Source organism: Marmota flaviventris, chromosome 5 (genome assembly GCF_047511675.1).
Source record: "Marmota flaviventris isolate mMarFla1 chromosome 5, mMarFla1.hap1, whole genome shotgun sequence".
In the NCBI taxonomy this organism is placed as follows: domain Eukaryota; kingdom Metazoa; phylum Chordata; class Mammalia; order Rodentia; family Sciuridae; genus Marmota; species Marmota flaviventris.
Genome location: NC_092502.1, coordinates 10,195,067 through 10,400,706, shown reverse-complemented (window position 1 = coordinate 10,400,706; position 205,640 = coordinate 10,195,067). Strand labels below are relative to the sequence as shown.

Here is a 205,640-nt window from a genome sequence, read left to right as displayed (position 1 = left end):
CCCAACCTTCCTTGTTCACCACAAGCTTTGAAGGGTAGCTCAAGCCTGAACTTCTTGAGAAAAAGTCTTAAATCAAATGAGAAAGTAAAACTTAGTAACTAGATTTGACCAAATAATTTTGGAAAGGCTATGAGACTGTGTTTATCAGCAAGGCAGGTGGAAAATATTTTACCTGGCACAGCACATAGGTAGTTATGTGAAAGAATAAGTTTTCTGACCAAAAAAAAACCAAAAAACTGAAAATAGCCAAAATACCTAACTGTGTAGTACTGGCTAAGTAGATCATATATTCATAGATTGGTAGGTCATTAAGCCATGCTTCCTGGCATAGTCAAATGTTCATAACATAACATAGGGCTGGGGCGTGGCCCAGGATGCCTAGCATGTACAAGGTCCTGGGTTCCATGTCTAGCACTGAAAAATTTTAAAAACCATAATATAATGTAAGTGGCAAAGTCAAGAACTGAGAGCCATAGCCGAGTCGGAATGACCCATGGCATTTTTGCCAGAACAGAGTGGTTGAGAGGTGATGCCAGCAAGCCATTGAGATGATGATGGTTATGTTAAGCTGTGTATTCAATTGTATATTAGACCCCTGCTGTCCACCTTGGCCTGCTACTTTGGAGTTCTCACAGGGTTTCCCGGAGAGTTCCCATTGGTTGGGGAAGTGCCGGAGGAGGGATTTCAGGTTGGTGTGTGGTGTGTCCTGGGAGAACGCCGCGTGCATGGCGTTCACGGGAGTGCAGAGAATAGAGGAGTTCCTGTTTTGAACCTACAAGGCTATGTGGCAGCTGGGTTATTTTGTGCCCAGCCAGACTGCGGCATGTGTGAGAATCTGCCATCTCCTCCCTGGATCACTGTCAAGACCCTGGTAATCATCCTCCATCCCGTCTGCCCCTCCAACACACTCTTTTAAAAGGCAGCTAGACACTGTCTACAATTGAAAGCTGCTGTCCCACCCTGGTCCCCAGGGTCAAATCTTGATGATTTACCTGTCTCTTTTTCTGGTCAAGCCTCTTTCTCCAGCTTGATTTTCCTCAATTACCCACCATTGGAGCCCAAACAGTTCCTCTGAGCTCCAGATGTGTATAGACCACTGACATCCTCCCGGTGTCTTACGAGGGTTGTCTTAGAGTATCGCCAACTTGACATGAAAACTAGAATTTTCTTTTTTAAGTTCTCACTTAAAATTGAACCTCCAATTCCCTCCAAGTTTTGTCCTTTGCCATTTTTTTTTTCTAACTCAGCAAATGAAACCGCTACCCACCTGGCCAGCAAAGCCAGAAGTTCCAGAATCATTCTTTTGAGTTTCAGCTCCTTCCTGATTTCAGCCTGCAGTTGGCTCTTCCTGGTCTCCCCAGTTCCTCACTACATCACTGTATGCCAGTCCCTCGAGTCCCATCTCTCTACAGTGACCTTACCCCGCTGACTTTCCTGACAGAAATTCAGATCCAATCTCTATGTTCCCATGTCCTGACAGCAAGAAAAATTGCTGCTCTGCTGTGTCAGCAGTCTCCCGGCCTGTCCTCTCTCCTCCTGGGATTGGTAAAGTGCTCAGCAAAGTTTCTCAAACCTCATCAACCCCGTCAGTTGAACCCACTCCAGTTCATTTCTAGTCATCAATTTCTAATTGTCGTCAGTGTCAGGACGGATCTCCTATCAGCAGACAAACTCGCTCATCAGACCTAGCAAACACCTCTGGTGCCAGAGCCAAGACGGGTGCCTCTGGCATTGCAACCTGCTGGTCTTGGGCACTTCAGGCTCAGCTAAAGTCTCGTTCCCTATCCTTACGAAATCGCAAACCTCTGTGGACCACATACTCATTCACCGGGATCACAGTCCTTCTCAGCCAATCCTTTGAATTGCTAAGATCATGATGTCAACTGTCCTTTCCCAGAAATTCTGCCCTGTTCTCCTCACTGCCCTTGGGGTAAAGGTGTCCCCACCCGGCATGCTATTGGGCATGCTCATCATTCCTGATCATCTCCAGTCTCAAGATGTTTCAACCATTTACCCTAAACTATGTCCCAATCTATGAATACGTGTCACTGGGCACATCCTAGTTTGCCTGCCAAGTCTCAGTGCTACCTCCTTCAGGAAGTCCTCCCTGGTTCTCCCAAGCAACACCAGCCTACACAGACACTCAGCGTTTCCAGATCTGTTTCTTCACTGGGCAAACTTGCTGGAGATGGTCAATGTCTTATTCATTTCAGCATCTCCAGGACTTGGTGGAACCCTCTTCAGAGGGCTGGTTAATACGTGTGATGACTCATTTCCCAGGTTCCACCCATTCCCTCATGCATTGTTCTCCTGCCAGTCTCATGAATTCTTGGAACCTGGGTCACCTTTCCTGCCCTTCCTGGTGGGTATGCCGGTCCCCCTTCCCCAGTAATCAATGCTATGTCCATTGCGATGGCAGGAGTTCACAGGCCACATGACACCTTGACTGGCTTGTCTCTGCTGGTCAGAAGCTTTCCAGGAGAGAGAAAGCTCAGGGTTGGAGGTAGCAGGGTTCTTAACTGTTTTATGTACCATGAATTCCTCTGGCGTTTCATGAAGAACGTGAACTCCTCCTCAGAATGATATTTTCAAATGCATAGTAAAGGGCACACTGATCACAAACCCAATCAAGATAAAAAAGTGCTTATTAAAATATTGGAAAATGCACACATACATCTGCACTGTTTATATAGATGACGTGTTATGTGATATAGGTATACATATCAATATCAAGATCTAATGATGTAGGTCTAATAACTACCATAATTTAAAAGTGATGCCCAGAAATGATCATTTGAGATGTCTGTCGCCACCGTAATGTGGTAGGAAATACCTGTGACTTCTGTTGGTGACACAGTTGCAGGGACTCCCCATACCACTGGGGTTTGTGGCTCACATCCACAGTGAGAGGGGTGCTCGTTCCCAGTTTGAGATCAGGAAAACTAAAGAACACGTCTTTTGCTATCCAACTCTAAGGACACCCTAAATTCAGCCATGGAACCCAGGTTAAGAACCCCTGAGTGGTGGTTGAGAGGCATGGCAGACAAATCCTTTAGTGATGACAGTGATGGCAAGTGGTCAGCTTCTGTGTGACCGTTGATTGGTTTACAGGCAGCTGGGTGATGGGGGGCAGTGGACACAGCACTGTAGAAGGTCTAAGTTGGAACTCCTCAGGTATCACTGATGTTGAGATTTGACCTGACCCTTCCCAGGCCCAGGGGCGGTTTCCTCATCTGTAGGGTGGGAAAGGTGATTTTTGCTCACAGGTCGCTGGGACCACTCAATCTGCTAATACGGAGGTTCATGAATGCTTGTGGTTAGAAGACAGTGGTATTGGATGTCTACAGAGAACATGCCACACACAGTCATTCTGTCTCTCTCTCTCTGCCATGCATAAACCCCAAAGTCTGATCTGCTGTCTGACCTTGGGCAGCACCCTGTGCTTGGAGGGGAAACCCTTTCTTGCTGAGTCAAGGTGAGTAAGCACGCCCTGCTTCCCCTGCAGTTCAAAAGAACAATGTCAAACACAAATGTCCTTGTTATTTTATTAGAAGCATATTTACATTCCCAGAGTTACCTTTGCAGAGAACATTTTACAAAAGTTTTATATAAACTTTGGAAACTACATAAAAAATAACTTCTGTCCTTCATAAAGAGAAAATATAAGTTAGTTATATTTACTCTGCTAAAAATAGAGATACATTTCCGTCTGTCCGTTGCACAGAAAAAGTTAGCATAGGGCATGAGGAATACTGCGTGGCCTTCTCAGCCATGGCTTTGCACATGGGCCCGTCTATGAGGCTGGGAGGCCAGGCCAGCCGTCATTCAAAAAGGCACAGGAGCGCTCTCAGCCACCTCCTGAAGGACAGGGTCGAATGAATGAGAAGGGAACAGGGGTGCGCACAGGGAGGGGCACTCGAGATGGCCGGAAAGGCCTGAGACCAGCAGAAACTGGCGTTTCTCCCAATCCTCATTCTCTAGTCAGAGGAAATACTGTCAACTGTGCACCAAACACCCCTGCCTGACCGTGTCTGCCGGCCTCTCCTGGGGACCTGTCTCTCTCTGCGGTCACACTGTCGCCAGTTCGCCTTTCCCAGCCCCTGACACCCAAGAGAACAGAAAGAGACGACTGATTCCCTTGTCCCACTGTGAGAACTGAAAGGCCACCCTCCGGGTCAGATACGGAAGCAGCTGGACGCTCACTGACCAGAGAACCACTGCCTTCCCGGCCTCCTGCGCTTGCTGATGGCATAGTGAGGATGTGGGAACCCTGGTCCTTTGTCCTGTTCAATGGCTGCCCCTTCCTTCCCAAGCATGCGGTTATCATCAGTGCTCAGAAAACATCAGGGACTGCTTCAGAGGAACCACGTATCGAACCCCAGCCCAAGAGGTGACAGAGAAGAAAGTCCTTTTGGGTTGTCTCAGCCATCTGTCACCAGCAAGACAGCACCCCGACTGCACATGCCCATCCGGGTCCTGGACATGAACCCTGCCCAGATGTGGTTCAGAGCCGGTGTCTTCCTGAAGAAGCCGCACGTGGCGTATACAGTTGGGCGCAGCAGTTAGAGATCGAGGTGTAGGGAGTCTGCACGCTGGTGGCAGCTGGTGGGCAGCATCTGGAGAGGCCAGCCCAGGACTGGGGGGCCACACCCTTTGTTTGTCTGTGTTCCTGGGGGGGCAGGCATCCCATCCCCCACCACACCCCACGCCTTTTCTCCTAGAGAGAAGTCCAGCGACTGCCAGGCCTGTTTGAAATGTAGGCTGGGACTCCTGGACATGGACCCCGGGCAGAGAAAAAGGCCCCTCCAGGGCACCTGCAGATGGGGGCAGGGGTGGGGAATGGAGGAGGGAGAGGTTCTGCAGGGAAAGCCTGTGTGGGGCCCCGCGAGGGGCACACTGGCAGCACAGCCTGTGCCTTCTGTGGTCCTCTGGTGCCAGCACGTTCCCTATCAACTGTTCCACTGGACACTTCCGGTGACATGGCCCAGGCAGCAGGCCCACTCCACCCACCTGGCACAAAAGGCCAGGGGCCAGCCTGCGGGGGCGCACAGGAAGGGGCACTGGAGATGACCGGAAAGGCCTGAGACCAGCAGGAGGGACATCTCAGGACTCCCCATTCCCCACCCCTGCCCCCATGTGCACAGGGTCCGGGGAGGCAGGGAGTAGGGACACCCGGCCCAGCTGGCCCTGTCCTGGCCCTGCTGGGAGTGGAGAGAGGTGTCAGGGTTCCTGTCTGACATGGCAAGGAATCACTGAAAACCACCAGGTGTGACGAGGGGGATGAGCCATGGTGGCCTCACAGGCAAAGCTTTGTCCCTGCAGAAAACACAACTGTGTTTTGGCAAACAGGAGGGACCTCAAGGCCACAGCATACCCACTGCTCAGGGACCTGACACCACCACAACCCAAACCACTTACAGCCTGATGGAACCGGGGTCTCAAGAGGACACACATGAGGGTCAGGTGACACACAACTCCCTGCCCTCCAGGGACAGGTGGGAGGCCAGGACACGGGGCAGGTCAGACAGGCACGGGGCGGGGGTGGGGGCAAGAGCAGAGGCTGGGGTGGCGCTGGCACAGGAGCAGGAGGGAGGGGTCCTGAGTTATGTGTTCACAGAGGGTGGGACCCCGCAGGCCCCGCAGCCCCGGCCCGGGTTGTTAGGACGCATCTGAAGCACCGTAGGGGAGGAACTTGGAGGTCTTGCTCGGGGTGGTGGGGCTCGGGCACCCGGCCTCCTCGCCCAGCTTGAAGAACATCTCCTGCTCCCGCTTCTTCTGGTTCAAATCCTCTTCCAGAGCCTGGGGGACAGAGGGAGGTGGCGGTCAGTGGCCCCTGCTGGCATGGCTTTCTCTGAAAGCCCCTCCCAGACCCCAGTGCCCGTATTAAGGTCCTGCCCTGTCCCCTGCCAGAGGCTCCTGCCTCCTCCTGCCACTTCTCCCTCTCGGGAGCTTCTCACGGGCTGAGGGACACAGTTTGGGGAAATGCCATTCTAGAAGAGACAGGGCCAGCAGATGCAAACCTCCGGCCGGAAAACAGTCAGATCCATCTAGAAAAACTCAAGTTATTAAGACGGAGAGTTCAACAGCAAGGTGGGCAGAGATGTCGTGTCAGGGTGACAGTGTCGGAACCAGGGCCTGGAGCCACAGAAATCACACAGGGAGCTTTGTCACAGGACTGTGCCTTTCAGGGCCCGAGTCTAAAGGTATGTTAGGAGCAGAGTCTCTGTGGTGCAAGAACCCCAGCCCTTTTTCTATTTTATTTAGAGAGAGATCTCACTGAGTTGCTTAGGGCCTCCCTAAGTTGCTGAGGCTGGCTTTGAACTCCCGATCCTCCTGCCTCAGCCTCCTGAGCTGCTGGGATGACAGGCTCCCAGGCGTCTCCCAGGAAGACTTCTTAAGGGCTTTCTAGTCATGTGCATTCAAGTCAGACAGGAAGCAAAGTAGAGTGGAAGGAGCGCAGGCTGGCTATTCAGACCGCCTGACAGACCTCCCAGTTTTTCAGAGGAAACCAGAAGTCCAGATTTTTTTTTTTTAATGTAAAATCTCCACAGAGGTTGAGAACCTCCAAATAATTCTGTAAGTCACTGTTGGCCAAACATCATGTGTCCGTCAACTATCCCAGCCCACAGGCCCTCAGCTCATGACCTCTGCTCTAGGAATACTCAGTTAACAGTAACAGGTGATACTTTGTGAGCACAGAGTGGTTTAGCAAGTTACCTGAGATCTAACAGTTAGGACAGGTCAACCATCCCTTCTCCAAAAATCCCAAATCCAAAGTCACTCGAAAATCCGTGACTCTGAGGCAAAAGTTTGTCTTGCTCTGAACACTTTCAAGTGCCGGACGTGATGCCACAGACGGGAAATTCCATACCTGACCTCACAGGACAGGTGGCTCACAGTCAAAAGACAGGTGCGCTGGAAGTCTCATATAAAATTACCCTCGGGGAATGTGGCGGAGCGCTTGCCTAGCCTGTGTGAGGTCCTGGGTTTCATTCCCAGCACTACAAAAAACAAAAACTAAAACACCACAACACAAAACCAAAAATACTCCAAAATTACTTCTGGGCTCTGTGTATAAGATAAACATCAAACATAAATGGATTTTGTGTATTTTGTGTTTAGTCTCTCATCCTGTCCCCAGTATATCTCATTATACATATGCAAATATTCCCAAATCAGAAAGTCTAAAACACCACACTCTGGTCCCAAACATTTCAGATACAGGACATGCAACATGTGGTGGTGAAGCCGGGACCCCATCCACACCTGTCTGGCTGCAACACCATGGCTCATAGGCACTGCTCTGTTCCACCTCCTCTGTGCCAGCTCCTAAGGCCACGTCAGCAATCCCCTCCCTGCGGTGAGTCACGTGGCAAAGGCAGTGGGCTTCACAGGCCACACAGTTTCTATTCCAACTGCTCAGCTGCCACCGTGGTGCCAAGTCAGGTACAGACAAGGCATAAGTGACCAAGTACAGCTGTGCTCCAGATGTGGCCCTCAGGCAGCAGTGTGTGAGCACCTGCTTCAGGGAAGCAGTATTATGTACATTTTACAATTGAAAAGGCAAGGCCAGGCGTGGTGGCACATGCCTGTAGTCCCAGCAGCTTGGGAGGCTAAGGCAGGAGGACTTCAAGTTGGAGGCCAGCCTCAGCAACTTAGTGAGGCCCTCAGCAACTCAGTGAGACTCTGTCCAGTGGGGATGTGGCTCAGTGGTTAAGTGCCCTGGGTTCAATCCCTGGTATGAAAGAAAAGGCAAAGTTCAGGGGTTGGGGGAGGGGGCTTGACTTGTCCCAAGGCCTCATTATGAGTTAACAATGATCTAAGCAATGTGTATTTACCCTACCAGGTGTTCTGTGCTTACTTGAAAGAAACCTGAATTTTTCTTTGTTTTTGGTACTAGGATTGAATTCAAGGGCATTCGACCACTGAGTCACATCCTCAGCCCTATTTTGTATTTTATTTAGAGACAGGGTCTCACTGAGTTGCTTAGTGCCAAGCCATTGCTGAGGCTGGCTTTGAACTTGCGATCCTCTTGCCTCAGCCTCCTAAGCCCCTGGGATTCCAGGTGTGCACCACCACGCCTGGCTGGAATCTGAATTTTTTTAAAAAAAGTACTGCACAGTATACAATCATTTTCTCAAGGGAGGGGGATCAAGGCTGCTTGCTGGAACACAAGAGCATACAAGACCACGTATTCCAGAATGTACACCGTCGCCCCCTGGTCATTCCAGCAGCAGTCCAGGGAGCTATTCACAGAAGAATTCTACAAAGCATTCTGCAGAGGCAGCCTCCCCAGGCAAAAGCCAGTGCTAGCACCCCAGCCACACACTGGTGCCTCCCTAGAGCCCAGGCCCCCCACAAGGCATCCAGGTCCAAGAAAGCTGCCAGAGGTCAAGAGATGGTCATTTTCACTCTCAGGGTACCCATGCCCAGGTAGGAGCACAGGTGAGAGCTTACTGCCTGAGGCCAGGGTCCACTCTTAGTAGCAGGAACATTATTTAAATGTCAAGTCCCAGGCAGCTATGGCTACAGAAACCCAGGAGCCTGGCCCGCCAACAGGAAGGTCTGGCCTGGCCAACTTCCAGCCAGAAAGCTCCCATAGCAGGAAGGGAAGCCTTGATTCAAGGACCTGCCAGGCTACCGTGTGGCAGAGGTGGACAGCTGTCCCCTGTCCAGACCACAGGCCCAGCAAGCAGAATGGATGCCTGATGCCTGAGCAAACCAGGACACATGGGGACGAGATCAAGCGCAGTCAGGGCAGCTCCTCTGAGTTTAGGAAGAGGCGTGTCCTCTGCCGTGGGCTGGTGGTTTTCTTTGTGTTAAGATCGTATGAAACTGACCTCTCCACTTAGAAAAGACCCTACTGAGGCCCCGTGGTGGCTCGTCTTACGTGACAACTTGGCGAGGTCATGGCACTCGCTGGCTTGGCCAAACACCAGCCCAGATGTCACTGGGAAGGTGTTTCAGGTGTGACTGACGTTTGAATCATGAACCTTTCAGGAAAGGCAGATATCTCCGTAATGTGGGAAGGCGCATTCGGTTAGTGGGGCCTTCAGAGAACGGAAGAGGGAGCTTCGCCTCCAGACTCCTGGGCCTCAGGACTGCACCTGCCACTCTTCCCAGGGCCTCCAGCCGGGGCCCGCCCTGCAGACACCATGGTCACCAGACCCACAGTCCTGTGAGCCATTGCTTTCCTTCCCTTTCTTTCTTCTTCCGGCTGTAGAATGACACAGTACTTTTATTCATTTATTTTTATGTGGTGCTGAGGGTCGAACCCAGGGCCTCACACGTGCCAGGCAAGCGCTCTGCCACTGAGCCCCAGCCCAGCCCACGTGAGCCATTAAACAAACCAACGTGGCTGGCCACAGGTCCTGACGTCGCTGGCCATCAGGAACTTCTAGAAAGCAGCACTTAGAGAGGAAAAGTGGGAAACCCCCGCCTCCCTGATCCCATTCTGGTGTAAGCCACCATCATTTCTGGTGCAGGTCACCACAGCAGTCTCTGCCCGGGCCTCTCCCTCCACCTGGGTCCCTACAGCAGCAGAGCCTGCCCGCCCAGTCCTCCCCCCAGGACCCTCGGGAGCATCCTGTCACACAGAATGAAAGCCAAGCCCTGCCCAGGCCCCACCCCTCTGGCCCCAGCTCCTGTGGCCTGGCTCCACCACTGACACTCGGCTGGGCCTCCAGCCTCCTCGTGGCCCCTCAACCACGGCAGGGCCTCGCCTCAGGGCCGTTGCTCTTTCTGCTTCCAGGGCTCGGAGTGCTCCCCCCCCCAGGTGGGGAGCCCCTTCCCTCTGACCCTCCCTCAGGCCTGTCAGTCACCATGCCCTCCGGAGGCTTCCTGCCCACCATCTGAGCCCCCACCCTCCCTGGTTCCCCTCCCTGCTCCTTGCCCTCTGCAGGGTCAGCTCCCTGAGGGCCGGACCTGTTTGTTCCCTGTGGGATCCTCAGTGTGAAAACCCTGCGGGGCACTTAGCTCATGCCCAGGAAGAATTTGTTGCATGGAAACAAGCAGCGAATGAATGACCAAGCTAACGATGGCAGACCTCGGTGACCTCATGACAGGGGCAGGGGTCCTCAGAGCCCAGGATGGTCACCTGCACAGTCTAAGCCAGGGTGGCCAGCAAAGGCCTGTGGGTACTGAATTCCTGGCAAAGCAAAAGGAACGGTTTGGGCAAAAGCCCAGCAGAGAAGGAGGGCAGCATCCATGCTACTGGGAGCTATTTAGGTTCTGAAGTCACTCAGAGCCAGGGTGAGACTCACAGGTGGTGAGGCAAGAGCAGTGGTTCTCAAAGTGTGGTCCACGGACCCCCTGGGGAACCCTTTGGTTGTGGGGACCGTTACTGAAGCCAGAAAGCTTTTCTGACACATAATGTACCCTTTTCACTGTTTTCACATTTGTTCAAACAGTGCAAAAGCAACAAAGGGTAAAACTTCTGGAGCCTGAGGAGAAGGTAACACATCAGCACCTCATCACCATGTACACAGAGCTAAAAAAAATAAAATGAAATAAAGTGTTTTCAATTTAAAAAATAAAGCTGGGCTGGGATGTAGCCCAGTGATAGAGCACCAGCTAGCATGAGCAAGGCCCAGGGCTCCATCCCCAACACGGAGGGGAAGAAAAAGCCAATATCCTGGAAACTGTGCCGAGCACCAACAGGAAAGCCTACCTTCAAGTTCGTGTTCTTTAGGGACATGGTGCAGCGCGTGGGCTGTGAGCCGAACCGTCTGCTCTGTCGTGGAACATCATCTTTATTTTTAAAAATGACTAACTGTGGATGTTTAGCACACACTTCCTTGAAAAGGAATAATCAATTCAAGGAAAGGAACTAATAGTGTGCACAGGATCTGAGCACTCCAGCAAAATCTAGAACTTTGGAAAACCGGCATCCACCAGCCTGAATTTGATATTGTCTCAGCACTTAAAGATCATTCCAATGAGGTCAGCAGTGATATCAATGGACATGACTTTTTTTTTTTTTTTGGTACTGAGGATTGAACTATGTTGGTGGCCATGCAACCAGGGCTGAGGCTGGGGCTCAGCAGTAGAGCATGCACGGGGCACTGGGTTCCATCCTCACCAACACATAAAAATATTGTGTCCACCTAAACTAAAAAATAAAACTAAAAAAAAAAAAAAGAAGAAAAAGAGGGGGCGAGGAGGAGAAAGGAAGGGAGAAAAGAAAAAAGCGTTGTCGCATTCTGGTGTTTTATCAAAGAATATATATAATTATCTGAAAGGCTATTGAAACACCCTCCCTTTCCAAACACATATCGTGTGAAACCAGATTTTCTTCATAAACATTAACCACGATAATGTATCTCAACATGCCGCTGCCAAGAAGAGCCCAGCCATCTGCTTCCAACTGGATAGCAAATAGACTTGCTGAATGTACAACAAGGCCAATCTTCTCTCCAATCTAGTTTGGAAAATGTGATCATTTTCACCAATATGTTTTATTTATGTAAACATGTAGTATTTATTATTTGTGAGTAATAAATATACTTTTTAAATTCTCAGCTAAAATGCTAAATATCCATAAAGATAAGCCCAAAGCTTTTGGGGGTTCTGAAATACTATTTATTTTTTATTTTTGGTACTGGTGATTGGTACTCAGTACTCAACCTCTGAGCTACATCCCCAGTCCTTATTTATTTATTGGTATTTATTTATTGGTATCTGGGATTGAACCCAGGAGTGCTTAAACCACTGAGCCACATCCCAGCCCCTCCCTCCCTCCCTTCCTTCCTTCCTTTCTGTATCGGTTATTGAACTCAGGGGCACTCAACCACTGAGCCACCTCCCCAGCCTTATTTTGTATTTATTTAGAGACAGGGTCTCACTGAGTTGCTTAGCGCCTCGCTAAATTTTTGAGCTCAGCCTCCTGAGCTGCTGGGATTACAGGCATGTGCCACTGTGCCTGGTCCCCTCTTTATTTTTTGAGACAAGGTCTTGCTAAGATGCTTGAAGTCTCCTAAGTTGCTGAGGCTCGCCTTGAACTTCTGACCTTCCTGCCTCAGCCTCCCAAGAAGCTGGGATCCCAGGCAAGCACCACTGTGCCTGGATCTGACTGACTTTTAAAGTGTCTACAGGTACTAGAACCAAAAGACTTGAGAATCACTGGGCAGGTGTTCACATAGTTGGGTGCCAGAGGGTCACAGGGGCAGGAGGGTGATGGGGGTGGGCGGCAGGAGCTAGCGTGAGTTAGAGGGCAGTTTGAAGAGATTGGGGTGGGGAGTGCAGCTGCTCAGGACGGCAGCAACAAGGGACGGAGACAGGGCCTGCTGAGCTGCTGAGGCTGGCCTTGAATGAAGGAGGATGCAGTGCCTGCCCAGCACACTGGGGCCCTGGATTCCATGCCCAGCACCGAAAAACATAAATAAATAAATGAATGAATAAATAAACAAACAAATAAATAAATAAATAGAAATACAAGACCAAAGGAGGCCAGGTGATCTGGATGCAGAGGAGCAGGAAGCAGGATTCCCTGGGTGACTCCTAGGATTCCCTGTCCTCCTCCCCCTCCATGAGGGTGGGGATCTACAAAGACCATCCCACTCCTTACAAGGACAGAGACCACTGGGGAGCCTAATCCCATCACATGGTCCTATTTTGTTGTTGTTGTTGTTTTGTTTTTGTGGCACTGAGAACACCCAGGGCGGGGCAGGTGCTAGGTCAGTGGTTGGTCACTGAGCCACATCCCTAGCCCACATGGGCCTTCTAAAAGAGTTTTCTCCAGCTGGTGGCAGAAAGGGTGACAGACTTGAAGCAAGAGGAGGCCTTGCCCTCTGGCAATGGAGGGCCCAGGTGGAGGAATGCAGGCGGCCTGGAGAGCAGAGAGCAGGCCCAGGCTGCGTCTTGCAAGCAAAGGGGACCTCAGACCTGGAGCCTCAGTAACTGGAGTCTGTCAAAACCTGAATGAGCTCACAAAGTGATTCCTCCCCAGAGCCACCAGAGGACAGCCCTGCCCAGCGGAGCCCTTGGCTACAGCCCTGGGAGACCCTGAACAGATCACCATGGGGCAGTAAGCGCTGTTGGCCACATGGCCAAGTGGGTGGCCTTTTGGGTTTGGTGGTGTTGGGGACTGAATGCTGAGGTCACAAGGCCAGGCAGGAGCTCTACCCTGAGCTCCCCCCGCCCCTCCCCTTCCAGGCCGTGGCCACCTGTTACACACACTAGAGAACTAACTCAGAAAGTGACCCAGCCGGGCAGATTCCGACCTGGTGACGCCTACAGGCTGGGCTCTGCGACACGGGGGTCCTCCAGCCTGTGAGACAGAGCTCAGCAGAGGCTCTGGACCTGTGTGGCAAGGAGGCTGCCGCTCAGGGGGGGAGCCTGCGTGGTCGGCCACCACAGCTTGGAGAGGTCCCTCTCAGACTGCAGACCCGCTTTAGGGACGCCACAAAGCAAGACTCCACCAAGGGACGGAGACCTCTGCTGCCCCTGTGGCCGCCCCACCTGTACCTTTTTGCGCGGCCGCAGCTTGTCCCGCCACTCCTTTAAGTGCTGGTTGTGGCTCTCGTCCAGGGCCTTCAGCTTCTGGGCTTCATGCTCCACCAAGAGGTGACATTTTTCATTCTGAAACAAACCCCAGGCAGAACAGGTGTGGCCATCAGAAGGTAGGGCATGGGGCGCGGAGGCCGCGGTGAGCGGCTGGTGGGCGCCACCTCACTGGCTGTCACTTCTTCCCTGGTTTTGAGGCAGGTCTTGCCGGGGTGCCCAGCTGGCCTCCAATCTGCACTTCTCCTGCCTCAACATCCTGGGTTGAGCCTGGCCTGATCCAGGGTTCTAAGGTGTCTGCCCGAAGCCCCACTGTGCCCCACTGACCTCCAGTCCTTAATCATAAGCCTCATTTATATATAACTGTATACACGGAAACGCATGCGCACCAGAGGCGCCCGGGAACCTTACGCGTTAACAGTATCTGCTCCTCTCGCTGCCGGTGGGATGTGCAGCGAGGCTGGTGCTTTGTTCATTGTCTGAATTTTAAAAAGTGAACATATGGTTTAATAAACCAACAAAACTCTTAGCCCTACACATGGCATTCGCCCTGATCCCACCACACGGAGGCCCACTTTTAGATAGACCTGCTGCCCGGCTCTGCCCGCTGTGGCTCACCCGAGGTGCGATTCCAAAACCCCGCCCCCTCCAGGCTCGACACTATGAGATAAGCCTCTTTGCAAAGAAGAGTATTATGCATAACATTTTTTTACCTTAAATCGGTCATCTTATTTTTTAAAAAATGTTTGTAGTTGTAGATGGACAGCATGCCTTTTTTTTTATTTGTTCATTTTTTTTTGTAGTGCTAGGATAGAACACATGCGAGGCAAGCGCTCTGCCACTTAGCTACAGCCCAGCCCTATGCATATTTTTTTAATACTTTTTTAACTGTAGATGGACAAAATACCTTTATTTTATTTATTTATTTTTTGTGTTGCTGAGGATTGAACCCAGTGCCTCACACATGTCAGATAAGGGCACTACCACTGAGCCACAACCCCAGCCCCTGCACATAATATTTTTAATACCTAGAATATCTCACAATATGTATTCATCAAGTTTACTTAAACATTCCCTTATTTTTAGCCACTTGGGTGGCTTCTGATTTTCACTGTTATAAATGACACCATATCGCCAGGCATGGTGGTGTACATCTCTAATCCTAGGAGCTTGGGAGGCTGAGTCAGGAGGATCATGAGTTCAAAGCCAGCCTCAGCAACTTAGCTAGGCATTAAGCAACTCAGTGAGACCCTGTCTCTAAATAAAATACAAAATAGGGCTGGGGATGTGGCTCAGGGGTTGAGTGCTCCTGAGTTCAATCCCTGCTATCCCCAATAAATCAATAAATAAATATGGGCTGGGGTCGTTTGAGTCTCAGCACCACATTAAAATAAATAAAATAAAGATATTGTGTCCAACTACGTACGACTAAAAAAATCTAATAAATAAATAAACAAATAGATAACGCCATGTAGAACGTGCGCTACAGGCTGAGCTGTGTTCCCCCAAATTCATGTTGAACCCTAGCTCTTGAGGTGGTAGGATCTAGAAAGGAGGCCTTTGAGAGGAGGGTGAGAGCGGTCAGGAGGGTGGCCCCGGTGACGGCATAGGAAGGGAGGCCGGAGAGCTTGCCAGCGGGGGTGCGCATGCTCCCCCCATCCTCTTCTTTCCCCTCTCTCTCTAGCACTTGAGGTCACAGAAGAAGGTCCCCTATAGGCCAAGAAGAGGACCCTCACCAGCACCTCTCCATAGGTGCCCTGAGCTTAGACTTCCAGTCTCCAGACCTGCGAGAAATGCTCCTTCCTTCCTTCCTCCTTCCTTCTCTCCCTCTCTCTCTCTCCAGCCCCAATTCCCAAGCTTTAAACCACAGAGTCTGCGGTGTTTATTTTTTCTTAGGAGCTGGTGTCTCGCTTCGTTGCGAGCCGGTTGCCAGCGCAGTGGCTGTCACAGGCCACTAAGTGTCACCACCACTAAGTGCAGACGCCTGGCTGGCTGGCCCAATAGCCCCCAGCGCCCAGGTCCAGCCCCTCCTGCCCAGCCTCCTGAGAGCTGGGAGTGCAGGTGCCTGCCACCAAGCCTGGCAACAGCGTGCTGGGCAAGCGCTCTGCCACGGAGCCCAGCCCCAGCCCCAGCCCCAGCTAGGGTGTTCCCTCAGGGCAGTCCAGGGAGACTACAACAACCTGTGTCATGTATGACTAAAAAGAATCGATTTTTAAAAAGAAAAAAAAAATCTGTGTGTATAAATATATGCTTACGGAAATTATATAATCATTTTAATGATATCACATATTAGGAAGTACATATAATTTATGGATAATTCTTACATCACGTATCATTTCCTCAGGAGAGAGTTCTGGCAAAGGATAAGGGCCACGGACCTGGCTGACTCTTCCAAACCCACCTACACTCTATTTTTATTTATTTTTTTTCCTGTTTTTTATTTTTATACTGGGGACTGAACCCCAGAAGATCCTTAACACTGAGCCCATTTTATATTTCATTTGGAGACAGGGTCTCACTAAGTGGCTCAGGCCTTGCTCCATTGGCGCGGCTGGCCCGGGGCTTGGCTGTGCCTGAGCAGGCACGCACTCCTCGTCTGGGGGTTCCCACACTCTTTCTGAGCTGAGTGATCTGCTTTTCAGCTCTTCCCAGGAATCCCTGGTTGGCAGAAGCAGAAAGTTCCCCTTCATTCTCTGCAGAATCTGTCTTGCTCCAAGGTGCTTCTCAAGCAGAGAAAAGTACCTTTATGCAGATACCGCAGTTCCACTGGGTGCGGAAGCAGAACCCTTAGGGTTCTTATTTTGGGTTTCAGGCTAATGGTTTGTGGGAGTTTAGGAACCAGCTAGTTAGAAATAATCCTCCTAGCAGCCTGGTGACCCCCACTGCTCAGCCTTCACAGGGGTTCTCAGCTCTCGGTGCACCCCATGAGGCAGGGATGGGAAACGGGGTGCGGGAATGCGAGTAGCTTCACTAAGCCTCACAGACGGCTGTAGCAGAGCCCCTGCCTGGCAGGCTCCAGTGATGTGATGCTCCTCCCTGCCTCTCCAGAAGCTGCCAGAAGGGTCCAATAGCCTGAGACATTTTTCTGAAGCCCAGGGCTCTCTCAGTGTGGCAATGCCTCACTGCACCACAAGGGGGCTCCAAGTACCAGCCCATGGCACTGGGAGCCTCCCGCAGGGAACCTCTTCCTGGCTTGCAAATGACCCTGAGCCCCGGGGCAAACCCAGGGGCCAGGAAACCTGAGGAGGCCAGGGGTTTCCACAGGAAAAGAAGTCAGCGGAAGTGTCTTTCCCAAACACAGTTATGACTGAGAAACCTGCACATGCCCCCTGCCAGACCCTGGGCAAGGCACCGTCCACTCCACCATCTCCTTCGCAAGTCCACACCCAGTCCTGCAGGAGAGGCACTGTCACCCGCCCCATGGCCACCTTTGGGATGTGAAACGCAGGGCCTAAGGGGGTGACTGCACGGCAGGCTGGGTCAGCCCGCCTGGCTCGGAGACAGGCATGGGGGGGGGGGGAGGCGGCACCTGCAGCTGCTGCAGCTCACTCATGTTGCTCTCGCACTGCGCCATCATGTCCCGCATCTGGTTCTCGTGCTTGTGTTGCTGCTGCAGCCTCTCAGACTTCTGCCTCTTCTCCTCCTGCTGGGAGAACTGCAGGAGAGGGTGGAGTCTCAGGGCCAGCCTGGGGGACTGCCTGCACAGCCCTGCCCAGCAGCACCCACTGCTCAAAGTCCTCTGCCTGGGTGGGGACCCGGCCCCTGCCCTTAAGGAGCCCCCAGCCTCCTGGTAGGGACCTGACAGGGCAATGTGACCAGTGCCAGGGCAGGTGTGCAGGCCCACGCCCAGGGCTCCTGCTGGAGGAGAGCAGAAGCTGGAGGCAGGGTGGTGACAGCCTGCAGCTCGCACCACGCTGCCTCTGTCCAGCGGGCTGATTGACCAGGGGGCTAAGGAAGCTTCCGGGCCATGGCTTGGTCTTGCGTGCCCTCCCAAGAGCTGTGCACATTTTATACCATCCCCCGATCCACAGAGGCACCAGGCCCTACCACGCTGGGCCGGTCCCAGCCCCACCTGCTTGATCTTGTCGCGCTGCTCAGCGGCGCTGCCCCCGCCGTTGATGTGCAGGCTCTTCTTGTACATGGCCATGCGCGTCTTGCCCTCGCTCCTCTGGATCTTGGGCAGCCGCGCCTTCTCCTGCTGCTGCCGCACCTTCAGCTGCTCCAGCATGCGCTGGTTGTAGCGCTGCATCTGCTCCCGCTCCTGAGGGGGGACACAGGGACGAGCAGTTGAGGTCAGCTGAGCTCCCGACATGGTCAGAGGCCACCAGGCTCACCTGGGAATCCCAGGACCATGTGGCCAGGATGCTCAGCACAGCAGGGCTGGTGCTGGTTCACTCCTAATAGAGGGCATCTCCTGCACAGGCCCTGGCTTAGGTGGGCTGGACTTTACAAAACAGGCAATAACCTGCACTCAGCAGAAACCACAGTTTGCAACATGAACTTCTCTGGACTAGTGATATGCTGTCTGTCACACTCAGGATGCTGTCAAAGGCGCCGATCCATAGCTCCCCAGCAGCCACGTGATCTCCAGGGGCAGTGACCCTACCGCACACTACTGCAGGGCAGCGCCCCTGTGCTGGGACGTCGAGGTCAAGTGTAGGGGGTGCACTTCCAACCTCCGGTGCTCTAACTTGTGGTGATGGACTCACAGGGTAAGGGAGGAGCATCGGCAGTGCTAAGAGTGCTGGATTCTCACCAGCTAATGGACGATGGTGCGCCAGCATCGCCTAATGTCTCAAAGCATGGCACACACTAGAGGGGACAGGTCACCATGATGTCACATATAAACTTACATGCACTCATCCGTTCATTGAGCAGTGCTGGGGATCGAGCCCAGGGGTGCTCTACTACTGAGCCACATCCCCAGCCCTTTTCATTTCCTACTTCAAGGCAGGGTCTTGCTCAGTTGTTGAGGCTGGCCTTGAACTTCTGATCCTCCTGCCTCAGCCTCTGGAGCCGCTGGGATTATAAGCATGTGCCACCACACGACTAAATTTATATTTTCAAGAGCCTTAACAATTTTGAATTTCCCCCTTCCCCTGATACCCACTTGCATTTCAGCAGTGCCCGGGTACCGGCTGCTCAGGAAGCCTCCTGACAGCATGCCGGCTCCATCTGTGCCCGAGATAGGGAATGGGAATCAACTTCAATGGCTGTGCATCCAGACCTTGGTTTATCTGACACTGTCCCTACTAAGGGGACTGAACCAAGACAACAGCACAGATGCAGAAGGCTCTCTGGTCACAGATCAGGGGCCCTTGCCAGGGCTGGGGGCTCTTCCCAGCAGAGGTGGCTTTAAGGGGAGCCCTGAAAGTCTTCTGAGAAAATGCACGGGAGAGAGGAATAGAGAAAATGGAGAGAGGGAGAGAGGACAGAGAGGAAAGAGGGAAAAGAGAAGGAAGTGTGAGAGAGGACAGGCACCATAGGGGCGACGGTTAGCGAGGGAGCTGCGGGGGCCATCTGCATCCCTGCGTGGTTTCCCGATCCCCAAGCCAGCACCCAACGGCCCTGGAGAACCTCCTGCAGCCTCACCACAGCCACACGGCTCCCCTGAGGGCACAGGAGGCGGCCACGCAGCCCAGCCTCACAGCCCCCAGACCTGCACAGGAAGCGGCCACGCAGTCCCCCTGCAGCCTGGCCTCGCAGCCCGCGACCTCCAGCCCCCTGAGCCTCACCTTCTCGTGCTTGCGCAGCAGCTGGTGCCGCTGGAGGAAGTACTGATCTTTGAGCTGCTGCTTCACCAGCTGGTGCTTCTCCTGCAGCTGGTGCTCCTCCATCTCCCACAGGGCTGCCTCCCGGTCTGCAGGGACACGCCACCCACCTCATGAGGTGCCAGAGGCCACACGCATCTTCCCCTCCTGCCCCCGTCAGGCCTTCTCCAGCTGATAGCCGGCCTGCTGAGGTGACGTGCCACCTCAGCAGACCATGGTGAGTCCTGGAAGCTTCCTAAGGGAGGACAGCCTAAGGGAGGACAGCTCCCAGCAGCCCAGCGCAGCAGGAAGGCCACAGCCAGGGTGCCCATGGGCGCGTATCTGGAGGGCTGCACCTAGTCAACGGTGCGTTGCTCATGCCGTGTCTCCATGCATCTCCCACAGAGGCCCTCCCATCTGCCCGTGACAGAAGCAGGGTACAGCACAGATGCCACATCCGCAAGGACACTTCCTCCCCCACATACAGTGGTGCCCTCTGGCAGAGCTGAGAACTGGGGCCTTGAGAGGCGCGTTGTTCTGAGTCAGAAACAGGAGAGCGGCCTGGCACCCCGCTGGGCTGGGATTTGGGGCGGAGAGAGAAGCTCTCTAGCCTCAGTTTCCACCTCTGCCAAACTGCTCAACTCTACACAGGGGAGGAAACAGCCGCGGAGGATTTTTTGGTGGTGGTGGGGGGGTACCAGGGATTGAATTCAGGGGCACTCGACTACGGAGACACATCCCCAGCCCTATTTTGTATTTTATTTAGAGACAGAGTCTCACTGAGTTGCTTAGCACCTCGCTAAGTTGCTGAGGCTGGCTTTGAACTCATGATCCTCTTGCCTTAGCCTCCCGAGCTGCTGGGATTACAGGCGAGCGCCACCACGCCCGGCATGGAGGATTTTTTAAGTACAACCTGACTGCATCTCTGCTCCAGCAACGGGCTCAGAGGGAGACGCTGTGAAGGCAGCACAGGGCGAGAAGCGCACTGTCTTGAGGAAGGGGCCCTCCAGACCAGAGTCTGCTCGTGCCTTGGCCTGGGGCTTCCTGGCCTCGAGAACTATGAAAGATTAATTTCTGCTGTTTGTCAGCCACTGATCCCTGGTATTTTGTTAGTGCTGCCCCAGAAGAGGAGGCCACTCAACCCAAAACAAGTAACTGCGACATTTAGTTTCCTCGTCTATAAAAACTGGGATCACCGCAGGGCCTGGCTCCCAGGGGTAAGCTGAGGGTCCCCCGAGATCAGGTATGAAGGGGGACTAGCAATGGCCTGGCAGAGCGTCACTCAACACGCGAGGAGGAGAGGGGGCTCAGTACTGTCTCTGCCACCCCCTTAATGCAGCTCACTAGCGTACAGTGGCCTTGGCGCTGCGTCTGTGTCCTCCTCTTCCCTCTGCCCCTGACTTCTGGAACAGTGTCAAGTGGTGTGAGCAGGAACTGGCCCCTGGCCTTGTTCCCGATTTCAGTGGGGGCTCCTGACCTCACTGTGAAGGAAACCTCTGGCTTTTCTTGCCCAGGGCTGGGATGTCCAGCCACAGTAGCTCTGCCCAGAGGGCGCCGTCCCCGCCCACCTCGAAGGAGCTCCTGCTTCCTGTTGAGACACTCGCGCTCCCGGTCACAGATCTCCCGCCGGTTCTCCGCAGTGAGCCTCTTCATGGCCAGCTCCAGGTCTTCCTTCTGCTTGGCCAGGAAGTCCCGGTCCTGTGGGGAGGCGGGAGTGGACCTTTACCTGCCTCGGGCCTCTCACAGCTCATTCTGGTTCAGGAGGGACATCAGCAGGACCCGAGAAGCGCGTTTAAAAAACACGAGAGGGGGAAGTCGAGGAGACCCAGAGACACAGCAACCACCAAGATGTGGGCTTTCTTTTGGATCTTGGAGCAAACAAATTGTTCACAAAAAGAAATGGTTTTCATGAAGCTACTGGTAAGGCAGATGCTGAGTGGATTGGAAAGAGATGTTGTTAGAAATCAGGGCTAATTTTTGTTTGTTTTTGGTCCCATGCACTCTACCACTGGGCTGTATCCCCAGAAGGTAGGAACTTGCGTCGGTGGCTATTTTTGTGATGTCTGAGATGTCTACAGGTATGATGTGATACGACATCTTAGATTTGAGTCAAAATGACACGGTAGGGTCAAGGAGTGAACGAGTGGACGATTATTTAGATTGAGTGGCAGGTATGTGGGGACTCACTACACCATTATAACCATGCTTGTCTACTTTCTTAACTACTGTTTCTAATTAACACGATAACTGTACACATTCAGGGGCACAGTGTGGTAATCAAGTTCATGTATTCGGTGCACAATCATCAGCTCAGGGTAGTTAGCATTTCCCTCTCCTTAAACACATATCACTTCTTTGTATTGGTATCCTGCCAAAATAACAAGTAAGAAAATAAAATTTATGTTTGAAAATTTTAGCCCAGGAGGGTGAGGCAGGAGGATGGCAAGTTCAAAGCCAGCCTGGGCAACACAGAGAGACCCCGACACAGAAAGACCCTGTCTTAAAATAAAAATAGCCAGGGCTGGGGAGGTGGCTTGGTGTCAGACTGTGTGCCTTGCATGCACAAGGCCCTGGGTTCCATCCAGTACTGGGAAAAAATTACTGGAACCCCATAAAAAGGAACTAAAAACCCCGACTACTCTTATCATCAGGCTAGCAACTGTCCAGGATGTATCAGTTCAAATGCATCCACAGCAACTGTGTGATTGTTCTACAGAAGTCATTAAGGAACTGAAGAGGTGCCTGCAACCCCGCTCACAGTGGCACAACCCATGAGAACCAAGTATTCACTGCAGAACAACGAACAAGCAGAGCGCGGTATCAGTTCACCACGAAATATCAGTCAGCCATAAAAAGAAAGGCTGTCACACGCAAGAGCCTCGTGGACCCCGAGTCCACTACAGACAGAGTCACAGAGACGGGGCTGGGGTGCAGCTCAGTGGGGCAGTGTGTGCTGAGCAGGCACGAGTCCCGGCGTCCACCCCAGCACCATGCTGACAGACCAGCACGGGGAAGGAAAGGAGAGGGGGTTCCAGGCAGGGGGCGGGGACAATGGAGAGCTACTGTTTACTGGACAGGCTTTCAATTCCACACTTAATGCCACTGGGCACTTCCTAATAGCAAAGAGGGCAAATTGTGCTATATGGATTTTACCAAATTTCAAAAATGACTAAAAAGGCCTCTCCTTGTCACAATGTGTTTTAATGACTGAAAATATTTCATGGTATGGATATACCTTAACTTATTTCCCTAATAAGCAACAGGTTATTCCCAGGTTTTCTCTAGTGAAATGGTACAGCTCTTCACTCTCTGGAATCCCAATGTTTCTGAACCTGTGTGCTGACTTCCTCAGAAGCTCCAGGAGCAGAAAAGCCAAACTACAAGTTGTGCGAATCTTTGAGGATTTTATATATGTGTGTGTGTGTGTGTGTGTATGTATTTAGTTATAGATGGACACAATACCTTTATTTTTTTATATTTTTTGGTTGTAGTTGACACAATACCTTCATTTTATTATTTATTTATATATGGTGCTGAGGATGGGATTCAGTGCCTCCCGAGTGCTAGTTTCTCTCTCTCTCTCTCTCTCTCTCCAAGAGCCTGTTGGCTTCACCCTCACCAGCCCTGTGTTTTAAAAAGTTAGTTTTAAAAAACTGACACATACTAACTGTACAAAGTTCAGGGGTGTAATGTGAAATTTCCATACATGTATGTTTTATGCAGTGATCAGGTCGGAATAATCATCTCCATCACCTCAACTATTTCTCTTTAGGGTGAAACATTGAAAATCCTCTTTTCCAGCTATGTTGAAATGAACAGCACATGGGTACTGGCTACAGTCCCCCTGTGGGGCAAAAGAACTCTCGATGTGCTCCTCTTACCTGATGGCTGACCAACGTCCCCCCTACTCTGCCTCTCTCCTGCGCGCTTCTCTGATCTTAGAGCCTAGGGAGGGTTCCAGGGTGTCCCAGAGAGAACATGGAGTCTGAGTCAGACAGTTGAGGCCTTGCCTGCCCACTGTCACCTCTGCAATGTCACCTCTATGAGGCCAAGTGGGAAAACGAAGAGCCCTGGCCCCACGTAAGCCACAGACTCTGACCTGGTCATATGCAGAGCCTGTGTCAGGAGCAGAATGTGCTGAGACCCCAGCTGGCAGGGAACCGGGGCACTGGAGCAGGGGACGAGGGCAGACTGCCAGGCTGGGGAGGGGCAAAGTGGAGCTGGAGGGGGAGGGAGTCTCATGGGCAAAGGGAACCACAGAAGATCTGACAACCTGGGAATTCCTGTGCTCACACGGCTGGGGTGAGAAGGAGCTACAGGGGAGCCACAGGAGGCGTGTGTGTGTGTGTGTGTGTGTGTGTGTGTGTGTGTGTGTGTGTGTCCTGCTCAGGAGGCTTGGAAGGACCAGGGAAAGGAGGCTCAGGTGCGAGGCACAGGCTTCCGCCTGCCGGCAGCGGGGAGAGGCGCCCTCAGGATGGTAGGGCCAGGTCTGGGAGACAAGGGTCTAGACTCCCACGGCCCTCAGCAGGCAGAGGGGCTTGGGTTGGGGTGTCTGGGGGGTGGGAGCTCCCTCCCAGCAGGAGGGTGGCAGTCAGGGAGGGCGGCATGGGGAAGGGGTCAGCTGGGGGGACGGGCTGGCTAGCATTCAGAACAAGAGGCGGCCCCGAGGGACGGGCCTGGACAGGGAGGGCGGCCACCGTTCGGGCTCACTCACGAGAAGCTGCTTCTTCTGCGTGTGCTCCTCCATCTTCTGCTTCAAGCTCTCCTTCCGCTGCTGTCGGGGGAGCTTCTCCACCTCGCTCTTGGCCTGCAGACGGAGCGGCCGGTCAGAGCACTCCTGGTGTGGCTACAGGGCCAGCAGGCTACCGGCCAGGTGGCTCTGCGGGCCCAGCCCCCACCCACTCCAGCCACTCCTGGCCCTCAGGTGGCACCGCTGGCCTGGCCTGGCTGCAGCTGGCCCTGGCCCCGGGGCTCCTGGGCTCCCGGACAGGACAGCTGCCGTCTCTGGCTGCCTGGTTTCCATTCCCCTTCTTCTGGTGACGCACCTCATTTCCTTCAGGGAAGTTTTTCTCACACTGTCCCCTCTGAAGCCTTTTATTTTTTTTTTTTAAATATATTTTTATTAATTATTGATGGACCTTTATTTATTTATATGTGGTGCTGAGAATCGAACCCAGTGCCTCTCACATGCTAGGCAAGCGCTCTGCCACTGAGCCACAACCCCAGCCCCCTCTGAAGCCTTTTATATATTTTTTCCTAATTGCTCTCAACATGTGAAATAATAATGTCAACAGAGACGCCGTCGATACCTGAGATGCCAATATCAACATCTGTATCAAAACGCCTAGCAAGCGCCTGCTCCCGGGGCTCCGGTTCCCTCCCCGAGCCTGAAGGCTTGCACCGTGGGCCGCACACAGGGCCCCGCTGGTGGAGCTGCATGTCTGTGCCCCTGGCCTCAGGACTGACTCTGGGTCAGCACAGGGCCCTGCAGGGCCAGGACATTCCAGGATGTTTGCTGGGACAACTGGGGAGGAGCTGCCTCCTCTGTGGGGTGCTAAGTCGTGGGCAGGTGGGTCACCTGTGGTGCCCTGGAGGTCCCAGGGGACAAAGGCAGTGCAGGGAGGCAAGGCCTTTTCCTCCTCTCGGTCCCTGACCTGCCTGGTGACCTAATAGAGGAGGTGGCTAAATGTCCATAAGAAACCACATGCTTCCAGCCCCAGAACGAGGCACCAGGGCCTAAGCACACTGGAGAAGTGGGCTGAATCCCAAAGAGAAGAAGGCAGGACCGGGAATCCTTACGGCTGTGTGTGGACGCACACAAGTCTCAGCCCTGAGCTGGGCACCAGTGAGAGACAAGCAGAGCAGGAGAGCAAAGGCTTTGGAAAACTAAAGCAAGATGGAGACTCCACCCACAGCAGGGAAGTCCTGAGCTGCTGCTAAAAAGAGAGAGAAGAAAAGAAATTCATATGGTTGTGAGATGTCTGCAATGTAACTGAAGCATTGTAATATAAACACTAAATAGGTGCTCAAAGAGTTAAAGGAGTATATTAAAACACCCTAGAACAACCACTAAACATACACAGATGTATCCTTTAACCAAATAATGAATTAAAATAAGATATTAAAATACACCTGTAATCCCAGCAACTCAGGAGGCTGAGGCAGGAGGATCACAAGTTCAAAGCCAGCCTCAGCAATTTAGCAAGGACTTAAGCAACTTCGTGAGACCCTGTCTCAAAATTTAAAAAAGGGTTGGAGATGTGGCTCAGTGGGTAAGTGCCCCAGAGTTCAATCCCTGGTTTAAAACAAAACAAAACAAAAAAAAAACCAACTTTCCAAAAAGTTAACAAATCAAATCTAATAATATATATATATAAAAAAGGAAAATAACATAACAGGCTTATCCCAAGAATGCAAAAATAGTTCAACATTTGAAAATCAAACAATTCAATTTATAATACCAACAAACCAAAGAAGAAAAATCAATCATGTCAGCTGACATATGAAGCTATTCAACCAAAGACAGCATCCCTTCATGAAAAAACCCATTAGTCAAGTAGGAACTTCCTTAACCTGTCACAGAACTTCCACAGAAAACTGCCAGTAGCCTTGACCCTATGATGAAATACTAAAGCCTTTCCCTTAGGACTGCCTGGACAAGGCCAGGGTGTCTACTGACCTCTCTATTCAACACCCTACTGCAAGTCCAGGCCCGCCCAGAAAGCATCAGAAAGCACATAAATTTAAAAGGAAGAAATAAGACAGTTTCTGTTTACAGACTCTCTATATGAAAAAATCCCTAGGAATCCGGGAAAGTTTTTTTAAACAGATACTAGAATAAGTGAGTTTAGCCAGGTTGCTATTTACATAGCATTTACGTTGTACGGGGTATTACGAATACTCTGGAGATGATTTACAGTATATGTGGGGATGTCTGTAGGTTCTAGGCAAATATGTCCTCTTACATGAAGGACTTGAGCATCCTTGAACTCTGGCACCCCAGGGGGTCCCAGCGGCAGTCCCCCAGGACAATGAGCAATGCCTGCATATTTAATGAATGACGTGGTGAAGCCCTGTGCCCAGCCCACCTGGAATTACAGAGGCAGCTCCACCAAACAAGAGAACCACAGAATCCAAGCAGGCAGGCTGGCCATGGGAGGGACAGAACAGGGGTCTTACTAAATGGCCATGTCCTCCCTCCTTGAAAAGCCACCAAAGCAAAGCCAGGCCTTATCTTTCCATGAAAATTTTTAGAAGAAAACCCCTGCCCCCCCCCCAAAAAAAAAAAAAACATTTAAAAACCCACGCACGTCTGGGGCTAGGGATGCAGCTCACCCGGCATGCCCAACGTGGCAAAGCTAAAGGAACCCTGCGGCTGAGCGGAACCCCAAGGATCAGACGCCACCTGGCCTGAGTTCCATGATAGACTTAAGTCCCTGGCTGGATCCTGCCCAGGGGAAACTCCACCACCGTGGGGCTCGTGCACAGATGCTGGGGCCTGCAGCCAAGAGGGGCAGCTTCTCTCCTCCCCCACAGCCCTGAGCACTGCTGCCCACCTCCACAGGGGGCCTCAGGCACAACATGGATAAGCACCACTAAAACAAATCAATATTCATGCAAAAAATCATGAATAAAATCCCAACATTTTAAATAGAGACAGGACCCAGCTCTGTGGGGGGGCCCAGTCCCACGGCCCCCTCACCAACACCAGCCTCGTCAAACACGGCCTGTGTTGTAACAGCCAATACTCTGTGTTCATGAATGTTTTGCATTCATTTTTACTTTAAAATACAGCATTAGAGCCTTTTTTAATCTTGATTGCTGAGGTTTTTGAGGGGTGTGGGCTGCTGGGACTGAACCCCGGGCCTCAGTGTGCTAGGTCAATGCCAACACTGTGCTGAACCCCCATTCCAATTATGAGTGTTTTGAGGCCCCTGATGTCCAGCCAGACCCTTGCTCGTCTTAGCCAGCCCTTTCCTGCTCTGTGTGGCCTTGGCTCCTGCAGCCAGTGGCCTGGGGCCCTGGGAGGCACCACCTGCAGCTCCCCCAGTGCAGTCTGAGACCACGGTGAGCTCTGGGAGGCTGCTTGTCCCCTGCTCTCTGCTGAGATTGGGACTGGTGTTCCTGTGTGTGTGTGTGTGGGGGGGCTGTCTTCCTCCTTCCTTCGAGTCTCCTGGGGCCCAGATGCGCTCCTGCAGGGCAGGCTGGGAGAGGGGCTCCCTGCCACCTCCCCCTCCCCTTCCGACTGGAATAGAAAGAGGCGGAAGGGAGGAGGGCGGCGGGTGGAGGACCCCTGTCGGCCGCCCTCACCTATTCCAGGAACAGAGCTCCCTCCTGGGCCACCACCTCTTCTTCCCTGCTCTCCCTCAGCCACGGCTGACCTGGGAGGACACAGAAGGAGCTGCCCAGGCCACACGGCAAGGGCCTGGCTGCGAGTGAAGCCAACAGGGAGGAACGCAGAGCCCAGAAAAGATGTGGCTCCTGAGGGCGCAGCTGGAGCACGGACTTGGACACGCCTGGCACATGGGCTTCCCAGGCAGGCAAGCTCCCCGCAGCCCCGTTGAGAGGTGAGGCTGAGATGGGGTTTCCCATTTCTCAGTCACTCGCAACAGAGGGGGTGGTCCTGACGCTCCCAAACGGCCTAACCCATCAGCAGCAGCGTCACCTCTCTCTTCATCAGTCTGAGCTGCTCTTGGAACCTGGCGTAGTCCCGTTCCTGCTCCAGGCGGATCCGCTTGGCCTCCTCCCGGCGGCGCACGGCATGGTCTTGCTCCATCTTCTCTACCTGCTGCTTTTGCTGACGCTCCAGGTTCTCCAGTTCTGTGTCAAAGAACTTCTTCTTGGCCTGGAAAGAGCAAAAATTTAGAGAAACTCAACAAAGCCACTTTATACCTAGGAGGAAGACCGAGGGAGTTGGGCTCAGGCCCAGGTTTGCATTCTAGCTCTATCACCTCTTTTCTGTGTGACCTAGAGCAAGTTGCTCAACCTCTCTGAGTCCCCATTTCCTCATCTCCAAAAGGGAGACCAGACCACTGACTTTGCAGCCTTACGGCCTGATGAGATCGGGAAGGCCTCGAGAACCAGGCAATGGTGGTGAGCTGCTCCCCACTGCCTTAACTGTCCCCCCTGCAACCTCCGCCTGAAGGAAACAGGGAGGCGAGCCGCACCCAGGGCCCGCTCTGCCCGCGCTCACGTGGCTCTCCTGCTCAAAGCGCCTGTGCAGCTGCTCCAGCTGCAGCTCGTGCTTGCTGCTGAGCTGGCTCTGGTTGCGATGCTCCTCCTTCTGCAGCAGCCGCAGCTCACGGAGTTCCTGGCGCCTGGGGGAGTGAAGCGGGCACAGATTTGCCAAGAGAAAGTGGCCTCAGATGACAACGCTCACAGCTTGGGACGGGAGGGCTGGATCATGGTGCAGAGTCACATGTCCGAGGCACAAGGGGGACTCAGGTTCCATCTGTCACCTCTGGTGGACCAGGCAGGAGTGACCTCAATACACACAGAGGGCTCGGGGACCGAAGGGAGGGTGCAAGACCCAAGCTCACAAGGGCGACACGGGGCACGGGGCAGGGCACCTGGGCGGGCAGGGAAGGAAATGCAGGAGAAACTGGAAAATCACCATGTGGACAGGCAACCTAAAGGAAACAGCAGCCACATGAACGAGACGACCCTCCACATGCAGCTGGTGCTCTGGAGGCAGGCTGGCAAACGCACCCATGCCTCTGATGTGGCAGCTCCATTTCCAGATGGAATAAGGGTGCTGCACTCCCTCGGTATCCACAGGTGTGGCCCCAGGACTCTGCACCTTGCTCAGACTCTGCACGATGCCCAGGTCTCCCGTGTGAGCCGGTGCCGTGTCCCCTATTACCTGCGTGTGTGGTCTCGCCCACCTTCACCATCCCTAATCTGACTCCTGAGACCACGTGCATGCCATAGAGAGCTGGTATACAGAGTCGTCTGGGGGATGGTGACAAGAAAAAATAAGCCCGTGTGTGTTCAGGGCAGATGCAATTTCCCCCCAACTATTTTCAATCGGCTGCTGGTTGAATCCGCAGAGAGGAGCTGTGGACACGGAGAGCCGGCTGTTTGCTAAGTTAGGAACGAAGTCCTCCAGCATGGGTCTGAGTGAGAAAGCTAAAGCATGTCACATGATGGAGTCCCAAACAAGCATGGAACATCAGATTTTAGAAATATTTCACTAGGGGCTGGGGATGTAGCTCAAGCGGTAGCGCGCTCGCCTGGCATGCGTGCGGCCCGGGTTCGATCCTCAGCACCACATACAAACAAAGATGTTGTGTCCCCCGAAAGCTAAAAAAAATAAATATTAAAATTCTCTCTCTCTCTCTCTCTCTCTCAAAAAAAAAAAAATTAAAAAAAAAAAAGAAATATTTCACTAGGTGGGAAAATGTCCAGGAAAATAATAAACCCTCTGCCCAGACCAGGGGTGACCTCTGGGAGCAAGAGTGCGTGCTGCCGAGGGGACCGAAGTGCACTCCTGTCCTCGGAGTGGCAGAGACACAGGCTCTGTGCCTGGTGGGTGGGCCCTGGAAGGGTTACACCACAAACACTAGCAGGGGCTGGGCGGGACGCCTGGTGGGAAAGGGTAGGACGTTTTTCAGTCTTTTTTTTCTTTTGAACCATCACAATGTATGACCTATTACAATAAACATGTGACCTAAACCACACAGTCTGCCTTAATTTTGTAACATATATCCCTGGTGCTGGATGAGTCTACACGCGGAGAAAAAAACGGGTGGATGGCCCCGTGTGAGCCCCGCCTCTTTCTGAGCAGCCATCACAACATTGCCATGTAGGGTTTATGTCATCAGAAGAGAAAAATCTTGGGCCTCCTGACTGTGACTCGTGGGTTCCCTGGTGGCCCCTTGGGAGCGGGGTCCAGTAGGCCTATGTCCTATCATAGTGGCATCTACAGTGTGCACCACAGTGGGTCCATTGTGCGGCCACGCTGGCCCCGGCAGGCCTTATGCAGGGTGCTGCGGGCTGCCAGCGCTCACTGTCTGTGCCAGCGACACACAGTAGGGCAGCACGGCCGAGCACAGGCTCTGGGTGGGGGCCTCCTGGGCAGTCACAGTCCTTGCAAGCCTCAGCAGCCGAGCCTGTGAAACAAGGTTGGTGACCCTCGCTGGCAGGTTCTTTGAGGGCTAAGTGCAGTGATGCCCATTGCGTGCCCGCCTGGCCCATGGCGAATGCCCTGTACGTGGCCACTGCCTCAGGGAAGATGAGGGGGTGAAGAACAGCCCCCAGGTTCCGGGCAAAGCGAGACCCTGCCCTCGGCCACGGAAGGGCTTCTGTCTGAGCACGTGCTTTTCTGGAAACAGAAAAGGTGGGAGGTGACCCTCCAGAGTGTCAAAGAAATGGAAGTCCCGTCTCAAGAGAAGGGGAGTTCCAAATACAGGAGCAAGAGAGGTGGGCAGCTGGTCCCCCGACACCTCCCAGGCCCTCACGTTCTCATGGGGCGTGGCCAGGCAGCAGGGCCCTGGACGGAAGGGACCAGCACAGGAGGCTTCAGGGAGGCAGGGAGGGAACTCCACAGAAGGCTCAGCCCAGAGGGGCAACAGACACTGGGCTGCCTGGTTCACAATCCTCTGAGGGCCCCATCTTTCCTGGAGGCTGAGGTCCAGGTGCGCAGAGGTGGGGCCACACCAGCAGAGGGCGGTGGGAGCCTCCCACACTCCAGGGCCTGGCCTGGGCCACAGGCCACAAAAGGCCAACGAGAAAAGCCTGGTTCTGCATGAGCTAAGCGCCTCAGTCTCTCCTTCCCTGAGGGGCACGCAGCAGCTCTGCCTGGGGACAGGCCGGTGCCAGGTGGAGGGCAAGGCTTCCCCATGGGGCGAGCCAGGCGGGAACCTCAAGCCAGGAACCTAAGCTGCCCAGTGGGGCAGTGATGGAAACCCAGCTCTGAGAGTGTGGGGTGTTATCTACCAAGAGCCCCCAGATGCCCCAACCCGCAGAGACAAGGACACCTGTGCGTGTGCGCCCACCAATGCCACAGTAAAAAGTATCCTCCCTCTGGCTCAAGATGGGAGGATACCCCCAGATCATCCCAAACTGCTTCTGTTTCTCAGGAACGTCTGCGGCCTGTAAAACATGTGAGTGCATCTGGTGCACTAGAGAATTTCTCCAAACCAACAGTGACCTTACCCAATAGAAGCCTGGCCTCAAGAGAGCTCTGCGCTCTCCACCTGCTGACCCCACCCCCAACTTCACCAGCGGCTCTGGGAAGCCACAGGGCCCAGGGGATCCCTGCAGGAATTCTCAGACAGACAGAGCTAGAAGGAATCTCAGCCCAGCCTTCCCAGCTGGGATCCCCAGGGCACGTAACAGACCTGCCCAGAAACAGCTTCTCCCTTAGAGAACGTGGGACTAGGTCTCCCTGAGGTGGCGGTTGGGGCGGAGCAACTGAGAAGTGCAAAGATGGTTTCTTTGCAAAAATAGCCTCACAACCTCCTCAGTCCAACCTCTCTCTAGCTCTGTCCCAATGCCTCCAAAATGCCACCACCCAGCCTGAGCCCAGAGCCTGCGGGTCCTGCAGGGTCTCCTGGTCCCTGGAAGTCTTCCCCCCCTACAGCCTACATGTGAACAGCTGCCACGGCAACCTTCCAAAAGGGCTGTAAGAGCTGGCCACTGCCCGGTCATGTCCATCCCGCTGTACCCAGGGTAAAGGCTCCTGCTGCCCCAACTCACAGGCCCATGACCTGGGTCCTGCCAACCCTCAGACACAGCCCTCCAACCCCACGGTCCACATTCCAGCCCTGTCCTCCCAGATCCTAAGACAAACTGAGTGGCTACCCCTTGGGACTTCTGCAGTTGGAACTATAGCCCCCTGTGCTCCCAGCACCCTACCCCCTGGCTCAGCACATGGCTGGCTCCTCCCACCCTTTGGGATTGGCTCTGGGGGTTTCCCTAGGAGCAGGTGCTCACTACCGTATCACCCATTTCTTCCTTCTCAGTGTGAACCACAACCAAGAATTATTGCGTGTAGACCCACGAAGTGTGAGTCCTATCAGGGCAATGGCCTCACTTACCCTGTCTCCATCTGGCGGGTGGGTGGATGGATGGACAGGTAGGTCAGTGGAGAGATAAGTGGGCAGACAGATGGTTGGATTGGTGGGAAGATGGATAGTTAGGTGGATGAATGGATGAATGATAGATAAATGGGTGATTAAATGGATAGATAGATGATGCATGGTGAATGGAAGGATGGATGATAGATGGGTGGGTGGGTGGCTGGCTGGATGTTTGGATAGGTGGATAGAGGCAGGGGTGGGTAGGTGGGTGGATGGTTGGATGGAATGGATATTGATGGAATGGATGGATAAATGAATGAATGGATAGATCAGTAGACAGATGGGTAAAAGGATGGATAGATGGATATAACAAGTAGATGGATGATGGATGTTGGGTTAAAAATGGATGGAAGGTAAATGGGTAAATGGATGGATGGGTGGGCAGGTGGGTGAGTGGATGGATAGATCGATGGATGGACAGATGGATGGATGGATGGATGGGTGGGTGGATGGTTGGGTGGATGGATGAGTATATGGATGTTTGGGTAGGTGGATAGATAGATAATGGGTGGATGGAGGAGTGGAGAGATGGTTGGGTGGGTGGATGGATGGGTGGATGGTGGATGGATGGATGGATTGATGGGCAGATGGATGGGTGGGTGGGTAGTTATGCATGGATGAGTGAATAGATGATGGAATGCATGAATGAGTATATGGAAGGATGGGTGAATGGATGGCTAAATGGGCAGATGAATGGATGGACAGGTGGATGGGTTGGTGGATGGGTAGATGGTAGACGGGTCAATGGATAGGGAAGCACAGGATCTCAAGCAAAATCAGTTTCCTTTCGTTCCTTTGTTTCCTCCATTCCATACCATAGACAGACAGCCCTCTCACCCAAGGACCAGTGCCCCCCCCCACTGTAATGGCTGGGTAGATGGGCGGGTGGATGAGTGGGAGTGTGAGTTGGTGGGTAAATGGGTGGATGGGTGGATGGATGGATCCTGACCCTGTTCCCACTGACAGTGGCCCTGCCCGGCTTGCCTGAGGAATCTCATCTCCTCGTCCTTCTTTTCGTCATCGCTGATGATCTTGGAGGTGGTGATGCTCACCTCGACGCCATCCACCACAAATTTGCGTGTCCGCTTCAGGGTTTTGTTGTGCAGCCTTGAGTCCTGGTCGGGAGGAACAAGGTGATGCTGTTTCAGTGAAGGGTCCATGGCTCATGGGGTGAGGCCGCAGCCCTCCTGCCCCCAGCCTCTACCCCAGGAGGACGCGGCTGCCTGCTGTCCCCTGGGCCCTGTGCTTCTGAATCTCATTCCTTGCCTGTCCAATCTCAGCCTGCAGAGCCCCAGGGCCCTTCACCTCATGCTAGCATGCACAAAACGCAGGACACGAGATCAGAGAGAGTTGTCCTCTGTGACCTGTGACAGTCCCTTGTCTTGGTTAGCTTCCTCCACCATCCAAGGAGGAGGAAGACACTACTTGCATTCCAGGGTGCTTACAAAGATTTGATGAGACCAGGCAGGGGCACGGGGCAGTGCCTGCTCATGGCAACCATTCAGTATATTATGGTCACAGGCCATATCCCTGTCCACAATGCCAGAATCCAAAGGAGCCCAGAGATCCAAAGGTGGTTTTCCTAATGGATCTGGCAGTGAAACCTCACCTGGCCAGAACCCCACTGGCTGCCCTGCTTGTCAGAAGCTGCCGTGAGATTATTCCTGACCTGTGTCTATGGCTGTGAATGACTGCATTTCACCATGACTGCCGACGGCGCTGCCCGGAGGTGTCAAGTGGTATAACAAACGGCATCCTTGGGAGTGCTCAGTTCTGACTCAGAGCAAGGCGTGGGGTTTGTGCCGGCCTCCTCCTGGCCTCTCCTGCCTCCTGCCTTTTGGCTGGCTTCCCTTCCTGGCATAGCCTCACCCAGCCTTTGCAACACAGCCGGGGGCCTTCCAGCCCAGGGGGGCCGTGCGAGCCAGGTGGTCTAAGTGTGAGCTGGGCCCTTCGTTTCTGAGCTGAGTTTTCTGCTCACTGGGTGGAGAGTGACAGGACCGGGCTCCTCTCTCCTGCGTGCTGCCACCCAGTATCCTCACCCAGGGGACCTGGACGGCCTGCCTAGAACCATAGCACCCGACTTTCATCTCTCAACAGTGTTCAAGCCCCCAAGTTGCAGGACTCCATCCAAGATGGCTCAGAGTAGCCGGGGACAATAAAGGAGCAGGAGGGAGAGTGGAGGGAGGAAGAAGCCAGCCATAGCTTCACATGACACTGCTTCTGCCCCTGGGGCCCCCATCCCTGCAGTAACAGGCTCCTGGCCACACCAAGGGGCAGCCAGTGGACTCTTCTCAGCTCCCTGACTCACTGTGGCCAACTGAGAATGTTCTCAACAACCTGGAGAAGAGGCGGGAGACCCTGCTCTAGCTGCGTCAGTTAATTAAATGAAACCTTAACACTTCCAGGAAGGGACAGGAAGATGACGCTTCTAGATAAAAGCTGCTGTCCATACTTGGGTGGTGACAGTTTATAACAGCCTGCTGTATACTCTGTGAGGGACCAGAAGGGACGAGCTCAAAGGCCCCAAACACGAAGAAACCACAAGGAGCTACTGACTTGGTTCGTGCACGCGGATCGCACACACTGTCACCTGTAGCCGCGAGGGTGCACAGTCACATGTCAATGAAGAGAGGCAAAGGCCACTCTCCGCTCGTCTCCTGCTGGAACTGCAATTTCTTTCTGTTTCTGGCCCCACCTCCAGACAGGCCCCGGAGCCCAGGAAGACAGCCCTGAGCCCCTTCCCTTTCACAGACTCTCCCCCAATCCGCTGGATGACCCAGGCGACCCCCAAGCAAGACAACTTCCACTTCTGGAACTCTCATTCCCTACCGTTACCAGGGCCTTTAACCAAACTTTAAAATTTGAACCCAAACCAACTGCTTAACATGACCATGTCCCACACTGAACCCAGAAATTGGGGGACTTAACTATGAAGGGAACTAAGATCTTAAAGAACGATCCTCGCCAACCATTTCAGAGGGAAGGTGCAAGGCTGTGGGGGCACCAGGCCCTGGGCTGCACCCTTAGCACCCAAATAAATAAAGTAAAAAACCCAAAGTGGAGGCGGCCACCAAATGCCTTGGCACGTCCCTCCTGCTCCAAGCCCACCATGTGACTGACAGGGCATTACCTTAAGGGACAGCGAGCCCGTCTCTCTGTTCAGGGAGAGGTCGGTGGACAGGGAGGTGCTGTAGTCCATGCTCTCAGAGGTGGACAGGCTGCTGCTGTCCGAGGCCCTGTTGGCGGGGCCCGGCGCGGCCTGGGCAGGGAGCTCTAGACTGCCGTTGACCAGCTTCTCCCCGCCCAGCGTCTCCAGGGCGCTGCTGTTGGGCCGGCTCTGGCTGGCCTTTTGAGATCTGCTGGCTGCAGGACTGAGGTCCCCAGCCTGGTCCTTGGCTTGCTTCTCCTCGGCTACCTGGATTCTGGCATCCATTGACACTGGCCGGGACTTTCGGAGGGGAACAGACATCGCGAGGCCATTCTCATTTGCAGGGCCCCCGCCTGGAGGGCTGAGGGTTTGGAGGGATCCGTCTGCAGAGGGCTGGCTGCAGGGCCCATTCCCACTGTCCTGAGGCTGGCTGGTTGGCAGTGGGGCCGAGGATGGTTCCTGGGGGGACTTGTCGGCCCCCAGGCTCAGCTGACTCGCCTCAGAAGACTCCTGCGTGTGGTTCCCCAGGGCCTGGAAGAAAAGAGTCAAGACCTTGCTGCCAGATGATGCAGGAGTCAGGGATACAGCGGGGCAGGAAGGCCAGGTGTCCGCAGGGGGAGAGGCCGGGCCAGGAGAGCGGGCAGGGAGCCTTCTAAGCTGGTCCCCCATTCCCTGGTAATAAAAGAGTCCTGCGGTCAGGAGACTCCTGTCCCTCAGCTTAGCTTGATTTACTAGCTGCTCTTCCTCCAGGAGGAGAGGCTGCTGTGGGCAGCTGCAGCGAGGGCCCAGCAGCTACTCTGCTCTGGTCAGCTGTGACACCGAGGACACGCACACACACCCCCGCTCGTGGCCAGACCTTGCGACTTCTCAAGAGGCCTTGGAAATCTAGACTTTTACATGACATCTCTCCATGTCCAGATGGCAACTAATTCAGATTTTTTTTTTTTTAATGACATTTAGTCCAAGTCTATCCAGGGGATGGGTCCAGCCTTCTAGTCACTTATATTTCAGCCTTTTTGTGGGTTGGAAAGTACTGGAAATGTTGCTAGAGTGAAGTAGAACATTCAAATTTGTGAATAAAAAATAAATGCCCAATTTGGGTGTGGCAGCACATGCCTGTTATCTCAGCAACTCTGGAGGCTGAGGCAGGAGGATCCCAAGTTCAAGACCAACCTCAGCAAGTCCATGAGGCCCTAAGCAACTTTGTAAGACCCTGTATGTGGCTCAGTGGTTAAGTGTCCCTGTGTTCAATCCCTAGTACCAAAAATAAATACCCAAGGGGCTAGACGGAGGGTCCTAGGGGTAGGGTGCCAGCCCATCACGGGCAAGACCCAGGGTTCAATCCCCAGCAGGCAGGCATGAATGAACAAACAATAAAATGTCCAGCTGGGTGAACAGTGAGCACCCGCACAGCCACTCTCCAGGTTAGGAGGGGACCTACCATGTCCCCCTTCCTGCTCTTCCCGGTGACAATCCCCTCCCTCATCTTGACACAGTCACCATCCTGAGTATGACTGCCAAGTGCTACAGGTGACCCCTGCATCTCTCTGACCTGGGCACTCTTGGTCCTGTGGCCTCTGGTTTTTGACCCTGTACAGGCAGCTAGTGGAAGCAACTCCAGTCCACTTCCTACTCAGTGCCCAGCACAGAGGTCCAAAAATTCAGATGGTCACCCTAACACCACGGCCCAGCCCTGCCTGAAGCCACCCATGGCTCCTGCTGTCCTCAGGATGAAGCTCAGCCTTCAGTCTTGGGAGAACGAGGCCAGGTGTGACCACCTTCTGCCCGCCCCACGCCTCGCTGACCAGGCGTCCTCCTGGAGCCTGGCCACTGGGCTTCTGCTCCCTGTTGACACCCAGCCTCACCCTATCAGCTCAGCCAGAATCCTCCAGCCCACACCTCGGTCTTCCACCTGTAAGATGGGTCACACTTGGTTCTCTCTGTCAATCAGGGGCGCTGTGACTGTGGTCACCAGGTTGATTCCACTTACTGTCCCTACATAAGGCTTCTCTTCTAGTGAGGGTTCCCACCAGCCTCAGGCTCCCTCCTGGGACTTGAGAAAGTCACCTCATCTTTCCTAGCACAAGGTGGTGGCCGGCTCTGTCTGCCAACAGGCAAGTCCAGCTCCTGTCTCCCTAGGCACGTAGGACAACCTGGACGGCCAGTGCCCCCTGGAAAGTGTCTCCCCATGAGCCCCACGTGGGATCTCAGAGCTGCAGCGCAGGACAGGACAGGATTCGGCCTGCAGATGCATCAGGCTGGCTCAAGGGGTGTTTTTTGCTTTTTTTTTTTTTTTTTAATCAATTTAAATCTGCTTTAATTTCTATTTAAATTCAGCAAGTGCCAAAGCTACAAATGGCTTACAAATGTGCCAGAACACTGGTCCCCTTGACACTCAGGACAGCCATGCGGGGTCCAGGATGGCCACAGCCCCTTTATCCCATGCGCCGTCTCCTCCACCCAAAGTGTGTGGAAAAGCCCGGAAGCAATGACCCACTGCCAGCTTCTCACTTCATGTGAGAACCCAGCCTCCTGGCCTCTCCGGAGGGCCTTCGGGAGGCCTGTGCCCTGCTGCCTCCCCCGCCCAGCGTCTGGCATACCTGGCCAGGGGTCTGCGGGCCATGGAGAAGCAGGACGGGATGTCCAGCCTGCCTCCCGCGGGAGTCTTCTGCTGAGACCCAGTCCCTCCAGTCCCTCCCGTCCCTCCCCGGCCCTGGGTTCTGGACTCACGGGGGCAGAGTCCACGACATCCTCCTCTTCTCCCTCGTCCCTGCCATCTTCGATCTCCTCCATCACCTCGGCCTTGGCCTCGGCCACCAGCTCCCGCAGGGCCTTGTTACTGGTGACGTTACTGACGAAGGGATGCTGGGGACAAGAGGCACTGGATTAGATCCACCTGGCGCTGGGCGGGGAGCGGGCAGCTGGGAAGGGAACCCCGGGCATCTCCAGGCCCTGCACAGGGGTGGGGGGCAAACCCCAGCTATGGCACCCCAGCTGCGTGGCCCTGAGCAAGGAACCTCATCTCTGAGGTGGGGACAATGATGCCGAAGTCACAGGGAGGACACGAGGATGAAATGACAGGACGCATGTCAAAAGGCCCAGGCCAAAGCAGGAGCTCAACCATTGTGGTGGTGGTGGGGGGTTAATGGGGGGTTAATTTTGAGACAGGGCCTCTCTAAGTTGCCCAGGCTGGCCTCAAGCTTGCAATCCTCCTGCCGCAGCCTCCTGACATGCCGGGATGACAGGTGAGCACCACCGCACCAGGCCTGAGAGGTGTTAATACACAGCTGCACAAATACCCCACACGCGTATTTTACCAAGGTATAACTTACACACAGGAACGCTCACAGACTGCCAAGCGCCATGACTTTTCACATGTGTGGAACCACCCCCAGGTAGAGATGTTGAACATTTCCATCATTCTGGAAAATTCCCTGGCCTGTTCAACAGGTGGGCTGGTTTCCCTCACCTATTGTCCAGCCTGAGAGACTCTCACATGCTGTCACCTGTTTCTGTCATTGTTCCTTTTGCTGTTTGTTTTTTAGTGAGTGTGTGCGTGTGTGCGCCTGTCTTGTTGTGCCGGGTTGTTTCCCATTTGGGGCAACTCAGAGCTGAGCTGCTATGGACAGTCCTGCAAGTGCCACCCTCAGGGGGATATGTGCTTGGTTTTAGATAAGGAACACAAACGCTCAAGGTAGAGGGCAGTGAGTCCCCTCCTGGGCTTCCCCTCCACGCATCTTTAAAAGTTGAGTGCTCTTCCTCGGACCTTGTGGAACACCAGGACGAGTGGTCTGGGACATTAAGCCTGCAGGTCTCCTGGGGAGAAGCCCACCTCAGGTCCCACCCTGTGCCCAGGTGCAGCAGGCTGGGGGTCCTCCCGCTTCACACTCCCCAGGGTGGCTGGGAAGCCGAGGGTGAGGCGGGTGCATCCTTAAGTTGGAAGCTGCTTTTGGAACTTACGGGAAGGCTCTGGAGAAACTCTCCCTTCTGACCATCAGCAGTGTTCGGAGTGGAGGGGACGGGTCAGCAGGATGCTGGGAAATAGTTAAGTGACTGGAGAATAAATTTCTCACACCTTAAAAACACACTCGGGACCACAAATCACTCTTATCTGTTTGCTCTTTGAAGCAGACCATTCGGGCTGGGCTCTCGCCTAGCGGGTGCCAGGCCCCAGGTTCCGTCCCAGGTACTGCAAAAATGACTAACTAAATACATAATAAAAGGGATCATTGGGGGACGGCCACGAGGCAACACCCCATTCAACCTGTTCTCTGAAAGCCCTGTCACTTCTTTTAAAGAGCCATCGCTCACATTTTCCTCATCCAGTCTGACTGCTGCATCCACATTAGCGCGGCTTCAAGAGTGGCCTATTCCTGGCCCTCTCCCCTGCCCATTCGCTCACTGACTCGTCCATGGCCCACAGTGTGGCCATATGCCAAGCACTGACACAGGCTGCAGTCCTGCCCAGGGGAGACAGAGGCAGGTAACCGATGACAAGCAGCACCAGGTGTGAAGTCTTGGGGGCCCTGGAGGGCGGGGGGTGGGCCAGGGAAGGGCCCCAGGAATTCCAGGCAGAGGGAGCGGCAGGTCCACAACCCTGCAACAGGGCTGGGCCTGGGCTCCGGAGGAAAGGCCAGAAGGCCGGGTGGAGGGAGTGTGGGAACAGGAGGGCAGAGCTGAGGCAGGACAGGTGGTACCTGCCGCACGCGCCAAGGCAGCCACTGGGATTTCACTTTCAGAAGCCACTGTCACCCACTAAAGATGTCACTCTGGCCACTCTGAGGCCTGTGACCACAAAGGCCTGGAGCAGGGTGTTAACAAGGGTTTACTGATCATGGGTGGCGGGGCAGTTATGGGTGTGGCCACAGACCCCAGAGCCCAGGCCCCGGGACAAACCCAGCTTCCACCATCATCATGGGCAAGCCACTGAGCCTCCCCCAGCCACATGGCCATACAGGAAGGTGGCATTATAATAAGTCCTGAAATACGGCAGCTGTCATTATTATCACCATCACCACCATGGTCACCATCACCACAATGGTCACCTTATGGTCACCACCACCATTATCACCTCACCATAACCACCACCATCACCATGGTCACCACCACCATGGTCACCATCACCATGGTCACCATCACCATGGTCACCACCACCCTGGTCACCATCACCACCAGCAGTGCCATCTGCAGAAGCACCGTCCCCAGCCACCCTGGAATAGCCTTTTGGGAGTGAGGGTGGAATGAGGGTCCCCCAGGTCCCTCAGCCCCATGCCGCATGACCTCCTAGTGTGACTCTGAGCAGGACACCAAGGGCCACTTCACCGTGGCAACAGAGGCAGTGTGGCAGGAGTCAGGGCAGATGCAGGCCTCTGGAGAGGCCAGCTCTCCTGGAATGACCCTACACCGACCAAGGCAGGAGCCTCGCTCTCTCGAGGTGGAACCATCCGCCTTGCGCAGCCCAGGGTTCTCAGGAGGGGAAGTAGAGGAAGCAGCCCTGGGTGGAGAGGCGGGTGGGCAGTGTAGCTCCCTGGACACCAGCACCCTGGACACCCATCCCGTGGCTGACCAGGCCTGCACAGGCTTCCCAAAGGGCTCACAGACAACCTGGCCCCACACGGCCTCAGCTCCACTGCCTTCTAGAGCGCGCTGAGGAGACTCCTCCACCTCTGAAAGGCCATGGCCACCACAGAGACAGACCCTGGCCATGCTGCAAGGGAGGGCAGGGAACATTCCCAGTGGCCGAATGCTGGTCCATGCAGGCCAGTCCCCACACAGGTCCCAGCTGAGGCTAGAGCAGAGGGTCACCTGTACACCCCTGAGGAGGAGGAATGGCTGTTCCTTGTCACCTCCATGGGATCCCTGAGATGCCCAGACGGGGGTGGACCACACACACACGGCCCACCTGCTGGAACCTGCCCTCTGGCCAGAAGCTCTCCTGCCCTCAAACAGATGTGCTTCCCAAGAACTGAGCCTGTTTCCCCCCTGTGTGCTTAGAAACACCAGCCGGGGTCTCGCTGGCCTTAGAACACGCCTAGGAGCGCGCCCAGGTACTCAGGCCACAGCCTGTGCCCACCACCCTCCCTCCCTCTCTCCCAGCCTGCTTCTCTCTCTTCCTCTCCCATCCCTCTCCCTCTCCTTCATTCATGTGGAAAGGCAGCTTCTCAAAGTAGTCAAGAGCACAGACTGGAACCAAACCACCAGGGTCAGAATCCTAGCTCTGGCTGGGTGCGGAGGCACATGCCCATTATCCCAGCAGCTCTGGAGGCTGGGCTGGAGGATCACAAGTTCAAAGCCAGCCCCAGCAACTTAACAAGGCCCCAAGAAACTCAGCAAGACCTTGTCTCCAAATAAAATGTCAAAAAAGATTGGATATGGCTCAGTGGTTAAGCACCCCTGGGTTCAATTCCCTCGTACTAAAAAAAAAAAAAAAAAAAAAAAAAATCCCAGCCAGGCACAGTGGCACACGCCTGTAATCCCAGCAGTTCGGGAGTCTGAGGCAGGAGGATCCTGAGCTCAAAGCCAGCCTCAGCAATGGCAAGGTGCTAAGCAACTCAGTGAGATCCTGTCTCTAAATAAAATACAAAACAGGACTGGGGACATGGCTCAGTGGTTGAGTGACCCTGAGTTCAATCCCTGGTAACCCCCACCCCCCAAAAGAACCCTAGCTCTGTCACTTACAAACTGTGTGATCTTGCTTAACCTCTCTGTGCCTCAGTTTCATCATCTGGTTGATGGAGAGCTGAATAGTACGTACTTCATAGGGCAATTACCAGCATTACGTTGGTTAACATCTGCTAAACATTTAGAACAGCACCTTTTATAGATAAAGGGTTCTAGAAGAGCTTGCTAAGCAAACGTGATCATATTTATTTAGCAAATACTTGTTGAGGGCTCTCCACATGCCAGGCACTGTTCTTGGGACACGTCAGCAAACCAAACAAAGACTGCTTCCCTCAGGGAACTGACCCAGCTAGTCAGGAAACACAGCAAATAACACAGTAAATAAGAAAGTTATATACTATGACTGTTGTGTGCCAGAGGAGAAAAAGAAGCAGGGCAGAGAGGGGAACTAGGGATGGGGTGTGGCAGGTTTGCATTTAGGGAGGATTCACCTAAAAGCGGACATTGGAGCAATGACTTGACAAACAGGGAGGGTCAGTCACAGGTCTCTGGGGGAGAGCATTCCCAAGGGGACACACAGCCAGTGCAAAGGCCCTGGGACAGGAGGGTGCCTGGTGTGTGTGAAGAACAGGAAGATGTCCAAGATGGGTGGAGCAGAGTGAGGGGACGAGACCGGGACAGGAGGGCAGGGGGTGACCAAGATCACAGAGACTCTGTACTGTTCCAAGTGAGATGAGACCCGTCAGAGAGCTCTGTGCAGGAGGAGGGTGTGAGCATTTCTGGCTGTCAGGCAAGACTGAGCTGCAGGGGGGTGGAGCCATCCCGGCAGATCCAAGTGCTCAGGGGGACACGCAGTTCGATGCTCATGAACAGGGAAGTTCGATGGGAACAAACGGCTGGACACAGAGTCTAGGGAGGCAGAGTGGTCTGGACGCCTGCAGAGCTGGGTGGGATTGTCAGTGGGGTTGCAGGTAGAGGAAGGACCCTGGAGTGAGTCCACCTTCCTCAGCGGGGGCCAGCAGGGCCCGCGGAGGGGATGAGGAGGGCGAGCTGGACACCAAGAGCAGGGATGGGGATGGGTGGGGATGGGACGGCTGATGACCCAGACCAAAGCAGCTGCCAGAGTAGGGAGGCTTAGGAACACACAGCAGGCATCCACTGGGAGTCTGCCATGTGACAGCCAGGACGCTAAAAATACGAAGCCTCACTGCTCTCCCGTGTGGTGAAGCAAGCGCCATCCTCGTCTCAGACGAGGAAGCAGCCCAGGTTCCGGGCAGGCAGGCCTGAGGCAGAGCCCAGCCACTGGCACTATGGAGACTGGCCAGACAACAGCTGTGCACCCTTGCCATCCCAGCACCCAGCAGGCTGCGGCAGGGGGATCCGAGTTCAAGGCCAGCCTGGGCAACTGAGCAAGACCCTGTCTCTAAATAGAAAATAAAAGGGGGCTGGGGAGGTGGCTCAGGGGTAGAGCACTTGCTTGGCATGTGCAAGGCCCTGGGTTTTATACCCAGCATGGAAGGAAGGCAGGACAGAAGGAAGGACAGACAGAAGGAAATCTGTGGACATAAATGAATCACCAATGCCTGGGCATGGGCCACTGGAGCACTGTGGGACTTGGGAAGGCACCCACGGAGGGTGCTGGAAGCCAGGACCCACCCTGGCATGCACAGCCAGGTGCCACAGCGGGGTACCTCCCTGCTGTAAGCTTGGGGGTTCCCATCTTTTGGGGTACAAATGCTCCTACTCTCTAACCTGAAAACATGAAGGCGCAGAGGAGGAGCCGGGGTGGCATGGGTGTGAGGTGCATCTTGGGGCTCCCCTCCCGCCTGCAGCCCCTCTGCTAACCTAAAGATCCACTGACAGGACATTTTTTTCCAACTACCGAATGGAAATTCCTGGCGCAGGCTGAGGCTCTGGGCTGCTCTGTGGGATGAGGACAGCTGGTCTCTTCCCTGTGGAATGTCCCAGAGGCCGGATGCCGTGGGGCAGGAGGCTCCAGCTTGCAGGAAGCAATCGGCCCTCAGTGACTTGGGGATTTTGCATCTGACGGTTACAGCGGTGGCCCTGTACCACCCCCCGGCAAACAACGCCGTACCCAAAACAGCAGGCCTCTGGAATGGCGAGTGTCTGCTTTTAAGTAAATTATAGAAATTCTAAAGGAAAGTTCATGACCTCCTAGTGGATAGACCACACTCCACATCCTGGTTCCTTTCCCTATTTTAGCAGGAAGTCCAACATGTCAAGTGTTCCTGAACACAGTGTAGCCAAGCACCTCTCATTTCATCCTTTGGCACCCTCCCTGGAAAGGAGGTGGTCTACTAATCTCCACTTCATAGCAGGAACCAAGGCACAGAGAGGTTAAGCCACTTGCCCAGGGTTCCACAGCCAGTAAATGGTGGAGTGGGGATCTGAACCTAGGACTTTCCAATCCCAGTTCATAATCACTACACAGCACAGCCCAGAGGGATCAGTGTAGACTTCAGTGTCAGCCCCAGAGCCTGGCACCCAGTGGCACTCAGGAAAGTTGGGGGGATTTATAGAAGGACTTCAGAGCTTGGTGGGATGTCCTCCCTCTTTCCCCAAGAAGACAGCAGAGGCTGTCACACAGTGGAAGGGCCAGAATGACAGGAGAGTGGAGGGGCAGCCCCTCTGGATCCTGCAGGCCCATGTCCTCTCTTCCATCATCGGTGGTGGCATGGAGACTGTGATGGGCAGATCCCCAGCAGATCAGGGTGGACTTTGAGAACTCTGCTGAGCTAGGGCAGCTCATAGCTGATTTCAAAAAGGTCAGGAGGCCGGTCCACTCCCCCACCCTCCTCGCAGGCACCCTCCTTGATTCTTGCTGAGCCCATGGTCCTCCAGCCTGGCTGCCCAGTTCTGCACACAGGCCCCAGAAAGTCCCTTAGGGTCAGCTGCTGCCCCACAACTGCACACAGGTAAAGCGCAAGTCCAGGCTCCTGCCTGCAATGCCTGGCCTGACGGGTGAGACCCTGTGCGCAGGCCCCACTCCGCCCTTCAGCAGCCCCGCCCACAAGGCTGAGGCTCCACAGCAGGTCTGGGTGGCGTCTGTGGGCTGGGGAGCCAGCATGCAAGTCACGGGTGAGTCTATGCCTCTACCCTTCAGGGTCCTTCCAAAGGACCAGCAGGGGAGGGGAGCAGGCCCCAGCGAGGGGTGGGGGGTGTGCTCACCTCCAGCAGCTGCGCGGCGCTGGGTCGGGTCTCGGGATTCTTATCCAGAGCAGTCTTCAGGAAGTCTCGGAACTCCACAGACCTGCGAGGGCAGTGGTCAGCGTGAGCCTAAGTCCCTGGTCACGACTCCATCCTCCCAGGGAGCCATGTGCTTCCCAAACATGTCCCTCCAAGGACAGAGGGCCCTTGATGAGCTGTAACACTGGAGGTGACAGCATACGTGACACTTATCAGGGCATCTGGGAACCCAGCCATGCTGGAACTCAACCAGCCCTGAGCTGTGCCTCGTGGCCACCGGGTCTTCCCCCAGACCCTGAAGGGACGGGCACACTGGGTCACCAGGTGTGCCTCATGGTTTGCATCCAGAGCGGAGGGAAAGGCAGGGAGCTAGACCTCTCCCCGGCCTTGGGGCCTGGCAGGGCCAGCAGAGCCTCCAGGTCGCACGTCCCTGCAGCCTGCCCCTGCGCGCCCCGCAGGTCCCTGCGCCTTACCACTTAGAGGGGGTGAGCAGCGTCGGGGGGTCGGACTTGGCGATCTTGAGCAGGACGCGCATGGGGTTGAGCTCGTGGTGAGGGGGCTCGATCTGCGCCATCTCGATCAGGGTGATGCCCAGGGACCAGATGTCGGCCTTGTAGTCATACGGGGTGTCCTTCATGGTCTCGCAGAGCACCACCTCGGGGGCCATCCTGAACCAACCAAGGGACAACAGAGGGCTGAGAACCCGCCTCCGCAGGCGCTCCTGGCAGTCGCAGGGTCAAGGACCACCACCAGCCAGGTCAGGGTTGGCAGCGCGCCTGAGCCACGGCTGGCGTTACTTGACGTCCCTCTGTCCTCCTGAGCATGCTCTTCGCCTCCACAGGGGCCCCGCCACGGCCTGCTGCAGTTCCCAGGGCCCACCGCAGAGTGGCAGCAGCGATCCAGAGCAGAGGCCTGGGGAGGGGCGGACGGGAGGGCGGAGCCGGCAGCGCCGCAGGGGAATGGAGAGGGGGGGAGCCCAGGGAGGAAGGAGAGAGAAAGAAAGGGTTAAGAGCAAGTGAAAAAGCCAGCAAGAGCGAGCCCACAGGGCAAGTCTTAGGTGTGAAGCTGAGCGAGAGAGTTTTGCTCTGTTATTTAGAGTGACGGCTTTGGAAAGGAAGGAAACAGAACAGATTGGGGGAGCCCAGGGCCTGCAGGTAAGGGCAGGAGCTGAACCCTTCCTCCTTCTAGCGGTTCAGCTTATTGAGGGGCGCTGTCAGCATGCATCCCTGTATTATTCCTAGCTTACAGACCAGGAAACTGGGACACAGGGAAGCTAAGCCACTAGTCCAGGGCGCACAGAGCACTAGTAAGTGGAGCCTGGGCTCACGCCCCTCCTGCTGACCTGACCCGTGTGCTCAGTTTTTGGCCTCTGTCCCCCAAACCACCCAGAGTTCCCTTTGCAGGCTAAGCACGCATCCTTGCTGACTTTCAGGGGCTGCACGACTCACCAGTAGGGTGTTCCTATGAAGGAATCTCTCTTCTGCAGGGTTTTCAGATTCTTGGCAGACACACCAAAGTCAGCTGCAAGATGAAAATCTCAGATAAAGTATTTGAGGGACATTCCTCCACCCTGGCCCTGGGGTAGTAAAAGTCTGCCATGAGGACTTAGGGTTATGCATCTCAGATTGGCTAACAATGATCTTTTTTTTTTAATCTAGCAAATTAGAGATCATTAAAAATATAATAAATAATACATGCTGCTGTAAAAATATACTGAGATGGGACCTTTCAACTGGCCAATAAGAGTGTAGACTGGAAAAGACCCGTAGGAAAGCAACTCAATAAATAACAAGAGTCTTTAAAACACCCATATTTTTTTGAAACAGTAATTCCAAATGAAGTCATCTACTCTAAGGAAATAATCCCAGTGCAAAAAAAATTGCAATGTACATCAACAAAAACTAAAATAAACAGAATCGTTTAACAGTGTGTGTGTGTGTGTTGGGGGGTGTGGTGTGATGCTGGGCCTCCTGCATATGACACAATCACCACCTCTGAGCCACATCCCTACCCACGGTGATAATTTGAAAAGCTTTCGAGAAGCCCCACATGGTGGAGTGCACCTGTGGTCCCAGCTTCTTGGGAGGCTGAGGCAGGAGTTCCAGGCCAGCCTGAGGAACACAGCGAAAACCCATCACAAACGAATAAGAAACCACATCATTTATGTATATATAATATATCCTGATTTTTCCAAAAGGCAAATAAACCTCCCCAAAGTCACATGTCTATCACACAAAGACACATAGAGCAAAACAGAGTGGGAAATTAGGAGACGTGAGAAAGACAATGGATAAACAAATAAGAAAAGCACTGCAACCCCATATGTAGGAATTGTCTGTAGTCACTAAAGTTAGTTTTCAAGTGTTTTTAACGTAATTTTTTTTTTTTGGTACTGGGGATTGAACCCAGGGCACTTCACCACTGAGCCACATCCCCAGCCCAGCCCATTTTTTAATTTTGAGACAGGGTCTTGCTAAGTTGCTGAGGGCCTCGATAAATTGCTGAAGCTGGCCCCAAACTTGCAATCCTCCTGTGTCAGCCTCCCAAGTCACTGGGATAACAGGCGTGCACCACCACGCTTGGCTAATAGAAAATATTTTTGAGATATTTACCGATTTATATTTATATTAAAAGGTTAAGTTAGGAAAAGAGAAATGCCAACGTATGGTCGGAACTGTGCCTCAGAAAAAGGGCAGAAATACACATTGAATCGACTTGGAGGAAATGCACCAGACTGTTTAATCAGTGGAGTGTCGGTGGTGAGACTAAGCGAGGCTCCTTCCACGCTCTGAATTCCATAACTCTGCATGACGAACAGTCTGAATCTCAGGATTAACAGGAAATAAACCGACAGCACGGGGCCCTGGTGCACACCTGTGGACCTGGCTCTCAGAGGATAGAGACGTCTGGGCCCATCCAGGGCAGCTCCCAGAGGCCCTGGCTCAAAACCAAGTACATAAAAAAATTTTAAACACACTTAAGCTTCCTTCACATGCTCACTGTGAAGAGAAGAATCCAGAGAGAAAAATATCCCCCAGCTCCTGCCTTGGGGGCAGAGTTCCATCTTGACGGACAGCAGGTTCAGGAGCAATCGCGCTGAGAACAGATGCTGCAGGTGCCCCGTGCCTGGTGCCCTGTGCCCGGAAACGCGCTGGGAGCCTGGGCCTTGCCCTGGAGTTGAGCAGCCTCCCTGTGCAGCCATCAGTTGCTGTGTCCAGAGCTTCCATGGGGGCAGAGCCGGAGAAGGCAGGTGCCCCCAGCCCTGGCCTGAACATGAGGGAACTGGGTGTGGCCTTGCTGTCCCTTCCCTGGGTCCACTTGGGCACTCGCCAAACACCCCCCACCCCATGCCAGACACAGGCGAGGTGCAGAGGATGCAGCGAGGACCCCAGGCAAGCCATGCCCTTGGCTCTGGGTGCTCAGGGTTTAAAGAAGAGAGCAGAGAAGCAACCAGTCACACACAGACGTGTAAGGTGATAGAAGGATGGGCAGGCGGACCTAGAGGGGTGACCTCAGAACGCAGTCAGGGAGGGAGGAGGGCCCGGAGGAAGCACAGCCCAGCTCCTCCGACAAATTCATTCATTCAGCAGCGATGAGCTCAACCCTGTCCTGTGCCAGGCCCTGTTCTGGTGCAGAGCTGACCTTGAGGAAGGTCTCCCTCTCCTGGAGTAAAAACAAGCCCTTGACCTTCAGGGTGGACTCCTGGGGGTGGGGCGGAGGCTGCTGTGTCATGGAGGCTGGTCTAGAGAGGACAGCAAGATGGGGAGACACTCTGGGCAGAGGAACTGGGGCTTAGTGTGGCCACAAGTTGGCTGGAGGGCCCAGAAGGTGAAGGCCAGGACTCCAGGTGAGAACCAGCTGGGCTGCTGGCCCACAGGAGCCCTCTAGGCCCCCTGGGTAAGAATGGGGGCCAGCTCTTCCCTCCTGCTGGCCAGCCCCGCCTGTGGGAACCCAGCTCCCCGGCAAAGGCAACATGGCTGGCACCTCATCCCAGTCCAGGAAACCCCTTATCACTGACTGCCTCTCAGGCCCAGGTGAAGCCCCAGAAGCTGCCACCCTCCCTAAGGGCCCTGCCAACCCCCTCCCAAGGAGGGAGAGGAAAACCAGAAACTGCAGACTTTCACAGTGACAGCTGCTCCCCTGGGCCTCCCTGACACAGCTGGCCAGCTTTCTGGGTGACTGCCACTTCCCCTTCTGCCCGGGAAGGAGGGTGGGGCGGCCCAGTCCTGAGTCCCCAGGAGCTCAGCAGTGCTGTTCCCAGAGGCGGTGCTGCCCTGGGCCTTGCAGAAGGCATTTTAACCCTCTCTCTCCGCCTCCTGTTTGAAAACAAATCAGGGAAAGGCAGCGGACCAGGGGCTGCCCGTGGAGCCTTGGTCCTGCGCTTCTCACAGCTGCGCGGGGCCACACATCTGGAGCTGAGGTGCCTGCGGGCTTTGCCTGGTCACCTTGGCTCACAGGGGCCCCATTCACATTTCCATTACCTGCCAACAGCCACAGTCTGAAGATACTACATGGAAAATTCTAGGAATGAGCAAATCAAAAGTTTTAAATAAGTTTCATTACAGCATAGTGTTGTAATTGCTCTATTTCATTATTATGGTTGCTAATCTCTTACTGAATCTAATTTATAAATTAAACTTTACATAAATATGTATGTACAAGTTGGTATTATCTGCAGTTTCACACATCCCCTGGGGATCCTGGACCATATTCCCCATGGATAAGGAGGAAGCACTGTATGTTAAAAAAAACAAAAACAAACGAAAAAAAAAAACTTGGATTTTAAAAAATGTTTGAGATGGTCATGGTGGCTCATGCCTGTGATCCCCACTACCCAGGAGGCTGAGGCAGGAGGATCATAAGTTTGACCAGCCTCAGTAACTTAGACCCTGTCTTGAAATAAATAAAAAGAACGGGGGATGTAAGTCAGTGGTAGGGCACCCCTGGGTTCAATCCCCAGTACCCCAAATACATAAACAGCCATGTACACATATTCATATACATACATAGAGAGATATATGTGCACATGTGTATCTATGTTGGATAGAAATTCTATTTCTGGAAACAAATCTCCAAGAAATTTATAACACAGATGGTGCTTATAAAGCATTATCTGGAGGAACAACAAATTGGAAACAACTGCAACTGTCGCGGGGTTGCCAGCAAGCGCTGAGATCAGTGGTGTTGCCCCAGCCATGAAATAACACACAGCCCAGGAAAGGAGGGGCTGCATGTGGAACGCCAATGTGGAAGTCCATCTGCAACACGCTGTCTCAAACATGCTGTATCATGTCACAGAGGATAGACTGTGATGCAGATCGTGGAACCCATGGCATGAGGTTCCAGAAGTATGTGACAGAAAGATCCATGCATCTTGCGTGTGCACACCACGCACACACTCCCTAAAGGGTCTGGAGCCTCACGTCAGACTCCAGGAGGCTGCCTCTGCGGGAGTGGGGTTTTGGTGGGGGCAGTGCAAGGGGGCAAAGGGATTACATTTTTCACTTTATGCATTTTTATTCTTGAATTGGTTTTGATGAAGTAGGTTGCTTTTATGATTGAAAAAACAGAAATGCATTTGGTAACTTGTTTGGGGTTTTGTGGGTTTTTGTTTTTTCTCTTAAGTAAAACTCAGGAAGTGGTGAAAGAGCTTGGTGCTCCTCTTGGGGAGTGAGAGCGGTGTGACTATGGGGAAGGCCACAGATGTTGGCCACTGCAGGTCCCCAGCAAGCCCTCCTCTGAGGGGTGAGTATGGAGAGAGGCCAAGAGCCAGCCTGGCCCCTCGGCGTCACCCATGAGAGAATGACGGGAGCCTAGACACCCAGTGTGAGGCTCTTGCAGGTGGAGCCTGTTCTGTGCACGTGACAGAACGCAGAAGAACATGAGATAGCCATGTTTATGAGGTACAGTGAGCCATACGCGGGAACATGCTGACCCTGTCCAGCTTTAAAAAGCAGACTAGAACATTACGCTAAGTGAATAAGCCAGGCGCGGGAAGACGGAGGCTGCGTGACTTCTCCCATAAGTGTGGAAATAAAATGTCGGTCTGTGAAAGCAGAGAGTGGAATCACGGAGACCAGGGGCTGAGAAGGTGGGGAGGGACGCTGGATGGAGGATGGCCACTGCCCTCCAGCACAGCAGAGAGACTATGGTGACAGTGATTGACTGTATTTTAAAAATAGCTAGTAGAGGGGATTCTGAAGGTTCCTCATGAACTAGTCAATAGGCAGGCCAGTTACCCCGGTGCGATCATTATATGCTGCAGACACGTGGAAATGCCACCAGGTACCCATGAATATGTGCCCTGACCATGCATCGATTAAAAATAAAAAATGAATAAAAAAAAAAAAAGGAAGGGCTGTGTAGCTCAGGGGACCAACGCTCAGCAGGCAGGGAGGGCAACCCCAGCACACAGAAATATAAAAATGAAGAAAAACTGTAAAGACTAGAAAACCGACTACATGCTATGACCCCATCATGTTAAAAAGTGCACATCGATCTTACAGAAACCAGTGTGTACTGCAAGTTCACGGGCAGCACTGCGCAGACCCTCAGGCTCACCACCCGCACCCCAATTAGCATGTCCTCTGCTCCTCTGTCTCTTGGCAGATCACTTCTATGTGTGACCCTTCAGGGCAGGGAGAATCACTGTCCCCATGTGACAGATGGGGAAGCCCCAGTTCTGCAAGGTCAAGGAACTTGCAGGTCACCTGCTGGCTCTTCCGCCTCCCGGGTCCCACCTTTCTGTGCACCAAGGAGACTCAGGCACCTGATTAGGAGCGACCTCAAGGGTCCTCCTTGTGGGTCTTATTATTCCAAACTGTCTACTGGCCATCAGCCCATCCACTCATGCCTGTGTGCGTGTGAGAGTTTTTTTTTTCTGATTATCAAAACAATCTTGCTTACTAAAAAATCAAACATTTATAGGTTTAGAAAATCTCAATCATCGACAGAGAGAAAGCACCTACAGGTTTGCCATATATAGCTCCGCATTATTTACTGGTTTTAGGACTACGTCCTCCCACCAAAATCTGAGGATGCTTAAGTCCTTTATATAAAATAGTTCATCATTTATACACAATCCACAGTCAGCCCATATTCTTCAAATCCTATCCAGGTTTACTTACAGCTCTGATACAATGTATATGCTATACAAACAGTTATGCCAAACCCTTTAAGGAATAATTATTACAAAGAAGTCTATATATGTTCAGTATACTTGTAATTAAAAAATATATGTACACATGTATATTTTTCAGTATACATATATAATATAAATAATTTTTATAAAAAATTATAAATATGTATAATTTTTTCAGTACGGGGGGCTTGAACCCAGGGCCCTCACATGTCAGGCAAATGCTCTACCACTGAGTCCCACCCTCAGCTCACAGATGAGGGCTTTTTGGTGTCGGGGGTCAAACCCAAGGTCTCAAGCGTGTCAGGCACACACCCCACCACAGAGCTACACGCCCAGCCCTCAGGTAGTTTTGGCTCAGGATGGGCAGCAGGAGAAGGTAGAGCAGTGGAAACAGTGTAACTCTATCTGCTACTTCAAGAAAATACAATCAATGTGAAACCCAGATCTCTCCAGCGGTCTTTTCCCTTCACAGCCGGCCTCCACCTTTGCTCTTTGGGAGGGGGTCTTGCTACACCACCCAGCGGATTCCAATACTCTCCCATCTGGGTCCCCGCGGCTGCACTGCCAGTGCCCAACACCACGCCTGGCTCCGCATCACATCTTTCCAGGAAACGACCCATTTTCTGTAACTCAATTTTCAGGAGCCAAAAGACTCAACTGAAAGACAACAGCAGGGCTGTTTAAATTGAGCCTCTACTGCGCGCACACACCCATAGTCTCTGACTTATGGCTATCACAAATACTGTTGTGATGAACACCTTTGTGCATATCTTTATAAACGTATAACTATCACATTACCATGAGAATAAAAAATTACATATCCAATGTAAAATGCATTGCCTAATACACACCCACCCACCCACCCACACCCGCTAAAGCAGTGAAGTTAGATGTATGACAATATGTAACATAATCCCTCCTCTGTCCCCAGAACACAGGCGGTCAAAAGAGTCCAAGGAATCAGGAACATCCCCAATATCAGGCAATTAAAGCTGAACCCCTAGGGCTGGGGATGGGACCCTCTGGACTAGTGCTTACCTAGCATGCTCAAGGCCCTGGGTTTGAGCCCCAGCAACACCAAACAAATAAAGTAAAAAGCAGAACCGCGCCCGTCAGCAGTCCTGCACCCCCTCCTCTCCTAGTCTTCCCCACGGGGCTAACCCACAGCCCAGTCTGGGCAGGGCTCACCTTCAGGTCTGAGAGACTTTCCAGGTGGTTCTCAACAGGAGGGTGCCATGCACCCCCAGGGAGTGGGATGCTACACCTGGGTTTGCTGATAACTGGGTGGTTGGTGTAAATGTGGGCAGTCATAATCTACACTGTCACAGTGAACCAGAGTGCCCCTGCCACCTCATGAGTGGCAGCCAGGGAAGCTGTACCTGCATGGTGAGAACTGTCCCATCCAGAGGCCAACAGCACCCTGCGGTCAGAGACCAGCCCGGCCCCCCATGGTACAGGCCAGCAAGCAAGCCTAGGAGGGCTGGGACCTGCTGATCCTGGACAGGGGTCAGGAGGGAGGGAGGGCTCCCTGCCCTGGCCCTGGGATCCTCCTTCCTCCAGATCACAGCAGCCCCCATGCTCCCAAGCTCATTAGGAGAGAGGTTTCTGCTAATTACAGAGGGTCTGCCCTCCGGGGTGGCATGGCAACAGGAGCCGGAGGGGAAGTGAAGAGGGCCTAGAGAGACGGCAGACACATTGCTTCGTCTCTCCGAGCCTCAGTTTCCCTATCTATAACACGGGGATCCCACCAGTCAGCTGTGAGATGGGATACTATCTCCCAGATGCTCTAACTAGGTAATGTGTCTATTCTTATTTCCTTTGGCTTTTTAGGCCCCTAAACACCTGTGGGCACTTAACACAGGTCTTCCTGTTGCTCCCCGTATCTTCAGTTTCCAACCCCACTGCCTCCTTTGACCCTCTTCTCCCGGGTCACCACGCCCTTTCTAACGCACTCATTCCCCGTCTTTGGGGCCTATGTGATTCCCACAGCTGTGCCAGTCTTTGGGGACAATGATTTCTTTCTCTGGCCAGTCTAAATCCTCTCTTCCTCTGAAAAACCATCTTCCCCACCCCACACTGATCCGCGGGGTGCAGGGTGGGGCACTTCCAGGTGTTCCCTGTGCCACTCTGCAGGCCAGAGCAACCGGGGGACAAGCTGGGCCAGTCAGAGGACGCCTCTTTCCTGGGCCTCACTGATTGGTCCCGGGATCACCACCTTAGCCAAGCTGGCCCAATCACAACAGCCCTCCTCACTGGACCTCAATGACCGACTGGTCCAGGGACCAATCAGCTGAGCCAAGGTGAAGGAATCCGAGCCTTCCCCGGGATCACTCCACCCAGACCTCCAATGGGGAGTTTCCAGTTCCTCCTTCCGGTGAGGATGCTGGGAAATATAAAGCTAGGTCTTGCCAGAAGCTTCCAGGAGATCAGGGTTGAGGGGGTTTCAAGATGGTGGAATAGAGGAGGTCGCTTTGCTGGCTGCTCTGTGGTGTGAAACCAGGAGAGCAGGCGGGCAGCTTCTCAGTAAGATGCGAGAGAGAAAAAAAGGCGGGGGGCAGTCTTTACTGGAATTTAATACTGGACTCTCAAGCAGATCAGGGACTCAGGAGGTTCACCTTTTAAAATAAGGAAGAAATCCCCAGCAGCACAGCTGCCCCGGCCAGAGCCACCAGCCAGAGTGGTCCCTCCACGGGGACAGGGAGGGAAGGATAGGAGAATTAAAGAAACCCGCGTTTTTTGGAGGCCTGAGGCATGTCTGGGTAGGGGAGTTCACAGATCACAGGCACTGCCGGACTAAACTGAAAGGTGCACCGCACAATCACCTTGTGCAAAAGAAGCCGCATCTCTCCCAGGGCTGCGCAGAGGACAGAGGAAGGAACCGTTTTGCCCGCAGTGCAGGGGCTGGCAGCTGAGAGAGCCCAGTCCTGGCAAACCTGAGTCTGGCCCGAAATACAGGCCTGGCAAACCCACGCTGCATGATATGGAGTGTACCTAAGTGACCAGGAGAAAATCAAACGTGGAGAGGGGTTTACAAGGGGGATAACTGGTCCCAGAAACCCACCAGACTCTACCCATCCACCCCCAATCTGACTGCTTGCAGGACCTGCTGGGAGAGATACGCCTGGCCAGGATTCAAAAGGGCAGGTTGGGAGAGACAAAGTTTGGAGACTGAACCCAAGAGGAGGTCCTCAGGTGACCTAGTGGACTAATTGGTTCCTCCACCTCATGGGGGGAACCCATGAGAGATCCTAAGGTGCAGTCTTCCAACATGGATGGGCAATTTCTGGGTCCTGGAGGTGTCTGATTTGAAATCTCCAGACCAATTTGCATTCAGGGAAGAGCCTGGAGCCTGCCTAGGCCTAAGCCCCGCTTCCAGGAGTTCTACCTATGGGATTTCCTCTGTCACTCCAGCAACCCCGCCCTGAGGGAGGGGCAAGCCTCACACTCCAGAGGACCCCCACTTACCACTGGCGAGAAAGGAGACTGGGAATCTTGAACCCCAAAGGAAACAATTCTTCAACTTTTCATCAAGATCTTTTTCCCCCCTTTTTTTCTTTTCTCTGTTTAATTGTGACCTTAATGGTTCATGGAAATTTATACATATTCACATTTTTTTCTCATTTCGAAGCATTTTTGAAACCAGTTATTTTTCATGGATCAAGTTTTGAGGGAGTAGGATGTTTGATTAGTATATTTCAGTTTTGCTTTGTATTAATTTATTTTTGATTTTTAAAAGTTTTACTTTATATATATTTTTTCCTCTCACTTATCTGTTTCCCTTGATTCTCTCTCTTTTTTTCTGCTAACAATCTTTACTGTTCTTTCACTCCTCCTTTAATGTTTTTACTCCTATCTTCTCCCCTCCTCCCTCATAACCATCACATCTTGCATCACCTCTGCTCTCTCCTTGTCTACCATTCACTTGCAAACTTACTGTTTTTATTGTGGGCAATAACTGATTACATCATTTCTGTTTGTTTACAGTGACAATTAACATTGTCGACATCATAGTAGGAACTATCTGGTTTAATGCTGTATATTGTTTGCATGGTGGTTATTATTATTTGTCTCCCCCTAAACAGTGAGGTACCAGAAATCTTCAGGGACACTGTAAGTCCACAGAGTAGAAACTCTACTGCTTCAGATCCATACTGTTAGGTGGACAGACACACAAACAACATGAAAAAGCAAAGGAACGGGCTGGGCATGTGGCTCAAGCGGTAGCGCGCTCGCCTGGCGTGCTTGCGGCCCGGGTTCGATCCTCAGCACCACATACAAACAAAGATGTTGTGTCCACCAAAAACTAAAAAAAAATAAATAAATATTAAAAAAAAAAAAAAAAGCAAAGGAACATATCACCCCCAAACAAATCAAGATACTTCAATAACAGAATCCATCAACACCACAGAGGAAAAAATGTCAGAAAAGGAGCTTAGAATGTACATAATTAAACTGAACTACAAAGTAAAGGATGATGTAAGGAGTGACATCAGAGAGAAATCACAGGAAGAGAAATAACACTTCAATAAAGAAATAGCACTTCAATAAAGAGAGACTCGCAGAAATCCTTGAAATGAAGGATTTAATGAACCAAATTAAAAATTCAGTGGAAAGGATCGCCAACAGACTAGACCACTTGGAATCCAGAGTTTCAGGCAATGAAGAATGTTGACCATGGAGAAAAGACATTAAAAGACCATGAACAGAACTTCCAAGAAATATGGGGTTACCTGAAAAGACCAAATTTAAGATTTATTTGGATAGATGAAGGCTTGGAGATACAAACCAAAGGAATGTACAATCTTTTCAGTGAAACAAGAACAGAAAATTTCCCAAACCTAAAGAACAAAATGGAAAATCAAATATAGGAGGCTTACAGGACCCCAAATATCCAAAATTACAACTGATTCACACCAAGGCACATTATTATGAAATTGCCTAACGTACAGAATAAGGTTAGAATTTCAAGGGCTTCCAGAGAAAAATGACAAGTCACATTTAGAGGGAAACCAATCCGGATCTCAGCTGATTTCTCAACCTAGACTCTCAAAGTTAGGAGGTCTTGGAATAATATATACCAAGCCCTGAACAAAAATGGATGCCAGGCAATGCTAGTAAACCCAGCAAAATTAAGCTTCAGATGATCTTGAAATAAAAACCTTCCATGATAAACAAAAGTTGAAAGAATTCACAACTAGAAAGCCTGAACTACAGAACATGCTCAATAAGGTATTTCATGAAGAAGAAATTAAAAATAAAAGTGAAAACTAGCAAAGGAAGGAACTACAGTAGGAGAATAGTCAATCAAAGGAAAAACTAATTCAAATTAAAAGCCAGAAATAAATTGAAATGACAGGGAATAAAAATCATTTCTCAATAATAATATTGAATGTAAATGGCCTAAATTCATCAAACAAAAGATATAGACTTTCTGATTGGATTAAAAAATAAGACCCAACAATATGCTATCTCCAAGAGATTCACCTCATAGGCAAAGACTTAAACAGACTGAAGATAAAAAGATGGGGGAAAGTTTATCATTCACATGGATCTTGTAAACAAGCAGGGCTTTCTACCTCATATCAGATAAAGCTGACTTCAAGCCAAAGTTAATCACAAGGGACAAAGAAGGACATTTCATACTAAAGGAATCACACATCAACAAGACCTAACAATTGTAAATATTTATGACCCAAACAATGGAGCATCTAAGTACATCAAACAAACCATTCTCAATTTCAAGAATCAAACAGACTACAACACAATACTGGGTAACTTTAACACACCTCTCTCACTATTAGATAGATCCTGCAAACAAAAACTAAATAAAAAAGCTATAGAACTAAAAAATACAATTAATATTTTAGACTTGATAGATAAATATAGAATATTTCATCCATCCATGACTGAATACACTTTCTTCTCAGCAGCACACAGATCCTTCTCTAAAATAGACCATATCTTAGGCCACAAAGCAACTTAGAAAATACAAAAAAAGTAGAGATAATACCTTGCAATCTATCAGATCATAATGGAATAAAATTAGAAATCAATGATAAAATAAAAAATAGAAGCTACTCTAACACCTGGAGACTAAATAGTATGCTACTGAATGACTAATGGATAGCAGAAGAAATCCGAGATGAAATTAAAAAATACTTAGAGGTAAATGAGAACACCAATAAAACACAGAAAACTCCAAGACCGTATGAAGGCAGTGCTAAGAGGAAAGTTGATTGAATTGAGCTCATTCATTAAAAAGATAGAAAGTCACCCAAAAAATAACCTAACATTACATCTTAAAGCCCTAGAAAAAGAAGAACAAACCAACATCAAAAGCATAAAAGACAGGAAATAATCAAAATCAGAGCTGAAATCAATGAAATTGAAACAAAAACAATCGAAATACCTTTTCCTTTTATCTTTCAATTCTTGAAAAAGACCATGTTCAAAAGTGTTCAATCAATTTGTACATATTTATGGATTTTTGAACTTCCCTTCCACTTTTGGTTTCTAATTAGATTCTATGATGTTTACAAAATAACTTTAATATTTTCATATCTAGTAACCTTTGTTTCATTCCCTACAAGTTGGTCTATCCAGTATAATATTCCCTTTGCTATTCAGAGCTTGAGTGTATAAGTCTAATTGGTTTAAAATGTTTTTCAAAGTCATCTGTTTGGAGATTGCCATTTTGTTATGACTTTACTTTTCTTTACAGTAAGTGGGGATTGCTGTCCCAGTATTAAAGTGTTGTTTTTTATTTCTTTATTGAATTCTCACCATCTTATCTTTTTATATTTTGGAAGTATGGTATGAGTTTCAAGTGAATCTCCTCTGGTTGCAGTGTCCTAGGGAAAGCTCCCTTTTATCTTTATGTATTATTATCCTTTTCCTCTTTTCAAAGTTTTGTTAACATAAAATATATTTTATCTCATATACCTTTTTGCTTTAAAATGAGACACGGTCTCTAAATTTAAAAATACCTGGAACCTGATTTGCATACCATGATTTGCCACCCCAGCTTTGTGTATGTGAGTGTGTGTGAATGAGTGTGTGTGGTGCTGGGGATTGAACCCAGGGCCTTGTGCATGCGAGGTAAGAACTCTACCAACTAAGCTGTATTCCCCAGCCCCCCAGCTTTCTTTTGCTGATATGTTTATTTTTATTATATATATATACATATACATATATAATTGTAGGTGGACACAACACCTTTATTTATTTATTTATCTTTATGTGGTGCTGAGTATCAAACCCAGGGCCTCACACGTGGAGGTGAGCGCTCTACCGCTGAGCCACAACTCCAACCCCTTTATGTAGCAATCATACAGCCTTTTGTTCTCAGTCCACCTGTGTCTTTAGAGTCACCTGTAGATTACATACAGGTGTATTTTTTTTGTTTTAATTGGTATTTTGTAATAATTCATTTATAATCCAATAGATTTCTAAAAGTAATAAAATAACATTGAGAAAGAAAAAAAAAAAAAAAAGACCCAGTTTCCAGGAGAGGAGTTGGTCTGAGAGCCCAAAGATGTGCACGGAAAGGCAACCCGAGGAGCCTTGATGGAGACTGTCCCAGGAAGGTGGGGAGAGGCCAGCAGAGGACATCCAGTCTCCCAGGCTGCCCCCACTGCCACCGCAGGCTGTGCGGGGAGGATGTCCCAGGCCTCAGCAAGCGTCCCCACCACGCCCAGGGCCCAGCACTCACTGTGATACACACTGGACTCTCCCTGGACTGTCCTTCCCCCTCACTGGCTTCCTGGCTGTCCCAGCTGTCATGCCAGGTGGCTGAGACCCACCAAGATGCCTCGGCCCAGCTCCCCTGGTTGCAGTGGGATCCTGGAGCCTGCTCAGGTACCAGCGCCATCCAGGTTCAGGGTGTCCAGGGTGGGGATGGGGCAGGACACAGTGGGCAGCGGCACAGCTTCCTGGGCCCCTGCATCCCCTCCTTGGGCTCCCTGCTCCAGCCAGCCCCTGCACCTGGCTGAACCTGGGTCTTCCCTGTTCTGCCTCCTCCTCTGGATATGCTCTGGAAGGCCGGGCTAACTGCCTCTTGAATTTGCCAGGATACCTGAATCTGTCCACCCCACCGTCCTCAGTCCAGCCCCTCCCTGGCCACGCCCCATCAACCCTGGCATGAGGGGGTCCTCTGGCAGCTTGCAGTGCCCAAGCCCACACCCTGCTCCACTTCTCCCTCGTGGGAGAATCCAGGGCACCTGTTTTCACTGGGCCTCAGTGTCCTCACTGCTGATTAAATGAGATGATACACAGACAGCCTGGTCGGTCCCGACACCCAGCACGGGCTCTGTGTGGAGTTGTGTTTGTGTTACTCTCCCGCAACCCCCTCCTTCCCCTCTCCACCCCTCTGCCCACAGGGCCACCAGCTCCTTCTTGTCGACCTGCCAAACCCCCTCCCCCAACACAGCCTCTCTGAGCCCCCAACCCCAGCCAGGCGGGGTCCGACCTCCTCCCCCGGCACTCCCTGCCCCGGCACCTGCCCCTCGCCAGCAACCCTGGCCAGCCCTGGCTCTGTCCCTGCCAGCTCTGCCACCAGGGCCAGGTCCCTGCCCTCTCTGAACCCTCACAGCCAGCACACAGGGGATGGCTGGTGTGCCCACCCCATTACTGCCCCTGTGGCTCTCGTCCTGGGGGCTCCGTGGTAGCGCAGTTCCTTATGGACAGAGTTAAAGTGTCCTTAAAGACCCCGTGTAACCTCTCGGGGAAGGGCAGTGTTGGTCTGTGCTGGAGCATGAGGTTGAGCGGGCGGAGGCGCGGGGACCTGCTTACCTCAGAAACACCGTGAAACGTGGCGCTGGCTGAAGTCCAGCGCACAAGGAAGGAAGGACCAGCTCCCTCCAATGCCCACCCCACACCCTTCCACCCCCTGGACATGCACAGGCGTCTGGGATGATGACTGGGGCCAACAAGAATTCAGTGGACATTCCTAGCACTTTCTTTTAGACCCTCACGTACTATGTGGACTTTGTATGATAAGCAAATGTCTTTCATCAAATGATAAAATTTGTGACTTTTTCCACCTTAAGTAGCATTTCAGACGCAATGCAAAAGGAAAGGGCAGAAGAGTTCGAAGTCCACTTCTCCAGGAGGAGGGCGGCGGGGGCAGTCATGGGGACAACCAAGAAGGCCAAGAATTCTCTGGAAAAAAGTCGTACCTGTGCTGATCTTTTGTCCTGGCTCTCTGAGCCACATGACCAGGTGGCCTTTGCATTATAGGGGGAGCTACGGGCCATCTAGAGACCCGAGGGGCAGAGAGTGTAGCCCAGAGTGTGTCACCTTGGCATTGCGGGCACAGGTGGGACCCGTCTCCACTTGGCACTGCGGGCACAGGCTTGTCCTGTGCTCCAGCGGCTGTCCAGCAGCACCCCTGGCCTCTGCCCACTGGATGCAAGCAGCACCCCCAAGTTACCTCCAGACACTGCCCAGCGTCCCCAGGGGCAAGATCACCTCAGCAGCTGAGAACCACTGGGTTAGAATGAGCAGTCGGGGACAGTACGCAACCTATGGTCCAGGGCTGGGCGGGGACAGCCAGTCCGGATCACAGAGGCCATGAGGACCCCAAGCCCAAGCTTCCTCCCATGGCAAAGGCCTGACCAGGCAGGCAGCTGCAGCCAGGATGCCCCAGGTAGGCACGGCCACTCGGCCTCTCCCGCCCTGGGCACCCCAACCCTCACCCAGCCGCCCTTACCCAGCCGGATGTCCCCCTCGAGGGTCATCAGGACGTTGCCCGCCTTCAGGTCGCGGTGGATGATCCTCTTGCTGTGCAGGAAGCTGAGGGCCTCCAGCATCTGGCGGCAGACCACCTGGATCTGGGGCTCTGTGAGGCCACGCTCCAGCTCTGGGGACAGAGGAGACGGTCGGTCAACTCCGCGAGCCTTGCCACACACCAGGCACCAGAACCAGCAGGGCCACCCACACCACGGTGCCCTCGCTGAGGACCGGCTCCCCCTGGCACCGACCCGTCGACCATCCTGTGCTCAACGACCAGCCCACGGGCAGCACGATCATCGTGCCCATGTACAGGGGAGGCGAGCAAGGCTCAGAGGGCCACTTGCTCGAGGCCACACAGGTGGGCAGACACAGATCCGAGGACCAAGCAGAGTTGAGGTGCCTCGTGCAACCAGCCTGGGCCGGAAGACACGGCCACCTAGGCCCCTTCTGTTTACGACAGGCACCAGGACCAGGTGGCTGATGGACAACAGACGTCTGTCTGTCTGGGGTCAAGGTTCAGGAGGCCGAGAAGTGGGGGGGGGGGGCAGGGTGGTGGCATCTGGTGGGGCTCCTGCTGCTTCACTACATGGGGGCGCCAGGTGGCAAGAGGGCAAGGGTGCTTGCACCAGGTCTCCTCCTCCTCCTCTTCCAGAGCCACTCTGCGTCCTTGTCACCTTCCCAGGGCCCCAGCTCCAGTGCCATCAACGCTGTCTGGGGACTGGGTTTCCACCCATGGACTCTTGGGGACATACTCACATGCACTCTGTCGCTTTATGGGGGTGCACAGCTCTGTGAGTCTGACACACTGTGTATCACAAACCCCATCACAATCTGCCTGTGGATGACTTCCTGCCCCCCAGCCTCCCCGCCTCCTCTGAACCAACCTTTCCTCCACTCCCAGGCCCTAAGTGGCCCCTGCCTTGTCCCTCTCATTGTGCCTTGGTCTACAGCCTCTTAAACTGGACTCCTACCATATAAGGACGTTTTCTAGAACCTCATAAAACTGGACTCAAACACGACATGGACTTTTGAGTCCAATAAATCTCAAGAAGAGCCCTGATTACACAGCAGTACGTGACTGCCTTCCGCTCATTAAAACCACGAGACTGCAGCCCTGCAGAGGGGCCTGGGCCTCCGACCCCAGCCTCCCCTGAGCAGGGTTCCCAACCCACATTTCAGGGCTGGCAAGGTGTGTCAGCCACAGGGGGACCGGCCACCTGAGCATTCTCCACATCCCACAGAAGGCCACTCCCGTGCCCTCGGCTAGGAGAACGGGAGCCTGAGTGGACCTCTGCCAGCCCCAAGCCCAGAGGGCCTGGGTGGAGTGGGGGGACCAAGGGCAGGAAACGCCCAGTGGGGGGCAGCTCACAGCTAGGCCCGGACATGGGCGGTCTCTGCTCCCACCGTTATCTGCAGGAGGTCGGGGCCATCTTCCTCCAGCTGCTGCCACCGACAAGGGCCACCCTGGCCGAGGCGGGGCGCAGCCTGCCCGTGGCCCCTGCTAGCCTCCATGCCTCTACCATCACCAGCCTCACACAGACTTCACCAGGGGACGGCCGAGAGTGCTTCCCCTCCCTTCTGTCTTGGTAGCAGAACATTCAGCATCTGCTTCAAACCCACCTCCCCAGCCTCCCTCCAGCTCTGCGTCACTGTCACATTAATGAGTTGCCATTGGAGTGTGACATGGGGCCTCCAGAAGGTCTCTCTCAAGAAAGTCAGGGCACAGGTGGGCGGGGGAGACTGTCCTACCCTCTCTTCTCCATCCTGTGGCTTAGAATTCAGATATGATGACTGAGCTCCCGTGACCACCTCGTCACCAAGAACGAAACCGGCATGAGAATGGGGCGGAGGGTTGGAGAAGGAGGCCAAGTCCCCTGTCAACCTTTAAAAACTCCTAGAGCAAGCTGTGCCTGAAGCTGGCCTCTTCGAACTTTCCAGTTATTTGTTCAAATAAACTCCTCCCAAACCCCCACCCTTTCCCCCTCTAAACCAGTTTGGATAATTTTGATTCCTTATTACCCAGCAAGTCTCACTCACATAAACTATCGCTTTATTCTGTTGGATTCCACCCCTGAACCCAGTGACCCTGAGTGGGGCACACCCGGTGGCCACGTAACACTGCCCTGTGTCCTCTTCCCTCTGATGTCTGCCGCCCAGGAGCTCCTGGACAGGTGGGAGGCTGGGTGCTACTGCGAGGTGGGGAACCTCAAGAGGCAGGGCCCGTGGGAGGTTCCAGATCCTTGGGGTGTCCTCGGAAGGACCTGGGGTCTCTGGAGGACCCTGGTCTCTCTCAGCGAGGGCTTCTCTTCCTGAGTCATTCCAGAACCCTGCCACTCTCCCTCCTGGGGACCAACCCTGGCCACTGCTGGCTCCCTGCCCTGGAGGTGGGGAGAGCAGCGGTCGGGGGTGAGGGTCTCTCAGACCCGGGTCACATCTCAGTTCTGCTGTGTGACGAGGACGAGCTCCTCAACGTCTCGGTGCCAAACCAGAGATGCTCTCTCCGATCTCCCACGGGGACTAAAGGAGGACAACCCCCGTGAAGCAGCTGCACAGCATGGCATGCAGTGACCACTCCCAGCACCGTGTCCCCCAGGGTGTCCTCCTAGGTCCACGCGCTGCAGGCCTGGTCCCTGTGGGTCACGTTGAGGGGATGGAACCCGAAGGTGGGGCCTCGTGTGGGCGACCAGGAAGTGGGGCTCCACCCTCAGAAGGAGTGAACCTGGTCTCAAAGGGTGAGTTCTTGCAAGAGCAAATTGTCATGAAAAGAGTAAGGCTGTCCCCTGACCTCTGTGGCTTCCTGAGTCACCACCTGGTGTCTTCCACACCTGCTCCCTGCACTGTGACACCATCCACCAGAGGTTCCTCACCAGAGGCCAAAACTGTGAGATTCAGAAACCTCTTTTCTTTATAAAGTACCAGCCTTGTGTATTTTTGTTATGGATTGGACACAGAGTAATGGTGATGACCAATTTGCTCAAGCTGGCCCAGGGCCTCGAGACCCGATAAGCATTTACAAATGGGTGGACACTATGGATTGAGAGTGTCCTCCAAAGTCTGTGCACTGGAAATGGGGTCCCCAGGGCAGCAGTGTGGGGAGATGGGCTCTGGACGGTGCTGCTCTCATGCGGACTAATGGCACTGTCATGGGGTGGCATGGTCATCACAGAAGGGGATTCCTGATAAGGGCTCAGCATGGCTCCTCTCTTGCTCTCTCTCTCACACAGGCCTTCTTGCCCTCCACCTTCCACCATGATGACACACAAAACGGCCCTTGCCAGATGTTGTGCCAAGCTCTTGGACTTCCAGCCTCTAGAACCCTGGGTCACATAAACCTCTGTTTTGATAAATTATCCCGTCTCAGGCATTCTGTTATAGCAGCAGAACATGGACTCAGACAGTGACCTCCCACTTTCAAGGTACCCCCTAAGTTGCCTCATTCTCACTCCCGAGAGTGTTGTGTGGTGGGAGAGGGAGGCACCACACCCACCTCACAGCCAAGAGAGCTCAGAGGGTGAGGGACCAGCTTGAGGACACACGGGTTTTGAAGGGGAAGGGCTAGTCTTCCAATGGATGCCCACAATTCAGTCCAAGAAGCCCCAGCTTGTTCCCACAAGGGGATGGCAGAGAGAGTTTCTTGGTCTGAGGAGAACCACGCAGGGGTCCCACCAGGATTTGGTGAATCCTCCCATCCCTGACAGTGCCCTGCCCAGCCCAGGACAACTTACCCAGCATGATGGCATCCACTGCTCCCCCGGGGCAGAACTCGATCATGATCTGCAGAGAGCACAGGACAGGACAACCGTGAGCAGGGCATCCTGCCCCCCAGGGGAGCCCGGGCCAGCTCTGGGGGAGCTGACCCGCCCCAGCCTCCCCGCCCGGCCCTCCCAGGAGGCTGCAGCCCAAGAGGCGCCTGGGAGCTCCAGTGTCCAGAAAAAGCAAAGTGAAGTTCCCCTGGGAACGCAAAGCTGCAGACACGGGTTTCTCAGCCAGACCTGTCCCACATTTTGAACCTGGGAGAGGGACATGACCGGAGTCCGCCTGTCCCTCTCCCAGGTTCCCAGTCAAGGGCCTCGAGGACACCTGCCCGGCCCTCACTGGATCAGCCTCGTCCTCCCAGGGCCAGCACCTGTCTCTTGCCCTGTCCAACCCCTGGAGCCCAGCCCTCGCCAACCCAGAAAACCAGAGCATCAGGGCCTCGGGGCTCAGCTCAGACGGAGAAACCAAGGCCTGGAAGGGACAGGCCTGACCATGGCCACATGGACGGTTCAGTGCCAGGCCCTGGAGAGAACGCAGGCTCCAGCCCCAGGCCACTCATTCCTCCCCGTCACCCACCCAAGCAGGGAAAGGCTCCCAGCCTAGTGCAGGGGACAAGCAACGAAGGACAATCCCAGTGACACAGGCCGTGGGCAGCTGCCCTCCCAGTCCACTCATCTTCAGTCTCCTGGGCACTTGGGCTCCTAAGTGAAGAGATGCTCCCTCCTCTTCCTTCCTGCATAGCGCCAGGACCCCCAGCCTCCCAGAGTCCCCCCTGGCCTCCGACTCCCAGGGTCCCCCCAGCCTCCGACTCCCAGGGTCCCCCTTGGCCTCCGACTCCCAGTGCCTACAACTCAGCTCAGCGGAGGCAGAGCCTGCCCGGTAGGTCAAGGAGGCCCACTCTCTAAACAGGAAAGCAGCCCTCAGCATGACCCAACTGGACTCAGGCCAGCCCTCCAGCCAGGGAAGGAGGAGTGGCCACAGGGGCTGGTGGGGGCCTCCACAGAGGAGGGAGGAGTTGCCAGGACTCCAGGGGTCCCCACAGAGGAGCAGGGGTGGCCACGGGGTCTGGTGGGGGCTGGGCTCCAGGGTGTGGCTGGCCTTTCAGGGGCTTCCTGTCACTAAATGTGGGCAGCAGCCCAGGGCCCTCCCTCCTGGTCCACACTCACTTCAGTCTCCTGGGCACTTGGGCTCCTAAGTGCAGAGATGCCCTCTCCTCTTCCTTCCATGGGCATAGCGCCAGGACCCAAGCCTCCGAGAGTCCCCTGTTGGCCTCTGACTTCCAGGGTCCCCCCCTGGCCTCTGACTCCCAGAGTCCCCTCCTGGCCTCCGACTCCCAGTGCCTACAGCTCAGCTCAGTGGAGACAGAGCCAGTCAGTCACTTTGTCCCCCTGAGCCTGTCTCCTCGTTGCAGGAGGTCAACTGCAGCTGCTGGGTGTGTGGGAGAAGCCACGCTGGGACGCAAGAAACCAAAGAGGTCAAACAGGAGCCAGGGGACAAGGTGCCGGGTTTCAGGAGTAGCAGGACAGCCCGGCCCTGCCAGGGTGCCGGGTGCTGGGAGCACTGTGTGCCAGGACCCAGAGTTGCAGGGTGCCCACCGGGGAGGCGGCAGGTCCTCTGAGGGCCTCAGGCTGCTGGTCCTGCCTGGCCTTCAACATCAGGGCTGACCTCAGCTTCCCATGACTTCTCTCTAAGCTGACAGTGACCTGCCACCCTGCAACAGAAGTCACTAGAGACATGTGGTCTCTTGCTAACGTGTGCACCCGAGGACAGGCGCCTCCTTCCCTGAGCCACTCACGCCCCTAGCCAGCCTGGCTTCCGTCCCAGGGGCCAGCAGAGTGCCTGGGTGTGGCCTCGCGCCTCGCCTTCGAGGGACTCTCAGCTGCACAAAGAGGGACAAGAAACTAACCACTTAAAACAGCAGCTGTAAAGGCACCGATGGAAAAGAGTGACACTCGTCACCACGCAGGGACACTCAGTGGCCCAGTGACTGCAGGGTGGGACGGAGGTGTCCTGACCCTCCTGGGAGCAGGAGCTCGTCTGGGCTCGCTGGGTGCCTGGCCCGACTGGGGCTCCGTCACTGCGGTCCGTCCTGTGGCTCCTTCCTGCCGCTCAGGCAGGCCCTTTTAATTTTTCTGTTTGTTTCTGCTTTGCTTTTTGAAACTCCATGAAAGCTGTCCCCTCTCCTCTCACCCAGAAAAATGCCAACAGGAGCAAGCACTCGTGGGCGGGCCCACTGAATCTGTGCAGGTCTTGAAGCTCCATCCTCAGACCTGACCCAGACCCGGTGAGGAGCCTGGATGGGGGTCGGACAAGGGGGTGCTTAAAATCAACAGACCCATTTTGCTATGTGGCCGTCTCCTCTAGCTCAGTCATCAAAAAGGAAATGGCACTAGACAGGTTCAGCTCCCACAGTGTCACTTAAATGACTGGGTGACCTTGGATAAGTCCATCTCCCTGAGTCTCAGTTTCCTCACCTGCAAAGCGGCACTAATCTCTGCCTCCAGGTGAGTGAGTTCCCAGCAAGGGAGCCCCGCATGGAGGCCGCACCTGCTGGATCTCTAAACCACAGCGGGCTCTCAGGCCAGCACCTGCCCAGAACTACAACCTGTCAACACTCCCTCAGCAGCAAGGAGAGTCAGTATAAGATGCAGAACCAGGCGGTCCTGCATCTTCCAGTGACACTGTCCCTTGCACAACACCCTTACCCAACATCCCCCGGCCCCAGCCTTTCCAGGAAAGATGGCACATTCTGAAAACCTGCTTCCCTTTTCTTATTTTGGCCTTGGCTGCTGGGAAGCTCAGAGCAAAGTCTGAAATCAGACCTTAGCTTTGGTTTGATTCTCATGCCTCGCTCTTTTCAGCAGGTGGGTCTTTGACCTTCAACTTGGTGGCCCAGGGCAGCAGGCACTAGTGTTATGAACTAACTCATCAAGTTTCCACAGAAACACGTGGGATTTAATTAGTAAAAATAATAATCCCAATAGAATAAATAAAGTAGTTGGCCTTTCTTGTCTATGGATTCTGCTGCCATGAATCCACCAATTTCAGATTAAAAAGGAAAAAAAAATCTCAGGGAAAAAATGCACCTGTACTAAACACACAAAGAGCTCTTTCTTGTCCTCATTCCCTAAGCAACTCGGTGTAACAACTTCTCACACAGCGCTGGCCTTGTATTAGGTGGTCCAGGTAATCCAGAGAGGGTTTAAAGCACCCGGGAGAGATGCGTACGTTCTATACAAACACTGGGTAGTTTTATGTAAGGATCTTGAGCATCTGTGGGCTTTGGTACCCATGGGATCCTGAACCAGTCCCCCACCTACATGGAGAGGTGACCACAATAATGATAGTAATATATGCAAATAAGCTAATAATCTCAATGCCTTGGGGAAGGTCATAAATTGCATGCTTAGTAAACAGAATGGGAGCGTCTGCACTCGAACGACTGCAAGCTTTACTTCTATGTATCTGACACACTTTATTCAATCAATGTGTTCGACTGTTGTGGTGCTCAGGGCTTTCTCAGGGCCTGGAGAACTGAGGTCTGTGGTCAGTTTAATGCATCAACAAGTATCAACTGAGTGTCCCTCAGAAGCCCCACACTGCTAGGCAAAGCAGAACCCACAAAGTAGTATTGGATCAATAAGCACTGAGCTCCTAGTCTGTGACAAACCCGGGTGCTGGGGACCCAGGAGGAAACAGGCCTCTGCCCAAGACCACAGCAGAGGAGGGTGCGGAAAGGAGTGGTGTAGGCACCCAGTGACTGCTACCCAGAGGCCTGTGCGAACAGTAGGCAAACAGCTTCCTGGAAGAGGCACATCCAGGCTGGGTGTTTGAAAGGCAAGGACAGGGCAGGCAGAGCCCAGCAAGAGCAGAGGCAGGGTGGCATGAAGAACAGACGGGGGCAGGGTGGAGCATTGCAAGGGATTCAAAAATACTCAACAGGGCTGGGGCTGGGGCTGGGGCTCAGTGGGTTCGATCCTCAGCACCACGTAAAAATAAACAAATAAATAAAGTAAAGGGACTTATCTGTGATTTAAAAGGAAACCAGACCTGAATTTTCAGATTGGCTCCACTCAACTCACCAGCTGTTGAAGTTTGAGGTTTTAGTCTCAGGGCTACAGGTGGGTTTTTTTTTTGTTTGTTTGTTTGTTTTTTGTTTCTTCCTCCCAAGCAACAGTGGGAACAACTTTTTTGAAGGTTCTGCTCACCTCCCAATGGACCCATTGCAAAAATTTAACCCAACCTCGACCCAGGAGTCTTTTCTGATGTCTGAAAATGAAGAAAAATCAGTGGACTCTCATCTGGTCAGTTCAGAAATGCTAATAAAGCAACTTCATGACTTGACTCTGAATCCTTGTGCTAAATGCCCGCCGTCCCCTCTGCCAGAAGGTCCACCCCAACCACTGGACAGGAGTGAGAGGGCCTTGCAGGAGGTCAGAAGGGGCTTTCCCAACAGGCGGCGAGGAGTCCGGACATTGTTATCTGCACGGAAAGACTGTGTGGCAAGATGGAGATATCTCCTGAGTCTTCAAGGAGAACAAGAAAGAGGCAACAATCTTAAGGAAGTTCAGAGTGAATCACAAAAGGGTACCATTCAAATGTACCTGCAGATTTTGCGTATATCATGGATGGGATCCTTCTGAGAATGCTAGAATAGGATATGAGTATGACACAGAGTCAATATAGGTGTGAATTTTTTAAAATATTTTTTTAGTTGTACAGCATGCCTTTATTTTATGTGTTTATTTTTATGTGGTGCTGAGGATCGAACTCAGTGCCTCACATATGCAAGGCAAGCGCTCTGCCACTAAGCTACAGCCCCAGCCCCAATATAGGTGTAAATTGTACTTGTTCTTCATGATGGTAATTTTAGGCACACTTTTCTATGCTTAGATTGCATACCAATGATTCTGAATAGCTTATGTATGAGTTCTGTGCTGTCTTTATTCTTTTGTATCCTTTTTTTTTTTTTTTTTTTTTTTTTTGGTGTTGGGGATCCCTTCATGCCTTAATTCCAGTAATTTATAAGGAATCTAAGCAGTTAAAATGTGCATAAGTGATTTCCATATACTTTAGTTTTACTTTTCTGTTTGACTCAAAGAAGTACCAATAAGTCTCAAGTCTTCCTGTGGATTTTAAAAGCCTGAAATCTGAAATAAAACTCAGGAACTGGAAGAAATGAAAAGAGAATATTGGATAGTTTGATTAGAGTGTAATAATTAGAGTAGATAATTAGATTTTCTGGTTTTCAAAAATTTTGGTTGCAATAAAAGGAAATTTTGATGTGCTGTTAAAAAAATAAAATAAAAAATAAAGATACTGTGTCCATTTTCAACTAAAAAATATTTTTAAAAATACTCAACAAAATACCAGCAAATCACATTCAGCATGACCCAGTGGGATTTATACCAGGAATGCAAGGATGGCTTAACATACAAATGTCTATTGATGTTGTATACCACATCAACAGTGTGAAGGGGAAACACACCATCATCTCAATGCAGAAAAAGCATTTGGCAAAAGCTAGCATCATACTTAATGGTGAAAGACTGAACCCTTCCTCAAGATCAAGAGCAAGGCGAGGAACATCTTGTCATAGAGAAAAAGGGGCCGGGTGACGCTCAGTGGTAGAGGACTTGCCTAGTGCACACGAGGCCCTGGGTTCAGCCCCCCGCACTGCAAAGACAAAACACAGTGAAAGACTGAAAGCTTTTTTTCTACAATTAGGAGAAAGGCAATGGTGTCCTTTTCACTAGTTCTCTTTAGTGTAATACTAGAAGTCCTAGCCAGAACTATTAGGAAGAAAAAGAAATAAAAGGAACCCAAATTAGAAAGGAGTAAAATAATCTGTTTACAGATAACATCATCTTTTATGTGGAAAACCCTAAAGATTGCATAAGCAAACAGAATGAATAAGTAAATTTAGCAAAGTTGCAGGACATAAAATCAGCACACACAAGTCATCTGGTGTTTCACACATTTTCAATTAATAAAACAAAAAGGAATTAAGAAAATACTTCTATCTACAATAGAGTCAAAAAGAAAAAAGCACGCAGAATACTAGGTAGCCTTCCTAAATACATGCAAAGAAAGAATAAACAACCAGGGAGGTGAAAGACCTGTGTTTCGAAAACCACAAAATGTTGCTGAAAGAAATCAATGACACAAACAAGTACAAAGACACCCAGGTTCGTGGACCAGAAGACTCAGTGTAGTTAAGATGTCAGTGTGACCCAACGTGATCTATGAATTCAGCACCATCCCTATCAAATCCTAACGGCATCTTTTGTACATATAGAAAACTACATCCTAAGTTCATATGGAATCTCCAGGGGCCCTCTACGGCCAAGCCAATCTTGCAAAACAGGCACAGAGCTGGACGTCACACGCTTCCTGATTTGAAAACATACCACAAAGCGACAGGAATCAGTACAGTAGGGTAATAAAGACCGATATATAGACCCACAGAACAGAACAGAGAGCCCAGAAATCAACTCTCACGCAGTGGTCGGATGATTTGGGGTAAAAGTACCAAGATCCTTCCACAGGGAAGGAACCATCTTTTCAACAGATGGGGTTGGGAAAACTGGTTGTCCTTAAGGAAGAGAAAGGCTGGACTACCCCACACCACCCACAAGATTCAAAGCCAAGTGGATTAAGAAGTAAGAAACGGTCGGACTCCTAGAGGAAACCCGGGGAAAAGTAGCCGTGATCTCATGGACACGACACCAGAAGTACAAGCCACAGAAGCAAAACATCATTAAGTGGGACAACAGCAAACAGAGACAGAAACAAGAGTGCAAATCCACCTGTGGGAGGGGCCAAATGTCTGTGAACCACGCCCTCGACAACACCTGATCTCCAAAACGCAATAGCAAAATAACAGTGATCACCTTGTGTCACTTAACTGTGCGTCACTGGGACCAAGACGCCTCACGAGAACAGCCTGGAGGGGAAATTTACTTCAAGCTCACAGCTTCAGTAGCTCTGTCCCTGGTGGCTGAGCCACTGCTCTGGGCCTGAGGAAGGCGGGCCATTGTGGTGGAAGGGCACGGTGTGGGGGGCACGGCTCAGCTTGTGGCAGTTAGAAAGAGAGAAGGCACAGAGAGTCAAGGATGGACTATACAACCCCAAGGTATAGCCAGGGCCACTTCCTCCAGCCATGTCCTACCTGCCTATGGTTACCCCCCAGTAATCCATTCAGATTATCAATCCATCAAGTAGATTAAAACCCACCAGTTAGGTCATGGCCCCCATGATCTAATCATTTCACCCCCTGAATTAACCTAAGAAGTTTTTTTGGACACCTCCTATCCAAACCATCACAATATCCCCGTTTTTAAAAAAATGGACCAAGACCTTGAATAGACGTTTTCCAAAGAAGACATACAAATGACCGAGAGGTTATGAAAAGATGCTCAGCCTCACACCACTAGGGAAATGCACGTCAAAACCACCTTGAGATGTCACCTTACGCCTGCAGGGATGTCTGCGTCGGTGAGGGAGTACAGCCCAGGGACCCCTGGCACAGTGCTACAGCAGCTGTAGAAAGTGTGGAGGGTCCTTAAGAAATGAGAACGAGAACTCAGGATCCAGCGATCCCATAGCTGTCTATTTATCCACAAGAACTGAAACCAGGATCCCACAGAGCTATCTGCACTCCAGCATTCACTGAGCACTCTCCATAAAAAAACCAAGATGCGGGAAGAGCCTCCGCGTCCCCTGACAGACGCGTGGATAAAGAAAATGTGGCATCTACACACAACAAAATATTATGCAACCTTAAAAAGAAGAAAATTCTGCAATAAGAGCCCAAATGGATGAACCCCGAGGACAGTATGTTCAATGAAGTAAGCCAGATACCCAGAGACGATTCCTGCTGACTGCATTCACAAGAGGTATCTAAAATCACCCAATTCATAGACTCAGAGAGTGTCATCGGGATGGCCAGGGGCTGGGGGAGAGGGAGGAGTGAAGTTTCTGTTAAGCAAGATGAAGGATGTCCAGAGACCCGCCCACAGTGTCATGCCCCAGTCAGCAGCTGTATTTGTGCAGTGAAACCTTTGTTAAGGGGGTAGATCTCATGGGACGTTTTCTCACCACAATCAAATGAATACCTTAACAAGAGGGGGCGGGGTCTGCCTGAGCTGGGACAGGGGGGCTGGCCGCCCAAGGGAGGCAGGTCCTCATGCACCCGGCCTCCTTCCTCAGCACCAGGAGGACGTCTCCCTGGTGACCACAGCTCCGACACTCTGGAGGGTGCCCGATGGGGGACTTGACAGAAGCCTGCTGCCACTGGCTTCCTCCTCTGGCCAGAGGCCAAAGGAAACAGGACACCTCCGCTCACCAGGCTGGCATGGACTTCCGCTGAGCAGCTGTCAGGCAGCAGAGGGTCGGCCTTGCCCGGGAGCCCGGCTGCACCGCCTCTCTGCCGGCTTTCAATGACCAGGTGAATTCACCAGGCACAATGTCCCAGCCCCTGGGAACAGCAGTTCCCGTCTGCCTGGCGCTGGCATTCGGGAGGCCAGTGTGCCGTGTGCTGTGGCCCGTGCCCAGCAGCAGCTCAGAAGCAAGGCCTTCCCGCCAGCGACCTCTCCGCAGCCCTGGGCTGGTCACTACACAAGCTGCCCTGGAGCCGGGCAGATCCAGCAGCAACCCAGGAAGTGCTTAAGACTGACGGAGCCAGAACCTTCAAACCCTCTTCTCCCCCACATCAGCCCTTCAGGACCAAACGCCGACCCCAAGGAGCATGCCCAGCTGTCTCCGCCCTTCGAAGTGACACACAGGGAATTCAGTGGGCAGGGGTCCATGGTGGCACTCCATGCCTCCAAGCTCCCCCCCAGGTAGGGCAGTTACCAGGTGAGCTAACCTGGGCCACCCTCTTTCCCCTTCATGACGCCTGTCACGCTGGGACCCAACCTGGGGCCTCACACATGCTAGGCAAGTGCTCTACCACCTGGCCCCCGGCAGCCTCTGCATGCTTGACTTTGGGCTGGGCCCTGTGTAAAGTGCCATGTGACTCTGAGCAAATGGGGGATTCATCTGGCAGCTGGATCCACTTCCCTTCTTATGTATTTATTTATTTGGTACTGGAGATTGAACCCAGGGGGCACTTACCACTGAGCTACATCCCCAGGCCTTTTTACTTTTTGTTTTTGAGACAGGGTCTCATTAGGTCGTAAGGGCCTCGCTAAGTTGCTGAGGCTGGCCTCAAACTTGTGATCCTCCTGCCTCAGCTTCCCAAGTCCTCTCGAATCGCTGGGATCACAGATGTGCACCATTACACCCAGCTCCACTTCCTTTTAAAGAGTGTTCCAGAATCTCTGTCCAGCATGCCACTCTTAAATTCCATTGGCCAAAACTTGATCACCAGGCTGCCCTTAGTTGCAAGAGAAGCTAGGAAATAGTTTTGTTTTTTTTTTCTTATTTTTAATTAGGCACACTGTCACTTCAAACAATATTTAAATTATAAATGCTACATAATTGACGTCATAGAGCCTTATGTTGGTAAGGAAGAAAGGGAGAACGGATATGGGGTGGTCTGAGAGTGCCCTGCGATCTGTCAACAAGTGTCATTGTTCGTACCTCCAAAACATACCACCAGGCACGGCTTCCTCCCCATCCATCCTGCCCAGGCACCGTCCCCCTACCACGTGACTGCAAACTGCCCTTGAGGGCTACTTGACTCACCTCCCACCTATCATCCCCTCTCCACTCAAAAGTCTGCCTGATCTTTAAAAAACCTACACCACACTGGGACACGACAGTGACCAAATTCTATCGTTATGTTGTGTGCAGTACAAACGTGGATCACGGATCCCAGGACGATGTATAATCACAACGCACCAATAAAAAGTGGGGAAAAACGTCGAACTAAAAAAAAAAAAATTAGTCAGACCATGAAATTCCTCCATTAAAATTCCTGTAACTTTCCACTGCGGGGTGGACATGATGGTCCAAGCATCTCCGCGGCTCCTGGGCCTGGCTCTCCCCGCCTGCCTCCTGTCCCCCGGCCCATGCACTGGTGCACTTAGGCCTGTTTACTGAGCACCTGCTACATCTCCTTCAGAGCTCTGTGTGGACGCAGCGGTGAACACCGTAGACAGAACCACCTCCTCCAGGAGGCTCACTCTGGTGGAGGGAGACAGCAGGCCAACCGTGGAGGTCACTCAGCAGGGTCCTCGGTGACAAGCCCGTGGCCTCCTCAGCATTTCCAGCTCTTCCAACCAGAGGCCTCGGTCTCCCTGGGCTCTTTTTTTTTTTTTTAATTTCTATTTTTTATTAGTTGCTCGAGACATCCCTGGGCTCTTTGAGGAGGCTATTCTGGAAAACCGTGGGGACCAGGAGCTCAGGACGGTGGGTGCCCAGTACGCAGGGAGTAACCGTGACAATCGCGTCAGCAGAGCTGGTGTGTCGTTCCCATTCCACATATGGAAGGACTGAGGCTCAGAAAGATTAAGGTCACATACAGTTAGCAGCCAAGCCAGGGCCTGAACTGGGACCCACGTGGGCGCTGTTTATCTCCTTAGCAGCAGAGACACAGAGCAGCCACCAGCCCCCACCTCCTGCCTCAAGGAGGAAGCTCCAAAGGCTGGACTCAGAGGCTGGGGGTGGCAGGAAAGGGGCCCTGGGTCTCTGCTCCAGCCCCACGGCCCTGCTAGTCAGCACCACATACCAAGTGAGTTGCTCAGCCGAGATAAGGGAGCCAGGATGTCCCGGCCCAGATACGGGCAGCCTGGACCACACACAGGCTTAGCCATCACTTTACAGCCCTCGGGCAGCCCTGCCACAGCCCCAGCCACCCAGAGACAACTGGGGCCCATGCTGTCCACCTTTCTCTCCCCTCCTCGGCCTCTCCTGAAGCCACGCCCCTGCACTGGGTAAACAGCAGGTGCTCAATAAGTAAATGTCAATCAAATTCCTGGAACTAAAATTAAGTCAGGCACAGCCAGGAGGTCTGGTCACAGTCCCAGGTCTGCCACGGTCCTTCCGTGGGGCTCTCCTGGGCCTCCATCGGGGCATTTGCAACGCTGACCTTGTAGTGAAGTCACTGATAATTGGACATCTGTGAAGGCCTGATCTCGTTCTGCACGTGCAGAGCGGGGGCCTAGAGGAGTCGTCCCTCAGTGTGCTGGAGGACTGGTTCTGGGGCCCGGCGGGATGTTCAGTCCCTGATGGAAAGTGACAATAGACTGTGGCCCAGGGACCGGGAGAAAGCCTGCATGTGCTCAGTACAGACACGAGGCCAGAGGGCCACCTGTGCGTGACCAGTGGGTGTCTGTCGAGCGCCTGAGCAAATGTGAATGAAATTCTTCGGTGGCTTGAGATGCCCAGAATTCAGGGCAGAATAACGTCACCAACACAGCTGACAGCAAAATGGGACAAAAGCATGGCAGTCCCCACCTCCACTGGCGTGCACAAGAGCAGAGATGATGGCTGCCATTATTGAGCACTTAGTGTATACGCCTGGGACTGGGCCAGGCCTTCTGTAAACTTCACTCAGAACCAGGAATACACTGAGGTCCGTGTAGTAGGGACAGCAGCTTCACCCCGCTGGGTTTGCTTCTGAGGGAAGCAGGGGTGGGTGCTGTCCCCAGCCCCCTGTCCTCCCTGCCTGAAACACCCTGTCCCCGGGGCCTTGACCCCCATCCATGCAGGAGGCAGACACTTCCAGATACTCAGCCAAGGCCTGCAGAAGGAAGGCCACCGAGGCAGCCTCCAGAAAACCCGAGTCAACACAAATCCGTCCCTGTGGGTGCGGTCGTCCCTGCGTGGCCTGTCAGCTGCCAGTCCTTGTGGGTGGGTCCAGAGCCTCCCACCTCTGAGCACAACAATGCGGCCATTGAGCAGGGCGCCCACACCCAAGGCCTACAGGAACTGGGCCTGGTGCCACCCCGCCCCGCAGGCCACCTTCACAGAAAGCCTGGGGAAGGAATTCTGGCTTCTCTGGGGATGACCTTGGGTTCCAGGTGCGGGCATGCATCCTGCCAAGGCAGGGACGGCATGGCCGGAGCCTCGGGCCTGGCACATTCCTGTCTCTTAGCCAGAGTCCCGAAGCGGGGTTACTCAGCCACCCCACCCCATGGAGGACAGAGGTGTGGCCCAGGTACCAAGGCATCTCTGGAATGGACATGAGGTGGCTTAAAGTCAGGGGTGCCCAACTCCTCAGGAACTGTCCAGCCCAGCAGCCCGGAGCACGGGCTTTGGGGTCAAAGTCCCCAGGCTTGAGTCACACTGCCATGCAGGGAACGCCAAAATCAGGGTGACATCCGACTCAGGTCAGATGGCATCTGGCTCTGGGGGAGTCAGAGACTCAGTGTCTGCAGAGACACCATGGGGCCATCTGACTGGCCGGCCACCATCCCCTACCCAGCTCTGCCAGGGAAAGTGCTGGACACAGTGAGCCTCATCCCTCAGGCTAAGTGTGCACAGGGAGGTCGGGGACACAGACACATGGGGAGGTCCCCTGCGGGAGCCACTTCCAGTCAAAGTTTGTGAGGGTTTCCCAGCACTGGAGCTGGTCCTCGAGGGACAGGTAGGATGTGGCAAGGGAGGGGTGGCAACACGGGGCAGTGGGCCCTGCAGGGGGGAGCCACACTGGTCAGCTCCGGGAGGGGCCGTGAGCTCTGCTGGTGACATCCGATGGGCCCCTCGTGCTGCTGCATCCTGCAGACAACCCCAGGGTCCCTGGCTCTTTACCTAAGGGACAGGAGCCTCCAGTGCCTAGAGCACCCGAGTGAGCTCAGGTGGCAAGGTCCCAGCTCCGAACGACGTGCCTGGTTCTGGCCTGACACTAACCCGCAGCATGGCTGGGGGAGGGGCCACCCGCCTCGGTTTGCTCACCTGTAAAGTGGGGGTAATTACTAGACCTGCCTCTTCAGACTCAACGCCTGACCTGAGGAAGGCAGAGAGCCAGTCCACACCTCCAAGGACACTGTGTCCTGCGACCAGCATCCTCTGAATGAGCAGGGCTGCCCCGCCTGCTGGAGGGAGCAGAGTCCAGCCGCATGAGGTCATGGCTGTGGAATGCCAGGGCAAGAGGCACTGTCACGATGGGGACAGACCTGTCCACAGAGGACACCCAGCCCCAGGCCTCCTGAGAGGTCAGCTGGGAGTGGCCACAAAGGAAGAGCAGCCCGAGGAACCTGAGTAAGGCAGAAGCCAGTCCCACCGGCCCTGCCCCGACCCCGCCGTCCTCTCAGCCCTGGGATCTGCTGCCCGCTGGCCCCAGGGCCCAGGCAGAAGCGTGGGAGGGCAGACCTGCGGGCATATGCCTGTCCACGGGGGCCACCGCGCTCCTCCCCAGGAGCAGATGCCATGCAGGAAGGTGCTCGGGGGCTGGCACTGCAGACCTTCAGCCCACCAGGCCCCTGGGCTGCACCGGATGCCGACTGTAAGGTCCAGGCTGATGCGGAGACGGCGGGGCCAGAACAGCCCTCTCCCGGGAAGTGACCCGCCCCTGGAGGCCAGCAGGGACCCTCGGAGCACAGCGCCCCAGGAACCTGTGAACCTCACACTGGGCCCCACACCACAAGGCGACACTGCCCCTGGGGACCATGGCCTGGCCCAGGAAGCACATCCAGCCCACACACCTCCCTGTGCCTGGGGTCCCCATCTGTGAACGGGGATGGCAATTAGGTCACAAGCCGTGCTCAGCTCACGAAGACCTGTAAAGTGCCAGTGTGTGTGTCCCAAACATGGGGACCCACAGCCCTGACTGGAGGGAGGAAGGGCTTGGCCAACGTCAGGGAGCCCCAGGAAGGACAGGCCCCCAATGCCCATTCAAAGGGCTCCGACCCACAATACCACCCAGTAGGGCTGCACTGGGCCATGCAGGTGACCAAGCACCCAGAATTCAGAACTGCAGATAAAAGAGCAGAACAAGAGGAGACTGGGTGCAAGCCCCCGGGACCCCAGCAGCCCACCTGGTGGCAGAGGATGGTGCAGGACGTAGGTTCCCAACACTTTGTCCCGCACAGAGCCGCTTTCCCCCACTCTGCCCCCACTTTTTTTCCAATTGACACGTAATCATTTCTAGATATTTGTGGGGTACGATGTGACATCCGTGTGACGATCAGACCAGGGTGACCACTGTAGCCATCACCCAAACGTCCATCACTCCTGTGTTTTGGAGCAGTCAGATCCTCCCCACCGACTCCCGAAACACACAGTTCACATCGCCATCCGAGGTCGCCCCACTGTGCTGGGCACCAGGGGCTTTCCTCCTGCCAGCTGTGCCCTGAACCACTGGCCATCCCCCCGCCAGTGGACACAGGTCGGTTTCAGGCCTTCGCCAGTGGCTGAGCTGCTCCTACGGCCAGTGATCGGCCGACCAGCCCAAGATGACAAGCCGCAGAAACTGTGGTCAGTGAGGCGTGGTCACAGGTGGACAGCTGTGGACAGCGGTTCCTCCCGCCCACGCCCTGCTGTGACCCCCGGACCTGCTCTTCCTCTTTGCAGAGGTACTGACTCAGAAGACCCCGGCACTGCAGGGACCCGCGGTGCCAGCAAGTCTGGCACTGGACAGCTTCAGGAGTGTCAATGAGCTGGGCTCTGCTGCTCTCTGAGAGCAGGCTCCTGCCCTCCAGGGCCAGTGCTCACGTCCTGCCCCATTTCTTGTCCCGGAAGCACACCTACCAAGGACACAAGGGCCCTTTTTATTGTTTATTTTAAAGCAGGGTCGTACCAAATTGCTTAGGTGAGTCTCAAAATTGCAAACCTCCTTCCTCGGCCTCCCAAGTTGCTGGGATCACAGGCGTGTGACATGGCACCCAGAGCCCTTCTCTTCTTTAATGACTGCTGGCTCATAAACTCCTCTGATGTGAGGATCTTTATTTTACAGAGGTGACATGCCAGGGGGGGACTGTGGCTGGCAGGGAAGACACCTTCCACCTGACAGAGGCTACAAGACCAGGGTCCTCGACCAGGACGACCTGCCCAGGGGAACTGGGCTTCAGCTAGGGACACTTCTAGTTGTCACAGCTGGTTGGAAGGGGTACTAGCACTCATGGGCAGAGGCAGGACACTGCCAAATGCCCTGGAGGCAAGAACGCCTATTACCAGGACCTGTCTTACCCACGATGTCCACAGTCCCAAACCAGGACACCTGGCAGGGGCCGGCGTCCAGACACGGGGGCTGCACCAGGCCACCACAGAGTGGGGCTGAGGTCCTCACTGACTTGCAGGTGCAGCTGTGTCTTCCAGTGCCCCCGAGGACGTCTGTGGCCATTTCAGCAGAAGAGGCTCCCACGCCAGGAAGGCTGGGGACACCCCTTGTAGACGGCAGAGTGGTGTAGATGGCAAAGTGAGGAGTGTTGACGGCAAAGTGAGTGGTGTAGACGGCAGAGTGAGTGGTGTAGACGGCAATGTCAGCTTTTGAGAAGGGGCAAGATTGTTGCCTCCAGTGGACAAGGGGGTCCAGATCCAGACTGTCACCCCGCTGTCACCCACGGTAGCCCTGATCCGACCACCTCATCCCCCAGAGGACCGAGTGCTCACCCCGCTGGCCTGTGGGCCTGGCCCGGCCCCTGTTCCTGCAAGAGAGCGCCCCTGGCTCGGCCCCAGGTGTCGGAACATGGGCACCTCCCAGCACCCAGGGTGGCAGGTGACCCCGTCCGCGCTTCTGCTCAGGCAGAGCCCTAGGGGCGGCCAGCCCAAGGCTTCGCAGGCAAAGGGGTGGCTGGGGGCCGCAGAATTCGCTTAGTTTCTTTCTACTTATGGCAACTGAGTTCTGGTTTCCAGGTAGGATGGCGATACGGGTTCTTTTTAAATAAATGTACTTCATTTATAACCGAGTCACCTTAAAGGACACCTGAGCTGCTGAGGGGCAGGATGGAGGGGCGTGGGGAGGGGTCCTCCACAGCTCCCGTGGACGCACAGAGATGCCAAGCTGTACCAGGACAGTGGGTTTCACCCAGGAGGACTCGGGTTGTAGGGCCTCTGAGGACGAGCGGAAGTCCTGGCTTCAGCGGTCAGTGCAAGGTGCGGGGGCGGGTATTCTTGCTGAAAAACCCTCTGACCAGAGAAACCTGAGGGCAGAGCAGCCTTTGGCCTTGACTTGTGCTGGGTCTCCCTGCTGTGCCCACCAAAGGCCTTCCTCTGTCTAGCCCATGTCTCCACATGCCCTGACGTCCTCTCTCAGTGGGTGAGGGACACACAATGAAGCCTCGAAGCCTTGGGAGAGATCATCAGGTCCCAGACAGAGAAGCCAGAAGGGAGGGGGCTGCAGGAAACTGAAGGAGAAAAGGGAATGGAAAGAAAGGTCCAGGGGAGGAGGGGAGAAGGTGCGACGGCACTGACCAGGCAACCACTCTGTGCCCATGCCCAGCCTACAGGTCTCACTTAGGATGATAGTACAGGCTAGATTTTGTTTCGTCCATTCATATCATTTTAGAAATAAAGAAATGCAGGCTCACAGATGATCTCACTTGGCATCAGGATCCAGAATTGAACCCGTTCCTCCACCACCAGGCAGGACAAAGGAGAAGAGAGCCAGAGACTCATCACAGCAACAGCCACGGGAGGGAACCGCGTGCCCTGCTGAAGGCCCCCCAGAGCTCTCCACGCCCACAAGGACAGTACTGGCCTGACCCTGCCCTGACCCGGCCACCGGGCTCTTCCCTGGGGTGAGGGCCACTCTAGAGCACTCTCGACTGCTTTCTTTCTCCTCAATCCTCTTGCACCACTTGATATTTAAAAGCAGAAGTGAAGAAACCCTGAGGGATCTGGCTAAGATTACACATTCTGGAAGAAAATGAGCTAACTCTGTCAGGCTGCATGTGGGGCGGTTTGGAGAAGGAACTTCACCCACTCGGGAAAGTCTGTCCCTGGCCGCCGTGGCACACAAGTGACCAGGACACTCGGCCACCAGCCAATTTCTCATCCCCACGTCCCTAAGCAGACTCTGGGCCCATGACTGGCTCTGCCTGAGACCCCAGGGGGAAAGCTGGCTCCCGGGACCATGTGCAAGGCCCGGGCCTGAGAACCACCACTCGGAGGTCAACACTGAAGACCTGATCGGTCTCTGACCTTGAACCTCAGAAACACAGCCTCCTCCCGTCCACACTTCTGTCTACGATGGTCCCTCTACTTGGATGGCCTTTCCTTCTCTGTTCCTCTGATGGACTCCCACGCATCCTGCGAGATCCAGTCCAAAGCTTCCTCTGAAGGCTCTCCTGAGCAGACGAAGGTCTACATCACACCCTTGGGCTCCGGCCTCACCTGTTCTGACCGCTTCCTGATCAGCTCAAGGCTTAATTCTTGCCCCTCCAGTCTGACTGCCTCTAACACTGAGTATTTACCCCAAGGCAGCGGTGCTCACACCTAACAAACGTCAGAATCACCTACAAGTCTCTAGGGCACACTTTCCCAGGTCCCGCCCCGGAGTTTCTGAACCAGTAGGTCCTGGTGGCCTGGTCACCTGCGCATCTGTGGAGGGCCCCGGCGAGGCTGTGGCTGCAGGTCCGAGCGCTGCACTGTGAGAACCACTGCTTTCAAAGGTCAAGTGCAAACCCTTCCCACTGGCATTCGGGCCTCCCCACGGTGGCCTCCAGTGACTTTGTCAACCTCACCTCTCACCAGGTGCTGCCCCTGGTGCCAAGATAAGCACCCCCCCACACACCTGGTTCTAGAACTGCCTTCCTGGATCTTGCAATGTCTGGAACCCACACCCACAAAACGAGCACATCACACCTGGCAGGGGAGGGGCCGAAGCAGGGTCTGGGCGGGTGTGACAACCGGGGCCAGCAGACTCTGGTGGCTACTCTGCACAGCTACGAGGCAGCCACCGTCCAGCCGAGAGCCGCTCTGCTGCTGCAGCTCAGCCCTGCCAGCTCTGCACCGGAGGCAACCGCCCGGCCCTGGTCTCTCACTTTCTTCATCAGAGAGGAGAGGAGCGGCCACCTTGGGAAGTGGAGGAAGTGAGACAGGGGGCTCAACCGTCACACGTCACACGGGAGCCCTCGGAGTGCTGGCTATGATTGGTGTTATCTGTGGACCCGGGACTGCCACGTACTTGCTGCCCAGCCACAACCCATTATGGGAACGGCCGGGCAGCCACTTGGGAGGCTGAGGCAGAAGGACCGTGAGTTCAAAGCCAGCCTCAGCAACTCATCAAGGCCCTCAGCTGGACCCTGTCCTAAAATAAAAAATAAAAAGGGGGGCTGGGGGTGTAGTCAGTGGTGAAGCACCTGTGGGTTCAATCCCCAGTCCAAATCTTAATAAGGAGGAGGAGGAGGAGGAGGAGGGGGGAGGCAGACACGCCATAGGTATTTTTCTGACTGCGTACACAGTTGTCAGTCTAAAAAATACCTGAAGGGGCAGGAGGATGGATGGACAAATCGGAGGCTGGGTCCATGGGGACGCCTTTGATTCACATCAAAGGCGGCTCTGGGAGGCCAGTTTGGAGTTAGACACTTAACAACCTGGAAATTTCTCATAAAGAGGTTTTTGGACAGAAACTCACAGGTGCCCTGCACAGAGTTGTTCACAAAACAAAAACAAAAGCAGAAGTGGCCAAATGACCACCCACGGGGCAGCTGGGAAGGCGGCTTCCTGGGGAGAACAGAGGGGAGCGGGGAGCGTGCCCCTGCTGCCTGGGAGAGGCCCGGGAGCACCGTGGACAGCGGAGGGCAGGCGGGCGGGCAGGCTGGTGGGCATGCTCTTACTTTTTAAAAAATTGCATGAAAAATTCTAAAAAAATACATCCCCAGGGTTATTTTCTCTCCGGTATAAAAATTTGAATGGCTTTAATCTTTTTCTCTTTTGCTTTTCTCATTTTCCTCTGATGCCTACCTATATGATATTTGCATAATTTCTTAAAAGAAAAAAAAAAACTTTAAAAAAAGCAGCACCTTGAATTAGGACAGAGAAATCACAGTGACATCGGCCTCTGCTGAGTGACTCTGATCAAGGGGCCTGCCCTCTCTGTTCCTTCCTCTGCAAAAGCTACCTGGTGGCTCTCCCTACCTGCTCTACCCCAGGGTCCCTGGAGACAGTGAGCAGAGCAGGCTCTGAAATCTGAAGCTGATGGGGGGGGCGGTCCCTCTCTGCTGCCCAAGCAGCCCCCCCCCCCCCCGAGAAGATGCTCAGAGGCACAGGAGAGGTGTCTTATCCTGGGCAGATAGTATCAGCAGACAGCTGGGGAGGCTATGCTATGGTTTGAGGTGTCCCCCAGGGGTTCATTTGATGGAGGTATGGCCCGGAAGAGTGATGTCAAGAGGAGGTGGAACCTTTAGAGGTGAGGACTGATGGGAGGTCATTGGGCCCCTGGGGGTACCGCTCCCAAGGGGCTAACACAGCTCTCCTGGGGCCCCAATCTCTCTCTGGCTTCCTGTCTTGCACCATGACCTCTCCTTCTGACACATATCCCACCATGATGTCATCTTTCATGATGTCCTCACCAGAATAGAGCCAGTGCTGACACCATGATCTTGAACCTCCAGAACTCTGAATCAAATAAACGTCTTTTCTTTATAAAGTTCCCCGCTTTGGGCGTTTCATTATAGTAATAAACAACAGATTAATACAAACTAAAATTGTTACTGAGAGCTCGGTCCTTGTCTTCAGTGCCAATCCAATAATGAGGACATGGTTTTGAGAAAGAGGAAAAAGAAGTTTTATAGCTTTGCTAGCAAAGGGGACTCCTGTCCCAGGGGCTGTGATTCTGCCCATCAAGGGAGGTTGGGGGAATTTAAAGAGGTGATTCAAAGGCTACATTCCACTGTTCTCTGTCAGAGTTGCCATTCACTTGTTACTGTGGGAGACGGTCATTTCTGAGATCCTCTGGTGCCATCCCCAAAGTCTGGATTCCTTTGTTCCTGTGGTGGGTTGTGCTCAAGGACAGAAAACTCTGCCTGGGATGGGAAGAAAGGTAATCTTGTTTCCCTGAGATTAGAAAGAGGGAGAGATTAGGGAGGAGCAGGAAGAGAGGAAGAGAAAGAAATGTGTCCATTTTAAAAATTAGTTGTGGTGGCCAAGCAGCCAGGGCTATATTCAAAGCTTAATGTGGATACTGTTATAATTCCCCACTGTTACAATTCCCCACTGTCAATTCCTACATCCCATTTCTATGGAAAAATGGGCAGCCACATCTCCAAGCTGCTTCTTGCTGAAAGGGGCAGGGGGAGTAACCCAAATCCTTGTTCTTTATCAGGTGGGTCATGGACAGTGAAGGGCATTCAGCATCAGAGCAGTCCAGAGGTCCACAGTGGCAGATGGCAGGTGACTGGACAGCTATACACAGGGCAGGGTTCATGCTAAGTCAACAATAAACAAGACAGCAAAGCATTGCTTTTTGTAAACAATTAGCACAAAAGCAATTAGTATTTCAGCCAGTCTCTGAAAACCATGAAGACACTAACTCATAATCATATCAATGAAAAACAGATTTGTCAATGTAGGAGATTAGGGAAAATTTGTAGGTCTATGAGATCAGGCTCAAATTAACTCAGGACAAACTTGTGACTCTAGAGTCCCTTTCAATCATTATTATTAGACACTCCCATACAAGAACTCTTCCTTTATGGCCTGCAGAGTTACTCACTTTTGGTAGGGCCAACACAAATATACATCTTAAGTTACATTTTACAGAACCATTATCTTTCCTTTTAAATGTCCCTGTAGGACTGTGCCTTGGCTGTACTCTCCTGCCAGCCAGGTGTTTAAGACTAAGTTGGTTAAAACTGACCTTGTTCCTATCAATTCTTAAGAGTCAGCTGAGATTCCTCAGAGATCACTCTTGGGGACGTGTACGAAGCCTCCTGGCTCCTTTAACTTTCCTTTACCAGTAATGCCACCTGCCAGGATGGGTCAGGTCTGCCTGACTACATGTGGCTTCTCTTGGAAGCATCAGGGACATTTCTGTCTCCAATGACCCTCCTCTTTGCAGAATGTGCACTGGTTGCCTTCCTGTTCTCTAGGGTCCTCTCAATCTACCTGATCAGCAGATCAGGTGACTCACCAGAGTTGCAGGGTCCAGAGAGGGGTCTCATTATTCTCTGGTCCTGGCTGACCTTTGAGGGCAAGGACCAGAATTTTAGGTGCTCTTTCCTTGGCCCTTATACTTCCTTGATTTTGATCTCCAAGTTTTTGGTTTTAAACATCCAGCAAGCAAGTTTCACTAGTCTTGAAGTGGGAGAAATGTGTTTTAACCTCCATGTCTGTAATTTTACAGTTATCCCTTTCATTTAAAGGTTGGTATAGGGCTGTAAGCCAGCCTTATATCCTGTCTGCCCTGTAGGTGATGGCTTATTATCTCAAATTAACTTTTAGAAGCAGTACCTTTGCAAAACACTAACAGGCAAGAGTTATAAAATTTACAAGGAAAATACAGAATGAAACTAAGAGGGCAAAAACATATTCAGCTTGTATAATAGCTATGAACCAAGAAAAGTGATTTTTATAATCTTAAACTTTTACTTATGTATATTATATTCCCTGTTTATTTTGACATCACAGTAATCTTTACAACAAAAATCCATTTTTTGAACCCAACTTTAAATGAGCTAAAGTCTAGCCTATTATAGAGGCATTCTAACATGGAGTGAGGTGGGAGGCAGAGCCTTCTCTCAGGTAAGGAGGGCTCTTGACAAATAACACAACACAATATTATATCTGAAACTTGAATCAAACAAAGGCTAAAAGAGTTTTTAACTTTTTTCGTGGAAAAAGTGGCAAAGTGCTTCTATGTTTTACAATGTCACCTTTAAACAGATCAGAAATTTAAATGTATTTTTGGATTACCTTCCAAAAATCCATTTAAATTTCCATCCCAGTGTAAAGAGTAATGCAAAATTTTATATGTAACTTATTTACAACATGTAACCTTTATCCAGTCATAAAATATCAAATGTCATAAATAAATACCAACCAAATTCGTTATTTCTGTATAAATCTGAAGGAGACTATTGTTGCAGACAACTTTAGCTTAAAGAATACCAACTTGGCTAAATGCTCTCCTAAACTTTACATCTAACTGTTTAGCTTTCAAAATAAAATTTAGAATCCATAGTATACATAGCTACAATAATCACAGGTCTGCCTGTGTTGGCAGTACTAGCAAAAATCAAAGGATAAACAAATCTCATACTTAGGAAACAGTGTTCATGATCAGAAATAGACTCAGTCAAAGCAAACAGCTATAAGACAGGTCTTCAAATGACTGTGTGGCCCTTCTATGTCAGAACAGTGTATAAGAGGGAACAATTACTGGTTACCTTGCCAGTAAACCTAGATAAATTTTCATTTTACAAGCTTTTACATAACACTTAGCCAAGGCTCAGACAGATATAGTTCTCAGATGTGTAACTATATCCAATCACATATATTTAGAGTGTCAACTATATTTTGTTATAACCTAAAACAAGGGTTGTTTATTTAACCAGTTATGAAGTAATCATTTAAAAGACTTTAAGATAGGTATGAACCCTAATCCCTTTAAGAAGACTTAGTTTCCTAAGTAATAAAACCTAACAGATAAAATAAAATTTGAAAAACTTTGACTGACTATGCTAATTATAGCCAATTTAATCCCATACACACTTTTTGAGACGTACCTTCACAGACCTTCTGCAACTTACTTAGACATTCGCACCTTGTCTATACCTTTAGTTTTGCCCTCTTTCACCTTGGACTTTACCATACAAAACAAATCCTCATCCAGAAACATCACCTTCTAATTTTCCATAATAAAATACATTTTCATACCCGTAACTTTCTTATCTCTTTTTTCCAGCTTCAGACCCTTTCTTAAACTCATATTCTGAAACAGTCCTTATGAATATTACCTGTGCATTTAATTTACACAACAAGTTCCATCCAGCAGAGGGGTAGACACCCAGCATGTGCACAAACTGGACTTTAGTCTTTTTTCTCCCAGGCTGCATTCAAGGGGTTGGAGCCCAGGATATTTCCGAGCCTGACCTGTTGTCACCATTATCGTTATCACAGTGCCATCGACATTCCCCACAATGGTACCCAGAGACTCCCTTAGGGCCTTTTTCTCGCACTAGGCGTGCTGGTGTTTGGTGGAGGAGGCCCTTTCCGTCCCCTTCTTTAGGCTCCTTGAAGATCCCTTGCAGAGGCTGCCTACAGAACACAGGTGGGCCTACGTTTCTGGGGTTTTCCTTTTCTGGGTGCAGTTGTTTACCCTGCCAGTCCCCCCAGTTGTTATAGCAAGACTTGCTTTGCCCCAGTGATGGACAGCCCCTGGCCCAACAGGGTGTCTTGTCGGATCTTAGAAGTGGAGACTCTTCCTGTCCCAGGTCATAAACTGACAGTGCAGGAACCTACTGCCACCTCCTTTGTGGCCAGTGGCCTTCACCCCCCAGGGGCAGAAGGGGCTGGAAGGCAGGGAGAAGCAGGTTCTCTTTGGCCATTTCACTACAGCCGGGCAGCTTTCCTGGGATTTCCTCCACTCGGGGCTGGTGTCCTTGACCACCGTGCCATGACCGGCAGCTGCCTGGGGCCAGGCTGAGGATCAGTGCTGGGACTCCCAGTGCCAGGCTGAAAGGATTTAAATCTTCTCGAACCCCCTCTTCTGGTGTCCTGCTCTCCTTGCACACCGGAAGCAGGGCTTTTGGCAACCTGAACTTAGTTCCTGCCGGTTCAGATCCTTTATCATGAAACCGCATAATGCCTGCACAGATGGACCCCCTTCCGCACGTTACCCCTGACAGACCAACTTCAGTGGCCAGGTTGCGTAATAATCCAGAAAACCCCTCAAAAGCCAGACCCTGTTTCAGCACCATCTTTCTCTGTGGCTTAGACCTACAGGTGGCCCATGCAGCCAAGGTCCTTCCTCCCAAGGGGCCACAGGGAAGATCCACGTAGCTGGCCCGTGGCTCAAAGGGCCAAACAGACCCAGAAACAAACCACAGAGCCAGACAAGAGAGGCTCACCAAAGCCCCAGGGGCGGACGGGAGCCTTTAAAACAGACAGAGCTGCCGCAGATCTCTCTCACGCTCACTCTGCCCCTGACAGTCAACTTCAACCGCAAGACTGCGTGACAACTCAAAAACCTACTCAAAAGCCTTTTCCTCAAGTGAAACAGATTCCTCCACTTAGCATCAGGTTCTGTTCCTAAAATCCAGGCATTTTGTGTAAAAAGAAGCCAGTATTCAATGCCCCACTCAGTGGGAAAGATTATAAAGCATTACTCATCAGTTCCAAGTTCTCCATCAGTTTCTGAAAACACAACTAAAACACCATCATGATCATCTGCACCATGCTAGAACATTCCTTCCTGATGGACAATCAGCTCTTTACCCCTCAGCAAGTGTGGCCCCTCGGCTCCCTTCTCAACACGTCTACACAGCAACCCCAGGGTCTCACAATTACATCTGGAATTTTCACCTGAGACCTTTCCTGCACATGGTTCTGAATTTCGATGTGGTTCTGAAATGTCACAGACATGACATTTTCCACGTACACCTTTTGGCTAAACATTTTGGAGAGGTTCACATCCTGGGAAGTTTGGGCTTTGTAAACTGAGGGGCACTGGCGTCAGGACAGCTTCCGTGGGGAGATCTGTGCCCTGACCACCAGGGCTGCTCCAGGATTCCGCTGCAGAAGCTGTGGGTGACGCGGAGTTCGGAAGACAGCTCAAAGCCGCCCCTGCACCGCGCAGGACACAGGACGCGGTGCTGCAGGGAACGGGAAGGGGGGCTGCAGGGCCCCTGGTTTAGAGCTGTGGAGCTGCAGCCGCGGTAGAAAAGGAGCCTTATGCCGTGAATAATAAAACCGCCAGGGCGGTCCCACATGCCAGGCGCCCCCAGACCTACCCAGAATGAACCGCTCCGCGAGCCAGGCACCATCAGTTGGGAACCCTTACCGGAGGGGAGCAGAAGTGCTTCAGATTTGGGAATATTTGCAGACTTCATCATCTGAGCATCCTCATCCCCAAACCCCAAGCCTGATGCACTCTAGACCTGAAACATGAGAGCACCTCTCAGGTCGCACAAGCCCCCCAGATTCCAGGCCCCCGAGATGCTCATCTCGCCGTGCCACCCCCACTGTGCAGATGGAGAAACCGAGGCCGCGACGGGCTACGCATGTATCTCGGGTCGACTGGCGTGTAGCAGCATCCCGGGATCCAGGCCGTGCGGGCCGCAGGGGCCGGGCACCTACCCACAGCTTCGTGTCGTAGTAGTAGGCACCCAGGAGCTTCACGATGTAGGGGTGGTCGCAGGTGGCCAGGATCTCGATCTCCACGATGTAGTCCTCCAGCTCCTCCTCGCTCTTGGTCTCGATGACCTTGGCCGCGGCCAGGGCGCCCGTCTCCTTATTCTTGGCCTGCAAAGCGGAGACGCGGAAGGTCAGCCAGGCGTGCTGGGCAGGAAACTGACCCTGGAAGGCAGCCCAGAGGGCCCCGCAGCGTGTGAAAACAGAGGCCGGATGTGCAGAGGGGACCAGGAGCTGCACCAGGACACACACTGCTCTGGACCGTGGCCAGCGCTGCGCGCCATGTCAGCACAGGGACAGGGCTCGGGGTTGAATAATGGTAACAGCAGACACCCCCTCCTCGGGGGTAAATAACACAAGGAGGGGACAGTGCTACCAACCCCCAGGCCCAAGAAGGGTATCTGCTCAGTGGGAAGATCTGCCCCCCAACAACCAAAGTGATACTGTGTATACAACAGGTAGCACACTAGCTTTCATACATGCTGGGGTGGTTGGGAAGGGCGGGAAGTTCTGGAAAGTCACTGCCCTGCGGCAGGCTGGTGGGGGCACTAAGAGAAGAGGACTCGTGAGGCACTCCCCTCTCTCCATACCCTTAGATTTCCATTTGCACCATTTCACATATGTTGTACGAGTAGAATGTAAGGCGGGGGTGCAGCTCTGCGGGACAGCACCCGCCCAGCTCTGCAAGGTCCCGGGGCCACCCCCTGTCCCACAAAACCAGAACCAAACCATGAAGCCAGCAGAACACACAGGGGTTTAAGGGCGGGCCCTCCAGTTACGGCAGAATCACTTCTGAGACATGTCGCCTGGCCAAAGCCCCGGTTCTCATCTGATGAGAAAGAGCACTGATTTTCCCACCTGGATGGCTACTTTTCCCAACGGAAAGTTCCAGTGTCAGTGAGGACTTGGGAGAAATCAGAACCATTGCCACCAAGGAAAAGGGCGTGGCAGCTTCCCCACAGGGTGACCGCAGACCAGCACTCCAACAGCAGGCAGGGACCCGAAAGAGACAGAAGCAGGAACTCCAGCAGATGTGTCCTTCTTCACCAGAGCCAGAGGCGTGAGCAAGCGAAGGGTAATCAAGAAGATGGAGAAACAGGACATGATGCCTAGTACCATGGCATAGTATTCAGCCCTTAAAAAGGAGTGAAGTCTGACCTTGGCTACGACATGGATGAGCCTTAACAACATGACGCCAGCAAAGCAAGCCAGACACAAATGCCCCAATGCTGCCTGACTCCACCTACTCTCAGAGCAGGAGGAATCACAGAGACAGGGGCTACAGCAGAGGTCTCCAGGGGTGGGAGAGGGGGCGTGGGGAGTTATTGTTTAGTGGGTGCAGAGTTCTGTTTGGGGGGGCTAAGGATTTGCAAGAGAGAGAGGTGCTGGCTACACAGTGGTACTGTGGACTTAGTGAACAGCATGGAGTCATCGCTTATGAAAGGTCACAATGACAAACATGGTGTTGGATAAATCTTACCAAAACTCAGAGAGTGGGACAGAAATATCCCTGCAAGTGCCGGAGCAGCCTCCCCCTCCTTGGCAAGAGCAGGTGTCCTGGAGCCACGGGGCAAGACGGCCTCTCGGCCAGGGTCCCACCAGCCACACAGGATGCTGCTGGGAGCATCTGCCCCACTGTGCGACCGCGAGTCCAGTGTCACCAAGGGACATGTGGGCAGCATGGCCCCTGAGTGAGCTGCTCCTCTGGAGACTGAGCAAAGCATGGGGACGGGCTTCAGGGTCCCCATGACCGTCCCACCGTCAGTCCCGGAGCCTGGCGCTGTGGGCAGCAGTGTGCTCATCCTGTGGGCAGGACCAGGGGCCAGCGGCTCCGCCCCTCCCAGCCGAGAAGGACAAGCAAGTCCAGGGTTAGACGGGGACACAACGGGAACAGTGGGAAGGCACCGGGATTTGGGTATCTACCTCCAAAGACAGCCACCCCTGCACGGCTCCCTGCGCTCCTCGGAGCGGGGACAGGTGAGGCTCCGGGCACAGCACCGCCACCCTCTCCAGGGCTGCCCAGAGCCCGAGGTCCAGCGGGGAGACAGGTGGCCCTGCACGGTGGAGTCAGAGCCGGCACCCACAAGGGCAACCCCCTCACAGCTCTGTTGCTTTGCTTTTCATCTGTTTTTTTCTCAGTGAGGAGCACCTTTTGCTGACTGAGCTGCCAAGTCCTGGGGTCCCACGCAGCGGTGACAAGACTTCACATTTCTGCAGGCGGCCCTGCTGGGGCCCTGGGATAGACGTGCACACGCGTCAATCCATTCGCACTCGGCCAAGGCCAGGGCCTCATCTCACCTCAGGCACATACCCCAGAGAGCTCCATCCGAGTCCCTGAGGCCAAAGTCTCCGCAGCCTCCAGCCTCCGGCCTCCAGCCCAGCTCAGGGGAGGGGATTCACAGGGACAGACCTTGTCCTGGGACGACCTGCCCACCGGGCCTGCCTGTGTGGGGTCCTTCCCCCAATCTCTCTCCCTCCTCCTCCTCTCTCTCTCTCTCTCTCTCACACACACACACACACACACACACACACACCATGTGCCCAACTTTAGATTTCTTCATGTTTCATTTTATTCCCACCAGAGGACTGAAAAGACTCCTTTCACTTCTGTAGAGCATCTCTGCTCCATCCCCTCCTCCCTCTCCTCCTCCTCCAACTCTTCTTCCCTCTCCTCCTCCTCCACCTCCTCCTCCCTCTCTTCCATCTCCTCCTCCTCCTCCATCTCTTCTTCCTCCCTCTCCTCCACCTCTTCCTCCTTCTCCTTCATCTCCTCCTCCTCTCTCCTCCTCCTCTTCCACCCTCTCCTCCTCCTCCATCTCCTCCTCTTTCTCCATCTCCTCCTCCCTCTCCTCCTCCTCTTCCTCCATCTCCTCCTCCCTCTCCTCCTCCCTCCTCCTCCTCCTTCTCCTCCTCCTCCCTCTCCTCCTCCTCCTCCCCCCTCCTCCCTCTCCTCTTCCTCCCTCTCCTTCATCTCCTCCTCCTCTCTCCTCCATCTCTTCCACCCTCTCCTCCTCCTCCATCTCCTCCTCTTCCTCCCTCTCCTCCTCCCTCTCCTCCTCCTCTTCCTCCATCTCCTCCTCCCTCTCCTCCCTCCACCTCCTCCTCCATCTCCTCCTCCTCCCTCTCCTCCTCCTCCATCTCCTCCTCCTCCCTCTCCTCCTCCTCCCTCTCCTCCTCCTCCTCCCTCCTCCTCCTCCCTCTCCTCCTCCTCCCTCTCCTCCTCCTTCACAAACTCCCAGGAGGAGCTCGACAGCTCTGCTCCTTTACAGAGAGGAGGCAAGGTCTGAGGGCCTCGCAAGGCCAGGCGAGGGCCAGGAGCCCGGGCAAGCCCGCCACGCTGAGCGGGAAAGGCCCCTCCATCACCCACCTTCACTCTGGCGCTGGCGGGAAGGCTGCACCACTTTCTCCTGGGTTTCCTGGAAAGGGGTGTTTTCCTCTAGGGTGGAGGAGGTGAGGGCTGGTTTCCAGGAGTGCACAAAACCTACTTTGCCCACTGTCCTGAAAGGCAGCGTTGACCACAGGGCCGGGCCTCCCGTGGGGCGCCAGTGTCAACACAAGGAATGGAGGCCACCAGCACCGTGCTCAGGTTTCACCAGGCCAGAGCCTGCCAGGGAGGGGTCGGGAGAAACCAGGGCCAGAAAGTGACTTGGACAAAATTTTACAAGCCTGGCTGAAGTCATAGCCCATCGCAAGGCCACAGAAGAGGCCCTAACGGCAGAAGATAAAGCAGCGACACCCCAGAGCACTCTGGGTGCCACCCACCCTGGAAGACAGACACCACTTATTCTGGGTTAACAGGTGACAGCTGAGACCCCGAGAGCCCCGTGGTCCTTCTCAGGTCACACAGCAGAGAAGGTGGGTCCTAACCAAGCCTGCCCGGCTCCAACCACCTCCCGGAAGGCCCTGCTTGGCCAGTGTCCACAGTTCCCCACTCCAGCTCCAGTCACTAGGGACGAATGGCAGCCACTGCCAATTGGCCCCCTCCTGCAGAGGGAGCTCTAGCCAGCCGCAAAGCTCACGCTGCCAGAATTCCACCTGCCCCTGAGCCACTAAGGCCGGCATGAGCTGGCACGTCCACTTCCCAGACCGGCAGACTGAGGCTTGGAGAGGCCCCAGACCCACCGGGAGTGGGAGCTTCAGCACTGGCCTCCCACGGCAGCTCTCCGGCTCTGTCATAAGCACCACTTCACCCACGAGGCCATTGCTGGCTGGTGCAGTGCTGAGCGCCTGTGCTCCCAGCTGCTCAGGAGGCTGAGGCAGGAGGACGGCTTGAGCCCAGGAACTGGGAGCCAGCCAGGGCAGCAAAGAGAGGTCCTGTCTCTCAGGAAACAAAGGAAGAACACAAAGAAAACAGACTGGGCGCAGAGAGGCACCTCGGTTCTCCCAGTGGCTCTGGAGGCTGAGGCAGGAGGATCATGAGTTCAAAGCCAGCCTCAGCAACAGCGAGGCGCTAAGCAGCTCAGCGAGCCCCTGTGTCTAAATAAAACACAAACTAGGGCTGGGGATAGGGCTCAGTGGTCGAGTGCCCCCGAGTTCAATCTCGTACTCACCCACCCCCCCAAAATAGAAAACAGATGCTCAGGGAGGTGAAGCCATTTGCGCAAGGTCACGCAGCTGGTAAATAACAGGGTAGGAATTAAATTTTGGCCCTGTGGTTTCAAAGTCCTCGTGCCTGACTGCTCTGCAGGAGGTGTCTGTCTATGAATTCCGCAGCAGTCGGGCCTGGGCCTCGGTTTCCCCCTGTCCAGTCAGGGGGTGGGAACTGAGGCGCGAGCTCCCTCCGTGCTCTGGGATGATTTGGGGGGTGGGCGGTCCTGGGAGCTCAGGGTGGTCAATGGAGAGGGGGTGCACGGTGGCCTTCACAGGCTGGATGGCACAAGGAACAAGTGGCTGTCTGTGGCCTCTGACGTCCATCTCTCCCACCAGCCGGGGTCCAGAAGAGGGCAAGGGGTCCCCCGCTGGCCTCCACCGCCAGCCAGCAGTGACTAACCCTCGGCCCACACCCTTGGGAGCAGACACACAGTGGCACTGTGTCTCCTGGCCCAGACACCTCGGTGGGAACAATCCTTCCCCTTGTGCCGCCGCAGCCCAGCCTAGAGGGGGGTGGGGCAGCTGCCCAGCCGGGAGCCCTGTCCCACCCAAGGGGCCCGGGCAGCCCATTCAGGGGCTGGGGATTCCTGAGAGCCAGTCACACAGTGGCCAGCAGGGGACAGCCCCGGAACCTCCCTTTCCCTCCCAGCTGCCGCTGATCACGATGTTCCCCTGCCTCCTCCCAGGAAATAACTGATATCGTGGAACTTGGGATCCAGAGAGAACACAGCCACCATTCCTAACTCCCACGCCCATTCTGCAAGGAGAAGGCAAGACCACCAGGCACACGTGGGCCTCCAGGGGAGGCCTGCAGGGGCCTGTTCTCGCAGGCACCCCAACTCCAGGCCCGCGAGTCTCCACAACCGCCTGCAAATGAGTCCAGGGGTCAGGGGACAGAAAGGGACCTGGCCAGCCTCCATTCCCCTGTGGGCTCAAAAGTCCAGTCTTCTTTGGGGACTGCCTCTCTGGCTCCCAGTCCAAGGGACTCACTCATGAGGGACAGACCCCACTCTGCTTCCCGTGCACACTCTAGCCACCAGCAAGCTGACCCTTCTCACAACCACTAGTTCAGGGTGGACATGTGGCCCAAGGCAGGCCGACAGTGTCAGACCTGGGTGGTGTTTTTGTTTGTTTTTTACTTTTGTATTTTTGTTACAGTTATCAGGAAAGTGGCTTTTTCTTTCTATGGGGTTGCTTAACCGATGGAGTGGAAGGCTGGAGAGTCCAGCAACTCATCTTGTGACTCCTTTAGACGGCCAGCCTAAGGGGGAGGCCAATACAGAGAAGCAAGGTCCATGTAGGGAGGTAGGCAGAGGGTTGATGATTCTGTGGAGCGCCTGGAGCTAGCTGTTCCTGAAGGCAGACTACCCTTAGACTTCTCAGATATGTGAAAAACCAATAAACTCCCTTTGGGACTTCTGTCACTTGCCACCCATCTAGAAGAGTTTGTGGAAGAGTTTCACCATGAAATATACATTAAACACGTCACCTCCCCTCACAAACCCACCTGACCAACAAAGCCACATCTACTGAGACCTCACAGGAGAGTCGGCTGAGAATCCAGGACCTGGGGAACTAGGAAATCAGCAAAAGCAGGCAGCAGTGACAACCTCAGGGCTGGCGTGGAGATGAGTCACTGGCAATGCCACGAACCACTCCAGTCTTTGAAAGCTAACCGCTGGCTGGGTGCGATGGCGCATGCCTGTAATCCCAGTGACTCTGGAGGCTGAGGTAGGAGGATCACAAGTTTGAGGCCAGCCTCAGCTAGTGAGGGAGGTCCTGAGCAACTTAGCAAGACCCTATCTTGTTAAAAACTGGGGATGTGGCTGTGTGGTCAAGCGCCTCTGGGTTCGGACCCGTTGGGGGTGGGGGGAGGAAGAAAGAAGTGTGTGCTTCTTTTTCTAGAAAGAGAAAAGGGAGCAAGGGACTGGGCCACGAGGTCTCCTAGCAACCTGGGGCGCGAGAGAAGGCTCCCGGCTGACCTGCCAAAGGAAAAGTCCAGGCAGTGGGTCAGCGCCAAGGACGGGGCAGTCAGGGCTAAAGGTCTCCATTCCTGGCAGCTTGACTAGACGGCTGTGCTGGGAACCCACGGGGCTTGGGGTGCAACACATGGTGTGCAGCTGTGGTGTCACAGCCAGGGCACACGGCGTCTCCACGGTGAGGGCCACTGCCAATCTCCCTGCGAAGGAGGGAGGGGACACTGCTGGCTGTGTGCCAGGGAAGGGTGACATGAATTCAAGCAGGGACCTGGGCTTCTCAGCCCACCATGCCAGGGGTGCTGCCCGCCTGCTCTGGTGCAGACCCCGTGACCTTTTCCTCACTGCTCGATGGCTCCCTGCGGCTGGCAAGACGGAGCACCCGGGCAGCATACATGGCCCGAGATCCACCCTGCCCACTGTACGGGCACCACACGGACTCGAATTCCGCCAGGCCTCACGGGGGCCTCTTGCTCCGTCCCCCTCACAGCGCCCCCCGTCGGCACACTGGACCTGCCCACAGAATCCAGCGGGGCCCCAGCCCGTGGCTGAGCGATGCCGGACCCCGGCCCTTGACATCCTCTGTGCCTTGCTGGGCATCAGCACGGGCTGCCTGGGCCACGCCACGGTCAGCCACCTCCCACCAGGCTGTGAGCTCTGGAGGCTCCTCCTGGCCCCCATCTAGGCTGCATCTCAGGGACCCTGGCATGGAACAACAGGGGGACAGGTGGGAAGGGGGAAGGTGTGGGGGGCGGGAGGGCAGGTGGGCAGGTGGGCAGGTGGGCATGTGGGCAGGAAGGCAAGAGGGCAGGAGGGCAAGAGGGCAGGAGGGCAGGTGGGCAGGAGGGCAGGAAGGCAAGAGGGCAGGAGGGCAGGAGGGCAAGAGGGCAGGAGGGCAAGAGGGCAGGATGGCAGGTGGGCAGGAGGGCAGGTGGGCAAGTGCATGAGTGGGTGCGTGCACAGATGGATGATGGGGGAGAATAGGAGGGTAAGTGGACAGATGGATGGATGGATGGACAGAGCAAGTGAGAAGGCGGGTGGATGGGTAGATGGGACACAGGGGACGTCAGGAGGAGGAGCTCCCAGGTCTGCCTTCCCCCGGGGCATAGGAGTGGCAGGGTCTTGGGCCATGGACAGAGGCCATTCCCGCTCCACGACCATCACGGAGGAAGTCACTGTCACAGGCACCTCTGCCCTCCGCCCAGTGCCAGCCTGACAGACTCAGACACACGTCCAGAAAGAGGTCAGTGGGTGGAGCGAGCCAGGAGCCGCCCGAGGCCCGGCGCCAGTCCTCCACAGCCGAGAGCGCTGGGTCTCCTGATGGACTTGGGGGCCACCCAGGGACACGAGAAAGTGTGTGAGCCACCAGGGGTCCTCTCTGGGATTGCGAATTTTTTGGCTTTCAAAAGCCTGAAATTGGGCTGGGGATGTGGCTCAAGCGGTAGCGCGCTCGCCTGGCATGCACGGGGCACTGGGTTCGATCCTCAGCACCACATACAAATAAAACAAAGATGTTGTGTCCACCGAAAACTGAAAAATGAATATTAAAAAATTCTCTCTCTCTCTCTCTCTCTCTTTAAAAAAAAAAAAATGCAAAAGTCTGAAACACCTTTACCTTCCTAACACATTTACCACCACTCTGGCTGCCGCTCGTGCACTCAGTGAGCATTTTACATCAGGATGGACCATGGATGGACGGGTGGGCGGATGAGCAGTGTCCTCCCTTAGACCCAGGGACATCCGGTCCTCCACATGACAGAGGACAGGAACAGGACGTTGTCACCTTAGGTTTCTGAGTCTCTAGACAGCACTCGGCTGAGCTGCAGCCCCCTCGGCCCCCCAGGACACACACAGGTTAACCGTCTGCCCAGCAGAGAAACCACCTCCCAGTCAGTAACTGCCAAGTGTCAGCCCGATGACAAACAAGACGGCCAAGTTTCAGAACAAGGGACACTTAAGAATGGTGAGATCCTGAGGCACAAAGGCAGAGGGCGGCAGGACTTCCAGAGACTGGCATCCAATACCCCGGGAGGAGAAAGCTGGCAGGCCAACCTGGCACGGGCGGCCAACGCTTGGCCTCAAAGTCCTCTGGGTCAGCAAAGAGGAAAAGCTCCCACATGAGGGCCCCAGATCTGCCTGGGGGCCTTGGCCGAGGCCGGGCAACCTGTCCAGCTTGGCCAGGCCTGTGGGAGCGGCCGAGCTCTGTTTCCAGAGGTGGCGACGGGGCCAATCCCGAGATACGCTGGTGGAGGGGGTGGAGGGTGGCCGAGTCCCTGCCTCCGGGGCCTGGGATGGCCGCTCCCAGCGAAGCCGCCTGGGAGAGGGGGACCCTCCTGAGTGCTGGGCCCAGAGCAGGCAAGGGAGGGCAGCTTCTCAGGCGGGACCTCTTGACCACCGCTGGCTTGTCCTGGGCTCTGTGCAGGGCATCCTCTGGCCCACCTGCTGCCCAGGCAGGCTCGGGTCTCCCCAGGGTCCAGGGGGGCCCGTCCTTTTGGATCAACATGACTTTCCATGCAGCTTTATATTCCTCTAAAACTAGTCTCCATGAAAAAGAATAGGACGGTTCAGGACAAAATCAAAGCTACCCATCATCTGGCGCATCTCCTTCCACAGGGACACACCGGGGACTGTCTGGCCATGCCAGCCCTATGCTGCTCAGCTGGGGGCCTCAGGTGACCTCTTCATCACTTTCCACCTTACAGAGGAAGATGTCAACGTGCTGCTGGGGGCCCGGCCGGAGTCCACCCGGGAGAGTGACGGACAGGCGGTGCCCAGGGCAGGACCCCAAGCCCACCATTGTCTCCCTCCCCCCATAGGCTGCCCCCTGTGCTGTACAAAACCAGGGTCAAGCTGCAGACGCCGGTCGGCCATCGCCACTTTCTCTTTCTGATTTATGTCTTAATTGGCACGTCATCACCAACGCACCCATGGGGTCCAGTGTGGGACTTCAAGCAGGTATAGAAAGTGACCTGGTCAGATCAGGATGCCCGGGGCGTCCCTCCCCCCAGCCGATCATCATTTCTTCCTCCTTACAGACATGTGCAACTGCCTGCCATCCAGCAGCCAGCCTGCAGGACACCAGGAGTGGGCTGCTGCCCGCTGCACCCCACCTGTCCACCACGCTGCCCGCCTGGTCAGCACTGGCCACCTCTCCACTCTGAGTCCAGCATTCCGAGCCGCCACGCGCACAGTATGCCACCAACTGTCCTCTGGAGCACAAACACCGTTGCCAATATCAGCTCAAGTAGCCGCAGCAGACTGCTCCACCCAAACGTCAGGACCACCGTCCGCCCGGCCAACCCCGCGGTGGCCACTCTCCTCTGGTCACACGGGATGTACCCCGAATCCTAAGATGTGACTGACGTGCTGCCCAAAGCGCTCCAAAGGCTTGAGCGGACCTGCATCCCCGAGTCCCAGCCAACACAACGTCCAGTCCACACCTAAAAGGGAGCTGGGTCCATCCCCTGGCTGTGCGTCCCCAGACTACGGGGCCCACGGTGACAGGGGCCATTATCCCCACTTTGCAGAAAAGGAAACCAAGGCTCAGGGGGTGACAGCCCTTGCCCGAGGCCAGTGGCTCAGCTGGGACCTGTGGGTACAGTGCCCAAGTCAGGGGCCTCTGGGGGTGAGGCTCCTGCAGGAGGCGCGGGGGCTTCTGCAGCCACTCGTGCTGGCCACAGGGACGTTCTGCAGGGACCCGACAGGCGGAGGCCAGCGCTGCTTACCAGCCCCAGACCTGGGGCTCCCGTCACCTCAAGGCCTCCAGGAAGGGGCTGCAGAAAGAGCTCCCCCACCCCAGGACAAGAGCCCAGAGACACAAAGCCCTGGCCCAGCGGGAGGCCACCTCCCTGGGGACAGAGGTTGTGCTAACATCAGGGGCTGCTGGGGGGCGGGGGGCTTTCCAGAAAGGACCAGGGGAGAGGCACAGCCTGGTCTCCCTCCAGGGTGCCCTCTGGGCCAGAGTGCCCTCAGCCACCTGACCTCCCCGTGGAGGCCCCGCCTTGTCCCTGGGAGGCTGATGGCCTTCCTGCCCTCTGGGGATCAGATCTGTTTACCCAGAGGGGACAGTAAGGACGAGCTGGAGCCCTAGGAAGCCCCGGCCTGCACCCACCCAGGCCAAGGGTATCTGGGGCCTTGGGGAGTTCACCTCTGTCCCCCCCTCTGAAGCCCAGTGACCAGCCAAAGTTGACCAGAACCAGCAGTGACAACAGTCACACTGGCCTCTTCCTGGGCGCCAGGCAGGGCCCAAGGGCTGGCCACACAGCACCGTCTCAGCGTGCAAACTACTATTTTGATTTACATTTTATAGCTCAAGATACTGAGGCTCAGAGGAGTGAAGTGACTTGCCCAAGGTCACACAGCAAATGAGTGGAGCTGGAGGACGCCCAGGACGGGTGCCAGGAGAATCCTGCTGAAGCCACTCTTCCACCAGGGCACCTTGTCCCCACCTCTCCCCACCCCTCCCTCATCTGGCCTCCGTGGACTTGGCGTCTGCCAGAGCAAATGAGCAAGGAGACACACAAGAGGGACAGGAGCTCTGAAGGAATGGACAGGGAGCTGTCAGCTAGTCAGAGTGGGGGACTCTGGGTGGAGGACCAGCAGCCTGGTCACAGGAGACTGGAGGCCAGAGGACCAGAAAGTGCAAAGGTCCTGAGGCAGGGAGGCAGTGATTCTCTGTTCCTCCTCCCCCTGCCCAGGCTGGTGGTTGGCTCTGGTCTCAGTGCAAGGACCCGCTCCCTCCTCCCTCTCTCCTCCCTGGAGCCGGTTCTGGCTTTAGAACAACCTGTTGGTGAGTGGGAACTCCGTGGCTCCAGGGGAAGGAAGAGGGTGCGCAGCAGAGAGGAAGCAGAAAGAGGAAGCGAGAGTGTGGAGGTGAGCAGAGGGCGTTTCCGCACACCTCCTGCTGTGCAGGCCCAGGGCGCCCCAGCCCAGACCCTGTGGTCCCAGCAGCCTGCGGTGGCCCAGGAGCACCCAGAGTCCCGCGATGCCCGCCCCTCCCCCACCACTTCCTCTGCCCGCCCCGCCCCGCCCCCACCACTTCCCCTGCAAGTGAGGCCACCAACACCCTCTCCCCCCACCCCCCGCTGGGCGGGCCAGGGAAGAAGGGTGGTGTCGGGGCACAGAAGCCAAGGCCACGGGAAGACATCACACTGAAGTGACCTGGGGCCCTCCTGCTCCCAGTCAGATATCTGGGTTCCAGGCCCAGGCCTGCCAAAAATCTGTGTGACGCCAAGCAAGTTACAGCCCCTCTGGGCCTCTGCTTCTCTTCCTGGGACAGGAGAGGGTGCAGGGTCAACAGATGAGAACCCGGAGAGTCCGTCCCTGGGGGGCGAGGGGGGGGCGGGACTCGGGACGGCACACAGTGGTGCTCAGTGAGGATCCTAAGAGCCAAGGCGTCCTGGGCTCTTCCAGTGTCCTGGACAAGGGGCCACCACAGGCTGTCTCAGGCTGGTGGCCTCGGCGCTCAGGTGTGGCCACTGCGACCCAGCCTTCACTCACGGAGCCCACCTGGGCCTGGGACGTGCTCTGCCCTCCCCCAGGTGTGCAGCCCTGGGCCAGCAGTTTTCCCCCTGATCACAGTCTGTCCCCTGGCCACAGAGGGCACCCGAGAACACACAGGCTGGCCCGCTCGGCTTAAGCAGGAAGGACGTGGTCACCTGAGGTCGAACCTGCCAGGTACCAACTCAGCTTGGACCTCAGGGCCTCTTGACTTGGCTGCTAGGTCTGAATGTCTCTGTCCCCTCAAACCCTCACGCTGACATTCTAGCCTCCAGGGTGATGGTTTTAGGAGCTGGGAGCTCTGGGGAGGTGACGAGGTCGTGAGGGTCACAGCCCCATGAAGGGGACTGGGGACCTTATAAACAAAGTGGGCCCAAGGGTGCTGGTTCTTCCCTTCCACCTGTGGGGACACAGCGAGAAGGGCCACCTCAGGGAAAGCAGGCCCCTGACACCAGATCTGAGGGAGCCGTGACCTGGGACTTGCCAGGTCCCAGAACCAGGGGAAGAAACCTCTCCTGTCGAGAGGCCATGTTCGGATCTGCAGCCTGAATGGACTGAGCCGGCCCCCAAATGCCATCTGAGGCCTGCCAGCACCCCAGGCCACACCCTGCTCCCAAGCCCACTGACCACGGGGTCAGGGTGGGCCAGGGGAGGGCAGCAAGACACTGAAGCCACCAGCCACGCGCCACTCCCGAGCCCCTGAAAGGGGGCGGCCAGACCCCCAAGTGCGTCAACTGTGCCACGGGAGGTTCCAGCCAGCCTGGAGAAGGGGCACCGCAACGCTGCCTTGCTGCAAGTCATCAGATGCCGAGATGACCACAGAGCGTCAGGTCCACTCTTCCCGTCTCCCCCCTTGGGTGAACAAGGGGCTCCTGCCGCATTTCCGTTGGACGGCGCAGGCCAGCGCAGTCCTGGGCTCCCGCGGGAAGCAGGCGGAGGGACCGGCCGGTCTGAGGCCTCCAGAGCTCACAGACATCTGGGCTTTTGTGCCATCTGTTCACGTTGGGTTTGGCCACCCCGAGGGTCACACCCCCAGTCCCCGGCCACACCAGGCGGAAGGGACGGCAGTCAGCAGCCCCAGGCTCCCTGATGGCCTCTCTCCTGGGCTGGCCTCCTCCTCTCACCCTCCTGTCCCCATTCCACCTGCCCAGCAGGGGAGGCCACCGTCTTCCTGCAGGGCCACCAGCTACCCCCTTGGTACCAGCCACTCATCTACCTCACCGCAGCTCGTGGGGGCCTGTTGATCCGCCCCACGGCACACATGGGGAGACTGAGGCTCTGAGACAGGCCATTCGCCTGCCGTCACACTGTCCCAGAGGGCCAGCTGGGACATGAACCACGGCCTACCTGGACAAGGCCTGCATCTCCGGGGCACACCCTGAGATGACCACAGCAGGCGGGGGCACCCACCAGTGGTTACCCACTAACCTCAAAGACAGAAAATAACTTTTTGTTGTTGTGTTTTTTGGTCCTGGGGATCAAACCAGGGGCACCTGACCACTGAGCTGCATCCCCAACCCTTTTTTATATTTTATTTAAAGGCAGAGAGTCTCACTGAGTTGCTTAGGGCCTTACTAAGTTGCTGAAGCTGGCTTCAAACTCGCGATCCTCCTGCCTCAGCCTCCCAAACCGCTGGGATGACAGGTGTGAGCCACCGCAAAAATAACTCTTAAAGAATCGCACCTGGACTAAACACGTACACATTTTTCTTGACAGTAGTTCCCTAAACGATGCAGCACAGCAGCCAGGGCTGAGCTGCAAACACCCAAGTCTCTGCCTTGCGGAGCAGCAGGAACCAGCCAGGGCCTCTGCTGTGTCACCAGTGTCACCAAGGGCATCAGCACTAGTGGTGTCTCCACTTCCTGGGTGGGGGCCAGGTGCTACCTGTGGCCCTCCTGAGCCCTGCTCAGCCCTGAGGGCACCTCCAGCTCAGAGACAGAATTAAGCAGAGGCTCTAAATAGGTTTCTGACTTGGGGACCAAACGGGCCAGGATGGGACCCAGATCCCAGTGAGCCCCAAATCTCTTCCCTTAACCACCAGCTTGTACTACTGCTCGCTACAGCAGCAGGGCCACCTGGGCTGCTCTGGGGACCATGGGGGACAGCCCTGGAACTTCTCCCAGGTCAGGTGACCTCATGAGACGGTGGTCGGGGACGGGGCTCGGGTTTGGGCTATCTAGCCCCCCACATCCTGGCCTACTTTGGAGCAAGCCAGAAAAATCTGCCCGAGTGGCAGGACTTGAACGGTCCCACTGGACTGCGGGTCAGCCCCAGCCCAGCGGACAGGCCTGCTCCCAGGAGGCGCAGGCCACCTGGGTCTTAGCACTGAGTCAGGAACACACTCACAATAGCATGGACTTGGGTTTAAAAATACTAGGCTGAGCGGAAGTAAGGTTACTGCCTGGGGCAGCTCTCTTTCCGGAGGAGGAGGGGAGGCTGGGGGAGGAGGGTGGAGGGAGAGGCTGGAGGAGGCTGGAGGAGTCCTTCTGCAGCCCCTGAGGAAGCGGAAGCCCAGGCTTCACCACCACCAGTCGGGTGGAGGTGAGAGGAGTGGGGGGGGAGGCCCCAAACACCCTCAACTCTCTGAACCTCCTCCATCTGATCCGGGCAGGGAGGACGGGATGTCACTTCCCTCTCCCAAAGCCAGCACACAGAGAGGGCACCTGCGGCCTGGGTCTCTGGGGGTCTGTGGGGATCCGGGATTGGCCCTCAGCAAGAGCAAGGGGCAAAGGGGACCTCTATTAATCTGTCACATTTCATTTTTTTTAAATCACCATCAGACAGGCATGCCCTTCGACCTGACAATTCCCTTCTGGGAGTCCAGCTGAAACATTACTTTAAAATGCAAGAAGAACTTTATAAACAAAGCTATTCATCAATATAGAGTCAGCTCTGCTAAAATGTTTCTTTTGAAAACGGCCACTGGAGAGTGATTTTACCCCAGTGCGTTGGAGTCCACTCACGCGCAATCTTATGTCAGCAAAAAACCCCAGGTAAACGCAAATGATCAGAGGATGGAGGCAGATGCAGCCTCAGAGGCCTGCACCTCCACCACCTGCCCCCCACCCCCGCGGGTCACACAGGCTTCACACCTTTCTTCCATGGCTTCCTGAGCCACAGGAAGCACCCCTGTCCTCAAGCAAGCGGCAGGTTAAGGTGCCATGCTTGCTGTTTACTTAAGTCCTATCCGCCTGGCTTGAGTGAAACTTGTTACTGTTTGGGGTTCTGATCTTTTCCTTTTTTAATGCACCACTGATTGAGTGTTTGAATGTCATGCCCTTGACCTCACAAGGCCTCTGGGTTTTACTGCAAGATTCGGCGGCGTAGCGCCACGCTTTCCAGAAAGGAGTGTGTGACTTAGGTAATATTGTGCGCAGCACAGGACGAGCATTTAATCCTTTTTAACTCAATGTTTAAAAATAAACAAATAAGTAAACATACTCCTGTAGTCCCAGCTACTCAGGAGGCTGAGGCAGGAGGGTCACCTGAGCCCAGGGGTTCAAGACCAGCCTGAGCTACACAACAAGACTCCATCTAAAAAGAAAAGTCCCGACCTGTGGCGTCCCAGAGGCAGAGGGCTCCTGTGGCGAGCCGGAGGCCCTGGGTTCCACTGAAAAATAAGTCCACAGTATTCGATGGAACTTGGGGTGATTTTCTTGGTATCCTCCCAGATTTGTCGAAGAACCTTTTAAACGTTTAAAGGTTAAAAAAAAAAAAAAAAAAAGACCAAAGCCAAAGTAATTTTTAAGAAGAAAAAAAAAAAAATCACCTTGGCCCACAGCTGACCCTTTTCACTCCCACCGGCTGCCTTGCCTGGCCTGGCCACCACCAGCACCTGGTTTGACCTCACCTGTTTCTGACCCCCGCCCACCGAGGGCAGCAGTTCCCACCTCACGTGACACACTCTCTCTTCCCCACCTGCAGCCCGAAGAGGCTTTTTTCCATGATGAGGACTCGGAAACCTCACAGCGTGGGAGAAATTATTTTTTGGAAATCGGCTGCCACCACATGAGATTTGGGTGGGAAGGACCTTGACCTTGTGCTAATCAATCCGCAGACAGATAAGAGTTTATCTGGGAGAAGAAACGGGCTCCACACCTTGGAGACTGCTCATGTGAAGAATCTCATCAAATAATCTGAAAGGAGTGTGTGACTTAGGTAATACTGTGCCCAGCACAGGACGAGCATTTAATCAAAAAACTGCCAGAGTTCTCCCTGGCAGTGGCGATGAACTTGACTTTCTGTAGGCTTGACAAGTCCCAGGCAGGCCTTCACCCCCGCCTCGGCTGTAGGGACAGCCACCTGCTGCGTCTAAGACAGGCTGGCCCTCTTCCCCAGGTCACAGCCAACTGTCAAGTCAAAATGGAATCTCTGGTCCCAGCCATAAAACCAAGACACAATTTCTGGCTTGTGATGCTACGGAGACCAGGTCACTGAACCTATGAAGTAGGCAAGCGTCGTGGTCCCCAATTAGAGGGTCACTGGTAAAATCAATACTGACTTCAGCCTCAGCTGTCAGGGGTTACGTGGACCGCACCCCTGCGGTGTAGGCAGCCTGGCCCAGGGAGCTCCGATCCACATGGGTCTTCCCTAGTTGGTGAATAAGCAAAAAGTGTACACTGACCGAGAGCCTTGGTTTTGGTCCCCTCCCCTCTAGGTCCCCGAATCCCCACACGTAAGACGAGGCTGAGTTAGAGCAGAGAATCACATGCTAGGCTGTTAGGGGACAGACAGATGAGGATGGCGGGAACACGAGGTTAAGGAGTAATTCCATAAAAGGGGCCCCCTGTGATGGCCCCTCATGCTTTCTTTTCCAAGAAGCAATTTACCTGCAGCCCTGCCTGGCCTATGTGGACAGGATATGCCACATTCCTCAGCAAACTACCTGTTAACCTCAGGAGAAATGCAGGCCCAGGACAATGTCGATGGGAGGAGCCCAGGAGACTTGGTGACCAGATCCTAAAACTCAGGGACATAAGGACAGTTCCTCCTAACTTCCTCCTAACCATAATCTGCAAAAATGCATGGTTAAGAATCCAATTAAAACTGATCAGCATGGGCCCAGGTGACCTAGAGTGGCCATAACGGTGCGGACTTAAAATTCTGATGTCACCCTGCCATCAGTCAGAACTCAAGAGGTGGACTTGGGCAGGACTCTCTGGAAACTTCTCTGGGATCCCTAATAAAACTGGAGCGCAGAAGAGGGACATTGTCCCTCTCCTCTCTGAGAGGACCCACTCTCTCCTTTGGGAGTGTCCCCTTACCTTTTTCCTATCCCTTCAATAAACCCATTCCTGTTCCTCTGAGCGACATGGCTGAAATCTTTCTGACTTGATCACAAGAATTGGGTTTGAAGAGGGGTCTTTGGCTGCCTCTGCTTCCCAGCAGGCCCCAGCTCTGTAACAAAGCCACGTTGATCATACAGCTGTGCGTCACAAGAGGACGGGGACATGTTCCAAGAAGTGCAGGGTCAGGTGAATTCGTCACTGAAAGAGCGTTATGCAGTGCGCTCACACAAACCTACGCAGCATGGCCCACTATAGTCCTCGGCCACAGGATACAGAGATCACAGCCTATTGCTCCCAGGGTCACGGTGAACAGCACAACCCAAGATTAAGTCAAGCACAAGAGGAAGTTCTGAAATCAGGAGACACTGGGTGGAGGCTCAGTGGTAGAGCCCTTGTCCTGCATGCACAAGGCCCTGGTTTGATTCCCAGTGGCACCAAAAAAAAAAAAAGAGAGAGAGAGAGAGATGCTGCAGGCTTAGGCCAGCTTATCAGGTCACACTCTTACAGTCAACTTTGCTTATCAGGAGGAAGGCACTCTAAAATGACGATAAAAACTATCCATAGTGAGTGCATAAGCCAGCAACAGCCCTTTATTATCAAGTCCTATTCACGGTACATCACAGCACGCCTTACAGCACGCCTTACCTTGATGCCGGTAGCAGCGCAGGTTTGCGTCACCAGCATCACCACAAACATGCAAGGAATTAGGCCCTATGACTTCACTAGGCCATAGGAATTTTTCAGCTCTGCCTGTGTGACTGCGGTTCCACGTTGGCCAAGACCTTGCTCTGCGGCTCGTGATGAGACAGACTAGCCAGGTGTACCATCAGCACAGGGCCCTCGCCATCTGGTTGCCCTAGTCTGAATTATGAGAAGATAGTGGGTACAGAGGTGGGGAAGGAGCTTTGGTACCACCAGCTCGCTTTGGGAAATGCAGTCATTTTAAAAAACGATCTCTGTGTTACAGGGACCCAGGAGGGGACAAAAAACTTGTGGGTCAGACAGGGTCCCCTGTATGAAGTTGCTGGAGTCACTGGGGAGTTTGAGCCGGCTACAGCAGGCGGAAATGACATCCGGAAAACAGGGGGCAGGTTTGCCAGCATGAAAGCAAAGTTCTGCATTTAGGTTCAGATGAAAATGAACCACATCAGGGCACAGGGGGCAGGGGAGCGGGAGGGCAGTGAACAGGAAGCTAAGAGAAAAACAGTCCTGGAGAGCCAGGAGTACGCGCCCGAACCACCAGCTGCACCTTCTGCAGGAGGCTGATGCCTAGGAGCTCACCAGGGTCCAAGCGCCCTCACAGTGTCCAGCACGCATCTGCAGGAGCAGGCTGAGCCCAAGACAACCAAGGACACGGGCATGGCATCAGGGAGACCGGCAGGGCCGAGGGGATGCCGCTGAAGAATAAAGAGTGCCCTGAGTGCTGGCAGGCAGAGAGGGGCAGCGGATGAGGGCAGTCTAAAAGTCACCCTGTCACACTGGGGCCTGCCTCTCCAACTCAGGACCTTTGCTCCAGTGGGGGTTTCCCAGCCCTGTAACAGGAAGTGCAGGCTCAGAAGGGAGGTGGTTACAAAAGAAGCACCCACGTGGGCCCTGGTTGGCCTCAAACCCTCCAGCACTCCAAGTCTCTGGAGCAGTGCCTCTCTGACATCGATTTGCTTAGGGATCATCAGGAATCTTCTGCATTTCTGAAGAGCTCCCCAGTGACGCTAATGCAGGTCTTCCAGGGACCACGCTTAGGTAATGAGGTTCCAGGCCAATTTCAAGTTACAGAGAGCTACGTCCTGGGGGTCCTAGAGAAACCCTCTCTGTGGCTCAGCTACTTGTGTAGCTTGGCCTCCAAGGAGAGTGACAGCTGGCTTGGGAAGGACTGGCCCTCCTGGAGATACACACCAGCTCAACAAGTGGGAGTCTCCCAATCCAAGTTTCCCTAGAGGATGATGGGTTGGGGTGGTGTGCATCTGTAGTCCCTGACACTTGGGAGGGTGCAGCAGGAGGAGCCTGAGCCCAGCAGCTGCAGACACGCCTGGCCCAGGAGGGAGGGAGGGAAATATATATATATATCCCCCAGGTGAAAGGAGATTAGGGGAAGGGAGAAGTCAAGCAGAAGTGTCTGGGTCCCCAAAAGAAATGGAGCACTCAGCATTGGCTCACAATGCAGAACCCAGACAAGTTCTGCTTGCCAACTCCATGAGATTTAATCAGCTCTGCCCCACCCACCCCTCCACAAAAGAGCCCTGCCCTGGTCTTCCTCCAGGCGAGAGGTAACTGCAGTCTGGAAGCCTCCCCAACTGTGACTCAGATGTACAAAATAAAATCTGTTCCCCGCAGCTAAGCAGGCACAGGACCCAGACCTCCCCCTCTGCCCTGCCCCAGCCCACCTTTCCAGTCTCATCTTCCATACTAGGGGCCACAATTTGCCCTCCCTGTCTCTGGCCCATCTTTAGGTGTCCCCAACTCAACCGTCCCAGGCACAGCCGAGTGTGTCCCCAGTGCCTAAGCATTCTGTGTGACGTCGCTTAACAAGTATGCCTCGCATCACAGTGTTTGGAGAGTGCCTCGGGTGGCCCTCACGGATGCTGAGATCCCATAACCGTCCCTTTGTCTCCCCCAGCAGCGCCGAGCACAGTGCCGGACGCCCAACGCACAGGAAGTGCTCAAAAACTGAGCTGGGGCGGGGGCGACAACAGTGCCCAGAGGGGGCGCCCAGCGAGCAAGGACTAGCAGTGAGAACGAGGTTCTCTCACAAACGCCAGGGTCACCCGGACAGGGGTCGGGCTCCCGGAGCTGAGGGCTGGGCAGTCCTCTGCGCCCTCCGGAGCCGTGGCGGGGCTAGCAGAAGTCAGCGCTCCTGCCTTCCGGAGCCGCGCCACGAGCCGGGCCCCCTCCTCCAGCGCCCTCACCTTGTAAACCTTGCCGAAGGCGCCGTCGCCCAGCTCGCCCACGATCTCCCACACCTCGTTGGGGTCCAGGTCCCGGCGGACGTGCTCATATTCGCGGGATTTTCTCTTCTCGAAGGTAGACAGGCGCAGGATGCGGCGGAAATTGGCAAAAGCCATGGCCGGGGCGCGCGGGCCGGGGGCGAGGTGGCGCGGGCGCGGGCTCGGGCTCTGGCTGTGGCTCCGGCGCCGCGAGGAGGAGGGATCGCAGGACGCAGCGGCGCTGGGGATCTCCCAGACCCGCCCTTCCCCGCAGCCTGCCGGGTCAAGTGCGCCCTGGGCAACGTCGCGGCGGGAGCACCCGGAACCGCGCAGGCGGCCGCGTCCCCGCCCCACTCTGTCCAGTCCCCTGGCCGCCTCCCGAGCGCCCGCCCCGCTGCGCCGCGCCCCACGCGCAGCCCAGATCGCGAGCTCCCTGACGCTTTCGGGGACCCGGCCCCACGCCCGCCCTCCCTGCCGGCTCCACCTGCTGCTCCCCGGCAGCGCCCCGAGACCCCCTAATTGGCTGCGGGCGCTCCCCGGCTCCGCCCGTCGCCGCAGGGCACTCTGGAAACTGTAGTCCCCGCGCACCGCCCGCGGGGAGCCACCGGCTGGACTTTGGAGAGCTTGGGGAACCACTAAGCGAGTCGGTCCCGGATCCGAGGGGCCAGCTGCACCGCGTAGCTCCCCAGAATTTTATGGGAGCACGAGGGACGGCCATCGAGTTGAAAGTTTTCGAGCGTCCACTGATCGTTGCCAGTGCCAAGAAGGTGACCACATCAGTTCATGGAATTCGCTTCGCCCTGCCAGGCTGTCCTGATCGTCCCCACTTTGCAGGTAGGGACGCCCGGTGGGCGAGGAAACACCCCAGGGCACGCACCGTGGCTGCCAGTCTGCCGCGGGTTTCTCAGCGCGGTGCTGCCTCCTAGTGCGCAAACGCTGCGCCCTTGCAGCCGCTGTCACGTCCGGGAGGCCGGGTGGTTCTCCGCTGGGTCCAGCTTCCCGGGGTTCCCCCCAACTCCCGCGCCCCACAAACCTGCCAGGTTCGAGGACTGGGAGCTCCATTGGATTTATTATCTCATGTTTCATGATTTCCTGTCTTACTTTTTGATAAATAAAAACTTTCTTACTTGTTTCCCAATTTAAATAAAAGATGAGCGCATTGCAGATGAAACCAAGGACCTCTTAGACCACCGTCGTCCTTGATCCTGGCGGTTGGACTCCCCGCACCGCGGCGGCTGCTACCTGCTTGTGACCTATAGACGATCACCTAAAATCAAATGCTTTCACCTAAATCTACTAACTGGGTTCCCGGGGGCGCGGTTTATCATGATATCCTTCCCTCGTGAACAGGTCTGAGTCTGCGAATGTCACATCCAGCAGCCCCCACCTCCGGGAAGCGTCCTCGTGGAGGTGGAGGTGCTTTCCCCCTTCTTGGTACTTGGAAAATATCCTTTGGGCAACGTAGGAGCAGCAAATTTGGAACGTTCCATTTGGAACGTCAACTAAAGACGCAGCAGTGCCGCTAATGCTTATGCAAAGGGTGCCCTGGCTAAATGTTGCCAAGCAGTTCAAAATGTTCCCACCACCACGTCGTGCTCAGAACTTTCAAGAGTCTTATCACTAAAAGGAGGAAATGCCACCCAAGACTGTTTCCACTGAGTGGAACAGGAACCAGCCCAAAGGTCAACCTTGGGTTTCAGACCATACGACCAGGTGTAGTGCGGGCAGAGGGCCATTCCCCCACTGGGAGATGGGGTCTGGGGAGGCTGAGGCTCAGAGAGCTCCCATCAGCCCGATAGCTGGGGTGGGGGTGGGGGTGCCACCGGGATTCATCCAAAAATATGCTAGGTGAAGGAAGATACCCCAAAGACTGCATTCTGTGACTGCATTAATATGAAATGTGTAGAGAAGGCCAAGTTCAGACAGACAGGAGATGGGTGCTTGCCAGGGACTGGGTATGAAACAGGAGTAACTTGTAAGTGGAGGAGAGGGATCTTGGGGTGATCAAATGTTCTTCTAAAACTGGATTATGGTGACAATTTCTCAACTTGGTAAGTCTGCCCCAATTATCTTCCTTTTTTTTTTTTTTTTTTTGTAAATGACTGGATTTTATGATATGCAAATTGTACCTCAAAATTTAAGGGAAAAGAGGTTCAACAGAATCAGAACGACTGCTTTGAAACAACTGATAACTTCTGTTAAGTAACCTGGGTGCCTTTGCCTTGCTAATCTGTCTTTTGTTAGAGGACCTCGCCTTGAACCCAGGATGAGTGAAGGAGAGAGCTGGACATTGTGTGTGTGTGTGTGTGTTCTTTTCCTCTGTTTTCTGCAACAACTGAAGCTAGGAATTATTTGATAAATATTGTTGTCATTTGCATATCTTTAATTACTAATGAGTGTCTTCTAGTGTTTTATTAGAGTATTATAATTATGTATAACATTTAGGTTCGTTTTGGCAAAATTACACATGCTAGGAATTTGATTATTTTTTTTGTGTGTGTGCTGGGGATTGAACCCAGGACCTTGTACATTTGAGGTGAGCACTCTACCAACTGAGCTATGTCCCCAGCCCAGGAATTTGATTTCAATCGCTATTTCTTCATAATTTTGTTAGATGTTTAAATTTCAGCTTGACTTGCTTGTTCAGAGCATATTAGATTTCCTGTCTTACTTTTTGATTGAAGGAATTGTTTTTAGATGCTCTTTTTGGGTTTAGACATTGCAAAGTCTTCTCCCAACCTCTCATCTATTACCTTTAGCCATAATGTCTACTGGTGAACAAAGATAAACTATATTGATGTTATCCAATCTATTTTTCTCCCATATGTTTTTCTGGAACTACTTCCTAGCTTTAATTTAAAATTATTATTTTTTTAATTTTTAAAAATCAACCTCACTGCAGCTTAATTTATGTTTAATAAAATGCACCTATTTAAAGCATAGTGTTCAGGCTGAGGCTATAGCTCGGTTGGTGGAGTACTTGCCCTGCATGAACAAGGCCCTGGGTTTAATCCCCAGCTCCACTAAATAAATAAATAAATAAATAAAGCATAGTGTTCATTGAGTTTTGACAAGTCTACAGGGACACCACGAATATGCTCTTTGGTGTCTAGCTTTTTTGTGTGTGGGTGCAATGCTAGGGATCAACCAGGGCCTCCCACATGCAAGGCAAGGCTCTATCACTGAGCCACATCCCAGGCCTCAGCATAATGCTTTTGAGAGTCAGCATGGTATTCAGTGTATAGGTGGTCCAGTCCTTTTCATTGCTAGGTAGTATTCCCTTTTGTGGATATACCATAATGTGAATCCACTCAGCTGTTGAGTTGTTTCATTCCTTGTTTATTTTGAATAAGTGGCTGTGAACATTTGCATGTGAGTCTGCATGGATATGTCAGGCTATAGGACACGCTGCTCTGAAATATGGCACGTTGGTGTTTGGAAAACAGCAGAGGCAGGAAGGTCACCTTCATCTGGCCCTTTCTCCCCAGAAGCAGGTCACAGAATCTTTGGGTGCCCTTTCCAGACCCAAAGGATAGGAGAGCTACCCAAAGGATAGGCAGTAAGGATGGAAGAGACTTTCCTTGCTGAGCTGCCCCAGGCATGGCCTGGCCGTCACGCCCCTGTAGGCCTGCAGTCACGTGTCTCTAGGGCTGTCCACTCTCCAAACCTAAGCCTAAAACCACACACGTTTACCTATTTCTTCCCGTCTTCGTTGGCTTAGGAAGACTCCCATATCCCATGAAGTGTACACCAAGTAACCTTTTGTCGTAGGGTCTCACCATGAACCCAGCGATGGATATTTCCCTACAGGTGGGTATTTCCATGGGTGTGCCTAGGAGTACCGTTGCCGGGTCCCATGTTAAGTGTATGGTTAATTTTGTAAGAAATTATCCAGCTAATTTGCAAAGTAGTGAACTCCTGCTCTGTCGGAATCGTGCTGTTTCCATCTCCAAAGGAGAGGTGGGGGGCTCCTGGGGCTCGGACAGCACTAGTCCTTTTAGTTTTGGCGATTCTAGTGAGCGTGTATTTGCATGGGGAAGCGCTTGTTGTGATTTAGGTATGATGTCCCCCAAAAGCTCAGGTGTGACATTGCAAGAAGGCTCGGAGGTGCAATGGTCAGACGGGGAGAGTGGATTAATCCCTGGTGGGGATCAGCCTCGTGGTGACCATGTCAGGTGGGTGTGCCGCTTCTGAAACCCTGATCTCCAAATAAACTTTTCCTCTTCAAAATCGCTCTTGCCAGTTCTTTGGGTCGGGGAGATGACAAATTGACTGACACTCTCCACCAGGACTCTCACTCACACTCTCCTGCTTCCCTCTCCAACACCAAACATTCTCGGTTCTCTGCAGACCCCAGCCGGGGGGTCCTGCAACCCAGTTCAGTTCTGCCACCATCTGCCTGGAGCTGACCCCAGCCTAAGCCACATTTCCAGTGACTGCGGGGCGTGGAAACCCTACCAAGTGATCCTGGGCTGGGCCAGGCTCAGAGGTGGAGCCTTGGCTGCTGTGCACAAGGCTCTGGCTCCGTCCCCAGCACAAAATGAATAAATGGAGTGTTTTTTACTGTAGCAGAAACATAACTGTCCCATGGCTGTGGTGGTGACCTCATCTCTGAAGGCTCCACCATCTCTGGCTTCTGCCGCTTCTTGATCACAGTGTGCTTGTTCCTTATGGGTTTAGTTTCCTTGAGAAATTATTTCTGGGGTCTCACTGGGCCCTTACAGAGAGGGCGTAGACCTACTGGGTGTGCACAGGCTTCCCTTCTGCACCACCGCTCTGGGAAACCATGATCCACGGACTCCTTCAGTGCTGCCGTGATTTCACTCTTAGAGCCGTCAGTTATTGGGGAGGAAGCTTGTCCCCACAGCCTGCTCCACCGTGTTGATGACATCAGACCTGCTTTGAAACAGTTTAGATTATTTGTTCTTTGATGATTGGATAAAACCGTCTGAGCCAGGTCTTTGCTCAGCACCTCTTTGAGCCTATCCGTTTGGTACCTGGTTACCGTTAGTGGTGGGTTAGGTTGAACTCCATCACGAGCCAGTCCTGGCAGAGTGACTCCTGTATCTCGCTCCTGCTGTCCAGTGTGGAAGCACCAGCCCTCTGTGGCCAGTGAGCACTTGGAGTGTAACTCATCTGCACTGAGGATTAAAGAAGTGCAAAACAGACACAGGATTTTAATTTCTAAAAAACATTGATTACAACTTGAAACATATTGGACACACTGGGTTAAATAAAATATTATTAAAAGTATTTTCACTTGTTTTAAATGTGGAAGATAGGGGGAAAATTGTTGTTTTTCCACCTTTTTTGCAGTACTGGCAATAGCACTCAAGCTGGACAAGTGCTGGACCATACCACTGAGCTACCTCCATCCCTAGCCCTTGCTATTTTGTTTATTTGCTGTCCTGGGGATTGAACCCAGGGCTTCGTGCATGCTAGGCAAGTGCTCTACCACTGAGCTACATTTCCAGCCCCTTTTTATTTAATTTTGAAACAGAGTCTTGATAAATTACCTAGGCTGGACTTGAACTTGACAATCCTCCTGCTTCAGCCTCCCAAGTAGCTGGGATTATAGGCATATACCACCACACCTGCTAGAAAAAAAAAATCAATTACACATGACTCAAACTTGTGGCTTATATTATACATTTATTGGATGAAGTTTCATAGTAAAAAGTTGTACATAATATTCTTATATGTATTTTAATATTTTTTATCATTAGTTGTTTCTTTTCATTCTTAATTTTTAAAATCTTCTTTGCCCTTTCTTATCACACTTGTAAAAGTTTGTCTCTTTTATTGGTCTTTTTCTGAAAGAGCTTTTATTCTAGATCTAACTACTAGTTTCATATAAAATGGGGATACAGAAGGATATGTTAATGCTCTGGGGATAAATGTGTAAAACCAGAATGTTCTCATCTACATGACAATCTGGACTCTTCAAGAAATAAACTGTAAGAGAAAGATGAAAGAGGAGAAAAGTAAAAAAAAGAACAAGAAAAACGAGAACAGAAGGAGCGTTGTAACTGACACATAGATCTGTTTAGGTTCCTGACTTAAATAATCACCTATTAAAACTTGGAATCAACAATTAAGACCATTTGAATGTCCCCTGGATATCTGATGCCATTTAGGAATGTTTCGTGTTCATTTTTTTAAAAATATGTATTTTCTAGATGTTGATGGACCTTTATTTTATTCATTTATTTATATTTGGAGCTGAGAATGGAACCCAGTGTCTCGCACAGGCCAGGTAAGGGCGCTACCGCTAAGCCCAGCCCGAGCCCTGCTTCTGTTCATTTTGTGTTCTGATAGTGGCCACCAGTTATGTTGAAAGATGAAGAAGTCCCTCTTTTTCAAATACATATTCAGACATTTACAGATGAGCTCTTCTGTCTGGGTTTTGCTTCAAAATAGCCCATCGGTGGTGGCAGAGCGAGACTGTCCTGGCTCTGATGGTCAGGTGGGCGCTGCCCACACCACTGGATATGCCTGGTGTGTCCATTATAAAAAATGAAAGCTGGGGACAGGGATGAGGTGTGGGGGAGGACGGGGTGGCTCAGTGGCGGTGCGCGTGCTTAGCCCCCGTGAGGCCCTGCGTCCCTCATCACCAGTGGAGAAACAGAAGGCCCGAGGCTAGCCGGGTGGCCTTCCTGTTCCCTCTCTGGCAGGACCTCCTGCTGAAGCCCTGCCCGCCGTCTCCCTTTTTCTGGTGGCTTCCTGCCTCTCATGCTCCTCTGACCTGCACTCTGGATACAAGTCCTTCCCTGGGCCTTATGTGACTGACAGCGTCCTGGGTCCCCCTGGTACTTGGTGTGGTTTTCTATGCCGTCCGGGCAGGAGGGCCAGCGCGGTGGCACAGCACACCTTTCCGAGGTGGCACATCGGCTGTGCTCTGCTAAGCAGCCCGATTCCCTCTCGGGAGGTTGTTTTAATGACAGACAGGTCATCGTGGTAACAAGAGAGTGGGGACAGTGATACCTAGAGCAGAGCCAGAGGTGGAAGGAGGCAGTTTATCCTCCTCGTCCTCGGGCGTGTCCCCTGCTGTGGCCAGACCTGCTCAGAGGCCCTGCCCAGCGTTCCAGTTCCGAGGCGGAACCCTCCATTCTGTTTCAGGCCGCCAGAGCCGCTGGCTGCAAGGGGCCGAGATGAAACTGAAACAAGGGTCCTTCCTGTGGTACCTCTACCTGGACAAGATATACTGCCTGCTGTCCCTGCGGAACGTGAAGGCGCTGGTGGAGTACTTCTACCTGCTGGACGTGCACCGCAGAAACACCTTGAATGGTCAGTGCCGCCCGCAGGCTCCCCCCCTGGCTGGTGGCTGATGCCCAGGCAAACTCAGAGCCAGGAACCGCTGAGCGAGCACTTGACCTCTTCCAGAGGACACACAGACAGGAATGGCCAACCGAGAGCTGAGACGGGTGGCCGTTTGTGGGGACCCGGGGAGCAGGCCGGGGGCAAGTCCACCCACTACTAACGGGTGGTCCACCCATCAGGCCGTGGTAGTTGGAAGCATCTGCTTCAAGGCTGCTACCTAGAAGTACAGGGGACCCCAGGCTGGGGCATACTCAGTGGCAGGGCACAGGAGTCCTGGGTTGGGTCCCCAGCGTGTGCGCACTCACCAAGGAGTCCACCTCAGAGGGGACCATGCTTAGCACAGTGTCTGATGCAGCTGGTGACTTAAGGAAGGGTCGTGGTTATTGTGAGTATTATTGGAGGCTGAGGCCCCTGTCAGCAAGACTCTCCTTCTAGCCTGTCCAGTGGGAGCTGGTGTCAGATGGTCAGGTGACCCTTCTGGTGCTGCTTGTGAGTAACTAGAGAACACTGAGGGTCCCAGTCCTGCCATCGAGCCCACGAACTAAGAGAGATCAATTAAAACACCTCAGGGTCTTTTTAGCATTGAGTAAAAAATCAGTTATCCCATCCTCGAGTGCACCCCAAACTCAAGAGACTGACATCATTCGTAAGAAGGGTGTCCCCCAGTTGAGATTTCCAAGAATTCATTTAATTTTAAAAAGCAAATGATAAAGGGGCTTGGGACTCGATGGAGAAGCAGGTGCCTAGCTAGCACAAGGCCCCAGGCCCCAGGCTGAATACAGCATGGCGGAAATAACAAAATCAAGAGAGAACAGCTTCTCCTCACAGCTTAGCGCCCAGCTCTGCCACTCAGCTGCCACCAGTCATCCTCGGGCTCCCCCTGACATAGCAGTTGAGGTTCGTATGTTGCCAAGTCTGCAGAGAAGGCAGCTGTGGGCTCCCTGGCTGTGCACGAGGCCCGAGGCAGAGACCCAGGGCTTTCTGACTCCATAGCCCACCTGGGTCTCTGGACCGTTTGCTGGGTGATCTGGTCTCCATAGTAACCAATCATGCCTGGAAGATACACACCTAAGGTCAAGCCACGAACACTTTGGCTTGAAAGGCTGAAGTCGTGACCCTAAAGCTCACCTGGGGTGCCAGGGTTGACCTGAGTCCTCGGAGCCTAGTGGCCAGAGTCAGCTGGTTTCAAAACTGCACTTATTAAGTAGCTATTAGGTCCTGCAGGAAACCTTTCCCAGGGAACAAGCACCCAACATCACCTTGGGCGGCTCCCTGCTGTTCAGACCTGGTGGGGCACGGAAAGGAGACCAGGAAGCCATAGAGACCCCCAGATCCTGACGTTGTGACGGTGGGTTCTCTGTGCTCTTAGCTTCAGTGGGACTCTAGATGACAAGGGAGGGCTCACATACTCATGGAACCAGGAGGTGGTTTCTTTTTTTTTTGGGGGGGGGGGGCTACTGGGGATTGAACTCAGGGCACTCGGCCACTGAGCCACGTCCTCAGCCCTATTTTGTATTTATTTAGAGACAGGGGCTCACTGAGTTGCTGAGCATCTCGGTTTTTGCTGAGGCTGGCTTTCAACTTGTGATCCTCCTGTCTCAGCCTCCCGAGCCGCTGGGATCACAGGTGTGTGTCACCGCACCTGGCTCAGGATGTGGTTTCTGTAACCAACAGGCAAGGGGGGATTACACGTTGACAGGTTCACGTGAAAATTCCTCATGGTGACTGTGGACAGCCACACACACTGCATACGTGAATGGCCCACTGTTAACCCATCCTGTGCTCCCCAGGACCCGGGGCCCAGGGGTGGCAAGGCATGTGGGGCCTCCTCTTGTGTCTACATCACAGTGATTTATCCTGACTGTCTGACAGAATGTGCCGCAGTCGGACTGCAGCAGAATAACTGGGGAGGGGGGGACGAGCAACTTGTGTAGATTGATACAGCAGGAGTGGGAGCCGTTTATTGTAGGACAGGAGGGGTATATATACATTCCACACAGCTTATCTTAATTAACATAAACTAGATACAGCAGTCAACCAATAAGGAACCTCCACACTTAATGGCTCACTGGCGTTACTTCGCAAACCACTCCCTCTGGCAAAATGCCAGGCGCCATCCTGACTTGTTTACAGACCCTAACAAGAATGTGCTTTAATTCATGCCCAGAAGATCCGGCTCCACTGTGAAGGGGCAAGGCTGGAGAGTCCCGTCCACCCCATGGGAAGCCCAGCTCTGTCACTCAGCTGCCATCAGTCACATCCCCTGGGAGTGCAGAAATGTGGATCCAGTCTTGCCCGTGTTTCCTGAGTCAGAATCTGTGGTGATAAGCCCCCAAGTGGCTGGATCGCCCGTTGAGGGGGTGGTGCCTGCTTCCCTGTAAGGCTGCGGGAGGTCACTGAGGTGTGGTGTTTTAAATGCCCTGCATGTCAGATGGCCACAAGTTCTGCTCCCTTCTCGTCCCAGCCAAACACGTCTGCTTATATATCCTTGAGGGTCATTGATACTTTTCTAGAAGAGGAATTTTTTAAGTTCCTCTGATTTTAATTATCTCAAAATAAAGGCCCAGGTAAAATATTAGCATCTCCCAGAGAGAATTAAACTGTCCTTCCCAGGTAGGAGCACACTGTGCCTGTGTGTGTGTGTGACCCTGCCTCCGTGCCAGGGACAGGGACTTCTGCAGCTCGGAGCACGTGACTGGGGTCAGCCCTGACCACAGTCTCCTTCTCCACGCCTCCGGGCCCAATGCTTGTCCACACAGCTCAAAAGAGCGTGGGCCTGAGGGGCTGTGGGAGGAACTGGGGAAGCCAGAACCAACATCCCATCATTCTCCTGCCCATCCAGCGGGCATCAGGCATCCCTGCCGTCCAGGAGGCTCCTAGCTGCTGGTGTTTGCAGCTGCTCTGGACCGACCCTCTCTTGACCACCCTTCACAGATGTGCTCTTCTTCCACTTCCTCTGCCACATCACCAACTTGAAATCGAGACAGATCAAGATGGTGTTCGACATGCTGGACTGGAACGCCATGGGCGAGATTGGCTTTGAGCAGTTCTACATGTTGGTTTGCATTCTGCTGTCACACCAGGCAAGTAGCGAGCGAGGCCGGCCCGGGGAGGCTGAGCTGGCCACTGCCTCCACCTGGCAGCTGCCTCCCCCGGGCCACAGGTAGCGCTTTATAGTTTTCCCTCCTTTCACTACAAACTAGAGGAAGGGAAAAGGAGGGGGTGTGACTTTAGCTCCTGGATGGTCTGTCCAGAACCTGCAGGTCTGTGCCATGCCACAGGCGGCCCTGCCCACCTGAGCCCTCCCACAACCCACCTCCCCCAACCTCGGCCCCACCCGTCTGCCCTCCTTGAGGGCTCTCCATCAGTGACCTCCAGTGCCCCGCCAGCCTTCTGCCCAGAGTTTTCTGCAGGACCAATGAAGCAAGGGGCTTCCTGGGAGGTCCATCTGCTCCTCGTCCAGTTCTGTGGACTTGCACCTTTCCACTCCTTGAAAGGGACCTCGTGTGGTCAGCCCCACCCCAGTGCCACCGTGTTCCCTGCGGTCTCCTGGGTGAGGCAGTGGGCTGCTGTAGCTGCAGGATGGCCAGCTGATGTCCCCTGCAGGGCACAGCCCCTCGCCTGCAGCCCTCCAGGGAAGGTGCCGACTGAACAAGCCCGGGGCTGCCAGGAGTGGAAGGCAGGCCAACTCGTCCCCGTCTTACATATTTCTCTCAAAACAGAACCATCTGGAAGAACAGTTCATGTACCGCCATTCGCGGCCTGTGTTTGACCTGCTAGATCTGGATGGGGACCTGAAGATCAGCCCCGACAACTTCTGCATGTACAGATTCCTCTTCAACATCGAGAAACAGGAGCTCAAAGAACTCTTCCACGACTTCGACATCACGGGCGACCACGTGAGGGCAGCGCCCTGTGCTGGGCTGCGTCTGGACCCCAGCCCTCCACGCACCTGGCCGGGCAGGGCAGGGGAGACTGCAGCCCAAGGCCTGGGCCGGGATCCGAAAATGGGGGGTAGGGGCACAGCTCCTGGAGGCAGGGATGGGCTCGTGCCACGTGGTGGACCTGGAAGCCCCCCTGCAATGTGAGAGTAAGCGTGTCACAGGGTGGCACTGGCTGGGAAAGGCTTATAGATCTGAACTAGCAGAAAGGGGGAATTCTAGGATGGGGTCCAAAGAGCGAAGTCCTAAGCAGGCCATGGTGGAGTCGATGAGGTTGAGGGGGGTCCCTGCTGGGCACACAGGGAAGCTGAGGTGGAAAAGGCTGGATCATGCTGGGAAGAGCCCTGGGGGCCGCCCAAGCATCTGCCCTTGACCCTTGTCCCCCTAAGAGTCCACAGAGGCGCTCTTCCTGGGCACTATTATCACACTACAACCATGTCCTAATCATTGCTCCTGAGTTTCCAAATTTCTAAATACGATAATAAGCCTATTGTCATGCTAGAAAGTAGCCAACCTTCCTGAAATAATTTCTTTTTTTTTCTCCCAACTGAAGCGTCTTAATTACAAGGAATTTAAGCTATATACAATCTTCTCCACGGACAAATCCCAGAATAAAGGGAAGGAGAAAAAGAACTTGAAATTGAAATCCACGCTAATGAAGAAAGTGTTCCAACAAGTTGGCATGAGCCATAAGAGTCTCTTGGAAAAAATGAGATCCAGAAGTAGAGAATATCATTAAAACGACAGTTGTCACATGTCTAAGAATAAATATGAGCATTCACACAGGCCTTGCTGTCCACTTCCATACACGGAGGGTCCAGGTGAACTCTGCTCAGTTGGCAGGATTGGCAGTTCTGGGGTGCCAGGACAGAGCCCGGGGCCGTGCACCCCAACTAGCGGCAGCCCAACCTCAAGTTACTGTCCTTCTGCTGACAGGGCTGCTCTTGAGGTCAGCTCTGCTCACTAGGGCCCCGTGTATGTGTCCAGGGTGACCAACACTTCCTGGAGCCAGGCGGCTGCAGGGCGAAGCTCCCCTGATCTCTGCTGCCAGGTCCAACCCTCACACCTCTACTCTCTCCTTCCTTAGGCCTAGACCCCTGGATGCCAGGCTGCACACTGGCCAGGGGTGACGTGCCTCCGTGTCAAGAGTTGGCTCTAAGGACATGGAGGCTGTCTTGTTCTTTTCTTTCTTTCTGAGACAGGGTCTCAGTATGTTATGCAGGCTGGTCTCCAACTCCTGGACTCCAGGGATCCTCCGGCCAGCTGTGTTCTCAGAACCTGAACTACTCTCTGATGAGTTAGTTGTTGACTAGAGTAATCATGGCGTGCCCTGTATACTTTTAATTCTTGTGTAATTAACGCTTTGAGTAATTTGAAAGTATTTTTGGCATTAGGCTTGTGACACCTCCCTGGCTGACTGGATCATGACTTTAGTAATGGCAGCTGTCTATAATATGCTTGCTATGGGGTGAGCAGTGACTTACATGACCTACGTAATTTTTTTCCGGTACTGGGGATTGAACCCCCTAGGGTGCTCTATCACTGAGCTACATCCCCAGCACTTTTAAAATTCTGAGACAGGAGCTTGCTAAATTGCCCACACTGCCCTTGAACTTGAGATCCTCTTGCCTCATCCTTCCAGATAGCTGGGATTACTGGCCAGGCCACCATGCTGGCTTTGTTTAGCCTTTAAACCCTGTCAATCAGGTGTCACTACCATCAATTTATAGATGAGGAAATTGAGGCCTAGAGATTAAGACCCTTACCCAAGAACACATGGCTCATGCTGGCAGAGCCAGGGCTCAAATTCAAGGTCAACTAAGTCAGCCTGTCTTACCAGCAGGGATCTCAGTAACTCACTTCCTTTTAGCAGATTCTGTTTAAGTTTAAAGCTAGCAACTCATTGGGTCAGAAATCTCACCTGCTTAATGTTAATTACAACTCTTACCACAAATCTCTGAGGAACAAGTTTTGGGAGTGAAGAAATATAGGTCGTTTACTATAAACCAAGGATTTCTTATGGACACATTAAGTAATGCTGACCTGAAGGCCAGTTCAAGCAGTTCCATCATGGAAGGTCAAGTTGGATCACAAGGTGTCAGGATTAACTGGCAAGAACACTGCCCGCTGGAGACTGTCATCATTCCTCCATCAAACTGGTACTAGGAACTGTTAATTTCTGTGAATCCTCTCCATATTTCCTCTATTAGACATGGTTTTCTTATTAATTTTTTTTTTAGTTATAGATGGTCATGATGCCTTTATTTATTTTAGGTGGTGCTGAGGATCGAACCCCGTGCTTCACACATGCGAGGCACCACTGAGCCCCAGTCCCAGCCCTAGAAAGGGGGTTTTGATAACATACCTGTGACCACGCTCAATGTCATTGTCAGCAAAAAAGATCTTCTCTCTTTCCCGCAATGGTACCATAAAAACTGGATGGAACTAGCATAAAAAAACCTACCAGCTGCAGTCACATCTGTTTCCCACATAGAGACAACAGCATCTCTCTCCTGGAGTTGTTAACACCCAAAAGATGCACTGCCTCACAGCAGCGCCTTCCTTCCTCTGACCCGAGGTCCATCCGTGCCTCATCACCTCCCAAGGCCAACAGCTGCACCCCGCCCTGCTCCCCAGCTTCTCGCTCCCCAGCCCTCGCCCCCCACTTCTCGCTCCCCAGCTCCTCGCCCCTGCACGCATAGCCCTCTAGCTCCGCCCCTTCTGGGGCAGCCTCCATGGCTTTTGCCACCAGACAGCCCAGGAGCTAGGTGTGGTTTGGGGGAAGAAACTGAAGTATGAGTTTCTCTTCCACCTTCCAGGGACGGTCCTGAGGTGCAGAAAGATCCATGGGCTGTGATTTTTCAGACGTGGCCACTAAGGCCACCAAAATACTGAGTCCTTTGTTTCAGAAAGGGGCAGGGAGGTTTTTAGCTTGAGTCCATCCCATTTATTGATTCTTGATTTTATTTCTTGCGCTATAGGAATCTTATTAAGGAAGTCAGGGCCTAATCTGACGTGATGAAGATTTGGGCTACTTTCTCTTCTATTAGGCGCAGGGTCTCTGGTTTAATTCCTAGGTCCTTGACCCACTTTGAGTCGAGTTTTGGGCATGGTGAGAGATAGGGGTTTATCTTGTTGCATTTGGATTTCCAGTTTTCCCAGCACCACTTGTTGAAGAGGCTGTCCTTTCTCCAATATACATTTTTGGTATCTTTGTCTAGTGTAACTGTATCTATGTAGGTTGGTCTCTGTGTCCTCTATTCTACACCATTAGTCTACCAGTCTATTTTGGTGGCAATACCATGCTGTTCTTGTTACTATTGCTCTGTAGTATAGTTGAAGGTCTGGTATAGTGATGCCACCTGCTTCACTCTTCTTGCTAAGGATTGCTTTAGCTATTCTGGGTCTCTTATTTTTCCAGATGAATTTCATGAATGCTTTTTCTAAGAAATCATCAGTGAGGTGAAGAGAGAACCTACAGAATAAGAGCAGATTTTTACCATATGCACATCAGATAGAGCACTAATATCTAGGATATATAAAGAACTCCAGAATCTTAACACCAAAAAACCAAATAACTCAATCAATAAATGGGCCAAGGAACTGAATAGGCACTTCCCAGAAGATGATATACAATCAATTAACAAATATATGAAAAATGTTCAACCTTTCTAGCAATTAGAGAAATGCAAATCAAAACTACTCTAAGATTTCATCTCACTCCAGTCAGAATGGCAGCTATTATGAAGACAAACAACAATAAGTGTTGGAGAGGATGTGGGGAAAAAGGTACACTCATACATTGCTGGTGGGACTGCAAATTGGTGCAGCCAATATGGAAAGCAATATGAAGATTCCTTGGAAAACTTGGAATGGAGCCACCATTTGACCCAGCTATCCCACTCCCTGGTCTAAACCCAAAGGACTTAAAAACAGCATACTACAGGGACACAGCCACATCAATGTTTATAGCAGCACAATTCACAATAGCTAAACTGTGGAATCAACCTAGATGCCCTCCAGTAAATGAATGGATAAAGAAACTGTGGTGTGTATGTATGTATGTGTGTGTACACACACACACACACACACACACACACACACTGGAATATTACTCAGCATTAAAAGAAAATAAAATCATGGCATTTACAGGTAAATGGACAGAGTTGAAGAATATTGTGTTAAGTGAAGTAAGCCAATCCCCAAAAAACAAATGCCAAATGTTTTCTCTGATGAGGATGCTGATCCATAATAGGGGGCGGGGGGGACATGGGAGGAATGGAGGAACTTTAAAAAGGGCAAAGGGGAGGGACGAGAAGGGGGGATGGGGGATAGGAAAGATGGTGAAATGAGATGGATGTCATTATCCTAAGTTCATGTATGAAGACATGAATGGTGTGACTCTACTTTGTGTACAACCAGAGACATGAAGAATTGTGCTCCATATGTGTACTATGAATTGAAATGCACTTTGCTGTCATATGTAACAAATTAGAACAAATAAATACACTTTAAAAAAGAAAAGAAAAAAAGGGGGAGAGAGGCAAGAATGAGTCAAAGATAGGAAGCATAATTCTTAAAGACGAGCTTTCCCCTCTTACCTGGAAATCAGGGTGGCTACAAAATCTAGTGTGAATTGGCTCAGATTTTCAAAATCTTCCTTTTAAAAGCATCTCCATAAATGGGATGGATATAGAATGGTATCAGAAAAATGCATTTATCTCTAATGGGTCCAAACTGAAATTCGGTATAAAAATGAAAATTTAAATGCACCAGTAAAGTGACACTCCTTTGTGACTAGGTGTACAAAGAAAACAGCCTATCAATACCAACTTTAGGTACTTTTTTTCTCATTTATATTATGTGACTTAGAACATTTTTCAGATGTGCATATAGACCTGGGAGTGCAGCTCAGGGTAGAGGGAGTACCTTGGCATGCGCAAGGACCCAGTTTCAATCCCTAGCACTGCAAAAAAAAAAATAAAGTCTATGTAGATCGTTTGAGTTAATAAACTGAGTGTAGATTAAGTTAATAAATGGAGTTTCCACAGTCGAGTTGGAATTTCTTGGTCACATGTATGTTCCAGGGTGTGGTCCATCCATGGAGGGACAGGGACAGCAGACCTGATAGATGTGGACACAGCTACCTTTTCAGCCCAGGGCCCTGGACAGGCTCCTCTGTGATCTGTACCAGCCATAAGTATGGAATTCTGAAGGGAGCTAAGGCAGCTATGCCACCCTCCACTAGCGCTCAGTCTCCCGTTTGCTCACCACTCTAACCTCTGACCTTGAAGACTGGCAACCAGAGCAACTGTGCTGACATTTGCCAAGATGGGACCCTTGCCACCTGAGCAGCCTGCACTTCATCCCTTCAGGGGGATGACAGCCTGAAAGGGCCACGTCATTAGAGACCCCAATAGAAACAAGAGGAGACTGGAACAGGGGCCGCCAGCTGCTCTCCTTCCCTCTCCTCCCCAGTAAGAAACTCGGCACAGCTGCTGCTAGTCTGTCCAGTAGGAACATCAGTAAAAAGCACCTTGCGGGGCTGGGGCTGAGTGGTAGAGCGCTCGCCTTGCATCCCTGGAGCACTGGGTTCGAGCCTCAGCAACCCATAAATAAATAAAATAAAAGTATGGGTCCACCTACAACTAAAAAAAGAAGCATATTGTGTTTAAAAACTACCAGAAAACAAGAGCTCCCCATTAACAGGACAGACAGATGGAAAAAGCCCAATCAGGACTGTCACCTCACTCCTTTCCCAACCCCACAGAGATCTCTGAAGTCTCAGAGGGGGAAGGGAGAGTCTTTTCGCCTTGGTGTGTTTGGACTGATGGTTTCACAGGCACGTGCTGCCTATTCTGAAAACCATTTAAAAATCTGAACAAAATCAAACCTGTTACTTTGATCCAAAAATGGATAATAAATGAGCTTAGTGCTTCCGAAAACCTGAACTGTGAGTTGATCTGCAGGATGATTTTAGGAGAAGAGAAAACCAGCTGATTCAGACCCAGAAGTCAGTGCAGAGCGAGGCGTGTCTGCAGCACTGCGCAGGAGTTGGCCCAGTGAGCCTGAGGGGGTGACAAAGACCTTGATCTTTACTGGGCTGAGGCTTCAGGAAGGAGGAAACCTTCACACACTCATTTGAACAAGGCGGATCACCCTTATGAGGAGAGCAACAGATAAAACCCCAGAATAAAGGCAAAGACAAAGAGAAAAATTTAACTTTTTTTTTTTTTTAAAAAAAGCACAAAAACCCTACATACTAAAATTATACACATCAAGTATTGGTCCAATCTTATATCAATCTATTAACAATTAAACAGCACCATGGTTTTCTTACCTAGGTTAAACATGCCCAGAAAATTGTTATTCAAAGTATATGTTCCTTTAAAATAAAATAACTCTTAAAGAGAGAGAATCTTCAATAATCAGGACCTTTTACCAACCATAGATTATTGATGACATTAACAAATTTCCTTAAGAAAAATCAGTTTAAACATTTTTTTTTTCCAGTTGATGAACATGAGAGATGCTGCTGTTCAGTGTGGCAACGATGAACAAAAACTTTTGGATGAGGGCGATCTACTGAAATGCCCTCCTAGCCCCACCTCTGAGGGAAAACTTCTCCTCTGGAATTAATGCTGCTGTTTCTCTTGAATTTAGAGTCAATCATCAACAAGCAAATCAGATGTAGCCACAATCTTTAAAGTGATCGAATAACATTAGGGAAGTAGTTAAAGCTCTCAGAAACATGATAAAGTTACAGTTATAGATATACTTAATCAGGCTATAGGAGATTTAATACCATTTTTAAACAATGCATTTAGACTAATTAGCAGTTTCATTTTGTCACTTTAACTAACAAGGTGCTCACACCCAAGTAGCTGTGGAGGTGTGCCTCCCCCCAGCACGGCACCCATGCTCCTTGCTCCCCTTCCTCCTCACGGAGGCCCCAGGACACAGCCTGGTAAGGGAGGGAGTCCGCTTCTCTCTCAGAGCCAGGTCTTAAGGGTCTCCAAATTAAACGCAGCCCTGGGCAGCTTTACTCAGCCACAGCACCCAAGACTCAGGCCTTCGCAGATTTCTCAGTTCCTGGCCACCAAACATGATTCTGCAGATGGTTCTTAACTTGCCTCTTTGCAAGAAAAGATGAGAGAAGAACTGTTATCCGCTTGGCTGAGGGTAACAGTGAACTGGGGAGCACTGAGGTCTGAAGCGCTGCCACGTCACTGCTAATGTGAAAGCAACACCAGCAAACCTTTCACTCTGGATTCTCAGTCGAAAGTTTCTCTGCAAGTTCTCCCAGGCACAGGAGGACTGGGCTTTCCCTGCACCCCTGCAGAGCCGGGAGAGCCTCACTGCACTGCCTCGTGGTGGGAAGAGTAATAGACTCCTGCCTCCCGCCCGGGGACTGTGGGCCTGGGGCAGGGTAGGCGATGCAAGTGCAAACAGAGCAGGGAGTACGGAAGGTACACGACGTAGTGACCTTCTAAGCCAGACATGAAAACAGCTGTCTGTGCAGGATTCCAAAACACCTACGCAGCACCCAAGGATCAGGTGGAAATCAGAAACAGGACTGCACGAACTACTTACTGCCTGGTGTTCAGAAGGGTCCCGGCCATCAAACATGCTCAAGGCACCCAAACTTAGTGTGACTGTCAATAAGGGGCTCAACATGTGGGGATGGGAAAAGCAACACTGAAACACAATTTGCCAGTCTTACTCCTTTATGGCTAAATATGAAATGAGCTAACAAAAAACCAGAACAGAAATGAATCTCAAATACTGCTCTTCTCAGATTCTATCAAAAAATTATAACCGTTATTGGTGACATCTGGAAATTATATAATCTGACAGATGTTTTAAAAATTCTGTATTCAAAGGTGCTTGGTGCTGTTCTTCAAGGTTACAATGTTCCACTTACAGTCTAAATCATTTAAATTCAGCCATTAAGTAGTTGAGTGTTTTAAAATAAATGGTTATCTATTTCTTAACTGCCTCTCAAATTAGAAATTGTAGTTACATGAGTCTCAAAGGCTGGCTCTTTGTGTTTTATTATTTTTGTTGGTCTCCATCACAGATGGAATTTTTCACTGGTAATTCCTCAGAACTAAATTCATTCATAGGGAATTCAGAGCAGTGAAAATAGGTTTCACGCCACAGAGTTGAAAATGACAACAATAACAAACAGGAGAGGGGGAGCTGGCTCGGCTCAGTTCTCGACTGGCGTGGGGTTGTGCACGGGCTGGCTCACGATCACCTGCACGACGTAGTCCTTGGGGATCTTCAGCTCCTCCAACTTCATTTTGTCGGTGAGAGGTCTGCCTGAGAAGAACCACCGCTGGCTTCCCGGCTCCACCCCTTCGGCTGCATGCAAGCGTCTCTTCATGTGGAACACCGTGTCTGTGCTGCGCACCACAAGCTTGAGGTCTTTGCCTGTGGAGAGGCGAAGTCGGAGCTGGGACTCGTAGCCAGAGTTGGGTGGTGGCTCAGGAATGTCCAGAGTCTCTGTGTCGCTCTTTTCCTCTATCATGTTGATTGGCGGTGCCAAGCAATACACGGGAAGCTGGTATCTGCTCCCCAGTTCATCATAGCACTCCGTAAGCGCACCTTCAGAGGGAAGACACAAACGAGTTTCAGTGACCGTATTCCTGTTTACACTCTACAAACTGCTAATGCTCTTTTGCTAGCATGCCACAGCAGAGAAAGGCACTAAATGATGCCAGTCACTGTCCAGTGATCAGCAGTGATGACCAAGTCCTGGGGGCACTCTGAGGATGCATCTAATTTTACATTAACCAGGACTCCAGCTCTTACCTCTTCTAAGTCATTTAACACCCAGCTCACAATTCCAGGAAGACAGAAAGGAAAGGAAATGGGTGCACACAATTCATTAGTGCTTAGAACAAATTAAAGGGAAATTTACATTGCATTGTTGTATCTGTTTAAGAAACGAATCCATTACCTTGAACAAAAAAACAAGAAAAAAAGAAAGAAAGCCCAGGACCTGGCTGACAGACTGCACCTGGCCAGAGTCCTTGGTTCTGAGATCAGACCAGAGATGACAGCTCCATGAGGTGTGACCGCCTATTGCCCACGTATGAATCTTGTTAGTACCATGACCACAGAAAGGACCGAGATGTTTTACTTAACCCCACTCAGCTAATCTATCAGAGAAGCTCCAATTACAGAGGTGATTGGAGGGGTGTGATATTCATAATGAGCTACCTGGAGGGAGGGAAAAAAGCATATATGGCCAGGTGTGGTGGTGCACGCCTGTAATCCTGGCAGCTCAGGAGGCTGAGGCAGAGGATCACAAGTTCAAAGCCAGCCTCAGCAACTAAGCAAGGTCCCTGAGCAACTTAGCAAGACCTTGTCTCAATAAAATAAAAAATAAAAAAAGGACTGGGGATGTGACTCTGGGTTGAATACCCCTGTGCAAACTGGTCACATATCCAAATAGCCTAGTCCTGCAGCAAGAAGCCTGCCAGTGTCTTGACGGTCCGGCCGTGGTGGGAGTGAGTAAAGGGCAAGTGGAGAGCTCGCTGCAGACCCATCTGCTCTGCGAGGAGACACCTTCAGGTACACGTCCCACTGGATGTCGGGGGTCAGTAGCGTGGGCCCCACGGGTGCAAGTGTAGCACATTGCCATAACTGCCCTGCTATTTAAAACATTCTCCTGGAAAGAACACCATACCAAACCACTATCTTTAGAATTGAGACCAAGAAGAAATTTCCTGCCTTTTTATTAATGAGCTGTGCAACCTTGAAGAGCGACGTTCTATTTTTTTTTTAATATTCTTTTTAGTTGTTGATGGATCTTTATTTACTTATTTATATGCAGTGCTGAAAACCAAACCCAGGGCCTCACATGTACTAGGCAGGCACTCTACCACTGAGCTACAACTCCAGCCCCGAACAGCAACATTCTTTAACCTGCAATTCCTTTTTCAATCACAATATGAAGCAGGAAGAAGCTGACCTCTACAGAGGCACGCCTGATAGAGCAGGACTGCAGCACTGCTGCCTTGACTGAAAGCACCCCACCCCTCGAGAGGCAGTGTGGAGCCGACACAAACTGCACCCCGACAGCTGGCTTGGCTCTTACTGGACCTGACCTTCACCCTCCACCACGAGGCAAAGAAGCCCATCTCCTGCAGCCTGGCATTTCGGGTGGAATTTTCTCATCTTAAATGAGTAAGAGAGGAAAATGCCAAGGAGAGTTCCAGGTAGACTGTGCCTCACCCTGTTCCAGTGCAGGCAGCACCCAGACCCTGACACTGGACGGGAGCTGTCCATGCTCCATGCGGCTTAGAAGCACCTATGTTCTAACATTTTTGGAGAAGACGACTTCTTTTTTACTTAATATGAAGTTTTCTGGTATACCAACTTTCCCTTTCTTCTGTCTATAAAATTAGAATCTGGGGCTGGGGATGTGGCTCAAGCGGTAGCGCGCTCGCCTGGCATGTGTGCGGCCTGGGTTCGATCCTCAGCACCACATACAAAGATGTTGTGTCTGCCGAAAACTAAAAAATAAATATTAAAAAATTCTCTCTAAAAAAAAAAAAAAATAGAATCTGCGCTCGCTCTCTCTCTAAAAAAAAAAAATTAGAATCTGCGTTACAAATATACTCTGGTTTTATATATTTTTTCTCTAGTTTTAAACTAAAAATTACAGTTCTGGTTTCCAGTATGACATGTAAGAAACTTGGAAGTCCCAGTCCAAGTTTCCTCCTAACAAGGAAAAACCTAAACAAATTAAAGTCCCAACTCCTCCTCGATCTGAGAGAGAGGTAAGGTCACAGGGCAAACGACAGTCATCAAGATGACCAGCCAGCCAGCCAGCCAGCAGAACAGAGAACCACAGCTGACTACAACAGAGCAGGAAAGCCTGAATGTGAATGGTGATTGGCAAATGGCTGGAGGCCAGGATAGTCCAATCTTAGGGGAACCTGCAAGGGGGCCAAGCCCTGCGGGTGGCGAGGGAAAACACCTTTGTAAGTTTTACCTCCTGGAGTTTAGCTACCTCCTCATAGCAAATATCAGAGAAAAACTCCCTGTGCTTCTGGCAGAGCAGGCATAAGGAACCATCTTGAACACGCCAGAGCACGCAGCCCTCAGAAGAACTAACTAGAGCCTAACCTGCGGGGATCACAGTAGAGTACAAGTGACCCGTGGGGAAGGAAATGCCTACCCTGCCCCCTCTAGCCGTCCTGTCCTACCTAGGGTGGTATTATGATGAGAAAGCCTGCGAAGTTCACAGCTTGAGGTTCAGACTCAGAGGCTGAGGCCTAGTCATAGGACTCTAGAAGCTCCCCCCCACCCCTCACTTTACTCCAGGCTCATTTACAGCAGTTCCTTTTTGCCAAAAAACACGTCTACCTTTCCACAAAAAATGACAAGATTCTAAAAGGCAATGAACAGTTTGAAGACAAAGAACAAACCCCCAAACCAGGGACTCAGAGGGAAAAGAGGTGTCAGAATAAGCAGACTGGGACTTTAAAACAGCTGTACTTAATATGCCAATGGCTAGGCAAGCAAGGAAGGCAACCAGAATGATGGAAGTCTAAGGAAGAACCCAAAACGCGTGAGGACAAAAACCACTGTGACGGAAATGAAGACCTCCCTGATGGGCTTATTAGTGGACTGGACATGTTCAAGGAAGGAATCTTGGAGTTGAAGGATATTTCAGTGGAAACCTAAAATTTCAAAGCAAAGAGGGGAAAAAAGACTGGCAGGGGAACCCAGCCAAACAAAAACCCCGAACAGAATACCCAAGAACAGAGGGACAGCTCCAGAAGTTATAACTTATGCACAATGGGACACCAGGAGCAGAAGAAGTCAACAGGAGGTACTTGGAACCATTATGAAGGAGAATTCCCCAACTCACCCTCAGACACTACAGCACAGATCCAGGAAATTCAGGGAACATCAAACAACATAAATGCCAGAAAAACTAGACATGTATCATTTTCAAACTATACAAGATCAAAGATAAACTCTGTTCCTTTAGAAGCCAGATGTGGAAAACAAACCTTACCCATAGAAAAGAAAGATGGGGTGAGGGGATTACACCTGACTTTCAGAAGCCACAGAAGGAAGCAAGAAATGAATGGGCTGAAATGTTTAAAGTATTGAGAGAGAAAAAAAAAACTATCCAGAATTCTGTATCCTGTGAAATAAATCAAGAAAGACTAGCTTAGAAAACAGAAACTGAGAAAATGTTTCCAGTAGTCCTGCTTTGCAAGAAATATTAAAAGAAGTTCTTAGGATAAATGATCTAGGTAAAAAAACTCAGATTCACATAAAGCAAGGAAGAATACTGGAGAAGGAACAAGGCAATGTAGGAACTTTTATTTTTCTTTTTTTAAATATTTACTTTTTAGTTTTAGGTGGACACAATATGTTTATTTTATTTATTTTTTATGTGGTGTTGAGGATAGAACCCAGCGCCCTGCGCATGCCAGGCGAGCGCACTACTACTTGAGCGAAGTCCCTAGCCCTTATTTTTCTTATTTATAATTGATCTAACATAAAAATTTGTTCAAAACAACAGTGTATTCAATTATGTATACTTATTTATCTATTTATATAAGCTTATATACCTGAAAGATGCAAAGGACATAAGGAATTATGGTTATTTTATTATAAGGCATCTACACTACCTGTAGAGCATTATAGTGTTATAGGAAGACAACCACTAAAATGTAACAGGAGTAAACCTGATACGCTAAGAAAGGAGAGATGATGGAATCACCACATATTCAACTAAAACCAAAAAAGGAAGAAAAGGAGTGGAAGACAAAAATGGGAATAAGAACAAGGACAACAAGCTGTAATAGAGACAGTAGATGTTAGCTACTGACATTAAACACTAGTTATCTACATGTACCAAATAAATAAAACGGATTGGGGGAAAGAGCTAGAGAAAGATGGACCATGCTAACACTCATTAAGACAGAGTGGGAGTCGCTATATTAATTTCAGGTGGAGTACACTTCAAAGTAAGGGATGTCATCAGGATAAAGGGTAGCATTAAATAATGATAAAGGGGTCAGTTCTTCAAGATATGGTAATAGTCCTTAACGTGTATGCACCTAACAACACAGCAAAATATGAGAGATAGAAACTGCTAACGCTGCAAGGACAAAGGATGGATCCACTACTGCGACTGAGCCTTTTAATTCCCCTCCTCAGTGAGAAACAGACAGATCCACCAGGCAGAAAACCAGAAACGATACCCTTAAACGCAATACCACCCTCGGGCAGTTTGATATAATGGACACAAACTACTCCACCCAACAGGAGAACAGACATTCTGCACGCTCATGGGGAACATTCACCAATATTCTAAGCCATAAAAAATCTCTTAACAAATCTAAAGGAACAGAAATCAGACAAAACTGCTTCTCAGACTATGAACTAGAAATCAATATTCATCAATATTAAGCAATACATATGTAAATAACACATAGGTCAAAGGAGAAATCGCAAGAGAAATTAATAACATATTTTGAATTAAATGAAAGCACAATTTAAGGAAATTTATATTGTATATTATCAGAAAAGGAAAAAAGATCTAGCTGGACATGATGGCACATGCCTGTAATCTCAGCGACTCATGAGGCTGAGGCAAGAGGATTGCAAATTCAAGACCGGCCTTAAGCAACTTATTGAGACCTGTCTCTTTAAAAAAAAAAAAAAGTCTAAAAATCAATCATCTAAGCTTATACCTTAGGAACTAACTATAAAAGAGCAAATTAAATCTAAAATTAAGAAGAAAAAATAATTGAATAGAATCAATGAAAATAAAAACCAGAAATCAATGTAGAAAAATCAATGAAACTACAAGCTGATTCAATGAAAACATCAATACAATTGGTAAGCCTCTCATCATCAGGTCAACCAAGAAACGAGAGGACACAAATTACTAATATTAGAAATGAATGAGAGGACATAACTTCAGATCTAATGGGCATTAAAAGGATAATAAAGGAATACTAAGAATAACTTCACAAATTTGACAGTTTAAGTGAAATGGACCAATTCCTTGAAAAACAGAATGCACAAGAACAGACAATCTCAATAAGCTTATATTTACTAAACTGAATCAAAAATAACCTTCCAAAGCAGAAAGTACCAGTTTTAGCTGGATTCACTGGTAAATTCTACTGAACATTTAAGAAATTTTCTACAATATCTTTCAGAAGATAGAATAAGAAATATTTACTAACTAATTCCATGAGGCCAGCATTATCTTAATACCAAAAGCAGACAAAAACATTACAGGAAAATTATAGACTAATATCTTTCATGAACATAGATAAAAAAATCCTCAACAATAACAACAAAAACCAGCAACTCAAATACCACACTATAAAAAGAGTTATACACCATCACCAACTGGAATTTATTCCAGGTGTTCAAGATTGAGCCAACATTCAAAACCCACTAATCTAGTCCCTAACAGTGAGTGTTACAGCTTGGATCTGGAATGTCCTCCAAAAGCTCATGTGTTGAGGTACCGGTCCCCAGCTGATAGTGGTACTAGCAGGTGGTGGAACCTTTAGGATAGAGACCTAGTTGATGGAAGTAGGTCACTGGGGTGTGTCCTTGAAGGATATAGATTGTCCCAGCCCTGCTCTCTATTTCCTGGCAGGATGAGATGAGCAGCTTTGCTCCACACACCCTCCCTGCTCCCCCACAGTGATGGGGCCGAGCAACTGTGGACTGAAACCTCTGAAACCGTGAGCCAAAATAAATCTTTCCTCTTTTTTTTTTAAATATATTTTTTAGTTGTTGTTAGACCTTTATCTTATTTATTATATGTGGTGCTAAGAATCAAACCCAGTGCCTCACACATGACAGGCAAGTGCGCTACCACTGAGCCACAACCCCAGCCCAAATCTTTCCTTGTTGAAGTTGGGTTTCTCAGGTATTCTGTCACAGTGATGGAAAGCCAACACACAGACCCAACAAGGAAAACCACACGATCCCATCGACAGATGCAGCTGCATCTGACAAAACCCAACACCCATTCATGATAAAAACTCTCAGTAAAAGGAACAGAGGGGAACTTCCTCAACTTGATGAAGAGAAACCTAGAGCTAACATCATACTTAAAGGTAAGAAATTCAAAGCTTTCCCATTAAGACTGGGACAAGGCAAGGATATCTTCTCTCACTGCTGTTTTAAACACCACAGTGGAGATCCTAGTTAAGGTAATAAGAAAGGAAATAAAAGACATACAGATTGGGAAGGAAGAAATAGAACTGCCTGCAGATGATATGATTGTCCACGTTAAAAAATCTGAAAAATCAAAAATGCTCCAAACACTAATACGAGCTCACACTCAAGTTGCAGGATACAGGGTTAACGTATGAAAGACAACTGCTCTTCTATAAAACAGCAATGGATATGTGGAATTTAAAATTAGAGACAATAACATGTACATTAGTGCTCCCCCAAATTTATATTTAGGTATAAATCTAACAAAATATCTACAAGAAAATGACAATATTTTGATAAAAACATATCAAAGAATCAATAAATTGAGAGCCCATGTTCATGGAGAGGAAGACAACACCATCAAAACATCAACTCTTCCCAGCTTGGTCTAAAAATTCAAAGGAATCCTAGTTGGAATCCTAGTTGAAATCCCAGCAAGTTATTGCATGAATACTGACCAGCTGTCTGTAAAGTTAATATGGAGAGGTCAAAGACCCCAACCAGCCAATACACTGAAGGCGAAAACAAAGGTGAAAGACACCATTATCTGATTTGTAAGATTTATTATAAACCTACAGTCGGCAAGACAGGATGGTGTTGATTACAGAGGATCAATGGAACAGATTAAGAGAACCCAGAAACACACCCTCATGAATACAGTCAACTAGATTTTTTTTTTTTTTTTGGTGTGTGGGGGGGTGCTGGGGATTGGACTCAGGAGTATTTTACTCATGGAATATATCCCCAAATATTTTTATTTTTAATTTTAAATTTTGAGACAGGGTCTTGCTAAGTTGCTAAGTCTGGCCTCATATTTGTGATCCTTCTACCTCAGACTCTAGGTTGGTAGGATTACAGGTGTACACAGTCATACGTGGATGATCTTGATAAGGAAGCAAAAGCAATGCAGTGGAGAAAAAAATCTTTTCAACAAATAGTAATTGAACGGAAAACCATTACATGCGAAAAAAAAAAATCTAAACACAAACTTAACATGCTTTACAAAATATAACTTGAAATGGATCACAGACCTAAATGTAAAACACAAAACTAAAACTCCTAACAAGATAACTTAGGAGAAAATCTAGAAGATGTTGGTTTGGCAGCGATCTGTTAGAGAGGACACCAAATGCACAATCCATGATAGACTTCATAAACTGGTATTCATTAAAACAAAAAATTCCTATTATTCTGCAAAAGACATTGTCCAAAAATAAATATACAAATAAATTAATTAATTTTAAAAAAGCCATAGACTGGAGAAATATTTGCAAAAGACCTATTTAGCACAGGACCATTATTTTATAAAACAAATAGAAAATTCTCAAAATGAAACAGTAAGAGAACAATTTGATTTTTAAAAATGGTCTGGAAACCCTAAGAGACCCTTCATAAGGTATATGACGGGAAAATAAGCATGATAAAGATGCTCCACCACACATCCTCAGGGAAACACGAATTTGAACAACGAGATACCACTACTACACACCTACTAGAATGGCCCAAACCCAGAACACTGATGATGGTAAATGCCGGTGAGGACGCAGAGCAAGAGGAACTCTGCTCTCACTGACGGTGGGAATGCAGGACAGGACTCTGAAAACTAAAAGACACTTTTACTAAGTGATTTGGCCATTATGCTCCCAAAGGAGTTGAAACTTACACCCACACAAAAACCTGCACATGGTTGTTTACAGAAGCTTTATTCACAACTGCCAAAATTTGGAAGCAAGCAAGCAAGCTTCCTTCAGCAGATGAGTGGATAGATAGTGATCCATTCCAAACAATGAAATTTCATTCAGCGCTAAAAGGAAAATGAGCTATCATGCCGTGAAAAGACACAGGAGAAACTTAGTGCATACTACTGACTCAAAGAAGTCAGTTTGAAAAGGCCGTATACTATCTAATTCCAAGTATTTGATGTTCTGGAAATGGCAAAACTATAGAGATAATGAAAATATCGACAGCTGCCAGGGGATAGGGTGGAGGAAGGAATGAACAGGTGAAAGGATTTTTAGAGCAGTAAAACTACGAGTGAGGGTGCTATTAATGGTGAACAGATGTCATTAGACATTCATCCAAACCCTCTAAGAGTGACCCCTGATGGGAACTCTGGACTTTGGGTTCTAATGGTGTATCTCAATGCAGATTCATCACTTCTAACAAATATTCCATTCTAGTTGTAGAGGGTGACAATGAGGGAGGCTACGCACGTCTAGGGCAGGGGATACAAAGGAAATCTTTATACCTTCTGTATAATTTGGCTGTGAATCTAAAACCACTCTTTAAAAAAAAGCTTTATTTAAAAAATAACACAAATAAGTAGATCATTCAAATAAGGGTTAATTTTATTTTAAAGTATAGTTTTATGGGTTACTCTCTTTCCAAATTAAGTATCTCGGATCATAAAGCACCAATAACAATAACATTTGTTTACATTATAGCCCACAGGGGAACATTACCTCAGAATTCCCCATCAGGGCAGGCTGACTCATTTTTTGGTCAGATTCTTTGACAATGTACTCCCAATCCTCCACCATTGAATGGTTTCTGATCTCTTCACTAGAAGCAAAACCGCTCTGGCTAGTAGTGATTTCCAATACACGACCCCTTTAGGACCTAGTAAGGATCACTAGAGAACAATCCTCACTTTCCAGAATTGCTGCACAGAGACTTAATGAACACACAGGGCAAGTCACTGGCACTTACAAAGGTGGCTGAGACAGTCAAGACTGTTCCTGACTCACAGAAGCCTCTAGTCAAGGCAAGCAGACACAACACACCCAGCACAGATTAAGTACAAATTGATAATTCAGAAAAATCAAACACAGATGCTGAAACATCAGAGAAAGGAAACTGACAAGTCAGGAAAATCAACAAGGAGAAATCCTGCATTCGGGCATGACTTCAAAGACACCCAAGAAACAGGAACGATATGGAAATACATAACTACAAGATAGGTAGGGTATGGATACCGAGTGAGCGGTCAAACCTGGCTGAGGTGGAATATGGACTCGGGGATGGGAAATTACTAAATAGGAAGCAAGAGTGAAAACCTGGGAGTGAGGTTCAAGAGTTCAGACTTAAATGCTCTAACAAACCCCTGGAGATGTAACATGGTATAAGAGACATTCCTTCAACAAATATCCAGAGCCTTCTAAAGATGTTCTACTCAGAACTCAGGGAGTGCTGGGGACCAGCTGAAGCCTGCAGATTATTTTACCGTCTACAAGGGGGACTGGCTGAGTAGAGGCACAGGGGCCTGCCAAGGTAATTACCTGACTCTAACGTAGGGAAACTGACCAGAGAAAAATTAATGGTAGCTGGCAGGACCCAATTACATGTTAGATTTGATGGAAAGTAAACAAAAAGTCACCTAATCAGGAAACCTGAGAGAAAGAAAAAGGGAAAATTTAGGGTTATAAGATTGTCTACTTAGTTTTTATTTGCTTCAGGTTCAGTTAGATACTTCAACTGAATTATCCATAGGTCACTGAAGAAGAACGGGGAAGGGTAAAAGTTTAGAGAGCAATAATCTCCAATGTGTAAGTTTAAACATAAAAGCAAACACTCGGAGTGCTGCTCAGCACTGACTCTACCAGGGCTCTTTATACACATTAACAATCCTCCCAGGAGCAGTACAAGGTAAGTCTATTGTACATAGGAGAAAACTGAAACAGAAGGAACTTCTGTCCAGGATCCCGCAGCTGCTTAAATGACAGAGTGAAGTGACGAGATTCTTGAAGAAGTGAACATGTTAACATGAAGATGAGGACCTAGAGGAGAACACAAGGCAAAGCACACCAGGGAGGAGAAATGGAAGGGACCACAGGATGGAGAAACCCGCAGTGCCGAATGCAGCAACTGGTCGACCCCTGTCAACAAGGTCAGTGACAGCTCACAAGAAGCCAAAGACAGGACCTGATGTGAGATCAAAAGCAATGGTGGCTGAGAAGCTTCAGCAGCACAGGGATGCCATGTGTGGCGACAACATGAACGCAGTGTTGCCATCGTCTCAAGGTGGAGATGTTTGATTAAAGAAACCCCATGTTTTTAAATGCAAAAGGGAAGAAACCACTCTCAAAGTTAAGTGGGGATTTCCCGACCTTTCCCAAATTGGCTTTTAGCCACGCCTGAGTTTACAATTAATAAAGGTCTTAATCACCACCCACTGGCCACGGAAGGCACAGCTCCTTCAGCAGGTCTTCACTGGTCCGTAGTCCAAGCCAGGCTCACTTGCATTCCTTACCTAATGTCCTCTGTGGAATGACAGTCCTTTTAACTTTTTTCCCCCTTTTGGTGCTGGGATTTGAACCCAGGGCCTTCCTTGTGGGTGCTAAGCACAGGTTCTACCAATGAGCTACCCCCCAGCCCTCCATTTTTTCCTTCCTTTTTCCTTCTGACAAACCCACTGTAGGCCTTGAGTCCTGGTAGAGACAGATGGCCATCAGGACAGATCACTGCCAGGGCACTGTTTCCCCAGGCCAGGAAGCCCTGAAGGCTCCCCGTGCTGGAAAGAAAGGTGCCAAGTCTCCACCTTCTGTCCTTATTTCCTGCATCATTTTTTGAAGTTGTTTTTATTCATCTTTTATGCAGATGATTGGCTCAGACGTTCTATTTCCTTTGCTCAACTGTTTTCTGTGGCTGCTTTTAATTAGGCTTCAAAATATTTTGCTAGATAATTATAAAGATAAAACTAAATTAGATGCCAAATAATAAAAACAGCTTGAATAAATGACATCAAGTCTAATGCTTTACTCTTTTCTTAAGCAACCCTTCAGGCTGAAAAGAAAGATGTATTGTTAAGAGTTTATTAGGCCTTCTGCTTATTCCTCTATGCTCTCCCTCCTGTAAGAGCATGGCCCAGTGTTAAAACTGTTACCACTTAAGTGACTTGGGGTGTAGAGCACTTGCCCGGCATGTATGAGGCCCTGGGTTCCAATGTACCAATTCACAACATCTTTCTCTCTCTCTCCCCCTCTCCCTCCACACACACACACACACACACACACACTTTCCACTTGAGACATGAACAGGTGTGCAAAAGTTAAGAATCAGTATCTGCCTCAGGATCTGTTATCCCAATTATAGTGATGGTTTCATGGTGATACATGTCAAAACTGATCAAATTGTACATTTTAAATAAGCAGCACTTATTTAAAATATACAATTTGATCGTACACAATTTGATCAGTCTTGACATGTATCACCATGAAACCATCACCATATACTTCAATATATCTCAAAAAAACTTAAAAAATTAAATACTTGGATCACACAGGCAATGTGATGTAGAAAACTGCCCTTCCCAAATGAATGGGAGAAGGGGGTGCTGTCTTTCAAGTTCTCTTCCAAAGCCTGTGGGGAAGGACGACTTCACTAGTGGCTTGTCTTTTCTGACTGACCTGGAAGGCGTGAACTTTCCTACTTTTCAATAATCAAGACTCGGATGGCAAAGGAAGGGAGGCTTCAGAATTTTAGTGAGTTGACACAGCTAAGAGAACACTGAAAAAACAGAAAAAAGAAAGGAGCGAGGCAGCAGAGACACATCAGAGCATGCGTCTGCCTGCTGGGGTACAAGGGACTGGGTGATGTGGTGAGAGCTCATAAAAGGGGCTGCAGCCTTGGAGCTGATCATACCCAATTTGAAATCTGTAGCCTCCCTGGAACATGCCAAGTTCATCACCTCAAGGCTCACAGTACCTGCTGTACAAGGCTGTCATAAGGATTAAATAATAGAATACATGTAAAATTGCACAGTACACATCCATTAGGAAACACTAAAAAATTTGGTCCTCTTCTCACATAAGTTTTAAACCTCAGTATGGAGAACTTGCCCATGTCAATGTCACAATCAAGGTTTGAGTCTTTTGCTTCATACTTCATGAGGTTCTCAAGAAACCTAAGTCACAATAAAGTTAAGGGCCACCAAAATCATACTCCAGAGCTGGGGAGACAGCTCAACAGTGCAGCGTGCCTGGGCTCTGAGTTCACCCCCAGCACTGCAAAAAACTATCCTTCAATTGGACATTAGGAGCAGTCTTTCAGGACTGCAGGGATGCTAATAAATTATAGGTCCTCTCATGCAATAGTATGTTGAGAATTACAGCAAGTTCTGTCTGTAGTTAGGTTTTTGGAGAAGCAGAAGGCATAACTATTTCATCACCAATGTGGTCAGCAAGATTATGATACTCAGGTGGCATGGTGATGCATGCCAATAATCCCAGCAACTTGAGAGGTGAAGGCAGGAGGATTTCAAGTCTAAGGCCAGTCTTAGGAACTTAGCTGAGACCCTGTCTCAGAGGAACCAAGCCTAACATTTCATTTAGAAAGCAGAGGTGAAAAGTGGCTCAAACGCTTACTCAAATGCTCAAGTCATACCAGTCAAGCCATGATTAAACACCTGTGTCATATTCTACCACATTTCTATGTCTTAAGAGAGAATCTGCTCGATCACTGTCAGTATTACTAGAAGTATACCATCTCAAAGTATCCTACACAGTACACAAGAGCCTAAAACAACAGACAGGGACTAAACATTGACATAACTTGTGCAATCTTAACTCCAGAGTCTCATTTCTCTTAAGTGGGGGCAGAGAAGCAGTTCAAAACCACATCACACAGTGGTCTATTTAAAGCTGACTTGGCTCTAATAGAAGTAAGTAGAGGTTGGTAGAGCACATGCCTTGGGACCATGTCAGAAATCCTTCTTCCCCCGCCCCCACCCCCAGAATGTCAGAGAAAAAAGGTCTTCTTCAGACACCAGGGACAGACTCCCACCTCCGTTATTTTCAGACTTTATTGCTCTGATTGAAGAAAAAGGATGACAGCAGCAGAGGAGTAGATCCATTTACATCTTATAACTCTAAACCATTTTTGTCTGAAGAGAGGGGAAAATGATATAACATTTATGATTAATCAGTCATCAGATTCTTTATTAAGGTCCTATTTCATTTCCCAAACATTATAACAGCCTGGCAAAAATCTCCCATCTCCCGCATAAAGTCAGGATCCTCATGCCTTCATTCCTGTTTCATGTTAATGAATTAGCTTATTCAGGTGTTAAATGGTAAATTCCGCCCCCCCCCCCACTGTGGATTGAGCTCAGGGCTTTGCATATGTTAGACAAGCTCCCCAGACCTTGTGGTTTTATTTTGAAGACAAAAGTCTCAGTAAATTGCCCAGGCTAGACTTGAACTTGCAATCCTCAGACTCCCAAGTAGCTGGGGTTACAGGCATGTGCCACCATGTCCAGCTAAGTGACAAATTCTTCTAGAGACCTCTAAAATAATCATAATTCTCAGTCTATTTCTTTTTCTTTTTTTGGAACTGGGGATTAAACTCAGGGACACTTAACTACTGAGCCACGTTCCCAGCACTTTTTTATATTTTATTTAGAGAAAGGGTCTCACCGAGTTGCCTAGTTCCTGGCTAAATTACTGAGGCTGGCTTTGAACTTGAGATACTCCTGTCTCAGCCTCCAGAACTGCTGGGATTACAAGCATACACCACCACACCCAGTTTGGTCTGCTTCTTAATGGGCCTCAGACATTAAGATTAAGAGAAATTGGAAGGCCTCTACATGTATATTTTCTCATCATCTATGTCTTAAGAGAGAATCTGCTCGATCACTGTCAGTATTACTAGAAGTATACCATCTCAAAGTATCCTACACAGTACACAAGAGCCTAAAACAACAGACAGGGACTAAACATTGACATAACTTGTGCAATCACTATACAGAACACAAAAAAGGAAATAACATGTAAGAGGCAGGTAAAGTTACTTAAAGTACTCTTGGGATCTGAGTTCAAATCAAGTTCCAACTTGAGCATGGTGGTACATGCTCATAATCCAAGAGACTCGGAAGACTGAGGCAGGAGAATCACAAATTCCAGGTTAGCACAGGCAACTTAGTATGATCCTGTCTCAAATAAATAAACAAATAAAGGGCTGGGGATACAGCTCAGTGGTAAAGCACCCCAGGGTTCAATATACAATCAAAACAAACAAAACAATTCCACGACTTACACCTTGGAAAAGTGAGATACCTCTTTGTGCTTCAGTTTTCAGTTATCTGTGTAAAATGATGATTATTGTAGGTGATTTCTCAGACACAAGAATTTATTAATATTAATTTAAAAATGAATTGTTAGTATTTTATTAGTCTTGTTTCTCACAGAACTGTATTCATTATGTGTTAAATATAAAGAAAATTTTAAAAATAAAATGCTTTGGGACTGGGGATATAGCTCAGTTGGTAGAGTGCTTGCCTTGCATGCATAATACCCTGGGTTCAATCCCCAGCACTGCAAAAAAATAAAAATAAAATAAATAAAATGCTTTTTATATGTCTCTAGTTTTAAAACAATTGCAATATACATAATTTAATCTGTTCCCATTTTAATAAATGTTAAGACTAGGGGGGAAAAAACTGTTCCTACACATATAAACAACTCTGCGAAGAGAAAGGAATAAACATTAAGTGTTTAAGAATTACCTTTTTCTATCTCCCATATCTCTAAGCATGAAAAAGGACAAAAGAAATAGACCTTCAAAAACCAAATGGAAGAACTTCAAACAAAAAGGAAGTATAATTTTGGAGTCAACAGTTAAATTTGTTTCCAAAAAGAAAAGTTTCTGTTTTGAGTAACAGAAGATCGCTGCTCCATCTATTTAACAGAGGTAGAGAAGGGAGCTTTTATACTTGAACAACATGAGACATAAACAACATGCTAGAAAAAAATTCCCTTACTCTGAATTATCAGTAGATGCTAAAGAAACAATTATCTTTCTAGAAAATTAGAAGTCATGGAATGGAGTAGGCAATTTTTTAAATCCTTGTGTGCCTTCCACATAATAATTATAAAAACCATCAAATATTTATAAGATAAATAAACTTTTAAAAGATTATTCAGATATAGTATTTAAGGGCTGGGGGTGTGGCTCAGCAGTAGAGCACTCGCCTAGTGTGTGCGAGGCCCTGGGTTCAATCCTCAGCACTAACATAAAAATAAATAAATAAACAAAGATTAAAAAAAAAAAAAAAGTTTATTTAAAATAGCCAATACATACCAAACTCTGAAAAATGAAAATAATAAGCACCTGTTGTTTTCTTAAACCACATTTATGCTAATTTTGGCAAATAACCCGGTTTCACTGTAAAGATACTATATTAAGAATGTTTTTAAGCCGGGCACAGTAGCGCATGCCTGTAAATCCCAGTGTCTCAGGAGGCTAAGGCAGGAAGATCGTGAGTTCAAAGCCTGCCTCAGCAAAAAGGAGGTGCTCAGCAACTCACTGAGACCCTGTCTCTAAATTAAATATAAAATAGAGCTGGGGATGTGGCTCAGTGGTTGAGTGCCATTCTGAGTTCAATCCCCAGTACCAAAAAAAAAAAAAAAGAATGTTTTTAAGACTTCCAGGTAATGGAAAAATAGCAATCAATGAAAAAGGAGAAATAAACTCTTTAAGAAATGTTGAACAATCAGAAAAATATGCTGTGCAAATTATGAAAAACAAAGCTCTTCTAAGACAAGGAGGTGGTGGACAATGGAGAGCAGGTATCAGAATCACATGGGGAGCTTTTCTCACGATACCCAGGTCTATACCAGCCTCCATCAAGTCACGATTTTCCAAAGTGAATAAATGTGAGTATATGAAATCCCCAGGTAGTTATGATACCAAGTTCTTTCAACCCTTCCCACTGTCATTCGAGAATAAATAAATATACCATTGATATTTTTCTTTTTTTGGTACCAGGGATTGAACTCAGGGGCACTTAACCACTGAGCCACATCCCAAACCATATTTTGGATTTTATTTACAGACAGGCTCTCACTGAGTTTCTCAGTGCCTCGCATTGCTGAGGCTGGCTTTGAACTTGCAATCCTTCTGTCTCAGCCTTCCGAGCCCCTAGGATTACAGGCGTGTGCTACAACACTCAGCAAAATTTACCAGTGATATTAACAGAGGAAGATACTTTAAAAGTATAAAATTATTTGTTCTTAGACAAGGCAGGAATATGAATATGACCTGCTGACTAGAATTGAGACATGGATATAATTACCAATGGAACCACTTTAAAGGAAGGAAAAAAGGAGAAGGAAATATGATTCAAGAAAAATTTTTTTGGCTTCCTTGAAAAATAACTCAGAAAAGTGAAAGAAAAAAAGGCCATCAACAAATACATAATGTTTGTGTATACCACACTGATCTATTCTAAAGTGGCTAAACCAAGAGAAATCACAGTTGTTGCCACACAACATAACAAGACACACAACATTTACTAACACTTTCGTGTATTTTCAAGAACTTGTTATTTATGTTGGGAAGATAACAGTATGAATAAATTGAGACAACAGAAAGACCATGGGAAGAAAAAGGGGATAAGAAAATGAGAGGGAGAGACATTTGATTGAAGGAAGTTTAGAAAGCACAGTGTAACCCAGGATCTTTACAGACGGTCAATCTACAATCTGTTCAACATGCTCTCTATGGGTGGCACTGAGAGAAGCAGGATAGGGATGAGCCAGGTACGGGGCAAGGTGAACCAAAGTCCTCACTGCTTTGCTGTCCAGTTAATAAATCTATTAGTACTTTTGCTACTGAATCAACCCAGTCTCAAAATTCTATTAGAGATATTCCCAAGGGCAGACTGCCCCAAAAGTCAAAGAAAGATGTTACAAGTAGACAATGCAGTCCAAAAAAAAGAAAAAGAAAAAAGAACCCAAAATCAGATTTTGGTGTACTGCTGGTGCAGTGGCAGTGGTGCATTCCTATAATCCCAGTGGCTTGGGAGGCTGAGGCAGGAGGATCACAAGTTCAAAGCCAGCCTCAGCAATTTGGTGAGGCCCTAAGCAACTCAGTGAGACCCTGTCTCTAAATAAATACAAAAAGGGTCTGAGGATGTGGCTCCAGTGGTCAAGTACCTCTGGGTTCAATCCCAGGTATTTAAAAAAAAAAAAAAAATTGGTGCAGGGAATTTAATCGATAACATCAGAATTCAGGAAATAAAAGTCATTAGGGCTGGGGCTCAGAGATAGAGTGCTTTCTTAGCATATGCAGGGCACTGGGTTCCATCCACAGCACCGCATAAAAAATAAAATAAAGGTACTGTGTCCAACTACAACTAAAAAACAAAATACTTTTTATAAAAATCATTAATGCTGTTGTATATTAATATTTTATATATATAAATATAAAATATAAATACATATATATATATATTTTTTTTGGGGGTGGGGAGCAGTACTGGAGATTGAACCCAGGGCTTTACATACACTAGGCAAGTGCTCCACCTCTAAGTCACATCCTTAGCCTTTTTACTTTGAGGCAGGGACTTTCTAAGTTCCCTAGGCTGTCCTTGAACTTGCGAGTCTCCAAGTAGCTGGAAGTATAGACAAGTGCCACTACTTCACTATGAAGTGCTTCCTGGAAACCCAGCACTAGGGTGATTTACAGGTATCACCATCACAATGAACCAACACCACCACCCCATGAAGCAGATAGCTACTTTCCATCTATTACAAATAAGAGAACTGCAGCATGCAGAAAAGAAGTAATTTGTCCAAGGGACTGAGGTTGTGGCTCAGTGGTAGACACCTGCTTAGCACAAGCAAGGTGCTGTATTTGATCCTCAGCACCATATAAAAATAAATAAAATGAAGGTATTGTGTCCAATTAGAACTAAAAAAAAAAAAAATGTACACACACACACACGTATATGTGTATGTATGTATCTATCTATCTATCTTAAAAAAAAAAAAAGTAATTTTTCCAAAGTTACACAGCTTGAATTGAGTACAGGGCAGAAGTGATATCACCAGATGTGATATCAAAACTCAAGCTGGACAATAATCAAATTTGTGCAATCACTTAAAATACAAGGTATCTGGGGACCCAAAGGGGTAACAACAAGGTGCCTAGAGTAAAATTTTAAATGTGTAATTACACAGGAAAGAATCTCAGCAATGCTCCTGAGCAGGTACAGGTAGAAGCATATAATGCTCATTTATATACTGATGGTAAGCTGAAGAGTTTAGGATCAAGAACATAATTAAAAGAAACATTATTGATAAGCTGAAGAGATGCACATGGGAATTTAATCAAGATAAAATCAGCTTGATTCTTTCATGTTTACACAGAAAATATTCTAAGCAGAAGAGAGGGAGTAGAGGTTCATCCAATACTCTTAAATTTCCAAGAATACTTCTCCCTTATCTGTGGGTTGGCTAGGCTGCCAGCAACATTATCTTTCTTGACAGTTCACATAGATAAGGCAAAACAGGGGTTTGAGTCTAACTATCAGAGCCCCCATCCAAAAGGATATACATAGGACCTATTATGCATAGGAAACAGAGCTACTTTGCTATCAGGAACCTTTAAAGGGGCCATAAAACGGAACACAACCAGGGATCCCTACATATAACATAAACATAAAGTCATATATTCCAAGCTCCAAGGTTCTGGATCTCAGACTTCTAAATTAAGACAGTCTCATACACGTGACTCTTCTTCCCCCAACTTGCAGGCCTACACAAACATGTGCTCTGCCTTGAAAATACAGATGTCACCATCCAAAAGAGAATGATGATGCAACCGTCTGTACAGGTAGGTCCTTTACATTATATAAGGGGAGCAACTGAAGACAATAATGACAGAACTAAAAAAGGCAAGTGGAGCCAGATGATGTCCACCACTTCCCAATCCCCAATCACAGAATAAAGATTTACAGACTAGCCGGGCGCGGTGGCACAAGCCTGTAATCCAAGCAGCTCGGGAGGCTGTGGCAGGAGGACTGCAAGTTCAAAGCCAGCCTCAGCAAAAGTGAGGCACTAAGCAACTCAATGAGACCCTGTCTCTAAATAAAATACAAAATAAGTCTGGGGATGGGGCTCAGTGGTCGAGTGCCCGTGAGTTCAGTCTCTGGTACTCTCCCCTCCCCACCTTCCAAAAGATTTATAGACTATCCATGAAAAGTAGAACTGAAGAGTCAGACTTAAATGGCATTCTATTATAAATTCTTCAAAAATAAGGAAGGATCACTTTTACAGTAAGTATTAGGAAAATAAGCCATGCTTTCATAATAAAGGACAGTTATAAGAAAGGAAGTTTCCTGGAAGCACAATTAATTAGAAAATTAATTGAGATTTGGAAAGCTGGCAAGGACAGTAAGTTAAACTCCATTTATTTGACACAGAGTCAGAGGATTTAAAGTGGATGATTAAATAATGAAAAGCATTGTTCCTCTAAGAATGCAGACACATGCAGCAAACACTAAAGGTGTAATAATAAGCAAAAAATGAGACAAGCTGATAATCTACTATGTGGGTTTCAAGAGACAACTAAGAAGAGGGAAGTTTCTAATAATGCTCAAGGTTACAATCATAGAAAATCTGTAAGAAAACGTGGGACTGAATTCAAAGTTTAAATCTGCCATTATGCTAAAAATAGGGGTTAAGGATAAAGTACGATGACTACAGGGGTATCTGTTGAGTCTCTCCATCTTCTGAAATCTGACTTGAGACTCTACCATGTCCAAAGGAAAGCAGTAAAGCAGAGGCTCCTACAGGTGGGCTGAAAGATGGCGATGGCAGGGTGCGGATAGCAGGGGTCTAGAAAACTAGGTTCCACAGAAACAAGAAAATTTGATTATCAGGTGTTCTTTTCTGAGATAAGGAAAATATTTAAATGACACAAAAATATATAAAATAAACAGTCTCCAGCAGAAAGATGCAAAGAGGAATGCTATTCTGTGCTATATTAAAAAAAAAAAAGACAAAAAGAAAAAAGGGGACTAGGGATGTGACTCAAGCAGTAGTGCGCTCGCCTGGCATGCGTGCAGCCTGGGTTTGATCCTCAGCACCACATACAAACAAAGATGTTGTGTCTGCTGAAAACTAAAAAAATAAATATTAAAAAAAAAAATTAGAATAAGGCATAGCAAGGAAAAAAAGCTTCCTCTCACTCAGTCTCCCCCTACTAGGAATGAGCTGATTCCGTCCCCTCTGTCCTTGAGGAGCACCAGGCCTACCGTGTGGTAAGGTTATGTTTGCACCATCAATGATTGCTTGTGCCAGTTCATGATCATTGCTCTCAAAAGCGTGTGCAGCAGCCTTCAAGGCATCCCAAATCTCTTTCCGGCCTTCAAAAGCTGGTGCAGTGTCCCAAAATTCGTCCCTCTTGCTGCGCAGCTGTCCGTCTGTCATAGGATAATCGCTTTTCCATTTTGGTTTCTCCTTTTTCAAAGGCTGGTTACGACCGAGAGCAACTGGAAGAAAAATAAGACTGACATCATAACCAAAATTTAGGGGATGTTGGTATAGCTCAATGGTAGGGGTTCTATCTCCAACACTGCAAAAAACCAAAAACCAATCAACCAAACGAATAAAATTATAAAAGATACTGTTTTTCTAAGAAAACTTACCTGGTCATTCCTCTTTTGAATTCTTTCACCGAAAATCATAGTTAGGAGTTTGCCTGTTAGCTAACCTGTGTTCTGATTTTCCCCTAACTCATTTTAAAACAAGAGCAAATGGAGATAAGAGATAGCTCTATGCAAAATTTTCAGTGATAAGTTAGTAGCCCTCCTCCACTCAGCAAGTCCCTCTGAAGGATGATCAAAAAGAATTACAAGTGGAGCAAATGTAACCACTTCGATGAGAGGTGTTGATAATGAGGCTCTGTATGTGCCAAGGCAAGGAAAATATGGGAACTTTCTGTACCTTTTTTTTTTTTTTTTTTTTTTTGAGGGTTTCTCTTTTTTTTTTTTAATATTTATTTTTTAGTTTGCGGCAGACACAACATCTTTGTTTGTATGTGGTGCTGAGGATCGAACCCGGGCCGCACGCATGCCAGGCGAGCGCGCTACCGCTTGAGCCACATCCCCAGCCCCTTTCTGTACCTTTTAATTCTGCTGTAAATTTAAACCTCGTCTAAAAAAATAAAAGTTGCATGTGATGGCACATGCCTGTAATTCCAGCTAATCTGGAGACTAAGGTGAGAAAATCAAACATTCCATGCCATCTGCAGCAATGTAGGGAGACTTCCTCAAAATACATTTTAAAAGGGGCCGAGTATATAGCTCAGTGGTAAGAGTGTTCAATCTCAACTCTTCAGTTTAAAAATATTGCTGGGCATGGTGGCGCAAGCCTGTAATCCCAGCAGCTCAGGAGGCTGAAGCAGGAGTATCAAGGGTTCAAAGCCAGCCTCAACAAAAGTGAGGCACTAGGCAACTCAGTGAGACACCGTCTCTAAATAAAATATGGGTGGGGATGTGGCTCAGTGATTCAGTGCCCGAGTTCAATCCTTGGTACCAAAGCAAAAACAAAAACCCATATACACATGTAAATATATCTTAGCCGGGGGTGGTGGTGCACACCTATAATCCAAGTAGCTTGCAAAGCTGGAGCAAGAGGATCACAAGTTCAAAGCCAGCTTCAGCATCTTAGCGAGACCTTGTCTCGAAATAAAAAATAAAAAGGGCTGTGGATATGGCTCAGTGGTTAAGTGCCCCTGGGTTCAATCTCTGGTTAAAAAAAAAAAAAGGTTCAGTTTGTTCATTAAAAAAAAAAAAAAATCTGCCTAGAAGAATAGTAATAAGTATTTTATCCACTCTAGTGACAGGCTTGGAAAGACAAAAGGGATGCCATAACAAGGACACAGGATACGTAGGGGAAACTGAATGGCAAGAGTAGTCTGCATTTCAGGCCTCTGGCTACATAAAATCAGTAAGCAGGAACTGAGAAAATCCAAAGAGGCAAAAGAACACTTTTCAGTGTTCAGAGAAATGGCCGGATCAACAGACCCACGGAACAAGTGACTAGAGGAATACTTCCCCCAGCATTCCCCTCTCTGGACTCCAAAGAAGTGGCTATCTTTCTCCAAAACTCAAGGAAGAGCTAATCTAGAAGGGGAGGGCAGAGGGTACAATCAACACTTCACTTTTTTTTGGAGGAATTGTGAGTGCAAAGGTTGAACACCAACCACAAGGAACATAAGAGGTCACTAGGGGAGTTTCGACACTGGAAGAGAAGAACAGAAGCCACATGTCCACTCTCTCAGCATCACCTGTACTCAGAGATGTTACGCAGCAGTCCTGTCACCTGGCGCAGCTTCTCTGCACCCAGACGCTCACACAGCGTGCGACTGATGACCTACTTTCCACAGGCCACACATTTCCACAGGCTCTTCTTACCTGTGGCTCTGCAGGGTTACATGCTGCCAGTGATAGGCAGTTTGATAGATGGAAAAAATGTGAGAAGAAAATTGAAGCCTGATGAAAAGGTAAGCTGGGAAAGAGTGGGTGGGGAATAATTGACAGGGTGGGAAGGAGACAGGGGATGTGTCAAAATTCAATGTTCTATGTTTAATTGTAGGATGAACACTCATTTAAAAGAAAATACTCTTAAAATGGTTCTAAAGCATCCATGAAATGAAGCACTCCCTCGCTGACCCAGGGTACACAGAGGTATACATGACAGAAAATAAAATGACGCCAGCTCCCGAACAAGCTCTCCACACTTTGCAGGCGCTATTCCCGGAAGACGGGACCAACTGATAGGGCAAAGTGTGTTTGGTTTGATGCCTGGATTGAACCAAGCTCTCTTCATCCAATCTAGCCACTTCATCCCGAGGCAGAGCACCATGTCAGGTCTCCCCCGTCGCCCTGCCTCAGGCAGACAGACCACCCCGACTGTTTTCCAGTATTGACGCCCAATACTTTTTGGTCCTGTAACTTGTCTCAGTGAAGTGCAAGACAGGTGAGCTGTGAAGAGGTTTGGAGAGCAGAGTTGGAACACCATCCATCTAGCCCAAAGCCACAAACACAATCTGTGCCTCCTTATTTAATCAACGAGGGTATGCTGAGCGTCAAGGGCAACACTACAGATATGCCTGTTGGGTTTGTTCAAAGGTGAAACCACAAGCTATATTGATTGTCCCCTGCATTTCCAAATAACACTGACAATGCAGACAGAGCAGAATTGTCCAAGAGGTGCCAAACACAATCCAATAATTACCACTCATCCACAATTCCACCAAGGTGAATTGCAAAGGTGAAATTTCTTGTCTACTACATTATCTTTAGATAAGTTAGAAAAAGTTCATAAACATACTCTTAGTTGTGCAATAGGAAGTAGGAGCTGGGACACAGGAAGCAGGTATTCAGCCAGCTATCTATTTGAATGACATTTTAAGTCCTTCCAAGCAGTTCAGAGAATTAACTACCCTCATGCTTCACAGGTACCATAGGGACAACACAACTGAGTAGAGTTTTTCTAGTTGTTCTGAGAGAATCTCAAGGTAAAGGCAAATAACAACTCCACAATGAAGACCTAAAATTCAAACAAATGAAAAAGGTCCTATGCTGGGCACAGTGGTGTGTGCCTGAAATCTTTCAAGAGGCCCCATTTAGAGAAACCCAGCAGAAAATGATTTCATGAGAAGGGTAGAAAACATTTCGTAAGAAGTAAAAGCACTTCCCTTCCATATGGGGAGGAGCTTTATTCCACCTGCCTGTCTGCAGCAGGCTTAAGAACAGTCCATGAAAAGAATACACGAGGGCTGGGGTTGTGGCTCAGCAGTAGAGCACTCACCTGGCATGTGTAAGGCCCTGGGTTCGATCCTCAGCACCATGTAAAAATAAATAAAATAAAGGCATTGTGTCCAAATACAACTGAAAAATAAATATTAAAAAAAATACACAGTCCATTAATACTACCCAGCACAGTCATCATTCCAAGTGCACACACACACATCCACGTGTGCCCAAAGCTCACATTCATTATTTTGCAAAACAAAATAGGGCCTTACAATATCAACAGAGCTCATTTTATTTATTCACATCTGCCTATAAGGTCAGTTATTAAAATGCTTACATCTTTGCAGTACAGATTATTTTAGTGAAACACTAGTGTAGAATTTTTACTACAAAATCAGAGGCTCAACCTTCATCTTCAGGAAACTGAGTACTTTGCACGCATAAGCTATGCTCAGTCTCAGGGCTGACACACAGCAGCAGGAGTTTCTCGTTAAACTAAATGAGATACTAACAAAAATATGTTTACTGCCTATCGAACTTTTGTTAAATAACTAACTAGGGGAAAAATATGCATTGAATTCCTTCTATAAACTGGAACAATACAGGGATGCACTCTTCCACTCAACACAGTCCTGGAAACTCTAGCCAAAGCAATTAGACAAAAGTAAGAAATTAAAGGGATACAAAAGGAAAAGAAGAACTCAAACTATCACTATTCGCTGACAACATGATTCTATATTTAGAAGACCCAAAAAAATCCACTAGAAAACCTCTGGAATTCATAAATAAATTCAGCAAAGTAGCAGGGTATAAAATGAACACCCATAAATCAATTGCATTCCTATACACCAGTAATGAATCTTACTGAAAGAGAAATTAGGGAAACTATCCCATTCACAATAGCCACCCCCCCCCCCCCAAAATAAAATATTTGTGACTCAATCTAACAAAAGAGGTGAAAGACCTCTACAGTGAAAACTACAGAACACTAATGAAAGAAATGGAAGAAGACCCTACAAGATGGAAAGATCTCCCATGTTCTTGGATAGGCAGAATTAATATTGTCAAAATGGTCATACTACCAAAAGTACTAAATAGATTTAATGCAATTCATATTAAAATCCCAATGACATTCTTTCATGGAGATAGAAAAAGCAGTTGTGAAATCCATTTGGAAAAATAAGAGCCCAGAATAGCCCAAGCAATCCTCAGCAAGAAAAGTGAAGGAAGCATGACAATACTAGACCTTAAGCTATACCACAAAGAAATAGTAACCAAAAAAGCATGGTATTGGCACCAAAACAGACCTGAAGACCAGTGGTACAGATGAGAAGACACAGAGACAAACCCACATAAATACAGTTCTCTCATACAGACAAAGGAGCCATAAACATACATTGGAGAAAAGATAGATTCTTCAACAGATGGTGCTGAGAAGACTGGAAATCCTTATGTGATAAAGTGAAATTAAACCCGTATCTCTCACCCTGCACAAAACTCAACTCAAAGTGGATCGAGAACCTAGGCATTAGACCAGAGACCCTGTGTCTACTAGAAAGAAAAGGAGGCCCACCTCTGCATCATGTCAGCTTAGAAACCAAACTCCTCAACAAGACTCATAAAACCAAGAACCAACAAATGGGATTGCATCAAACAATCTTCTTCACAGCAAAGGAAATAATCAAGAACATGAAGAAAGAGCCTACAAAATAGGAGAAAATCTTTGCCACCTGCACCCGAGAGACAGCATTAATCTCCAACATATATAAAGAACTCAAAAAACTTAAAGAAAAAAACCCCAATGGGCTAAAGAACTGAACAGACATTTCACAGAAGAAGTAATACAATCAGTCAACAAATATATGAAAAAAATGTTCAACATCTCTAGCAATTAGAGAGATACAAATTAAAACTACACTGAGATTTCATCTCATTCCATCCAGTCAGAATGGCAAATCAAGAATACAAGCAACAATAAATGTTAGTGAGGATGTGGGGGGAAAGGTACAATCATACCTTGCTGATGGGACTACAAATTGGTGCAACCACTCTGGAAAGTAGTATGGAGTTCCTCAGAAAACTTGGAATGGAACCACCATTTGACCCAGTTATCCCACTCCTCGGCATATACCCAAAGGACTTAAAACCAGCGTACTACAGAGACACAGCCATATCAATATTTATAGCAGCTCAATTCACAATAGTTAAGCTATGGAATCAACCTATGTACCCTTCAACAGATGAATGGATAAAGGAAAATGTGGTATATATATACAATGGAATATTACTCAGACATAAAGAAGAATGAAATTATGACATTTGCTGGTAAATGGATAGAACTGGAGATAACTGAAATAAGCCAATCCCAAAAAAACCAAGGGATGAAAGTTCTCTCTGATATACAGATGTTGACTCACAACAGGTGTGTGTGTGTGGGGGGGGGGCTCACCAGATCGGACAGGGCAGAGTGGGGAGAAGGGAGGTGGGATGGGAATAAGAAAGACAGTAGAATGAATCAGACATAACTTTCTTGTGTTCATATATGAATATACAACCAGTGTAACTCCATATCATGTACAACCACAAGAATGGGAAGTTATACTCATGTATAATGTAAGTCAAAATACATTCTACTATCATGTATAACTAAAAAGAATAAATTTAAAAATGTGCATTTAGCAAATGTAGTTAAACTATTCTCTCATTAAAAAATGAAGACTGAGGGCTGGGTTTGTGGCTCAGTGGTAGAGCACTCGCCCAGCATGTGTGAGGCACTGGGTTCCATCCTCAGCACCATAAAATATAAATAAATACATAAATAAAGGCATGAAAAATGAAAACTGAATCATTTAACGTTTGTAAAGTACAGAACAATGAGTAATAGAGGATGAAACTACAAACGAGTGTTTGTTGAGTAACTAAAAATAAACTGGCAGGTACTGTTGAAATAAAGAACTTTAAATATTTTTGTAAAAATACACAAGTATTTTTTCTTTTCATACTTTCTGACAGAACCTGACATTCTAAGAATTTAGCGCAAAGTCCCTTCCTTATTTAAAAAAGAACTGTTCTATGACTGCCATTCACTTCCTGTGCATTTGAGAGTAGTTTTCTAGGAACTGCTCACCAAACCTCATACTTTGATTTTTAAAGAAAGGCAACATCCTTCCTTTATTCCTCAAATTTCTTTTAAGTTGCAGGAAACCACTTATCCTTGGTTTTCTTCTTTGGTTAACAAGTGAGAAACAAAAGATTGATAAAGCAATGTAATTTTTTTTAAAAAAAGCAATGTTATTCCAGAAAATATCCTTTTTTTAAAAAAATAAATCAAACCACACTTACTACTTCTTTCAAAAACTTGCCTAAAACCACCTTCTTCTCAGAACCCTCTTAATCATACTCATCTACTCTATCTTTCCTTATAAACACTTAACACTTTTCCCCGCTCTAACAAATAGATTTTTCATGGAAAACCCAACTCAGGCTTCCTTTTCAAATCTAAATAGCACATAAGTATTTTTACTACATAATTGAAAGCATTTTACCAAAAACTTATTTTGTCATTTTATTGATAAGAAAAAAATTATCTTCAAAATAGAGTATGATTGTAATTGTTTTCTTCCTTTTGGTTCCTCTTTAAGAAACCCTGATTTAATTCTGGATCTCATCGGATGAAGAAAGGAGAGCCTGCAGTGCACAGATACGGGGAGAACATGAAGTCAGGGTCAGGCCTTAACAGCTTGAAAAGACGGAAAGGGGAAGCACGGGGATCAAGGGGGTGGGGGTACAACTCAGAGGCCAAGCACTTGCCTAGCCTAGCAGGGGCGAGGCCCTGGGTTTAATCCCTAGCACCACGAAAAGGGGTGGGGGATAAGGGGAGTAGGATATGAGGGAAGACTCACTCTTACCCAGGAATAAAAGCATAAAAAAGAAGAAAATAAGGAGATATTTCGAAAAATCCCTCTTTTACTGATCCTGATAAGGATCATCAATAGATTTGCTAAAGCATCGTGAATAACAGAATGCTCAAAATGCTGAAATCACCACAAATATTCTTAATTGCCAAGAAGAAATTGCACTGTTGATATTAAGGTAATGACATTCATTACCATAACCAAGGGGCCGAATAGCCTCCTCATGATTTGCAATATAAATCATACAAATATGTATGAAAGATTCATACCAAAAATGTTTAACTTGCATCTAACAAAGTTTTTTTTTTTTTTAAAGTCTAGGTTTATTTATTTATTTATTTATTTAGGTGTAGTTGGACACAATACCTTTATTTCACTTATTTATTTTTATGGCATGCTGAGGATCGAACCCAGGGTCTCGCATGTGCGAGGTGAGCACTCTACCGCTGAGCCACAACCCCAGCCTAACATCTAACAAAGTTTTTAAAAGTAACTTACCATTTACAAGCAACACAAAAAATAAAGGAACAAGTTAAAATGCCTTCAGACACTGTCATATCCTCTGGAAAACAAAATTATTCCCAGCTGAGAACCTCTGGCCATATCTAAATGGGGCAAAACCTGAATTTTGACTGAAATTTGGTAAAAAGAAGTTATAAAGGATAGTTGGGGGCAACTGGATAAATCTTAATAAACAGATATCCTTAAGAAACAACTTTTTAAATTGATTAGGTTGCCTAAAGGTATTAGTAATGCAGGAGAGGGTCTCATTCACAAAGGAGAAGCATGCTGGTATTTTAAGAAGTGGGCAGCATGACCTTCAGATGGTGTAGCCATACAGAGGTAGTGCGCATGTCCACATTGACAGAGACAGACAGACAGACAGAGACAGACAGACAAACACACACACACACACACACACACGAGAAAAGATGGTGAGCACAGCCAGGCGCCAATTACTACTGAATTCATAGGGGAAGAATATCAATGTTTAATGTACTATTTTCATGTTTGAATATTCACATTAAAAATATGGAGGGGAAAAAAACAAAATCCTTTAAAGCAGTTCAGATAGGAATAGGATATTTAAGGTATTTCAGTTCTGACCTGTTATCACTCACCATACTATGCTTATATATCTAATTGTTGAAGTTACCCCCTGTAATGAACTGAAGGTTTGTGTTTCCTTGAAATTCCTGTGTGAAAGCCATAATACACACTGTCTGCTAGATGGAGAGAAGGCCCTCAGGAGGTAATTAGATGATGAGAGCAGAGCCCTCATGAATGGGATTAGTGCCCTCCTGAGACAAGACAGAAGAGAGAGACTCTCACTCCACCCTGGGAGGATACAGCCAGGAGCAGCTGCAAGCGCTCGCGCGAGAGGCCCTCAACAGATACCAAATCAGCTGCTACCTTGGCAGGAGACATCTCAGTTTTCACAACTGTGAGAAATAAATTTATGTTGTTTAAGTACCCAGTCTACAATTTTCAGTTACAGCAGCCTGAGCTAAGCAGTACGGATACTAGCACCAGGAAGTAGGGTACTGCTGTAACACACACCTACAAATGTGAAGTGACCGCACAATGAGTAGAAGCTGTTGGCTTCTAATTGGCTCTCTCTATAAATACTTGAGATGATCAAATTATAAGTGGAAAAATTTTATTTTAGATCAGTTTGGAGGTTTCAGCCCATAACCAGGAGGCCCAATTGCTGTGGGTCTGTGGTGAGGTGGCACACTATGGCAGAGTATGTGATGGAGCAAACCACGGACATCCTGAGCCAGGAAGCAGAGAGAACAAGCAGGCAGCTGAGCTCCCACGATTTTCCTTCAAAGGCACACCCAAAGACCCAAAGACCTGCCACTAAGTGCCACCCTTTAAAGGCTCAGCTACCTCCCAAGAGCACCACCTTGGGGCCAAGTCTTTACAAAACATGGGGCTTTGGAGGATAATCAAGAACCAAAATATAACAAGAGTTTTAAGGTACATGCTAGTAAAAGCTGATATTGCTGAGAAGGGATTGCTGAAAGCATTTGTGCAGAGGGCTCTGAAGGAAAGCCTCTGTCTTCCAAGAGAACACACAAACACTCATGGAAAGAATGTTGGCAGAAACATGGGTGGCAAAGACCACTCTGATTAGGTCTCCCATGGAAATGAGGAACATGTTATTAGAAGTTGGAAGGTGATCCTCATTATGAAGTGGCAAAGAGCTTGAACAGTGTTCATGTTTTAGTGTTGTGGGAAGGTGGAACTGGTAAGCAATGAAACTGGTTACTTAGTTGACATGAATTTTCAAAAATGACACATAGTAACTAACATATTCACAGGGCGGAAACAATAGCCAAGCCAAGTGCAGAAGAAACAGCTTGGTTCCCCCTGAGTGACTATACTAATATACGAAACAAGAAAGAAATAAAGACAGAATTGTTAAGCAAAAAGGAATCAGAGCCTAATGATTTGGAAATTCTGAATTTCCCCATGTGTGTGGGGGGTATATTTGGAAGAGAACACCATACATGTGGCAGACGGACAACTTGATAAAGAGATCAATGTAGGTGGAACCATGAATCTTCCCAGCCACCCCAGCAGGCATATTCCCAGTTTGAACTAAAGGGCATGGAATAATTAGGTCAAAAAGGAGGATATCAGATTTCATAGATTTTACAAGATGATAGCATATAACCATTCAGCTGAGGTAAGACTGCTCTGAAGGTGAATCAGAGGTCATCATGGCTGATTGATTTCAAAATGGGAAGTTATCAGCTGAGCTTCTAAACAGGCCAAAGAGCCAGGGGCTGGGGCTGGAGCTCAGTGGCAGAGCTGCTTGTCTATCATATGGGAGGCACTGGGTTCGATCCTTAGCACCACATAAAAATAAACAAATAAAATAAAGACATGTTGTCCATCTGCAACTACAAAAAACTAATAATAATAATAAAAGAGCTTCTATCCAATATCTATTTAGATCTAGCTCTTAGGCCCAGGCCTAACTAATCCTTCACATGCTCACGTTCACTGAGCACTGAAGCTGGCACATCAACATTCAGAACTCTACAACTAAAGGAAAATCTTCTATGGGCTAGTGTTTATCCAGAATAAAAAGGAAATAAACCAGCAACAATATTTTTTAAAAGAATGCTGAATTTCATTTAATGAACTGACTCTTATTGCAAGACTGTTTTTCTCTCCCTTTCAGCTTTCAGGGTTAAGATGTCTCTGGACATGTGGCCCAGGCTAGATGTTGTAATCTTCCTCAATGGTAACAACCAAATCCTGTGACAAAGTATAAAAAAACAACTAACTGAGGGCTCTGGGAAAATTAAAAATGGTAGCTAGATGGGGAGGAGCCTCAACATGAAGAAAATCCCTTACTAAGGTAAGTGTCATGAGGTCAGTTTTTCTTTTTTTCCTCTCAGATTAGACCCAAGGGCAGCTTTAGCATAGAAACACACAATGGAATGCATTGGGAAAACATGAGAAAGGGTCTCATTTTAGGTCAGAGTAGCAGAAAAAGGAGCTCTCAAAAGCCAGAATTTGCCAAGCATGGTGGCAATCTCAGCAGCTTGGGAGGCTGAGACAGGAGGATCTTGAGTTCAAAGCCAGCCTCAGCAAAAATGAGGTGCTAAGCAACTCAGTGAGATCTTGTCTCTAAACAAAATACAAAATACAGCTGGGTGTGTGGCTCAGTGGTGAGTGCCCCTGAGTTCAATCTCCAGTACTCCCCTGTAAAAAAAGCCAGATTGAAATAATAATAATAGAAAACAGGGATTTTCTTCAATCTACTAGCAATAGTAATGGTGGGTGGTCACAAAAATACAGAGGTTTGAAAATTTGTTCTTTGAGACAAAGCAACCAGAAAAAGAGGTATTGCAATATGAAGAAAGTGGGGTTTCTTTTCTCTCTGCTTTCTGTCACTTTATCATCACCATGTTGCCCTAAAGACAGTCCCAGTTACATGGAACTATGGAGCAGTGTTGGCATCAAAAACTCTAAGAAGAATCTGTTTTATAACTATAAAGCAGAAAAAATGGTCTCTTGGGGCTGGGGATGTGGCTCAAGCGGTAGCGCGCTCGCCTGACATACGTGCGGCCCAGGTTCGATCCTCAGCACCACATACAAAACAAAGATGTTGTGTCCGCCGATAACTAAAAAATAAATATTAAAATTCTCTCTCTCTCTCTTAAAAATAAAAATGGCTTTGGAACCATTGAAGCATCCTTCTAGCCACACAGTTAATGCAGGAGTGGTGGCATGAAATCTAACAAAGGCTTTAAACAGTGAACTAACATCACTATGAACAACTACCAAAAAAAAAAAAAAAAAAAAAACACCAGAACATGCTGTCTGAAGCTGCATGGGGTATGACCTGCTAAAACAAACAAACTTATAATCTTCAGAAGATTTAATAAGAATCCAGATTCCTATATAATAGTTAAGATGTCTGGGAAACAGTCCAAAATTACTCAACCTAACACAGAACCAAAAATACATGACCAGTTTTCAAGGGAAAACATGATAAATGAATGGAAAACCTTGAGATGATCCAGATCTTATTATAATGTTTCATGAGATTGAAAAAAAAAAAACTCTTAAAACAAATGAAAAGAAATTCTTAGCAGAGAAATGGAAACTAGAATCAAGACCGAAATACAAATTTTAGAAATAAAAAATACAATATCTAAAATATAAAAATTGACTGGATGACCTAAAGAGCTAAACAGAGATGGCAGAGAAAAGAGTTACTGAACTTAAGAGTAAGAGTTTACCAGAAATTATCCAATCTGAAGGTTTTTAAGATATGAGCAGAGAGTATTGGGGACCACATTAAAAAGTCAATATAAAAACAATATTAAAAAGACCAACATCTGTAACATTAGAGTCTCAGTGAAAAGGTTTGTATAAAAATATATATTAAGATATAATAGCTGAAAACTTCTCAAATCTACTTACAGATTCAAGAAGCTCAGTGAAACCCAAAAGGGAAAAATGGAAAGAAAATCACATCTTCAACTCTTGAAAGCAGTCAGAGAAAAGAAAAACATTATATATAGGAGAACAATGATTCAAATATCGAAATTTCCTATTAGAAATCAGAGGGCAGAGGAGGTGAAACAACACTGTTAAGGAACTGAAATAAAAACTGTCAACTCAGAATTCTATGTTCAAAGAAAACATCTCTCAGGTAAGACAACAAAATAATGACACAAATGATGGAACTAGCTGGGCACAGTGGCACACACCTATAATTCCAATGACTTTGGGGGATCGCAAGTTGGAGGTCAGCCTCAGTAACTAAACAAAACCCTGTCTCAAAATAAAAAGGGCTGGCGATGTGGCTCAGTGGTTAAGTGCCTCTATGTTCAATCTCTGGTGCCCCCCCCCCCTAAAAAAAAAGGAACTAAAGAGAATTTATTGCCAGAACCTCTGCAAATAGAACCAAAAAAAAAAAAAAAAAAACCCCAATAAAGACTGAAGGAAAATGATACCACCTGAATTGGGAACTTCAGGAATGAAGGAGCAGCAAAAAGCTAATTATAAGGCCAAATAAAACACTTATTTTCTCCTCTTAAATTCCTCAAATTATGTGTGAATGGAAAACGCAAAAATAACAACACTGTTTACGCTATAGTGTAGATGTAGTTATTCCCCAAAGGTTCATGCGTTAAGAGCTTGTCCCAGCGTGATGACACTGAGTTAGTGGGACCTTTCAGAGGTGGGGCCTGGTGGGAAGTGGCTGGGTCACTGGGGGTATTCCTCAGAAGGGATTAATGTAGTTCTCATGGGATCACAGAGTTCCCAAGAGTGGGCCCACCAGCCATCTGGCTTCTTGTCTTGCCTTGTGATTTTCTCCCCTTTGCACCTGCTCCCACCATTATGCCATCTGCTATGACCTGATATAGCCACAGTTCCATCACCACATCTGGTATTATGGTGCTGAGACTTTCAACTTTCAAAACTATGAACTAAATAGTTTATAAATTACCCAGCCTCAGATATTTTGTTACAGTGACAGAAAATGCACTAATTAGTAGACAATATAGGATTTTAAATGCAAGTAAATAAAATACAAATGACAACTATAACACTAAGAAGAAGAAAGTAAAGGGACTTATATATTTGTAAGATTTCTAACATTTTACTGAGGCAGGCTGTGAAACCTAAAGTACTACACTGTAATCACCAGAGCAAACACTAAAATTCAGAAATATAATAAAATATCTAATCAGCAAATTAAAATGAGTATTTAAAAACATTGAAAAATCCATATGAGAGTGGAAAATACAGAACAAGGAACAAAAATAACAGAGGGGACAAATACAAATTGGAAAAAAAAATCAGGTTTAAATCCTATTATATTCCTCATTATATTAAATGTAAATGGCCTGAACTAACTAATTTTAAAAAAACAGACTGTGAAATGACATGTTTACAAATACTTATTTGTATGCTATTATAGGAAACTCCTGTTAATATACTGACACAGGTTACAGTGAAAAGATGGGGGAGAAAGTACTGTGCAAACACTAGTCAAGGAAAGTTTAAGTAGCTATATTAATATCTGAAGTAGCTCTGGAAAGAAATGGTAATGATAAAAGAAGCAACTCACCAAGATTTAACAATCATAAGTGAAGATGCACCAAAAAAAGTACTTATAAATGCATGAAGGAAAAGTTGCCAGAACTAAAGAAGAAATAGACCATCCCACAATTACTCCTGGATACCTGAGTATTTCTCTATCAGTAACAGAATAAGCAGTCAGAAAATGATTGAGATTAGAAGAGACCTGAACATTATTCACCCCCTTGACCTAATGACTCTGAGAGGACATTTCCTGCAACCCAATAATGTTCTCATCAAAGAAACCCAGAGTATTATACAAAACAGACCCTAAACTGAGCCTAAGAAACCCTGAAACAATAGAAATCATATAAGTATGTTCTGACGACAGAATTACATTAGAAATTAATAATAAAAGATAACTGGTAAATCTCCAAATAACTGAAAATTAATTTCCATCTAAATGAATCATGGGTCAAAGGAAAGTTAGGAAATACTTGGAATGAAAACATAAATACAATACATCAAAAATTTAGGGATGCTGCTAAAAAACACTGCTTGGAATAAAATGATGCTTATATCAGAAATGTCTCAAAACAATAAAAAAGCTGGATACAGTGGGTCATGCCTGAAATATGAGCAACTTGAGGCTGAAGCAGGAGGATTGCAAGTTTGAGGCCAGTCTCCATAAAGTAGTGAGACCCTCTCTCAAAATAAAACGAAAAGAGCTGATTAAGAAAACCTCAGTGGCAGAGTGCCCCTGGTTCAATCCCTCATAGAAGAGAAAAAAGAAACAAGCACAGAAAGCAGAACAGTAACAGAGCCTGGTCATAGGACCGCTCCGGGGATGAGCGCCTGCACAACTGCACAAGGCTCTGGGTCAGTCACAGCATCACAGGCACCAACATGACCAAGAACAGGAGGGTCACCAGCAAACTCAACTCAAAGTGAGCTTAAAAAAGAAAATAATGACAAGCAGAATCAAAAGGAGTGTGTGGTGGAGAGGAAAAGAGAACAGAAAAACAACAGAAAAAAATCGGTGAAACCAAAAGGCAATTCTTTGAAAATGTTTTTTAAATGCATAACCTTCCAGCTAAGCTGAGCAATAAGGAAGACAACAAATCACCAATACCAGGAATACTAGGGATGAAAGAGGTGTATCACTACAGACCTGCCCAAACTAAAGTCTAATAAAAAAGTATTTATTTGGGCTGGGGATGTGGCTCAAGTGGTAGCGCGCTCGCCTGGCATGCGTGCGGCCCGGGTTTGATCCTCAGCACCACATACAAAGATGTTGTGTCCGCCAAAAACTAAAAAATAAATATTAAAAATTCTCTCTCTCTCTCTCTCTCTCCCTCTCTCTCTTTAAAAAAAAAAAAAGGTATTTGTTAGAAAGAAAAGGACAGCCTTTCTATTTACTAAAGATGAATTTCTACTTATAAAACTTTCTAACACAGAAAACTCCAGGCAAGAACGACTTAGTTACTAAATTCTATTTCTATTTATAGGATTAAACCTATTAATAGATATGTATTATAGGTAAATATAGACATGTGAATAGATAATTATGCTGTATTTATGTAGATTTATCGCTACATAAGAAATTATACTAATTCCTCATAATTACTTTCAGAAAACAAAAGAAAAAAGAACATTCCAACCCAATTTAGGAGGTCAGTATTGCACTGATAACACAAAAAGACAAATATATTACAAGAAAACTACAAACCATGAACAGAGATACAAAGATGAAATGAAGACCTTGCCAGCCATCCCAAAGCAGAAAGAAAGCATCACCTGCAGACCTCACAGCAGGGATCGATGAAGCCCTTCAGGCAGAAGGAAAACAGCAGATGGACACCTGAATCCCCACAAAGGAATGCAGAATATCAGCCATGGTTAACAACATGGGTAAATAAAAAAGATATTTACAATTATTATCTAAATTTCCTGAAAGCATAATCGAGTGACATCATCATGAAAAACAAAGGACTTCCAGAAATCCTCTCCTCTGTAAATGCGATTAGAACACTGGCAAAAGCTGTCAAAATAATCTTCTTCAGTACTCCTGGGAATTAATAAAAGGCTTGCAAAAATACGAGGAGCATTTATTGGTTCTTATTCAAGAGAACAGCTGAGTCCTGGTAAACCCAGGGAGTATTGTGGTGTTAACATGTTCTAGACTGGGCTCCCCTAAGAGGCACCTGGAAACAGCAACAGCAAATCACAGGACGGAACAAGACAGGGCTGGAGCTCTTCCAAAGCCCCATTTTTAGAGATCTGCCATTATTCAGCCTATTTGGAAGTTCTATGGGAAAATGTACTCATAAAGCTTATCTCAGTTTTACTGAGACCTCTCCCAGATAAACAGCCTTTTCCCTGGGGACAGCTGTCAAAAATAATAAGCAGCGATTATATAACTGTATCTGTGTAAAGCAGTAAAATATTTAGGTCAAAAAAGTAGTTGGTCAAAGATTGGAATGTTAGGCCCAAAAAAATCTACCATACTCCTGGGAATCTAAAAGCCAAACACGGAGAGGATATCCATGTGGTATCTTTTTATGGACATCCAAGACTACACAAGTGTTCAGGAAAGACCAAAGAAGGTTATAAACTCTCGTTTCTGACTGATATTAAGACTCTAGAAAGCAAGATTTGAAGGCCAATGTAGAGTCAAACTGTCTGAATTTTGAAGGAGTGCCCAATACCAAGAGCCACTCAGCAAATGGGAGACTTACCAGTTTCCAGGCTTCTAAGGAAACCTCTGTCCAGTGATTAGCTAAACACTAGGCTAACTAAGCAGAGACTTCAGGGGCCCCACCCAACAGAGTTGGCAGAATCAGCTCCAGGATATAAGTAAACAAAAAACAGCAGCAGCAACAAACCCTAAGGAAACAGGGAGAATCCGATTTTCAGAGCCCCCACAACAAACTATCTTAAATACCCAGTTTTCAACCAAAAGATGACACATGCAAAGAAAGAAGATAGTTGTTGAGAGCCACAGCCAGTCAGAATGGCCCCTGGAATTTTGCCAGAAGTAATGGTTGAGAGGCGAGCCATTAAGATGATGCTGGATTGATTCAATTGTATATTAGACCTTTACACCAGTAATCGGGCAGCTCTTGCTGCCTCTGGCGCCTGCTACTTTGGAGTTCCTGTTGAGTTCTCGCGAGAGTGAATGCCACGCAGTCCAGTGGAGGGAGTTCCAATTGGTGTGGTGTGCAGGTGGGTGGCGTTCGGGAGAGTTCAGAAATAAAGTTTGTTCCTGCTTGAGTGGCTCGTCATTTGTGCCCAGCCAGACTGAGGCAGATAGTGAGAAAAAAAAAGATTGAAAACTATCACTGAGAATGCCCAGACACTGAACTTACCTGCCATACAGCTATTTAAAGAACTAAAGGAAACCATGTGTAAAGAAGCAAAAAAAAAAAAAAAAAAAAAAAAAAGAGAGAGAGAGAGAGAGACCTAAGTCTTAATAAAGGGATAGAAACTACTTTCTTAATTATAGAGTTGAAAAGTATAATAAATGAAATAAAAAGTCCACTAGAGAGGCTCAGTAGCAGAGAAGAACAGGTAGAAGAACAAGTGGCTTGAAGACAGGTGCATGGTGTGAGCAGCATCTGTCCCACTCTGGAACTCATGCTGAAGTCTGACTGCCACTGGGGCAGTGCGGGTGGGAGGGGAAGCTTTAACAAGTGAGGAGGTTGGTTGTCAAAAGGATTAATGCCTTTCTTGAGGGAGTGAGTGCTTTACTCTAGCAGAATCAGACTAGTTACCATTACACACAAAGTGATAGGTGAGGCTGCCTCTGTGTTTTGTCCCTTTTACAGGTGCCTGCTTGCCTTTTTTATCATCCATTATTCTGACAAACTTATTAGATGACCCCACTATGCTCCTGGACTTCCCAGCCTCCTAAACCCTGAGCCAAAATGAACTTCATTTTGTAAATAACTCAGGCTCAGGTGTATTCTGTTACAGCAACAAAAGTGAACTAAATTGAGGTCAACTGAGCCAGTTCAGAGTGACGAACACTATAGAAAAAAGACTTAAGAAAAATAAAGATCTCAATGGTGAGATGCCATCAAGAATACCAATCCACACAGTGGGTGTTCTATAAAAAGAAAAAAGGCGCATAGAGATTATGGGGAGAAATAACAATGACAAAAAGCTTCTCGAATTTCATGAAAAACAATCCACATAAGCAAGAAGCTCAGCAAACTCAGAGATACCCATCTAAACACATTGAAATCCAACTGTTGAAAACCAGAAAATCTAGCAAATTATCATAGAAGCCATCTTTAAAAAGGTTAACAACTGACTTCACATTAGAAGTCCTGGAGGCCAGAAGGCAGTGGTATGTCACAAATAAAGGACTACTAATCACGATTTCCATCTACAAATGTCCTTGACTAATAATGGGGTTATGTTTCAATAAACCCAGTGAGTTGAAACCTGTGAAAATGCATTTAATACCCTGCTAAATACAAACTTGAAAGTGAAATCATCCTACACCCAGATGCTTATTGACTTATAATGCGGCTACATTCTAATAAACTTATTAAGTAAAAAAAAAAAATCCTCAGGTCAAACCGTTAAATCAGGGACCATCTAAAAAGCAAGACATCTCCTTTGAAAATTGCTGAGAACTTAAAATATTCCCAGATTAACAAAATGTGAGAATTTGTTGCTAGCACAACAGCCCTACAAAAACAACAAAACAAAAAACACTGAGAACCTCAGGTTGAAATAAAAGCATAATAGTAGACAGTAGGTCAAATACATATGGACGGATAAAGAACACTAGCAAAGGTGACCACATAAATAAATATAAAAAACAGCAAGCACATATGTATTTTTCTTTGTAACTGTATGCTCCTTTCTATTAGATTTGAAAGAAAATTACATAGAGGAATAATTATAAATTTGTGTTTATGGGCATACAGTATATAAAGTCATCATTTAGATGATAATAATAGCACAAAGGAGGTGAAAGAGAAAGGAACTATACAGCAAAAAAACTTTTATATGCTGTTGAAATTAAGTTGGTTTACAGACAGAACATTAAAGTAAGATGTTAAGTATAATCCCAAGGGCAACCACCTAGAGAACAATTCAAATAAACAATAAAAAGAATGAAAGCGGGGCTGGGGATACGGCTCAAGTAGTAGTGCGCTCACCTGGCATGCGTGAGACACTGGGTTCGATCCTCAGCACCACATAAAAATAAAGATATTGTGTTCACCTAAAGCTAAAAAATAAATATTAAAAAAAAGAATGACAAGGGAATTAAAAGCAAACTAGAAAATTTCTATTTAATATTTTAAAAAGTACTAATGGAGGAATGGAGAACAGAAATAATACATTCAGCAAAAATAGTGACATAGCAGACAAAAATCACCCCTTATTATTAAGTACATGAAATATAACCATTAAAATTCCCCAGTGTAGATTCTGAAAGGATAAACAAAGACCCGTAAGCTAACTAAGTACTGTAAAGAGGCATACTTCCGATTCCAAAACACAGGCACATTTTTTAAAGTACAAGAATGAAAAAAATAAATAATGAAAGCAGTAACCAATTGACAGATGAAGTAACTACTTTATAACAGACAGAACAGGCTTAAAGACAAAAGTTTTTACTGAAGACAAAAAAAAGAACATTTGGAATAAAAGGGGCAATCCATAGGAGGATATAAGAAACATATGCATACCCCCTCCCAACCTAAATACAGGAAGGAAAAACTAACAGTCTTGAAGAAATAGTTCCACAGTAAGGCTTCAATTCCCACTTTCAATAATGGATAAAACATATACACAGACAATCAATAAAGAAACTTGAACCCCATGATAAACTGAGGCGCCCTAGCAGGCACACAGAACATTCCAGCACAACAGCAGAACACCATTCTTCTAAACTACATGCTGAAATTCTCCAGGGTGGACCACATGTTAGGCCACAAAACAAATTTCAAAAAAACTTTAAATATATGGAACAAAGTTAGAAACCAATAATAGAAGGAAAACTGGAAAATTCATCCATATCTAGAAACAACATCCTCTTACACAACTGTATTAATCTGGCTTGTTAATATAACAATACCCCGGGCCAAATAACTTTATAAATAGAGGTTTACACAGCACCATTCTGGAGCTTCAAAGGCACAGCTCAGGTCTGGTGAGGACCTCAAGGACAACAGCAGGAAAGCAAGGGAGAGGAAGAGACCTCGTTACAAAATTGAAAGCCAGAAAGCAATTCTAGGGTCAGGTGGTCAGGCTAGATTGTGGTTGTTTTGTTTTTTGTTTTGGGGGACTTTTGGTGGTGCAAGGCCTCAAGCATGCAGGCAAGCACTCTACCACCAAACCACATTCCCAGCCTGTAGGCTCAGGTTGTTATAACTCATTCTTGGGGGAGAATTTGCTCAGGAAATCTGCATTCCCTTTGGAGGGCCAGTATCCAATGACCTCCTATTATGCCCCATTCTCTTTTAAGGTTCCATCTATCTCTCAGCACTGCCATATTAGGGACCACACTTCCAACACATGAACCCTCAGCAGTGACACTCAAACCATATCCAAACCATAGCACAACCAATAGATCAAATAAGAAGTCACAGGAAAAATGATACAATATGTTTGAAATGTATAGAAGCAAAGACAGCAACAATAAACACAAAAACAACAGCAAACATGAACTTCACATGTTGTGAAATCATGAATTCACAACAACAAAGGAATAAAACCTTAATTATAGAAGAAATGATGAAACTGGAAAATTACCATTTAGCTACCACAGGAACTTCTGTATTGGGCAAGAATTTTAAGTATATGCTAGAATTACTACCTGTTTGATAAGGAAGCAAGATATTTACATAGATTAAAATTTTTCTCTAGGATACTTACAATTTGCATATGGAAAAACAGTAACTGCATAGTGAACAAACAATGCAGGTACCCCACATGATCCCAGCTGACACCACAAGTGAGGAAACACTGAAATCACGTCTCCTGACATGCTGCAATGAGGACACACAATCGTACCACAGTTCTGGGCAGTTCTGTGCTCCAGCATCTGAGAACCGTCCTGTATTTCTTAAAATGCCAAGGTTATGGAAAGACAAACGGCCAGGAGTTGCTCTAGATTAAAGCTGACTAAAGATGGGGCACTAAGCTCAAGGCATGATCCTAGGCAATTTTCCTAAAGTATGACCAGAGACAAGGCTGAAATCTGAATGAGGTCTGTAAATACAAGTACTCTATCAACACTGCCTTCTTGTTATCTGAGTGTCCTGTTCATAGGAAACACATATTACAGTATTTAAGGATAAATATTTAATACTTGTCAGGAACTTTATCAAATAGTTTGATAAAATATGTATTTAAACACATGAAAGTATATATACTATATGATAAAGAAAATGTGATAAAATGTTAGTATTTGGGGAATCTGGATGAAGGAAAAGGATATATGGAACATTTTTGTACTATTTCTGCAATTTTTCCTGGAAGTCTAACATCATTTTATGTTAAGATATTTTTATTTTTAAAAAGTTCTTTTACCTTTTTTGCACACACACATTTAACATATATATCTACACACGTCTTAATGAGTTTGGACATATACATACTTGCATGATACTATCACAACAATCGAGATAGTAAGCACACATCGCTTCCAAACTGTGTTCTTATGTGCCTTTTCAAAAGCTGACAGATAAAGCAGTATGTATTTATCACGTACATGATGTCTGAAGAACTTGTGGAGTGACTAAACCACCTCATTAGTAACACATTACCTCCAGTTATTCCGTGGTGAGAACACTTCATATCTGTGTTTTTCAGAAATATATCATTATTAGCTACAGAGGTCATGTCCGACCACAGAGCTCTTGAACTCATTCTTCCCGACTGAAATTCCCTGACCACGGTCTCCCCAAATTCCCCACGTGGCCTCCACCAATCCAGATCCTATTCTCTGCCTCTCTTGAGATTGATTTTTTAAGACTGCACACAAATGAGATCACATGGTACTTTTCTTTCTGTGTCTGGCTTATTTCACTTAACAGAATGTCCTATAGGCTCATCCATTTTGTCACAAATGACAAAATTTCTTCTTTTGTGTGCTAAATAGTATCCTGTGTATATATACTATATTTTCTCTATCTATTCATCCACAGAAGGGGGCGATTCCATATCTTCTTGGCTATTGTGAAGAACGCTGCAGTCAACCCAGAAATGCAAATCCTCTTTGACACAGGATGTCATTTCCTTTGAACATACACCTAGTAGGACTGCTGCAGCACCTTGCATTTACTTGTCAGTAATTTGTATGTCTCTTGGGGGGGTGGGGTGTCTGTTCAGATCCTTTGTTCATTTCTTAAACAAGCTGCATTTTTGTTAGTGGAGTGAGTTCTTTACGTACTTTGGGTATTCACCCCTTATCAGATATACATTGCAAACATTTTCTCCTCTTCTGCAGGCTGTCTCAATCAACTGTGTTGATTGCTTCCCTGGCTACAGAGGAGCATTTTAGTTTTGATGCAATCCCATCTACCTATTCTTGCTTTTGTTACCTGTGCTTTTGGGGTCATATCATTGCCAATGTCATGTATCATTTCCCGTTTTCTTCAAGTAGTTTTGGGTCTTGGGTTGATTTTGTATATGTAGAAGATAAAGGTCTAGTTTCAGACTTCTGCATATGGAATAGTTTTCCTGGCACTGTTTACCATAGAGACCATTCTTTCTCTATTGTTTTGTTTCATTTGTTTGTGGTACTGGGGATTGAACTGAGGGATGCTCTATCACTGAGCTATATATTTCCAGCCCATTTTTATTTTGAACAGGGTCTTGCCAAGTTGCCCAAGCTGGCCTTGAATCTGTGACTTTCCTGCCTCAGTCTCCCAAAAAGCTGGGATCGTAGGTGTGTACCACCACACACAGTTTCCAATGTGTATTCGTGGCACCTTTGTTCAAAGTCAGTTGGCTATAAATGCATGGATTTATTTCAGGGCTCTCTTTTCTGCCCCATTGTGTTTTTTAATGCCAGTACTATGCTGTTTTGACTCCTACAGCAAGAATAGGTAGATGTATTACCCAATTTGTTGGCATATAATCATGCACAATAGTCCCTTATGATCCTTTTTATTCCTGTTATATCAATTATATCTCCTTTTCAATTTCTGGTTTTGAGTCTTCTAATTAAAGGTTTACTGATTTTAGTCTTTCAAAAATATAATTCTTGACATTTTTTTTTTAAATTTAATCTTTATTTTTGCTTTGATCTTTTAATCCTTTCTTCTACAAACTTTGAGCTGTTTGTTTTTGGTTTCCAAGTTCCTTGAGTTGCAAAGCTAGGTTAAGATCTTTCTTCTGTTTTAACATAGGTGTATATTGCTATAAATGCTAGTTTTAGAACTGCTTTTGCTGTACTCCATACATTTTGGTATGTTATGTTTCCATTTTCATTTGTCTCAAATTTTTAAATGTCTTTTCATTGGCCCACTGTTCAGGAGCATGCCATTTAACTTTCATATATTTGTGAATTCACCAAAGTTTCTTCTGTTATTAAATATCCTGTTTAATACCATTATGGTCAGAAAAAACATTTCATTAAATTTGTTAAGACTTGTTTTGTAAGTGAACACATGGCCTGTGCTGGAGAATGTCTACGTGCCATTGAGAATGTGCATTTTGCAACTGCTGGTTCTGTTTAGTCTGTAGTGTAATTTTTAAGTTCAACATTTTCTGATTTTTGGTCTGGATGAATTGTCCATTTGCTGAAAGTTCTGTCAAAAGTCCCCTACTATTATTAAATTGCAGATAATCTCTCCCTTCAGCTCTACTAATATTTGTTTTATTTAGGTGTTCTAATGTTTAGTACATATATATTCACAATATCCTCTTGCTGAATTGACCCTGTCATCAATATAATGATCCTGTCTTTTTACAATTTTTTTTACTTAAAGTCTACTTTATCTGATGTAAGTATAGCTACTACTTTCCTTTTCTGTTTTCCATTAGGATGAAACATCTTTTTCCATCCCTTCACTTTAAATTTGTGTGTCCCTACTAGTAAAGTGAGTCTCTTGTAGGCAGCATATAATTGAATCCTGTTTCTTTAATCCAATTCACCACTCTGTCCTTTACATTCAACTACTGATAGATACAGATGTACTACTGCCATTCCATTATTTTATGCAGATCCTTTCTTCTTTCGTCTCTTGCTGTCTTTGTGGTTAAGTGATTTTTCTCTAGTGATGTTTGATTCCTTCCTTTATATTTTTTGTTTATCTGCTATCAGTCTTTGCTTTCTAGACTTACAAAACACATAGTTTGAAGAGGTTATTCTAAGCTGATAAAAACTTCGATCTCAAAAAACTTCCAAACTTTTACTCCTCACCCCCAACATTTTGAAGTGTGTGTATATCGCTGGGGATGAAAGCCATGGCCTCATGAATGCAAGAAAGTGTCCTATCCACCGAGCTACATCTTCAGCCTCATTTTGAATCTTTGATGCCACAATTTACAACTTTTTATATTGTATATCACTCAAAATTTATTGTAGCTATTATTTTCTTTTAATTTTCACACTGAAGAAATTTTCATCACTATTAGACTATTATTCTGATTTTGACCATGTTCTTTAGTTTCACCAGTTTCATACTTTCAGATGCTTCTTATAGGTCATTAATGTCTTTTATTTTAGTTTATGAAGAACTCCCTTTAGTATTTTTTTATAACAAGTCTAATGACAATAAACTCTCAGCTTTTGTCTGGAAAAGCCCTTCTCCATTTCTGAATGACAGCTTCAGCTTGCTTGATAGTGTTCTTTAGCAGTTTTTTTTTTTTTTCTCCCCTTTCCCCTCAGCACTTGAAATCCATCCAGCTCTCACCCAGCCTACAAGACTTCTCCTAGGAAGTCTGCTGTTAGTCACTCTGGAATCCTTTTATATGCTACTCATCTTTTCTCTTGCTGCTTTTAGGATCCTCTGGTTTGGGACCATTTGATTATAATATGCTTTGGGAAAATTTTGTTTGGCTTCAATCTGCAGATTTTTGATTTTACCGAATCTGAGTATCCACAACTTTTCCCAGGTTTAGAAAGTTTTCTATTACTATTTCTTTTCCACTCCTTTATCTTTCTTCTTGAAATTCTCAAATATATACACTTCCCATTTGTCCCATAAATCCTATAAGCTTTCTTCATTCCTTTTATCATTCACTCTACCCTGACTATGTATTTTCAAATAATCTGTCTTCAAGTTCTCTGTTGCATTTTTTACTTCTTTCATTACATTTTCCAATTCCAGGATCTTCTTATTTTAATTATTAAATTTTTCACTCTGGTCACTTATTGTTTTCCTCATTTCACTGAATTTGTCCTCTGCATTTGCTTAAAAAGTTTGCCTCGCAGCCTTAAAACGGTTACTCTGAACTCTTAGGCAGTTCAAACATTTTAATTTCTTCAGGGTCTATCATGGGCACTTTTTTCTTCTTTAGCTATTTCATGTTGCCCTGGTCATTCTTGATCCTTGTCATCATGCACTGATATTGGTGGTGGAGGCCTGATGTTATTAGGGTGGATGGTATCTTTCTCTAAATTATGCTGAGTTCAGAGGAGGAGAGATGCAGGTAACAGAACACTGTACTTCCTGAGCCTGATGGTCTTTCTGTGCTACAACTATGATCTCTTACCTGGTTACTTAATCCTTGGCTACGTATTTTCCTACATGGATAGTGGTTTAAACTTGTGTTTCTATGTGGGACAACAGCCTAGTCCACTATCTTGCTCTGCCCCTTCGAGTCTAACATTATTCTACAAAGTTAACCCAAATCTCACTTGATCCTAAAGACCCAGGACCTATAAGAGTGCTGATTGTAATTACGTAGAAATAGATACCTTGAGACTTTCCTTAATCAACTCAAAACTCTTGAGGAGGAAGCAGGAATATCCCCTGTAAGCATTTAGAATATCTTAACAGAATGTTTCCTACTGTTCCACTTGTTACATCATGGTTTTGTAAAGCAGGTTGTGGCTTGCCATAAAATGTTGGTTTTCTCAGAAAAAATAGACAATAGAGAATGCTTACTGTACTGAGTGCTATTACTGTCCCAGTGAATCCCTACAATATCTCCATTTTAAAATGAGCAACTCAAAAGACTATTATTATTAAGGTATAATTTACTTTGGAAACAAAGAGGTTAACATAGGTGGGAAGGGGTGGGAAAGAACTTAAAAGAAATGACAATATCTACTTTATAGAATTATTACAAGTATTTAATGAAGTAGTTTTTCTCAAACAATAGGAATAGTTCTTGGTACATAAAAAGTCCAGTTTTTTTTTTTTTTTTTGGGGGGGGGGGGGACACAGGGAATGAACCCAGAGGCACTTAACCATTGAGCCACATCCCTACCGCTTTTGATTTTTTGAGACAAAGTCTAAGTTGCCCCAAGATTGGCTTTGAACTTGCAATCCTCCTGCCTCAGCTTCCTGAGCCACTGGGATTACAGACATGTGCCACAACACTGAGCTAAATTTTTGAAAATTAAATAATTCAGAAAGACCATATAGCTAAATAGTACACAGAGCCAACCACCTTACTCCCAAGGTTCATATTCTTAACCAGTAGTACTATTCTGCTTCATGGCTGTAGGAATTGCTTGAAAAAATGTTCACCATGGATCTGAACTTTCACCTATTCTCCTGAAGTGAGCCACATTACCAGTCCATCTATAAGGTCTAAGATTTTCACAAGGTTTAAAGGTGTGAACCAGGGCTTAGGATGGCACGGTGAGTTGGCAATGATCAAACAAACTTTCCCAGGCAGCAAACAGCACTTGCCAAAAGACTGCTGATGCCTGCTAACTACAGTTTTCCTATACATTTCCAGAGCTGGAACATAAGTAGAGTCAAACCCTAGAACCTATAGCTCCATTGACCTCAATAGGCATTTTGTATCTCTTTGAACATTTCAACCCATTTTTGCTCTTTCTCTCACACACAGTATGTGCACACCCCCACACACTGCAAGTCTGAGAGGACGAACATCAAAATCCTTTGTTAGGTGGTAGGACAAACGTGGATGCTTTTTCTTAAATATACTTTTTGACATTTTTCTCTTTTTCCCATAAGAAGCCCAAAAGCTCTAAAAATAATGATAAAAGATTAGTCCTAAATAAGTCCTCATATAAAAGAGAAAAAGAAAAAGAGACGGTGGAATCAAAGCTTTAAGTATTTTGTTACCCAGAAGGCAAAAATGATCATACGAGTGTAACAGTCTGAACTTCTGACCAGTTATTGATCTAGTTCAGCAATGTTAGAATAAGTTTTTAGAGCTACCAAGAGTAAATACAAAGATCATTAATCAATATTTTCCTATTCATTAAATTTCAGCACTTTCCAAGACTTTGCTACAAAAATAACCTGCAAATGTACATTTTATACTTTCTACTTATTTATGAAATCTGAACTATTCCTCAGTGAAAACAGAATTTTGTTCTTTGTTCTAATTTTCTTTCATCTCCCTCAATGTGTTATCAGCACGTCTTTCCTCTCTCCTTGATAAATGGTGATGTTCCCTAAGCTGACACTTTCAGCGTTCATCCTCACCAGAAGCTGAAAACTCTCCTCCATCCAGAAGTGGAAATGGAAGTGTGTCCCTGTGTGTTCCCTTCATAGACTGCTGAAGGACTTAGTTGTTTCCAGTCATTTGCTTGCCTCACGCTGGTTATGTCCTAAGTCCTTGTCAGTACATTCAGTGTTGGCATATAGAAAACAAAATTACACACACCTGAGAACATGTTTTGTACCCCAACAATTGATCCTATGTAGACAGACAGTCTCCTCCTTGCTTCAAAAACTATATGATGTTTAATTTCATTCAATAACAAATAAGCCATTTTTCCCATTCTGAGTGCTTGTTACAGATGAAGTGTCTCAGTCAATGTTTGTTTCTCATGTTCCTTTTCACAATGTCCTACTTGTTTTATGTAGTGGCAACTTTTCATTTCAAAACTGTGACAATTCAAAGGCATATATACCATTGTGTCATTTGGGAAGTCAACTATCTGTGTATTGTGCAACCATCACAAACACAGAGTAGGAAAAACCAGATTCACTGTAGTGTTTGTCCAAAAGGCCCCAAGTGTTAATTTTTGGCAACATAACAATAATCAAACACCCATATGTTTCCTAATCAACATCAAGTTAAAATGTGTAACTCCCAAGGTAATATCCAAAGTGAAAACTTATTGGTGACAGCCAGAGGGGGAAAAAAAAAAGTACAAGCTAAGACAGAACTCTATACTAGGACCCCTGGGGGTCCCTGACTCTCCCACTTTCAAGGACAAGAGTCTAGAGAAGCAGGAACGTCCCTGTACCTTTTTTGAGCTATAAACCAGGAGCAAGAGCTTTCCTGAAGTCTTCCCCCACCACATCTCTGGGACAACCATTTTAAACAATCCATTTTCCACCAAGGGGGCTTAAGAACACAGTCCAAGAAAACCTCATGAAACTGCTTTCAAACTAGACGAGGCTATCCTTTCTTCAGGACCTCAGGAAGCTTGTTTCCCCAGGCAGTTCAGCTGCTAAGTTCAAGTCAAGTCTGATAAACTGAGTTTGGAACTGAAGGTCTTCTGTCTGGGATAGGAGGTAGAGGTGACAATGAGGGCAGAATTGAGTTCAGTGGCACAAAAGAAGGTGGGCAAGGTCACCACTTTTTTGATGGATTCATTTAGATAATTAAGATCTTAGTTCAAAATTTTTATCTGGTGAAACACAATACAATCTGTTGACTAAGATTAAGGGCAACTACCTACTTCATTTTTCAATGCTGTCATTCCCACTTTAGCATATGAGCACCAGAGTCCTGAAGACCCACATTCTACTGACTTCAACTCAACTGTGTGTATGTGGTAAAGGCAAACACACACTTCTGATGCAAGGAAACAGGGTCAACCAAACCCCCACCGCCTGTGAACAGAAGGCTGAATAAGATGATGGAGGACACAGCTTACAGTTTGAGCTTCTCCTTTTATTCCTCATTCAGATCAAAACTTCTCTGTGCCTTAGTTTTCTCCCCTGTAAAATGGCCATATTAGTATCAATCTTCCTCAGTCAAGGGGTACTTGTAAGAAAATGGCAAGTGAAAATTTAAAAATCAAAATATATAACACAATGTATCATTAACAATCATGGTTCTTCTCATATATTTAATTATATTCATGAACCTTACACTGAAAATCATTATTTTACTGACTTCCGTAACTTTCTACTTGTTCAACAAATATTTATTATGTGTCCATTATAAAGCACTCTGCTGATATATTTATATTCAAGTCCATTGCTATGTTTACTCAGTTACTAAGTATACTCAGTGTTATGCAAATATGAGTCTGGAAGGAAAATCTTTTTTTTTTTTTAAATATTTATTTTGGGGGGGGGGCTGGGGATGTGGCTCAAGAGGTAGTGCGCTCACCTGGCATGCGTGCGACCCGGGTTCGATCCTCAGCACCACATATAAACAAAGATGTTGTGTCCGCCAAAAAATAAAATATTAAAATTCTCTCTCTCTCTTTAAAAAAAAAATATATATTTATTTATTTATTTTTTAGTTGTAGTTGGACACAATACCTTTATTTATTTTTATATGGTGCTGAGGATTGAACCCAGGGCGCACACATACTAGGCGAGTGCTCTATCGCTGAGCCACAACCCTAGCCCCAGGAAAATCTTAATGAGGAAAAACAGGACAAAATTTTGAAGTATATCCCTGTTACTAAAAATCTCATAATATAACATCTGTAATAAAGTTAATGCGTATGATTTAAGTTATATTTGCCTACATAATGAATTTCCCTCAAAACACAATACTTTAAATAATTTTTCAATGAAAGAATATGGTTTACAATGAGAAGATAAAAAAGATTGGATAGTTCTGCCCCTTGAAGTGAAACTAGTTTCAGTAAAATACTTCAAAAGGCCAGTTCAAGCAGAGAACTTAGCTCCTGATTCTTGCCCTCCTCTGAGATGCCCCAAAATATCTGCCAAGAAAACAAAAACAGGGGCTGGGGTTCTGACTCAGTGGTAGAACACTTTCCTCTCACATGTGAGGCACTGAGTTCGATCTTCAGCACCACATAAATAAAGTATTGTGCCCATCTACAACTAAAAAAAATTTTTTTAAAAAAACAAATAAAATTCAGAGAATTCTTAAAAAAATGTTTTCATTACTCCTATTTATATGTTACACAGTATATGATATATAAGAAATCTAAATTTCTACTTCACTCAATATATGCACAGAAATAGCCCAAGGGCAACCTAACAAAATCACATGGACTAGGTGGGTAATAAATATGCATAACTTTCTGTTCTTACCTAAAGTACTAGGTTTGCTAAGAGTGACAGAACAACACAGAATACAACCAAACACAAAATAAGAAGGAAAACCTAAATAAGCTAATTAGATCATTGCCTCCTTTCATTAAAGGTTCAAATAAAAATCTATCCCAGAGTTAATTATTTTGAGAACAGTCTCTAAAACATCATGAGCTTCTCTACAATTAAAGAACCAATTAGTATAAAATAATTTCAAAAACAAAATGAAATAAAGCCAAATAGTAAACCTTTTATTCTCCAAATGATAAAACCATCACAACTGTCCATTTATTACTTTATTTTATTTATCCAATCAGCAACTATTTATTGTAGATTACTAGGAACTATGCCAGATACCAGGGGTATAATAAAGAACAAATTCGATAAAGTTCCTAATCTCTCAGAGTATAGGATACTCTGCAGAAAGGCAGGAAATAAACAAATAATTTCTAGAAGCAATTTTAAAAAATACATTAAGGGGGCATGCTATTTTTAAGAACTACAATAAAAAGCAGCACACCTCATTTAGATCCCAAGCAAAGGGAACAGAGCAAAGTCCTTGAAATGGGAAAAATTTCTGCCTTATTCACCGGGTGCAACAACCCTCACTGAAATCCCTGTTTCATTCTCAGTCTAATCCATTCTTCACAAGCAACAGTTAGTTTTAACAAACGTGGCAGACACCAGACCTCACCTACCAGGTCCACCTCAGCTGCCCATCTGAGTCCTTCTTTACAAGTCACAGACAAACCTGTCAAACACACTTCACCCACCAGCTTTTCCAGTACTTCCTGTCTGAACTTCCAAAGGTCAAACATAAACCCATATGGCTCGATTATGTGCAAAGAGCTAAGTATTCCATACCCAAGAGTGGAAGCAGAGACATGGAGGTAGGCAGGAGGCAGGGAGAGGAGGCATGAGAGTGCCAAGCTGCATTTCCAACTTCAAATGGGCTGAGAGTAAGGCTCACATAAATAATGAAACCACTTCCCTTACAGAGTGCATTAGGAACCCAAGCTGCTCTGAAAGAGAAAGATCATCTGGGGCTTTTTCCTCATCCTTTCAATACCTGGCAAAGATGAACCAGGGGTGAAGGAAAGCAAACAGTCTTCCAGACTCCACAGCCACAAGCAGTGAGCAATATATCTGTCACCATTTCACTCATCTCTTTGCCATCTTTTTAAAAAAAATATTTATTTTTTAGTTGTAGGTGGACACAATATCTTTATTTCATTTTTATGTGGCGCTAAGGTTTGAACCCAGTGCCTCATGTGTGCTATGCAAGCACTCTACCACTGAGCCACAACCTCAGTTTCTTAAAGTTTTTTCTTTCCTTTGTTTTAAGTAAAGCAGATAATGCTAAGTAGTTTTCTTAGCATTAAAACTAATTTGAATAGCATTTGTACCTCTAAATTGTGTAAAGTTCTTTCAGAACTTTTTATGTTTTTTGGTGGTGCTGGGGATTTAGCTCAGGGCCTTGTACATGAAAGACAACCACTCTACCAATTGAGCTATACCCCAGCCCCACGTAAACTTCTTAATATAGTACTATTCTTTATTCTGTGAAAGTCCAAATAAATAACAAAATGCCCAACAGAGTACTATCCTCAGAGCACAGACAAACTGCAATTGGGGGGTTAGGTAGATTTTTTTCCTAGGCTTTTATCATGATTTTAAAAATTGGCTCCAAAGAAGCCAAAGGAACAAAACAAACACCTGCTTCAGAGTTTCACAAACCCGATTCAGATTACTTTGTAAAATATACTTTTATTATTTTTAAGAACATTAATAAAAAAAAAGTTCCACAAATGTTAAATTTCCAACATAAAGACTATCGTGAGACATATTAGCTTACTTTGCTGGATCAAAATGATTAGGAAGATACAGGAATGAAGCTTCTCTTGCCACCTCCAAGTATACAGGAGACTTTGGGAACTTTCTGCACACATGTTACTGGCTGGGAAAACAGTTCTGCATGGTGCTGTTACAGCCACTCACAGAAAACTGCACAAGTGAGCACAATGTCTACACTCCACTAAACGCCAGAGCAAGCTCAGATGCTTCTGCTCAGTACATGCTGTCCACATCAGGGAAAAGAGAACAGAAGTCATGACACTGTGTGATGTCATTTTCACGTTTTCTTTAACTTTGGAGTATATCTGACAGTATACATCTCAATGTTGGTGATTCAAACTTAAAAAATCTCACAAAGAACTTCATGAGACTAAATAAATTCTTGTTCTCTCTTTTTGTGTGTGTGTGTGTGTGAACCAGGACTTTATAAAATGAAAATAAAAGGAAATCAAATTCTGAGACTGATATGAGATACCTCAATGCAGTAAATGTGAGATAGGCCCAAAAGGAGGACTCCACAGCTAAAAAGGTTGACTCCACTGATGTCATGCAATGTGAAGCTGGGAAATCAAGTGATTTATTGAAAGTTATAGAAAAGAGAGGTAGGGTGAGTGTAACTAGTGCTCAAGGGTCCAGACTCTCAGATCTCTTCATTACACTATACAATCCTATTTAACAAAGCTCCTGGTCTAGAATCAAGTAAGGAAATATCAACATTTTGCTCCAACATTATTATATAGTCAAAAATCTGCTCCACACAAATGTTAACTGGGCCTAAAAGCATTGAGAGAACTGAAGTTTCTGTCCAGTGCAGCTTAAATCTAAAGTAATGTACAAGTACAACCATGATACAAGATTGTTTTAAGAAACAGAAGCAGGAGGAGGGAGGTTTATCAAAATAGTACAATGGAAGTTCAGAAGAAACAATTATTTCTGGGTAGAAAAATGAGAAATAGGCTCAGACTTGATCAGTAATGATTAACCCAATGTTGGCAGATGGGAGGTGGGGAGGAAGAGTAGAGATCCACTATAGCAGGAAAACAGTTAAGTAGTCACCTGTTAGAATTAAATCTACCTAATTTTCAGCTTAAGGAAAAATACAGAGGATAGAAGCACACATTAAATGAAACTAGAGGCAACACTCAGACAAATGCAGACAGGTATACTCTATAAGACCTCAAAAGCTTAATGCCATAGGATCAAAAAGGAGGGTAGTTTCTAGATTTAAAAAGATCTGCAATGTGTAAACATTGACAAAATCTAATTTTGAAAACAAAGCTATAATAGAAACTTCTAAAAGTTTTACTGCAAACAGCAAAAATACAGCTTTAAAACACCCAATGTATACTCAGCAATATTTAACCGCAGCTCAATATATGGATATATTAAAAAAACAATCTTGATTCTTGCTGAGTTCAAGTCAAAGTAGCTGATGCAAGAATACATGCTGACTGTTCTTGGCCACAAAAGTGCACTTAAGTACATACACATTAGTAAAGTCTCAACCTATGGTCCTTGAACTACCAATGAATCATGAGGAGCCTGCTGATAGCATAGTTCTGCATGATAAACTGGGAGGGATGATGAGGGGCAGTGGGCACAATCAGATACAGGTGTCTACCAAATGAAGATAAACCATGCAGGTGGTCTGCAGTAGGGAAAAATGAGAATCACTAATTCAGCAATCCATCGTTATATCCAATTAATTAACCTGTTTTGCCCCAAAGCCACAAAAAATATAACTAATTTGGTAACAAAAGCAAAAATTTGTTATTACTAGTGATTAACACCCAATTTTTTTTTCATTAAGACTCATTAAATAAAGTAATACTAGCTTAAATCTGAAGTAATGTACATGAACAACCATAATACAAGATTGTTTTAAAAAACAGAAGCAGGAGGAGGGAGGTTTATCAAAATAGTACAATGGAAGTTCAGAGGAAACAATTATTTCTGGGTAGAAAAATGAGAAATAGGCTCAGATTTATGCAAAAGTGCTGCAAAAGTCTTGCATTTACAGTTAAAAACAAAATCAAGTTTAAAGTCCATCTATTAAAACCTGTCCAAAAGAAAGAGCGATGTCCCGAACTAAGACTATCAAAAGTCAGAGAAATGATATATCCTATCATTTCCAAGAGATTAAAGCTTCTGTCAATAATATATAATGCTAATTCCTGATTCTGAGAGATGAAAAAACAGCCTAATTTAATACCAACAGCAAAAAAAAAAAAATCATCTGGACTGGGACTTCAACCTTTTTTTGGTTGAACCAAAAAACCAAAGGACCAACCAGTCCAAAGGAAGTTAAATGATTAGGTAGCAGATATAAAGGCCCAGTCTTTTTAATGTAAACTCCAATGAGCAATCTCTTTCCAAAAAAGATTCATCTTTCCCCATATTCAATTCTTTCCAATTATGGCTTCCAAGAATTTAGTTCCATTCCTGCAGACCTGCCCACCCAGAATATCACTGTGTTCCCACCTACTCCTCCTCACTGCCCATTTTCCTTTCAGTATTCTCCCCACAACTCCATGCCTAGTAAAATCAACTACCCTCTGCTTTACATCAAGTAAATGCTTCCTAGTTCACAGTATAAATCTCTTTCCAAAGTGATATAAAATTTTATGCATCCTCTTCATAAAACCCTAGAGTTCACCAACCAAGAAACTTTGGAGAATTTTTACTTCCACTGTTACACTAAGAATAAAGGGAGAAAAATGAAATCTTTAGACTGCATGCTAAATTTTGATTCATTAACATAGGCACAATGGAAAGAATAGAAGCATAAAAAATTCTGATAAAACAACCTATTTTAGATGATGTATAGGTTACTGAAAATACACAAGAAAGAGTTGTGCATGATATTTTTTTGTAAAGAAATTCTTGTGGGGCTGGGCTTATGGCTCAGTTGGAGCACTCGCCTAGCATGCGTGAAGCACTGAGTTTGATCATCAGCACCACATAAAAATAAATAAACGTATTGTGTCCACCTACAATTAAAAAATAAAATATTTTTTAAAAAGAAGTCCTGTAAACAATATGTTTGTTCTGAATCACACCAACCTCTGAAGGGCTATTGGTATGTTTTAGGGCTACCTTGTTTTAGGATATAATTAACAAACTTGGGCTAGAATTTCTGTAAACATAACCAGAATGAAATACAACTGAACCAAATTATTTTCGGAAGTAAGAATCATCTGATCAAAACAATCAAATTTACCGGTTTCATAAGCAGACACACCTGTTCTCCAATAAGGCAACAAAATTTAGTACAACAGGTACCTAGTACATGTCAGGTCCTGGTTAAGGTGATTTCTCTCATTTCTCCGACTTATGTGAAGGTTCATGACTGAGTTCTTATATTTTCTGCCTCTTGCACTTGCTTACAGCATCATTCACTTTAACACCGCCAGTCAGCCTCCCTTAGCCAATTCCAAGACCCACACTGGTGATCCTTAACTGGTAAGGAGAGTTCCACTGCTGAACTTCTGGACCATGATGTCTCTACTTAAACATTTTTCTGCCATTTATACTTTAACATACAGAATGCTAAACCAGGACTTTCCCCAAGATTTCTCTTTCTGTCAAGTCACCAATATTCCTGGCCACCTGGGTTCACAAACATGGTATTATTTTCTTTCTTTTATATCCCTATATCCAATAAATCACCAAATCACACCATTTTCCCTGTGGGTTCCTCATTCTACTCTCTTCCCATTTCAAGCAATCCTAGGCCAGTACTTCTCAAACTATTTTTTTTGGGGGGGGGGGAGGAATGACAGGGATTAAACTCAAGGGGTTCTTACCCACTGGGCCACATTCCCACCCCTTTTAATTTTTTATTTTGAAACAGGGTCTCAACTAAGTTGCTTAGGACCTCGTTAAATTGCTGAGGCTGGCTTTGAACTTGTGATCTTCCTGCCTCAGCATCCGGAGTCACTGGGATTATAGGTGTGCGCCACCACTACCAGCTAGTACCTCTCAACCTTTATTGTGCATAGGAACCACTTGAGTATGCAGATTCTTACTCAGTAGATCAGGATGGAGCATGAGGTTGCACATTTCTAACATGCTCCCAGATGACAGACAACAAGCTACTAAAGCAGCAAAGTGCGAGAAGGTAAATCCTTTGAGGAAATAGACATACCCACCTCCCACCACCATAATCCAAGAAATTAGAATAGAGGTTCAATTAATACTCAGTGAGTGAATATAAGGCAGTAAGCACACACTGCCAGAGACAGCTCTTCTCCCCGGGAGTCCCGTCCAGTTTCCCCACGTGTCCTGCTACACACACCACTCTAACTAACACAGCCACCTAACTACCTCTACCCAAAGCATGTGTTACTTACAACCACTTTCAAGCCTCAGTTCATAACTATTCTTCCATCTGGTACTCTCTGTACCAGTCTGTGAAGAGCTTATCTTTAAAACTAGCTTATCTTGACCACTTTACACAGCTTCCTCGCCAACCCCACACGGTCAAGATCACTTTGTTTTCTTTATTTCCTCAGCACCTGCAGGTTACCCTGTGGTGTCATCTGTTCATATGGTGCTTTAGTTCCCTCATGTGTACACCCTATGCTTTCTTAAAAAAAGGATTTTGAATACCGAAGAGAATGGATTATGATTCCTCTTTTTGGATCAGTACAACATAGCATTCCGTGGGTAACTCAATGCTTGACGACTATAAAATAATTCCTCAGAAAACACAGCCAACATATCTATAGATTAAAAAATTGAAGTGTGGGCTGTGGCTGTGGCTCAGTGGTAGAGCGCTTGCCTAGCATGTGTGAGGCACTGGGTTCCATTCTCAGGACTACATATAAGCAAATAAATAAATAAAGGTCCATCAATAACTAATAAAAATATTTTTTAAAAAAAGCTGAAGTGTTTATGCATTTTCTTTGTTAACTTTACAAAACCATTTTATTGTTAGTTAACCTTTCCATAGATGAGGCAGAAGAAATAAACTTAAAAATTTTCTGTTCATAGATTAGAAAGCAAAAGTTACTTGTTAACTGTGTAAATTACTGGTTGTAGATCTATTTATTCTCTATCCATCAATGAAGGGTTAAAATAAACATATAATATAATGTATATAAAAAACAAGCTAAAAGCATAAGCAACAAAAGATGACAACCTGACTCTAGTAAAATTACAAATTTTGTGTACAAAAGACACCATCAAGAGGGTAGAAAGACAATCCGCAAAATGGGAGAAAATATTTGCAAATCATGTATCTGATAATAACAAAGAATTCCTACAACTAAACAAAAGTCCAAACACCCCATTAAAAATGGGCAAAGAACCTGAATAGACATTTTTCCAAAGAAGATACATACATGGCTACCAAAGACATGAAAAGATGCTTAACGCTAGTACTTATTAGAGAAATGCAAATCTGGGCTGGGGTTATGGCTCAGCAGTAGAGCGACTGCCTAGCATGTGCGAGGCCCTGGGGTTCAATCCTCAGCACCACATGAAAATAAATAAGTAAAATAAAGGTACTTTGTCCAACTACAACTAAAAAAATAAATTAAAAAAGAAAAAGAAAAAAAGAAATGCAAATCAAACCAAAACAACACTGCTTCACAAACACAAGAGTAGCTATGATTTTAAAAAATGGAAAATAACAAATATTGGTGAAGATGTGGAGAAATTAGAACCATTACTGTGGAAAACAGTTTGGCAGGCCCTCATAAGATAAACACAGAACTACTATATGACCCAATAATTTCACTACTAAGTATACAGCCAAAAGAGAGTCTCTGTTATGAGACACAAAAGTTCATATCCGCATTATTCATATCAAAATGCAGAAACAAACCAACTCACACCAATAGATGAATGAGTAAACAAAATGTGGTACATACATACAATGAAATATTATTCAATCATAAAAAGGATTAAGCCAGGTGCAGCAGCATACATCTGTAATCCTAGCAACTACAGAGACCTAGCCAGGAGGATCTAAGTTCCAGGCCGCCTCAGCAATGTAGCAGGACCCTATCTCAAAAAAAAAAAAAAAAAGGACTGGGGTGCAGCTCAGGTAAAGCTGGGTTCAACTCCTAGTACTGCAAAAAGATAACAAATGAATAACCATAAAATTAAAGGATACATGCTACTACAGGATGAACTAGGAGAGCTCCATCATGATAAAGTTGAAACAAACCATAAACAAAAGGACAAATACTACGAGATTCCAATTAATATAAAACATCTAGAATTGGAAAATCCATAGTGTCAAAAGTAGAAAGGAGAGGGAACAGAGAGAGATTGCTTATTGGATTCAATCTGTTTGGAGTGATAAAAATTTTTGGAAATGGACAGCGTAATGATTATATAATACTAGAAAATAGTGCCACTGAATCGTATACTTAAAATGGTTAAAATGACAAATTTTATGTATGTTTTACCATAATACAATAAAAGGACAAAAGGAAGGATGGGAGTAAGGAAGGAAATAACACTCTTTATTGCAGCCCTGGATTTAAGCTCTGACTGCTGTGTAGAAGCTATGTGTGTTGAGCAAGTTACTATATTTGTCTGGGCTTCAATCCCTCATCTATAAAACAGATAATACCTCACAAGTTGTTGGGAATTCAATAAGAGAACTTAATCCCTTAGCACAAGACCTGTTATATAATAAATACCAGATAAATGGTAGATGTTATTATTCAAAAACCATTGTTACTCATCAAGTAGGTGTCTGCAAGGCTTCTATAAATGGATATCTAAAAGAACTTCATGATGTTCCCAAGACATTCTGGAAAAAAGACTAAAATGATGAGTGTCCAGCATTAGATTATCCTCCTGGAAACCTGGACACTTGGGACCACCAGGGCCAGCTCTCGTGGGATGTCACTGAAACATACAGAATGACACCTGGAGATCTTAACTTACACAGCACCACTTTCACAAAAGATGTAAACTAAGAAAATAAGCTTGTTGGCTGTCTTCAACTAATTTTATTGGTGTTTTTCCTTGCACACTTATTTAAAAAAATCATAAGGGACTTAATTCCTTAGCAAAATGCCATGGGCAAAGCCTTGCTTAGAGGTTCTAGGTGAAAAACCGCAACACTGCAATGTCATCATAATAAAGCAGAGAACCATATAGCATAAGTTATCTTAAAATGTCAAAACAATGGGAAATTCTAGGAGCATGAAAATCGGAGAGCCCTGTTAAATAATCTTGCATAACTTCTATGACATACCTATCTTAATTAGAATTAGATTAAAAAAAACAGTCTAACTAACTGATTGCAAATTCAAATTCTAGGCAAAGCATGCTAGAAAAAGATACTAAGAGTGATTCCAAATAGATAATACAAATCTTAAGCCATTTCCATATTCTAAGATCTCTTGCAAAAAGTTCCAAAATTCCCTCTGATAAGTAATTTGCCTAATAAGGAGGTTTTTATTGATATACAAAATTAATCTGCACATGTAAGAGACTTGGATCCAAAGGAAAAGAACAAGTACCTCAAATGGCCAGAAAGATAAAACTTTAAGCTGTTTTTTTTTTTTGTTATTGTTGTTCTTTTATTTTTTTTAATATTTATTTTTTAGGTGTAGATGGATACAACACAATGCATTTATTTTTATGTGGTGCTGAGGATCGAACCCGGGTTCCACCCGTGCTAGGCAAGAGCTCTACCGCTGAGCCACAATCCCAGCCCTTTTAAGCTATTTTTTAAATAAGATTGGCTGTATTTGAAGATGCTCAAGGCATCCTAAAATGGTGATATTTGTACAACATTGAGAATGTAATTAAACCTGTCATGAAAAGCATCTGAAGACTATATTACACTCCATATTAATAATCATATTTTTCACAACCTAACATATCCAGATTAAAACTATTAACCACCATTGCATGTTTGAAAAGCTAAGATTTGGGAGTGATACTGGCCACATTATATTGTTATAATGGGTGTGTGTATGTGTGTGTACAAATATGTAACAAAAATTGCCATCAATATGTTCAACTGTAATGTATCTATAAAAAATATGGGGGAAAAAAAGCTAAGATCTGTGCCAACACCCTCATGAAAAAGTTTTTCCCTTCCCAACAACAACAAACCTACTTAAAAAGCAAGAACTCTTTAACAAGTTAACCTGAAACTAACACCTGAACTAATTTCATTAAACCACAAGCAGCTCTCAACTATCTTAACAAATAATGAACAATAAAAGCTTCCACAATTAAATTCCAGAAAGAATACTTTTACCCAGAGCTAGACCCTTCAGCAATCCTACCACAGTTACAAAGGACCATGCCCTTTCTCCAGGAGAAAATAAAGAAGCTTGGTGATAGGTATTCATTTTCCTAAACTTTTCTTTGGAAGGCATAAAGCACAGTCTGTGGTCCAGAGAACCTAGTCCTCAAAGAAATTGATACTACAGCTTTCCAACAGGATACTACTGGTAATAAATTACCCAAAGCTAGGATGTCATGCTTTTAAAAGCCCATACTAAAATGCCCGGCTGGTCATTAAGTCACACCACCATAAGGCTTAAATAAATTAGCTCAAGTTTATTACAAAGAAAAGTATTTATTATAATTTTAACGTATGTAAAAACTTAAAAACACTATAAGAAGTCTTTGGTGTCATTAATAATTGCCTCGTTTAGATGAAGAATCATTCTGACCACCAATTTGACCTTAAACCAAGGGTGTTTTAAATCATGCCCTTTTTATCTGCCTGCTTTGTTGTACTGAGGATTTCAATGTGCCACCAAGTCATTATGAAGTGACACGAAGTGCACTACAAAGGAGCATTTCAGACTAGTTTTTCAAGGCCACCTTTACTACTGAGCTCTCAAATCATTTGCCTAGGATTTAGTCATACAGGATACCCGCAGATTTTCATGGAGTGACATGGCTAAACATTATATAATCCGGGAAATCCATCGGCCAAAAGTTAGGGACATATGGTTCGAGGACAGAGAGCTTAAGCGGCAGGGCAAGCGACGAGTCTAAATGTTAGTATGTGAAGAAAAAGTTGTAAGCCCTCTCATTCTCAAGCAATTCGGTGTAGGAGCTGACAAACATGCACCCACTTGGAAGCACCTAATATCAGGTCCAAAACAGACCCACGCTGTCCTCGCCGCTGTTCCTAGAAGCGCGTTTCTCGGCTGACATTCTAACCTCCGAACGTTCGGTGCCACTTCTGGGGAATGTGCACCACTACTCTGCGGCTCCGCGGCTGCGGACGACCAGTCCCCACACGGCTCCACCGGCTGCTAACTAAGGGGAGGGGGCCTTCGTGCTGGGAACTTTTCAAGTGCTGGTCCCGGGCCGGCGCTGCTCCCTCCCCGCAGCCGGGCGGGACCTGGCGGCCACCGCGGCCGGCACCCGCACGCGGCGGCCAAGAGCCACGTCTGGCCGAGCGGACGCTTCCCTCCCTCCTAACGCAGAGTACGCCCGGCCGGCCCTGGAAACTCCAGGTTTAAATGGCCCGAGGCGACCGGCGGGCAGCTGTCATCGGACACTCGGGAAAGCCGAGCCGGCCACTCCGCGCCCCCGCGCCGCCATCCCGCCCCCAGCCCCGCGCCCGGGCGCCCGCCCGCCAGCCCCGGTCTCCCCCGCGCGGCGGGCAAGGCGGCCGGAAGCGGGGCGCGGGATGACGCGGAGCGGGATGACAAAGGGGCGCGGGCGGGCGTGCTGCCGCGGGGGTCGGGACAGGTGGCCGGGCCCGGCAGGGAACAATGGGGGGCCGCGGCCGCCCCCTGGCGCTCACCTACCTCCGGTGCCCTCCGAGTTCTCGTTGAGGCTGCCCGAGGAGTCGTGCTGGGCGCCCACACACCCGCCCATGGGGGCCCTGGCCTCGTCCGCCACCTCCGCGCTTGTCCGGCCCGCCGCCGCCTCGGCCTCCTCGGGCGCCGCCGCCGCCGAGCTCCGGACAGGCGCGCCGCCCGCTCGCCGCTGGCCCAGCCCCCGCCCCCTCGCCGCCCCACCCACCGCCTTGGCTCGGCCCCTTCCTCCGCGCCCGCCGCCTCAGTCCCCGGGCCGCCAGCCCAGCAGGCCCGGCCCGCGCGCTGCGCTCGCCTCCGCCTCGGCCCCGCCGGGCCGGGCTTGGCCCATGCCGGGCGGGCCGCAGCGCCCGCCTCGCTCCTCCCTCACAGCCCCGCACTGCCGCGTCCGGGCGAGCCCCGCGCCGCCGCCGCCGCCGCCCGTTCACCAGGCCCCATCGGCCCCCGCCCGCGGCGCCGCCCTCCGCACCCGCGCGGCCTGGGCTCGGCCCGGCCCGCCCGGAACCGCCGGGAGGGCGGGGCCGCGGGACGCCACGCTCTGATTGGCTGCGGCCGGCGCGAGCGGCGGGGGCGGGGCGCGAGCGGAGTCGAGGGGTCTGCGGAGGGGCGGGAGGGGGCCACGCGGGGAAGAAAGGAAGGGAGCCGCCTGGAGCGGGAAGAGCGGGCGGGAGGGGGCGAGGCGAGTTTGGGGCCCGCCCGGGCAGGGCCGTCTGCTCTTTCTGGCGGAGGCGGGTGGGGAGGGGACTTGGAGAAGTAGTGAAGGCAGACGCGTAGGCAGGCTGGGGCCCGGGTATTCGGGGAGGGGGTGCTGCTGAACGTGGAGGTACCCGCAGCTCTGGAGTTGGTGCCCGGCTCCCTGGGTCGATACCCCGCGTCTGGGCTTCCCTGGCCTGCGCCCTCCCCAGGCCCTCGAAAACCACGGCGCCCCATCCCCGGGGGCGTCCCTGTGGTCTCTCCCCGCGCTCAGGTTACGGGCCCGGCGAGCGGTGCAGCGGGGGAGCTGAGCGTGGCTCGCGCGCGAGGCTCCGTCTGCACCGGGTCGGTGATCCAGACGGTACTTCTCAAGATCCTGCCTTTGAGCGTCTTAAATCGTCTTTCGAACAAAGTGAGATATAAATCAGTGAAAACCCCTGCTTTTCCTGAAGTCGAATTGGGTTCGCTGACCACGCCCAACATTCTTGGCAGTTACCGTCCTAATCCAAGCCAAATTGTTAATGGTCCCTTTAGATTTGTGCTTCTGACTATGAGGACTTGAAATTTTTATCATCCTGCTTAGGCCTTTCTGAAGCTTATGCCTGCTGAAGAGCCGTTTTAACTATCTGCTCCACTTTTATACCAGACTTTCTTTTTTTAACATCCTGGGTCAGCTTTTGCTTAGCATTAAAAAAATAAAATAAGTGAAATACCTAAGAAAGAGATGCTCTGCAGTTTGGGATTTGCATTTAAATGTATTCTCATACACTGCTGGTGGGAGTTTAAATTGGTTCAGTCTCTTTGCAAAGCAATTCGCCAATGCGGATCAAGAACCTTAAAATGTTCATAGCCTTTGAACATTATTGTATATCTATCTATCTGGAAATCTAGATCTCACAAACAATCCAAATTTCAGAGATTTAAGTCTTTAGTGTTCATTTGATAATCAGATGAAACTGAAGGTTAAACAATAAACAAACCCCTGAACTCATGTGAACACTCAGAAATGTCTTATGAGAAATAGAAGGTCTGCTGTACTGGACTTACACTGAAGGATTAGCTTTGTTCTCAGCTGTGGTCCTGAACTTTCAAAAAGAGCTTATCACAATCAATATTGTTATGAGTTTTCAGAGGTGGCTGAGATCAGGGGCTGTGTCACAAAGCCCATCTGAGCTTTCTCACATTGGCAGACATCATTTTATTTCCCTGAAAGAGAGAAGCTGCATACTGAATATTTGCAAAGAAATTGCTTTGTCCTGAATTTCGCTCTAGAAATTGCAGGAACCAAGACTTCTACCATGTCTATTAAACAGATGGTAGGTACCCAAATGAGGAGGGCTTTCTGCTGAGCCGTGAGGAGTTGGCACTAGCAAGAGACTGCAATCTCCCAGAAAGAGTCTCAGCAATGGTTATTCTCCACCCCCCTTCATCTTAGAGCAGAGACTCAGTTCCTAGGAGCAGAGTGGCATAGCAGTAAGGGTCCCAGCTCTGCCGTTAACTTTCTGGGTTGGAATTTGGCTTCCAACTTGTATTAGCTATGTGACCTTAAATTTCTACAGAGTTCAGTTTTTTTGCCTGTAAAATTGGGCCAATAATGATGCTGCAAGCTTCGTGGGGGAGTTCTGTAACTCATCTCTTCATATCTGACATCGCCTATCTCAACTTACTGCACAGCCCAGTATATTTAATACCTTCCACAGGAATAGTGTGTGTGTGTGTGTGTGTGTGTGTATATGTTCTTTAAATAAACTTTTTCCCAGTACTGGCGGTTAAACATAGGGCACACTATCGCTATACATCCTCAGCCCTTCTTAAATTTTTTTAAAATTTTATTTTAGGACAGGGTCTCACAAAGTTGCCCAGGCAACTTAAAATTCCTCACTTAGGATCCTCCTGCTTCAAGCGGCTAGGATTACCAGGCATACAATACCACACTTAGCAAAAAAATTTTAAATAAAATCTTTGTGGATATATTATTCATAAGCTATGTATTCCACCAATTTAAATTGTACAAAACATTGCTTTTTTATTATTTTCACAGTCCATTAATTCTAAGATATTTTTATCATCCCCAAAAGAAACCCCATACCTATCAGCAGTCACTCCCCAAACTTCCAATCTCTCCAACCCAGCCCTTGACAAACCACAAATCTACTTTCTGTCCCTATAGATTTAACTGTTGTGGGTCAAATAAATGCAATCATAAAATAGATAGCCTTTTTTGGCTGGTGTCTTTCACAGAGCATTTTTCAAGGTTTATCATGTTATAACATATAACAGTGTTCACTCCTGTTGTGACTAGGTATTCCATTGTATGGTTAGACATTTACTTACCCTTCCATCTATGGCTGGGCATTTGGGATATTTCCATTTGGGGACTATTACAAATAAAGCTGCTGTGAGCATTCGTGTACCGGTTTTTATGTAGACACATTATCGATGGTTTGGGGTCTATCCTAGGGCTAGAATTGCTTGCTCTGTGGTAACTATGTTTAACTTGCTGAAGAATTGACAAACTTTTCTAAAGTGACTGCCCCATTTCACATTCCCACCAGTAGTATATGACAGTTCCAATTTCTCAGCATTTTTTTTAAACAATATTATTGTCCATCTTTAATGTTAGATACCCTGGTAGATATGTAGGATATCTCACTGTGGTTTTGACTTGCATTTCCCTAATGGCTAATAAGGTTGAACAGCTTTTACATATTTCAGGCTGTTTGTCTGTTTTTGGAAAAATATCTACTCATTTATCTATTCTCCACTTTTTTTTTTTTTCAGGACTAAGAATTGAACCCAGCAGTCTTACCACTGAGCTACATCCCCATCCATTTTTACTTTTTATTTTGGGACAGGGTCTCTCTTAATAGCCCAGGTTGGCCTTAAACTTATGACTCTCCTGCCTCAGCCTCCCCGATAGCTGGAATTATAGGTGTGTGTCACCCCGCCCAATTCCTTACCCCCTTTTAAATCGAATTATTTGCCTTTTTATATTGGACTGTAAGGGTTCCTAATATATTCCAGAAACATGTCCCTTAGCAGATATGTGCTTCGTAAATATTTTCTCCCACTGTAGGTTGTCTTTTAACTTTCTCAATAGTGTCATTTGAAGCACAAACAATTTTAATTTTAATGAAATCCACTTTACCTAATTTTTCTTTGGCTGCTTGGGCTTTGGGGCTCCATTATAAAGACATTGTCTAACCCACGGTCCTGCAGATTTGTACCTACATTTTCCTCTGAGTGTTGTAGTTTGGACTCTTGCAGTTAGGTCTTTGATTCACTTTGAGGGTCTTTTTTCTTTTATTTTTCAAGTTGTAAAATACACATAAAATAAAATGACTTAATTTTTGTACATGGTATAAAGTAGGAGTCCAACTTCATTCTTGCATGTGGACTTCCAGTGTCCAAGCATCTTTTGTTGAAAGACTGCTTTTCCCCCACCGAATTATCCTGGAACTCTTTTGAAAATAAGTTAACATAAATATTAGTTTATTTCTGGACTCTCAATTTTATCTTATTGATCTTTATGTCTTGATTATGTAAGTGCCACACAGTTTTGATTACTTTTACAATAAGTTTTTTTAATTGTCAATGGATCTTTTATTTATACATGGTGCTGAGGATTGAACCCAGGGACTTGCACATGCCCGGCAAGTGCTCTACCACTGAGCCACAACACCAGCCCTGCAATAAGTTTTGAAGTTGGGCAGTGTGAGTCCTCTTTTTTGACCTGAGGTCCCGATGTTACCCAGGCTGGCCTTGAACTCCTGGGCTCAGGGAATCCTGCCTCAAGTGTGCACCACCCACCCAGATTGTTCTCCACTTTCAAGGTTGTTTGGGCTCTTCTGGGTCTCTCAATTTCTGTTTGAATTTTAGGATCAGTTTGTCCTTTCTGCAGAAAGAGCTGCTGGGGTCTTGATGGGAAATGCATTAAGTTCCAGAGCATTATCATCTTTAGCCTTTCAATTCAGGAGCATGGACATTTCCCACATATTTGTGTCTTAAATTCATTATTTTGTAGTTTTCAGTGTACAAGACTTAGCATTTCTTTTGTTATGCTTATTCATAAATTCCATTCTTTTTCGTGCTTTTGTAAATGGATTTATCTTCCTTTTCAGATGGTTCCCGTAGGAGTGTATAGAAATACAGTTGATATTTTACATTGATCCTGTATCCTGCAACTCTGCAGAGTTTATTTATCCCAACAGTTTTTGCTTCATGTGTGCGGGGCACCCACGCTGTGAGGTGTTTGGAATTGTTATATGCCCCATGCCTTCCTTACTCAGCTAGTTCCCTGGAGAATTAGCAAGGGGGATAGGGAGGAAGGAGAAGGAACGGAAAGAAGAAAAAAGACAAGGGATAATGTGGCCCAGAGGTTGTCAGCGTGGAGGGTGGGACTTGTTGATATCACAGTTCTTCTGGAGATTCTAATTGGGTCGGTCTGGAGTGGATCCCAGAAATGGGCATCTTTAAGTCACACATCAGACACTTCCTGTTGGAACTTGTTCCACCTATGGAAGTTCCAGAACAAGGTTCAGTCCCCACTCTCCCCACAAGTCTTTTATCCTCTGCCTCAGTCTGTCTGGTTCTGTAAACCCCTGGAGTTACGGTGACATCTGTATCCTCACCTCCCACACCCAGTCAGTTACCAACTTCCCTTTACTCTCTCCATGAAATTCGTGCTGAGTAAACTCACACCCGTCCTCCAAGGCCACTCTGCTCCCCCTGGAGCGGCAGTGCCCGCCTCACTGGCCTCCTGCACCTCTCCTGCCTCCTCCTGAAGTAAACAGATCCTTAGCACCAGCGTGACTTCCACTAACTCTTACGGTGGCACTTACCACGGTGTGCGATTTTATAAGTTTTATGTTTGTGTACATCTTTGAAACCAACAAGTTAATGAATCAATATTATCAATGAAGATAAGGAAGTTAAGATAAGGAACCACCTGTCAGCCCTGTTTTCTCATGACCTATGGGAACCCCTCCCTTCTCCAGTGCCCTCTGGGAACCACTACTGGTGACATTTCCTAAAACATGATCATACCATGAGTCATACCATGAGTATTCTCTTTGGTATGGCTTCTTTCAATTAACATAATTATTTTGAGATTCATCCATTTAGATTATTGAGTAGTTTTCTATTTTATTAACATACCAGTTTTTCTAAGTACTAAATGTCGGACATGATTTCCTTTCTCCTGAACAAATGCCCAGTAATCTAGTAATGGAATGGACAGTTCATAGGTAGGTGTTTGGTTATTATCATTATTAGTATTATTTTCCAGTCTGGGCATCAAACCCACGTATGCTTACCACTGAACTACAGCCCCAGCCCCCACTCTTTCCCTCCATTATTGAGATGGGGTTTCTCTAAGTTGCCCAGACTGAGGTCCTCCCGCCTCCCAAATTGTGGGGGTTACAGGATGGGCCACTGTGTATGGTGGTGTTGTTTGGTTTGTTAAGCTGCCACACTTTCCCAAAGTGCTCTCACCCTTTCCATTCCCACCAGCAGTCCACGAAAACTCCATTTCTTCAACTTCCCCAGTACTCAGTGTGGATCAGGTTGGGTGTTTGTTGTTTTGCTTTTTCTTTTGGTGGTGCCGGGGATCAAACCCAGGGCCTCCTGCATGCCAGGCGGGCATCTACCACTGAGCTGTGTCCTCAGCCCTGGGTCAGGCCAGGTTTTAACACTTGTGATGGTGATGGCAGCGTAGCGGGCTTCCTACTATAGTGTCATTCATTTCCCAAATCACTAATGGTATTGGCCATCTTTTTATTTCCTTATTTGCCTTTCATATATTTCTTTATTTGGATTATATGGAAATCTTTTGTTCATTTTAAAATTCGGTTGTTGGGCCCGGGTTGTGGCTCAAATAAAATAAAGGTATCTACATAAATAAATAAATAATTTTATTTATACATAAATAAATAAAGTTGTCCATCTACAACTTTAAAAAAAAAAAAAACAGTTGTTTGTTTTCCCATTACTAACCATTACTAAGAGTTTGTTTTTTTAAATCAGGAATAGATTTGAATTTTGAAAAATGCTTGATCTGCATCTATTGAGATGGGCATAGTTTATCCTTTGAATTTTGTTGTGAGTTACAGGGATGGATTTGCAAATATTGAACTAATCTTGAATCTCTTGCCTAAACCCAACCAGATCACTTTGGCTTCAGTTTGCCAAACATCTGCTCTCAGTTTTTGCCTCTATGTTCACGAGGGATATTTGTCTATCTTCTTGAAAAGCCTTCGTCTAGTCTTGGCATCAGGTACCACATTGACCTTAGGAAGAGAAATGGAGCCTGAAAGAGCAGAGGATGGCAGATAAGAAGCAGCAGCCCCTGCTCCTGGGGCGACGGCGTGCTGACGGGAGCCCCTCGACCTCTCTGGAGAGAACGCGGCTGTGGCTTGGTGAGTGGCAGAGAAGATCCTGGTGAACCACACTAGTGGAAGTTGCTGGAAGTCTGCTCTCCAGGATTGCTGGAGGTCAGCCCTGTGCAGAGCTGCCCAGCTGTTTTTAGGAAGTGGCTCACAGGGGCCTTGACGCTGCTGGTGGCTAAGTGGTGCTGCCCTGTGTATTGCTGGAGCAGCCACTGAGGCTGGAGCAGCCATATCTACTGCCACAAGGTCACGTGGAGAAGCTGCCCTGGCCACACAGTAGGTGCTGGAGCAGCTGCCCACACCACAGGCACGGGGGGCTGGAGAGCCACCCACATCCCCGAGGCCTGGTGAGTGCAAGGGGACTCCTCCTGCAGTGTCTCTCCAGTGACCTCTGCTGTCGATGCTCAGCAGCGCGCCAGCGGGCCAAGGAACCCTGGCCAGACCCTGCCAGCTTCACAGAGCAGGAAATGAAGAGTGGACCTGAATCCGAGATGCAGTAATGATAACTGGGGTATATAGATAGATACATATATTTTAAATGTTAAAACCTTACACTTCACAACTGTCAGGTATAGGAAATTACAGAAATCACAGAATTGCTACATGTCGGAGTCTATAGAATATATGTAAAACATACATCCCAAGAAAACTCATATATCCCAGGAAAGTTCATAGTCCTAAACCTACATCAATAAAAATCAAACAAGGAATTCCACTACAATTAAGTTCTCAAACTAGGGAACAAAAGAAGCCACAGAAAAGAAAATAATGAAATAAAAGGAATAAGTGATGAAGTAGAACTCAAAAATAATAGATCCAAATAAATCAAAATTCTGGTTCTTCCACTAAATTTAGAAAAAGAACACTAGCTAATTTTGTTTAAAAAGTGCACAGGGAGGGCTGGGGCTGGGGCTCAGTGGTAGAGCGCTCGCTAGCAAGTGCGAGGCCCTGGATTTGATCCTCAGTACCACATGAAAATAAATAAGTAAAATAAAGGTATGCGTCCAACTACAACTAAAAAATATATTTTTAAAAAATGCACAGGGAGGATAAAGCCCGAACCTGAAGTGGCCGGGAGGAAGTACCTGTTCCTACGGAGGAATCCAGAGAGTCAGGACCCATTGCAGACTCGCCTGGTCTGAGTCCTCCCGGGCCCTGGGAAATGCTGTGGACTGGGCAGCCCTCAGACAACAGGAATTCACTTGTCACAGTTCCGGATTTGGAGTTTGGGGAAGGCCTACTTTCTGGTTCATGGATGGTGCCTCTAGCTGTGTCCTCACTCATGGAAGGGACAAAGACAGCCTCTGGGGTCTCCAGGGGCACTAACCCTATTCATGAGGTCTTGACCCACATGAGCTAATCACCTCCTCCAAAGCCCACCTCCTGGTAGTGTCACCTGGGTTTGGGATTTTAACATACAAATTGTGGGGGTAGGCACACACATTCAGACCACAGCACACCTCTGTGAAGAAAGAAAGAAAGAAAGGAAGGAAGGAAGGGAGGGATGGAGGGAAAGAGAAAGAGAGAGAGAGAGAAAGAAAGAAAGAAAGAAAGAAAGAGAAAAATCTAATGTCTCAAAAAAATATAGTTGACCAAAATTGACCTCAGTGAAGATAAAAAGGTAAACCAATTTCAAAGAGGAAATATAGAACTGTATCAGGGACACCCCCCATCAGAACACCAAGCTCAGAGGTTTCACAAGAGAACTGTGTCAAAACTTTAAAAAACAGTCCTCCTGCTGCACAAATTGTTCCCAAATAGAGAAAATAAGGATGAATTTACAAATTGGGTGAGGCAGGTTGACAATGATACCCCAAAATGATGAAGATAGTACATAAAATAAAATAATAATAAAAGACCAAGATCACAAATATCCATAAAATCTTAAATAAAATAAAATATCAGCAAGCTGACTCAAAAGCCACATTAAGAAAATGATAAACCACGACCAAGTCGTGGAGTTTATAATAGGAATGCAGGAGTGGGCCAATGCTGGGAAATCTATTAATATAATATAACACATTTACTCATCAAAGAAGAAAAATCATAGGATTATCTCCATATATGCTACAAAAGCTTTGGTAAAATTTAATATCCACCCCAAATAAAGAAACAAAAACTTTTAAGGAAATTTGAATGGATGGATATTCCCTTAACATGATAAAAAGAAATATACCTGAGTCCTACAACCAGCATCTTATCTCTAAGGCAAGGAAATCCCACTAACTCCGTTACCAGGTAGCATCATCCCAGAGGTATAAACTAACACAATTAGGCATGAAAAATTAAGCTAGGAATAAGAATTGGAAAACCCATAACTATCCCTATTGGCCTGATAAATCCTAGAGATTCAATAATGATACTCACTCGGGTAGCTAAAGAAATCTGCACACTGCAGTATACAAAATTAACACACACAACAGCCTCCATACGAATAAAATTAGCAGGTAATATGGGAAAAATCCTTTACCATGATAACAGGAAAAATAAAATATTTAGGGTAACTTTAACAAGAAATGAGCAAAAAACTACAGGAGGAAAACTTTGAAACTCTTCTGAAAGAGGCAGAACTAGACTTCAATGGAGAAGCGTCCCTTGTTCTATAACAGGGTGACTCACTTTCTCCCCAGATTAATTTATACATTTAACCTCATCTAAATACTAATACCAACAAACTTTTTTTTCTTTAAATTAACAGAACAAGTTGGTATTAAAGTTCATGTGGAAAAGATGGAAATGTCCCCCTGCGCCGGGGTGGATCCCGGTACCCTGAGCATCCGAGGAAGTGCTCTCCCACTGGGTTACCTCCAGCCCACAGATGGCGTCTTAATAAATAACATTGGTGCGGGGCTGGGATGTGGCTCAAGCGGTAGCGCGCTCGCCTGGCATGCGTGCGGCCCTGGTTCGATCCTCAGCACCACATACAAAACAAAGATGTTGTGTCCGCCGATAACTAAAAAATAAATATTAAAATTCTCTCTCTCTCTCTCTCTCTCTCTCTCTCTCTCTCCCTCTCTCTCTTTAAAAAAAAAATAACATTGGTGCAACCTGAAGGCCATTTGGAAAAAATGATAAAATTAGAGTCACTCCTAACCCCACGCACAAGGATAAGTTTCAAACAGATTGAGATTTTAAATAGGAAACATGAAACCTTATGATTAGGCAAGGACAAGAGGAAAAGATGGTTAACTTCTATGACCCCAGAGAGGGGACAGCTCTCTAAGATGATGCCCCGAGGTCCAGACAAGGTGAATAGATTCACTTGATTCCATAAAAACAAAGGCTCTATAACCCAAACACCACAAGCAAAACAGGAAGATGAATGACCAGCAGGCAGAGATTGATGACAGTTTGCATCACAGATTAAAGGGTATCGCTGATATGCAAAATCTTCACAATATTAGAGGGGGGGCTGGCCGTAGGTCAGTGGTAGAGCGCTCACCTGGCATGCGCAAGGCCCTAGGTTCCACCCCCAGGACTTCCAGAACAAACAAACAAACAAACAACAACAAAAAAAACAATCTGAGAGACCAGGGACAGTGGCACCTGCCTGTAATCCCAGCAACTCAGGAGGCTGAGGCAGGAGACTGGCAAGTTTGAGGCCAGCCTCAGCAACTCAGCAAGACTCTGTTTCAAAAATAAAAAAAGGACTGGGGTGTAGCTCAGTTCAGTGGTAGAGCACCCTTGGGCCCAATCCCCAGTAACAGGAAAAAAAAATCTGAGTTGGGAGAAATTTTTAAAAGCATCCTATTGAACATGTGGCAAAAGACACAACTAGAGAGCTCACATGTCGAACAAAATCAAATAACCCTTAAACATATGAAACAGTGTTCCACAGCTTTAATAAAATAAATTAAAGTTAAAGCTACACTGAGAGTCAAGTGCCAAGAGAGAAACCTTTTTTATTTATGGCCTATTGATTTTCCACAAAGGAGCCAAGACGATTCAATAGGGGAAAGAATAATGTTTTCAGCAAATGATGCTGCGAACATTAGATGTCCTCATGCAGAAGAATGAAGAGGGGTCCCTGTCTTACCTCATCTAGAAAAATTAGCTCAGAATGGACCCAAGACCCGTAAGTAAGAGCTACAACTCCAAAACTCTTAGAAGAAAACTAGGGGCAAATCTTTACAACCCAGAGTTAGGCAATGATTTCTCAGCTGCAACATACAACCCTAAACACAAGGGCTGGTACCACACCCACAGAAAGAGACAGACAGACAGACTAGGTAAATTGTTCATGCTGAAAATGACACCCTAAAGAAGTTAAAAAGACAAGAGAATGGAGAGGACATCCTATTTTGATATACAGAACACAGGGAGGGTTTAATATATTGAAGCATTTTTATAGACTATTTTTCAAAGAAGAGATGTCATTGGCCAATAAGCCCACGAAAAGTAATTCAACATCACCAGTTATTAGAGAAATGCAAATCAAATCAACAATGAGCTGTGCGTGGTGGCACACACCTGTGATCCTAGCAGCTTGGGACATTGAGGCAGGAGGATCTCGAGCTCAAAGCCAGCCTCAGCAAAAGCAAGGTGCTAAGCAACTCTCTAAATAAAATACAAAACAGGGCTGGGGATGGGGCTCGTGGCTGAATGACCCTGAGTTCCATCCCGGGTTGACAAAAACAAACAAACACATATACACAATGAGGTTCCATTTCACACACATCA

At 48.3% G+C, this 205,640-nt stretch overlaps 3 protein-coding genes and 1 non-coding gene across 9 annotated transcripts; 1 reads left to right on the top strand and 3 right to left on the bottom strand.

Annotated features, from left to right (window-relative positions):
- Positions 1-3,531: 3,531 nt before the first annotated feature.
- Stk10 (serine/threonine kinase 10) lies at positions 3,532-111,716 on the bottom strand. Its single transcript, XM_027938732.2, has 19 exons — positions 111,373-111,716; positions 91,063-91,227; positions 65,907-65,955; positions 62,159-62,308; positions 46,757-46,829; positions 45,782-45,976; positions 45,291-45,372; positions 38,211-38,345; positions 35,463-36,011; positions 33,317-33,447; positions 28,444-28,567; positions 27,916-28,095; positions 23,965-24,057; positions 20,819-20,948; positions 19,236-19,360; positions 17,573-17,761; positions 17,030-17,155; positions 13,465-13,578; positions 3,532-5,799 (listed from the first exon to the last, which is right to left on the bottom strand). The coding sequence occupies exons 1-19, from the start codon at positions 111,526-111,528 to the stop codon at positions 5,659-5,661; spliced, it is 2,907 nt and encodes a 968-aa protein (XP_027794533.1). The 5' UTR covers positions 111,529-111,716; the 3' UTR covers positions 3,532-5,658.
- An 87-nt stretch (positions 111,717-111,803) lies between these two features.
- Positions 111,804-126,812, top strand: Efcab9 (EF-hand calcium binding domain 9). Of its 4 annotated transcripts, XM_027938734.2 has the most exons (5): positions 111,804-112,224; positions 118,510-118,677; positions 121,645-121,793; positions 122,433-122,609; positions 123,205-126,812. In XM_027938734.2, exons 1-5 carry the CDS (start codon positions 112,086-112,088, stop codon positions 123,388-123,390), a joined length of 819 nt encoding a protein of 272 aa, XP_027794535.2. In that variant the 5' UTR covers positions 111,804-112,085; the 3' UTR covers positions 123,391-126,812. The 4 variants fall into 4 exon arrangements, with proteins under 4 accessions (XP_027794535.2, XP_071468089.1, XP_071468091.1 ...); XM_071611988.1 differs by having other exon boundaries at positions 122,433-123,293; XM_071611990.1 differs by lacking the exon at positions 111,804-112,224 and adding an exon at positions 112,741-115,565 and having other exon boundaries at positions 122,433-123,293.
- Positions 116,792-116,865, bottom strand: Trnaa-agc (transfer RNA alanine (anticodon AGC)). The gene has a single exon. It is a non-coding gene; the product is annotated as a tRNA-Ala (tRNA).
- Positions 126,813-128,865: 2,053 nt separating the features above from the next.
- Positions 128,866-194,042, bottom strand: Ubtd2 (ubiquitin domain containing 2). 3 transcript variants are annotated; one of them, XM_071611987.1, is made up of 4 exons: positions 152,785-154,966; positions 152,308-152,605; positions 151,915-152,151; positions 128,866-131,261 (listed from the first exon to the last, which is right to left on the bottom strand). In XM_071611987.1, the coding sequence occupies exons 3-4, from the start codon at positions 152,087-152,089 to the stop codon at positions 130,864-130,866; spliced, it is 573 nt and encodes a 190-aa protein (XP_071468088.1). In that variant the 5' UTR covers positions 152,090-152,151; positions 152,308-152,605; positions 152,785-154,966; the 3' UTR covers positions 128,866-130,863. The 3 variants fall into 3 exon arrangements, with proteins under 3 accessions (XP_071468088.1, XP_027794529.1, XP_027794530.1); XM_027938728.2 differs by lacking the exons at positions 152,308-152,605; positions 152,785-154,966 and adding an exon at positions 193,873-194,042; XM_027938729.2 differs by lacking the exons at positions 152,308-152,605; positions 152,785-154,966 and adding an exon at positions 171,068-171,097.
- Positions 194,043-205,640: the final 11,598 nt, after the last annotated feature.

What these genes read in the sequence shown, in the direction of transcription:
- Stk10 (XM_027938732.2), bottom strand. Translation starts at nt 111,528, where the DNA reads ATGGCTTTTGCCAATTTCCGCCGCATCCTGCGCCTGTCTACCTTCGAG. An exon ending in CTGCTCACCCCCTCTAAGTG is followed by an intron (nt 45,373 to 45,781) that starts GTAAGGCGCAGG and finishes CTGCCCTCGCAG; the next exon opens with GTCTGTGGAGTTCCGAGACT. An exon ending in AGCGCGACAAGATCAAGCAG is followed by an intron (nt 17,156 to 17,572) that starts GTGGGGCTGGGA and finishes CCTCTCCTGCAG; the next exon opens with TTCTCCCAGCAGGAGGAGAA.
- Efcab9 (XM_071611988.1), top strand. Translation starts at nt 112,086, where the DNA reads ATGGGAGCACGAGGGACGGCCATCGAGTTGAAAGTTTTCGAGCGTCCA. An exon ending in TGATCGTCCCCACTTTGCAG is followed by an intron (nt 112,225 to 118,509) that starts GTAGGGACGCCC and finishes ATTCTGTTTCAG; the next exon opens with GCCGCCAGAGCCGCTGGCTG. An exon ending in GCATTCTGCTGTCACACCAG is followed by an intron (nt 121,794 to 122,432) that starts GCAAGTAGCGAG and finishes CTCTCAAAACAG; the next exon opens with AACCATCTGGAAGAACAGTT.
- Ubtd2 (XM_027938728.2), bottom strand. Translation starts at nt 193,942, where the DNA reads ATGGGCGGGTGTGTGGGCGCCCAGCACGACTCCTCGGGCAGCCTCAAC. An exon ending in GAACTCGGAGGGCACCGGAG is followed by an intron (nt 152,152 to 193,872) that starts GTAGGTGAGCGC and finishes TTTTTCTTCCAG; the next exon opens with TTGCTCTCGGTCGTAACCAG. An exon ending in AAACATAACCTTACCACACG is followed by an intron (nt 131,262 to 151,914) that starts GTAGGCCTGGTG and finishes TTCCCTCTGAAG; the next exon opens with GTGCGCTTACGGAGTGCTAT.